Below are 288,358 nucleotides of genomic sequence, written 5' to 3'. Positions count from 1 at the left end.
TCCATCATGGTGTTTCAGGCATATATTATGAGCCTCCTGGGCTGATAAAATATGAAGTCCACAATAACATCTAGAACGCATTCTAGAGGGAAAAAATAACTTGAATCCATTGGGCTTGTAGATCCATATTCACATTTGCTGAATATATAGGGGTTAGAGAAGTTAAGTTAAAAGATACCTCAAAGAAACTATCAGATAAGACATGAAGACAGATCATTCATCAGGAAAACCAGCCCAGGCTTTTTTGAAGTCTTTGAAATGAAAACTAAATGACAACAACAAAAACTATTCTAGATGAAAAAAGCCATAAGGGACATAACAAATAAATGCAACAAATGAGCCTGTATTGAATCCCTGTCTGCCCAAACCAAATATTAGAGATCTTGGGGTCATCTGAATATCCTGATAAGTTGAATACCCTGTTAACACGCAGAAATAGTTACTGCCAATGGAAACTACGAAGTTGCAAAATAACATGGTAGTCTGAGCTCATTTTATGTATATATTTGTATGTACATATATATGTCTAAATCTAGATTAAATATAGAGAGAATTCATTTAGGACATGAACAAGGTTTTATTTTTAAAAATATTTTAAAAGATTTTATTTATTTATTTGACACAGAGAGGGAGATTACAAGGAGGCAGAGCCGCAGGCAGAGGGAGAGGGGAAGCAGGCTCCTCGATGAGCAGAGAGCCTGATGCGGGGCTTGATCCCAGGACCCTGAGTCCATGACCTGAGCTGAAGGCAGAGGCTTAACACTCTAAGCCACCCAGGTGCCCCATGAATAAGGTTTTAGAAGTGAAAATATCTGTGAGGTCATAATACAGAGTTTACTTTTTGACTATTGCTTATTTTTTCTATCTTTCTACAATAAGTATGCACAAATATTACAACAAAAGGCTCCTTTTAATGTTTTAAAAAAATGATTGGCTCTGAAGCACTAAAAACACCACTTTTAAAAATAATATTGTCTCTCTCAGTCAGCCACCTAAGAAATATATGATTATCATTAGCATGGGATTCTCCAAATTCTATTTCACATAATGTTTTTATAAGTTCATGAAATCTAAAGAGCAAGCAGATTCAAAATATTCTGCACATTTTATGGAATCTGCATAATGACAACAATTTTAAAAGAGCTGCTCAAGCTTTTTTGATTCTATGCTTCATATTGATCATTCTTCTCCCAGGTTTCCTCTTAGACCTTAATATTTTTTGGTGAGGAAATAATTTTTTAACACCTTGGAGGTACTTTTGTTCTGCCCAAGGCTTCCTGATTTTGTGAGCAGTTTTATCTTCCTCTAGGACTTGAGTCATGTTTTTGCCCTCATAAATATTTAAATAGGCATTACCAATATTATTCACATATATTTAATAACAACTCTTCATAAAAGTGGAGCTGCTGCCACCTATAAAACCTAATTGACACCTTTTGATCGATATTGTTTCGAGAGGAGCTGTAAAGAACAAAGTAGCTGCCTGACAGCTGCAGTAAAGCGAACAGAACTCCCTCGCCGGGAAGGCCCGTGATTGCCTCTGGAGCAATGGGCTCCAGGTGGTTTCATTTATCTCTCTGATACCTTTCAAATACCTCTCCAGCAAAACGCCTTGAGCAAAACACACAGATTTCCAGGTGTGGTCTTTGTAGAAGAATACTGCAGAGGTATGTAGAACTTTTTCTGGAAATAGTTCCAAAAATTCGTATTTGTAGGAAAGTAGCTTCATCCTTTCCCTTCTAAAAATTTATTTCCGACAACTTCAGCTAATCTTGTGTGGTCCTGACCATTCACTCTGTCAAACATTGAGGATCAAAAAGAAATTCTCTTTAATCATGCCTTCTGCTCTAAACTACGAATAGACACATTACAGGACTAGATTTTAAGCTTCAAACCTAATGGAAATAAAACTTACAAAACAGAATTATCAGGATTGGTTTCATTTGTTCAATGTAACCTCTGTTCAAAGAGAACCCTTCCTGAGAGAACACTTACAGTGCATCATGGGTGTTTCCCCATGTCCCCCAGAAATGTGCTCCAGCGGTAGCCAAGAATAAAAATAAGGGGTGCATGGGTGGCTCAGCCAGTTGAGCATCTGACTCTTGGTTTCACCCTAAGTCATGATCTCAGGGTCATGAGAATAGAGCCCCACGTAGGGCTCTGAGCTCAGGGTGGAGTCTGCTTGATATTCTCTCCGACTCCCTCCATCATTGGCCCTGCTCACACATACCCTCTATCTCTCACTCTCTCTAAAATAAATAAAATCTTTTAAAAAATGGAAAATGAACTGAAAATAAAAAGCGGGAAGGGACGGAGGAAGGAAGGAAGGAAACAAAGAGCTTTGTCTCCATTTAAAGAGAAGGATTCGCAATGAGGTCACATGGTAATAGTCCACTTCACTTTCTCCCAATGGATGTGCTCTCTTCAGTGTGTGTTTTGCAGCTGGAGCTGCAATAATCTGGAGAAACCTGGAAGAAGATATTAAAGAACCCAAAGAAGAAAAGGAGAAGGTGGATGGAGAAGGATTGTTTCTGTTTTGAATTATAGAAACACTAGCAGAGAACCATTTCCCGCACCTGTATCTGTACCAGTGCCATTTATTCCAATATGGAAATAATTTGAACTGATGTACATGGCTGGGGTGGGGGGGGGAGGAAAACAAACTATGACCAGGCTATTAAAATAATCTATCCTAGTTTACTCACTTAAAAACGTGAAAAACAAAATCATGTAACTAGAGCATCCCTGCCATCCTCTCCCTTTATCTCCTACTTCATTTGCCATCTGTGCTTTGTGTTTTGCCTCCCTTTTTCCTTCTTAATTCATTATCTTATCTTCTCTTTTCCGGTTCCCTGACCCTAGGAACGGGTGGTCTGTTTCATGTTCCTAGACACAATATTCCTGCTCAGATCTGATGGGCGACATAAGGTTTGTGTATTCAAATACCATTTTATGCACTGTTCCACACTTCTTATCCTCAGGATCATTAGTCACAGTATGTGTTCCATGCTGTGCCCAGAATGTCTCAGCTGATAATGACATACTCAAAGAGCATTTTGAGTCTCTATTTTACTAACAGAGTATCAGTATCCACACAATTTGTCCCTTGTGATTCTACTCTTTCCAAAGCTTAAGTCTTAACATACAGAAAATATTTATCTCTTTAGAATTCCCAATATATGTTTTGGTCTATGACAGCTTTTCAGAGTTAACTAAGAGAAAAAGTCAATTTTTTTAAGCTTGAGGTTAGCAATAAAAAAATTTAGATAGGCCAGAATTTTCAAATATATTTCAAAACGATTCAGTTTTAATCATACATGTCATCCGTAGAACAACGTGGTATAAAAAGTTGAAGGGAAGAAGAAATGATCGTAATTGAGTCTTGGGATTGAATTAAAATTCTTATGTTACAAATCATTAATATTTGTAACAATAATCAGAAAAATTTTAAGACAGCCTCAGAGGGAAAAAATCCCAACATTTCTTAGCTTGATATTTACAAAATGTTTATAAAATAGCCATAGATCATTTTTTATAATATTTTTTAAGACGATTTATTTTATTTGATAGAGATCACAAATAGGGAGGCAGGCAGAGAGAGGGGGAAGCAAGCTCCCCGCTGAGCAGAGACCCTGATGCAAGGGCTTGATCCCAGGACCCCGGGATCATGACCTGAGCTGAAGGCAGAGGCTTAACCCACTGAGCCACCCAGGCACCCTAAAATAGCCATAGATCTTTAAAGCTTCACACAAATCCCAATAGAATGAATGTTGATATGTAATCTGATGGAGAGAATATGAAAATTATACAATGGTGGAAGTAAATTAAGATTCATGGATTCTACCCTAATTTTAAATTCCAGCTTACCAGAAATGCTTTTATAATTTCTGTCGTCTGCTTGGCCTCTGGGCACATATTTTACTTGGGCAATAGGTATTGTGGTAATTAAGTCTCCAAATAGCCCTCTAATGAACTGTGTCTCCTGATATACACATCCTTGTATAGTATCCTTCAACAATGAATCTGATCTGACCCTATATAACCAATGATTCATGAATTCAAGGCTAGCATTTAAACCCCTAAACTCTTATACTAGACTCTTGAAATTCTCACTTATCACAATAGCCATGTAAAAAATAACAAACTAAGACTACCATGCTATGAGAATACTCAGCCTAGCCAGGTAAAAAGACCATATGGAAAAATAACCATCCCAGCCCAGCTGCCAGACATGTGAGTAAAGAAATCATCTTGGATATTCCAACTCCAGCAGATCACAAAATGGTAAGGGGAAAAAAAAGAAAAAAAAAGCTGCAAACTTACGGCTCTATTTACACTGTCCTAGCCATCTCCAGCCATTAACCTACTCTAGATAAGGCTTCCCAGAGGAGCCATCCCTGCTGTGACCTGCTCGAATTCCTAACCCACAGAATTTTTATCAAAATTTAATGGTTGCCATCATATGCTATTAAATGTTGGAATAATTCATTATGCAGCAATAAATAACTGGAACAGAATTTGGTTCCTAGAGGTGGGGTAGTTGCATGAAAAAAAGATATAAAATGTGTGACATTTGTTTTTATACCAGGCCATGGCCAGGAGCTAGGAGGACACTGAAGAAATGGTTATTAAAAACTGAAAGGGACTCAAGGAGATTATTGATGAGGGCCTAAGGGACAGTGAAGGAAAGACACCTACTATATGCTAAAACAACTGTTGTAGAAATTAATGGGTGGAAATATGGAAAACAGAAACGGATCTTAATTCTCTTGTGGATAATTAAGAAAATTTCAACACTGAATATTTAAAGTTCTACCTTGTTTCTTCTAGACATTCATAATATGAAAGAGAAAGATGCATTAAAGAAAAAGCAATCCCATTTTAACATAATTTAGATATGGATATAGATAAGAAATCCTTCTTATCCACAACAAAATATTCTCCAACTAAGAGATCAGCAAAGATAAAATCCCAAATGAGACAAGAAGGTCCTTTATTAAGGTCAAAGGTGCTGCCTCATAGAAAATTTAGGCTGTTCGAAAGACCTTAAGGTCTTAAACACGTATCTTACTGAATTTCTGTTGTTGTTGTTAAATAATAGGGGTTTTAATGATTTCAAGGGATTTGCTCCACAACAGCCTCATGCAAGACCCAAAATACTAATCTTTCTGAAGAAAATGTTTGGTTGTGACTTTTGTTTCATGTAGTAAACTCTGATAATATTAATAGGAAGCTCAAAGATTTAATGGAATGATATTGAAAGAGAAATTGCCTATTTGACTAAAACTCATAAAACCAGCACAAAGAGAGACCCCAGGAATTCCAGCCATGCCAGCTCCGGTACCACAGGAATGAGTGCAAAATGTCTTCAGAGATCACTAGTCTCAACCTCCACGTAATTGCTACCTAATGGTACATACGAGAGGTCCAAAGTGGGAATCACCCAGCTGAGCCAATCATCCCCAGAGACCAAATTTCGATACAAACTTCGATTATCTGCCTAACTCATATCTCTTGAAGACATTAAATATGATTTTCCAGGTTGACCGATATTGTGCAGTAACATTTAAGATTATCTTTGTTTTCCTTGTTTTCGATTCTCTACACAGTAACTTTTCATACATTTAAGTAATTTACATAGTTCCAAAAATCATAGCTATTTATGTCAAATGAGCTAATCCAAGACTATCAGCCATACAATCTCTAAAGTTAGAGAATATCAAAATTTCTCATTTTGCCAAATACATTTCAGCTCTCTTTTCTCTATATACATCTACTTCAACTTCATCCTAAGTTGAAAAATCTTTAGAATTTGAGTTGAGAATTTTAGCCTTTATATTTTCTTGATCTAGTTATAAAATTCACCTTAAAAACTAGAGAAAAAAATAAAGGCAAACTGATAGCCCATACATTAGAAAACTAAAAAAAAAGTCTGTGTAGCACTTTTGTGTTAACAGAAGTACAAGTCATGTTAGCTGGTTACATTTGAAATTGTAAGTGCAAAATATATAGAATGTTTTATAAACTTTTATACAGCAAATTTATTTCTAAAATGAAACCAATCTTAGAGCACAATATATTCAACAGATTAAAAATATCTCTGGTGTACATTACAAATTTTATTTTCCTAGTCTTCTAGTCTTAAAGGTTCTTTCCAGACTGTTTCTAAAGTGCTTTCTTTCTTTCTTTTTTTTTTTTTCAATCATTCTTATTTTGCAGATACTCATAAACAATTTGATAGATTGTAAATACCTAAAATACATCTGATAGTTCAGTTTGGAGGCCAAAATTGCTGGTTTTATAACTAGAAGAACTTTATTACTAGCCTTAGCTAGTTCTCTTTAAATATTTATTGAGCATTTGGGGTTATGAACTTCGTAATAAAAGCCTTTGAACTGTTACTTGAAGTGGAAAAAGATAGTAAATTATATAAAATGCAAAAAAGGTTTATCTTTATACTTACCTATATTAAAACTAGTCACTTCTAATATCACTTTCCTATGATCTGAGATTTAATTAGGAAGAGTGGCAACATATTGATTATAGGTATATTTGTAATAAAATGCTCTATACAATGCATATATATTTTGAGTCTAAGTGAATGTTTTCTATTTTTTTTTTGTTTTCTGTCCATTCTAATAAAAAAAAGTTCCTTTAGAAATTCCTAAGTTGTCACAAAATCTTAGAGTTGGAAGAGACTTTGAGGTGCTATTATGTTAACTTGTGCCCAAAAGACATGAAGGGAAATAGTTTCATGTATGGTAAGTATATATAAATTATCCTTATATAAATTATCCCCAAAAAGATCAGAGATGCTTGATTAAGATTATTTACCCTTCCTATTTTACAACCAGGAAGTCTGAAAGATTTGATAAAAATTCTATTGCATTGTATTCTTGTAGTGCCTAAAATTAAGAAGGTGGATTAAAAGTTACTTTAAAGATATAAAAATGTCAATGCTAAAATTCTAATCTGGGAGATCAAGCTCCCATATGAATAGATTGAGAAAAAAATTGATGACTTATACATCTTCCATTCTCTTTTACTCACTCTATTTTACCAGTATTGATATCTTTATTATTCATTTCTCATTTTTCACTTTATCCCTTCCTTCTACTACCTAACTCAATCTATTTCCATGCTGTATCTCCCATGCATATCAGACATATGACTGTATCATACACATGGCAAAACAACTCATCAACTCCAAGTCGATAGTCAATGAAGTTCTTTATCAATAAAGTCTTTAAAAATGTCTAGATTATGGTTGTGTTTTCTACCCTTTCATTTATTTTATGACACAACTTAGAAAACAAAGGAAAGAGGAATGTTCGAATATCACTTTGTTTTCTTAAGGAACTGTTTTTAATGACCCTACCATTGTAATGCCTTGAGGACAATTATCTGTCATTATGCTATGGTAATTACATTTATATCAGATAGAGAAAAGTAAATGTGTCCCACATATGGATGATTTCACAAAATTAGATACCAAAAAGTGAAAATGATTCTGGATATTATTAAGTGTACACATAAGCTTACCCTTAAGAAAACTCCCATCTGAAATAAATTTTAATCATAGAAAATTAAATTTTAGTGATTGGGATTAGTATTCTAATAAGGTTATATCCACAAGAAAAGATATTATATTAAGAACAACATGTACATATTTGAGAGACTGAGTAAAATGATCCATGTGCACATGTACTACATTTTCAACCAACCAGACTGCTGCTAATTGATTATGGCTCCTTTTCGAAGATTCAGGAACATTAATTGTCTAGCTATATTAGTGAAATTCTCAAAATCATCAACAAGGAACTAAAGGCTTAGAATGGCCAAATATTTGTCATTTCCAACTCTAATCACATCAGTAGAAATAGCGAATGTGCTATTAATTTTCATTTAACAGGTTATATAAAAATTAAGACAAAAATGATTCATCAGATCATGTTTGGTTTATCATTTCTAACAATCGGCTCTCAAGCTAGCCAGATAGTTTCACTTCTTTACCAGGATTATGTTCTTGATATTCACATAGGCAGTTATGTTGTTTACTCAATCTCTCTATATTCTCTTGTGATACTTTATCATGAAATTGAATGTTCAGCCTCTCAATCATTCCCATGGCTCTTGTACACATTCTTCATAATTTGTTGACACCAGTGAGTACACACATCAGCATTTTACACATGGCCTTATTGGGCTTTCATCTAGATTGTCACACACCTTCCATGATCTCATCCACTAAAGAGTAAACATGACATCAAGCAGGATGAATTGATTTTTCTCTCATAAGATATAAATATAAATATAAATAACTATTTCCTATCATTTTATTTTCAAAATCAGATTTTGATCATTGCCACTCTTTTTAGCATATAGGATTCAAACTATGTGTGTTTTAGACGCTAATTATATATTTTTTTTCTTTTACTCAATGATATTTGCCAATTTGCTTCTCCTGATAATATAAAACAAAAAAAAAAAAGTAGAAAAGTAGAAATTTAATATTAAAAATCATTCTGAAAGACTTATAAAAAAGATCAAATATACTATGAAAAAAGCTCTTATCTATTTTTTTAAAGATTTTATTTATTTATTTGACAGACAGAGATCACAAGTAGGCAGAGAGGCAGGCAGAGAGAGAGAGGGAGAAGCAGACTTCCTGCTCAGCAGAGAGCCCGATTCATTCAGGGCTTGATCCCAGCACCGTGAGGTCATGACCTGAGCCAAAGGCAGAGACTTAACCTACTGAACCACCCAGGGGCCCCTAACTTTTTTCTAATATCCTAATACTCACTAAATTTTGAGCACTCAAACTTTTCTGTTATCTTTTTATAAAACAGAGACACAGTGATTCTCAGTAACAGTATGTGAAATTTATTTAAAACCCAAACTATCTTAATTCTTATACTAGAGTATTACTTTATTAAGTGGAAAACTATCAGATTTTTAGTTTTAATGAATACAGTTAATTTCCGGTATATATCACAAAAAATTACAACAAAGCTCTGCTGCAAATTCAAATTCATGCAAATGGCTGGCTCATTCTGCTGCATCTCATGGATATTTCTTGTGTCTTCCCCCACTTACCACCCACCACCATCTATCAAATTCTATTGATTCTCCAAGATCAGCTCAAATGTCACCTTCTCTGTAAAGTTTTCTGCAATCCCAATTAAAATAAATTACTCCTGACTCTATGGTTTGATAGTACTTAGTTATATTTATCTAGATTATAACATTCTCCTCTATTAGAAAAGAAATTTTGTCAATACCAAGACTCTATATAATTGCTTTATGGTCCCATAACAGCTAGGACAAATATTTAGTCATCCAAGTCTCTGTATATTGCTAGAACAACAGATTAGAGAGTAGTACAGGTTTAAGTATCCGGCTTAAGAAAAAGAAGTAGAAGTCCATTCAGAGGGCCAGTGGGTTTGAAGGCCAAATACCCTTAAATTTCTCATATACCAATAGCTACTCTAGAGTAAGAATTGGACATATGAATATCCTATAATTTCTGAGTTTTTTTTAATTTGTCCCTAATAACCATATCCATTTAAGCCATGAGATTTAACCACCTTTTTCCTTATAGTAAGACTTATAGCTAAATAAGTTGCTGGTACTCGGAAAATGTCATTTTATAGCCAAAATGGAGAAAAGATAAACTGTTGACTTCCTGCCTCCAAAGTATTGCCCACAGGTACATCTTAATCCTCCAAAAAATATGTGTAGTTGTCCTTTCAGGCAGAAATAATATTCTCACACAACAAAATTATCTTTTAAATTTAAAACATGGTGGGTCTCACACAAAATCTTAAAAAAAAAATAGGAGTCACAGTGATGATTCAAGTGCTTCAGATAAATGAAAGCTTTATATTGAATCAGTTTTAGTCTCTCCTTTCATTAGACAAAATAGCCAAAAAAGTATTTTGACCTGTGATGTTTTTGACAAAGAGATTGTGAAACTGACTATAGTTATAGTAATTTCTAATATTTATTTTTCATAGTACCCTTGGGGAAAACTCCACCATTGGAGATATTTATTACCTCAAAGAATTGTCCTTAGCCAATTTGATCAAATCACTGTGTAGTCTTTAAGTGGCAGTAATAAAATTATATTTAAGAGGATACTCCCAGGGTGCCTGGGTGGCACAGTTGGTTGGGTGACTGTCTTTGGCTCAGTTCATGATCCCAGAGTCCCAGGATCAAGTCCCACACCAGGCTCCCGGCTCCATGGGGAGTCTGCTTCTCCCTCTGACCTTCTTCCTTCTCATGCTCTCTCTCTCACTCTCTTTCTCAAATAAATAAATAAAATATTTTTTTTTAAAAAAAGGACATTCCCAACTTAACTTTAGTTATCTCTTCTCTTGCCTAAAAATTGAATACATATATCTTCCTTAGTTTCTATGGGATGTGTTTTTTAAATCATCTATAACAAATTTTATGAACTCAAAACATCCATCCAAGAAGATGGGTAAATATGTAAATCACTCTTTGACTTACAATATCTTCCTAAGAGATTACGACACAACTGTCAGGAAAAGAGAAAGTAGCATTAGTAAATTTTTGGCTTGTTGAACTGTGGTCAGATAAAATTAATGCTCAAATTACTTTACTATAATTGCTTCATTTTAAGATGATTATCAACCTTAGTGAAGAAGATACAAATAATGTATTTTCTTGACTATAATGCACACTGATTTGATATAAAATGACTATTTAAAGTGTTCACAATATGTATAAATACTATTTTTCAATAATGGCCCATTGGTATGAATTAATAAGTTCAAGGGCAGTACTCGTGTCTAAATCTTGGAGGTCAGTAATATAATTATAGGTACTGCTTTGTATGTAAAATGTGTTTACTCCATTTTAATTTGGAGGAGTCACCCAATTTTCTAAGGGTTATTTCTGAATTGATATGGTGTTAAGGTTAAGAATTGATATGCTGTTAGGTTAAGACTAAGTTCTACTCTATCTGAATTTCGAGTCTACCTATAATACTGTACTTTAGCTCTTAAATGCCTGAGCATGTGATTTTTTTTTCATACATGGGAAATTATCAGAATATCAAAGGATTTGTTACAGATATTTTTCTTCTTACTTTTCATCTTCTCTCCTAAATATCAACAATATGGACATACTGGATCCAAGAAGAACAGGCATTACATTTCTCAAAAGCATGCAAATGATAGATAGGGAGCAATAAGTGTGTTTAGAAATGTTTGGAGAGGGCCGTCAGGGATGGACTGGAAGTGATTTAATGATTTATAAGATTAAAGTGATCTGAAGAGTTTAATAATATGAATTAGGGAGTGGAATTCAATAATAATATGCCTGATCTTGCTCAGATGTTCTGTCTTGAAGTTCTTAACATTAAACAATCTTTAGCTTCTCCATTTAAAATCACAAATGTTGGGTTACCAAAATGATTTTTCCAAATTCCCCAGGCTCTCCACTACCCACTCTATCAGAATACAGGGTTTTGAGTATCTTAATGGTGTAACTGGCACAGAATCTTTTCTGCATTAGCACTGGATATTCAAACACTTTCAATGCTACAGCAAACCTAGAGAGACAATTAAAGTAAATATTTTTCAAAGAGGCTTGAAATAAAATAACTGTGTTATTCTTTGTATAAACTGATCTATTTATGGCTTCCTAATGAACAGTAGGAATGTAGATTGAATAGAGCAAAGCAAGCTACCGTCAGGAACAAAATTGTGCTTGCATGAGTGTCATATTTTTAGCAAAACTTTAGATAAAAATGATATATTTCTCCTTACTGAAAGACGTTAGTACCCCACCCCCATGCATAAGTGTGTGTGCACACGCACGCATGCACACACACACACTCACACACACGCCACTAATAAAAAGCAAACATTTTCTGTCACTGTAAAACAGTTCAATGGGGACTGTTCATTTTAACCACCCACCCCTGGTGTCTTGAGTTGTCACTCACATAGACATTCCTTTTATTGTCTTGGCTAGAAACCACATTTTTGACTTCTGCAAAAGTTCTGGTTATCTTCAACTTGTCAACTGCTTTATACTGTGAAGAATGCTTAGCACCTGGACGCCTGACGAGGCTGGCTGCAGTGTCAGGCAAACTGTGATGACTGTAACAGAGTCAGGCTTCGAAAACTGCTTTACTGTGGCAAATCAGATTCAAGAAGAGGTTTCCTGTATATTCCATGAAAGTGATGGGGCAACAGAGCAACATACTCTCCTTATTCAGAAAAACCTAGTCTTTTTAAAATTGGCAGTTAAAGATCAGTCTTCTCACTTTTTAAAAGTGCTTATACTTAAAAATTGACAAACACTTCTGGTCTTGAATTTCTATAGAACAGTGATGCTTCGGGAGTTAAAAAAAAAAAAAACAAAAAAACGAATTATTTTATTATTCCATGTTTCCCTTTCCTTATTTTTTTCTTATCTTCATTTCTATGGGAAATAGAAATTCAAAACAATATATTTGTTTCTGTTTTTGTTTTGTTTTATTTTGCACTTATGGCATAAATGATCATCTTTTTTAGATACTCACAAAATGATGTATCTAAATTTTTACACTAACTGTTTTAGACATGCTATTTATTCAAGTTCTCAAACATCCATCTCTCCTATGACTAAAATTCAGAATCCATAATTGGCAAACTATGATTGATGAATTCAATTAAATAGAAGTCAAATACTCAATAATTCAAGTATATGTGAATCAATGACATACCGAAGTGAATGCCTATGATAAGCTAAGGGAACAAAGTCACTTGCAATACATCATAAAGAGGTCATTTCTTTCCTATATCAAGAATCTTAATACATACATACATATGAAAGATCCTCGATCCTCACCCAAGAAGCAGACACCAAGCCTCCACTGGATGCAAGTTGCAAGAGGTTTATTGATTACACAGGCGCCTGCAGACGCATCAGCCTTTGTGGACTGAGCGCGCCGGACTAAGTTGGGGAGCAGATTATATAGGGCAAGGTTGGGGTGGCGGGAAGCGAGCCTACAGAAGCAGATGCTTGGTTACAGGGATCTGATTTGTTAACTTAAATCAAGCATTGTCAGGCGCTGGGTTTAAGGCAAGGACACAACGGTTTGTTCTGGTGGGCCTTGGCTCAGCACTCTGGAAAGTCCCAGGTACACTCTATTCCTCTTTTGTCTTTTCTCTTGACAGACTGGGTGATCACAGACAATAGACATCCTGGTATGTGTTGCCATCCGGCTATGGGAACAATCAAGCCTTCAGCAAGGGGATAGGGGGTGCTTTGGGGACATCAGGTTACTTAAACAAGCCTTTAGCAAGGGGAGAGGGGTCTTTCACATACATATATTCCCAAAGAAAAATAAAGATGACTATAAACTTCTAGTTACTATCACACTGGTTAGCACATAGGAAGATCATAAAATGTTTTATGAAGAAATGTGTGAATAAACAACTATTTAGGCAAGTCTGCAAAGATTTCCATTAAAAGCTTCACTTATTCTGGAATTGACCAGTAGAGTGATTGCATAAAGATTATACATATATGCCTATGAAATATATTTTTTATTGTTAAAATATATATATTACATATTATAGATCTATATATTTTATATAAAAATACATATGTATGTATACATACTATCTTTTCCCTTTATATTATCATGTAAATAAGAAGAGGGTACTTTCAAATGCTACAAATAAAGCTTTATTTTTGTGGAACTCTCCATGTTTAATCTCATCACATAGCTATAAATTTCAGTCCAATCTAAAGTAAGCAAATAAAAAAATATGTTATTTACTAAGTGGAAAGTCTAAGTAAACCCTTGTTACTAAGGGAGATAAAAGAATTCAATATCCAATAGCCTTTTTATATCTATAGATATTATAAAGAAATTTTGACATTGCAATAAATACACAAGAATATTAAATATTCTAGTTTTCAAATTAACTTGGGTTTGCTAACAAGATGGACCGACTCAAATACTTACATGTGACTTTAGAATAAAAAGTTAATAGACTTCATTTATAATCCTTTTTAAAAGCAATTTAATTTATTAATTATTATAGAGACTTAAAAACAATGTATTCAATAGAATGAATTAATTGTCCTTTTGATGTTTTCTTACAAACTAATTTGTATCTCAATAGCTTTTTTCTTCTAGAATTTCTATAGCTCTTTTTGTTACACTAAATAAATTCAAATTATATTGTTTTTATATCTACTTATGTCAAAAATAGCCTCATAATACATATAAAAGTCAAAGAGTTTTGCATAATAGTCCACAAGAGAAAGGGTGTTTTTATTTTAGCCCGGAGATAATTGATTTGAATAAAGTCCAGTCTTTTTCAAACTGTATTGAACTAAATTGATTCTCTATACCTTAAATTAAATCTTATTCCTCCTTTCTCACTGAGGAAGACATTTACATAAACTGTTTTATAATGTTGATTAAATTCAAAGCTTGCTAAATACTGTGGGAATTAAAGTCCATGAAATCTTGTTTAAACTCTGGTTTTTTTGTAGAGCTTTTTAGATCTAAATATCCTATTTTCAGCTTCCGGGGTGGGCAGCCTGGGCCAAGGGAGGAGGGTCTGAGAGTTGGCACCTCCAGGACGGAGGGTGGATGGAATTATTTTTACTATAAACAAATATTAAATTTTGTACCCACACACACAACTCATAGGAGTGGATGATAGATATTTAGAAAAAAGAAAAAGAAAAGAAAAGGCACTTACTTGGATAACTTTAAGCTTCCTTTCTCAAATGCTTTCAGCAGGCAAAATGGGTGTGAATTTCCACTTTAGTAAAAGAGTGCTAAGTGTAAAGTACCTTTTGCTCCAAAGAAGGACATTAGATTTGGTCTGATTTCAGTAAGTAGAGCATGCATATCAGTAGTGAACAAAATGAGAGTACTTTCTATAAATATTTATTACTACTGGGAAGCTAGTTATATATTATTTAATCACTCTTCCCTGAAATATATTTAAATCTCAGGTAAATAAGCTACAATAAAGGTCATTGAAATTTTGTGCTAAAAACCTATATTATAATGAAAGCCTTGGAGATCTTTGACTTGTGAGGAAATATATCAACAAAAGACAAAATGTTTGTAGTATTATAATCTCTTATTTTTAATATATTTTTATTTTCTGAAGTCACATGCTTTGAAATATTTTAAAATAGCTCTTTGAAATATATTGAGGATAAATCTGCTATCTGTAATATTTCATCAGATCCATACAGATTTTTTTCTCACCGGAATATGTCTAGAGATGCACAACCCCAGTTAAACAGTTCTCCTGGTCCTGGGATTGAAAACACACCATTTGCAAGATTTCCCTTACAAGTGATTGGAAAGGTATTTTGTTCTCAATTTGCAAGTGTTTGTGTCTACCCAACTATTGATATCTTTTTAATCCAGCGGTTATCAATAGAGCCTTGACCAAACTGCCACTGCGTACAGACCAATGAAACAATCAATGACAACTATGATAACTCTTGAAACAAACTATCTTCTCGAGCTGTGTGGTCTCACATTTATCAGTTGGATTTGCTAACAATGTTTATAGTCTATAATTACAAATCTTCCACTGGTTTGAGTTTTGAAATAGAAAATAGAAACAAAAACACCCTCTCTCCTTTTAAAGAAGTTATTTTTGTTTTAGTCCTGATTTGCATATTATTCATAGACTCTCCCGATATGTATGAGTATGTAGAGAGAGAAATTGTTAAGAATTTAATATATCACTTAAGTTTATTTTATTTTTTTATTATTTTTTTATTATTATTATTTTTAAGATTTTATTTATTTATTTGACAGAGAGAGATCACAAGTAGACAGAGAGGCAGGCAGAGAGAGAGGGAGGGAAGCAGGCTCCCTGCTGAGCAGAGAGCCCGATGCGGGCCTGGATCCCAGGACCCTGAGATCATGACCTGAGCCGAAGGCAGCGGCTTAACCCACTGAGCCACCCAGGCGCCCCATATATCACTTAAGTTTATATACTAAATTTGCCTATAAATTTAGAAATAAGCACATTGAATTATGGGATTTACTTCTCAATTTATTTAGAAAATCAAAGCAAGTGGAATGACCTGAAATATTTTATTTCTATATGGCAATAATACATAACACTGACAATTTACATACTTAAATTTAAAAATCAGGTAAATTATCTTATTTTAGTTTACAGTTATTTCATTATGCTACAAAATGGTGAAGACAATGGTATAAGGTAGGAATATAGCTGCTATTCTATAACACTAGATAGAAGTGAGAATATTCCCTCAGTGATGTGTTTGGGATGGAGGAAGAAAACCAGTATTAATTCAAGAGAGGTAATAGAAAGTCACAAATCATCTTCCCACAGCATAACACTGACCTATTTTGAAGATAAATTGCCAAATATTCCATTAGATATTTTTTACACATGAAAATCTGCTCATACCGGAAGGTTTGTGTTGGTTCAAGCTGCCATAACAAAATAACATAGCTTGAGTGGCTTAAACAACAAAAAATTATTTCTCACAATTTTGGAGGCTGAGAAGTCCAAGATGAAGGTATCTGGCAATTCGCATAGAGTTATTCTCAGTGGACTCAAAATATGGTAGTTCTAGTTCTACTATTATAAGAAAGATTCTTATAAAATTTTGTCTTTGCATATGATGAATCTCCAGTTTTCCAACCTAGGATGGCTTTGGGGGTGGGGCTTTATTTATTTATTTATTTTATGGTATACCTTCTTTAAGTTACTGATTTCAGTAATGTTAGGATAGCGCTCTGCCTACTGTTTCCTGGAATTTGTTAGAAATGAATTTCAGTTTAAGAACCAGGATCTTGTTTTCTTGGTCTTCAGTTTGATGGTTAAATCTACTGCTTTCTCTACATAGCATACATGAAAATGCTAGCATAGAGCTATGCTAAACTTAGGTATGGTAGCATGAATTTAAAATATCAGAACACTAAAAAGCACATGAAAAAACACATATCACTAATCATTAGGGAAATGCAAATCAAAACCACAATGATATATCACTTCATGCCATCAGTGTGACTATTCTCAAAAATCAAAAAGTGACAAGTGTTCGTAAGGACGTGGAGAAATTAGAAGCCTTGTGAATTACTGGTGGGAATGAAACATAGTACAACCACTATAGAAAACACTATGCTGGTTCCTCAAAAAGTTCAAATTACCACATAATCCAGCACTTTCACTTCTGGGTATATACCCAGAAAAATTGAAAGCAGGACTTGAATAATATTTGTATACCAGGGTTCATAACAGTGTTATTCATAAAATACCCAAATAGTGGAAATAACCCAAATTTCCACTGACAGATGAAAGGGTAAACAAAATTGGCTATGCATACAATGGAATATGATTCAACATTAAACAGGAATGAAATTCTGATAAATGTAACAACATAGATGAACCTTGAAGACATTATGCTAAGCAAAATAGCCAGACCCAATAGGACAAGTACAGTATGAATCTACTTATAGGAAGTACCTAAAGTAGTCAAATTCATAGAGACAGAAGGTAGAAGGGTGCTTTTCAGGGGCTCCGGGGCCGAAGGAACTCTTGTTTAATGGGTACAGAGTTTCAATTTAGGATGTTGAAAATTTCCAGAAATAGACAGTGGTATTGGTTGCACAATAATGTGAATGTATTTAATTTCACTGAACTGTACATCTAAAAGTGGTTTAAACAGTAGATTTTATGTATATTTTTAACACAATTAGAAATTTTGTTTTGTAGTATCAGTATGCCTGCAATAGCAAGTCTACAGGATCCGGCTTGTGGACCAGCATATACGAAATGGAGATGCCTGATGGAAGGACCTCTTCCTAAGGTAAGAGAGTAGAAGACATCTTACAAGGTTTGGAGGAGAGACAGAAATATTAACTCCCGAATAGTGCGCACTAAAATGATTCCTGAGTTAAACTCCCATAGACTTGTCTCTAGATTTGGCAGGGGAGGAGTACACTTAAAGTGTAACTATATATTTCATAAAATCCCAAGGAGTTATTCTTGGGAGCATTTAGCAACCCCTTCCTAACAGGAAATGGTTAAAATAGCTGAGAGGGATCTGAAGGAACCTGTAATTCTCACAGTTCTGCAATTGGAGTTGAGCTTTTTTCCATTATTATTGTGACACTATTGAATCCTTCGCTTAGTGTGGTCTGAGGAAACGCTGGTTCCACAAGCTATTCTCATTCCAGCTGGTATAATAGTTGTCATCAGTAGGACAGTACCTTCAAATTTCAAATGCGGGGGTAAACAAGAACGGAAAGGCACCTTCCTGAGACTGCTGATAACTCAAAATTACCTGTTCCACTGGCTTAGGACACCAGTAATTTCCACCAGGAACCCAGAAGTCGGTTCCTCTCTCCATCCATAAATTTGGCAGAAAGTTATAATTGCAGTGTTTGAACAGCCACAACATGAAGTGTTCCTCTCGGAATTACAAGCGCTTTTAAGCCAGTTGCTCGAGGCAAACACACTCCTTGCATCAACAAGTCAGTGAAAGTTGATTGAAAGAGGAGAGAAGCCTAGAGATTCTCTGTGATTGCTAACCACCAACACCTGTATTAAAGGGCCAGCCACCAAGAATTATGGAAGTAAAGAAGCAGTGACACATCTCACGTTCCTTGCTGATTGCTTGACAACATAATTGTATCTTCCTTGCTGATATTTTAATCATAGTGCTGGAAAACACCCATTTCAGCCAAAAAGAATCATGAAATCTGTGTCCATATGTGTCCATGTCTTTTACCTCAGAAAATAAAGACATATGTGGACTATATAGAATAATATGTAGTGAATATATACACATACGCACACATATATATGTATATGAATAATATATTTAGAGAAATGTGCAGAAGCCAATGTGAATGCACAGTAGCTTATATATCTTTTGCTCCCATCTAATTTTATTTTATTTTTAGAGATTTTATTTAGTTATTTACAGACAGAGATCACAAGTAGGCAGAGAGGCAGGCAGAGAGAGAGAGTAGGAAGCAGGCTCCCCGCTGAGCAGAGAGCCCGATGCAGGCCTCGATCCGAGGACCCTGAGACCATGACCTGAGCTGAACAGGCAGAGGCTTAACCCACTGAGCCACCCAGGCGCCTCCTCCCATCTTATTTTAAAACCATTTACCATCCTACTATTCTCACTAGTATCATTATAAAAACGATGAAAAAAAATTTAATCTGCCAAAGCCATATGACATTCAGTGTAATAGAAATCATCGACTCTTTAGATAGGCTGAGGCAATAAGCAGATTATCTTTAGCTACAAATCTTACTATGAAGATACACAATGTGATGAGTGTTAAATTGCTCATGATGAGATTTCTGAGGCATCCAAAAATATACTCCTAAGCAACTTCTTGATATCTCTCGAATCACAGAAAAATAGAACACAAAAAGTTATTGTAAATTAAAAATACTAAAAATTGTTAATAATGTCCTCATTGAACAAACATTTTTCTGGTCATACTCAACAAACACTTTTCAGCCATACTCAGAATCTGCTGACATTCTTCAGACGCTTGAAAACTAGGCATATATCATGGAATCAGGTCCTGATAATGAATCTATTATAGTAGATTTTTCTAATGGAATTCTTCCTCTGAGGGAGAGGGGGATAAAGAATGAGGAGGAAATGGAAAGAGCCATTTGTGTATCAGTAACTAATACTGCATTTTCAAATTAAATTTCTACCATTTATTATTCAAATAGCATAAAACTCCTGTATTAGAATCAATGGCATTTCATGACATGTTTATTATTTTCTGATATCTAAACTTTATAACTTTATGACCTACAAAGACCACTGCCTGAAGAATAACTTACTAGGAATTAAACAAGAGAACAGATTTATAGAAACAATGGACAATGCTGCTTCTATTTACATTTTCCTTGTCCCTATTCAAAATGATTCCCTAATGGTTTGGTTTTCTTTTTTCTTTTTGGACTTCTTATAAGGTTGCCAAACGTTAGCGTCTACATTTTTCCCAACTACAACACAGTCCCAAGCTTAGTTTATAGCTAGCTCTTAGTTCATATTTTCTTTAAGTAAAACTCAATTCAACTTTGTGGTGTATGTAATTTAAATACTGTGTGTCTCTATTACATAATAATATGGACTCACCAATTATATGATGAACATTATATTTCTGCTAGTAACAGTTTAATCCAGTAGGTTGCCATAGTAAAAAATAATAATAATAATGACTCTTAGCTTTCTTACTTTCATGCACTGTTTGATAGATATTCAGATTCTTTCTAGTTAAGGATGAATTTTATTAACTCTGTTGTTTTCAATTCAACCCAAATAATTGAGCCTGTTACTTATTTTTAACATAAAATAAAATTGTTGAGGCAGAGTCTTTAAGAAAAAAAAAAACCTAGAAAATTTTTTTGAAAAAATATTTACATGAGAGCATAGCCAGCTTGTGCTAGTAAGCTTTCTTTTACATAAGAGCTTGAAGTACATAGGACAAATTAAAGGCCTTTTTAAAATACTATAAATTGTTTTTTAACAATTTTGTAACTCCTCTAATATCTCCTGGATTTGGAAATTTAATCCAAATTAAATTTACATATGTGCACAAGTACATTTTTTTTTTAAAGATTTATTTATTTGACAGAGAGAAATCACAAGTAGACAGAGAGGCAGCCAGAGAGAGAGAGAGAGGGAAGCAAGCTCCCTGCCGAGCAGAGAGCTCGATGCGGGACCCGATCCCAGGACCCTGAGATCATGACCCGAGCCGAAGGCAGTGGCTTAATCCACTGAGCCACCCAGGCGCCCCCACAAGTACATTTTTTAACCTATTTCATTATACACACCCATGGTTAATTTTTACCCTACTCTTGTTAAACAATGTAACATACTTTGAACTTGAGATGTTATGCCTCACCCAAATCCAGACCAACTAGCCACAGGTGTCCACCATGTGAGCTGCTGAAAATAGGGTCACAAGGATTGCGGTGCATAGAAAATATGTTCATCTCAATGTGAAGCTAGGCGCTGTTTATATACTCTAGGTATTTTTACTGGTAGCCTTTGAAATAGTTAGACAGGTGGCTAGGTATGATTTTGGTCTGTCGAGCACATGTTTATCTATGCCTAACAGATCGTAAAAACCTAAAGGTTAATAAAGGAATAAGAGGTGCGACTGTGAGTAGAGCTTAGTTTGAGTCCATAGTATAATTTAACTATGAGGTTGACACAGTATATAGAGAAGTACATTAAAGATAGCATTTCCATAGCATTTCCTTCCTTCCAAAGAGATACTTAAATGTTTCCATCACATTGGACTTCGAGAGGTGTGACCTTGCGCTAGATTATTTTCAGGTGGAAAGGGGTTTTAGTGACATGAGAGGCCTCAGAGTGGAATTTTAAAGCCAGTTGTTAAAAATAAATAAATCTAGTAACACAGAGAATAGGTTAAATGCATTGTATCATCATTCCACAAAATATAGGGTTTCAAATGAAATTCAGTGTCAGAGATATTTGATTTTGCTCTTGAAGATTATAGTTTCCTTTTTAAATAGAAGTACTTCTAGGAAATGACATCCCGTATTAGAATGCTATAGTTACTGTACTAACATTAGTGACATGTGAAATGCATAATCCTGAGTCTGAAATGCTCTAGATTCATACCGATAAATCACTAGAAACAATTTATAGAATTCAGTTTATTGAGTTTATGGCAAAAGAATGCACTTATTCTAGTGTACAACACTTAGTTGACAAGTCTTTATCTCTGAACTTCTTTTTTTTTTAAATTTTTTATTTTTTATAAACATATATTTTTATCCCCAGGGGTACAGGTCTGTGAATCGCCAGGTTTACACACTTCACAGCACTCACCAAAGCACATACCCTCCCCAATGTCCATAACCCCACCCCCCTTCTCCCAACCCCCTACCCCCCAGCAACCCTCAGTTTGTTTTGTGAGATTAAGAGTCACTTATGGTTTGTCTCCCTCCCAATCCCATCTTGTTTCATTGATTCTTCTCCTACCCACTTAAGCCCCCATATTGCATCACCACTTCCTCATATCAGGGAGATCATATGATAGTTGTCTTTCTCTGCTTGACTTATTTCGCTAAGCAGGATACACTCTAGTTCTCTGAACTTCTATTAAGGTAGGATAAATGCTGTTATTGAGGCAAATATGATCTGAATATGCAAAAAGAGAGTCAATTCAGGAAATCTTTTTTTTTTTTAACTAAAATAATTAATAATTATCCTAGAGTAAGGGGCTCAATTCTGAAATTATAGGTTAAAGATCAGGAAATTAAAATGATAAAACTATACATGAGATCTTCTTTTCAAAACTGCATGGAATAATTGAAATGAATTTACTAATATCTACCACAAAAATATGAAGCCCTGAGAGAGTCATAAATCCAGGACATGTGTGAAGACAGTATGCATTTGGATATTTTAGGAAATGTTCACAACCTTCGAAGAGCACTTTATTTGTTGCTCTTCTTTTAGACACTCAACAAAACATAAAGCAGGCTTCTAGAAATGTAATACTCAGTTGGAATCTGGTTTGATCTCATAGATTTGGTTGGTTTGCTTCTCTTACAAAGACAAAATGTGAAAATTATGTGTAGGATTTGTAGGGCATCTCTGTGTGCAAAGCATCATTCTGGACAATCTGCAAAATGATATCAAGACTTTTAAAAAGGTGAACTTAAACTCACACTGAACCTCAATAGTGAAGAAAATGCTTTCCACGTGGCTTTCAGCGTGGCACCGTCCAATCCTCTACTTCCCAGGTTTTTGCAGTGCCAGACAGGGACGACACCAAGGGTGGAGTGATTCTAAGTCCACAGCTCTGGGTAACTAAATGGCTTCAGGAGAAAATATTCCCACTTCGCAGTTGCAGTGAACACAATTCTGCATCCACATAGTTCAATCTTTGAGGCCTTAGGTACTGAACGATGTTTTCATTTGAAAGTCAATGTCAGCCTAATTCTAAAATATGGATTCACTAATAGGCAGCGTTTACCAAGAAACACTTGGGAAAATTATAACCCTAATTGGTACAGCAGTGTTTACCTGGATATTTAAATAATTTCTTAGTCTCATACTGAACGCAAAGGCTTAGCACTCTAGCTCTCTTTCACACAGGGTCAAACCTGTAGAAAGCTTAAAAACAAAACCTCATCAAACTTCAGTTTCCCAAAATCTGAGAGATGGGATTAACGTTAAGGATTGAATGATGCGATGCCTGTGAGAAAGCCTGGTAAACATATGTGCTTAACAAATGTAAGCTATTATTAAATATTACTTATTTTTGTCGTTTTCTTTTAAATTTAGAGCTCTACCTTCAGTTCACAATATTCATAATATCAATCATACTTCTCCATAATTCAAAATTAGAGTAAACCACATATTTAAATGGTTCAAATTTGAAGACTATAAAAAAAAAATAATAATAGATACCGGAAACTCTTCATTCTCTCTCTATTCCCAGCCAGTTTATTCCCTGTCAAGAGATAATTGATGATCAATTCCTCTGAAGTCTTCCAGAAATATTTTGCATATATGCAATCAAATCATAAAAGTATTTTTCCCTTTCATACATGTTGCCACATAGTATGCTTGACACATTTCTGTGCTTGTTTATTATTAGACTTTTGTTATTGGTTAAATTCTCTCTCACTTTATTCAATGTCCTTGGGTTGACCACTGGTTTACATGAGAGTCGGGGCTTATTTGCTGTTTCTGACTCAAATTAAATACCTATCTTGCCCCCTCTTTGGACATCCAACAATGGCAGTCTTTAATTCGTAAGGCTTTAATGGATTTTCAGAAAAGTAAAACTACACAAACCTTTCTGTCTGAAAACTAGGACTTCATCAAATATTTGGGAAGTATGTTAATAGAGCACTGGAATGTATTGGCTGTGAATCCTTGTTCTTCTAAACATCTGCCACCACAGCCGGGTCACCTTCCTCCCTCGATGTCCCCACCCTAATCTTACAATAAGGCAGTTAGGCCAAAATGCTCCTATGTTCCCCAGCACTCATATGATGTATCTACTTTATGTCAGCAAAGGCCTTTTTGCTATCATGCCACAATGCAAATGTCAACATGAAGAAATGATGAGAATTTGCATAAGTCTAGGATATTTTAAAAACCAACATTTTCTGAAGAGGGAGACTTCCATTTTGGGGTGAAAGGTTGATGTCCCCAATTTTTACTATGAGAATTCTTAAAAAAGATTTTAATCCATTACTTTTAAACCATTACTGTATTAATTTTTTAAGAGCAAAATCAAAGGAGATTTTGGTTTCTCTTTTTTGAATTGCTTAAAATTACTATAAAATATCATATGGACATATAATTCAAACATGGGAAGGGACAATACAAAAATTTAAAGGGAATAAAATGAAAATTAAATTCAAGTAAAAATGGATTCCCTTACCCAGCCTCACAGTGATACCTGCAGTAGTGAAAGCTGTTAGTGTCTCTCCCAGGTCCCCCTGACTGGCCAGATACCCAACTCTCATCTGCTGTGTGTTGTCTGCTGAAGTATCACAACAGCTACCTACTCCATGTCAAAGTACTCTTGTGAGGATTCTTCCAATTGTTAAGTACATCTATTCCAACTAAGAATTGGAAAACTGGATTTGGAAAAAAAAAAAAAAATAGGGCAGATTTATGGACCCAAATGACCGACTCTGAGATGGACTTGAGCTAAACCTCCTTTGATCACCTAACTTCCATCAACCCATACACCACCTATGGGCCAGAGTAGTGTTTGGTGTCTTTAAGAATTGGAGCCGATACTCCGTAATCCATGAAAAGTTTGTTTATTCCCCTTCCCAAATTCACAGTCACTCTGAAAAATGGCCACAAGTTGTTTGAAGAAGAAAGAAGATTTATAGTGTGTTTTTGGCAGAGTTGCAGAGTCCTTCCTCAAAGGATCCTGGCTGCCTCTACACTCTGGGAGTTCTAAGTCTGTGAACTGAATCAGGTATAGGAATTGGTTGAGGGATTATAACTCTCTTTTGGTAATTCAAGTCAGACTTCTATTAACATTAACCAGATTTAGAACTCTTTTAAATACATAAATCAAGTAAGATTTTTGTAGGCTGCCATCAATTTTAGATCTAGGGAGACCATGATCAATTAGCCAATGGCAAGAATCTCTGTAGGTCAAATGATTCTAATTACTGCATTGACTGTGATACCCATTACAGTAACCACACTGACCTTCGCTCTGATGATTAAATGTCACTAGTTGGTTTCTGCCATCACCATCCACACTGAATTCAGAGAGTCCTGTTCAAGGCATTCTGATTGTACTTCTAGCCTATGGAGAACAGCCTCTATAGACATCTTCCCTTGCAGACTCCAGGACTCCCCTCAACCAGGCATTTCCAAAAGGCTCTATAATGACAGTATCCTCTACACTCTCCCAAGGACTTACGAAGGGAATGATTGAGCAGAACTTAAATGACAAATCTACCCTAGGATCCCCATTTTCAAGAGTTTTTGCTTACATGCCCTCATAATATACCAAGGAAGATCTTCAATTTCAATTTAACTTGGTGTAGATCAACCAAGCAAACTGTTAAAGCCATTCCCATTGTTCCAATCAACACACTGAATTCAGAATCTCTGCCTAATGCACTGATATCAATACATTTAGGTTGATCCAACATTATATTCCTTCCACCCTGATCTATACATGTCCCTTTAGTTTTTGACCATATATGTTGTCAAAAGCTTACGGTTTTTAAAAATGTTTTTGACACCTCCTATTGAGTGGTAGCTTGTACCTTCTGTAACTTACTGAGACTGAAACTCATATGTTTCGAAACTCATATGCAGTCAGTAATACAACTGCCTAAATCTCTGCCTTGAAGAGCAGTGGTCTACCAGACGCCAAGCCTAGATGCTCAGCTTTGTCAGCCACTAGACATTATCCAGCATCAGAAAGTGTCTCAAGGAGAAAGGTGATTACAGGCACACAGTGTCAATTTCCCATTCCCTTTAGGACTTTCATCTTTCACGTATTTTCAGACCTTCCCCAAGATGCTGCTTAGACTTCAGCACATTCTTCACAAACTCAGCCTTCTGTTGAGGCCCTTCAAAATCTGTTTTTCTTACTTCCTCTCTGTGTAGCAGCTAAAAGCCTTGCTGGGTTTCTCTTCCCCTTTGTAGAGGCCCTTTGCCTGGGTCAAAACAGTGCATCCTCAGAATCACCAAACACCAAAGGAAGTGAGCTGCCTTTTGTTAGCTCATGTCTGAATGATGATCCCATCTCTGGAATTTTAGCCAGATGGGACTTCTTCCCCTCCACAGCATTCTGATGCCTTACAAATATAAGCTTTGTGATTTAACCACCTTCTTAAAAATTTTGTGGTGGGGCGCCTGGGTGGCTCAGTGGTTAAGCCGCTGCCTTCGGCTCAGGTCATGATCTCAGGGTCCTGGGATCGAGTCCCGCATCGGGCTCTTTGCTCAGCAGGGAGCCTGCTTCCTCCTCTCTCTCTCTCTCTCTGCCTGCCTCTCTGCCTACTTGTGATTTCTCTGTCAAATAAATAAATAAAATCTTTAAAAAAAAAAATTTTTTGTGGTAATGGAAACTCTGGTCTTACCCACTCCTATTGCATCTTGCTCAGAAGCAGAATTCCCCATTTGGCTATACTCTTATGGTTAGATACAGCTCCTTGATTAGTAATGTTTTAGAGTAGGAAGTCAGAGAGCTGGTTATGTGCTAATTTGAAAAGCCAGAATAAAAGCATCTCTAGGATCTCTATTTTGGGACATTCTAGTTCTCTTAACCAAATTAATTTAATCTTTCTAGAAAAAAAAAGTATCTGATTTTAAAACTCCTTGTTCAGTCTCTTTGTCATTCTTCAGAGAAAATATGCTTCTTTTGTGCTATATACCAGGTGTGACTTCCTCTGCATTAACCGTCAAGTAACTTGCCTGTCTTTCAGGAAAGTGTCGAGACATCTATCTTGTCCACTAATACTCAGTTGCCATTCTCTTCATTGTTAGAGGTTTGTTTGAATGAGTGTCACTGAAACCAGATGATGCATACAATCAGTCTTCCACTGTACTTAGATGTCTTTTTTACAAATTTTTTTTAAGATTTATTTATCTATTTATTTATTTATTTGACAGACAGAGATCACAAGTAGGCAGAGAGGCAGGCAGAGAAAGAGGAAGGGAAGCAGGCTCCAGAGAGCCTGATGCGGGGCTGGATCCCAGGACCCTGGGATCACGACCTGAGCCGAAAGCAGAGGCTTTAACCCACTGAGCCACCCAGGCACCCCCTTAGATGTCTTTTCAAAGATATCATGTTAGAATGAACTGTTCTGCTATTAAGCTTTAAAGTAAATACTTAATGTACCTTGATACAGAAAAATATCTTGTAGAAATAAGTGAAGACCACCTAATAAGACCACCAAAGGGGAACAAACAGGGGCTATTTATTCAGAGCTTGCTATACCAAGAGAGTCAGCCACCACCTCTTGGGTTTGGCAAAGGCTCAAAGGCAGTCACGAGAGTGGGAAGCTTTACTGTGGAGGGGAGGGGAGAGAGAGAAGGCTTCATATAAACTTTAATTGAAGTTTGTTGCCATGAGCAAGCTAGGGCGAGGTTAGCTAGAAGTAGAGGATCCTGTGTGGTTGGTTTGAAGAGCACATTTGACATTCACTAGTTGGTCCTAAGCTGGGAGCATGGGCAAAAATTAGGGATACTGGCTGGCACTCATTGAGTGAGTCTATCCACCAACTCCTTCCTGTTCCGGGCCGATTGCTGCAAAGACCATGGTTTGCCTTTCCTGCTGGTTGTTCAGATTATGGGTCAAAATTGTATTGTCATAAATGATGTGGCCCCTGTACATTTGTATATCTATTTTCTGGATATAAAAATAGTTATGGGTTTGTTTAGTAACAATTTGGTCAAGATATTACTTTCCTCCACATCTTATACCAAGAAGCAAGTGAGTTGTATGCACAGAAGATTGCATAAATTTCTACCTCCCATCGTTCCATTATGCAGTCTTATTAGAAAGTTGCTTTCTACACAATGGCCACAATTGCCAAATTATGGAAAGAGCCAAGATATACTTCAGCAGACAAATGGATAAAGAAGATGTGGTCCATATATACAAAGGACTATTACACAGCAATCAGAAAGGATGAATACCCAACTTTTGTATCAACATGGACAGGACCGGAGGAGATTATGCTGAGTGAAATACGTCAAGCAGAGAAAGTCAAGTATCATATGTTTTCACTTAACTTGTGGAGCATAAGGAATAACACAGAGGGCATTGGGAGATGGAGAGGAGAAATGAGTTGGGGGAAATCGGAGGCGGAGACAAACCATGAGAGACTGTGGACTCTGAGAAACAAACTGAGGGTTTTGGAGGGGAGGAGACTAGAGGGTTAGGTGAGCCTGGTGGTGGGTATTAAGGAGGGCATGTATGGCATGGAGCCCTGGGTTTGGTGCATAAACAATGAATCTTGGAACACAGAAAAAAAATTAAATTAAATTAAGATGTTAAAAAAAAAAGAAAGTTGCTTTCTAAACTAAAATGAATGAAGCTAATAACAATTCAAATATTGACAGTTAAAGCTAAGTTCCCAATAAGTCACCTCATTAAGTTAAAAATCCTCAGCATTTTGTATTGGTAAATTGATACATGGCTTTATTTTGGCAATGTCTGACTGATAGAAAATCTCCCCAATCCCTCAAGCACATATAGGAGAAGGTCAAATCATTGACTTCATATTTCATATAGTTCCTTTCACTTTTTTGTTTTTTAATTTTATTTATTTATTTGACAGAGAGAGAGAGAGCACAAGCAGAGGGAGAGGCAGAGGGAGAGGGAGAAGCGGGCTCCCTGCAGAGCAGGGGAAGCCTGATATGGGACTCGATCCCAGGACTCCAGGATCATGACCTGAGCCAAAAGCAGTGGCTTAACCAACTGAACCCCCCAGGCACCCTACTCTTCCTTTTTTTCCCACCTTGCCAAAACTTGTGCAATGCCCCCTCATTTGATGTATATTATATCAATAATGTATTTATCATCAAGGCACAGATGCATTCAAGTTTATTACACTGTCACTGAATACTTAAAAATACTGATTTATCTAGCATAATAACTCAGTTAATGTCAAATTTAGCATCGTGTCAAAATATATAATAAAAAATTACCAATTTATGATAATCTCTTAAGTATGTTGAGAGTATTAAATATGAATTAGTTTAAAAGTTTAATCGTATCTAGCAAGAAGAATCTTATATGCTCTTTCAATAGTAAAACATAGAGAAAGAAAGAAAAAAGTACTTTTAAAAGAATAGATTTCCAATGGCTTATTGATTCTATTTTTAGAGTTGTTTTCTGTTGTGTCTTTTTATAAGTATGTAATGAATGCTGATGACATTTTGCATTCATTTCTTATTAACTGAACAGCTGCTTTTAGATAGAGGAGTTATTACCAAATAAATAAAGTTAAGATACTGACAGAGAAGGTATATAACAATTATCTTCTAGTCGCCACATACGTTTTGGACATACCACATCACCGAATACTGGGCACAGTTTCTACTGGATGGGCAGTGACACACCTGGACCTAACCTGTCTCCTCCCCTGGGTTGCAGTTGGCTGAACCCACATTCACACCTGACACTAGACTGATCCGATTCTCTCCCATGAGAATTATGGCTTAGAGGCTAGATAGTGATTGTCTGATATAGAATAAAGAAAAATTGTATCGTCATTCGACAGATGTAGAAAAAAACACGTCAAAAAGCTTTCAGTAAACCAGGAATATAAGTGAACTTCCCCATTCTGCTTAAAAACATCAACAAAAAACTTAGAATAAACATACTCAATTGTAAAACACTGAAAACAATAAGATAAGAACATGGCTAGGATAAATACTGTCTTTACTTATATTCTTCTTGTCTACTGTCCTAGGAAGGAAATATGGGAAGAGAGTGGGAGAGGGCGGAGAAGAAAAATGAATTGAAAGGAAAAAGTACAATTTATATTAAGGGTATGAAAGGGGCTTGTGTTACATTTGAGTGTTCTATTTCTTAAACTGCTTGCTTAAGATAATACATAATCCAAGAGGAACCACGTTACCGAGTAATTACTTGGGGTAGAGATAAGGGAATAACCTTAGGTCATTTAGGACAATTATTTTTGTAGTCAGGTGATAATTGAATCTCACTAAAACTACCACATGTGAAACTATAGCTCCAAGCAGAAAGTGAGGGTGTCTTTCTCCTATATTGTCCCCAGAGTTGGAAAAGGCCACCCTCCTTTCTATTCAGTGAGTTCCCAAAAGATTTAATTCCAAATTTCTACATTTACAACTCCCTTCTACTCCATGATTTCAGAAGGGCCGTTGTGAGAAGCCTTGGAGTGGGAAGCACCAGCGGAGTATTGTTGCTTTCATCAGTATATTGTTAAAAAATATACCATATAAAATCATACAAAATCATATAAAAATATGATTTACCAGTATTAACTCCAGACTTTTCAGACCCCACAATTTCCATTCTCACGTCTGAAAATAGATTGCAGCTCTGATAACAGTTCACGCTGTTTTCCAAATTAGGCCAGCAGAGCCTTTAACAGCCAGTGTTTTATTTTTTTTTATTTTTATTTTTTTTAAATATAATTTTTTATTTTTTATAAACATATATTTTTATCCCCAGGGGTACAGGTCTGTGAATCACCAGGTTTACATACTTCACAGCACTCACCAAAGCACATACCCTCCCCAATGTCCATAATCCCACCCCCTTCTCCCAAACCCCCTCCCCCCAGCAACCCTCAGTTTGTTTTGTGAGATTAAGAGTCACTTATGGTTTGTCTCCCTCCCAATCCCATCTTGTTTCATTTATTCTTCTCGTACCCACTTAAGCCCCCATGTTGCATCACCACTTCCTCATATCAGGGAGATCATATGATAGTTGTCTTTCTCTGCTTGACTTATTTCGCTAAGCATGATACGCTCTAGTTCCATCCATGTTGTCGCAAATGGCAAGGTTTCATTTCTTTTGATGGCTGCATAGTATTCCATTGTGTATATATACCACATCCTCTTGATCCATTCATCTGTTGAGGGACATCTAGGTTCTTCCCATAGTTTGGCTATTGTGGACATTGCTGCTATAAACATTTGGGTGCACGTGCCCCTTTGGATCACTACGTTTGTATCTTTAGGGTAAATACCCAATAGTGCAATTGCTGGGTCATAGGGCAGTTCTATTTTCAACATTTTGAGGAACCTCCATGCTGTTTTCCAGAGTGGCTGCACCAGCTTGCATTCCCACCAACAGTGTAGGAGGGTTCCCCTTTCTCCGCATCCTCGCCAGCATCTGTCATTTCCTGACTTGTTGATTTTAGCCATTCTGACTGGTGTGAGGTGATATCGCATTGTGGTTTTGATTTGTATTTCCCTGATGCTGAGTGATATGGAGCACTTTTTCATGTGTCTGTTGGCCATCTGGATGTCTTCTTTGCAGAAATGTCTGTTCATGTCCTCTGCCCATTTCTTGATTGGATTATTTGTTCTTTGGGTGTTGAGTTTGCTAAGTTCTTTATAGATTCTGGACACTAGTCCTTTATCTGATATGTCGTTTGCAAATATCCTCGATCCTAAATCAGGACTCAACCAGTATCAAAAGATTGGGATCATTCCCTGCATATTTTCAGACCACAATGCTCTAAAGCTAGAACTCAACCACAAAAGGAAGTTTGAAAAGAACCAAAATACATGGAGACTAAACAGCATCCTTCTAAAGAATGAATGGGTCAACCGGGAAATTAAAGAATTGAAAAAAATCATGGAAACAAATGATAATGAAAATACAACGGTTCAAAATCTGTGGGACACAACAAAGGCAGTCCTGAGAGGAAAACAGCCAGTGTTTTAGAGAGCATGGCCACCAACTCGACTGGTTACAGGTACTCAGATAAAGCAGATGTGATTTAAGGGACACAGGAAATCTCCCCAAACACAATATTCACTTATAAATAAACGTGGATTGCCCACTGGTCCTACCAAGGTGTATAAACACTTCATCATCCTACATAATTACAAGGAAAATAAATCTAGAGTAATTCAAGTTTAGACAGAGATGGAGAGTAAGAAACAGAGACCGAGGGAGAACTAGAGAGATTGCTGAAGGGTGAATGACAGGGAGGGGGAAATAAGCTTGAGAGATGGAGAGAGAAAAAGAGAAAGGCAGAGAGAATGAGAAACAGATGGAGAGAGGGAGAGAGAACAAGAAAGTACAGAAGAGCACTAGGAAAAAACTTGCTCTGTCGCAAAAAGAGAACGGTAACTTTATGAGTGTCTTGTGAAACCCACACAGAAGATAAAAGCCAGGCCTCAGAAGAACTGAGAAGTAATTAAGGGTGTATTCTACTTCCTAGATTCACAAAAAAACCTCTCATTTTTATCTTCTTCAATATACTTGCTTCATTTTCCTTTGCTTTTTACAGACTGACTTCTCTTTATTCATTCACTCACAGAAGAACACCAAGAAATGCTGCCTTTAACACATGATTCCCCTTGGTTTTTTTTTTTTTTTTCCATGCCAATTAATTCCCTCTCTGAGTCTCAAGTTTATTTTTTAAATATTTATTTATTTATTTGAGGGGGGTGGGAGGGGCAGAGGGAGAGGGAGAGAGAGTCTGAAGCAGACTGTGTTGCGGGCAGAGCCCCGTGTGGGCCTGGATCCCACAGCCCTGAGATCATGACTTGAGCTGAAACCGAGAGTCTGATGTTTAAATGACTGCATCACCCAGGTGCCCCTGATTCTCACGTTTTAATTCCCCAAAGAGCTAATTTGATTTGCCACACCTTAGGTGTCCATCCCTGACCCAAACCAGCAAGGCAATAGGGGGAGGAAGGAGCTTGTCAAATGCAAGGTCACAAATGAAACTGGTTTTGTTAGAAGTGGGAGTAAGACAACCACCTCATAACTCACCCACCACTACCTTTAGTTCAAATGATTAAGGGACACAATGAAAATGTACATGTTGCTTGGAAAACCACCCCCTCACACACAGTGACTCAAACGAGTGTGCAATTTTTTAGTCAACCTCCAGTGCATTCAAATCATCCCTGACATATGAATGATGATCTAGGGCTGAGTTTTGTGCTAGGATCCATGGCCGGTCTGGGGGGTTGCCAGGAGGCAGGGTTCCCATGGTGGGTTGAAGGAGGTGAGGAGGAAGGAGAACTGGTTGACTGGAGAAAGTGGCAGATATGGAGGATGCTGAAATGTAAAATTTATACCGAAGCACTTAGGCAGAGTTTCCTTACAGATATGATTGTCAGTTCAAGTTAAGTGTTTATCTACTACAAGCCCCTGCCCTAGTACAGAGGGGGAAAAAAAGACAAAGAGATAGTAAGCAGTCAGGTCATGAATCTGCCTCTTAGCCTCCACCTTCTAACAAAATTCCTTTGGGAATGACCTTACCCCGACGCCTCTGTTTCCACCACCTTCCTCCACATTACAAAGCATCTGGGATTCCAGCTCTGTTTATGATTCTGACATGAAATTGAGTTCCTGCATTAATATGATTAACATGCAGCACAGTAGAAATTACTGCGACCACATTCTAAAGTCACGCCAAACATGCACCCTATAGACATGATAACCTTCAATAAAGATCACAAATGAGCATTTTTATTTTCAAGGGAGAACATTTACTTCAGGATCACCACCCTGAGAGCTACACTCATGTTGCTGGGGCATGATTAAATTTGACTCATGAAAATGGAACTCCTTTCAGTCGTTCCTGAACTTCCATTCGACCTGGTAGGAAAGCAACTATTATACACAGAAATACCAAGAAGGGTACACATTAAACCCACACAAAGAGGGATTCGGGCCAGGTTTCTGGAAGGATATTCTAGCTTAGCTCATGTCACTGTTGCACAAACATAAATTAAAGAAGGGAAAGTGCCAGTATCCTGACCGAGTAACAGCATGAATCTAGGCTTGGGCCTAACGTCTAAATTATCCATTAATAATATTTTCAGTCTTGTTCAAACGGGGCATGATCCTTAGAGCAATTCGGAAGGGTTTGATGTGTGGTGAGCATTGCTAGCCCACATAAGTCAAGTAGTATCAATCTCTCATGGTAGCAAGAAACAGAGGTAATTTGCCAAATGCTACCCTACTGACCTGAAAGGACTGATTTACCTCATATGGAGGTTTCATTTAAGTGGGGATTTTATTTACTAGACTGACATATTGTATGCTGATTAAGAGGGTCTCAGAATATTTTGCTTCTCCATGGTTCCCTTTTGAAGTAAGGTTTGTATGTAGTTGCACATTACAAGGTACTGAGATAATATTCTTTAACTAGAAATCAAAAGTATGGGAAAGCCGACTCAGAAGGATATCTTTTATCAAATTGTTAAAATGCAGACTGTTTATCACTGCTGATTCACAGAGGAGATGCCTTTCTTCTCAGAAGTATTAAGCAGATGTTGTTTTTTTTTATTCAGAGTTTCTCCGTACTGTATATCCTACAGAGACATTATATTTAAATGTGATATATTGAGGGTTTCTTAGTCTGTTGTTTAGGATCATGTTACTAAAAATGAGACTGCTTCTCTCACAAAAGAAAAAGAGAAAAGCCCTTTGATAGGAGTTACAGTGACGCATTCACATTCTGAGATAATGCAGAAAAAAGGTTATCACCTTGGAGTGCACTGTGTCACTGTAATTTCTGTTTAAAGAAATCATTTTGGGGATTATGCTGAGACCATTCAAAAAATTCTACCATCATAAAAAACAAATTGCTTGTCAAGCCCACAAAGTCGAAAACCCAGCTGACTTGGGGAGTAAGAAGGAGAAATAATTGTTGAAATACAATTCCAAATGCTTGAGAACTGCCTCTCATGTTTTGTCCTGTGGGTCTCTGAAGGACTCAACTGACAATAATGCTGTTGCTAGCCCCGGTGATACTCCCACGGCGTCGTTTAGTGTTCTCTCATCATTAAATAACAGACATTTTGTGGAACTGATAAATATAGTCTTCAACATTAACTAAATAATCCTCCCAATAGCCTGGTAAAACAGATGGAGAAAATAAAACAGAGAAGTTGTTAAGGGGCTTAACTCAGTCCATAGAGAAAACCTTGTGACTTAGTTAGTATTAGACCTCCCTAGTTTCAGTTTATGACACCTCTTCTTCCATTTTTTACTAATAAATAGCAACCAAGTCTCCAAACCACAACCACCCCCACCCCCTCAGGCTTGTCTTTAATTCTTTCCATTTAATCAAGAACAGGACACAGTACGGCTGCAAAGGGAAATTGTAGCTGTGGTCATGTTTACATTTTTTAAATGTACATATTCATAAGCACTAAGATAGATGGCTTTTAATAAGACATTTTTAATGGATAAATATCTTCATTTTAACTTTTTTTCAAAAGACCAAATTGGTTTGAAGCACCTTTTATCTATCAGGCTCTAAATTATTTCCACTTCTTGCTCTTTGATACAATCAACTCTTCTATAATTCAGTAGAATTAGCTTACATATTTTGTTTTTTCTTGGTGACAAACACTTTGTTAGCTGCTAGAGGAATATAAATGAATATGAACTGGGTGTCATATTGAAGGAAACCAGGATGGAGAAGGAACATGATGACTGAAAAAATAGTAACGGTCATAGTAATGACAATTCCTGAGAGTTTATTATTTTCCAGACCCTGTCCTAAGCATGCCTCATTTCATTTGATCCTTTAATATAGGAGCTATTTCTAGTCTCATTTTTTATCAACCATGGAACTGAAGCTTACCAGGTTAATGCCTTTACACACTGAATCCATATAAATAACTAATAATACCCCGTTCTCCCATCAAACAATCTTTTATCACTTAAATTTTTCATATAATTTTTCCACACAGAGCTTTTCTGATAGTTTTGGTTACCAAAATAATTAATACTTTTCTTTCTGGTTTATATTTTTATTATTTTTCTTGGCTTGAATTTCATCTCCAAGTCTAATCAATTCTGGTTCAGTGACAAACAGCATTTCAGAACCTGCAAATTTGAGAACTATTTTGACAAATATTTTTAGGTCATGCTACCATGTCAGTTTTTGTGGGTTAGTGGTTTTTCTCTCAAATACCAGCTGATCTTTGGAAACTTTCCTGAGTTTTAGATGGATGTGAATACTACTTTTCTATTGCCCTTTAAAAACATGCCTCCATTGCTGTATTTATTTTTATACCTTAGTTATATGATATCCTTCATTTTCAAATGGTGAATATCTTAAGACAGAAACTAAATCTTGCTAAATTTGGATTCTTCAGGGTCCAAGTTCCAAGTTCCATGTCTGGTATATAATAAGTTTCAAGGTTTGCTTTATTGAGCTGAATTTTACTTTCTTAAGAAAAGACCTTTATCTATGAGATCTTTAACTTTCCTTTGCATCACCTAGTCAGTATTTCTGTCTCTGTATCTCTCCTGTATTTATTTCTTCTTATTTCAGAGGAGTAAAGGTCTCCCCTCATTTTCCAAGGTGACCCTAGCAGTTTTGCACCAAGGTCGCTATTGATCTGTTTTTCTCCTTGACCAGTAGTTACCAATGTCTATGCTCCCTTCAGCAGCTTTCACAGCTATTTCTTCCTTTCCAGTTGATTATAAGTTTTATTTAGACTTGTCAAAATTCCTCCCAGAGGTTACAATAAGGGAAAGGGTTGGGGGGGGCAGGGAAGAGAGTAACTTCATAGTAGAGAAACACTTACTGATCCAGAGGGTCAAGGTCAACACCAACAGGGGTAAATCACGTTGACAGCATGTACATTTGACACAATATGAGAAAATGGCTCTTCATCTCTGCAATATTCCTCTAAGAATGCATATCCCCAGTCTAACTACAAGAAAAACACCAGACCAATTCCAATAGGGGGCATTGGAGAAAATGCCTGATAAGTACTATCAAAGGTGTCAAGGGCACTGTTTTCCAGTGTTGGTAGGGCTCTGCTCTCTGCAGAGGTTCTAAGAGAGTTTCTGTCCCTTGACTCTCCCAGCTTCTGGTGCTTGTTGCCCTCCCTGTGCTTGTGAATGCATCATTTCCATTTCTGGGATCACAGTTCTTCTTCCCCTGTCTGTATATCTCTCCTTTATTTGTCTATTATAAGAACACTTATGACTGGATTGAGAGCTCACCCCCGTAATCCAGGACAATCACATCTGAAGACCCTTAACTTAATTACATATTTTTTATAAAGATTTTATTTCTTTATTTGATAGAGATTACAAGTAGTCAGAGAGGCAGACAGAGAGAGAGGAGGAAGCAGGCTCCACGCTGAGCAGGGAGCCCGATGTGGGGCTCGATCCCAGGACCCTGAGATCATGACCTGAGCCTGAGCCGAAGGCAGGGGCTTTAATCCACTGAGCCACCCAGGCACCCCCTTGATTACATATTAATTACATACAAAAAGCCCTATTTCCAAATAAAGTCACATTCACAGGCATTGGGGATTGGGACATGAAAATATATTTCAAGGACCACTATTCAGTCCTCTATAGTCATCAAAAACAAAGAATGAGAAGTGGTGACAGCCAAAAGGAGTCTAAGAGGGCACAACAACTAAATGTAATAATGTAGGATCCTAGACTAGATAAAGGACATTACATGACAACTAAGGAAATATGAATAAAGAAAATGAGTTTAGTTTATGATAATACATCAGTATTCGTCTATTCATTGTAAAAAATGAACCATACTAATTCAAAATGTTAACAGTAGAAATTGGGTGGGAATGTATGGGATCTAAAACTATTCTAAAAACAAAGTCTACTCTAGAAACAATTCTACATTTAATCCTTAGGTCCTAACAGTTCCATTAAATAGAAATATAATGCAAGCCACTTGTGTAATTTTAATTTTTCTAGAAGTCAAATTTCAAAAATATAAGGAAATAAGTGAGATAAATATTAATAACACCTTTCATTTTATGCAGCCCAATATATCCAAAGCATTATCAATTTAGTAAATCCTTGATATAAAAATTAATGCTGTATACTGGCAATCCTTTTTTGGCAATATGTTTCTATGTAGTACTAGATAAGACAGAGGTGCCTGACAGCTCTCCAATCCAATAACAGTACTGTAGACAACACAAACAGGTAAAGCGAAATGTCAGTCTACGAAAACAACAGAATAACTATTGAATGTTGCTTCAGCTTTTAGATTTAAAGGAATGAGTTTACATAAAATTTAAAACTCAGTTTCTCTGGCATACCACCACATTTCAAGTGCTAAATAACCACCTGTTGCTAGTAGCCACCACCTGAATACAGCCACTCCACATTCTCCTTCTTGCTTCTTTCCGTTACCTACTACATAAGAAACTATCTTCCCCCAAATCAGTGCCTTCCCATAACAATCATTTATTATATCTCATAATTCTTTGAGTTGACCTAGAAGTCATTTTCTGGTCTTGCTTTATGTCTCTCATGCTGATGGTGTTAGAGAGCCATGGGGGCTGGAACATCAGTCGTGGTCCTATCACAGTTCTGGCTCCCCAGCTGGGAGAGCTGAAAGGCTGGGCTGAGCAGGGATACAGGCATGGCCAGGCCTCCCTTCTCCCAGGTTGTCTCAAGTCCTCTCCCTCCACTGGTGCGCCCTCCATGTGGTCTCTCCATATGGTCCCTCTAGCACAGTAGCCACATTTAGTGCATGGTAGTTCAGTGCCCCCAGAGACTCAAAGGTAGAAACTTCCAGGCCTTCATAAGGCTTAGATCTGAGACTTGGGCAGTGTTACCTCTCCCACATGCTGTGGTTTCAAGTGAGTCACAGAGCCAGCACAGATTCAGAGTGGAAGGGAAATTCGCAAGGGCATAAATACCAGGAGGCAAGGCGATTAAGGTGCTAGAGTGGGGGTTAAGTTTTCAAAAAGCATTTCCTTTACAAAGATCATCACTGTTAATTCTCATAATTGCGTACCATTATTTCAACATAACAGAGATACAAGAGGTTAAGAAATATGCCCAGCAGGTTGCCTCATTAAATGGGGAACCTGGGATTCAAACCCAGGCAGTTGTTCTGACTCTGGAACCTCTGCCCTTCCTAATTGTTTAAACACGAAATTTGTTAACTTAAATGACTTCTAAGAACAAAAAGAAAGTGGGAGAGAGGGAGAAGAAATGGGCCTAATAAGCAATGTTTCAAACTCCTGATGTTACGTTTGTTATGTTTAATGACGTTCTCACTAACAGGGATTTTACAATCAGCATTAATTACACTTGCTGGGAAAAGATCTCTCTCTCTTTCTCACTATCTCACTCTTGTTTCCTTTCTCCCTTTCTTTCTACAAATAAATTGTGGTTGTGTGAAAATTTCTGCCAGCTTTACACAAGCTTTGCACTTAGAAGCCTCAGTAAAACGCATTTTTGTCTAATCACCGGTCATTCAGGGCTCTTTCTGCTGACCTTAAATGCTTTCTTCTTCTTTATAATCAATGAAGACTCATCAGTGACATTAGTAGTTTTGTGTAATATAATATTTTTGCATTCCATACTTTGCGGGAAAGAAATCAAGTCTGACAAAGTAATGACCTCAAGATAATTGTCATTAACAAAAAGGTTACAGTGTTCTCACCAGAATAAGAGAGCGGGTAATCACTCTACGTCTTACTTTGCTCTGAACTCTTTAAACATAACAAATAATCATGCTTTATTAAGCACCTGCTCAGTGAAGTTGGGAAATCAGAGGATGGCGACATTAAACCCTGACCTTTGACTTCTTCTGTCAGATGCCAGAATGATTATTTCTACTGGATCTTGGTTTGACATTAGGGAGCAATCTACTAATCTTCATTCTCCAAAACTTGTTCTCTCTCTGGTCTCTTGCTAATGCTCACCTTGTTCTGTGTCTTAGATTTATTATGATTTATTCACCATGTGGGGTAACAATATCTCTTTTTATCTCCACAGAAACAGCATCTATATAATGTTGAGTCCTAGTTCTCAAGGGAACTCAGGGAAAGTTTGAAAACTTAGGAATAGGCATTGACCTCTACCCTTTGTCTTCTTTCCTAATACAGAATTTGGACAAGTGGATGAGTAAAGAGACATGTGAGAAGAAAAGACACTGGGTCCAATAAGCTGGGACTTCTCCCTTCAGGAATAAATATTGGAATAACACCACACTCAGAAAAAAAGAGTGATGGATTTGATAGCTTTTCTAAACAATTGGCCTAACATATTTGCTTTCAAATATAGTCACTGGGCCTTTCGTATTTTGAAAGTGCAGTTGAAGTTGACATTGTCTTTAAATTATAGATATGATGAAGCCCAGAGCTATGAATATGTCAACCCAATTATATACAGAATGAAGTGTGGGAAAAAGTACTTTAGGGGACCAGACAGGAGAGAGAAAACTTGAGGAAAATACGTACTCCCATAGAAATTGTAAGAGAAAAATGAGAATTACATTTACTGGACATCCATTATGTGTCGAGCGCTGTGCGGGGTAGATCACAATGAACAGGAAAACTGAACAATAGGAAGCCCACAAAATGGAGCAGAACAGAGTAATAAGGAGATTAGTAAGGACAGAACGTCAGTGAAATAATGAATTTATAATGAGGATTTGCTAAAATCACACGGAGATAACATCCATTTCAAAAAATTCCATAGCATATCAGAGCTTGCATCATCTATAAAAATATAAGTGGGGACAGACAGCCTTTCTCCTACTTCCAGGCAATTTATTGAGCTTAATCAATCCATAAGCTCCCCAATGTTCTTTTCAAGTTACTCATTCCATTTTGGCTGAAGTTATCCACCCAAGTGTTTCCCTTGTCTGCTGCTGTGAACAGGTTCGCCATCATGAAATGTGCTGCTGTTGAGCCACTTATCTCAATTTTGAATCCCTTTAAGGATTCAAGATGAAGGCTGCTAAGTACAGAGTTCAGGTTCATACCAATGCAATTGCTTAAGGGGAGAGAGGAGAAGATAGAAGATAGAGGGTAAGAATATTCAGGAGGTTTTAATGTGCAGTGCAGGGCCTATACCCAGGCCTAGAATGAGAAATTATCTAGAAAACAGAGTTTCTGAAGGAAAAGAAGAGAAAGGGTAATGGTGATAGCCAAAGAAGTAGCTCTGATGTCACTATTGGCTTTTTGTTTTATATTGTTCCATACTGATTTTGTTTGTTATATTTTCTTCTCTCACCTCCTCCAAAGATTTAAACCTGGAACTCCAATAGGAAATATTTTAATTCTGCTCAGAAATTATAATAGAAGTTGTAGAAAATAATCCAGAGTAAAAATTGAGAGTCTGATGGTTGGATTTGCAAGCAAGCAAAAGAAAAAAAAAAAAAAGAAGACCTGAAAATCTTGGGTCTCAAGAAAGGACCTACAAAGTAAGATAAAAGATAAGAGGAGCTATTAAAAATGTAAAATGTTGGTTGATTTTTGCAATGGGCCCAGCAGAAAAATTGACTATTTTCAACTTGACCACACTGACTAAGCAGTAAGAAACTTACTAGAGATAATCCATATACAAATAGAACTGACCTGAACTGTACTTATGAAACACATATCACCCGTGCGCTTATTTTTTTAGTATTTATCTTGCTCAACACACATACTCATAACACATATTCATTCCCCAACATGCACTCACACTGTGCATTTCATGCTGAAGTTAAATGTCCTCATTAAATGGGGAACCTGGGATTCAAACCCAGGCAGTTGCTCTGACTCCTGAACCTCTGCCTTTCCTAATTGTTTAAATATGAAATGTGTTAACTTAAATGACTTCTAAGAAGAAAAGTGAGAGAGAACTAAAGAAAGTGAGAGAGAACTAATTAAAAGAAAAGGAAAGTGAGAGAGAACTAATTAAGTATTATTATTACATCTCAAGCTAATGATGAAGACATCTGGAACTTTGTGATCCTATGGATGAAAGCACTAGGGGTTTCTGAAGACGAGCTGCGTGTTAGTAGGATAGAGACTAAAACTGAGAGGACGTTGCAAAAGATATTGTAATGTAGAGGCATGTAGGATACATGTGGGGCCCTTGGTGTTTTTGCTGAGCTGTTCTCCAGAAGGAAGCACACCGTGGGAAAATGATAAGTAGCAGTTCCCTGAATGAGTGAGGGGTTGCAGGCCAATGCTTCCATGCCTTTTCCATGGCACGCAGGCCTAGGAAATGTATGGCAAGCACAGATAAACAGATGCGGTTTCTTGAACTGGAGGATATTGACTGCTGGGGTTCCAGCCTACCCGAGAGCTTACATGATGCTGAAAGTATGCAGCTGGGTTTCTGAGCACCTGTGTGTGCTGTGGCTTATTGCATGGGAACCACCAATGAAGTCTATGAAAACTTCACTTTCAATACACTTTTCTTGAGGCCTTGTATTAGTCTATTCTGACTTTTGTGTCTTCTGGATAGATGGCACTTATCTGGAGTAGAATTGTGTCCTCTCCCCTAGGTGAATGTAGCTCCCACTTGGTAATATCTACATCTTGGCACTAGGTACATGGACTAGATTTTCCTCCTGCTCACCCACCCACTGGGCCCTCTTACAAAATATAGTCAATGCTTAAACAACACAGTGGTTAGGGACACTGACCCCTCACACAGTTTAAAATTCGTGTATAACTTTCACTTCTCCAAAACTTAACTACTAACAACCTACTATTAAATGGAAGCCTTACTGATAACAAAGTCAATTAATACATATTTTGTAGTCTATGTATTATTTACTGTATTCTTCCAATAAAGTAAGCTAAAGAACATGTTATTAGGAAAATCATAAGGAAGCGAAAATACATTTAGAGTATTCCACTGTAAAAATCTGCATATAATTCAAACCCACACAATTCAAACCCATGTTGTTCAAGAGGCAACTATATATCCACTCTGTATTTTACTGTCTTTTTATTTAAAAAAATTATTTACCTTCCAATCTAATGGTCACAGACTACTGTATACACCATGCAGATTTACTCCTGTGAAGCTATCCTTTGGCATAAATGTGTGTTGTGCGTATCTGCACTCTACCTGGAGAAGCCACACAATTCATGGGATAGTCCCCAAGTATCCCATTGTTGGATCAATGATCCCATGCACTTAAACTTCCCCTGTGGTTTCCATTTTGCCTAAGGGATATTACTGGGCTTTTGAGATATCACTTTTTTGGGAAAAAAAAAATCCCAAGTGTTTATTCTTTTTGTCTAAGGGATATTACTGGGCTTTTGGGATATCACTTTTTGGGGAAAAAAAAAATCCCAAGTGTTTATTCCGTGCTATCCTTTAAACTCATCCCAGTTGTCTAGATAAAACAAAGATTTAAATTTCTGGGGGTTTTCAGTAATAGACTTCTTTAGTTTTCTGTAGTGATGTAGCTTTTCCTTACGTGTATGTCCTGTTGGTATTTCCATGGGAATAGCAGGAAGGGAAAAAGCAGTTGGTTATTTCATTCTCTTACGTGGAGAAATGTATGCGATTTCTAGAGACTGAAAGAGAAATGGTCTATTTTCCATAATGTGTATTTTAAATTTTTTACATGCATATGGTTGTAATTTCTGCAAAATTTTATCAACCCAAGACTTATCAGACTTAACCCTTTCCAAATGAGAGGGAATCAGTGTAGTAAATAGCTTTAAAGATGCTCTTTAGTAGAGAAAGCCTCAGGCTCCCTTCTGCCACACAGCCCAACATTTCAAACACTGACATAGCTAAGAGATGACCATTTAGCCAACTTACAAACCTGCTGACCTGTTCCCAAGAAAGGATTTCATGAGTAGACATTAATCTAATGTTTTACTTTAAATTGTCTTCCTCCTCTCACCCAGAAAATCCTCATCACTGACCCTTAACCCCAATAACTGTGGAGTAAAGGAATGAAAGCATTGTGATGTTGTGCTCAGAAAATTACATTATACAAGTGAAATAAGAGTCCGTATTTTCTGCATCCATCAATGTCTGGTAAAAGCAAAATATCTTAATATCCTTATTTCTGCCATTGCTCACTAGTGTAGATGAGATTGATAAAGACTGATTTCTTTTTAACTGGTATGTTATTTTAAATGCATTCTGAGCTATAATCTCTTTTAAAAAATGAGAAAGACTTTGAAAAGTATCTAGGTTCTAAATGCATATAAAATTGACATGAAAAATGTGATCCAAGTTCAATTAACCTTGTTAAACACATTGACCCCCAAAAGTAAATTGCAGCCTTAATTTATTTAGATCTTCCATTTACAAATATGCACTGTGAATTTTCAAGATATTTAAAAAAAAAAGAAAGAACAGTATTTCCAAAACATACGTGATCAGTCAACCCCTTTCCAACAACATATCTGTTAAAATTTCTAGAGGAGTATTTCAAAAACCACTATTTGGGAAGCACAGCTATAACACCTTTATCAGTGTCATGAAAGAAATCTGGCAGAGATAATCAAAGTGATGTGTCCATAATCTCTTAGCGTCAATTCCTAGAACAGTACTCCAAACTCTAGTTTCCAGGCTTATCTTCCCGCTACATTGCATGCTTCAAATATGTGTACATATTGTCACGAGATGATCATCATTAAACACACTTTCCTATATAAAATTGTATTGTCTCTTTATCATTTTAGAATATATTAAGGAGTTGTTTCATTGTCTAATGAATCTAAAGTCAAGTGTATAATCTTAAACTATTGAAGCTGTTGTGCTTTATTTTTTGTTTATATTTAACTATCTTGCCAAATACATATGTATACTATTAATATAAATTGAATGACACCAGACTGATAGGAATCAATATAAGTTGGATGATTTTGTTTAATCTTAGCTTATAGCCCGCAAAATATAGTCAAGTAGCTCACGTTGGCCTATCACATTTCCCTTCATTGACATGACTGCAAATTCAATCTGAACCTAATGTTTATGTATCTACTGCATACTCTGAATAAAGAATTGATTGAAGCCCCTTTTATAAATACAGTTTTGTTATTAATCAAGTTAAACATTTCAGTAATACACAAAATTACTATTTTCTTGGAAGAGGGTATCAGTGGTAAAGCCTATGATAAGAGCACTTAGCTCAGGAAATAAGAGATGGAGTTGTAACTTTAAGAACTGAGACGGGGGGGAAAATAATAGTATTTTTATATGAAGGACTTTGGGAACCTTCTGGAGGTCTTGAAAACTATTTGGTAAATTGAAAAGTAAGAATACTTTTACCAAGCCGAAGATAACTTAGAAAGTAAAATCTGATTATTGCCATGACTAGGAACTGTTGTTTTTAAACCAAGATAAAATGTGGTTTAATTTATCCATCTTGTATAATAATTACATTGTTATCATACTTTCATAGGGAATGCAGTTATGACTGTTTATGATAAAAAATTTTTCATTCCAGTATCACAGACACTTACTAAAGAAAAAAATATATCAAATTCTAATGGAAGTTTAGCTATAAATGAAAGGAACCTATTTATTTTTCTTTCTTGTGGTTCAGAGGTGTGGGTTTCTGTGTCCTTGAAAAACCTGGCAGCATGCAGCATATAAGGGAACAGAAGGTTTTTTCCTTCCATCTGTCTCCAAGTTAGAAAGATCTTTCTTTCTTCAAGTTCTTTTAACTGTCCCATCTAAGCATAACTTAAAAATAGCCCTAGCCCTTACAGATTCCCTTTCTCTGGAATCACACTTTGTTTTTTCAGCCCTATAAAGAATAGAACAACAAGATACTACTATACGCCTATTAAATGGCTAAAATCTGGAACACGGAAAACACCAAATACTGGTGAAAATGTGGGGCAACAGGAACTCTCACTCACTCATTACTTGTAATGCAAAATGGTACAGCTACATTGGAAGACAGGTTGGTGGTTTCTTGCAAAACTAAACATATTTTTACCAATTGATCCAGCAATCTTACTCCTTGGTAGTTACCCAAAAGAGCTGGGCAAACTCATACCCACACAAAATCAGCACACAAATGTTTATAGCAGCTTTGTACATAACTGCCAACATGTGAGCACAACCAAGATGTCCTTCAGTAGGTGAACAAATAAACAAACAGCGGTACATCCAGATAATGGAATAGTATTCAGCACTGAAAAGAAAGTAGCTATTAAGTCATGACATACATAGAGAAAACTCAATTGCATGGTATTAAGTGAAAAAAGTCAATCTGGGAATACTATATACTGTATGATTCCAACTACATGACATTCTGGAAAAGGCAAAACTATGGAGACAGTTAAAAGATCAGTGGTTGCCAGGGGGTAGTGGGTGGTGTGGGTAAGAGAAGAGTAGAAATACCACATGAGATTTTGCTTACAAACAAACAAAATACTCTGTTTAATATATTGATATATGTCAATATACATTTGTCCAAACCCAAACCCATGTACATGACCAAGAATGAACCCTAAGGTAAACTATGGATTACGAGTATGATATAGGTTCATCCTTGGTGACAAACGCATCATTCTGATGAGTGATGTTGATAATGGAGGAGGCTGTGCCTATGTAAGTGCAGGGAATACATGGAAGATCTCTATACTTTCCTCTCCATTTTATTATCAACCTATAAGTACTCTAAAAAAAATAAGGTCTTTAATTAAAAAAAAACAGAAATACCTAACGTTGTGAATTTCCATTCGGACTCCATATATATTTATAATTTTTGTTTATATATAAATACATGCAATTTCTATATATTTGTATATAAATTTGTATATAAATATATACAATTCGAAGTATGAATTACTTTGAGACATGACACAGGAATGTTTGAGAAAGGCAATATCAAATTCATCTTTATGTCCTCACAAACTGAAAAGTGCCTGCCAAGTAATTGGAGTTTGACAATTACAGTTTTAATGAACAATAGATGAACCTAAATTAACACTGTCTTAATTTGCAAGTATGGTATGCTTCAAAATAATAGTAGTAGTTTGTACACAGGGTGACCAAGCATCCTGGTTTGCTTAGCATTAAGGTTTTTCCACAAGCTAGGACTTTTTCTATGCTAAAACCAGGACAGTCCTAAACATAGAATGGTTTGTCAACATATTTGTACACAAGAAATTTAAGATAGCGAAGGAAAACTAGAAACCCTCACTGGATCTGAAGGAAGCTAAGCTTTGCTTCTGTAGCCTCCCATGTAACGCTTCTGTTCTTAGTTACTTCTTTTCCAGCTCCCCTTCACTAGGGCTCTTCACTCAAGCTACTTCCTACCTCTCCACTTCTTCCCTTTCACTGAAATTATGCCTCTTCCTTGGACATAGAAGTTCAGATGGCAGTGCCCTAGCCAGCTCTCCAATAATCTTTTTCTTCTTTCTGTTCGCTGAAATTCACCTAGCTTATTCTATTTCTTCAGAAATTATACTTGTACCATAATAAATAATGCTGCCATATATTTTAATCCCTGCATACATACATTTGCACGTTATTCATTCAACAAATATTTATGAGGTACTTTGTGTCAAGAATTATTCAAGACCCGATAGACACAGTATGAAAAGAGAGAACAGCCCTCAAAACATTACATACAGACATGCAAACAAATAAATATACAGGTGATTTTCATAATTGGCTGCAGTAATTTTTCATAAAGTCGTTGGTCACTGCAATCATGAAATTACAAATACTAAGCCGTTGCTCCCAGAGGAAACATGCAGGGTTAGGTTCCTGTCAGTGCCCAGTACATTTGCATCAACCAATCAATACATAGCTTTGTTTTATGTGTGTTTCTGTTTAAAGATACCTCATTTAAATATGACACTGATTTACTGAACTCAAGACCAATGGAACTGGAACTCATGCTTGTACAAAGATTATTTACATGTCTGCAAATGACTGTTAAGAGTACTGGTTACAAATTAATTTTAGTGACAAGGCACATTCTCAAAACAATCTCAAATGATAATAATCAGTTATAATTCAATAAATGGAGATGTTCTGAGAATAGAAAATAAAACATATAAGGCTGATGGTTGGATTCAGGGCAGGATTCACCAAGAAACAACTCTTTGATATGAGACCCTATAGATATGTGTTTTCCAGGCTGATACATAAAATGGGCAGTCTCAATGGAGAGCATAGCATATGTGTGTGCACAAAAGAGAACCTGCATGTAATGTCTGAGCATAAAGAACAGGATAAAGGACTAATAGAAAATGAGCTAGAATGGCAGGAAGGGACCAACTTGGTAGGATTTACTGTAAGATAAAATGTTTGGAGTTTGTGAATCATAAGGTCGTACTGGAAAATTATGAGGAAAAGTGGTGGAATTATCGGATTTCCCCGTTAGAGAAACTTCACTGGCATCTCATGAAGGATAGATTGGAGAAGCGTGGCACAAGTCAGGGAAACAGAAAGTGAAACAATTTGGCAATTATTCAGGAGACAAGTGGAGGTACCAATATTAAGGCAAAACTGAGATAATGAGAAGATAAACCTAGAAAATATTTAGGTTCTCTTTTGAGTTAATAAACAATAGTTAACCAAAATAAATGAATGATAGTTGATGTCAAATTTGGGACCAAAATGAGGAGAGAGAAAATTTTGGATGTTGCCATCCACCCAACTAAGGTCACGTCTTCAGATTTGCTTCTTTGCTTTGAGATGAACGGTAAATCCTGAAAGTGATAGCTAACAGAAATTTTGCCCAAAGAGTTTAGGAGAAGAATCTTAGTGCAAGATGCCTATTTGAGAATCTTTAGAGTAGAAATGGCAAGTTGAGCTGAATACTTACATTGCATTATATTATGATATCGGTGTTATCCTCAATTTACAGGTGGGCTACAGAAAGGATACATAACCTTCCTCAAGTCAAATAGTTTTCAAAATGTAGAACATGGATTTGAACCAAAAGGTTATGGATTCAGATAATTCAGAGTCTTCCCTGGAGTATGTTATAATTTAAGAACTAGATAAGATAAGAAGCTGAAAAAAGACTTTAAGGAGAATGGCATAGTAGAAGGAAGAACCAAAAGAGACTCATGTAATAGAGGCAAAGATGAAATTAATTTGATGTCAATCATCAGTGCCAGAGGTGGGAGAGAGATCCAATAAGAGAAGAATAAAAAATAGTGTCACCTTTGAGTCACTGGTTATCTTAGCAGAACTCCAATTCTTACTGATTTGGGAAATACGGGAAAAGAGAAGAACTAGATGTAGAAAGTATACTAATTTTACATTTAAACATAAATGTAAAAGAAAAGAGATTGGAAGAGCTATAACCAGAGAATATATTTGAGGAAGAAGTGATGTTGAAAATAGAAAAGAAAAAAAAAAAAAAAGAATTGATGTAGTGAGTTCTTGGTGAGGACAGAAATGGATGAGATCCAAGAGTACAAGTGGAGAGGTTACCTTCAACCTCTAAGGTACAGTTAAAGAGATAAGAATAGGTGCAGGTATAAGATAAGAGGGAGGTTGAAAAAAATTGGAACTGGTAGAGATTTTTCTTTGAGAAATAAAAGATAAATATATTTTCATTTTATTTTTTTTCAAAGAAGATAAATGGCATTATAAAAATCATGAAACTCACATTTCTAAAAGTAGAAATGTTAAACATCATGGCAGATGAATGGAAGGAATGGTTCTTTGGTCAGAGGGGAGTTGGTAATACACTTATGCTGTCAAGATGACTGTCAACCACACCTGGAAAGTAGTAGAATCTTGACTAGAACTTAAGTCATTTTGAAAAAAAAGATCAGTACTAGGAAGATTTCCTAGGGATGTTTCACTTTGGTTATCTTAAAACATAGAGTCCTAATCTTACCGTGATGAAGGAGGGAGGAATGGGGTCTCCAATCATCCACATGGCTTTAGCCCCATTCTTCATCCTTTCTTGCCTTCAACATAATCCCCCCAACCTCTGTCACCAGGATGTAAGAAATACCATCATTTGCTTTACATATTGGCTTTCATCCCTACTTTCACTAGGATCCCTCTAGCTGAGGATTATTTCTTCCCTTGGAGCAAAATTCTTTGCAGACCATAACTCGACCATAGTTCATATAGTTTTCTCTATCTGTCTAGAATCCCTGATTCAGATGTTTATATGTTACTTCCAAATCAATCTGAGAAACTGAGTGCCACCTTTTGAGCCTTTTTCTTTGCTTTCTTACAGGACTTTCACTCAGCTTCTTATCCAGGTTTTATTTCCTGTTAATTTTCTAGCTGTAATCTCTACTACGATTTAACTTACCAATTCAACCTTACTTTTTCTCTTATCCCAGTCTCCTTGCTCTGTTCATCAGCCTTTATTTCGCTTCTCTTGATTCTCAATGGATCACAATCTCATAACATCTGTTCAGTGTAGACACACTGTGTGTGTATGTAAATGGGTATAATGCACAACAAACATGTACTTGATACCCACTCCACAGGGCATGTGTTCACACCTACCCAGGAAGAGTGTGTATTAAGGCAAATGAGTATATGGTTGAACATCTTTGACAAACTAAACTGTGGAGACACAGCCAGGAAGCATATTATAAAAGTTTTCTTAGGCTAAAAGAAACTATACAAATCATATAGGAGATGCTTCCAGGCAGGGCAAGAGATAAATCTCTGTCAGATTCCTACCATACTGAGATCCTCACTAAAAAAACACACTTTCCCATGTTTTTTCTTCTTTTTCCCTAGCTGGATTAATTTCTTACCTCACATATCTTCAAAGCAGAAATAAAATGATGAGTGAACACTGCCTATACACACACACATGCACACACACACACACACATATACAGACACACACATTTGAAAAATTTAGATCCTGCTTCTAAAGAGATTATTGTTCTAATGGAATATGTCTGATCCTATTGGTTTAGGGATCTCTGCACTTCAACAATGACATGGAAACTTCCACAGAGGGTTCTGAGGGGAAAGAAAAGATACAGTTTAACAAACCTGTATTGCTTTACTCTTTCTTATAATTTTGGAGGATTATACAGTATATATTAATCCATAATGTGTTCATATAACATATGTTTCTTAAATTAAAAAAAATGAATACGATACAATTTAAAATAAAGAATAAAATATTGGTGGAGTACTGCCAGGCTCCCACTCACCAGAAACTTATAAATTGGAATATTACTAATCACTACTCCTTTTACCTTTTACTAATTTTTTTTCTATTTTTTTGCTGCTAATCACTCGAAGTCGTTTTTTTTTTTTTTTAAAGATTTTATTTATTTATTTGACAGAGAGAGAAAGAGATCACAAGTAGGCAGAGAGAGAGGGGGAAGCAGGCACCCTGTTGAGCAGAGAGCCTGATGCAGGGCTCGATCCCAGGACCCTGAGACCATGACCTGAGCCGAAGGCAGAGGCTTAACCCACTGAACCACCTAGGCACTCAATCACTCAAAGTCTTAAGATGTTCTCTGTAGTTCATTGTTTTTATAAATACCCAGAAGAGTAATTGCCTGCAACTTCCTTTTGGAACCTAGTCTTCCTTATGTCATGACTCCTGCACCTTGGTCAGCACAGAACACGTAAATGCTGTTCTGGAGTGAACACAGCCTATTCCTTTTGATAGTGTTACCTTACATATGTCCTGATGATGACCTTGGCTCCCTGGAGAGAAGGGAATCTGTGCCAAGGGAAAAATGGAATTGAGTCCACTAAGCCTCCAGCAGAGGCTATCTAATATGCCTTCTAAAATGGAGTCCTAAGTCACTTCAGTTCTACAGGTACTATCACTCTTTACCTCTATGCTGAAGAGCAGGTAACTTCTGACCAGGAGATCCTCTCAGTCTTAACAAAGAGCCCTAATTGGAGATTAATCTGATACTCTGGGAACCACAATTGTTTTAGCAGAAAGGCTAATGCTAAAACACAAAAACAACTAAATATCAATGAAAGGGAGGGTTTCAATTTTATAAGTGTGAATGAACAACTAGAATGCTACTAACTGAATTTATGAGCATAATAATTTAACTTGGTGCATCAACTACCACCCAGTTCATTCCACACCATCTTCTAACTCCATGATTGTGTTTTCTAAGTCTACAGGAATATATGAATTCAGGAAATCAGAGGAATAAGACATCATCTCAGGAGAAAGAGAACAAATCTTTATAATAATTCTTATGTGGCCACATGGAAAGTTACTATGACTATTCTATTTTTGTCATCCAAATTCATCCTAAGTATAATTTCTTGACTGTGATAACTTAATAAGGTATAGCTATTCCTAAAACAAAGTTTAAGGGTTGGGCTTGAGAATCAGTGCTACTTTTATCAATATGCAGCTACAAGACAATATAGAATGAGTCAGAGCCTACCAAATGGGGTTCAAATACAGTCTCTGCCCACATGGTGCCTCAGTTTCCTCATCTGTAAAATCTGGATGAAAACAGTACTGTTTTCACAGGAAACTATGGGAATTAAATGTGTTAATATTTCTCAAGCATTTAGAACTGACACAAATTGTGTCTCTACTAGTATGTGTAAAATAAAATAGCATTGGAAAGCTCATTTAATCTCTGGAATTCTGTGTTTTTTCATTAGGAAATAAAAATTCAAGTAGTATTAATTTATTAGGTTGTTAAAAGAATTTAATACAGATTGCATTACATAAACATTAATTCCATAATGATTAGCTATTAATAGAAATAAAACTAAGTCTCCATATAGCAGTAATGAGAAGACTTATTACAGACATTCTCAATTTACAAATGGGCCAAGAGTCAGTATTATTATTGTTAAAAACTTAGAATTTAGACTCAAACAGCCTGGATGCAAATCTCGGTTCTGCCCCTTACTAGCTTTATAATATCTGTAATGACATTAGGTCACACATTTATTCTCTGCCCTATATTAGCTTCTTCTTCTGAAAAATGTGGACAATAATTCCTATGTCTAAGTGTTGCTGTGGGCATTAACTGAGATCATGTCTTCAAAAGAGCTGACACATCAGATGCATGCAATAATGCGTAGGTATTAGTAACTTCCATTTGTGTTGTGTCCCAACGTTTGAAACTCAAATCACATTTTCCCCAGGAAGCTGTATTTCAGATTGTGACCAATATCTTGGGAAAGTCCATGTAAGAATATTTCACTAAAAAATTAACTAAAATAGGGGCGCCTGGATGGCTCAGTGGGTTGAGACTCTGCCTTCGGCTCAGGTAATGATCCCAGAGTCCTGGGATCAGACCCCCCATTGGGCTCCCTGCTTCCCCCTCTCTCGCTGCCTGCCTCTCTGCCTACTTGTGATCTCTGTCTGTCAAATAAATAAATAAAATCTTTTAAAAAATTAACTAAAATAAAAACAATATTAAAGTGGAAACATAGCAATCTAAAAGGAGCCATTAGGAAATGTGGACTATGGCGACCTTCCTAGGTAGGTACCTTCCACTTTTTTTTTTTTTAAGATTTTATTTACCCATTGGACAGACAGTAGTAGCAGACACAAGTAGGCAGAGAGGCATGCAGAGAGAGAGGAAGGGAAGCAGGCTCCCCGCTGAGCAGAGAGCCCGATGCGGGGCTCAATCACAGGACCCTGGGATCATGACCTGAGCCGAAGGCAGAGGCTTTAACCCACTGAGCCACCCAGGTGCCCCGTACCTCCCACTTTTTATAGGAACATCCACCAGGAGATGTTTCTCCATGGAGAGGCAGATGTTCCCATGGACCAACAGTTCAGTAGCTGCTGTGTTCTGCTGGTCTGCTCAATGCGGCACTCTTTCTCTCCCTTGGTGATCTCAGTTACAGATGTTTGAGCTGATTATAGTTCATAGTTCAAAACATTAGTAGTGCAATTGCTGGGTCCTAAGGCATTCTATTTTCAACATTTTGAGGAACCTCCATGCTGTTTTCCAGAGTAGTTGCACCAGCTTGCATTCCCACCAACAGTGTAGTTGGGTTGCCCTTTCTCTGCATCCTCGCCAGCATCTGTCATTTCCTGACTTGTTAATTTTAGCCATTCTGAAGTGATATCGCGTTGTGGTTTTGATTTGTATTTCCCTGATGCCGAGTGATATGGAGCACTTTTTCATGTGTCTGTTGTCCATCTGGATGTCTTCTTTGCAGAAATGTCTGTTCATGTCCTCTGCCCATTTCTTGATTGGATTATTTGTTCTTTGGGTGTCGAGTTTGCTAAGTTCTTTATAGATTTTGGACACTAGTCCTTTATCTGATATGTCATTTGCAAATATCTTCTCCCATTCTGTCAGTTGTCTTTTGATTTTGTTAACTGTTTCCTTTGCTGTGCAAAAGCTTTTGATCTTGATGAACTCCCAATAGTTCATTTTTGCCCTTGCTTCGCTTGCCTTTCGTGATGTTCCTAGGAAGATGTTGCTGTGGCTGAGGTCGAAGAGGTTGCTGCCTGTGTTCTCCTCAAGAAACAAACGTAGTGCTCTGAAGGGGCACGTGCACCCTAATGTTTATAGCAGCAATGTCCACAATAGCCAAACTATGGAAAGAACCTAGATGTCCATCAACAGATGAATGGATAAAGAAGATGTGGTATATATATAGAATGGAATACTATGCAGCCATCAAAAGAAATGAAATCTTGGGATTTGTGACAACATGGATGGAACTAGAGCATATCATGCTTAGCAAAATAAGTCAAATGGAGAAAGACAACTATCATATGATCTCCCTGATATGAGGCAGTGGTGATGCAACATGAGGGCTTAAGGGGGTAGGAGAAGAATAAATGAAACAAGATGGGATTGGGAGGGAGACAAACCATAAGTGACTCTTAATCTCACAAAACAAACAGGGTTGCTGGGGGGAGGGGGGTGGGGAGAAGGGGGGTGGGGTTATGGACATTGGGGAGGGTATGCGCTTTGGTGAGTGCTGCGAAGTGTGTAAACCTGGCGATTCACAGACCTGTACCCCAGGGATAAAAGGTAAAAAACTAAAAAAAAAAAAAAAAAAAAAAAAAAAAAAAAATTGCATAGCAAAAAAAAAAAACAAACCATTATTATCATTTGTTCATGCAAGTGCACTCTCTTTGTTTATTTTGTCCCTAAATCTAAGCTAGTCCATTACGTTTGCAGAGCTGAAACAAAGGTGTGAATGGATGCCTCAGGCATCAGGCTGGTGACTCACTCTATCTGCCTCCCAAACTTCAAGGGGCCTCCAGCATGTGCATGTGAAAAATTCAGGTCACATCTGTATTCCATCCTCCACTACCACCCTCCTTCTTGGGCCCTAGACATCAAACAGACAAAGACTCTTTCCTTCACCAAACTTCACGTAGGCTCCCCTAAGCCCTCTTCTAGACTTTGATCTGGGGCTTCAGTGTCCATCCTGTAGGACCTGCTGTATTGCTCAGTTTCATAAGAATCTTGTCAAGTCAGTTTATCCAGAATCCCCTACCGTCAATATCTGATCACCCTTGATATCCCATTACTTCCTCATCCTTCACCATTCCTAAATGTAATGTGATTACCTTGGCCTGCCTTCCTCAAGAACCCTGTTAAGTTGGTTTAACCAGAATCCCCTCTTTTTTTTTTTTTTTTAAGATTTTATTTATTTATTTGACAGAGGGAGATCACAAGTAGGCAGAGAGCCAGGCAGAAAAAGAGAGGAGGAAACAGGCTCCCTGAGAGCCTGATGCGGAACTCGATCCCAGAACCCCGGGATCATGACCTGAGCCGAAGGCAGGGGCTTAACCCACTGAGCTACCCAGGCACCCACCTGAATCCCCTCTTACCCCTGACATTTCCTCTTAATAATTTTCTCCTCACTGACCCTCACTCACCAGCTTGCCCATGTTAAATTTGGGATTGGGCCCAGTTTTGTGGCTTTCTAAAAAATTTAAACAATGGTGTTTTTAACTTAAGATGTGGAATCCTACTAATTCACTCTCACTGACTCCTTGCAATTTATCTATATCCCCCCCCCCCACCAGTAAGAGAAGAACAGAGCACACTTTTATTTCCCTTTGGTCCCCATCACCCCTCACACCATTATAACAATACTAAGAGGGGTGAACTGACACCTTACCCAATTGCCCATGTTGGCAAGAGATACCACAAACCACTTTTCTGTGTTAGTAGCTCTCTTGGTAAGGTACAGTGGAAAACAAAGGAGATTTGTCTAAATCCGTGTGGTATGGAGTTCCTTTTTAGATCCTCAGATGCACATCTATATCATGTAAATCTCAGACAACTCTCTACTTTTACCAAAATAATTACTTTTATATTTTTGTTCCTTAGATCATTTGTATACTTGATATGTAAAATACTGTTGTATAAATACATTGACAAAGAGCTTTAATTTATATTGCATCCAAAAGGGAGGAATGCAGTTTGTTTTTGTTTTTATATAATCACAAAGAAAGCAAATTGCTATAGCTAGGAATGTTTGTTTTTCAGACATAGGAACTTGAAGAACTGATTTCTGCAAATTACATATATCATCCTGTGTTCAAATTAAAATCAAAACTCTCATATGTCGGTATTTCACTTTTAAGATATATAATGCATCTGAAGTAACACATCATAATAGTTCCAAGTGACAGAAATTTACTTTGCTGTTTAAGAGATAAAATGTGTAAATGTAAGCAGTGTACCTAATCCAATAACATTTTTAGGGATGAGAATTGATAAACTGTTAAAACTTTGGTTTGCTTTTATTGAGCACTTGGCTTTAAAGATCTAGTAGAATGTTTTCCCAAGATTTCATTTAACACTTATGTGCTCTTACATGTGAATCAAACAGGAAAATGCTATGGCAAAAATAAAATACTATTTACCAAAGGATATCTGTCAGAGAAATCTATATTCTTGACTACGCTATGAATTTAAATCATTTAAGTTTTCTTTAAAGACTTCTTTTAAGTCAAAGCTGCTTTTAAGCACAAAGTCCTGTGCTTAAACAAACCATCCATTTTAAATTATATGGACCTTTTTCTATCAGTTTAAATCTTGTAGTTTGTGGCATGGAGTCCACCTGAATCAGAGGAAAAACCCAACAATACCAGTTTGTAATTGTTGTTTAAAACAGACGAACATTCAAAATGAAAATAGACCTTCATCAATTTACCAATTTAATTTAAAAAGAAGCACATGGAGCAGGAATTTTTAAAAATGTTTCCATTTGGTGGAATTCTTTTCTTACTAGTTCCTTAAATAAAGAATCACAATAATTTTGAGGGAAACTCTTTTGTTGTTTCACAACACTTGTTTAACTCTTTTTGTTGTGGCTAAACACTGCTAGATACTAAGAATAGAGATTTAGTTGTCAAGCAATTTAGCTTCTGGCGAAAAAAAAAAAGGGCAAATTCATAATTTTGTATGCTTTTTGGTACCTAAGAAATATCTCATTAAAGTACAGAAAAATTAGTGATAACTTACATCAGGATACACACTAATTTAAGCTCCAAGTTGACCACCCACTTCTGCTTATGTTCACTGCATGCCTTATCACACCTGCTTCTGTCACCCGTGTCAATGACCACAGAATAATTCTAGCTTTCATTTCTCCTGAGCACCAAGTCCGTATATCAGACTGCTTACCAGACACTGTTCAAATCATTCCCAACTCAGTATTTAACGTTGAAACTATGACCTCCCACTCTCCCCTTTTCAGTAATCCTCCCTATCAGTGATGGATACGTTCCAAGACCACCAGTGGACACCTGAACATGCAGATATTACTGAATCCCACATACACCATGATTTTCTTTTCTATTACATATATACCTATGACAAAATGTAATTTACAAATTAGGTACAGTAAGAGATCCATAGCAATAATTAATAATAAAATAGAGTAATTATAAAAATACACTGTCATGAAAGTTAAGCGAATGTGTTCTCTCTCAAAATACCCGATTGGACCGTACTCACCCTTCTTGCAATGATGTGAGATGGTAGAATGCCTTTGGGAGGAGATGAAGTGAGGCCAATGATGGATGCAGACACTGTGACGTAGCATTTGGCTATGAGTTACCTGCCAGTTGGTGAGTGGAAGGATCATCTGCTTCCAGGTCATGGTTGATCAGGGAAAATGAAGCTGACCATAATGGGGGGGACAGCTGTATTTACCTTTTATTTTTTAACTGTCATATATCCAGTTGCAAAACATGGAAATTGAGAAGTCATTTTTCATTTTATATTTATTTCTCATATGCAGTTTATTTTTTTACCATCAGATGAGGTTTTTTTTAAAATTAACATACAATGCCCTATTTATTTCAGGGGTACAGTTCTGTGAATCATCAGTCTTACATGATTCACTGCATCTAATATGCAAATTTGATGAAAATCTTTTTCTGTCAATTTTTTGCTTAAAAATACCGAAATGTCCCCCTCTGTCTATAAGATTAAGTCTCTATCTAATCTGAATCATACAGTTCCTAATAATCAGACTCTTGGCTTCTTGTCCAGCTTTCTATAATTTTCCCATAGGAGTAAGTTATGTTAGTTCTCATTCAAAACTGCCTGTGGCCACTGAAACTCGAGATCGCTTCCAAATGTCAACAACGCAAATTACAACAGGTGATTCTATGTTTTTGTTTATTTGTTTTTCAATAGCAAAAATGACCTGTATGGAAGAGCTCAATTATAATACAATTCAGTAATTGAAGATAATTGCTCATACTAGTTTCATTATATTAAAAGCTTAGAGGGATGTGGCCCGTTAAATAATCCTTTTCCTGATTCTAAACGATAACTTCCCATCTCATGAATTGGTTTCATTTGCTTCTTTGCTAGGTTTATGTACTTAAATTAAGACTCTCTGAATATGCCCCCTCCGCATATTCCTGCAATACATATTGAAACACACTAGCTCCTCCCTGACAGGACCCAAGAAAATTGAGAATTTGTAAAAGGCGAGAAATGTCGGGCTGCCTTTTGGCCCTTCTCTATACATAAACAAGACATAATAGTAAATTAAAAGGGCAAATTATATTGATATAAAATCTTTCCTACACAAAGTAATGATTTGTGGGACCATTTAAAGACATTTTGCAAATTGTAAGTATTTCTCTTCCTTCTTCAGTTACCTAAAGAGTATAAGTCAGTTTTTAATTTTGATATGTAAGCCAGAAAGAAGAAACTCTATATTTTAAACATCAACCTTGAACAGTGTTCAATCCAAGAAAGGCCAACTCAGCTGTTTGGAGTCTTTTTGGCATATTAAGCACGAAAGTTCAATATCCCAGATGCCTTAGGCATTTCCATAACAATAAGGTGTTACTTTGAAAACTCAACGTTATCCCAGGGTCCCTGAGGCCAACCAAACTCTTAGCTGTCATGTTTAAAAAAAAAAAAAAAATTAGAGTGTCCGGGAAAGTCCATAATGTAAGAGTAAATGGAACTGGAGGGCTGCGTCTATTAAGACGGTTGAGTACCTAGTACTTCTATACACTATTCTCTCTTTTCCTCATCCTTTTGAATTTACAATAGAGTAATTTGTTCTGAGACTTAGAGCCTTAATTTGTGTTCTACTGTGAAATACCTGAAGCACACAGAACTGTAAGAGAACGATATATTGAAATGGCAATTGAATGCCCAACTTTGTCAACTATTAACATTTAAATATACTAGTTCCTACAAATATATGCATTATAATATAAATACAACATTGGGTTTAGATATTTTTTTAAGAAAATAAAACCGAATTAAAACAATGGTATCTCCCTATATTCTCTTGTTTCTTGAGGAAAATTTATTTGAATTTGGTGCTTAACTTTTCCAGAGTGTTTTTTTATATATTTACTACTTACATATGAATGTATGTATCCATAAGCAGTATCATTTGCTTCTTTAAACTTGATATGCCCAGTATTATTCTGTTTGCATTCCTACACTCCTTGATTGTACTCATTTGACATTGTTTCTGAAATTTTCTATGTTGATTCTGCAGATCTTTTTTTTTCTCATGTAAGCTTCTGTATCCATTTAGCAACTATACTTCCAATTCATCCATTCTCCTTTTGTAGAACACACAGATTGTTCTCTTTTTTCTATTATAATTAATCCTACAATAACTATTTTTGAAAATGTCTATTTTTGAAGGTTCTCAGGGGTATGCCTTAATTGTGAAAAGCTGATTCTTGGAATATATACATTTTAAACTTCATTGGGTGTGCCAAATTAGTCTCCAAGATGTATGTTTGTACCAATATACACACAAAGGAAATGTATATGATCTTCTTAAAGAAACAGTAAAGTAATTTGCGGCTTCATCTTCCTGATGCAAGACTTCCATGGGCTAGAAAAACTGTTCACGTAGGTAACAAGTTGTGTGGTTATATATGCTTTTAATTCTCAACTTAAATATTAAACTCTTGTTTCTTTCATCTTGAGAATTACTCATGGACTTTTCTACATTCAAACAAATACAATTGGTATTTTCTCCATTATTAATATTGTGTTGTGTTTTATTTACACTAACGACTTGGACATGATCCTAGTAAGATTCTACTAAAAGTGCCCCTTATAAAAGTATTTTTTTCTTGTAAAGATTATATGTTATTTTAAACTCTCAGGTTTAGAGATTGCCAGAGCAGAAACAAAATCTGACATATTTTTGTACAGTATCCCTACAAGCTATTTCATAACCAGGTTTGGGGGGTATATATTACCTATTACAAATACAAAATTTCCTTCATAAAATGTACCAAATTGGCAAGAAATATAATTTTCTCTAAAAGAAATTTCTTTCTAAAGCAAAAACAAAAACAAAAACCTCACTAACTCCTTTAATAAATTATACTCATATAGCTACACATATAGAGGAGTACTTTCAAATCTCATAAGATGATCATTGGAAATCTTAAAAGTAGTTACTTGTGGGGGTGCCTGGGTGGCTCAGTCGTTAAGCAGCTGCCTTTGGCTCAGGTCATGATCCCAGGGTCATGGAATTGAGCCCCGCATTGGGCTCCCTGTTCCTGGCTCCTGCTTCTCCTTTTCCTTCTCCTCCTCCCACTTCCCCCTTCCCCTGCTTGTATTCCCTCTCTCACTGTGTCTTTCTCTATCAAATAAGTACATAAAATCTTAAAAAAAAAAAATAAAAAGTTGTTACTTGTGGTGGTAATGTTTATGTCAGTCTGCCAAAGTCTAAATTTAGATTGCAGTAAAGTGTAGCTATATAACTACATTGATTGGGGAGAGACATATATACCTTTCTTTCATAAGAGAAATTACTGCATACTTATGGTGAAAAACATATTTACTGAAGTTTACCAGGAGATTTTTTCTTAGGTAATGGATTTAGGGCAATTCCATGTCAAAAATCCGGTTACCATATTTAAGGTTTCAAAACAAAACTTGCACACACACGTTGCAACATTCTGTTTATAACCATAGAACATTAATGTTTGTGTTTTATTATAATACAACCAAAATATACATTTGACAATTTTCAATTATTTTAGATTACAAGACTACATTTCTTTTAAAATAGCAAAACTGTAATTTGAAATTGATTGGTAGCCACTTACAATATTAGAATTAAATTACATGATTAACTGATAGATTATTGCCCTTCCCCCCAAAAAAATCTATCTCAAACTTACCATAAATACTTTACACTACAAAATATTTAAATGAGAGGTATAAGTTATGTGCATGTTCCTGTCTTTGCACTGTCACTATGTAGAATGCTGGAATTTTAGATCTTATTTTTTAACCTCACATGTAAGCCAAGTTATTTAAAGATTTTGGTTATTTCCTGTGAGAAAAGTATATCTTTCTATAAAAACACTTGAAATATCTTTTTTTCTAAACTGTCTATTCTCAATAAGGCTAATCAATTTTCCAACATGTTGTCTAAGACAAATGTAACATTCTAAAGAAAAGCTGTTTCAGTTTTAATTTTTCTTTGTATTTATGATATATATGAAATATAGCTTATACTTAAGTTTAAAATAATCAGTGTTTAATTAATGCTATTGTGCAACTTCATGTTTTGTGGCCATCTGGATAATAGAAACTTGTCTTTGGAAGCTTAATTTTGATAATGTTGAAAAACAGGCACTGGCCCCTGAAAACTTGTTTTTTAATCGAGTATACAATTCAGCAGGAACAAAACTTAATAGCATAAAGGAACTGAAATATAGACCAAAGGCAGAATTCAATAGTAAGACCATTTTGTAGGCAGCATATTGTAAATGAGCATCAGTTAGCCAACAGATTGAAGAGATCTGGTGTAGACTGCAGTTCTTCTACTGTTGTAGCTTTTGCAAATTTCTGAATTTCTTTGTGACTATTTTTCCATCTCTTAAGTAATTTGGTTGGTTTTCAGAAATGTTTATTCAGTAATATGAATGTAGTGTGTTGAGCTCTTTGGAGGAAAAAAAGGATCTACATAAATTAATTACTTATACTCTTCGTTTCTAAGCAAACTCTTAAAATTCCCAATAAATTGAATGTAAATGTATGCAGAAAGGCAGGATTCCATTTAGCAGCATAAATAGCTGGAATGAAATGCAGGAGAGAATATGCAAGTTAAAGACGTATGTATTCAAAACAGGGGAGAAAAATATGAAACCAAGACTAAGCAGACATTTTAAGACTTCTCCATAGATAGCCCATTTCTTAAACATATCTAAAACTACTAACTATAATTTCATTTTTCATTATTTCAAGGAAAATTTGGTAAAACCTTCAGTGGTGAGGAAGTATATATTGTATCTCATCTCTAGACTTAATATATTCATACTGTCCATCGAAGTGTTCTAGTCAGTTAAAGGTTAAAAAATTAAGTGTAGCTTAGATGTCCTCTGTCTTTATAAATACACATAAACCTTTGCCCATATGGTTTTTTTATTCTATGACATTTTGTTTACCCAATATTTACAATATTTCAAATATATTTTAAGCAATTATCATAAATTACTGTTTTAGATCCAAAGCAGCCAAAATATTAGCTGTAAAGTAAAAGAGGTTACCCAAATTTTATCTAAATAATTAAGATCAGAAAAAAGTAATTAAAAATGGCTTGAGCATTCATATTTTGATGAAAACCAAATTTATTACATAGGTCAATCCTAACATTTGAGCTTCATGTAATTTTCCCAAAGTCACCTATACTTTGATCATGACTGTCTGATATACAAATCTTAGGAAATCTTAAAAAATGAAACATGTTCCCATTTATTTGCTTTGAGCTTGCCACAAGTTCCTGGGACTTTTAAACCCAGCAGATCAGGAATCACAAACACTTTCCTTGTGATACGCAATGTGCAGCCTGATTCTCCCCCAACAAACCCCACAGCTATTCTTCCGCATTACTTTTTAAAGAGTGATTGTTTCTGGTTCACTTTGAAAAACAAAACAAAACTTTAAGGTTTCCATCTAGTGAAACATCCACAAATATTCACGGGTATCATTTCAAAAGGGGTCCCTGACTTCGTACAGCCGTGTGATTACTCTGAGATAGGTAAGCAAGGCAAAGGAAGTGAATGTAAGACTGAATGTTCCGAACATAACGGCAGCCACAGACATGATACTGAAATTCTCAGAAGGCACCCTCTAACCACACAGGTTCTCACAGGCTCTTCTTTCAAGACACGCAGAATGCATGCGAGACGAGCAATGTCTGCTATTCAGTTTTCTGAAAGGCTGCCTTCCATGTGAGGAAGTGACTAATTTTTCATTTCACACTAAAAAGGGCGTGAAGAGGCAAAACAGAAGAAGGCAAAGGGTTCGTGGTCCAAGAAGAAAAGGTGAGTTCTGCTCCAACAGGCAGGAAACATACCATACGTCCGCAGAGAGGGAGAGTCAAATTGGAAACATTTGAAAGTGCGAACAAAATGTGAAGAATGTTTATGTTAATGCTGTGAGTTTGGTTTCCTTACATGCATTAGGCTTATTTATTATTAAATTACTAAAACAAGGCTATTTGAATTACAGCATACAATCTCGGAAATGCAAAAAGATTGTGTGAAGAAAAGATGTCAAAGAGTTAATTTAACCCTTTCCGTTGTCAACATGTTTGCATTTGTTCTATTACTCAACAAATACATATCCCCGCTCCCCATCACCGTTGTCTACCTATTTCTATCTCTCTCTATATGTATATATGGTTCTTTTCCTAGTCACTCAAATAAAATCCAATAATCCAATATTCAGGAGGGAATAAAGGCAGTAAATGGAAATAATTTACAGAGTATAATGAGATTTTAGAAAATGAGAGAGGAAGTACTACTGAAATCCCATTGGTTGTAAATAAATTTGTGTTCATTCTTCTCATGATCTAGAAAATTTACTTTTCCTCAGACTTTCACTAGCAGTTTGTTATAAGCTGGAGTTTTTTTTAACAGATGGATTACAAACTGGCAGCTATTTACACTCTAGTGAATAAAGTTACATAACATTTTGCCCAGTTTATTTGTGATTGTTCTTCCTTTTTATGAAGATATGAATTTCCCCCAAAGCTAGAATTTATCACTGTCCTTTCTGTCTCTTAACAAATCCCATCTGCAGGCCTTCCCATTAGGACACAGGATACATCACGGTGTTTCCCTTATTAAAATGTTTTCCCATCACTTATTAAAATATTTATGAAGGGCTCCATCCCTGGAAGCTCAGTATACATTCCAAAAAGACATAACGGAGCAACAACTCCTTTCTGTGAACTTGTTAACTCTTGACAAGTCACAAGGAGCCCTGGGAGGAACATTTATATCCTTCAGTAAGTCACACTGCTGTACACCGAATGTAACCTCTGTGGTCTGAAATAACGCACCTCTCCAAATTCCTGGACCCTGCACCAAGAGTAAAAGTTCCTGCTGATAGCGTGAGCTGTACGAATTTGTGTCTTCCCTCCAACTCCGACCACAGGGTAGCCAGTTCTAGAGTGGAATGATGTATCTGTTCCTAAGAACGCATATACAGCACAACGGCATGGTCAAGTCCATGCTTAATGGCCATACAAGGGAAATAGAGCCCCTTATCATAATACCAAATTTGAGGCTCACTCCGCTCAGTGATTTACATCACATAATAAATTCAAAAACTCGGCACAGCAAACATTTACAACTGTAAAGCCCCCATTTTGAGGATAATTCTGATACTTTGCAGGTACGTGTTTAGTTCTTGGAAAACTGGTTCAGAAGAATTATTTGCCCTTACTAGGCCATATTCGCCATATATAGTCTTATTCAGATCATTGTTCTCGTGTGCTTTGCCTTAGCAAAACTCCATGGAAAGCTCTTATGAGTTAGTGTACAGGGTGCACAAAACAGAAGGCGGTATTTTTGCAGGTAAAGAATTCTTTTCTTTAAATTAAAAAGACAACTACGTGTCCACGGCTCTAGGAAGCCCATCCAGGTCTCTGTGATGTCTTCGATTCCGTTTCTTCTTCATTTCCTGCACGTGCTTCCACTTCGGGCCACCCTTGTTTCGCTGTCTTCGCTTCTCCCGGTGCCACATCTGTTCGCAGTACTGGTCGAGGCTGAAGTTCGGGCTGCTGAGGATTTGGATGTAGTCTTTGTACCTCAGCCGGGACTCAGCCAGCAGATCCTTGACCTGCCCCTCCTCGTGCTCTGCCCTCTGGGTATTTTCCATCTGTTCGTTCTCAATGACATTCAAAGTCAGCTTCACTATGGTGTGGATAAAAGTGTGTTCCTGGGCTCTGCAGTAATACATTCCAGAGTCCTTCTTCTGCAGACTTCGAATCAGTAGCCCATATTCTGTTTTGATGATCCTTTCATCAGGTTTCAACTGCAGAATTGGAAAAATGTAGGTAATAAATGGAAAACAGAGAGGGCTAGGAGCAAATGAACAGAGGCAAACCTAGTTTTACTTAGTTGAACCTAAGAGATCTATCCCCATCTCTGTCATCGAGCGCAATATTATCAGCCATAGTTGAAGAGAATTTTAAAAATTCCATTAAAGTAACAGCCCTCAAAGATGCATGTTTGCCTCTCATTATTATCTAACTAAACCTCTGAATATAGTTAGTTTTCTGCCAGTCTACAGATAGGAATGAAAAGCTATAAAAACCAATGAAGTAAAACTGGAAACTATCAACTAACCATCTTTATAGAGATTTTAGATACCAAGTGGTATAGTAAGAACACCAATCGGTATTTAAATTCCAGAGCTAGAGCCAGACATTGACAGCCTTTGTGCAGAAAAAGAGCTTTTAGGGCATGCTACCACCTGTAATGGAGAAATAGAACAATGGGTGCAAAAGGAATTTACTCTGTTTCCTGGATATCACCCAATAAGCGAGCTGAATAGCATATGGAGACTCTTAAGTGGTGACTTGTTAACAGTCTAATGGAAAAGCATGGATATAGCTTTTTGGGTTTTGGAGCTGTAACTGAGAATGACCCTAGTTCGAAGGTTAGCAACATTTAAAGCTGAATTTCCCTTTTTACTATGGACCGCATTTTGATACCGTGTGTACATGTGATACTTGAGATGATGTCATTTGTGGAAATATTTGCCATACCTCGGTATACTATAACACAGTAATGTGATTTTAAGTGTGAGAAAACTCAATGAACAAAAAGAACCCCTCCTGGAATGGGATGCTCTTTGCCCTTCGAAGCCAGAGTCCTGAAAGACAACTCAAACATTTGAGCTTGACTGGCCCATGGGCTGGTGTGAAGAGCAAACCTATCTTCCTTAAACCTAGAGGCCTCTTTAACCACACCAGACCCCTGTTTCATGTGGAATTTTGTTGAGGGTCTCGGTGTTAAGTAGAATAACAACAACAACAACAAAAAAGTCGGGAAGATTTCCCAGTTTACACATCTGCCCTGTACTGTAGGCTTTCAGTTGATGGAAATCGAGGTAGAAAGAAGCTAAATTAAATTTATTCACAGTGGGTGGACTCAACTCCGCATCTTTATGTGAAAAATATGTAGGAAAAAGTCCCTCCTATTCTGGAAATATGAGAAAAGGAAAAGAAACATCTCTGGCTACTGGCCCAGTTAACTAACAAGTATACCAACCACCCTCCATGCCAGAGAAATGCAGCTGGTGGGGTACCACTGGAGGCCAAAGGCAGGTCATGGCCCAGATCCTTGGTTCCTGAGGCTGAATGGTCTCCAGCCTACCCACCTTCCAGGCTGCATCCACACCATCAGGATTTTGTTCATTTGTTTGTTTCCCTTAACTTGCCCCATTTGGTGATTTGGGTGTGTACTATTCATTTTTAGAATGGATTTATTCTAAAGGCCCAAGCATTTTAAAATGCGACCGTAATACATGTTAATGTTGAATTCACTTACATTCTCAGAGATTTGGGGAGCCTCGCGCCTAAATTAAATGTGAACTTGAATTGGGAGGACTCTCAAGGACCAGTCCTCAACAGAGATAGCAAACTCACATTTAACACACTACATGTACCTTTTCCTTCAAATGATTTTATTGTAGGCATTATTCTGTAAATTTTAAATACATCTTAGATCACAAAACGCTGACTCCATCGCGAAGGATCTGGTCCTTATCTGTGCACTCTGCTTCCCATGATTACTCATTTATATTCCCCGACTGGTCCTTCCATTTATCAAGTTGGCGACATAGCATATGGTGCATTGGGGGGTTAAAAGTAAAGCTCTTTCAAGGTGAAAGTGTGAAGCATTATTAGGAACATTATAGACTCCTGCCAGTGTTGCGGGAGAGTGGCAGAGCTGAGAGGTGACGTTCTAAAGCCTTTATTTGTGTAATTCTCCTCATAGAAAATGGCCCGTGGTTATGAGCATGACAGTCAAAGTGGGTGACTTCAGTTCCATGTCATCTCTAGATTCCCTTTTTGTAACTGGGACACTCGCTAATGCTTAAACTGCACTTCATGTGGCTTTGAGAGATTGTCACAGCTCTGACTCACGACTTTTTATTGTTCTCTTTAATCTCCTGACAGGAAGAAATTATGACTTTGATTTCACACACATTATGTAACACTTCATCATTATCCTTGCTATTCTCTTTCTGTATCCTGTTTGTCCGTCTCCCCTTCCCTCCTTTCTAGACCATGTCCGTGGCTACAGGACTCCATGTTTCATAAACACCTGGCATCTCCTTACTCCCGTGTGGTCCTTTCCTTTTCCTTTCTTCCGTGGAACGCTTGGTCTGTCTTTCTTTCTTTCTTTCTTTTTTTTGGACCCATAGATATAAAACTTGCTTTAATAAATTTCTTTCTGGATCTATTGTTTATTAGATTATTTCAGTGTTTGTTATTTTTTTTTTCCCTACCCGAATCTTCAAAAATAGGCGTTGATTGAAATCATGTCTCTAATAAAATACAGTTGGGATTGATATATTTTCCTAGGATTTTTTTTTTTTTTTTTTTTTTTTTTTTGCGATCTAGAGACAGGAATCTGTGCCACCGCAACGAAGTGGCTGGTTCACGTTGGCCTACTTTACATTCCCATTCTCTGTGCCGCTTTCATTCCCTGCTGGAAGAGGATAGATTCCGCAGACTGTATCTCGACAGTGAGATGTCAGCACAGTCCATTTAGAAAATGCAGCTCCTTTACAAAGAGATAATGTAATCTCTGGCCACTGATTTAAACTCATGGAGTTTTCTCCACTCTAAAAGTGATAAGTAAGAACCGCTCAGCTAAATCAAAACCATGCTTGAACTGAGGTCGACTATTCATTTGCCTAATGTGAGCAAGGATAATATATTTGGCATTATTAAATGTAGATCTTCAGTGAAGGGCAATTCATTTAAAATGAAAAGAGTAACGTGGAGAGGGACAAAGGACGTTTAGGTACTAAGCAGCAGGTAAAGGTCAGGGACTCTGCTCTCCGATAATAGCAGCCTAATGGTAATTCCTTTGCAGATAATTCACCTGTCAGTTCTCTCAGAGCTAAAGTATTGCATTGTCTTGGAAGTGACTGGGCCTTCAAGAATAGCTCTTCTCTGCAACAAACATAGAAGGCTTATTTAAAAATAGTACAGAAGCAACTCGTTATTTAAAAGAAAAGAAAATTTGAATTTGTATATATCTAACTCCTAGATTAATTTGGTACCTTTGAGTAAGTGTAAATAGAAAATGTAAATTGCGATGGTAATAACATCACAAGATAACTAGAAAAAATATATATTTGCTGTTTTATTGGGGAAAGAGTTTCTAAGCATAATGAGTGAGAAATCATAGACATATAAATCTACAGATTTGTCTCCATGAAATAGAAAACTCTTCTTTGTGAGGAACAAAAAATTTGGAGACAACGAACATAGTAAATTACTTCTAATATGTATAACATTAGAATGTTAACATCAAGGGGCACCTGGGTGGCTCAGTGGGTTAAGCCTCTGCCTTCGGCTCTGGTCATGATCTCAGGGTCCTGGGATCGAGCCCGGCATGGGGCTCTCTGCTCAGCGGGGAGCCTGCTTCCCCCCTCTCTCTCTGCCTACTTGTGATCTCTCTCTCTCTCTCTGTCAAATAAATAAATAATATATTAAGAGAAAAAGAATGTTAACATTGATAATATATAAAAGGCTGTGAAAATGATTTTTAATGAATACATCAATGTATTCTTAGCCAATGTAAAGTAAGCAAATGATGGGTAAAGCACTTCACCAAATACACCTGAAACCAACAGCTAAGAAACATGACAAGGTAAATTCACAGCCACTAAAATTCAAAGAAATAGGTGTTTACAGGGGCACGTGGGTGGCACAGTTGGTTAAGCATCCAACTCTTGTTCCAACTTAGGTCCTGATCTCAGAGGTGTGAGATCAAGTCCTGTGTCAGGCCCCACACTCACTCTTTCCCTCCGCCCTTCCTCCCACTCCCAAATAAATAAATAAATCTGTAAAATATAGATATTTACATAATATGTTTGGATTATATGACATTTTTCATATCAAACTAGTAATGATGTTCTTAAGTTGTAATACACAGTTTTGCCTCAGAAGTTCAGAAAAGGTACTAATATAGTGACTTTGATGAGAAATTAGCAATGTACAGTTGTTTATCAAAAGCCATAAGAAAATTAAAGCCTTTCACTCAGTTATCTTACCCCAAAAGATTTGTCCTAAGAAAGCATTTAGGAAAGCAGAGGAAGATTTAGATATCAGGAAGCTGACTAGTTTTCTTAAAGAGGAAACATGTTATTTAAATAACATGGAATAATCATTGGTGACTGCGACATCAGGGTAGCGGGTGTAAGGGCCAGGAAAAATATGGTATTATAATAGAATGTTAAGGAAAATGCTCACAGTATAATGGTTAGTGGAAAAAAGCTGGAATAGACATCATCAGAGGGCGCACAATTCTTTATATGTCCCTATATTTTCAAAACCATTTATAATGCTTTTATTTTTTTTTTTTTTAAGATTTTATTTACTTGACAGAGATCACAAGTAGGCAGAGAGGCAGGCAGAGAGAGAGAGGAAGGAAAGCAGGCCCCCCGAAGAGCAGAGAGCCCGATGCTGATCCCAGGACTCTGGGATCATGACCTGAGCCGAAGGCAGAGGCTTTAAGCTACTCAGCCACCCAGGCGCCCCTGTATTGCTTTTATTATAGAAAGAACAACAATAAAACAAGGGCCTACAAAGAGAAAAATACAAATATTTGAAGATGTTTTTAAAATGCTTTTTAAAAGCTACACACACAAAAAGATATTACCACAAATGACATAAGGTATTACTTCTTCTAGTCATTCACACCCCAAGAGTTCAGCAGAAGCTCAGGGACTGCCGTTAACTCGCTACTTACAGCATAAACATCATCAATTTCAGAGTAGCTTTATAAGGAAGTCAGCAGATAAGTGACTCATGACCTCCCCAATAGCACCCAACTGTGAAACAGCTCAGTGAGGAAATGTTCTCCTCCTGGCAGAGAATAAGCTGGTGACAGCCTCTTTGCCACAGGAGAGTCTAGTCCCTCCCCTGGGGTTTTTTTCAGTAGGGGAAAGATTCCGAACTGTGACCTCCTTGGTCAGGAGCAGAAGGTAGCCTGCTGGGAAAAGTGCTTCACATCTAGTCTGGATCTTGCCCCTTTCCTCAGTTCAGGAAGCAGGATCGCATATCCTGGACAATGTGTAACTACCTACTTACCAATGTAGATGAAAATACCAGTTGTAATATTACAGCTAAGATACTTTAAAGTGAAATACACTATTTCTGCTCCATTAAGATTCATGGAGCATGGTATCACCATGACTGTGTGATACACTCTTTGTGTGTGTGTGTGTGTGTGTGTGTGTGTGTGATACACTCTTAAAAGTGTATTGCCTTTTCAGGAAGATAAAAGACGTGAATGCAAACATGAATAGGCAAATATATGTATCTGTAACTAACAGATTACCCCAAGCAGAGCAACATATTTTTTTAAAAGTCAGATTAAATTTGCCATGGAAGAAACATAATTATTAAAGATTTCTATTTTACTGATGAGAGATGATCAAAACTTACTGACTGTAAAATCAAAATACTAGTTTGGGACATTTAAAAGTAAAATATTGCACTGTAACTAAAAATCTTCATGTTAAAAACATTCAGAAAACATTCCCCCAAGATTTCTTTGATAAAAAGTTAATGCTTTATGTTTCAAAGTTACATAATCACTTCCAGGTCAGAAAATTCTTTAATATATATTGGGAAAAATGGGGCTCTTAAAATAAGCATTTAGCATAAATGTGGATATGCTGTAATCTTAGAATTTATGGATGTCAGTAATGATGAAGCATCGAGTTTTATTGGAGAAATCTGACATAACAAACACTGGAGTATTCCCTTGGTTTTAACTATGTAGAGAGTCAACATTTTAGCTTAAAGAATTGTTCTCGAAGATTTCAGATGAAGAGAAAGGTCTTACCACCTTAATGTAACAGTGAAACACATCCTTACATCAATTTCTTATGATAAAATTTGGTCCTTCTACTGCAAGGCTTCTCAACCTCAGCACCACTGAGTTTGGGACAACAGAATTCTTCATTGTGAGGAATTGTGAACTGAAGAATGTTTAGCTTTATCCCTGACTTCTATTCACAGGATGCCAAGAGCAGCCTCCGCACCACCTCCCACCAGCTGTGACTATCTATTCAGTATCTAGACTATCTATTCAATATCTAAAATGTCTCTAGATATTGCCAGACGTGGACAGTGTAGCAGCAAAATCAACTGCCGTCGAAAACCACTATATTATACTAATGCCTGACTGATTACATACATTATTTTATTTTTTTTAATGATTTTATTTATTTATTCAAGAGAAGAGAAAGAGAAAGCGGGCATGATTTGGGGGGGGGGGTGCCATCAGAGAGACAGAGGGAGAAGCAGATCCCCTACTGAGGAGGAAGCCTGATGCCCACCTGGATTCCAGGACCCCAAGGTCATGACCTGAACAGAAGGTAGATGCTTAACTGGCTGAGCCACCCGGGTGTCCCTTAAATGTTTACAGACTTATCAAGGAGGCTGTATTTTAGAGCATTTGGTCTGCCTATTTATGTGACAGAGAAACTAAGTGTTAGAGAAGTCACGACCTGCTCCTTATCCTCAGCAGTCAACTGAACATGTGATCAGTGTTAGTTCATATTTCACGCATCTTCCTGATGGAGAGTTATCTGCAATGGTATACACGTATTTTATACTTGTGAATAATCCTCTGCTTTGAAATTCACATTCTCTTCTGTATTTTCTCATTTTATTTTCATAGTAACTTTTGTATTTATTTTGTTCACATTAGAAAATTCTGGCCTATATGGGCTCAGTGATATTACCAAAGAACACAGAACCAGAATTCAATTGAACATCTAATTCTGAATCCCAAGTTCAGAACTCGCTAACTTGTCCTCAGTTTAATATCGGGACTATTAGAACTCTGTAATGAGTGTCGCTGGTTTCTCTTAGGCACTGAAAGAGAAAAATAAAAACCCTGCCAATTTCCCTTTGTTTCATGGCCCTTTAATAATAATACAGGATTTCTCAAGCTACCTGAAATCGTCTCATTAAGTTCAGTAACATACATAACCTATCTACCTCACAAAATCTCTGTGACTGTTTCAATTCCTATGTATGTCCTAGATAGACTGAAACAGAAAAAGTAAAAAAAGATGAAGGGAACATCCATGTTACTTTCCCCTGTTGATTTAATTTTAATATATAACTGTGAAAAGGTACATGTCCAGTTAGTTATCCAACTTGTCCATATGATAGAACAAAGATCTTTCTATTGTTATACATATTCAACCTGCTTTATTTTATGATAGAAGTTAAACACAATCTGAGTTAGAATTTAGTTCTTATCTTACTGTGGAGGAAAATATTGTGTTCTTATTTTTGATCAGGGAATTGTTCTACAATATAGACAATCAATGAGAAAAAAATTTTTGAACAAAATTATGTAAATTTCTCCTAAAAATTCAATCCTCTTTTAAATATACTTTGTTAATGTATCTGTATTAAGTTGTCCTATTCTTATCTCCTATGCATTGTTAAGTTTCATGTTAGTGAGTATAAATTGTTATCTTCCTTTTTATCAAATAGTGATGAGAGTACTGTATGGCACTATACATTGAACATCTCTCTCAACCAAAACTTGATTTAACTTTTATACTATTTCCCTCAACATGATCATTCTTTGGTGACTTCTAACTTACCTCCTCTCGATGCTCATCTCCTGACCGCTGGACATACCACTTAATAGATGCTTGTTGGGATTTAGGTATACATTCCAGAAAGGTTGAATTAAATTCAATGCCAAAAATCACCTTTTCATCAGCAGTTTCGTGACTAATGCCTGGAAAGCAAACATGGAATAGGAGATTAACCTTGACCTTATTTTAAAAGCAATGGGAAAATAGACTGATTTAGAACAGATGCTATGGGGGAAAGATTCATATACATTATTAAAGAAAAAGGAAATTCACAATATAATATTGTTACCTAAGAGTCAAATATTATCTAATAGATTGACTTTTAAAACTCTATCCCTGCACTGCAATTTTAACCTTTCATGAATATATTAATTTGCAATTGTTTTTTTCAAATAAGAATTCATAAAACCCAACTCTAAACCTCGAATCTATTTCTCTGAGCTGAACTGAATAAAACTTTAGTTTCTTTCAATGCTTCACATGTTTTAATCTGTAATAAAATGCATCCAATTTTGTGGATAGTTTGAGAAGAAGAATTTACTTCATCCTTTAAGAGAAATTCTATTGTGAATTGATCCACAGAGCTGACCATATAACATGAAGACATTTTAACATCAAAAAAGTAATTACAACGGTCTATACTTGATAAAATTCTATAATAATAATATTGACCTAGATGCTTCTAGCTAGATTATTGAGCTAGATGCTGTAATACTCTGAATGTGGACGTTATCTGCATTATCTACCAAAAAAAAAAAAAAAAACACAACAGTTTTCTTTTATTCAAAGAGGGATACTTAAGCCCAACATGCATTTGCCATAAGACAGTTAATGGGATGCTAAAGGAACAGTGTCTCAGACACCTTACTCTCGTAAATCAACTGCACCATCTGAAATACATTCCATCCAGAGTAGCCAAAGGCTGTGTCCCATGTGTGATCTAAGATCTGTAGCTCAAATTTGATCAAATAAAAAATGACGGCTGTTCAGCCTGGCCCAAACATGCACTTTTTCATCATATATTCAGATGTCTCAATTCTGCAGATGGGCCTACTTAGCATTTCAGGCATAAACGAAGAGTAAGGCTTAAGGGACCTCTATGAATCCTAAATGTAAGCAGACAAAATTATCAGCAAATGGCATGAATGCACATTTATCCAATAGTTAGACTTTCCTTTGAAGAAACTTCTTTTGAACTTGTTTGTGTTTTACCAGCAATGATTAAGTCAGGCGTGCTGACACCATTATGAATTAACCTCCTCTAACCTTCAAAATGTGTGGATTCCATTTGAAACTTGTAAGATATCCACGATCCCTGCCAATTCAACAGATTATATCTATGATTTTCACAGTTAATAAATTCCTAATGCACAGAAAGATCGCAGTGTCAATCACGGAAGAGAAAGACACACATTATTTCATAGCAACAGATGCCATTCTCCTGAGAAAAAAAGCTCCTGAGCAAAGCAGGGAGTTTGCAGGCTGATAGTAAGGTGATGAGGCCAGGACTGGAGAGAAACTCAATTAGACTGATTCAAGCAAAGAACCGGTCAAGTCAGTAAAATCTACATTAATGAAATCAAGGAGAGAAGTGAAATAGCTGAATATGTGGAATCCTTTATCCAATAAGTAAAAGCAGTGACCCCTTGACACAAAGTCCTCAAGATATCAGTTTGACAAGCAATGAATTCATTGTTGTTACCAATAATCTTCGTTTCATTTCTGAGTTTTACAGTTCCCATTTTTAACAATCTCATTTGCAATTCCAACAAAAAGAATGAATATCTAAGCATAAACTTAACTAAGGATGTGAAACACCTACACACTAAGAACTATAAAGCATTCATTAAAGAAACGGAATAAGACACAAGTAAATGAAAAGGAATTTCATGCTCATGGATTAAAGGAATTAATATTGTCAAATGTCCATACTACTTAAAGCAATCTAAAAATTCAATTCAATCATGATATCATGATCAAAATTCAAATGACACTTTTCACAGAAGAATAAACCATCCTAAAATTTGGATGGAACCATAAAAGACTCTGAACAGCCAAGACAATCTTCGATAAAGAAGAAGAAAGCTGGAGGTATCACACTCCCTGATTTCAAACCATATTACAAAACTATAGTAATTAACACAGTATGGTATTGGCATAAAAATAGGCACAGATCAATAGAACATTAAATAGAGAGTTTCAGGAATCGACATACATGTAGATAGTCAAATATTTCACAACAACGGAGTCAAGAATATACAATAGGAAAAGGACTGTCTCTTCCACAAATGGTGTTGGGAGAAGTAGACAGCCAAACATCAAACAATGAAACTGGACCACTATTTTACACCACACACAAAAATTAACTCAAAATGGATTTTAGTCATAAATGTAAGACTTGAAACCATAAGACTCCCAGAAGAACATATAGGCAGTAATTTCCTTGACACTGATCAAGCAACACGAACAAAAATAAACAAGTAAGACTACACCAAACTAAAAAGCTTTTGCACAGCAAAGAAAGCCATCAACAAAATAAAATATCAATCTACTAAGTGGGAGGAACTATTTACACATCATATATCTGATAAGGGCTTAACATAAAAATTATATAAATAATTCATACAACTCCACAGCAAAACTCCCCAAATAATCCAATTAAAAATGAGCAGGGGAACTGAATAAACATTTTTCCAAAGAAAACACAACAGATGGCCAATAGGTACATGAAAAGATGTTCAGCATGCCTCATCATCAGGGAAATGCAAATCAAAGCCACAGTGACTTGTCCCCTCCTATCTGTCAGACTGGCTATTGTCTAAAAGATAAGAACTAAGAAGTGTTGGCGAGGATGTGGAGAAAAGGAAACACTTGTGCACTGCTGATGGGAATGTAAATTAGTGCACCCACTATAGAAAACAATTTAGAGGTTCCTCAAAAAAGGATAAATGTAACTAACATATGATCTAGCAATTCCATTTCTAGGTAGTTACCTGAAAAAAAAATAAAATAAAAACACTAACTCGAAAAGATGTATCGCTCCATGTTCACTGCAGCATTATTTACAATAGCCAAGATATGAAAACAGCAGTGGGTACCATCAAGTATGAATGGATAAAGAGGATGTGGTAGACAGCTACACAATGGAATATTTTTCCGTCATAAAGAAGAAGAAAATCTTGCCATTTGTGACAACAGGGATGGGTCTTGAGGACATTATTCTAAGTGAAGTAAGTCAGAGAGAGAAAAATACCACATGATCTCATTTATATACAGAATCTAAAAATAAACAAACAGGGGCGCCTGGGTGGCTCAGTGGGTTAAGCCGCTGCCTTCAGCTCAGGTCATGATCTCAGGGTCCTGGGATCGAGTCCCGCATCGGGCTCTCTGCTCAGCAGGGAGCCTGCTTCCTTCTCTCTCTCTCTCTGCCTGCCTCTCAGTGTACTTGTAATTTCTCTCTGTCAAATAAATAAATAAAATCTTTTAAAAAATAAAAAAATAAAAATAAACAAACAAAAAGACTGAGCTCACAAATACAGAGAACAGATTGGTGGATGTCCGAAGCAGGAGGTGGAAGATGGGCGAAATGGGCGAAGGGGGTCAAAAGGCATAAGTAAATCCCGGAGATGTAATATATAGCATGATGGCTATAGTTAATTGCATGGTATTCCATATTTCAAAGTTGCCAAGAGAGGACCCCTTAAAGGTTCTCATCACAAGGAAACAATTCTTTCTGCAACTATGTGTGGTGAGGGATGCTAACTACACCTATTGTGATTATTTCGCAATGTATACAAATACCCAATCATTCTTGTTATATCCTTGAAACTTATATATTCTATGTCAGTTATAACTTAACCAAAAAATCTCCTTAAGATGGCAAATAGTTTGTAAATACCCTTATACCTTTAACTTTAATTCCCACAGTTGATTCTCTGTCTCTGGCTTCTCTTCTACAGGTGTCAATTCTATTTTTTAAAAAAAATGCTTTGTCTTAGAAATATGAAACAACTCCTTATAAGCTGCAGGGTACACATGAACTCACGAACTTAGCCCAACCTATGTGAGGTCTTTCTGACTTTAATTATTGGTGCTTCGCGTGCTTTAAAATTTGTCTTTCCCCTCATAGTGCAGCTTGAATGCCATCCGGCTAAGCATGCTTTTCTTTACCATGCACTACCCAAACATTCTTGTGTGCCTACGGCACAGTATCCGTTCCAGGGACAGAGACAAAATCGCCAAGTCAATGGAATCGATAAAGAATATCGCATTTGGGCGTGCTGTGCCCTACAAGTAAGAATAAAGCAGATCAGATAGTAGGAGGTAGAATGAGGAGAGAGGATGGTCAGGACAGGATGGTCAGAAGAGTTGTCTCTGAGAAATGAACATTTTAACTATAAAATTCAATGGTGTGAAGATGGACCCATGTGGACACAGTACCTAAAGAATTCTTCAGGTACAGAGGAAACAAGTTCAAGTATAATTGCAGCCAGAACGAGACTGGGGCTTTGGAGAAAGAGAAAGCTGGTGAGTGAGCCATGTAAAAGCGACCGCGAGAGGGGCTCAGAGCACGTGGCAGGAGCTAGAGTAAGCAGAGTCTGGAGGCCATGGTAAAGGCTGTGGATTTTCTTCTAATTGTTCTTAGAAGCGGAGGTTTTTGGAAAGGTCATTCAGGCTACCAAGTGGAACAGAGATTGGCCAGGGGTAAGCATGGAAGCAGGGGAACCAAATAAACAGCTCTGGGAGAGCTGTGGTGGGGGTTTGGGTTAAGTGGACATGTACGCAGGGAATGAGAAGTAGGAGCAGACGCAGCCATAGGGTTATAAGGACTTACTGACAGGTTGGTACCAGGATGTGAAAGGAAGAGAAAAATAAAAAGATGACGTCTGGCCGCTTTTGTCCCTAAGCAGCTGAGTGAGTGGGGGCACTATTTATTAATATGGGAAGGTCTGCAGAACACTAAAGTCTAGGAAAAAACACAAATTCTTTCTCAGATATAATTTGGGATGCTTTTTAGGCATCTAAGAGGGGCTCTTGGCTGGGAATGCAGGTCATGCAAGTCTGCACACAGGAGAGGGTTTAGAACCGGACTCTGGATTTGGGAGCGAATTGCCTCAGACCCTATTGAAATTGATGGCGTTAGGCAGTGAAGAGGCAGAGATTTTCTGTTCAGATGGTGGGATGAAAAAGACAGATGAAGAACCCTCGGAAGGACAGCCCATACAGTAAGGGGAAAACCAGACGGATGTGAGGCCATGAAGGCTAAAGGCGCTGGGACACCTCTCTTTGAAAACAAAAAGCCCCGATTAGTAGTTCTTGTCCATTTTCCTACTGCAAAAACAACTACTACACCTGAAATCAATCCATGGATGGCTTAAAACCAGCTCACAAAATTCCTAAATAATAAGCCCTCAGCTCTCATGGGACCATAAGGACTGTTTCTAGGACGTGCCTGCATGGAAGTCAAACGAAGACTGTGTTCCAAGGAGGAGGGAGTTGGACATGAAGTAAAAAGGAGAACTAAAAATTGGCCATTGGATCCGGCAAGGTGGAAACTGCTGGAGACCCTGCCAAAAATTCGATCGGGGGCAGTGATGACGATGGTGAGCAAAGCTGGGTGTGGTGGGTTGTAGCAGGAACAGGATATGATGAGTCACTTGTCTCCACCCTCTGCAGGAACTGCTTTCTGTCACTTTCTTTACAACAGTTATCACTATCTGACAGGGAATATATTGCACTTGTTTTTACGTTTCCTGCCTGTTCCTTCCCCTAACACAACGTGAACAGAATTTCCAGGGATGCGAGGGTTGTTTCTTTTTTATTCACCGGTGTATCTTCAATACCCGTAATGGTTCCTGACAAATCTTACATGTGCGAATGAAAAACCGTATCAGAGCACACGGCAACGACTGCTAAATGAAGCACTGGACATGACGGGGAGTCACCCACACATTAGAACGGGGAGTCGAACATACGATGTTGGACTGGAGCTTATTTTCCAGAAGAGTGAAATTATGAATGATAAATACTGTTTTGTTTTTCAACTACAAAACTTTCAGGCCACCAGTGAGAGACTACGAAGTTTGGGTGGTTTGTTCGGTGCTGGGGTGGTCACTAACCATGTGAGGCAGCATTCAGCTGTGTGTGCATGCGCGTGTGCACATATGCGCGTGTGTGTGTGCATGCGTACGCACAGGCAAGCGCATACACTTTCTATCTGAAGGTAGAGCTTGACAGTGGAAAGCAAACAAAGCTTTGAAATATATACTCTTAGAGTTTTTTTCTCTGTTATCAGACTCGACAGAAGTCTTTCTATTCTGTACTCTGTCCTGTTTGTACTCAGACTCTCAAGATCTTCCATGAAATTTTCTCTGAACAATACAGCCTCTGGTGATCACTCTCTTTGTTAAACTCCCATTTCACTAATTGTGCTTTATGACATCTCCCCAAAGAATCTTAAGCTCTCAAAGGAGTTTCTTTGTCCCAAAGTGTACCCAGGACAATTACATGCACATGGAAGTCACTTAATAAACATTTTACTGATTGAACGAAACCATGAGTTAATAATGAACTCCAACAATGCATAGGCTAACTTTCTAACAAGTGCCTACACTCTCATCAAACTTTTCTGGGAGGGTCTGCGAGTTTATCCTAAATGTCCATATGTTTTGGACTATATCCTGTTTTGTCTTTATTAGCAGTTTCTAAAATTTACAAGAATGGATAAGGCAGTAAAAAGTACAAAAAAAAAAGGACAGGAATTTTAAAAGACATATGAAACAAATAATGATATAACAAAGGATTATTCACTTAGGCATGTAGACAGGGGGTTGATTTATAAAATCTCCTGTTGCTGTTCTAGAACATACCCATTATATAAAATAAGAGCTTCCTATACAATATATATTTTAAGTCATACAATAAAAAGACACACAAAGACTAGGCTTAAAGTTGTAAATGGTAGGAAAGCATATTAAAGCTATACTCACTGTCTTCTACATCCCAGCACTGGGTGATTGGGTCTCCATACTTCACATCTTGCCGTCTAGCTCGCCTATGGAAAAGGGATTAAATGGTTCAGAATATCAAGCCTGAGAGCCGGTAATATATAAAGTCTGCATCTAACACTAATAACAGTGGCAGAGCAGAACTACTCTTGTATTATGGCTCAATTGAAATACCGGGCAATATCCCCATCATTCTTACAGTACTTCAAATACTACTAACAATAGAGTCCTAAGAGAGGTGAATCCTGTTTTGGAAATAAGTTGACTAGACCTTTATTTTATTTATTTATTTCCTCATGTGTTTGTTTATTTATTTTGTTTGTTTGTTTATTTATTTATTTATTATGCTCAGTAAGCCAATGTATAGTACGTCATTAGTTTTTGATGAAGTGTTCAATGATCCATTAGTTGCAGATAACACCCAGTGCTCTTCTGACTTTAGACAAATTATTCAATAGAACAGGTCAACTATAAATATAATCCAGGTTTCAGATACATCCAGCAGGGTCAACTCTCCCTACCCTCTTTTTTGCCATCAGTCAATGGAAAAGTAGTAAGATATAAGAGCTTTAGCTAGTGGTCAGGGAAGTAAACGAAAATAAACAACTCTTTACCCTATGAAGATTCACTGTTACATAGATTCGATTGAGCAACTAGTTAAGTATTGTCAGAGCAGATGGAAGTACAAGTCTGATACAGCAGGAGTGGCCCAAAGTCACACCTATCTGCTGAGAGCTTGTTCACTTTATTTTTCAGAGAGTAGCGATAGTGATAATAATAAATAGTGCTGTTGTGCATTACTATCCCATATTTTCCTTAAAACAATAGTTATTACATAAGAAAAGAAAAAGCTGCTACATCAGTGTTAAAGAAGTTCTTACGCTCTTACAAGATATTTTCATTGGCTTTGGCTATTTGATGTCGGCACTTTGGAAACTATAAAAGTCACAGTAAACTCGGCAACATCTAGGGTGTCCTTTCAGGGCAGTGCTGATCAGGTGATAACCCCATACAAGATTTATCTATCATGTACATTTTTTTGGCTCATGTGCACGTTATGTTAAGGTAAGGGAAAATATCACAGCGGCATGTCTGAAAGATCAGAGATACAGTCTTGGGAAATATAAGAAGAAAAATTATGATGGCATAAGGTACATAAGGTCAAGAATGTTTTTAAATCTTGGCTTCTTAAGAAACAGGGACAATTCATCAAACTGAAGGTTCATTACCAACTAATGAGCACTCTTGTTTTTTAGCTTCTAGAAAAGAAAACTATTCTCCAAGGACTCCCTATCCTAAGTATATTCTTAGCCAAAAACTATAATGAAATGTTGGGGTTTTTTACTTTTGACTTGTAATAATAGTATCTCTCCATACACATCTAATGTGACATTTTCAGGGAGTATAAAGTATCTCCTAATTTTAAGCAGTACCTGCTGTTGTACTCTACATTGAATCTGTGATTCCTGGAATTTGAAATTCGACTGATTTGTCAAATAAGAAACAAGTGTGTATGCACTAATGGGACTAACCTATGCTCACCTGTTATCATCATATTTTGTTACTACAGACCTAAAGATAAAAAAACAAAAACAAACAAAACCCCACCATATACAATTTGCTGACATTTTACATAGAGGAGAAATACACTTTGAACAATACTAAAGAAAAAAATGTTACTAGAATACACATTTTAAAAATTGTTATCGTTCTACATTTAGCCAGCATCAGTCATATTGATGGCATTCAGGTTCTTTCCAATTATTGTGCTGTTGAAAACAGTGCGGAAACCAGATCAGTGCTTGAATGGCTTTGCGGTGCTTTTGTCCATGTGTGTCTTGTTGGCTCAAAATAGCATGATTTTTAAGAGCACATAAAGCAATGAACAGCAAACATTTTGACATTTAAGTATTTCTGAGTGGCAGAAGCTGACCAAGTTAGAGTTACTGTAGTAGAAATAAAATTGTACCAAGTCACTGAGAGGTGCCTGTGGGCTGTGTGTAATCCACACTTCTACAAACCCATATATTCAAACTTTATTTGCAAAACAGTAAGGCTAAATATATACATATTTAAAAATAAGGGAAGAAGAGAGGAATGTAAGCAAGAGCAAAGTAGTCGAGGAAAACAAACTTGTAACGGTATTTAACATAGAGAAGGGAAAAGAATATAAACAATTGATCTGAACTTCTAAAGTTCCCCATTTCAGAACTTCAGAATATTTTATTTTATTCTTCTTCCACACTGAGTTTTATGTACAAGTGTAAAACAACATGGAATTGTAATATTCCTACCGCACACCATGTTTTCTATCTATTTTCTCATGAAACTGTAAGACAAGGGATGCGTGTGAGATATTCACTGTGTGGAAAAGAAGGCTATCCCTTAACTTGATGTGCCTCTTACCTTTTTGAAGTGGGTGCGTATCGAGAGCATGCATTTCCATCCCAGGCACAGTAGGGGTCTCTGGCCAGACAACAGTCTGCACAGGCTTTCCCATACGTGTCGCATCTGTGCAAGGAGAGCTGAACCAATCCATCGCGGGAGCCAATGTACAATTGTTGCTACAAATCAAGCAAGACAAATGAATTGGAAGCATCTTTCAGACCAGTCTTAAGAACTTTCCTTTCTTGAATACCACACCACAGACCTAAATCTGTCTCCTCGGGCGTCCGTTGTACAGAACATAAGCCCTGGTGTAGAAACATAACCAAGACGAAGGTAAGTCAATCGCTTCTACTCCCGGCAGGATGGTGGTTGGATGACGTTGACACTGAAATGGACAGCATTCTAGGGCTAGGCTAACCTTGGCAGTAATTTAAGAAGGTCAAAAACCAGCTGTTAGACTGAGGAATTAAGACGTCAAATTCTTTCTCAATGGTTGAAAATACGCTTTGGTAGATTATATCAAGCACAGATGCTTGAGGCAACACTGAGGGTCTTCCTCTGCTGTGGCCTCCGACATGACAGATGACTGAAAAGGGATTTGTAAAACCTTCTTGTGGTTTGAACCATCTCACTTGCTAATGAAGTATTTACTGATCCCTGAAGGAAAATGGGTTCTAAGAGGAAGAGAAAATATTTGGTATCACTGTGAAGAAAGTATTAAGGAGGTTGGAAAGATGCTACATCACGAATGAAAGGCTACGGGATCCTAAAAATGTAGCACATGAAGTCACATTTTGAAAATAAGCCCTGAGAAGAATGCACTGCTCTGTAGAGTGTATGTGCAGGAGGAGGCAGGGAGACAGAAGATAGAGTTGAAGGAGCCAGAGTCTGTGCCTTTGGGGAACTCATGGTCAATACTCCTGGACCATGTCAAACATTGAACAAGGGGGAAAGACCTGAGAAATAAATATTGACATAAACACCATATATGTACTCAGCCTGCAGAAACATGTCTTATACTTCTCCAAACCATGACAGTGTTAGCTAGGACTTCCCTGTTGCTAAAAGCAATGGCTCCTTTATTTAAATTCTCTATGGTGTTTGATGCCAAGAATGATACCTTCCTTGAAACTCCCTTCACTTTTTCTTGTTCTCTGTCTTTACTTCTGCTTAAGACTTTGGTTTCCGTTGATGATTCCTTTCTTTGCATCAAATGTTAGGGGGTGCCTTGGTGGCTCAGTCGTTAAGTGTGTGCCTTCAGCTCAGGTCATGATCCCAGGGTTCTGGGATCGAGCCCCGCAAAGGGCTGCCTGCCCAGGGAGAAGCCTGCTTTTCCCTCCCCCAATCTCCCTGCTTCTGTTCCCTCTCTTGCTCTCTCCATCAAAAAAAAAAAAAAAAAAAAAAAAAAAAAAATAATAATAAAATAAAATAAATAAAAAGTTAGGTGTCCCTTCTTTTCTATCCTCATTCCTTTGCCTTTCTTATTGTCTAGAGTCAGTGGCATCTTGAAAAAAACATTGAGGTGGGCTTATTGATTGCCCTCAATCTAGCCCCGCTATCCTGCTTTGGTGAGAGGCATCCGGGACACAAAGGGAGCAGTTGTCCCTGAGTCCCCCTCTCTCGGTCAGCCACTGTATCCTTTCTTTTCTCTTACACAGAGCCCTTCACTTCTCTTCCTCTCCTTTGCCTCTGGCACCGCCACCAATTAGCCTTATCATTTCTTTCCTGGATTACTTCTAAGTGTCCTCATATTCCCCCTGGCTTCAGCCTTGTTTTCAACCCCAGGACTCGGTCCATCCTCCACCATGGCGTACCACACGGACCCTCCTAAGAGGAAAATCTTATCCCAACACATTCCTGCTGAAAATCTTTAAAGTTTTCATTGTCCTTAGATAACATTTTTAAACTTCTTAGGAGGATATAGAAGGATGTCCCTAATCTCCTCTATTTTGTCATCCCAGATTCATTTCGAGCCTCCTTGTCTCCTGCATACACATATGCCCTTTGCTCTAAGTGTCCACCAGCTTATTAGAAGCAGCCAAGGTCTCTCACTCTTCACAACTTTCCAGATGTTCTCCTCCTCCCCTTGACATAGGCTTCCTCATCCTACCCTCTGAATTTATTTGGCTAATGGAAACATCCTTCATAGTTCGGGTACATGTGTCTTCTCCGTGCTGTCTTCCTCTGTGCCTCCTGGCTCCTTCTTAGACACCCTCGTGTTCCCCCAGTATGTGCTTCCACTATTGCTCTGCACTGTCAGTGTGCTCCTCCTTCATCTCCTGGCTCCACTGGGAGCTTTTGGAAGTTAAGGACTATGCCAGTCATTCATTTCTATACCCTCCAAGGATAGACGTAGGCTTTCAAGAACTAAATGTTGCATGGACAAATTAACGGAAAAGACCAAAGAAGGAACCTATTTAGATCCTGTCCCTGATACCCTCTGTATCATAACCAGGCACAGGAGATTAAGACAATGTTAGCAACGCCTTATGGTTCAACACATGGAGCCATAGCTTTCTTAGCCTAATGCAAGTCTGAACCTCTGAAACAATTAAGATTTGGAGTATCCAGAGAACTGCAGAATCTAATATCATTATTGTTATTATTATTACTTCCCACTCACAATGTAGCAACTCTCTGTCTAGAATTTTGCATGCAGCATCCATTCGTCAGGAGGTGGATTTTATTTCCCTAACTTCACTTTCCTTAAGGAACTTGATTCCTTAGGAGACAGGTACTAAGTGGAAGGCTGGAGGTTGACTCTTGGACTCTTCACCACCACCGTCTGTAGTCTAACTTCTAGATTCCCTGATTAAAAATCATTTTTAGTGATTAGGGCTGGTGTTCTACATGAATTTCTTATGGCCTTGACAGAAACACATCCTCAAGAGACAAAGACAGTGAGCTCAGTTTTCAAGAGCCAAGGCAAGTGGAGAATATATCATTCACTTAATGATATTTGGTTCTACTTTAACTAAGGCAAGACTGAAACAATGGCCTCTAATGGGTTAAAAAAGAAACAAATAATCTAGAGCTTTTTACATTATTTACAATTTAACTTCCAACTTTAGTAGATTTTCCTTACAGTGAACTTGAATTTGAGTAACTTGTTGCTTTTGTGGCTATTTTTTACACAAAAATTAGAAAGTACCTGTTTCAGAGACAGCTCCATGTTCAAGATGATTGATGAGTGCTGAAAAAAGAAGTCAAATGTTAATAAAGGTAATTAATAATGTCTTTTATAGTAGCCAATATGTTGTTTTATCATGTACCAAAAATCTCTGAAGTAAACTTAAAGGGTCTGTTACACAGGGCAGAAAAGGATATGAATGTTTGCTATTTCCTTTCAATGTGTTGTAAATTCCACCTTAATAGAAATGATCAAAATAGGTATTTTAAAGTATCTTATTCCAGAAAAATTACCTAAATGTATGAAGAAACACTCCTCATTGAAAATCGCTCCCAGTTACCCATAAGGCTTCTCTTTCTAAATCTGCTTAACTGCTTCCATATAATTCAAAGTAGCGTTGACAAGAACATCTCCATAATTATTTATTACCGCATTCTGCTTTTCCTTAGATGGGTAGTTCAAAAGCTTGTTTAAGTAGCAGAGTTCTGAAGAGTTACAGTGCTCCTTGCTGATGAGCATGGTTCTTTCTGGAGCACTGCAAGCTACTGATGCACATGATTTTGAGATGTGAACTAATGTTAGCTTTATTTGTAGAAATTATTGCTTTGTGCATTCAATAGAAAATTAGAAACATGAACACAAAAGTTACCCAACTAAAGGATGGCAAGCTTCAAAAATTTTTTCATCTGTTTATCATCTACCAATCTTTCTGTTTATTACTCATTCATGTTTCACTGGTCAATATTTTCAAACTGATAAATAGAAGCAAATACCAAAAGTTCAAGAAAATACATAAAAAATGACAGAAAGATGTTAAAATGAGAAAGTTCTATCCAGTAACTTTTTTTTTTTTAATGAAGAAAATATTATTTAATTTTAACGGTGGAATCCGAACAATTCCTCTTGACCACGTAAACCTTATTCTAAAGTGCTCTATGTGTTGTGGGAGTTATATTTTTGGCTTCTGGGTTCACACTTATATTTGACATCAGCTTCTCCCTCAGGAACCACCCACGACTTGGTTTTTGGTAGATGCCACATAGCAGATCTTGTTCTAGTTAACTCCTGGACCACTATTATCATCACAATGTAAACAGGATCCTGTGGAATTCAGCATGTTAATTACTTCACTTTCCTCCCCGTGGAGGGTTCTTCCCCATTTTAAGGCGGTAGGTGTTCACAGGGAAACAGCCCGATTTAATGAACTCTTTCGACACAAAGCTATGAAAGGAACAACATATTTTTTACAGGCTCCTCTCAGAGATAACATTTTATTTCTAATGTTATGCTCAGAAAATAATTTTAAACTAAATGTTACTAAATGTCCAGAAAGAACACCACAGTTCAAATGCACTGTTAAAAGACTATGGTCTCTGGGAAACAAACGGAGAGTTTTAGAAGGGAGGGGGGTAGGGGGATGGGTAAGCCTGGTGATGGGTATTAAGGAGGGCATGTATTGCATGGAGCACTGGGTGTTATATGCAAACAATGAATCATGGAACACTACATCAAAAACTAATGATGTACTGTATGGTGATTAACATAATTAAAAACATGTTTCCTAAAAAAAAAAAAAAGAAAAGAAAAGAAAGAAACACAAAATTTAATTCCCCCTCCCAAAAAGTCAGACATTCCCCAAATCTGGAAAACTATGATTTTAGATCTACTAACTCTTTAGGGGAATGTAGCATACATAAAGAATGAAGACTTACTATCATGCAACTTAAAAAAAAAAATTCCTTACAGAAAAGTAGGGACCTGTGATTTACACACTCTTCCAGTTTTCTGAAATTCAATTGAGGAAGAATTGAAAAGTAAAATTTATGAAGTAGAAAAGCATCTGGATAGTCAAAGAGACCCCCGGCTTTCATCTACTGTGGTGATTTGTCTGACCATATGCTTAGAGAATAAAGTAATGAGGGGCAATCCCAGGAGCTCTGAATTTAGTGGTATTCTACAGGGAAAGGGGAGTCCCCTTCTGAGTTGCTTTTACAACTTTTTTCCATTGCCTAAGGAAAAGGAAAATAAAGAAGCTAAGTGCACAAACTTCTCCAGGGAAAGTGCCAGTGTATTTAAACATACTGTTCTAAACCAAGTGTTGTTAAGTTTCGTCGTCTCTTCAGGAACTCTGGACTCTCTTACCTTGAATACCTGCAACTCCTCCAACACTACTTCTTCCATATTCCACTTCTCCTTTGAAATGCTGACCACTTTGAGGACAGTCCCAATGTCTGAAAAAATACATTACCTATGATCCAGCTGTTTCTACTTCAGTGTTTGGCTGTAAGTATATAGCCAGCTACCCTCAAAATGTTTCCCTCATTTTTCTTCAATGCCTCTCAAGAAGTCAGATTAAATAAAGCATGCAAGAAGAAAGCTTAATGGATGGGATTCTCTCCTTCCAAAACATGAGAGTTTCTAGCTCATAAAACACACACTTATAAAGAATATATTAAAAGATGTGTACTTGAAGTACATTCCTAGCCATATATATAATATATAAATATTGGTTTATGTAAACATAAATATTTATATATATGAGACATATATATAAATACATAAATATAGGTTTAAGTTATAACTAAAGCGGAATGACCTTTTTGTAACTTAATTTGAAAGGTGCAAATACACTAAAATAATTTTTTTTCTCTTTCAGCGTAAGACGTATTTATTCAGTACTTATATACAACTTACCGTGAAAGGTAGGATATATACCTTTTTAAATCATGTTAACAAATGATAGAGAAATCACTGAAGCCATCTACAATGTTGAAAATTGTAGTGCACTCATCAGACCTGTTTTATTTACAGAAACCTTACTAATGGGCTAGAAACTGAAGTTTTGTTTAAAATTATTTTAGTTTAATTTAAAAGAGTAACCCAAATTTGAAAGACCATTGCAGTTTCTAAGGCAGCATCTTATTACAAAAAGACAATCAAAATAAAAAGAACGTTTTAGAAAAAAGAAAAAAAATCTCACTTGGAAATTAACTTACACAAAATAGATGCTTTTAAATTCTGCCACTGGGTTGAAGAATATTCACATGTATGGTAATGATCTTATTTGCACAAAATAGTCTGAATTATTTAGCAATGTTTTTAAATGATTCTAGGATCTTTGAAAAATATTAAATATACATTTTCCAAATGTCATAATTAAAAATCTATCCATCTTAGTTACCTTATAATTTTCTCAGGAAAAGTCAGGTAGTACCACCTAGTGGCTGACTGGCATTTACAACACTAGAAATGTTGACCTAGGGATGCTTTGGACAGGCTTTGCAAATTATGTGGTAAACTCCTTGGAATTTGTGAGAGACTAATTATCTCAAATTTTGTCACTTCACTAGTAATCTCTACAGTCTTGAGAGAATCACTTCCTTTCCTGGGTCTTGGTATTGCCATCTGCAACATAATCAGGCTTGACAACTGGTATTCCAGAAACGCCCTCTAAGTGTGGCACACACACACTCCCAGATAAACCCTACGTTTGTAAAACCAGTATATTTTAAAAAATAAAACTGTTCTGTAGTTCTGAAAACCTAGTTCAATAAAAATGTCCATTTCTTGAAAACCCATTAATTTCTATTTCTTTATGCAAGACCCGATTCATGAAATCATATAACATTTATCCAGGATGAAGTACTTTGGTCTAAATGATGCATGTTACCTTTACTGCCATTAGAATTCACCTGATATTTTATTAAATGATACTTTCCTCTTTCTTTTTCTTTTTGAGACATACTAAATATGCAGTATTTCCCTTTCTGAAGAGAGATTTTAAAATTGTTTTATAATTACTGAGTTGACAGATGAAAATATTAAATAAAATAGGATCTAATTATGAAAGTGATAATCCACAAAATTCAAGAAGAAAAATAATTTTCAACAACTTTCTACTTTTAGAGATCTTTAAAATATGTTGCTTAATTTTTGAAAAGCCATTTTGACTCAGTCAGCAATTCTCAAAATTGGGTGAAGAAATCCTTTGAGGGGGTTTGTCAAAAATCTCCCTAGAGACAGGAAAATGTGAAGTGTGAAAAGAAGCATTGCTTTGCTGTGCTCGTTTAATTTTAGTCCATAGTTGATCAACAAATATGTGTTGAGCACCTACTCAAGTAGGCATATTGTAGTCATAACATACAAATCTATTTTGAAATCTCAAATAACACTAAAGCAGGCAGGGAGATATTTACAACGGTCACTTAAAAGCATGTGTTATGCAATGTTAAGGAATACTGACTAGATATTAGCTACTAATTACCCAGTTCGATTTTGACCCATAATCTTTTGGAAGTTTTCGTTTTCTTTATTTAATACTGAAAAATTCTTTGGGAAGAAATCATAATCTGGTTTTAGCATACCTGTTCCAAGGAACATCACGTCATATTGGCCATCTTCTGCAACAACATGATCCACCACAATCTGGGTCAGTCTGTAGTCCACATTGATCCTCTTGAATGTTGGTCCTCCCGCAACAGGGTATACTGATTTAAACATCACAGGGTGCCGCTTTATGAAACTGATGACGTCATCTGGGAAATCTCGGGTGGATTTAATCAGTGGATCATAGGTTTTGCTTGGACACTGAGAAGAAATGAGGAGAGGAGTAAAGACATTGTTTATGTACCTGAGGAATTTCTACCTACTTCTAATAAGGTTTTTAAGACTCACCATTGATAATATTAAAGGAATGGTCAACGGGATCAATACAGAATCACATGTCCTTATATATAATAGCAGTTTATCTTGAATATATTTAAATCCAGTTTTCTCTCTCAAAGACACCTTAATTATTTTTTTAAAGATTTTATTTATTTGACAGACAGAGATCACAACTAGGCAGAGAGGCAGACAGAGGGGGAAGCAGGCTCCCCACTGAGCAGACAGCCCTATGAGGGACTCGATCCCAGGACCCTGAGATCATGACCTGAGCCAAAGGGAGAGGCTTTAACTCACTAAGCCACCCAGGCGCCCCAGACACTTTAATTATTAAAGTGGAATATTATTCAGCCATAAAAAAGGACAAAGTTTCATCATTTGAGAAAACAAGGATGGATCCGGGGGGCATTACGCTAAGTGAAATAAGGCAGACAGAGAAAGGCAAATACTGTGTGACCTCACTTATATGTGGCATCTTAAAAACAAAAACACCAAAATCATAGATACAAAAAATAGATTGGTGGTTATCAGAGGAAGGGAGTGGAGGATTGGCAAAATAGTTGAAGGGGTCAAAAGGTACGCATTTCCAGTTATAAAATAATCACCTCATGAGAATATAGTGGATATAAGGGTGACTAGAGTTAATAACACTGTATTGCATATTTGAAAGTTGCTAAGAGAATAATCTTAATATTTCTCTTCATAAGAAAAAGAATTTTATAACTCTGTATGGGGTATGTTAACTAGACTTATTGAATGTTTTTTAAGATATACAAATATCAAATCATCTGAAACTAGTATGTCCATTATACTTCAATTCAAAGTTGCATATATTTTAAGTCCTTTATCTATGCATATTTGGGATTTTGCTTTTGAAATACTCTTTTCAGCTATACTAGCACAAGTGAAAATTTACAATTTCAAATCCAAGGCAATTGTCTTTTCTTCCAAAAAGTCTGACCTCAGAAAGCTGAATATAAAACCCCCATGCTACATATTTCTGTTGTCTTTTGAACTGTTCTGTTCTTGAATTAACTTCAAATCTCAAAAGACAACGGTCGTTTGTTGGCAGGTGAAATGGCTAATGGTCATCAAAGAGAACCCAGTAAAACAGATTATCCTTGCTTATTCAGTCTTCCCAAGTTTCTCGAAAACTTTCTAAATAAAATGTTGGTTTTTTTTTTTCTGTATTTTCTGAAGTTTCCACAGTGAATTTGTTAGGAAGATTACTTTTTCCTATGTAGATACATGAAATATGAGTTGAGATAATTATGAAGAAATTGATCTATAAACAGGAGGAATGTATGAGAAACCATTATTTTCAATTTCTTTTCATTCATTTATGATTGCAGTTTTAAATTAAACCCATAATTATTAAAAATTAAATGGAACAAATTACCACATCATAAAAATTACTTGTAAAAGAGCTCTAATAGTTTTACACTTTAATTAGTCAGTTTTTTAAATAACTCGTGTGAAAATTATGCTGTGAACAATTCAACAGCTCTTTCCCTAAAGGATCTGTGGAGAAGCCATTCAGGGAGTTTTTCACTTCTGTCTGAAACTGTGTGTTTTTTGAGTTCACTAATTCAATAGTTAGCATACCCTGCCCCCTGGTGGTAAAATACCAAAGTTCAAACTAGTACAAATTGAATTTGGTGTGCCTTTATCCAAAGAACACACGAATTCAAAGAGGATTCTTTTATAATTTGATTTTTTCACCAAATAGTTATCCTTCCTCATGCCAAATCTATTTTGTTATTTCAAAATATTGTAATTCATAAAGTTAATTCAGAACAATTCTGTCATCACATTTGAATTCTTAACAGACTAATACATTCTTGTGGAATGGAAAACTTCGGCTCTATGTTGCAGATGTAGAGAAGAAAATGAGTGACATTAAGGAAAGTCTATAAGAAAGCACTGATTTCCCCCCCTAATTTCATATTTAGACAAGTTGGAAACATAATCTCCCCTGAAATGAGCCATTTACACCAGGCTCTAATTAGAATCTTGTCAAGGCTTCAAGCTGTCCTTCTCAGATCCTTGAACTCAAGAGGATCATTCTTAGGGAATGAAATATACTGGAGTTAGTCACAATATGTGACCCCCAACCTCCAATTTTAAGGGAATAAAATCATAACGGGTCACTAAATTAGAAGAAATCTCAAAGAAGTTGTACTAAAAACTGTTCATGATTTTCCATTTGTAATTTGAGAGTATTTCTATCTTTTATAGAAATCTTGCATGTCTGGTCTTAAAACAAAACAAAACAAACAAACAAACAAAAAAAACCTAAGCTTTTCCTGATAGCTATTTATTTGTCCCAGTTCTGCACCAAAGAGTACAGCATATTAGCCATTTGGTAATTATTTAGCATATTCTTAACTGGATGCTAATCTAAAGATCTAAGTGTCTTTACTCATTGTTTCTAGCACTTAGCCTCCAGCCAAGTGGAATCTGTCAGCTCGATAATGGAAGGAACCCTATATTAAATAGATTAAGCTACAACTCAAAAGGATGTGGGGCTCAAATGATACAAAGCTCTTGCCCAATTATAGGCTGCACATTTGAGGCTAAGTCAAAGGCAACTTGCAATGGGCTTATGGCTTATACTGCCTGAGGTACAATCTGGATGGTCTATCATTAAAATCAAAGCAAAGCATGATTTTCCTTGCATTACATTTTTGAAATAGCCCTCCAACTTAAGAAAAAAAAATTTTCTCTTGACTTTGCAGCTGTAGTTATGTAAGTAGGCAATTTCCAAAAGAAGTATCATGACATTCAAGCCACGGTTTTTGATACCAAAGTTTCAAATAATTAGGAATTTTGATATGAGTAAGGTATAAAGGAATGAAGACATGGACAATTTAGCAAAGAAGCAAGCATGACAATTTTCCTCTTTGCTCACCTCTGACGAAAAAGATTGAAGGGTAATACAATCTAAGAAAAAAAGAAGAGAAGGAAAACCTGGTTTCCATTGACCATTATAAAATGATATTTGGAAATACATTTTTCCCCCCTCTGGCAACTTTTCCATCTGGCATGCTGCCAGTGTTTGGATAAGATCTTTATCCTGTAGGTTGCTGTGCATGATCTCTGAGGGCTGTGTCTCTACTCTGCTTTCACAAGCGAAAGTGATTTGGTAGAGTTGCTCCCTGAGGTTTAAGATAGTACGGTTTGAACTAAATATTGTTATTTCAGCACATTAAAAACAGTGAAATTTTTCCTTTGATATCATACAGCTGTGTAGCACACAGATCTAAAAATAACTAGAGATGCCAAGCAACCTAAGCAGGTAAGACCGTAAAGAAGGCAAGAAAAATCCCATAAAGGAAAAGAGAAAGTGTGGGCAAGTGATGCCTGGGTGGCACAGTCGGTTAAGCGTCGACTCTTGGTTTCTGCTCAGGTCACAATCTCAGGGTCGAGAGATCGAGGCCTGTGGCGGGCTCTGTGCTCAGGGAGGAGTCTGTTTGAGGTTTGCTCTTTCCCTCTCCCTCTCCCTCTGCTGCTCTCTCTAAATAAATAAAATCCTAAAAAAAAAAAAAAAAAAAAGTAAAAAAAAAAAAAGCAAGGGAAAATGGTACATCGGAAGTAAATGATCATATTAGTTTCCTCCCCAAACCCTAGGAAATGTTTCTATCAAAGCTATACATCTCAGGTATTAAAGATCTCATGAATTTTTGTCTGTATGTACGTCCTCTTCCTTTCTAGCTGGTAGTGATGCAGTCCATCTGACTCTATGGTAGAGGACCATTTATTTGGGCTCCAGCTTTCTTAACATTTGCCTGATTTCCACCACTTCAGTTCCTATAGGAAATAAGTCAGGGAACTTCTCTGTCTCCACCTACTATGTTGAAAAAGGCGTAAGTTAGTTTAAAATTTGAGAGGGAAAGAAAAGAGCTCTGCCAAAATTTGAAAGTGTAAGTCTCTTGCTGGAAACAAGAGCAGCACAAGAGTGTCCCAGAAGAGGGACCTGCCCGGGTGCACCGTGAAGGGAAAGGGTTGAGCCCACCCGCAGCCAGCCCCGGTTGGGCACCCATCTCCCTGGGCCGGCTGCACGTATGGCTGGCGAGGTGTGACCGTCTTATGCTTGGCGGATCTGCCTGTTTGTACAGGGCCTTTAGCCGGGCAGTGGGAAGCGACGGAAAAGAGGAGAAAAATAGGTTTTATCCATTGAGAGCACTTTGCCCCTTGGCAAGGCACCAGACAGCTGTTAAAAGTTTTCTCCCCCTGCTGCTTCAGGCTGTTCTCTACAGGCTGCACTTTCCTTTTAAACAAATCAGAGGATTGACTCACGCGAGGGAACAAAGACGCGGCACACAGGAAGACTAAACTGGGCTTTCATTTTTAGCAAGCTGAGAAAAATAAGCTACATATGGAAAGGAAGTCTGATTTGTATTTATATTAAAAAAAGGTGATTTCATAGGTGCCATCCTATCCCCCCGCTGATTCATCTAAGAGGCATTTTATAACACAGATGAAGAAAGATCCTGTATTTAATGTTAGAGCCGGAAAGGCCAGGGGTACAAACATACAGATACATTTGTCTCTTTTTCTATCTTTTTTTTTTTTTGCGGTTAAAAACCCGCTTTATTCTTATATTTGAAAGTTGACTACTCTGCTATGTTTAAAAGGTAACGACAGCAACAACAAAAAAACCCCTCAAGTTTCCTCTTTATTGTTCAATGTCTAATAAAACAATGTGTCTTCTAGCATTTGAAGAAATGAATTTCCTATCTGCAAATATCCATTCCAAATTTTATTTAGCAAGTGAATTTCAACCTCTGGACCTAAGCTCCCCAGCTTATACGAAGGCTGGATTCTGTCTACTCTAACTGTGTAGTAATTTAAAGAAGACAATTAAGCCAACAATTCTGGATCATTTACTTTCTAAGTTAAATAGTTTTAAGCTGAATTTAATCTTGCAAGAACTTTAACAAAACATGGCTGTAGCTCCTTCTCTATTTTAAAAGTTTCCTTTCTTTTAGAGGAATTTCTATACAACAAAAAGGAAAACAGTATTGAACACAATAAGTGATGTGGGATTTGGACAAATTCATCTTAAAAGAGAATGTTGGTCCCATGGAAAAGCAAGCTGAAAGCCAGCTGAAAAGATGAATTGAGAAATGTTAGAGATCAGTTGTCTCTCACCTTTTCAGAGAAACACAGCCTGTATACAGTTAATGGAAAATGATAGTGATGTTTTGTCATATGCCCTGTTAAGTGTAGTCAGATTTGGGAACTGAGAGTCAGGAGGCCCAGATTGTACACCTGCCTCCGCTTCTCTCTTCGGGAATCAAAAAGCTGAAGGGATAGAATTAAAGATAGCCTTGGTAAGAGGTAGGCCATGCAGCAAACAGATGTTGGGGAGAAAATAAAACTGAACTTAATATAGTTGAGGCCTCTACGAGCTAGTGGTGCCTACAATGAGATCTTCCTAAAGTTCCCCACAGATTTTTAATAAAGTAGGACAGCTTTTCTTAAAACGAAACAACAACAACAAAATGCTAGTCCTCTTGTGCAGGTGCCTTAATCGGAAGCTAGTGCGAGATGCTGCAAGGGAATTCTTCCGTTATTTTTTCAGTCCCATTTAGTAAGACTATCACAGTCTCGCACTGTGATAGTCTTACTAAATATTTAATTTTTTGAGGACCCTCCATACTGTTTTCCACAGGAAGCTCAGGATACTATTCTTTAATCAAGCTTTTCATTTTAATGCCAGTATTCTTAACGTACAGTGCTGTATTAGTTTCAGGGGTACACTGCAGTGATTCAACAATTCTGTAACGTACTCCGTGTTCCCCATGGTAAGTGCACCCTTAATCCCCATCGCCTCACCCATCCCCCCACCCATCCCCCCACCCACCCTCTGGTAACCATCTGTTTATTCCCTACAGTTAAGAGTCTGTTTTTTAATTTGTCTCTTTTTTTCCTTTGTTCATTTGTTTGTTTGTTTCTTAAATTCCACATAGGAGTGAAATGATACAGTATGTCTTCTTCTGATTTATTCTGCTTAGCATGACACTCTGTAGCTCCAATCTTATTGTAAATGGAAAGATCTCATTCTTTATTACGGCTGAATAATGTGCCATTGTTTGTATGTATGTATGTATGTGTGGAGATTAAATTGATAGATAGATAGATGTAGATCGATATCTTCTGGATATAGATCTTCTTTATTCATTCATCTGTTGATAGACACTTGGGCTGCTTCCATAATTTGGCTATTGTAAGTAATGTTACAGTAAACATAGGAATCCCTGTATCCCATTGAATTCTCATTTTTATATTTTGGGGGGCAAATATCCAGTAGTGAGATTCCTGGATCATAGAGATCATAGGGTAGTTCTAGTTTTAATTTTTTGAGGACCCTCCATACTGTTTTCCACAGTGGCTGCACCTGTTTGCATTCTCACCAGCAGTGCACAAGAGTTCCTTTCTTTCCACATCCTTTCCAGCATTTGTTGTTTCTGAGTTTTTGATTTTAGCTACTCTACCATTCTGAAGTGTGAGGTGATAGAGGATACTGTTTTTGAATTATGTATTTTTCTTTTTTCATGCTATGTTTGAATTTGGCCTTAAAACATTTCTTTTCTACAAGAAGAAAATCCTTGCTTGCTTGGGCCAGCTTACACCACAACTCGGACCTAGTTTAGATGAATGAAGACATACAATTCTAAGAATCATCAGCTTATGAAAATAATGTATTACAGGAGTATGTCATTGTTCATGCACGACAGTTTTGGTAGATCAGGAAAGAGAAGATAGGGTGCCTACAGAGTTTTGAAACTTGTGGATTCCACAGTGATCACAGACCTTTACCGTTGAAAACTTGGGCCAAAGTAGAAGTTGGAATGTTTAAGCAATTACTCTAGTTTTAGGTGAAATGCCATTGCATGGACCCGGTCCGCTACATAGATCAAGTTACTAAATATAGAACAAGTTACTAACATTACATATTATTACCCTAAGACACAATTTCTCAGGGATTTGCCTTTTTGAAGCAAAATCACAAATCAATCACAGTCAAGTCAGTGATGCTTTGGCACATTAAAAGTAAAAATGGCCTTCTTAGCCCAGGTGGACGTGCCAGGACCCACAGCCGGTCCGTGGCAGCATATTTGGTAAGACAACATTTCCAGTGGACCCGGAATCAAAAGAATCTTGAAACGTTTCAGTGTCTTTTACAGTGTTAGAAAGTTCAATAATTTGGTGGAAATAAATAAGGACTGTTAGACATATCCACACTCACATTCATAGTTTAGGAGATTTTATCTGATATCAGAGAAGAGAGACAATAAGGGGGTGGGGTGGGCAACGTTTAGCCTTTACCTTTGATTCACGCTGAGAAAAGCCCATCTGAGGAGTTCTACGCAATGGGGCTTCTTGTTTAGATAAGACTTGAGATGTTATAGGAAGGGAGAGAGTTCATTGTTTTACATTTGGCATTCGTAGTTGAAAAATCACTTAACATTAAAGCAATGTTAATGTTGACGTTTTGTAGTGGGTTGGTTAAATGAAATAGCTAGTTGATTGAGGGGAAAAAAGATTGTTCAATATTTCTAAAGATCTAAATTTCTAAAATAGAGTTGAAAAGGGGAGATGTTTATTCAGGGATTATTTGAGATTTAATAATTGTTAGTCAAGGGGCGCCTGGGTGGCTCAGTGGGTTAAAGCCTCTGCCTTTAGCTCAGGTCATGATCCCAGGGTCCTGGGATGGAGCCCTGCATCGGGCTCTCTGCTCAGCAGGGAGCCTGCTTCCTCCTCTCTCTCTGCCTGCCTCTCTGCCTACTTGTGATCTCTGTCTGTCAAATAAATAAAAAATAAATAAATAAATAAATAATTGTTAGTCAAGTTTTTATAGAATACGAGGGCCAATAAATAGGAATAAGCAGGTTAGCCTAGGTGATTTGATATTTCATTTGACTTAAAGGCACCCATAGGATAATCAAATTACGGAATTAAAAGAGTACCTATAACAACCTCTTTTTGCTTCTTACCAAAGAATGGAAACTTAGTTGGGAAAACCATGTGTAAGTTTTGATCTTTCCAAGTAAAGCTAAAACAGTTCAGAGTAAAAGCAGTAAGTATTTAGTGGGCAATGGAATTTTGAAATGAAGTTATTGTTACAAAATTAGAGGTTTAGAAATTGTCAAAAACTGTGGCAAAATAATTTGAAGAATAGTGAAACAGACGTTTCTTAAATATTTGAACCTCAAAAACAAGTCCTTCCCACATTTTGGCTATTATCAATAGTGCTGCAATGAACATGGGAATGTTAATCTCTTTTCAAGACCCTGATTTCAATGCTTTTGGATAAATATCCAGAAATGAGATTGCCGGATCATACGCCGGTTCTATTTTTCACATTTTGAGTAACCTTCACACTGTAGGTGGAAACAGTGTAAATGTCCATTAACTGATGAACGGGTACAAAAATGTAATATATACACACAAAGGATTATGATTCAATCTCATAAAAGAAAGGAGATTCTTCAATATGTGACAATGTAGATGACCTAGGGCACATAAAGCTAAGTAAGTTAGTCCAAAAGATCTAAAAAAAAAAAAAAAAAAAACCTGCATGTTTCCACTTACATACATAGTCAGACTCATAAAAGCAGAGGATACAATACTGGTTGCCTGGGGCGGGGGGTGTGGGGAGGAGTGGAAAGTGCGATGGCACTCGTGAACAGGTTTACAATTTCAGTTACTCAACATGAATCAGTTCCAGAGATCTGTTGCACAGAATTTACCTACAGGCCATGGTGTATTGCGCACTTAAAAACCTGTTAAAAGTGTAGCTCTCACAGGAGGTGTTCTTAAGGCAATAAAACATTTTTAAAGTACTCTCTTCTCACCTTTTTGATAAGGGAATGGCTTACCAACTGAAACTCACTTTCAGGAAAACATTTGTTAACATTTTGCACTTTGACAAGAATTATAAGATTTCTTATCAACAGAAAATAAAACTGCCAAGTAAATCAAATGTCAAAAATGAAACCTTCGGCCTTTAAAAATCCTCCTGATTCTGCGTTTTCGAGCAGCCTGCTACTGTTGGCCTGACCTCAGTTTGGTTTTCATTTCTGACCTGTTCTGCTCGCTGTGGATTCTTCCTTATTTTATTTCACGTGGAACTTACTATCAAGGCCTAAAGTTCAAAAATGATTGAAAAAGCCCATCTGAGCAACATTCAGTTTGTTCAGGGATTCAGTTTGGACACCAGAGGGCAGGAGAATCCCTCGGAGTGAAGGAACGGCTCCTTGTCCTCTGCGAGTTTCCAGGCTGCTTGACATTGTAGAGTAATGCTGTCATGGTAAGGCCAGGAGTTTAGGTTTGACTTTTTGTCACAGGAAGTGCAGAACCCTGTCAAAACTAGAAAACGAAAGCAGCTGTGGTACATGGAGAGTCATAGTGTTTGTGGCCCTCAGTGATACTGTCCGCAGAAGGACCAGGGGAGCACAACTTTAGAAGCAACCTTGATGAAAACATGAGTGGGGAAATGTAAGCGCAAAGGAGGTTTTTAAAAATAATCTATTTAAAAAATTTTAAGTTCAGTGGAAAGTGGCTTTCACTGAAGATGTGGACTTTTCGTACAAAGCAAATGATTTAGCAATGGTTTTATTAAAGTAAGACGTGTGCCCCAGAATTACAAGAAAAGAAATGACAACCATAAGAAGGTGTCAACACTGCATTATTATCTGTGCAGAAAACAGATCAACCCTCGGGGAAACAATCTGTTTCTTTACTCACTTTGATCTCGTGGAAGGTAGAGTGGTGCTGAGGTTAACGGCATTTGATTCGGAGTTTCAGGTAGAGTTAAATTTAATCCCCGTCTTACCACTTCAGAACAAGAAAGACCCCTATGTTTAATTGAAAGTGTAAAGCAAAATAAACAACTTCTGACAGCAACTAGAATAGTCGTTTTTGTGTCGCTAAATTCTATAAAGAGGACATAATCTTCCTGATCAAAGTGAATGCTATTCTGCTGCTGTTTTTCTGGACTCTTTCTCTGTCTCCACTAAAAATACTGGCCCTAGTTTGGGCTATGAAAGGTTTACAGATCTTCCTACACTTACAGTTGGGGTTACGTCCCAATAAACCCATTCTAAGTTGAAAATATTGTAGGTCCTAAGTGCACTTACTACCCCTAACCTGGTCAACGTGATCGCTTAGCCTAGCCAAACTTAACCGTGCATAGAACACTTACATTATTAGTCTACAGTTAGGCTAACTCCTCTAACACAAAGCCTACTTATTATCAAGTGTTGAGTATCTCATGTAATGTATTGAATACTGTACTAAAGTGAAAAATAGAATGATTTTAAGTGCATGGGTTGTCTAGCTTACAATGGTGTGACCATTATAAGTCACAATGGTGACTTACACCATGTGTGTGTGACCGACTGGGAGCTGTGGCTTGGTGCCGTGCCTAGCCTCACCAGATTCTCACACTACATATAACCAGCCCAGGAAAAGATCAAAAGGGAAAATTCTAGGTATGGTTTCTACGGAATATGTTCGTTTCCACACCATCATAAAGTCTAAAAATCAGAAGTCAAACCTTCATCAGTTGGGAACTATCTCTAGTTATGAGGCATAATTATCAAACCTTAGTTACAGATTTGAGTGTACTTACACATGTAAAAAAGTATAGGAATTTCTTGAGAAACACTGATGTTTAGAAAGGTTAAAGAAATGATTCTGTTAAATGACACTTTCTTGGGCCTGATATTTTTCCTTTTCTTAATTTTCAAAGAGAAAAAAAGAAAGGTGAGGCATCTCTGTGGTCATGTGGATCCAGCCTATTTCCTGGATAAAATCTGAATTCTAAGAAAATATGTACAGTGTAAACACTGTATACTTTGAGAACTAAGTAGCAAAAATTGGTGTGTTTACTGTGATGGGACGCTTCTTTTTTCATTGATGGAAAGCTCTCCTTGCTGACTTATGCATTACTCATGGTGGGGAAAAGTCGCTGATTCAGATTTCAAGGAAGTGGCTATGCTCTTAGGAGGAGAGTACTGGGACATGTGATTTTGGGACATGTGATTTGTCCTTCCTTTTTTTTTTTTTTTTTTAAGATTTTATTTATTCATGAGAGAGAGAGGTAGAAGGAGGAACAGAGGGAAAGGGACAAGCAGATTCCATGTTGAGCACAGAGCCTGATGCTCCACTCAATCTCATGACCCTGAGAGAAACCAAGAGTCCGACGCTTAACCGCTGAGCCACCAGAGCTCCCTGACACATGATTCATCTTCAAGCCTCCTATGGCATTTCACAGCTCTTCAGGCAGGAGGAGAGAAGTGGTGACAGGTCCCTTGGATGCACCTCTAACCTACACTATAATTGGAAAAAATATGCAATCTGGATGCATTAGCATATGACCATTTTCATGATTAATTTCAATTTTTTAGTGTATATATATATATATATACACACACTAATATACATATACATATATGTGTGTGTGTGTACACATGTAAATCGTTTTCTCAGGGGTGCCTGTGCGGCTCAGTCAATTAAGGGTCCCACTCTTGATTTTGGCTCAGGTCGTGATCTCAAGGTCATGAGATCGAGCTCAGGCATGGGGCCTGCTTATGATTCTCTCACTCCTTCTCCTACTGTCCCTCCAACCCCCAAAAAACCATTTTCTGTAATAGATAGTTTCAGTCCCAAATTCTCCAACAACATCTAGATGACTGAATTTTTTTTTTTAGTGGCCTGAATGGGCATAGTATTTTCCAAAATAAACTCATGTAGAAGCAGCTCCAAATGTGATGATCTGTGATATTTAACCCCATAATCCTAATATGGTGAAATTTCCCCAACTAGAGTTCCCTCTGAATTTTAACTATCTTCCTCAAAAAGCCCCAAATATATATAAAATATAAATTGAAATTCTACATATACTCATATATAATATACTATATAATATCATTATATATATTATACTATAGAATATACTATAGTACACTATAGTTCAGTATACATATATATAGAATATACATTCAGTAAAAGGTATTCTATTCTATCAAAGGGGGAAATAAACATATTTTAACATAAAAAAATTTTAACATAATGTCATACTACAAAGACTAAGGCCTTGGACTCTGCTGCCAGAGTATCTGGATTTAAAACTCAGGAGCGCTACTCATTAGTTCTGTGACCTTGGGCAAGTTACTGCACCTCTCTGTGTTGGACATGGCTCATCTGTACAATGGCATTAATCACAATAGCACTTGTCTCTTAGAATCATTATGAAGTTAAGATCTGTAAAACCTCTAGAAGAGTACCTGTGCATCCTAACTGTAAAGAAGACGTGATATCGATCTATCTATCTCTATATATCTATAATGGAATACTACTCAGCCTTCAAAAAGAATGGAATCTCGCCATTCACAAGGATGTGGATAGAACTGGAGAGTAGTATGCTAAGTGAAAAAAGTCAGTCAGAGAAAGGCAAATACCATATGATTTCACTCATATGTGGAATTCAAGAAACAAATAGATGAACACAGGGGAAGGGAAGGTAAAATTTGAAAAGGTGAAAACAGAGAGGAAGACAAATTATAAGAGACTCTTGGCTATAGGAAACAAACTGAGGGTTGCTGGAGGGGCAGTGAGTGGGGAGATGGGGTAACTGGGTGATGGGCATTAAGGAGGGCACATGATGTAATGAGCACTAGGTGTTATATGTAACTGACAATCACTAAATTCTACCTCTGAAACTAATAAAACAGTACATGTTAATTAAATTGCATTTAAATAAAAAATTTGTAAGTGAAAATCATATTATTGGCAAAAAAATCCTTTTTCCACAGAACTGTGATCGCCTTATAATCAGTCCAGAAAACATACTTGAAATGTATTCCTATTGAGGAATTACAGAAGGGAAAATAGACATGGTTGTAAAGTGTGTTTCCCAAATGTAATTAGGCTATGTAAGAGGAAGATGAAAAGAGAATTCAGAAAGTCTGGCCACCAACTGCTTCCTGTTTAAGAGCAAACATATGAAAAGACAAAATTCAGTAGAGTTGGATGGATTAAGTCAACAATTTTTTTTAAATTTTATTTATTTATTTGAGAGAAAGAGTGAGAGAGAGAGGGAGAAGCAGATTCCGCGGAGCTGGGAGCCTGATGTGGGACTCCATCCTGGGAATCCAGGATCATGACCTAAGCTGAAGGCAGTTGCTTAACCAACTGAGCCACCTGGGTGCCCCAAGTCAACAATTTTTTACAGAGATTTTGATAATAACTTTAGATCTCATGTTGGAAATACTCATATGAAACATATGTGGGAAAAAAGGGCATTTATCCCTTTTTATTAGGTCAATTAGCTCATCCTAAAATATTTAAATCACTTAAACTGTTTTAATCACATCAGTGAAAACAAAACAAAACAAAAACCTTCCATTTACAATGCAAATACAGATTTTACACTGCAAAGTGATTTTTTTTTTTACAGATGCCACATAATAAAGAAATAAATGAACCGTTGTAATTGATGTAGTCTTTGAAAAGTAAAAATGAAGGCCTGAAGACTCTAGTTACATATAGAGCTGTATGTGGGAAATAAATATTTATTTGGCATTTTCATTTAACCTGGAATATTTGTCATCCTATATATTCAAGATAAATCATCTTGACTCTGTAGACTTACTGCAAACAAGCACTATATTTTCAGCATCGCCTGCTCCTTATGATACAACCCACTATTTCCTGTAGAAGTTAAAGCTCTTACTCAAAAGAAAAAAAAATTGTCAAGTTCCAGGGAAGGATGGAAACGCTAATACATCACTGTGAATAAATAATAGGTATTTTTTAAACCCACAGTACATGTTGCTGTGGTGAATAGCATAGTTTATTATAATAGAATTAGGAAGAGGATATGGGCTCCAGAAAAGAATTTGATTATGAAATTGGATACATACTGTGCCAGGTCGGGGGTAAGGAATTCTTCCATCATACTGCACCCAACGGTGGTCTGCACTTTCCTTATGAGCATAGGGACCATTGAAAACTGCTCTGATGTCAGCCATGCTGTACACACAAACAGCTGAGCCTTTGAAGATGGAGCTGAAAAAAAGCAACATGATCCAATCACTCCCTGCACGTCCGTCACTGTACACTGTACATTTATTGGGCACATATTATAACCAGGTGTGTGGACAAACTTGGGAAGCTCATTCCATCTGAGAGATGCTGCAGACAGAATGTGTGGACGTCTTTAAGGAGCTTACACCCAAGTAATCCTGAAAAAATGTGCTAGCAGTTACATTACGGATACCTATAGTAACAAGCAAAGCAAACACACAGATGGGCCCCCAGTAGAGGGCTGTCTGGTTATGTTCTCAGAGAGAAGGGGCCATTTACATTGACACTTGATGGATACATGAGGATTCACTAGAAAAATGAGAACAGAAGAAAATATGCAGAAAAGAGTATCAAATGTATGTACATGCTTTTGAGATTTATTTGGAGTTCTTGCAGCATTTAAGGCCTTCTAAAGAACTTATAAAATAAAAAAGTTATATTACCTATTTTTTTTATAGAGGAACAATTTAGGTATAAAATTAATTACCTCATTTCTGTTTTCTTCAAGCAAGTGAATGTCCATAAATATCGGCCATTTATAATTTCCTAATTTCTATTAATTTGAAAAAATGTTGAAATTCTTTTGTGCTTCTCCCTGAATTTTTGAATTTCTTCTTGAATTTATGTATGTAACTTATGGATTACTTAAAATTAATCTTAATTACATAGGACGGGAGGAAACATAATCCAGAAGCAGAAAAGCTCCATTGGAATTTCACAAGTTTTAGTAAATTAGTGGTGAAAACTGTTAACACTGCCCTCAGATGTTTATTTTCTTTTTAACTTCTGGAAAATAAAAGACATCTTCTCTGCATCTAAAATTTTCAGTGATTTCTGTTCATTAAAATGAGATCACCCTTTATGATCTAAGAGACCTAAAATCTCAGCACTACACAAGCAAGCCAAGGATTCTCTAGCATGGGAAACTCAATCATTGATATTCTTGGAATGAGGGGCGCCTGGATAGCTCAGTCAGCTAAGCGTCTGCCTTAGGCTCAAGTCATGGTCCCGGAGTCCCGGAGTCCAGGGATCGAGCCCAGCATCCGGCTCCCTGCTCAGCAGGGAGTCTGCTTCTCACCCTGCTCTTGTGCTCTCTCTCACTTTCTCTCTCTCTCTAATAAGTAAATAAAATCTTAAAAATATATATATAATCTTGGAATGACATTAATGGGAAGCATTGGGAGCTGAGGGCAAACAGGCAGCTGGGAGAAAACTCTGCTAAGAAGGGCAGTGATGCCCCCATAAAAATCACATCCTCTGCGTAGGATATTTTAAAGGAATGATACATCATGCTTTATGGTGTTTCTATTGTCACAGATTAATTACATCTTCTCATAGGACAAAGGGTGGGACACTGCATCCCAATATTACCTCGGTCCTTGGGGCGGCATTAAAAATAGAATAATAAAGTATACCAAGAACAAAGGGTTGACTTGTAACTTCACACTCTGGGTGGGCAGAAAACTTGGTAAGAGAAAAAACATAACTATCTTGGGGCTATATTTCCCTGGCACATGTCTATGCCTTGTGTTGGAACACACAGTGACTTCAAAGACAGTTCTGGGAATGGAAAGATGCCAAGAGAACTAACGCTGACATACTTGAGTAACTACAGGCACTTGCTTTTCCTGCCTCTTTTTAGTTCAGATATGAATTTGCAGAAAAATGGAGTCCAAAGAGCAGAATTCTTTGGGTATCTTCTTTATTTTCATTTTAAAATTTCACAAAGCATTTCGTTTTCTGATGTCATCTGAACCAACTCTACTGGCATAAGGTGTAAGGTGAACTGAATGAAGGTAATCCCACAGAAGAGAAATTATACTTTGCCTGCAGACTATTTTAATAATTTATTTGAAAGGAGGCAGTAAGACTATTTCCCTAATACCAATACCAATACTGCCAATTCTTCCAATACTAATGTCAATATAAACAATAGTGATAGCAGAGCTGTAGGAAAAGTAAAAAAGGAGTTCAAAGAAGGTGTTGCAGGGAGTAATGTGTGGCAGGAAGAAGGCTGTCCCATGTTCTAATGTAAGTTACTGAATTAAATGAAATTAATATTAGGTAAAATTATGTAAGGTCCATATATTCTTTGAGAAAGCTTCAGAGATGCTAGGACAACTTTTAAGGAAGTCACAGAGTCTCAGTGACAAGTGCAGGACAGTATTACATGGAAAGAAGACAAAAACACAGGAAAATTAAGAAAACACCTTTGGGTTCTAGTCCCGTTTTTAATACCAGTTGGCCCATCTTCCTGGCGCAAGTCATACAAACTTCCTTTGCCCAAGTTAGTAGAGCAAAGAGTGTCGCATCTCATGACTGAGGCATGTATTTCTATAATACTACTTCTATGTCATGCAGCTTAACCTATTTGTTATGGTGAGTATATGCAGGCACCTTTGCATCCTGTAACTTTAGTCTGGGAATTTAACTCGCAGATGTACTTGCTTACTTGCTCATATAGGGAAAGAGCCGTATGTACAAGTTTGGTCCCTGATGTGTTGTGCGTATGGCCAAGCCCTGACACAATAGAGATGTCTATGTACAGGAAATGAGCTAAATGAATTGTGGCAATGGATACGGAAGTACTCTGCTGGTATAAAAAGAACAAAGAGACATTTTATGTTTTGATATTGAAAGAGTTCTAGGAAACACTATGTGAAAGAATAAAATGGGTATTTTTTTTCCACATAAAAGGAAGGGGCCGGAAAATACAACTGTATTACCTTACATATGCCTTACAATTCTATAGAAGAATTCCAAGTGTTGTTTTTGTTTTGTTTTGTTTTTAAAGATTGTATTTATTTATTTGACAGACGGAGACAGCCAGAGAGGGAACACAAGCAGGGGGAGTGGGAGAGGGAGAAGCAGGCTCCTGATGAGCAGGAAGCCTGATGTGGGGCTGGATCCCAGGACTCCAGGATCATGACCTGAGCAGAAGGCAGACACTTAATGAATGACCCACCCAGGCGTCCCTTGTTTTGCTTTTAACTTACCTGGTTGTGGTAAAGACTCCATAGACCACAGGATTTCTTTCATCTCTTGTGGGGAGTAAGTAAATATCCTCTATTAATGGAAGAAAAAATAACAATTCATTATATTTTTATATTTTAGTATTACGTATTTGCCTTTTCTTTAAGAATACAGTACTTCTGAGACTCTAACAGGTATAAAATTCAGATAACAGTAAAAGTCGTTACATTATGACATAAGAAATTAGGGGTTAAAGACCGGTTTTCTCACTAGCTATGTGGCTAGGTGTCTATTTCAATCACCTATAAATGGGATGATTCGCTGATAATCTCCATGACTATTCCCAGTCAGAAGTATGTGACTTCTGACAGAAGAGTAACTAAAAACATAGGGTGTTTTTACCCTCCGATGTAAAAAAAAAGTCTTGCCCTGTAATTGTGTCAACTTATTAATAACTCAATTATCTATTTGCTAGAAATAAAAAAATCGCTACACAAGTTAATTACCTGCAAAATACTTGCTCAGTATTTTGTAAATAGTTAAGCAGTATTGATACCAAAGTATGTGTAAACAACCTCCATTAAAAGTTTTTTAAGATGTGAGCATGCTTATGTACCACATGAGGAATCAGCCATGAAGAGTGAATATATACTTTAAATACCGTATGGCAAAAATCATTCAGAGATAACATCATTTTTACACAGCCAGGCAAAAACAAGTTCAAAAGATAAGATTTGATGATGTTACCTTTATATATAGCTGAAAAAATTCCTTCTAGAACTAGCTTTGAGAGGGGTAAAGAGGGGAAATTCAAGAGAATGACCCATTGAACACTTCTGAGTATTCTTTTTTTTTAAGTCGGAGGGAGTGAGTGCACCCAGTCTCCCGGGCTCTCCAGCAGAGGGCATCCTCAGAATAAAGAACCCAAGTTCTCTCTGCCTACAGACTGCCGCGCCTTCCAAATTAAAAGGCCACATGGAAAATGAATGGATTCCGGTGAACCTTTGCTGGTAGCTCTTTGTCTCTTGCTGCTGCTTTGTTTCCTCCTAACTATGAGGATGCTTACAAAGAGGGGAATTGCTTCATTACAACGTGCTCTGAAACCTAGAGCACCTCCATGTTCTTTGTGTGTGTGTATTTAGTAATAACACTCCTACAAGCTGTCCTGGGCTCCAAGGGGGGCTAAAATAAAAGAAATGCTGAATTTATTAGGCAGTAGTTCATTTTTAAGAAAAAAAAAAAAAAAAAAAGGAGCATGTGACTCACGAAGCTCATCAAAATGAGTGTCTGCCCCATCATTTCCAGGAATAGAGCAAACCAATCTGGCTTTAAGAAAAGTCGTCCATTTGTTTATCAGGCTGCGTTGTCCTCCTACATCGTTCTGGGTGGGGGAAAAAAAAGAAAATAGTAAAGATACAGATTTAACATCATTGTTTACAAAGACAGGGAGTCTACATGTTTAACGCCTTGAACTTTCAAATAAGGGAAAAGGCAGTTTTGTCCTTTCTTATTCATGCTTTTGTCATGGGTGAATGACTACGGTGTGTACAACACGGCTCTCCTGAATGAGATGCCGGCAGGGCGACCCAGGACATGACTGGGTCCTGGAATCAAATCTCACCTCTACCACTTTGTGCTCCATGGCCTACAAAAGGCTACGTAACTCTCCAAGTTTCTGTTTCCTTACTGAAAAAAATATGGATAGTGTCTTGAAATTGATTATTTTGATGATTAAAGGGAAAAATTTGTATACCATGCTTAGGATAGGGGTAGAAAACTTACGTTCAATAAATCCTAGCAATGACTTGTATATTATATACATGATAAAGATCGTGATGTACAGCCTTTAGAAATATGCTATAGACTTAAAAAAAGTCTTTTTCCAAAATTAGTGCCCTATTAATTAAGCAATAAGGCAACATAAACATACACATAAAACCAATCTTGTTTTAAAGGCTAACTGATGTCTTTTCAGACTTTCTTTCACTGTGAAATATTTCATTAAATTGTTCTTTAGACAATTACCAAGCCCATGCGTTTAAATCAATTCAGTAAAACAAATTCAATAACACCATAAAAAGATCTGTTTCTTATTTTTAATTTAATAGTTTCCCATGAACACTAAATTCATACAATTTGTTATCTGACCAGACTAGATCTGCTATGTTTTCAATAAGTAAGATGAGACTGTTTCATGGCACAAATACTGTAAGTACTTAAATCAAACTTTCAAAAATTACTTCTGGAGTCACTGTTTCCATTAATGTACTTACATCTAAATGTAAATTATATTAAAAAATTTTATCCTTCGTGCAATTTATGTTTTATAAAATTAATAAAAGTTCGCTATGAAATACTAACTCTGAATACTTCGGAACTGTATTCCCTGTGCTTCTTGTATCTCTGAAAATTATATGAAATTAGAGAAAAGTATCTAAATAGCTCCTCCAAAGAGGAGAATTCGAAGTTGAGAAATAGTTGCTATTCTTCAAGAAAGGGAGAGGAAGAAAGGGAAGGGGAGGGAAGACAGAGATCCCTTTGCATATTAACTTGGGTGATATGGAAACCCAAATTCCAGATGATATAATCTTAGTAACAAAGCAAATCTCAGAAGGCTATAGATTTGTAGGAGCACTCAGAACACAGTGAGGTCCTGAGACCATAGGCTGGAGCTCTCTTTATAGCCTTAGCATCTAACACCCTGGGTGCACCAGGGCACCTAGAGTGAGTGAATCCCATTTTATTTTGTTTTGCTTAAAGATTTATTTATGTATTTGAGAGACAGAGAGAGAGTGCACTGAGGAGAGGGACAGAGGAAGAGGGCGGGAAAGAGTCTCAAGCAGACTCCCCTCTGAGCACGGACTCAGGCCCAGGGTTCCATGCCACGACCCTGACATCACGACCTGAGCCTAAATCAAGTTGGACACTCCCACTGAGCCACGCAGGCACCTGTGAATCCCATGTTATATCCTCTCTGCTAAACACCAGAATACTTTTCACCAACAGCTCTGTGGACATAAGTAATAATTTTTATGTTCTTTATTTGTTCTTTAGGTTTATAACAATGTAAAAAGAAAAAAAAAACAAATTTAAAGACATTCAAATTCAATAAAATATTTCCTATAGGAACTAAGATTTGCACTTAAACAAAATACTGTGCCTCACAGTTTGCGCTGTGTCTCGCTGTTTTAAATTTTAAATGATCCAAATCAGTGTGCACTTCGTCTTGGAACACATGTCTCCCCGAGTTCATGTGGACTGGCAGATATAGAAGAGAACCTCCATGGTTAAGTACAGCGATTGTTTGGAAACTGGACCAAAAAAAGACCTTTCTGGCAATAGTATTTTGACACTGACACTGTTCAGAATTTCTGACATGTGGAGATAAAGCAAAGCAAAAGAACATTTAGTTGATTTTCTCATAATTTTTCATTCTTCTCAGAAAATGCACTCCCTATGCCTTTCATCCAACACCTACTGTGCATATGTCACTAATACCCTGCTTATCAGGTGTTTAATAAGTACATGTTCGATGATTAGTGAGTAACTAAAAATACAAGATAAAATTGATAAATGTCCTTTGAAAGTATAGATAAATACCAAAAGAGTTAAGTCTCCTCTGAAATGTCTTTGTAGTGGAAAAAAGGAGAACAGGCATTGCTGTGGAGTTAGACTCAATATTGTTCTTAAAGTGAGAGTTGAGTTCAGACATGCAGAGGTTGGACTCTTCAGGAAATATTCTAGGTGCTAGAAACTAGGGGGAAAGGGCAACAGATGGAACACTTTATAACATGTACAGAGAACCAGGACAAATTTCATTTAGATGAAGACTGGGATAAATGAAAATAGTGGAGGAAAATGTTATAAAAGAAAATTCGAGACAATCCAGGAAGGCTTTCATACTAGATCAGAGCATATTTATGTCATTTAGTAATATGCTATTTAGTATAAAGTATTACTACAAATAAATGAAAGAAAATGAATACATGATCTATTTCATATAAGAACCCTCTAGAAACCAATGTGTCTATACTTGCTGTTGAATTTATGTTTTGTATACGGTGCTTCTATTGTTGTAGTATCATTGCTCAATAATAAAAATAATCAATATTTAAGCTAGCTATTGGATGATTAACGATGGCTGCAGCTGTGAAGACAGATTTATCGAGATATGACCTTTATTTTTACTGCTAACATCCTCAGATCATTTAATAAATATAAATCCAGATGTTCATATGAATAGGCAAAAACACGGATGCTTCCTTCTATTAATGATGAATTCTGTTTTAATGTTTAGTAGGATTCCAGTGAGAAAATATGTTATCTGGACTCACTCAGAAAGAAAGAGATTTCTAAATAAACTTAAAAATAAAAAGTAAGATATCTTCTCATCTTTCTCATGAACCTTGATTTATATCTTTTTACATTCATAAGTGTTCTGTCTTTTGTATTTTTATGTTAGCAAAGCCCTACCCATACTAAGCCAAGCTCTCGTTAAAATCTTTCAATTTTAATGCACTTACAAATTTATAATATTTAAACATTTTCATTGCCTTTATTTGCACATTTCGAGTTAGCAATAAATACTAAAAATAGTGTTGATTCAATATACATGAGGAAATATATCCACTGTCATGAATTTAATGCCAGGGACTATGTTTGGTTTACTGCTTTACCGCTAGCAGAGTCGTTGCTCAAATTATTTTGTTAATTGAATAAACAGATATATCAAATATTTGCTCCACAACATTCCTCTATCAGGGATCTACATCACTACTTCCATAAAAATTAGCAATCACATCCACTTATAAACATTTTATGAGATAAAGGCAACAATAAATGTCCCTTTTCAAAGTGTCCCCCTTTTCCATTTGCAGTGATCATCCATATTCAAGACAAACCATGAAACAGTTCTAACTATTCTACGAGGCTCAAATTTGTTGGACAGGAAAGGGACTTACACTGTAGCCTGTGTGTGTGTGTGTGTGTGTGTGTGTATAAAATATTATATTATAAATATAAATAAAAATAATATATAAAGATATATAAATAATATATATTTTATATATGCTTATATATTAAATTAAATTATATATAAATTATATAAAAATTAAAATATATATTTTTATAAAATATGTATATTATATATATAATATAAAAAGTAAATAAATAAACATATATATATATATATATATATATATATATATATATATATATATATAACCCGACAAATGGAAATTGCAATTCTCTGAACAAAAAGAATCTTTAAATGTTCTTGCCAATCGTCGAGCACCCTTTCCTGGCCCCTCAAGGAATAAAATGATAAAAAAACAAGCAAAATAAAAAAAAAAATCCAGGTCAAAGATGAAAGCCACCTGCTCTCAGCAGGTAAAGAAGTATAATTTCTAGGATAATAGTTCTCAGGGATGGATTATAAGCATTTAATGACTGGATAGTAACTCTTAGAGACATCCAGAAGCATGACCTGGAATGGCAAAGTTCAATTCTCAAGGAGTTGTATTTCTCCTGTAGGAAAGGAAGTGTCAGTTGACTGACTTGACCACCTCTCAGTCCCTGGATTTGTTTGTAAATCCACAAAATCCCCCCTTGAAAACTTTAAGCCCTGAGGAGGGCTGAATGGGAGGTAACCACTTTTGTACTAAATTGTCACCTCCTTGCTTATTTTTGTGAAGTTCTAAAGAACACAACTATCTCACTAACACAATAGATTTATTATTGAGATGTCAGAATCAGCAGCTTTTAGTCACCGTCTCTTCTGTGCCTCCACTCTATCACAGCTTCTTTGTGGTCAGATTGCCAAAAGCCTTGACATTCTCTACACAAAGATGCAGATGAAAGTAACAAAGAAATTAAATGTAAACAAGTGAGACCACATGGGTTCCATGTGGGGGGTGAACACAGAGGGGGACTGTTTTCTTATTCTCTATGGCTTTTTATATGTTTGTGACAGTTCTTAATTTTAAAAACAGAAAAGACAGAAGATGAAACAAAGCACAATTTAGAATCCTTCAGCAGCTTGAAAATAAACTCTCTGGGCCAGGTGCTCTAGTGATGGCTGCATATTACGAAATACTATGATTTCCACTCATAGGCTACTGATGGGTAGATCAGTCAGAAGGCAGGTTAATGGTGATTCCATTTTGCTTCTACTGTCCCAGCAGATTCAAGTGCTTATAAATCTTACATAGACATGTGGAGTAGCTACAAACTGTCACACATGAACTTTTATTGAGTATGTCTTTTGACCTTTAGGTCACTATGCTGGGTTCATCTGCTAAACACAATTTTATCTGTATACATCATCCTCTTTGCGGATCTCTTAGCACTTTATAAATATGATCCTTTTCACCTATGTCTTGGGAAACAGAAGCTCATGGAAAATACAAGAATTGACTTTTAGCTTCTATGCTCTTAACGCCTGAAGACTTTATAAATCAACGAAATCACAAGACATCTGTGAACATGTTGTATTCCATTGAAATATAGATTAGCGTTCAGAAATCTGTAACCATATTTATGAGTTTAAGTTGAAAGACACCAGGCTTTTCCAGTCAAAAAACACTGAAGGATGGCACATCTTCAGCACTTAGAAAAAAGAAAAAGAGAAAGAAAAAAGGTTTGATGCAGGAGTCAGGCTGGTTCATAAATTCTTCTTTGCTTAAAATTAGTTCTTTTGCTTAATGCTCTTCTGCATCCTCGTGCGGGCAAGAGAATGGAATTCCCCCAAACACTTTGAAAACTATCATCTGTGTAGTTTTTATGCACACTTCTCCCCAATTCTAGCTTTTAATGACATTTAGTCCCAGAGATTTTGGTTTGAATTAATACTACCTGTTTCTTTTGAAGTGTAATCTAAATACTACAATATTGTAAATCAATAAACGTATTTTTTTCCATAACTGAAACTGCCCCACTGAGATAAACACATAGATTTCCCATGGACCCTTTTTACGCATTCGGTATAAGATTAGGGCAATTTAATACTTTGGTGTTTGCAATGTAATGCCTCTTGTATTTTTCAATACAGCATTCATATTCTTTATCTGATCTGTCATTTATGATAACAGCCATCCCTTGTGAGTTTTAAACAGTCTCGTGTTGAGATATGCCTCTGAATTGCCTGCAGACCCATTCCACCAGGAAATACTGGGGCTAAGACCCCAGCAACTGACCTTTCAGAGCGACTGTCCAGTGTACTCCCTGGGCTGCCTCGAGCTTCACACACTTATTTCCAGGGGCGGATTTTAGAACCTTTGTAAACTTAATACACATGGTCTGTATGGGGCTGGGTACGTAAATAAAAATGATAAGGATAATCCAGACACAGAATGGCCTATTTAGAAGCTGGAAACTATAATCACGATGTGACAGAAACAAAAAATAAAATCTGGAATAAGAGGTTCCAAGAGCCTCATTAGGAAAGCACGTCATATACACTAAAATATGGTATTATACTGAGAGCAGAGCTTAAATGAGGACATTTTTAATACATTAAATGAACTAATGGAAGACAGTGAATTACAAGGACTGAATCAAATGAGACAACTATGTCGTTGTGCTTTCCTTTTTAGCCCGGATCTTCCTTTGCAATGTGTGGTAACCACGTTTCATCTAGCTGTTTCATTGAGATGGGGGAAAAAAAAGTAATAGGGTTATGACCACTAAGAAATAAAAGCAAAATAAGAAAGTAAGGAGTCTTCTATTTCATCGACAAATAATCTTGAAATCCCTTAATGGTAAAAGAAACAAAGCTATGCAAACTCAAACATCTCAGACAAAGGGGGGAGGAGAAGAACAAAATAAACAAAAAAACTTGTGTGGCAGGTATTAAGCACAGTGATTTTTAAGGGATCTATTCTGAAGAGGCTTTCAAGACAATATATATATATATATATATATTTTTTTTCCCCCCCTAAAAGGGACTCTCGTGTTTAGAGATGACTGTTTTTGATTTGCTATTGGAGAATCAAAATGGAGAACATGTTTTTCTAACTACCGCAAGAACTTGTAAAGATTATTAGAAATGCAGAACTAGGTAATAGTCTCTACTAAAAAGTTCATTTTCTAAGATTTGACAGGTTAAAATTAAGTAAATGTAATCATGATAAGCATTTTTTTTGTTTCTTTTTTTTTTTCAGGTAGGATCAGAGCTCAATAAATTAAAAAAAAAAGCTACAGTCAACAGTGTAAATCCTGGCCTAGGAATTTCTGACAGGAAAACAGATGGAAGTGAAGCAAAAGCACATCTGTAACTTGTGGCTCTAAATCTCTCATTTAGGTTGTAAGTGACACGTTGAAAAGTAAGCAAAAAACCCCCACAACTCGGCAGAGATCAATAAATACGGAAAGTGTCATCGGCCTAAAAACACAAATCTTCAAAGGCAGTAATTGTCCAAAAAGGACCATATATCAAGGTAGACAATGCAAGTGGAATCAAGGCAAAAGGCTATTAATGAGACCCCCAGGCAAGTTATGTGAAAGGACCATCCAAACTGAATTCCTGGCATGGACCAAAGGAAATACTGCAAAACAAAAAAGAGAACTGGCATAACCTACAGCTGGAATCCAGAGTGGGCGAGCCTAAGTAAGCTAATGGACAATGCTTCCAAAAATGAACAGAATCCCAAAATAATGGGAAACAGCCTTGAGGCGAAACGTTGCAAGCAAGCCTCACTGAAGAGACTGGTATTTCCACACTGTAACTTACAGAGTGAGTCTTGAAGGGACACACACACACACACACACACACACACACACACACACGTGGTAATAAACACCACAGAGACATAAATAATAGTATCTGAAAGGACTATTCAGAAGGTTTATTTCAGGCTGTCTCACCTGTTCTTTCAGTTAACATTTATTACCTTGCCATGGAGATCTGTGTAATTTACCATTTATGAGAGCAGACCAGGGTGTAAGGTGCACCATTTGGTGCTTGAAATATTGGCTATATGACAGAATAAAGAATTAGAAAGTCTGGCAAGGCTCTAGAAATCATCTAGGCTAAGCATCTTATTTTAAATATGAGAAAAATGGAGTAAGAAGTTTGGTAGGCAAGTAGGGATACCATTGAAAAATAATTCATCAGTAAATGTGTTCTGCCATATACAAAGATAATAACACTGAGTGTGAAAGTGATTGAAAGGAGGTGCTTACTCTCCTGAGGTTGTCATGAAATGTACTCTAATTCAGCTTCTTTACTACATTTAGCGTCTCTCCCTGTCCACGTCTCTTGTCTAAAATTTGCATTGTTCAAATTCTCCACAAAATTTTCACCAGACCATGTCTCCAAATCCTTTTGACTACATGCAGAAATAAGATCCACCCTCCAAGTACAAATGTTGCTAAAAATGAAGGCAAAATAATAACCATAACTTCAAACATCAAAACTAATTAAATATCATCTCTTCCCATTAACCTTTAGTAACTGACCTATCTCTAACCAACCCCTGTCCCTAATATAAACATACTACCACTCTTGCGCTCTCAAGTGTAGTTGGTTGACCGGGCTCCAAAAGTGTGAGTGTGTATGAGTGATATGTTGTGTGTGTGTCTACGTGATTTTTGACATTTAACTCTCTGTTGTATGACACGGCACATGTCAATCTTCTACATTGTTGATTGCTTGAAAATAGAGACCTAGTTAAATCACTCTTGTTTTCCAGCACCTTCCTCAGTATCTGCCACACCCAAATTCATATGATCTCATTTAAGTCTCTCACTTCCTTGGTAACAACATCATGGAAGAGATGGGTGCCCTCATTTCCTAAGTTAAGAAGCTGAGTTGGGGGGACCTGGGTGCCTCAGTCAATTAAGCCTCTGCCCTCTGCTCGGGTCATGATCCCAGGGTCCTGGCATCTAGCCCACTGTCAGGCTCCCCACTGCTTCTCCCTCTCCCGCTCCCCCTGCTTGTGCACTTGATTTCTCTCTGTGTGTCAAATAAACAGATAAAATCTTAAAAAAAAAGCTGAGCTAGGAAGGCATAGAACAGAGACGTAAGCCTTATCTGCTTCCACATTGAATATTCTCATCATTCGAGCAAACTATATTAGTGATATCCTTACTGCGAAATCGAATATGTGATTTTTAATAATAATCTTATCTGACTTCCTTCTGGTGTGCAGTATTACTGACAATTCCTTTCTTCTTGAAATAGCTTTTGTCCTTTGTCATGGCACTCTCAATGAGTTCCCCACCTACTATCAAAGTATTTCTTCTCGGGATGACTGGGTGGCTCAGTTGGTTGGATGACTGCCTTCGTCTCCAACGAAGGTCATGATCCCGGAGTCCCAGGATCGAATCCCACATCGGGCTCCTAGCTCCATGGGGAGTCTGCTTCTCCCTCTGACCTTCTCCTTGCTCATGCTCTCTCTCACTGTCTCTCTTTCTCAAATAAATAAATAAAATCTTTAAAAAAAAAAAGTATTTCTTCTCAATTGACTTTATAGTATTTTCCTCTGTTTTTGTTTTATTTTGTTTTTCCCCTTAAATATTGTTGTCCCTTGGGATTGTGTCCTTGCTCACTGATCTCATACTACATATTTCCCTGCACTATTTCACACACCTCCATGACTTCAAGAACCACCAGTACATGGGTGATTTCCAAGTTCATAATTCCAGCCTCAGGTTTCCATTTTCAACTGGCTATTTTGGCAGCATATCCCAGAGCCACTTCAAGTTCGACATGTCCAAGTATAAAATTCATGCCCTTACACAGTATTTGGTGTTTTTGCTATCAAATATCAGAAGACATCTCTTTGTGAATTTCCCTCATCTCTGGTTATCTTCTGGAAATCACAATTACTAAGAATATAGGAGTCTGTGTCTATGGGCAGGTATTAATGTTTCTGGGACAGTAATAGGGAAGAATTAAAATGCATCAAGGATCCAGTAGGACAGGAACTTGTTGCAGCCTCTCATATACATTATGATGTCGCTATCTGCAGTATCAGTCAGTATACGAACGGGGAAGATAAGACCTCTTATGACTTGAAATTTTACGTATGTTTTAAAGGGGAAACAATCACTATCCTGTTAATTTCCCACGTACTTGTTATGTTCCCATCACAGCAAAGCTCTTTCAAGATTTTTTTTTAAGGCTTTATTTATTTGAGAGAGAGAAAGTGAGAGAGAAAGAGAGCATGAGCAGGGATGAAGGAGAGGGAGAAGCAGACTCCCCTCTGGAGCCTGACACCAGACTCAATCCCAGGACCCTGAGATCATGACCTGAGCTGCAGGCAGATGCTTAACTGACTGAGCCACCCAGCTGCCCCTTTGATTTCTTAAATGCTCTTTCCCACCTCTGATATTTCACATGTGCTTTTCCTTCTGCCTGGAATATTCTTCCCGATCCCTGTCTCTTTGCCCTGCAATTTCCTGATCATTTTCAATATCTGGTTCAAAAGTTACTTTCTCAGACAGAAGATCTTCTACAGCCAATCTAAATGCCACCCATTTTTCCTAACCATGCCCTGTGACCACCCGCTCACTTTAGCACTTACCACACTTTCCAATGATATATTAATCTGTGTTTTCTTGTTTAAAACATATATCATTTAGTAGTTTGCAAGCTCAGTGAGTACAAATATAACTTCTTTTTTCTTTTTATCTTCTATAAAACTACTGTTTATTTAGCACAGCATTGTGCACACATTGTTAAGTAAATGAATATTTTCATAGTTTATATTTATATTGTAGCCACTAGCCATGTGATACTACTTATCTTTATTACTTAAAGTTTTTATTTTAATTCCAGTGAGTTGATAACACACATGATACTATTTAAATTAATATCAGTTAAAATTAAATAACATTAAAAATTCAGCTCCTCTGTCACACTAATCAAATGTTAATACTAATAGCCACATAGCTCCTATGCTGGAGAGTGGACATATGGAACATTCCTATCATCACGTAAAGTTTGAGTAGACAGACTAGTCTACACTAAGCAATTAATAAAGGAAAAGTAACAAATTAAGGACTTATTAGACATCCATATCTAGATTCTGTGCATTCTATTCTATTCACTTCTATTTCCTTTAGGGTCCTTAGTCACAAATATTTCTCAATCCAGATGGTTCCTCAAATATATCTATCCATCAAGTCACTTCTTTTCTTAAAAAAAAAAAAATTGATAACTTCTCATTGCCTACAGGATAGAGTTTGAACTACTTAATATGGAAACAAGACTTCTTATCTTCCAAATTACCACTCTAATCTCGAATGACATTGCCCCCCATATACACCCCTCCAGTTCCACTTTCAACAAAATTTCACCCTTCTGGAAACCAAATATATGCTGTTACACTGCCTGAAAGGCTTATCCTTTCCTTTCCTTTCCTTGATGTAGCCCTCCTCCTTCTATAGGATTTGATTTTTGAGCTTCGTCAAATATGCAGTATTCTCAGCTCCTACCTGTCACTTAATATTGTGATTATTTCCTCAGTGTGCTGGGAGATTTCAAAGAAAGGGGACAGCAGTGTACTTATCTCCCAGGGTCTAGTGTATTACTGCATTTTGTCCAGATCTTATATTTTGTTATTATTGAGATAATGAAATAATATAATAATGAGTGGGTTACAGAATTGAAAAGACTCACTCTTATTCTATAAACAATCTTTAATAATTTTTGTGTAATTTTTGCCTATTTCAATAAACCTTCTCCCCACCAATAACAATACACTACACAAAGAGTACTATCTTTGACAGGTCAATAAAATGACTTTTACTTGAGTTTAGTAGCTTAAATTGTCACCAGTTTGGAGGCTGAAGGTCATCAGCTACAAATGGAAACAAATAAAAACAACAAAACCAGAATATTTATAAATATATGAGCCTGTAGGAATATCCTGGTGGAATAAAGAGTATAAAGAACTCCCACATTACTAAAAAGTTCTCTAAACTCAGTAAAGTGTACACAGTTCACTTTTACTTCTCTAACATGATCTCTGACTTCTTGGATCTTTGCTTATATCTATCAAACTCAATTTTGTTTCATAGCATAGACATACATTTGTTATTATTTCTTGAAACTGAAAAGCAGTGTTGTAATAATCCCATGGGGGTTAAAAAAAAAAAAAGAAGAACCAACAGAGAGGAATAATATGTTCTGAATAATGTCAGAAGAACATTTTATGTGAAAATAATATTTAACAGCAACTATGAGGCCAAACAGTTGTTTTCTTTTTAATTAAACTTGTTATTATTTATGGGACGCCTGGGTGGCTCAGTCATTAAGCCTCTGTCTCTGGCTCAGTTGTTTAGCCTCTGCCTTCGGCTCAGGTCATGATCCCAGAGTTCTGGGATCGAGCACCGCATCGGGCTCCCTTTTCGGTGGAAGCCTGCTTCTCCTTTCCCCACTCCCACTTCCCCTGCTTGTGTTCCTGCTCTCTCTCTCTGTCAAATAAATAAAAAAATCTTTAAAAAAATTAAAATATAAACTTCCTATTTTGACATATTTATAAAAAGATTTCAAGTCATTTTAAATCTTGTCAGTGAAATCTCCATTTACAAGTGCTCATTTTTGCCACACTTTAACCCTAAATTATTAAGTAGAGTTCAAAACTGTCAGAGCATACTGCAATTAAGAAATTTTAGAGATGTATGCAAAACCAAATGTTGTAAACATTTGACGAACGGATCATATGTGTAGTGGGAAATTCTGAAGATGGTACTAACTAGAAACAGTGATTGAGTGAAGAGAGGTAAGAAGGACCTCCATTATATCTTCTTTTTTTAGAGGAAATTCATCCATCACATGTCCTTATTTGATCTCACAATTTGTTAGCTTTTTATCCAAACACAATGGCTTGACAAAATCTTGCTGTGTGGCCTTCGAGTTTTTTGTGGTGGGAAGATTCCTGCACTACAATTCTCTCAGCCTTTTTAATTATATAGGAGTTTGTTCATAATTAAAACAAAATGCCCCAAGGCTTGTAGTTGATTCTCTATCATAATTTTAAAATAAAACTTTATAAACGGGGCAACTACATTTTTCTTCAATATATTCTTCCACCTCTCACATAGCTTTCAGTACATTTAACAATAGGGTACAAATACTATTTTGTAACAGATGATTTTCTATCACATGTGTTAGACCTACGAAGAAATAAGTATTGAACTCCTTCACAAAACACTTGTTATCGGTGTTCATCAGAGAGTGACTTGTAAATCTTTTTTGACATATTTAATGTAGTTCATTTATGTAAATGATGTCAATCCACAGCCCCGCTTTTCAGGGTCGGAATACTGTTGTTACAAAGCATGCTTCAGTACACTAACATGCTACGACTCCTCCAAGCAATGGCCATTCATCTCTAGGCAAGAGGCTTCAAGAGAAATTACTGTGAATTCTTGGACTCTGAAAGAATGAGGATGCTTTTTAGAGAGGTCTGTCCCCTGGGGGTAAAGGGATCAGGGGGAGGCAGCATCAGTGGCTAGGACACTAGGAAAAGAGTGATGTGTGCTTGGGAGCTGGCCTCATTCAAAGCCATGTTTTCATTAGCACTTTTAAGCTCTGTGATGGTTTGTATTTCTGTCTCTGAAAGTGTTCAAAAGCCTGAGGGTACAGATGGAGACAAAAAAGTGATCGGCTCAAATAGAAGAAAATGAAAAGTTTGTACAAGACCTAAAAAAAGCTTCCTATTCAGAGTACTTATTAACTTAACAGCTCTTTTTTAATAACAGAGTTTATGAAAGGTGTCTGGCGATTTAAGGAAAGTTATTTCAAGGAAGATAAATCCAACTGAAAAAATAATATATTGAAATCAAAAGTGTGAGCCAGGAGCATTACTATTCTATAAAGCTTGTATTCACTCAAATGAGAACTTGCATGGAACAAATGGAAGTGTTTCATAGAATTCTGTTTTCCTGTAACTAACATAATATGGCAATCTTAAAAAATGAATTACAGTGTTCTTCACAAAAAAAAAAAAAGTTCTGCATTTTGCTTTGTTTTTTCTTCTTATCTCATTCATTCTCAAAGCCTAATCTAGATAAATGGTCTAGAAAATATTTACTATAGTATTACTATAACCACATTTTCAACTTACTCGATCCCTATAAAGATACATAATTTTGCATGTGTGATGTGTTTTCATAAAAATACCAGACCTTATTCTGTTCGTGTTTAAGTTACTCCAGTGATTACACTACTTTCAACTTCAAAATCAAATTTAATGTCCAAAAGCATTTTAATTTCCATGGTCCAGGACAATGCAGGGATCTTACCGGGAATAGTGAATACTGGCAAAGGGATAACCTGTCAAAATAAGGAGCAAGCTGCCAAAGAGATCTAAGTCAAACCTGGTTAACAGTTCTTACTGGGGAAAAAAACCAAAAAGCAAAACAACGAAAAAAACCCTAATACTAGAAAAATTTGTATCCTTTTCTTTTCTTTTCACTTTTGGATCGTAAAAACTATTCATGTAAGATAGTGTGAATTTATCTTACCACTTATGAATGATGGACATTGACTTTTACTTTAACATTATATAATTAATTGTTCATACACACACATACATGTTACTTAAGTAAGATAAATATATCTTGCCTTACAAACTCTTCCAACTCGAGAAAGGATGGTCTTATCAGAAGTAGTGCCTTCTTGAGATGATTCACGAAAGAAGAAATATATTTTATCGTCATCTGGATTATAGGTGTCCGGTATAGGGAAAGTTCCGATAAATTTTGCTCCTGTTTGAAAGAAAAGAAGCTATGGATTACAATACGGAGACAACGCATCCAAGATAGCATCATCTTGGGAACAAGGTGTCTTTGAATGGGAAACAACGATCAGCAGAATAAAAAATAAAACACAAAAATATGAACCATAAATGGAATGAGTAAAATGAGACATACCCACAAATATACAGGACATGATACAGAAACATGCATTAGTATGCAGGGATCTCAAACAAGTTCTCTAGGAATTCCAGAGAGCCGGTGAGAACATGACTGGCTGATGTTCACAATTGCTTTAACTCAACAAATTTACCTAGAAAGTCCTTTCAAACCTGGAGAATCTACGATTTTATATTTTCCTTGTATTTGATGGAGTCACTGTTTTTTTGTTTTGTTTGGTTTGGTTGTTTGTTTTTAATCACAATGTATAGAATGAAGAGCTTAGGGAAAACTAGAAACAACACCCCAAATTTTTATACATCATGATGTTACTTGGGAAAATTTTTAGGGAAAAGGGAAATTAAAACAACTAATTAATAGAGCTTGGGTTGACTCCCTTGTAGGTTCTGGAGACACTCTTTGCAGGTTTATATCCTATCTCTCCCACCTACTACAAGGTGGCTTTATGTGAATTTTTGTCTTCTTTATGTCTCAATTTCCTCATGCCTAATATGAGGCTATCAATCATCTACCTAATAGGATAACTGATATGATAACCAAGTGAATTAATGTATGTAAAGCACTTGCTATCTGGTAGTGACTGACACACAATAAGGGTTCAATAAATGTTTCAATAAATGTATTTATTTATATTTAATTTATAATATTAACTGTATAATTATTTTTATAATTATAACATTTAATTTTAAATATAATTTTTAAATTTAAAATTTTAAGTTAAAATTTTAAAATTTTAAATAAGATAGAGTTTTATGATTATAATATTAATTCATATTTAATTTATAATATTAATTATTTATAAGTGTTCAATAAGTTTATTATTAAATGAATCTTCAGGATGATAATCATGATTATGAACACAAACAAGAGACTGATAGAAAATTTAGCACATCCACACACTTGTTCAAATAACAGGTAGCTGATAAAAACAAAGTACACATTCTAAACATACTGGCATGGAAAGATGCCCATAATATAGGTCAAATGAAAAAAAAATATTAGAAACTCAACTAATCCCTTGGCCCTGCACCAATGACAAGACAGTTTGGATTACTAATTCCTTGTTTAAAAACTCTGGGGCATTTTTAAGTCTGGGTTTTATAGAATTGTGAATGAACCAAGTGACAGATCTGTAATGAGGTGATACTAATTTGGAAGTTGTTCTTTTGATTAAGGCAAAATAGAGAGTATGGTTATTCGAGAAGGAAGAACCTCAGTGAAGTAGAAAATGGGAGATGACTGGAGGGAAGCACGGAGCAGTCTTTAGGAAGTAGAGCAGGAAACAAGAGAAGACAAAAAAATTTCAAACCACATCCACCAGCACCATAACAAAAACAAAACAGAAAAGAAGATCAATATTTGCCCTATTGTCATGTACCCCAGGAGTCCCGAAAATCATCTCCTGCTAAAGCAGAGCAGTAGGCCAATAGCCCAGTAAACAACTTTCCCAAGAGCTTTCTTCAATAAACAAAAGTTAATGTTTGATTCCAAGTGATGGGTAGTTCAGTCTTTGACATCCCAGTCAGGCTGGGTCACTGGGGTTTCCTATCCAACCTCTTCTCTGCTTAAACGGGAAACTTTAAGAGGAAAATGAGTGGGAATTATGTGCATGAACTTTCTCTCCTTTGTTCTTTATTATTTCCGAGTTCTTTCCCTGAAGTTTAGAACTCCAGTGGACTCTTACGCTCTTGATAATCTCACTTTTCATACAGTCCTAGGTTACTTAAAAAATAAAAATAAAAATAAAAAAATAAAATTTAGAAAATCATGTAGGGTTTTGGGGGATGCCTGGGTGGCTTGGCCAGTTAAGCATCTGCTTTTGGCTCAGGTCATGATCCTGGAATCCCGGGATTGAGCCCTGAGTCTAGCTCTATGCTCAGCAGGGAGTCTGCTTCTCCTTCTCCCTCTGCCCCTTCCCCCGCATGTATGTGCGCTCACTCTCTCTCTCTCTTTCTCTCTCCCACTCACTGTCTCTGAAATAAATAAATAAAATCCAAGAAGAAAGAAAGAAAGAAAGAAAGAAAGAAAGAAAGAAAGAAAGAAAGAAAGAAAACCATGTAGGGTTTTGGGGTTTCTGGGTGGCTCATTCCACAAAGTGTCCTACTTTTGATTTTGGCTCAGGTCATGATCTCAGAGTCCTATAATCGAGCCCCACTGTGGGCTCTATGCTCAGCAGGGAGTCTGTTTAAGGATTAGCTCCCTCTCCCTCTGCCCTTCCTGAGCAGGAGCAAGACACAAAAGGGATAAAACTGAAAAGATATATGAATTATAGGAATATGATTGGCTTGTTTTATCTTAACAAATATTTGAACTTTAAAAGGGGATTCACACAAATAGAATTTATCATAGCACTCAAATAATTTAAATAAAAGTTCTACATGAAGCATGTAGTCACCCTTGTAACATTTATATCCTATCACTTTAATGATTGAGTTGAATTTATAATTTAAAAAATAACCTTGTAGTACAAATTTACAGTCCTTTCTCTCTAGAGAGGAAATGAGAATTTAGTGATGTGAAACAGAAAATCATTACAGGTAAAAGGAATTCCAGTGTGAGAGACAGAGTTGCTTGTAAAGCTTTCCTCAGATACTCAGATGGGTGAAGTGGTTAGAGGAGACAATTGGTAAGTCTTCACTTGTTTACTGAGTTCAACAAAAAAAATAATTCTATGACATAGTGGAATGTAGATGGTCTGCAGGGTGACCAAATAAATATGACAATTCCTATTCTCCTTTTGCAGAAATGCACAGAAAAACCTACTTTGGGTATTGAAAATATTATCCAAGTTCAGGTATCACCATTTGAAATGGTCAAAGATAGAATATGACACCAGTCTACATTCCAGGAATTTTATCTATGATATCAGTGGGGGAAAATAGAGTAAATACTAGCCAATTTGTATTTCTTTCACCTTTTAGCTAATATACAATACAGATGATCAATAGATCCTAGATGTTCATAGATAAATAATCACTTACATTCAGTGACTATTGATTTTATTGGATTCTCTTTTAAATGTTGGTTCTAAGTCCTATAAGTCAACCATTTTGGAGTACTGTGAGAAAACTGAATGATGGGGATTTTGAAGCCAAATGTTTATTATAGGAAGAAATCTAATTATGAAAAATGAGGTAGTATCAAACAGTACTCTATTGTGTGATTTCAATAATAAGCATACTCATGAGGAAAAAATAAATGCGTTTCAAGAATATAGAATATCTTTCTTGCAGATTCAATTGAGGTCCTGTCTTAGAAGAATATTAATGCTAGTATTTTAGTATAGAAACTCTTTCTTGAGTTGCTGCCAAGTTTGAGTAAAAATAGTTATCGTTTAATCAGTGTATGACATGCACAGTTGTTGCATTAAATAATTTAAAATCATAACAATAGACACCTGGGCTTTATTACAATGGCACATTTTCCCCCTTCGGCATTGAAAAGACATGCTCTAATGGGGATAGAGTTTAAAATCATGCATTTTCACAAATGAGCTATTAGCATGACATGTAGAGGCACTGCCTAGTGAAAATGGCATCAACCCACGGAGCCTGCGATATGCATCACCAATCTCTTTGCACCGGATGAGCACACCCACACCGTGAATTAACAAATAGCGACTTCCTTCCTTTCCTTCACTTCTTGCAATATCTTCTCACTATCCCTTTTAAAAAATGTTACCCTTTCAGAGTGGAAGGAGAATTTGCAGACAACAGAATTCTCCAGGAGAATTTCAATGAAACACAACTTTCAATGAAAACTGCCTCCATATGTTAAAAATAAAAATTTAAAACAGAAGTTCTCATCTACTCCAGCAAAGAAAATAAAAACATACGCATCAGAGGCATCATTGTTTGTTTTCATTTTCCAAATGGTCATCATACTTCTAAGCTTTACCCTAAAATTCTCATGAAAACTCAACTGTATTTGAGTAACCACTCAGACTTGTATCTACATTCCCGTTTCCTGATGGTTCTAAGATTAAGTTGATTAAGAAAAGTGAGAAAGAGAAGTGTGGAACCATCCAAGACTTCATCCAAAACCGCCCATAGTACTGCATCTTCGCAAGTTTTCATCCTCCTGGTGAGGTATTTAGCAGACGGATTGGTCTCCCAAAGAAGAGGTCGGTATTCACACTTCTTAAGGTTACTGAACCTGGATTAGACAAAGTCCTAGAGGAATTCTGACAAGGATCCTTGGACTGGTAAGTGAAGAGGATAGCTGATCTTGCTCTGGCTAATTTTGGACAGAGCAAAGAACAAGATATGGGATACACACAAGCATTAAGGATTTTATGGATTTAAAAAGATTACATAAGAAGTGTGTAAATCTGGAGATTCACAGATCTGTACTCCTGGGGATAAAAATACATTATATGTTTATTAAAATAAATAAATAAATAAATTAATTTAAAAAAAGATTCACATAAGATCATACTTTTTAAAAGGTTAATTATTTAAACACACTCAATTGCAAATTTAATTTAATTCTTACAATTCACTTAATCTAAATGTAATACTGCTTTACAATTACAAGAGTTTAGTGAATCACAAACGTAAAATTAGCATTCTAAACTAAAAGTGGAAGTACAGAGAGGAAAATTTAACAGGAAGAAAACCTTTCAAACTGTCTAACCAGAAATACATAACACAATGATGTTTTACTGTATAGTAGAAACTGATTTGACATTGACCCCGACTCCGTCATTTGAAATATCGAATATCTGTCAGTTCTTTCAACCTCGCAACAATTTTATGAGACCAAGGCATGAGTTTCACATACATCTAAGTGAACAGTAAAGAAAATGTATACTTTTGTTGCATTATTTGATTGTGAGCTACTGCACACAGTTAATAAATAAGTACCCTTTTGACCAGCACTGTCTAATAGAAAATCCTGTGATGATGGAAATGTTTTACATCTGTGCTGTCCAACATGAGAGTCCCTAGCCCACGCGGCCAGTGAGCACTTGAAATATGCCCAGTATGTCTAAGGAACCAAATTTTAAATGCATTTAATTTTAATTAATTTAAATGTACATGTGGCTAGTGTCTACTCTATTAGTGCCACTTCAAAGCAAGTAGTCTACATCAGTAACTGGTACATCAGGTCCAATGTTAAGGCAGAAATAGCCTCTATTCCCGTAACTGCCCCCAGAAGGGCAGTCAAACTTGTGACTCAGGAGATAGGGTACACTACCGCTTTCCGAGGTTTGGTACTGGAATGGAAGGCCAGGCTTGGGGATAATAGACCTGGACATACCTTCTTCATGTTATCTTAGTTTATGGAATATGAGGTTGAATAAGATCATGTCTATGATAACCTTATTCCCAGTAATCTTCCCAGTTTCCCAATCACTGTATTTTGTTTCCCCGTCCTCCCGATTCCAGCGAGATGATCCACTGACCTCTGTCTTGGGACCCCAGGGTAACTCTATCTGGAAAATGGCCACTTCTCAAAATGGAAAACAGAAATGCTTCCTAAGCAAGTCAATCTTTTGCCTTAGCCAATCAAGTACTTCCTCATTATAAGAAACTCATATAGTTTCTATAATTTCTCCCTTGCTATGCCCTAGTTTCCACGAACTGAGAAGCTCCTTGGCTGAATGGGTCTCCTGAAACATCATGCTCTTCTAATTCTGGGCTGCCTGTCCATCAGCAAACAGCTGATCTGATGTTCTCACTAACCCTGACTTCAGAGATTTTGCCACGGTCTTCCACATCACTTACCCAACCACATGTTCTCTCTCTGCTCTAGCACCTGCAACCAAACCCACATCCTCAGTTTGCTATTGCACAACGTAGTATGCAGGCACTGCCTTTGTCTGTAAATAAGGCTCCAGGAGCAGGGGATGTGCAGTCAAAACAACAGAATTTAGGCCGATCATAAAATATATCCTAAAATGTCAAGAAAAAAGTATCAAGAGCAAGAAAGACATTCCTGACTTTCAACCCCACATCTACTAGCTATCTGTGCATGGTATATCTGACTTCTGGTCTATCCCCCATATGTAAAGTGGGAATAGTAATTCTCTCAGGATTATACCGGTAAATAAAATAATACTTTAAAAGTGCCTAAAATAGTGATATTATACAAAATAAGTTTAAAGCAGAAGAGATTAGCGACAGGAAAGTGGATTAACAAAGAATAAAATAGTGGCAAGAACCCAGAGATCAAGTGATGATGAGCTACAGAATGATGGTGGCCATGGAAACAACAAGGTCGATAGATATTTTGGCGGAAGTAAAGGCCCTAGTGATAGATAAGATAAAAAGGGTGGGGGAGAGGAAGGAATAAAAGATAACTTCAAGGTAAATGGGTGGATAATGTTTAGAAAGTTAAGATAGATAGAAGTCAGGAAACTGGTGTTGAATGGCAGGTTCTAAAGGGAAAATAAGATAATTTAAATTAGATTCCAGGGATTTTAGATTTTAGATCCAATTAGTTTTTTACATATCTCTATCTCTATCTGTATCAGCATTTATTTAAAGAAACTCAAGCAAAGGATCACAACTTAAACGACTTGTAAAAAATAACCAAAGCCCCCCTTGTGGCACTATCAGGGTGAAGGCTTAGATCTCTTTATTCACATATGAAACATCAATTTCTTTCTTGTGAACTGGAAGGAAAATATAAGACACGCAAATAAATATTTTTAAGGGCTCTGAGTTGCAGAAAAAAGGTTTGGAAATATAGTTTCAGGAAACTTGAACACAGGAAACAGTTGGGAATCTGAGAGTGGATGAGCTCACAGAATCATGAAATGCAGAGAGAAAGAAAGAAAAGGTGGTCAATAGTTAATAAATGCTTATCAGATGTCAGTGGACCACAGAGCCTTTGGTGTTTTAGTGCCACCTCCTGTCTTTTTTACCATCAAGAATAGTGACTATGATGGTGATGACAGCATCTACTCTGAACTCTTAAAATTGTCTTCCATTAGACTTCCCAGTATCATCTTCCCTATATGATCTAATTTAATCCTTAGAACACCCTGTGAATAAATACTATTACTATGCCAAATTTTTGACAAAACAATGTAGACACACAGAAAGGCTTGACCAAGTTCACAAATAAGTGACATTCAGGATTTAAACCCACATTATTTAATTCCACAGAAACAGAGCTGTGATTCTTGTCTAAACTAGGACACTTTCGAGAGATACAGAACATTAGAGGTAGACTGGAAATATGAGGGCATATGGGTCATATGGTCTCCGGGCCTGTAATCACTAAGCATTTTGCTTTGACTGTCTTGGAACCACAAATGTTAGTTTTCCTAATTCTTAGTCCTTTGCTTGCATTCAGTCCACTAAGACTTTTCTACTTTTTTTCTTCCTTTTTCCTTTCTTCCTTTTTACTGACTTCTTTAATCACCAAGTTCCTTCAGTATCCATTCCTTCTCTTGAATTCCGTCCTCATAGCCTTGGATTTTTCTATCCCCAAACAAATATCTTCTATTTAAAATATTTGTTGCTGTATATTCTCACATCCATCTCCACTGGCAATACCTCTGTTCTTGTCCCGTATTTTCCTATTTCCTTGCTCTGGCTTCTTTCACTATCCCCATTCTCTTCTAGTGTTCTCGTCATGCTAGTGTCAGTTACCTTTATAAAAAACAAAGATCTGCTTCCCTGATTAAGACCATGGTATGGATGAAGGGGTAAGAAGGCACAAACTTCCACTTATAAAATAAGTCCTGGGGATGTAATACACAGCATGGTGACTATAGCTAATATACTGTATTGCATATTTGAAAGTTACTAAAACAGTAGATCTTAGAAGTTCTCATCATACACAGAAAAATACTTGCAACTATGTATGGTGACGGATATCAAATAGACTTTTTGTGATCATTTCGCAACATATACAAATATTGAATTGTTATATTTTACCCTTGAAACTAATATAATGTTATGTGTCAATTATACTTTAAAAAACAACAACAACAACAACAAAAAAACTAGGCCATAGTTAACTTCCCTGTGGTGTCAGGATAATATTTACAGCTTTCCAGTCCCAACTCCCACTCTCTCCTAATGATTCCAGTAGCCGTCATCTGTGAGGTCAGTAACCCTCCCTTGTCATCTTTGTAAACCCAGGAGTAGAACAGCATTCATTATACCAAGGGTCCCCAAAAGTTGTTACTAAATAAACCAACTCAAGTCTTCCTTTGTGATCCTTTTCACACAGCATTAGAAACATGCTAGTCAAATAATAGTTGAATAAAGATTTCCGACATTATTAATTCTGCAATGCCATTGACTTCTAAATGGACCTGTCATTGTTAAGGGATAAACAGAATAATCTCTGAAAAGAGTGGCAATTTAATGACATTTGCCATCCCAAGATTAAGAAATACAATCTATACTTCATTTTAAAGCCATATGTATATCTTGTTACCTAAACAGATATGGGTAAGTTTTTCTATTTGGTAAAAATCCATGGAGTCACTCTCAAACCAAGTATTTCCACAAAAACCTCACAATGCTCAAGAAGATAGTCTTGTCCTGACTGAGTGTAGAGAAATTAATGAGAAATCACGTAGTTGGGAGATATTCTAAATTTGTCTTCCCCATTAATAAGGCTCTTCTTAGGTCAAGGGAGAGCCCATTGTTGTGTAAACAAATGTATCTGGAGGTTCAGACTAAAGAGATGTTTTAAAGTGTTTTTCCCTTCTGTTTATGTTGTCACTGCTTAAATGATACTGAGAGATGGAGAGATAGCCCCTAGGAAATGTCTACCAAGGCCTCCTGCACTAAAACCCAGTATTTATGGTGGGAACGAGAAATGTTGTTTGCTTAAATGGCAAAATGTTATGTGATTCTGCCACGCTATACCGCAATAAAGTCCTATGATAATTAGACAACATTAGACTACCATGATTAAATCTGACCTGCTGTAAGGAGAACATAAGCAAACAGTAATTAATTAATTAGTCAATTAATTCATTAGTGGCTTTCTTAAAACTCAGAATACTCAGAATAAAAAAGTCCTCAGATAAACTAATGTCAATATTAATACGCTTAAAATTTTAGAGGGACATTCAACCCAGTTATAAATTACCTTTAACCAAAGAAGTTAGCATCACAACCTACCCTCTTGTCGATAGTATTTGGCTTAGTCATTAAAAAACAGACTTCAGGAGAAAGATCGCCAACTTGAGCCCCAGGGTCTATAAGTGACCCGTTATAAGAATTTGACCAAATTTCTCAACCTCACTCTGTTTAGTCATCTGTAAAAGGCACATAATAAGAATGCATACCTCATATGTCATTGTGGACATTTAAAGGATCAATTAGAGCATGGAACAGCATCAAGGACAATAGCACACTCTCAGTAAGTGTCAGCTATTATTATTATATACACAACAGGTCCTGGGGATTTGTCTTAGAGGGAAATTAATCAAATGTATTTTATAATGTTAAGCTAAACCACTTATTCCCAAACACATCTGAATGAGTAATAATGAGTTTCTTATCTACCCAAAAGCAAAGGCAAAAAAAAAATGAAAAGAGAAAAGCACTAACCATTGAGCCAGTAGTGCTCTGAAATGTCAGTTCTGATGTAATGATGGTCGTGAGTAGGCCCAAGGGACCGCGTGAATGCCGTGTCTTTGCCAAGGAAATCAGATGCTGTTCCAGAGTAGAGGTACTCATCTGAGAGGGAGAAGAAAATACACAGGACTTCTATGAGTACAGCAGCAGATACTACTGGCAATACACTAATTTCATGGCATGAAACCAAAGGCGTTCCTTGCTTAATATGAAAAGATACTGTTTCATAAATTTTACATTCAAATTTTGAAAAATCTGTAGCGTCAAAGACCGGATAACTCAATGAACTTTGGTATGTTGATGCTAGAGACCTGAAGATAAAAATGGCCAAAGTCTTCAGAATTCATAACTGCATATGCATTAGCTTCTCTTATGAATAAGCTCTTCCTCCTTTCCCCTCTCCCCACAAATAATTCAAAGATACACTATAATTAGGAGTTTGTCTTTGTAGCAGCCCCAAAAAAATACTAAAAAGTAAATGCCATAATGAGGAATGGATTGCGTAATTAGTATTTACTTAACCGACACAACCTCAATGACCACAACTTTTCTCTGCCTAACCTCTGCTGAAAGGGAGCTTTCAGCACTGAAGTCATTCTTGGTAATTATAACATGTTGCATTCCTTGTAGCTAATCACATCTCTAATGGTTCTGATAAACAGGAATTCCTGAAAAGAAAAAGATGTGGCTATTACTGCATACCGAACTTCTTTGTCCTGTTATTTATGTAAAATGCATATCCATGTGTTGCCAGAAAGAGAGAAGTGGGGGTGGGGGTGGGGATGCAGAAGAGGAAGGAGAAGAGAAAGAGCAGGGGAGGAAGAAGGGAGGGAGAAGGATGGGGAGAGAAAGGGAAGAAATGGGGGAAGAAGGGGAATAGAAAAGGATTGAGGGAGAGAAAGAGGGGTGTGGGCCACTGTTCCTTAATGCTAGTGGGCACTTGGAGAGGAGAGAGACAAGAATGCTGTCCCTACGTTGGAATATATTGCCCTTTGAAAGCTAAGCTTCTATTTTAAGAAATCCTTACTTATAGTCAACAACGTTGAGTACACCTAACAGACAAAAAAAAAAAAAAAAAAAAAAAAAAAGACTAATTTCTACAGAACATTTAGATTTATAAATGGCCATGTATAAGAACAGTGAAAGACACCGTTTTATCACTAAAATCCAATTTTCCTCAGAAACATTATCTTTAAAACTCTGACTTTTTTTTTTTTTTTTAAAGATTTTATTTATTTATTTGACACAGAGAGAGATCACAAGTAGGCAGAGAGAGCGGGAAGCAGGCTCCCTGCTGAGCAGAGAGTCAGACGCAGGACTCAATCCCAGGACCCTCAGATCATGACCTGAGCTGAAGGCAGAGGCTTAACCCACTGAGCCACCCAGGCACTCCTAAAATTCTGACTTTCTATAAGTGATTGAGATATTTCCTAAATCTTCTGATTACATCCATCTAAATAACCTGTTATTCAACCTGTTATGTCAACCAATCTAAATAGTGACAGGAGTCAATTTCCAAAGGAAAAAAACAAAACAAAACAAAACAATACACAGAAGAGAGAAATCCAGTTAGGTAAAATAAATATAGATATGGTATTACTTCCTTCTCTTAAAGCAATCTCCTAAAATTAATGGTAAATGATAATATTTCATTTGTGGAGCAAATTTTTAAAAAACCGAAGAAAAAAATAACAACATCAAAAAGGCATTACTTGGTAAGAGTTTGAAACAAACTATTCATTTGAAACATAAAAAACTATAGATATTTGAACATATTGTCCAAAAAAAAAAAAAAAGTGTGTGTTTCAACCTAAAAACTCTATCTGTAGACCAGGCTTTAAAACTGTCTTTGTATTTAAATCACTTAGGGATTTGTAAGAGGGGTCACTGATGCCTGCAATCCATTGTTTTTATTAAGGCTCTGTCAACCCCACTTGACAGATCAGAATCCCAAATCATCTATCTCACTTTCTGAGAATAAAGACTAAACATCAGTCATACGATTTTCAAAACACACAAAAACACGCACGCTTTCACTTCAAAGGAAGATCACTAGTTCTCACTAAGTGAAAATTAAAATGTCATGGTACTTCACTCTTACCGTCTATTCAAACATTTGATAGACAAGTTCAATAAAAAGAGAGTAAAGTCATGAACCAAACCAAGACAAAAGGGGTCCTTATAATGTTTAAAATTCAGAGGTCGTGCTGACATTCCTCAGAACAGACTTCAGACCACACAGCACTGCCTTCTTTAAACAGGACAGTCACCTCACAAGCGAATTTAAAATGTAGACAAAGCAAGAGAAGACTGAATGTGCTAACAAAAATTTCGCATTGAGGAAAAAGGTGTTATCACATTCTATTATCTGTATTTCATATTACCTGTATTCCACCATTTGTTTTATTAGTTTATCTGCTACATCTTATTATTAATCCTTGCACTCAAATCTTCAGCATATTTTGTAACCTGTTATGTTTAAGGAATTGCTAAATTTAACTTCCATAGAAGCCAAATAGGGACATAGCTTCGTATAAGAAAATCTAAGACATCAAAATAAAATTATAGAATAAGAAAGTATGTGTCGTTTGCATTAAAAAGAATTCAACCTGAAGTTCATTTAAAAACTGTGTAGAGCGGGGCCTGGGTGGCTCAGTGGGGTAAGCATCTGCCTTCAGCCCAAGTCATGATCTCAGGGTCCTGGGATGGCCCTGCGCTGGCTCCCCGCGCAGTGGGGAGTCTGCTTCTCTTACTCTCTCTGCCCTTCCCCTCCTTGTGCTCACACACTCTCTCTCTCCCAGATAAATAAATATAGATTTAAAAAAAAATTAAAACTGTGTAGAAATGAAGGATTTGCTTGGTCCTCCGCTGAGGATAAGGATGCTAAATATAGAGATACGGCACTAAAATACTATAATCAAAAAGCCCGTGAAAGAGTAATCCCGGATAATCTTTAACTCAATAAGAAAATGTGGTTCAGTCCACACAAACCTTTTCAGAAAACCACCTAAAAGCGAGACCTGCCTGCCATTGATCTTACCTGTCATTACTGAGGCAAAAGGCTGCTGAGGATCAAAAGGACATTTCAGTCTGCCAGACTCCAAATTCTGTGTGTCTAGTTTGAATATAACTTCCTGTTAGGAGAAATATTAACACAAGTGAGTTTTTTTTTTTTTTTTTTTTTTTTTAAGAGCCGAATCAGCAAGAAGATAGGAGATAAGAACGAAATTCTAACTCATTAATTCAGCAAAAACTGATTGAGCGTTTAGCACAGGCATCATGCTGGGCTCCTTAATCTTCAGCAAATATTATTTCTGGCAAGGCTCAATTCCCAGGTTTTGGTCTGTGTTTGCCCCAAGTAGTACTGATAATACTGAATGAACTTTTCAATCGGAAGCAGTGATCTAACCATCAATTCACTAAGTCTGGACCACTCTCATTACCAAAATCACCAGCAAGCACACATATTTCTTAAGGCTAATAACAAATTTATTAAGCCCCATGAGCTAGCTAATTTCCTCATCTAAGAAACGAATTTATAGGGCGCCTGGTTGGCTCAGTCCGTTGAGCATGTGACTGCTGATCTCAGGTTCATGAGTTCGAGCCCCATGCCGGGTAAAAAAAATTTTTTTTTTAATAAAGATTTTACGGGGCACCTGGGTGGCTCAGCCTCTGCCTTGGGCTCAGGTCATGATCTCAGAGTCCTGGGATCGAGCCCCGCATCAGGCTCTCTGCTCAGTAGGGAGCCTGCTTCCTCCTCTCTCTCTGCCTGCCTCTCTGCCTGCTTGTGATCTCTCTCTGTCAAATAAATAATAAATAAAATATTTTAAAAAAATAAAGATTTTATGTATTTATTTGACAGACGGAGATCACAAGTAGGCAGAGAGGCAGGCAGAGAGAGAGGGGGAAGCAGGCGATGCGGGGCTTGATCCCACGACCCCAAGATCACTACCTGAGTCAAAGGCAGAGGCTTAACTCACTGAGCCCCCCCAGGTGCCCCTAAGGATTACTTAAAAAAAAAAAAAGAAAAGAAAAAGAAGAAGAAGAGGAAGAAATGAAATTACTCTAAGAATTATACTTTCATTACTATTGTGGTTTATTTACTCATACATTTGCAACTTTACCAAAATAGGCCTTGTGACACAAAATAGGCCTTTGTGATTTTAGAGACATAAAATCATTCTAAGGCAGGCAGTTCATTTACAGATCTGTTGATAAATGTGGGCAAAAAAAAAAAAAAAAAACCCAACAACAACAAAAACCCTGTTGTAGTATTTTCACTATTATGAAAACACTGTACACATTAAAACCACATAGTTATTTTGGCTGAAATATCTATTTTTATAATAGTGGCCACAGACAGAATGACATTGGCAGACTTTTAATATTCAGGAAAAAATAACATCTTAAGTTGAACATTCCAAGAAAAATATGAATGTATAATGAATATGGCCCCATGAGTTTGAGTGTTTCATAACAATGACAACACTACCACCCAGCAGAAAGGCTGATGACTCACCCTGCACATGCGCTAGTTAGAGAAATCCAGCATTTCAGAAATGTTCTCTAGATGATGTATCTACCAAGTTATATCAGGACACACGAGTAATAAGAAAGGAACACTCAGTGCTGCTTATCGAGAAAGTAAGCAATGAAGCGCAAGGGATAGAGGGGAAACAGATTGTTTGCCATAGTGTGTTGTCGTTTCAGATTTGTTTCTTCTGAAAAGACCAATAGCAAGGACCACCTTTTAAAAAAGAGGAGTGAGAGTAATTTAAATTGCATGACTGACAATGGCTTTTTCATAATTTTAAGTAAATGCACTTTAATGTTAACAGGAATAGTGCCTGCAGTGAATAGGTACTAACTGTGGGCCGGGGGAATTTATGTACATGGTCTCCGAAATCCTTGCCATAAGCCTAAAACTGTAGCTACTTTAAGAATTCCAGCTTTGCAAGTGGAATACTGAGGATGGAAGGGGTTAACTATTTTGCTCAGCATCATATAGCTAGTAAGAGCTACAGCAGTAGCTTGAACTCTCAGGGCTGTCCCCAAGTTCATGCTGTTAATGAATCTCACCTCAGAGTTTCAAACTCATGGATTTAAAAAAGTGTTGAAATCAATTTATAGACTCACCATGACCATGTCATATGATCATGTCCAAGTGTGTTTAGTTAGAACAGGCCAGCTAATGACAAGCTGCGATAGGAGCCTTGGCACGGAAAAGGTACAGTGAGAACCCATTTAGGGTGCGCTTCCCAACTGGGAATGGGGCTAGAGAGACGTCAGGAAAAAAAACACCTATAGACAGTGGCTCTTATGTGTGTTTAAATATCACTAAGGGCACATTATTTCCCAAGGGTCATGTTTGAACTGTGGACTCTAGAGCCTATAATGGGATATTGTAATGGGAAAAAAGTAAACTGAAACCCAGTGTGCCAGAGAAGGAAAGACGAAGAAAATAGGAGAATGTCACAGTTGATGAAGAGTACGAAATAAACCCTCATCATTGTACAGACTTCTGTTTTTAAGGTGCAACATTTCATTACATTCTAAAGATAAGCCCATAACACTGATATCTTGAAGTCTTAGGACAAGGTTTCCCTTATAATTTCCCAGAGAAAGGAACTATGAGGAAAGCAACTTTCCTTAAACCGGAGTCAAGGACGCCAAGAAGAAAATTTTGTAAAAAATAATGCTTGACTGAGTGGACTTTGGGAGATAAACTGACTGAATTACAAGGCACTCATTTTTGAGATAACTTCAGTTTCATAAGAAAATTCCTCCAGCATAATTAATTACGTAAGATGTACCAACGTGTATTGTTGAAGTAAAGAGATGAGCGTGATAGGAAACATTTAATCATTAGAGCAATGAGGCAAATTATTGTTAATACCACCCCCACTTAAAGATGAGATTTCTGGCAGAAGAGGGGAGATCCCAGAGGAAAAAACATACCTCCAGTGTAATTATTAAACAAATATCAGGCATTGCCAGTATCACAGAATAAATGTATATATTTACACACAAAGAATATATACATACATATATATATATATACAACCCACAAATACCTACACACGTATGTACCCGTACACATATATATACACAATTTACACATATATACGCAAGTATACATACACTGCAAACATTATTTTTACACGAAGTTCCCATACACACTTATAAAATCCTTGCCTTGCTGCCTTTCACGCTCCTATTGCCTCGCATGGCTCAACAGTAAGTAGTAAGCGCCTGGAATGAAGCAAGTGCTCTGCCAAAGCCCATACAAGCATTTTCTCATTTTATTCTCCAAATAATTCTGTGTGATAGTTACTATTATCATCATCCTCATTTTGCTGAATAAACAGAAGCTTTTGGAGTTTATGCAGGGCACGTAAGTCCACAGAGCTGGTAAGTGACTGAAGCCATAATTCAAACTCTGGCTCCCCAGGCTCCCAGATTAGCTGCTGACAACTGCCCTGACTCCTGCCCTGGAATCTGGATCCAACCAGCCGCTTGGCATGACCTCCCTGAACATTTCCCAAACGCAAAACGTACAAAACTCACTCACTGTTTCCCTCGCAAACTTGTTACTATTCTCACCTCAGTAACACGGCTCTCCAACTCACTGCCAAGGACAGAAATCTGGGATTCATTTGAGCTTTTCTCCTCTTTCCTCTCACTGCCCCAGTATTCCCCAGAAGGGGGACTTCCTACACTTCCCTTCTCCATCCCTCATGTATACTGCAGGTCCCTCTTTCCAGCCACTTCAGGAGCAACCTTATCTACTTGAATGTGGGAGATCCCTCAGACTCTTCTTGGAAGAGCAGTGAATTCCTCACTGAAAAACATTAACGATCTTCAAGCAGTGTAGCCCTACAATTACCTGACTCCTGATCAGTGGAAAACTCATCAGGCTCCCATCGCAGCTCACCCATAATTCTCTGAGTCACAGAACATGCATATCTGACTGCCCCAAGCCCTCTTGACAGTCCCAAGCTAGGTAATTAGCTCCATCTAAATTCCCTTTCAGCCCTCGTGACTTTTAGGAGTTAGAGAACACTATGTGCACCCCTCAGCAAGTTGTGAGTTTGGCCTTTAGCCTCAGGTCTCCCAACACATCCACGCTGTGGGGCTATCTAATATAATTACACCCTATGCTACGAGCTACTGTTATATATTACCCTTCATCAAAGCGAGGCGAGCGAACATTATACCAGCAACAAAGAATGATGGATTCAAGTTGCCAAGTCTCCTAATGGTTCAGAGATTTAACTATGAGGGTTGTTTTATTTTCAAACAGTTGAGAATGGGCTGGTTAGACAAGTTGGTTAGAGAGGAAAATTAATCCAGCCACAGCTGTGGGTTTGATCTCTGCATGAATCAGTTAAATCAATGTAAAGAAACCTGTTCCATAAGCCCAGACTTTACTTTCAAACACACAGCCAATTATCCTGCAAATATGTGTGGTTATTCACAAGTGGTATATACATAAACATAAGGATGACAGTACAACCCATCAAACCCATACAAAGAAACAATTTAGAGTATGTACTCTAAAGCCCAGTTGGGCATGCTTGATCTAGAGACAGCTTTGGTTCAATTCCTTGCCAAACCACTTATTAGCTGGGTGATTTTTAGGCATGTTATTTAATTCCACTGAGACTCCATTTTTACTAACTTGTAAGTTGGGAGTTATAAAGGTACTAACTTCAATTAAGAACTTTGTGAAATTTCAAAGAGACAATCCATGTAACGTGCCTGGCACAGTCCAAGATGCAAAGAAGTCACTTTAATGTATTAGCTATTCATTAAATTACTGAAATCTACATGTTTGCCATTTATTACAATGTTCATTGATAGCTGGAATATAGTACTTTTAATTTAGTGCATCTTTATTTGTACTACGGCAATTTGGCATGGCAGAAATAATGAGTTCAGTGTGCTAATGACTATATAATTTTAAGAAAATAATTAAAATTCTCTGGACTTAGCGTGCACCACTGTCACCGTATGTAACAGGTCAAATTTGCTGGACAGGAAAAATGAAATTATTTATAAGATACAATTCCACTGCGAGGTTGTGTGGGATTTGGATTTTTACTAAGAGCAACCAGTATAGACCTAATTACAATGGAAACTCAAGAGAAAATAAAGACATACATGGAGCCCATAGAAAACAAACACTTGAAACATTTTACACTTTTAATTTTGATCATCTCATTAAAAAAACTTCTAATAAAAAACTTTTTATTGGGTAGATAAAGTGTGTAATCAAAATGGCAATCTATAAGGTCCCTGGGAACCTGAGTTCTTATGATTCATAAACTATATGATACAAACTTTATATTCAAATCTGCCTGTTTTATGTCAAAGACATTAAGTGACAAGATATTATAACTAATTGTTTTCATGCTATTTCATTATATTACCTCCTTGTAGACTCCAAGATCAATATAACCACATATTGGATGAAATGCTCCAGTTCCACACACATAAAGATGAGTTTTGTTATAGGGTTGAAGTACACGGATGAAATTTGCACATTCTGTCTATTGGACATAAAAAAAAATTAAAGCATTAGCACGCAATTCACGTTTTTGAAAAATTATCATTCATACCACCTGTTTTCCAACTAGATAAATCATTAAGAAAAACAATAGAAATGAAAATGATTTATAAGACATGCTTAAATATCTGACTTAGTGAAAGAGGCAAAACAAACTAGAAACTGTGGCTTAAATGAGTGACTGAAGCTTTTTTGAAGTTTACAGGTGTTGAACTAATCAGAAAGCTAGAATGCACATCTCCACGGTATTCAGCAGGGCCTAGAGAATGGATGTCAACAGAATGAGATATCCACACCTTCTTTCAGGAATTACCTAAGAACAAAACCTGTCATGTTCTCATGTTCCCACATTTTTATCCCGCATAGATCCTACTGTTGACAACATCAACCGTCTCAGCTACACTGAACAAAACACAAACACACTTGTGTATTCCCATGTATATATTCCATTCTTATTGGATGGAATGCCCTACCACTTTATTTCCATCTATTTTCAATGTTACAGAGCATTTAAGATTTAATTTATGTTTATTTCAAGAGTCTTTTGTTTTTCCCACACATTTTCTAACACCAAGTCAAATTTTTAAAGGGATTTTTATATTTCTGCCCATTTTGCATGTGCTTGGTCCTAAACATATATCTTGTATTATTATTTTTATATTGCATATTATCTATCCCCTAGTTACTTCTAAGTAGTGACTCTTACATTTTCCATAGTAGTCATTCCTGTTATTGTATATTATTTCTTATTTACCTCCCATAAGTAATTCTTTATCTTTACATAATTGTTGGCTTCAAGGTTCCTGGACCCCAAAACCCCTGAGAAAACACTGGGCTGGAATATACTTTTATTCTAGATTGACTCTATCTAGGAGATAGGGAAGTGTTCACCAAGAAAGGTACAAACATACAAAACAACTGGGATTCACAGAAAAAGTCTAGTTCTTCCCTACCTGAATGGCCATGGGTTCCTCACTGGTCAGACGTTGACCTAATGGATCACTCTTGTTGTTAGGGTTGTTAAGAAGGAATATATTGCAAAAAAACCCAAATGACAAAAAAAATAGTGATGTACCTGATAGGGTGGTTTTTAGAATTAAATACAATTTTCAGAAGGCAGACAACAACTTAACTGACAGGATTAAGTTAAATAATATGATATTAATATTTTTACTTACCTTGATTCCGATCTATATAAAATATCAATATCCCTGTGGCTATTCAGATTTTAGAGTGAAAACCTATGCCCGACTATTTGTCGTACAGAGTTCCTAGTCTCTAGGACTTTCGTGGGCCAGGTAGCCTTGCAATTTTATGTCTCAAGAATTCATAGATCCCAATTAATAAAATGTGCACATTCTAACGCAGAAGAATGTTACAATGAATTAATGGTATCTTCTGTTCTCTGCTTTCCTATAAACAAAGCAGTTGCTTAAAACTGCCTGAAGGGACCGTATCATTATCAGTCTCCAAGAGAGCTACACAAGTCAAGAAAGTTTCTTTCACAGATAGGCAGACTTAGCCCTCTTGAGGCTGGGCGGGGGGGGGGTGGGGTGGGGGGGTGGGCACTTCTAAGAATGTGCAAATTACACTATAGACATCTTTATTATCTTGAATATTTTCATATATTTTGTGTATGTTCTCAAACAATCATTATATGCAGTCTCTTAAGAAAGGAACACTTCAAATTCACTAAGACAGTTTTCTGGCAAATAGTCTTGTTTAACAAAATCCTTATTATATCAGTTTTCACCTTTGTGTCAAGGTGTTTGATGGAGAGAATTTATTTTCTGTTTGCACAAAGGCACCACGGGGTTCTAGCTTCATATTCTTTAACATCATGTTAGGCAATCTCCAACGAAAATCGAATTCAGACAGTACATATGTCATACTCATGACTTAGAACAAATTATAGAAACACAGTAATATGAGAAAAGCCAAGGCAAAGGGTTTAAAAATGTCTGTGATCACCAGATCAACTGTAATGACGGCTTCATCACTAGAATGAGAGGCTTTAACATTCTTCAGCTTTTATTTTACTCACTCATGCTCACTGAAGGAACTTTTATTTCTTGGTCGTTCCCCCCCCGCCTCCCCGCCTCACCATGAAGCCCTTTATACAAGGGTGAGATCTATACCAGGAACAGGACACAGGGAGGGGAAGAGTAGAATTACACTGCTGAAGTGAGGAGGGACTGACTCGCTGCCCATTATTTCATCATTTTTTAAAAAGCTGTTTTAACAAATAGTCATAGAATTTAGAGGCTAATTGTGATGAAGGGAGCACATGTGTCCTCTAAAACTCAGGGGTTGAAACCCTAAGCCCCGCAGTGGGATGGTAACAGGAGGTGGGGCCTTTTGGAGATAATTAGCTTTCCAAAAAGACCCCGAGATGAGGATCATCATGATGGGAAGAGACAGAACTCTCTTTCTGCCTTTATCCCCTCCTTCCCTTTCTCTCTCTCTCTCTCTCTCTGTGCCAGGTGAAAATAAAACAGGATGATGGTCATCTGCAAGCCAGGAAGAGAATTTTCATCAAGCACCCAATCTTTTGGCACATTGGTCTTGAACCTCCCAGCCTCCAGTACTGTGAGAAATAAATGTTTGTTGTTTAAGCCACCTAGTTTTTGAGGTTTTTTTTTATAGTAGCCCACGCTAACTATGACAGCAATTTTACAAGATTCTGCAACAAGTATTTGTATAAAGAAATAAAGCCACTTCTTTTCCGGATTATAAATTATGGAGTCGGAAAGAGTAGGGACTATGAGAGACACAGCATTGTTTTTAAAAAGGCTAATAAGGTCCGGGGTGAAATTTTATACACAGAGGAGACATAATGTTACTGATTATAAAGAAAAAGCTCTGAATCACACCTAAAATATTTCACATCCTTTAACTTTTCTAGGAGTACCTTATGAAAACGCAGCCCTAGCCCTGGAAAGTAATTTATTATGTTAGTTTTCTGACTTGGTGAGATATTCGCTAGGATTTATGACATTCCTCCTCCTCCCAGATTGGGCTGACATGGACCAGAATAATTTATGGGTGAACCCTGAATTGTCTGACAGTTTACAGAAAAGTCAGTTCTGCTCCAACTGTTCTGCAGTGAATTTGAGAGAGGGTAACTCTCAAAGCAGCCTGGAGGCAAGGGAAAGGCAATAGTTGCCTGAAGGAGAAAGCTGGGAACAGATCCTGCAAGATGGAGTTTTGCTTAAATAGCAGGAGCAATGATTAACTTGATTTAACTCAACTTAGCGACCTGCATGGCTATTCATGGCAGCGTAATTCCGTGAGGCATGAGAAAAGATAATTTTGAGAAGCAGCTTTTTTAACTTTCCCCGAAAGCTGGCTAATTTGTTAGCTATTCCCCACAACTCCAAGTGTGGTTGCATGTGAGCGAACATTTCAATTTAGGGAGTAATATGCTCAAATTTGGAAAAATATGAATTTCTCCTTCCTTCCTTATTCTTCCCACCTACTTCCCCCCCACCTATTAGTACTCCAATCAGAAGAAAGAGAAAATTTAAAACTAGTATCAACTTTTCGATTCTCTCAAGTAATGCTTCAATATTTTACCTCACATATACATTTACAAAATGAAATTAAATAAATAAGACATATGTAAAACTGAATAAATATTATGTATTAACACTTGGAATTTTAGTTTCACCCTAGATATGGTGGGGGGGGGGGAAGCAACACATAAATGCATCAATTTTAATTCTCTAGATTTATATATAGTCCAATTAAATCTAATTCAGCTTTATATATATTCTGATAACTAATTTATAATTGCCAATTTTAATTTATTTAGGTTATATGTTGAGAGACACTCATGACTTAGGTATCAAGTTTGTTTTTATTTTTAGTATATTTTGCAGAATATAGTGATCATTAAACATTTTTGGTCATTACCACAGACTTTGCACAGTGCTCCAGGATCTAACAGACCTCAGAACAGAATCCAGTCTACAGAGTGTATGAGTGGTTAAACGGCTTAAGCAGCCACTCTTGATTTAGGCTTAGGTCATGATCTGAGGGTCCTGGGATCAAGCCCAGCTTTGCTCTATGCTCAGCGGGGGTCTGCTGGAAGATTTTTTTCTCTCCCTCTTCCTCGGCTCCTCCCCTGATAACACATGCATGCATTCTCTCTTTCTCAAAAAGAGATAAATTCTACACAGGTATGTGCTTAGGTCTTACAGTGTTGAGAATATTTTGATAAGTTGTCAACACTTCAAAATAAATACATGAAAATCCCCATATTACATTTCTCTCTTAAAAATGCGAGATCTAAAATAAAAGTTTCTACAGAGCAAAAACTAGCTGTTGTAGCAAGACAGAGGAAAATATTTTAAAGAAAAAAAGGAAAGTATGCCTATTAAAATATTTAAAAGTGGTTCAAAGGATCAAATTTATCCTATCAAATAGGATAATTGGGAAAAAAATATTTTCAAGTAAGTTGATGACAAAGTAATAATATATTTTATACATATTTATATATCTTAAAATATGTATAATAATGATATAATAATATATATATCTTGAAATCTGTAAATAACCAGTAAGGAAAAAGAAAACACTAAAATTTAAAAATAAAGAAATTATAGGGATATGAAATTCCAAAAAATAAGCCCTAATTTTACAAATACATAAAATATTTAGGATTTATAGTGATGAAAGAACTTCAGGCAAAAATAACAAAAATAATTTTCTTTTTGTTGGCAAAGATTAAATACATTTATTTTATTCATTTACATTTTAGCAGTAAATATTAACCATATGTTATACCCACCATAATTAGTAAGGGTATGGCAAAATATACCCCCTCATGAACATGCACTGCTGGTTCAAGCACAAAAGGCATAAACGTTCTGGAGGGTAATTTTTGCAATGTGTATAAATAATTTTACACCCCCCCAAAAACCCCCAAATTATATCCTTGACCTGTAATTCTACTCAATAATCAAAGATGTTCTCAGTATTTACATATTAGATTTTTCATGTGACGCATCACTTATAATAGCTAAAAACTGGATATATACCAAACTTCTAACAATAGAGGATTGATGAAATAATATATAAAGGAATGCAGTGTGGCTATTAAAAGTTGTGTTATAAAAAGGAATTTAATGACATGGGAAAATGCTCATGGCAGTTTGCAAAGTGAAAAAAAAATGTTTTAGGGGACTATGTATACAATGATTTCATTCTGAAAAATAGTAAATAGATAAGATAGAAGAATAAACATCAAAATGTCACCAGCTATCTCTGGGCAGTGTTCATGGGGGAGGAGATATTTACTGATGACTTCCATGTAATTTGCAAACTTTCGACAAGGAGCACTTTGTTTTGCTTTTAGACGTTCTTTAAAAAAGAAGAAAGAAAGAATGTAATCACAGAAATTGGGCGATGGAGGATCCTTGAAGTCTACGGCATGTCTCCATTGACAAGGTAGTGTGCCTCTAGGGTTAAGATGACAAACACAACCCAGGCTACCCACATCCTGTGCGTTCTTTTGCCTGAACTGAGCTGTTGACTCCACTCTTTATAGTCAGGACTAAGGACATTTCTTTAGCGACTTTCTTTTGAATAATATTCTAAGCAGAAATAAAATACTATGAAATAGCTTCCTGTCACTATTTCCTTTCTTTGGACCAAACTGGAGACTGTGGTCCAGAAAGGGGAATAGTTCTCTTTTGTTTCCTCATCTTCCACTCCCTCCCCACGCCAATTAGTTAACTTTCATTACGGTAAATAATTCACTATTTTTCCAGTTATATAGTACCTTTGTGTAAAGGGACAGTCTTTCCAAACACTTGTTAATCCTAAAAACACTCTTGGGAAGTAGGTAAAAATTACTAGAGAGAAGGGAGGAGAGAGGGTAATGCCAAAGGTAATAAAGAGGTCAATAAAACCACACACTTGTCTCAGTTTTCTGTCGGCTGAAATCTGTGCAATGCTGTAAACTGAGGATCTCTGTTATGGGGACACTGAAGAGAGAAGGGATTTGAGGGGTACAGTTTGAGGGATAAAGTTTTCAGACCTTATACAGAGAGTTCAGACCTTTATGTGTAGATCACAGTGTTGTGTAACAGCACGGATTATGGGGCAAGACTTCTGGATTCAATTCCTGGCCTCGCTATTTACTAGATATATGATACTGGGCAAGACATTTAATTTTTCTGGCCTCAGTCTTCTCATCTATAAAAGGAGGGATAATAATAAAGTCTAGCATATGATATTGTTTTAAGGATTAAACAAGATTATAAAGCATTGGAAGCTGTTCCTAGAACATGGTAAGTGCTATAAAAGTGTTAGTATTTCTAAAATCAAAAAACACTATTATTTTAAAGATTAAAAAGATTAAACAGATTAAACAGAAGGAGACAGAGATATTATCCCTACATGAGTCAACATCAAATTCTACAGATTGCAGTAAAAAGAGAAAAACTCTCCACATCTCTAGTCCTGGGCTGGTAGTAAGTGTGCTTGAAGGTTTAAGGTGATTATAGCTCCCAAATACAAACGAATTGCAGGAATAGGTTCCATATACTGGGTCCTACATGCTCTAGGATACCACCACCAGAGAAGTTTATCACCCTTTGCTTTAACTTAATAATAAGGGCAACTGAGTTACTATATAACTAGAACTAGTGAACATTCTGAAATGAGAACATTGTCACAAAACCTTCACTGATTGTTTGACCTTGAGTCTTTATTCCTCATGGGAACACTGACATTAGTTTATTGGAGGAAATTTAAACCACTTTTTCCTACTTGCCTCCTTTTTAAACAGTCAGTACTGGTATGACACAAAATATCAAAGTATTTGTGTTGTTATGGCGTGTTTGTACTGTTATTAAAATAATTTTGAAAACTCTCATAATCAATGCATCTCTTTTTCCCCTACAGGTACAGAAAAAGGACTGAGGATTTGCAGACCTGAGCACCTGCTCAGTTAAGATATTAAACAGGGTGAAGAGATTAGAGATAAGACAGGAAGAAGACTGTGTTATAGAATAGCTTGATCTTTTTCATTTCAAGTAAAATAAATGCAAAAACTATTTCCTGTTTCCTTTATGCTAATAGCCCCTGATATATTTCTGTTAACATAAATGTGCCTGAAAAGATAACATTTAATACTGAAAGAAAACAAAATAGGGCATAATCATAAGTTTCTTTCTTTTGTTTTGTTTTGATCATTTTGTGTTGCAGTGGTCGTTACTATGTGTTAAAAGCTCCATGACAGTAAAAACTGTATCTTTTCATACACATATTTATGTACATATTTAGGTTCTTAATAAATGTTTGTTGAATAAATAAATACATGAACAAATGGATGAGCAAACCAGCTGCCTCAAATTCTTAGTCTTCTAAACTTCCCCTCAATTATTAGGCATCATGTGTCATGCTGTTTTATTTTTGTCCCATTGATAAAGTGAGAATTTTTGTATCCAATTATGCTTTCCTCTAACACACACTCTTTGTTGTTATTAAATATAAAGGCATGGCTCAGCTTAATACCCCTGGGTTACTGTGTTTACAGCAACATTAGAGCCTGTTGCACAAGAAGCCTCAAGATATCCATGTTTCTGAAAAGTTTAGAACCTCTTTTCATCTTCAGTTATGTTCAGGAAGTCATTTATTTTGCCAAGAAGGAAAAAAAAAAAAAAAAAAAGAGAAAGAGAGAGAGAGAGAGAGCGAGCGCACAATTCTTCCTATCACCACAGGGCAAGAAGTCAGGGCAGAACACAGAGCATCTGGCCTGAATCAGAACACTCCGATGAGGAGAAGAGGCAGAAAGCCACAGCACTCTTCCGTCATTGCTGGAGATAAAACAGACAACACGATGTGGGGGAGAATGCAGGACAACTTGGACAATGTGAAAGCAATTCAGACAGGATGCCTCCGAAGCAATTAAGTAGGTCTCCTGTATCTATAGGTTTCCTTAAGGCAGCTTGAACCAGAAGTTTCTATTAGAACCTCAATATTTATCCTTTATAAGTTATTTCATATAGCTCCGCTTAAGCGAATTTTAGAGTGAATTATTTCTAGTTCTTTTTCAGAATGTTATAATCCTTCTTAGTCTCTCTATAATGTCAGCTCTTGAAATTTTTCTTCTGGATGATACAAGTTTAATTTTAATCCAAATTAACTTAAATATCAATTGAATGTTTGTGATGCTAAAATACTCATGATTTTGTATGCATTTGCAAAATATAGGTATATAAATGAAAAATATACAATCCTATGGGTATATTTTTTGATTTTTTTTAATATTTTAAGTGCATTTCTGAGATTTGTGTGAAGAAAAAAATGATATCCAGAATTAGCACTTTAGAAAGTCTAGTATTTCCAAATTTCTAAGAAGAATGGCATTCCATTTGCCAAGATAGAAATATTTTATATCTTCTTAATCTTTACACAGGATGCTAATGCAGTCTTAAAAATAATATACCAACACAATTAATTCAATAAAAACCAATATAAATATTTATTATCATATCAGTACCAGTTTAACAAAGATATTTTTAAAGTCTCATACTTACATTGGCATCTTTCCCAGCTAATTTACATAATTCCACCCGTTCTTTTGCAGCAGGCCAATAAATCTGTAAAACATTTCAAAGTGTGTCAGAATCTCAGTATCTAAAACACCCTACAATTCTAATCAGGGAAATGAGTGTTAAATTGAAGAGTGGATATCAAGCTAAAAGCATGTTGTTAGATATGATGTAAAAATCTTGAGATTCAGTTATTTTCCAAAGCCACCCTAAAAAATTTTCTAGGAAAAACTAGAGAACCATCCATTTGTATATTTCAATCTTTTAATTTAATATAGGTAGATTATGCTGAGAAGGCCATAAAATCTTAACATGATGCCAGTAGAATTTCAGCATAGTATTTACTTAAGAGATTCTATTTACGCTGTTTTTGGGTACTTACCCAGAGTAGTGGGGCATTATAAATGTGTACAGGGAAGTGCACGAAACAACACTTGTTATAAGCATTATTATCACGCCAAGTCAAAGATCAGTGTGGGTCTGCTGGCAAACGTAACATGTATGGAGCTCAGGCGCATCTGTCACTTAGTTAAACATTTTTGTCTGTATTATGTTATTTAAATTTCACAATGATCTCATTAGATGGCTGGGGTTACTCTCCCCATTTTCACATCAGAAAACTCATTCATACGGCCATTAAGTAACATGTCAAGTAACACGCCACAAACGTAGTCACCGGCAAAGCCAAAATATGACCCAAAGTCTGTCTGACCTAGTGGGTCTCAGTCACTACATAGTAATTATTATTTGGGGAAATGATTAAGGATGAGAGCAGCAAATCCCTTGGTTGGTAGCTTTTGATCATGTTTTAACCATCTTGAATTTATCCCACGCGTTTCTTTCTTTCTTTCTTTCTTTCTTTCTTTCTTTCTTTCTTTCTTTCTTTCTTTCTTTCTTTCTTCCATTCTTTCTTTCTTCCTAACAAACTTTAGCAATTCTGTCAAGAAGGTATTGCAAAATAAGGCTCAAATAGTTACTTTACTCCATTAGCTTAAAGAAAGAAACATTGTGCTAAGCTACAGGCAAGAAGAAACAAGAAGAACTAACTCCCGAGTTGCTTATATGTTCCAAGAGTTCCTGACAAACTGATTATGTTTCTCACCAATGTTAGCAGAAAATGTCTTAACAGCTGAGGAAACAGGAAAATATCCTGAGGGAATGAACCGAAAGAGACTTGTTAAACGTGGAATTCACAAATGACTTAGAAGTCACAAGTATTTATATGGTATTATCTTCATAGTAAAACTTTAGGGTTTTATGGCTCTGAATAAAGAAGAATAGAGAATACCACTCAAACTCTCTTAATAGGCAAATTCAATAAAATTACTAAGATTTTAAAAAGAAGCAAGATTTTCCATCTAGAGCACATTTTAACAGGCTGCAAATTATGTCCAAAGGTATGCCTAGGTATCTCTAGCAAAATACAGGCAGAATGTTTAGAACCAGCAAGTACACTCAAGTGATGGGCTAACCTTGATGTGGCTCGTAAAAAGGACCTGAAGATGATATTTATTCAAAAATGGTTTAAATAATGGTAATTATGTGTTCACACGATTTTGAAAATTAGCAAGCCATAAAATACAACTAGACCACAGCAATAAAAATTAGCAATTTGTTGTCAGGTAAAAAAGTACAGTCCCCCAAATTACAAACAGAATGATCCCCTCAGAATAATGCTAAAAAAAAAAAAAAAAAAAAAAAAAAACCTTAAATAAAATAGACACTTTTAAGGTACGTGGGTAGATGGAATAAGTAAGTAAAAAGAAGAACAAGAGAGTGATGAACACGGGATTCAGAGCAATGTTGCTCCAGACTGGAAAAAAGAAGGCTTACATGGTGGTAAGGAACAGCTTGGCTTTTGTTGGGGATGGTATTTCAGGAATTTAATGCATAATTTAAAACAGTTGTGTAATGCAGATTAGAGAATAAATTAATCAAAATGGGCCATGCACAGGCTGATGGACAATAGTCAATCATCTACCTAGAATCATGAGGTCCTAAATAAATGAATGAATGCAGAGTAAGCATAGAACACTGCGGTGGCTGGGAAAGTTGAAAGTTTCTTCCAGTTGCTTTTTAATTGTTTGTATATTTGCTTATTTTTTATCATTAGTAGCAAAAACACTGAAGCCAGTCTCAAGTTATTTTTTTTCTTGATGATTCATTTTTATTATTATTTTTAATTGTGGTAAAATGGACATAACATAAATTTTACCATCTTAACTATTTTTATAGTTCAGGACCATCAAGTATTTTCACTTCATGCAACCAATCTCCAAAACTGTAACTTGGTATTTGCTGATTCTTGAATATTATAGTGACTTTGTACTATTATAGTGATTCTTGAATATTATAATGATTTCATTGGACTTAAAACAAAGGGTATGCAGAATACATAGCCATGATCTGCCAATGCGTTTAACCATTAGTTCGTTTTACTTGGTCTCTAGATTAAAACTTCTTTGAGTCCTTAAAATATGTCAGATGCTAGTCTTTTCTGTTTTTTATGATAAATTTCAATCACATTTCAGAAATAAAGTTAGAACAAATAATTACAGATATTTGTTCTGATCTAAATATCATATTGGTATAAATTCTATAAAAAAAGAAAAGGAAAATACAGAATTCTTCTCTATTAAGTAAATAAGATTTAAAGAGGAGGAAGATTATCACAGGATTCTTTTTTTTTTTTTTTTTTTTTAACCTTGAATCAGCTTACTGGGTAGTGAGTTAAAGCAAATCATGAGATAAATGTTTCTAATATTGATTTTGAATATATCTGTAGGGGCTTCAGGAAGGAGGGAGTTATTTAAAGAGTGATGAAATGTAGAAGCTATCCTTATGTCTTCTTTGAAATCTGAATGAAAGTTTCAAAGTTAGCACAAAGTGGGTATTGTTCACTAATTATTCCTTCAACACACACATAATTACAAAGGGCCCTCTGTATGCCTGGCAAGGTGTGGCACTGAGTGAGGAAGATAGTTCTGTAAACAGAGAAGGTAACTGCATTTCTCCGGGAGATACAAAGTGAGCAGAGAGCTCAGAGGATGGAGTCACTGGGCTCAGGGGGCACCACAGGACCCCGAGTTGCTGACCAATATACAAAGCCCCACTATTGAGCCATTGTTTTCAATTACTTGCTCTTAATAGTTTCGACTCTAAGTTTTTCTTAAAGACTTAACGCTAAAAACAGGAGTTGCAGATTCCTTTCTTCTCTTTGCAAAGGAATACAAATCTCTAAAAGATGTTTTAATGGTTTTGTTGTACACTTTCGGCTATTAATTTTAAGTCCTATAATTGTAAGTTGAATTGACTATTAAGTCACATAATTATAAATTGAAATGTGTCATCCTACTTAATGAAGCAAAAAAAACTAAAATTACAAGCATCAGAGAATCAGGTTTTTGATTAGTGGGTAAATGTTTTACAAAGATACCTAAGCACTGAGAATTTGTTGAGCGCCAGAAACCAATTTTAAATAAATCTTCTAATTTCTGTTTATAAAGGATATTTTTTCCTAAAATGTAATCTCACTTTTCATCATTTACCTTTAATCCCATAATGTCTAGACCCTGTTAAAAATAGAAATTATCCTTTAATCATTATTATTGTACAGTAATTCAAGATAGTATCACAAAGATAATTTTATTTCTTAAGATAATGTAAGCCTTAAAAATAAAGATTCATTAAGATTAGACACTGGCTTATTTTGACACAATGCTGTCAAGAATTCAGGAATTGCAAATAGAATTACCTTAATGACAACAACCTAGGAGATATCTGATTGTCTTCCAGCCTCAAAACATTTACTTAAAAGGAGGTAAAAAGAATCATTGTAGTTGTGCCAATATTTAAAAGCTATCACTTTAATTATGATTTATAGCAGGATTTTCTTTTACTCACCACCTAGTCATTAGAATAAAGGGTCTTTTAAAAAATATTCCTTTTAATGCTTTGTTGGTAAAGACTTTAAAGAAGCAAAATTTCACTTAATTGAATTTAAAAATATAATCAAGCAAAACAATAAATAAAAACAACAAAAAATCCATATACTTATATGGGGTTGGCAGAAAGATGTTCGAGTAATATTTCGGTTTTTCAGTAATGTTTTGAAATGGCATATATGTGACATACATATCACTATATCTCTATATACATAATAAAAGTCCTTCACCACTTTCATATTCTTCTAGTCAAATTGCGTGTATGCATATGTGCGTGTATATGTGCACTTGTGCACAATATGTTAGCGTTTGCATGTGTGCATATATGTGTGTATGTGTTTGTAGGTGGATGGAGAGGGAGAAGAGAGAGAGAGATGCACACAGAGATACATCCAGAGAGATGTTAACTCTGGTTACTAACTCTGATTGAGCACAGAATAACAGAATTCATGAATACTCCCAAGTTTCAGCTTGGTTTACACAAAAGCCCAATAAGGACCTGAGATCCACAGATTATTTCAGTACTGGGTATTATCATATTCAGTAGCCCTGATTATTTCAGTAAAAATACAGTGTCCACAAAATCCATAAAAATCCCTCTTGATCATTAGGTAACGTGAATAGTTTTGAAGCAGTGGTTTTTTAATATTCTCATGACTTCCGAATTTATTGGCAGTAAAATGACATGTACATTTCCTTGCACTTCAGAGCATGGTACATGCAATGTCATGCTATATTAAAAACTGTATGAGCAGGACAAACAAAACACATACCCCTAAAGTTGATGCAGCTGTACGACTCCCTTAGAAAGTTACCCGAGGATATTTTTCTTTCATTTATCAAAAAGAGACATACCAGAGGCAGAGAAGCTACTTGCGTAACTGCCATAATAATTGTCCTGAAGTATTGCCATGGAACGCTAGTTGTTTTTTTTTTTTTAATTAACATATACTGTATTATTTGTTTCAGGGGTACAGGTCTGTGATTCATCAGTCTTACACAATTCACAGCACTCACCATAGCACATACCCTCCCCAGTGTCCATCTTCCAGCAACCCTCAGTTTGTTTCCTGAGATCAGGAGTCTCTTATGGTTTGTCTTCCTCTCTGGTTTCATTTTGAGGGAACACTAGTTCTTAATTAACATTGTATGATGTGCCAGAGACAGCTTGTAAGGCTATCATTTTGGCAGACAGTAGTCTTTGGAACATTGGTGCTTAGATACAAAGGATCTCAAATAGGTACAAAGCTTACCACTGCTCTCTCCACCCACATGGAGAACAGATGTCAGAAACCAAACATATCTTTTCTGTGGATCCAGATGAACAAGAATTTCTCTCAACATAATTATTCAGGGTGTAACTACTAATTGAACCGCTACTAAATAATTAGGGGTTGCAAATTAATTTTAATTTATGTGCTAATCTTATAGATCAAGTTAGTAACAGAAAACTACTCTGGGAAACAAGTAAATAAATTTATAAAATTTCTGCACTTGGAAGTGACAATTTATTGGTTAATGTTTCAAAACAAGTATGTCTGAAAAGTCAGTCTCCATATTCTATAATTTACTGATTTAACCGCGCTATTATATTTATGTTGTTTCCCTAACATTTCACAACTGAAATAGAATATTTCCAAAGGATTAATTTGTGTAAATTTCATTTAGAAGGATCAAATATTAACGTCTAAAAATATATATGTGGTCCTCACTGTGGCAGCACATTTACTAAATAGAATGATACACAGAAGATTAACATGGTACCTGTGCAAAGATGACACATAAACTCAATCCATATTATTATTTTTTGTTTAAATTTTTGTAAAGATTTTATTAATTTATTTGAAAGATAGCGAGAGAGATTGAGAGAGACAGAGAGAGAGAAAATAAGCTGGGGGAGAGGAAGAGGGAAAAGCAGACTCAGTGTTCACCAGGGAACCTGTTGTGGGGTTTGATCCCAGGACCCCAAGATCATGACCTAAGCCAAAGTCAGATGGCTCTGACTTAACTGACTGAGTCCTCACCTAAGTGCCCTCCAAATTGCTTTTTCTTTTTTTTTTTTAAGATTTTATTTTATTTGACAGAGATCACAAATAGGCAGGGAGGCAGGCATAGAGAGAGGGGGGAAGCAGGCTCTCTGCCAAGCAGAGAGCCCGATGCGGGACTCGATCCTAGAACCCTGGGACCATGACCGAGCTGAAGGCAGAGACTTTAACCCACTGAGCCACCCAGGTGCCCCCAAATTGTTTTTTTTTTAAAGACTAAGAGTAAAAATACATACATGTATATATATAAATTTTTTCTTTCAGAGTTATAGAATATAGAATACAGTATAATAAGAGATCATTTTAATGAAGTGAAAATTGTCCTCAGTGTCACTTTACATATGCTCAGTGGTTATAAAGTTACATTTTATGAGACAGGCCCTACTGACAAAGTTACATTTTAAACAAATTTTTAAAAGAGATTTAATATCAACTTCCTTATGAAAATATAATGGGAGTGGCATGAATTTAAAAATACAACCTATGATCTGATTATCTTATACTGATTTATTTGCTTATCTCTATCCAAAATCCAAAGTGTTTTTTGTTTTTTGTTGTTCTTTGAAGAAATTTTACTTCCGTTTGAATACAAACAGGTTAGAAAAACTCACAGGTAAAGGCTGCAATGTCTCTAACAATTATTGTTTCATTCATAATTTATAAAGCATATTAACAGTATCACCCAGTAAGGTGAAAATGTCAGGCACTTTATTTTTAATTATTTAATCTTAGGCAAGTTACAGAAACATTCAAATAATGATAAGGCCTATAACAACATCTTAAGGAAATTCTAATTATATCTGCTCTTTGTTCCATATTTGGAGAAGCAATATGATTGACTCAAGTTAGCCAGTGTAAGGTCAGTCAAAGGGCCCTTGGCCTAATTCAGAGATGCCAAAATTGAATGGAATACCCAGAAGGGAAAGTTACAACTTATTCATAAAACTTAATTACAGACAAAAATCCAGAGCCCTAAAAATGCAGATGGTTTTTTTTTTGTTTTTTTTTTTTTTTATAGACAGGACCACAGCCCAAGTACCTTTTTTTTTTTTTTTAAAGATTTTATTTATTTATTTGACAGAGAGAGATCACAAGTAGGCAGAGAGGAAAGCAGAGAGAGAGAGAGGAGGAAGCAGGCTCCCCGCCGAGCAGAGAGCCCGATGTGGGACTCGATCCCAGGACCCTGAGATCATGACCTGAGCTGAGGGTAGAGGCTTAACCCACTGAACCACTCAGGTGCCCTGCAGATGGTTTTGAACAGTTGTAAAAAGAGTTGGGAAAATGTTGGCCTAAATGCCATATGGTAAAGGATTTGAAACAACCAAGCGAGTAAGGACTGCTCTGGGCTCCAGGAACAGAGAGAAGTAGGAGATCTGAGCTCAAAGAATGATGTGCTGAAAAATAGGGACAACAGAACCAAAAGTAGAGCTTGCATGATTAAAACTGGCCAGGGTTGGAGAAGGGGCACGGAATTGTTATAGATGGGGAGATTTACTCTTAAGTTTGGGTATGATCTGCCCATGTACCTTCCTTCATGAATGAAGTCTTGAGTGAGACTTGACTCTCCCTTTTCTTTTTTAGGACTCAGCTCAAAGCCGATTTCACATTTAGCCTTCTTCCACCAAATGTCTCTGAATGCTAATACACTGGTGTTTATCATATCCATTGGGCACTTTCCTTTTGCAAGTAAATTGAGCTTGGGACCCTTTCCTGGGCATAAAGATCAATGGAATGCAATGGAACTAGAATAGTAAATTTGAGCCCCCACTTCACTGATCACCATATGATCACACTCCTATGTGGAATTTAAGAAACAAAACAAACAAGCATACAGGAAAAAGGAGAGAGAAGCAAACTAAGAAACCGAGTTTTCACTCCAGAGAACAAACTGGTGGTTACCAGAGGGGAGGCGGGCATGGGGACGGGTGAAATAGGTGACGGGGATTATGGAGCACACACTTGTTTGATGAGCCCAGGCTGGTGTATGGAAGTGCTGAATTAGTATATCACACGCCTGAAACTAATATTACACTCTATGTTAATTACCTGGAATTGAAGTAGAAACTTTGAATGAATGAATGAATGAATGAATAAAGTTGGGTCCCCCCCCCCCCCCGCCCAGGATTATCACCACAGTTTTTAACAACACTTATGTGATATTTTCTTATTTGTTTCCTTTTTTGGTCTCTATCGAACACTCCCTTTAGACACTGGAGGCCCCATGAGAACAGAGACCTAACCAGTTTTATTTTCCACTGGATGCCCAGCATCTGGAAGAGTGCTAGAGACAGAGTAGGAGCTCAAAAAACATATATTGTAAGAAGTGAGAGGAATGTTATTGTATCATGATACCTAAAAGCAGTTTTAGGAAACCCATGAATGGACTAGTAGTTTTGAATTTGTGCTGCAGTCACATGTGAATGCTTGTGGATAGATTTATAATTCTGTATGACATACAGGTCGCAGTCTTCATTACCTTCCTAAGTGTACAACTTAAATAAATGACTCACTGAAGTTTAGTGACTACCGATCTTGAGTGACAAAGAACATTGCTTCTACTTCCTACTCTCTTTAGTACCTGGCACAGTATCACATGCGTAGTAAGCACTCAATAATTATTGAAAAGTGATCTGCAAAGTTTCTCTTAAAATTAGAGACAGGAAAGGAGTTCTTGTGAGAGTTCTGGCAGAAATCTGACCACATCCTGATAGTCCGTGACAGTGACCAGATGGGACCAGCCCATGGGCACCCAGGCTGGGTAGCCAACACGTCCATGAACGAGGTGATTGTTTTACCTCTACAGTTACTAGAAAGCATGTGCTTCACAGGCCCTGGGAACAGATTAATCATCATGAAACTAAGCAGGGTGCCGTATCACAAAAGTTAACTTATTGGGATGTCCACATGGTTTCCAACGTTTATATTTTCTTAATTTCAAATATTAACTAAGAATAAAAAAGGTGGCAATTTTCTTTTTATCAATCCCTTTGATTTTAAATGAGCAGATATTTATTCTGAGACTTTCTCCCTAAATAATAAATTTATAGGGCAAAGCATTAGAGAGGACTGTCCTATTCAGCCATGATGTGAGTTAGAACTGGAGTCAGAAGGTCATTCAGACTTATAAAAGCCTTTCTGCCTTTACTCAGTATAAAACAAGCAAATGCAGGATCTTTATGTATGAAAACCCTCTTGTTTTAGACTTCCTTGAGGAAAGGGAAATAACAAAGCTCTTTTCATGCATGCTATGCGAGAGGGTGTTTAAACATTCCACTAAAAAATTATTGTATTTAAAATTACAAACTCACTTAGCTTGGTTATTTTCTTAATATAAGTGCTTAAAAATAGGGGCACAGTGATGAACTTTAAGTAACTTAATTTTTATAATCACATATTGAGTTGATGTTAAATAAGAAGAAAATAGTACAAAAATTGCATTATGACTGTTAAGTGGAAGAAAAACAACTGTCACATTTATAAACATGGAATTGCCTTACTAACATTTTGTTAAAAAGAAAATAAAAAACAATCTTCTTAATGTAAGCAAGTTCTAGGTTAAGTGTTTAATACTTATGTTTATCCAATGTTTTCTTTTAAATAATTCTGATTATTTTGTGGTTAAACAACCAGCAGAGTCAAGTTCTGAAGCAAATGTGGGGACCTAAATTTTAGCAAGGCAAAACGAAGTTGTGTCAACTTATTCCACAAAAATATGGGTTTATGTTAGGTAGACTGGGTAATGTATATATTGCTTTTGTACAGTGATTTTTCATTTTAAAATCCATAGGAAAACTTCCCTCCCCCTGAAACATATTTAGGAGTTTTTATATTAAAAATCAAACATAAATTAATTTAAACATAAAAATTATAAGTATTCTACTGCTTTTTCCTTGAAAACTATAAGGCTAACTAATAAGTTTTAGGTTTTTGGTAGGGCTCATTAAAAGATCTCACTTAACACAGCAATTCTTTGAACATTTTATTTTATTTGTTAATATATATTTTTTTAAAGGTATTTATTTATTTATTTATTTGAGAGAGAGAGAGAGAGAGAGAGAGCATGAGTGGGGGCGGGGGGGGGCAGAAGGACATGGAGAATCAAGCTCCCAGAGAGCAGGGAGTCCTATGTGGGTGATACCAGAACCCTAGGATTATGACTTGAGCTGAAGGCAGATGGACTGAGCCACCCAGGTAACTCTGAACATTTTATTTTTAAAAATTTTTTAAAAGATTTTATTTATTTATTTATTTATTTATTTATTCATTTGACAGAGATAGATCACAAGTAGGCAGAGAGGCAGGCAGAGAGAGAGAGGGAGAAGCAGGCTCCCTGCTGAGCAGAGAGCCCGATGTGGGACTCGATTCCAGGACCCTGAGATCGTGACCTGAGCCAAAGGCAGAGGCCTTAACCCACTGAGCCACTCAGGTGGCCCCACCCTGAACATTTTAGATATAATATTTAATTTTGGCACAAATGAGTATTAAGAGAAATGATTTTTTAATTAGTTAAAAGGGAGCAAAGATGATTAAGTATTATCTCAAAATGAAAGAAAACCATTTGAAGTTCAATTTCGAAGATCATTGAAAAATGGAATCAGATTCCAACAGAAATCATGCAAAACAATATGTAAAACAGCATATGTTTTGTTTGAGGCTCTACTAGTCAAAAGGCAAATAATACTACGAAGAACATTAACATTTTTCTTTCGGTTGCCTCTATGGTTCTAGTTTGTATACTTCAGGAATGATATATAAGAAGGATGCCCATTAAATCTGGAGGTAAAACAACATCCTTTTGAGGGTTCATTTTTTGGCTTTGGCAGGAAGGCAAAATGTTAAAAGAGAAGTTTTAGCTGAACAAAAATTCAAAAATGAAATGCTAGGTCAAGAAGCAAAAATTTCTTATGTAGGCAGCCAAGAATCCTATAGATAATTTCACCCATGTTTGGCTGTAAATACTCGGAAACTGGAGATTAGAAAGCTTTTTCCTTTCCCTAGAGAAGGATATTTCACCTGAGACGGGTCTATAATTTCTCCTACAACCCCCAGTGTGAGGAGTAGGTGCCAGGAAAGGAATTCTGATAGGACCTCAAGAAGCCCCTGCTATTAGACATGCAGTTGGTTGGAGCATTCTAGATTAATGTCTAAAGGTGAGAGAGAGCCTGACAAGCTGCAGGGAAAACAGAGACCAGACTCAGTGGCTATACTGATATCAGGCTGAACTTCTAGAGTGTGTCCAGGAAAAGACACATGATGGCTTTCCAGGGAACAGATGGAAGCCATGCTCGCTCAAAAATGGGATGGCATGAGGTCACCTTAGGTCTTGTTCAAGAATGTTGAGCGAAAAAACTTCAGAAGTTAATACCTCATTAAAGTGCAATCCATCTTAGGATAAAGAATGGGAATATACCAGTCAGAGAAGAAATGTAGTCACACTTATCCAGAGAACTGTGAGGGAAAGAACTCCAGAAAGAGGAAATTCCCCCCCAAAACTCACCAAGATGCCTTTGAAAGAAAAGTCACCTTTAAACATCTGACAAGGCCAGAAAGTTGAGAAGTGGGGTCCCTTTGATAATGACAGTAGAGTAGACACTTGTCCGAAGCCCTCTCCTCTTCCCTTCTTCTGATTTGACTAGAGGGGTCATAAACTGTGTTTAACAAGCTTCAGGAAGAGAAGGAGTGCTAGGTAGGGACAAAGACAAATCTCTGAACACCTCCCTGCTGGGAGTCTTCCCTCACAAGGCATGTTCAAACAGGAACAGGTAGAAGAATCAGAGGTTTGATGTTACATGAGGTTGAAAGTTTTATTACATCAGACCAGGCCTTTTAATTGCTGGATAACAACTGCATGTACTACCTTAGAGTAACCCCGAAAACCATGGTAGCCTGCTGGAGTTACCAGACAGGTCTGGAGAAGAGTTCCACAGAATAGATGAAAGAATTGCAGGAGGTAAAATAAAGTTGTTTATTATTACACTCATTGAGTTGATATACCAGTCGCTATTGGGTTATAGGTAAAATAAACAATAACTATAGTCTCAGAGTAAGTTTATTTCTCATTGATCTACATATGTCTGCTTCTATAGCCCACTTGAGAAAGAAAAAAGAGGAGAGAGAGAGAGTGAGTGAGAAGCAAAGGAAACCAAGAATAAATCCTTGAATAATATGAATACAAAAGAAATACTTAATTTAATAAATCATCCCCTTTGTGACCTGTTTGCTTACATCTTGATTTAGAGGCTCACTCCACCCATGCATGGTTTGAAATGCTTCTAAAGTGAGTAACGTTTTCAGATAGAAAGATCCCAACAATTCATTAACTCAGAAGTCCAAGTAACTAAGTTCGGTCACTAGGAAGTATCCCCAGGGTCCCTGGGTGATACTGTCTGTTAAATGTCCCACTCTTGGTTTCGGCTCAGGTCTGATCTCAGGGTCATGAGTTTGAGCCCTGCGTCAAGCTCTGTGCTTAACGAGGAGTGTACTTGAGTTTCTCTCTTCTTCTCTCTGTTCCCCCTTACTCACTCTTTCTCTCTCTCTAAAATTAATAAATAAATATATATTTTTAAAAAAGCCTCCCAAGTTTTACTTCTACAATGCATATAGTTGGTTTCCACCCAAAGACAGATAAAACAAAATCAAAGGAATATTATTTAGGGTATAATTCTGTTAAGATATATATTCAATGATGCTTAAGTGGTATTTGTTATTTTATTTAAAAAATATGTTCTCTGCATATTATTTAGTGGATAATGCTAACTACTCATACTACAGAGTAATTATGTAGTCTTTAATTCTTTCAGTTAATTATATTCTTACTCCCAACAACCTCAGCCCACCAATTCTTACAATATTGAAGGAAGAAAACTTACAGAGTATAAGAAAATCTGAAGAGATCTGCAGAAGACCAGAGTTCATAAAGCTTACATACATTAGAGAGTAACAGAGAACTTTCATTGTGGCAGATGAACTCTCACATAAGCAAGAAAAGTAAAGTTCAGCTGATTTTTTGACCTTCACCATGTAGGGTGTTGAAAAATGAATTACCTCAAGGATGTTTTCTCATAATGAATACTTTCCAAGGCTATGTCCTAAAAGAAAAATAAATCCTGCCAGATAAGTTCCTTGCAGAACTATCTAATCTTCATAATTCTCCCCAAATAGGCAACATATACTTTTCCTTTTGACTGGCTGAAGAAACATCTGTTTGCCTCAGGTAGCCTTAGTTAATGAGAAAAGTGTGAGTCCCTAAATAATTTTTTTTGTCCAGAAAACTTGTTTTCTATTCCCTCTCTGTAAATGCAATGATCAATGTAATTGATTCCTGCACATTTCTTCTGCTTGAGGTAATTGATTGATGTAAGCACCTATTTTAAGTTCAAAAATGGGAATTGACATATTTCAGGCCAATGAGATGTGAGGGTTCAAGAAAGGTCTTCTTAATCCTAAGAAAGAGACATAGTAACTGATGATCTTTAATCACTTCACATTTTCTTGTCTGAATGTGACCCCTAAAATTGTCACTGTCATCTTGCTACCAACCTAAGGATAATGCCAACAAAGAATGACAGACAGAAGAGACAGAAATAACTGGGTCCTTGATAATGTCTTTAAGCAGATGATAGTCCATCTCTGTAGCCACCCAAACTCTGGACATTATTCTTATTATATAATGTAATAAATTTCCTTAAATTTTAGCTGTCTTTTCTTCTGTGTTAAGCCTGACGCATTGGTCTTAAGATCAAGAGAGAAAAAGAACAAAATTCCCAATTCAAAAAACAATGAAGAAACATATTCTGTAGCGTCTTTTATGTGTAAGACACTGTACTATACGCTAAAGGAGAATCAGAAATGCTTGGAAAATAGCTCACTCCCATTCAAAAAGGGTATAATTTGGATGGGAGATATACTTATTTATACCAATGAATAAAGATAATTCTATCTGTAGGGCAACTGACATTGATATTAAAATACAAAATGCTGTAGTAAACACAAAGGATTGTCAATTCCTGTACCATAACGGGAGCCTTGGGGAGCAGAAAGCAATAGAAGGGTAAGATTCGGTAACTGCCTTGGAGAATTGAGCAAAAAAGTGAGTGGCAATTTCATGAAGTTTTAGCAAAAGCACAGAACTTGAAAGGAATTTATTTTGAAAGGAACTAACAGAGAATATTGGGTAAAAGAATGAGAGAGAGGAAGGGAGGAAAGCAGAAAATAAATGGCAAGTGAGGGAATAATGAACAGTGGATAAAAACAAGACTGGAAACAGGGAGCGCCTTGGAAGTCAACAGAAATCTGCATTTCATTCAACTTCATCGGAAATCAAGAACTCCAGAAGTGTATAAACAGAGAAGAAATACGGTCAGATTTTTATTTGCTTAAGAGATAACACTGATGGTCATGGTGAATGGATTAGATAGGGAGAAAATGGAGATTCTCTTTTATAAGATAAACTCAGTTGAATAATGGTATTATCACTTACACTACAGGGAAATATTGAAATACTCACCACCTTATCAGTTTGGCCTGTCAGCTGAGGCTTTATTTGGTCTGCATCACAGCTCAGTTGTTTCTCTATCTAATACTACTTCCCCAGTGGCCCTCTCACACGTGTTGATCCCAAGAACACTTCCTGACAAATACCCTATAAACTAATCTCCCCCTCCTGGATGGCTTTTGGGGGAATTTAACCTATAGCACAACAGTAAGAAATGGTTCCAGATGCACATCCTTCCCTTCGAATGGAAGCACATCGGGCTGGTTCTGACTATTTTGTTTTGGTCTAGTGGTGGGAGGAGGAAATGTCCAATCAATGTGCATATCTATCCTGAACCTGTCCCACAGAGGGATGTACAGAATATTTCTTAGCTGAAGAGAGAGGCCTTATGGACCAACAGTGGAAAAGCCTACTTGAAGTGAGAAGTATCCCACCCCATGCGTGCTTACATTTGCCGCTAAGTCTATTAAATCCCTGTGGAAATAGTCATTTCTGTCAAGAAAAGATCAGAATCTTATCCCTCTAATCTAAATAACAACAACAACAAAACAAAAAACCCTAAAACACAAAACAAACCACCTGGTGTACTTAAATTTTACTTTCTAGAGAGGAGAAATATCCTAAAAGGTTGAATTTTTATGCTCTTCCTCTACAGTCATTAGTCATCAAAACTATTGAGCATGTAACTGTACCATTCATTGTAGAAGACTCAAAATCTCTTTTGAATAAAGATAATAAAGGATATTTGCTGAATTCATCTGGTAAAGGATGCTGCTAAAAATCCCGGGGATTCCCCACTAAAGGCCTGTGGCAGTTATGAAGTAATGATGGCCATTTTTCAATAGGCACATCCTTGTTTGTACAAAGACTTTTACATAAACACATATCCTAAAATTTGACACTGCAAATGAATGCTTTCTGCAGACTTTTTTTTTTTTTTAATTTCCCAGAGAAAAATATCCCCAACCAGTCAGTCCTAACTCAATTATATGTTGTAGATTGCTTTAAGTCTAGGGCGTACAAAGGACATCCTTCAGCCTCACAGAATCCCACCATGTGCGGTTTCTTCCACAGAGAAGTTTGGATTTTTGCTGAAGGGCATAGAGCCAATGCAAACCACATAGGTCTAAACACTGCTAAAGCACTCCATCTTGACACTTAAACTTGCTACTGTGGAGTACCTTTTAGCACTGGAGTGATTTATATAAATTTTCAATGTGAATACCTACATAAACATAAATTATTTCTTTTGTATACATAACCTCTTCATGAATTATACATTTTATAAAGATAAAGGAATATCAGCGGGGCAGAAAATCTCTGGTACAGTCCCTAATTTTACAATGTGTTCAAATAACCATTTATTTCAATAGTATCATGAGGGAAATCAATATTTCATAAACATTTATTTTATTAAATATTAGCACATTTCAAGGATGGAATGCAGCCAAAGAGAGATTTGCTTAAAATAGTCACAGAAGGAAGTTATGTTATCAGAACTTATTTTAAGCAATGATCTAATACACTCATTTCAGATAAATGAACTTTTTCTTCTAATCCCTGAAGGCAGAGAATAGCATAAGAACAAATTCCCTTAAAAGTATGAATTGCTTTTTGCTCTTATACTAAAACTGAGACATATTTAGAAAAATGCTTTGTTAGCTATGTAGCAGCTCTTAAAGCAAAACTGTGAAACTAAGATTTTCTTTAGTGGCTTTCATAAAAGAAGTTATCTCTTAAGATATTTATTGATGAATGAGCTATTAGTTGATACCATCAATAGGCTCTCTGATACAAACACTTTTTTAAAAAAATTACTAAGGAAAAAATACACCCTTAAAAATAAATGGAATGGAACCATAATGGCACAATGAAGGTAAGCTTTTCAAATTCTAGCACATAATTCACAGCTTATCAAACTACAGGATTAATTTTTTTTAAGAAGATAAGTAAGTGTATTTGGACGACCGCAAATCAAGAACAACTACTGGTAACATTTTACCCTCAAACCTTCTAGAATCATCTAATACATGCATATACACTTGCATTCAAAGACTATTTCTTTATCAAGTCTGAGCATTCATCAGAGGTATCTCCCTTTCTTTTGGTAGACCTAAAAAATGGGCAGGAGAACTACTTAAAAATAAAATTATTAAAAGGCAAAAAACAGTGTTTCTGATGCAGGCATTAACTAAGCAATATTAATATATATGGAGATAAATATTTTGCCTATCTAGACTAAGTCTCCTAGATATATGGAGATAAATATTTTGCCTATCTAGACTAAGTCTCCTAGTCCTGAATATTAAATAACTGAGCAATAAATATTTAGTTATTAAAAGCATTTCCAAATTAGAGGTTTAAAAGTGGTCATTGAGGTGAAAGCTATTTGAAGCTTCAAAGTTCTATGATGACCTATGAATAGCCCTTTCTGAATGGAAAGAATCCTCTATTAATTCAGTGTTGGAAATTATTGACCTGAAACCTTTAATGGCTCTTAGCATTTTTTTGAGGGTGGTGGGAATACTTCTGAAAAAGGAGAGAAAGAGAAAACAATCTAAGATGTCTCGTAGATGCAGAATGGGTCAAGGATTATGTCTTCTCATCCTTCAATCCCTTCCAGTCTTGGCATCCATCTTGGCTTGCACAGATAATGGTATTTGTTAAAATACCAGCTGGTCATAATTTATAAAGCCTAAAGTGTAACACTGTTTCCTTTGGGTACCATGTTCCTACTGCAAATGCAAAGCACAGCAGCAGCTGCTTTTTGTTTTTTCAATAATTAGCATATATTTTCTTTTAGTGGTAGATTGCTTTTCATGAGCTCATATTTGGGTTATTACTAATCTTCACCCTCTGAGTGTGACTGGGCCATTGGAGAATACTATTCAGTGAAAATACAAGAGTGTAGGGGAAAAAAAAACCAGTGTGGTGTTAAAATGCCACCATAGTCACACTGCCAATTTAAAAGTATGGTTGTTAATTGAAAGTTAATACAAAACTTAATTTTGCAATAATTGCTTTAGATATAAATGTTAATTATTAATAACCCATTTGCCAGATTTTCAATCTAAACCATTGCATTTCTCTTGTATAATCTCTTTCATTCATATTCTCAATGGTTTTATTACTATGCTTATTCCCTCTAAATGGAGAATATGTATATGTACTTAAATCCACAAAAATCTAAAACGTGTAGCCCAAGCAAGGTGTCCTTTTAATATACTCCTTTTGGACATGTAAATGACCTAGTGATTTGACATTGAGTCACTTAAAACAAAAGAAAAGGAAGGCACAGATGAAGATAAATGGATATTCAGTCAACTTTGTAAAAACAAACTGACCTTCTTAAAATTTTTGTTTAAGTCAATCAGACTGAGCAGGAAGATGTGGTCCTTGGCTCCTACAAGCAGCCTGCCCCTCTCCTCATCCAACAGAATGGTTTGGAAATCTAGTCCTTCTGATGAACCCAAAAAGGGTATGCAGCTATTTGAAAGCAGCAAGTCTATGGGAAAGTAAAAGGAGAATAGAAAGAAGGAAAAAATTAATTGGCAAAATATTTATTTGCCTCAATACACACTTTTCACACTCTGTAAATGAATATATACAGCATGAATGCTTCAATTTAGATACAAGCAAACAACATACAGTTTTAAGCACACAGTCATGTAGAAATCAATATGATTTATGACATTTGTATTTTATTGATACAATATGGATCTAACATGAAAAAAATGAAAGACACTAAAATGAGTATCAAAGCAATTAAATGCAAAATATTTCACAACTCTGGTCATCTTCTTAAGTCATAAATTAAAGCATCATTATATAGCACCTGTGCACATGGGTTAAATCAATTAATATAGGCAAAGTTAGCATCAAACTGATTGTGACAAACCTCAGAGCATTTCTTTGCCCTCTACTTTTGATAACATTAAGACTCATGGGTGAGTTTGGAGGATTATACTCTTCCTAGTTCATGTATTCAGAAAGTAAACAAAGTAGCCAAATCCGAGAAAATGGATTCTGAAAGATATATGACCCTAAACCAGTATCGGGATCAAAACTGTAAAGCAGGAAGGGACCTTGAAACTCAATTAATACTAAATCATGATTTTATAAATGAAGGTATTTAATTCCTCCAAGGTGAAGCCACATGCCCTAAAGTCACAATGTCACGTGGTGGTAAAGTTGATAATGTAGCCTAGGTCCCAGTCTTCATTTCTCTTTGACACGTGTCTATATGTCCTAATTCTTTTTTTCAGTCACAGTTGTGATATGGACAGACTTATTTAAATCTAGGTCTGGGTTTATAGAAATCCAAATCTTTTCAACAGATTTTGCCTCAAGTATTTGTCTTAGCTTCTCATTTTCTACAACTGTATAATGTTGAATACAAATAAAGTAATAATATCACTCATTCCTTATTAAAGTCCATTAGATATTGCTGGACTTTAAAACTAAAGCATTATTTTCAAGTAAGTCATTATTAATTGATGAGAAAAATATGAAAAGACGATGTCTCAGAATAGGTATCAAGATACTTCTAAAATGTATCATGGCATTGTTTAACCTCTGTAAAAGGGATGTTTGAGTCTTTGAAATTTAAAGTCTATATATTCCATATATCAACTGCAGGCTTTATTATTATTTCACTTTTTTCTTTTTACTAATTTACTAATTTATAGTGGCTAAATGTTATTTCCCTTATTCAGCAAGACAGATTTTGATCTTAGTTTTGACAAACCATGAGACTCTATGCTGGAGAAGATATAATACTATCTGAATTCTCAGGCAAATATGGTCTTATTAATGTTCATGAATCATGCTTTATGTACACTGGATAGAAGTCTGAACTCTACATTAATTATCTTCTATTAAGCTTGATATAACTTTAACAGGTTTTCAGACCAGAGACACATGGAATAATATTTTCTAGCATCTACAAATACATAAGCTTATTTTTGTAGGACTCATATCCAATAAACATTCCATACTAACCATAAAGCAGAAATGAGGAATGAATAATATAAGCTGTTAATAAATCATGGAGCTGTGAGGAATAAAGGACTTCATATATGATCAGCATCAGAATGGTGCCCAGCACTCAGTAGGTTCTATATAACTATCGATTCAATCGTGATGATGTATTTTTTAAACTTTCTACAAAATCTATGAAGAGAAAGTCATTATATTTCCCAGCTCATATAATTGTTAGGATGATTAAAAGAGATCATTTATATAAGGGTCTTAAAACAATAGCTTGAAGATAGGAAAAGTTCAATAAATATTGACTGTTACTTTGAGTACAATTATTAAATTTCAGCTTGCGCAAAGTAAGTTCTATGAAAGAAGAATATTATCTTGCCTTCCCTTAAACCTGAGTTGTGAAGATGAGAATTCCTCTGTATTTTTTTTTTTAATAAAACTGGACTAACATTAAAAAGCTATTCAGGGGGTGCCTGGGTAGCTCATTCAGATAAGTGTCCAACTCTTGTCTCAGCTCAGGTCTTAATCTCATGGTCATGAGTTCAAGCTCCACATTGGTTGGACTCCACACTTTAAGTAGGCATGAAGCCTTGATAAAAAAAAAAAAAAAAGCTAGTCAGTCCACAAATAATTATAAGAATCTATTGCGAGTTAGGCATTGAGCATGCTGTTAAGGGTGTGGTCATGACTAAGCCCTGCCTTCAAAGGGCTCACAGATCAATCCATAAATAGATACACATACAAAATACAATATAAGTGAAATAAATTCTAATACAAGTATACACAAAAGAAATCTTTCAAGTAATTGTGTATCACCATATAAAAGAAGATGATAACCAATAATAGTGTTGAAAGGCAAATGGAAGCTTTACAGGAAAGATAGAAAGAAAAGTTTATTTAAGGCAGAAGAACACGGGACTGTATAATGGCATCATACATCGTATTCAATGTATTAAAAAATTTTTAAAAGATTTTATTTATTTATTTGGGAGAGAGAGAGCAAGCCGGGGGAAGGTCAGAGAGAGAAGGAGAAGCAGACTCCCCGCTGAGCAGGAAGCCCAGTGGGGGACTCAATCCCAGGATCATGACCTGAGCAAAAAGCAGATGCTTAATGGACTGAGCCCCCTCCAGGGACCTTCAGACACTGCATTTTTAATATGTCTCCTACTCTGCAGTGTCAGCTCCTTCAGCACAAAGACTGTGTCTAACTTATCATGGAATCCAAATCACTAGCTCAGTGTCCTGGAGACAAATTAAGTACTTATTAAATATTTGTGGAATTAAAGTATAATTTTCAATGCTAGAACATATACTGTCCATGTGAGGCTGGACATCAACACAGCCTCTAGATAATCAGAGCCCAAAATGGCACGCTGGGGAGTTTGGTTATCATCTAGGTAACCAGGAGTCACTAAAATATATTACACAGAAAAGTGACAAAGACTTTAACTGAGTGTTGGGGAAAAAATTCTGGCTGCAGTGTTCAGGATGGATGGGAATTGGAAAAGTGGGAGCAAGGAGACTACTCAGGAGTTTCTGGAAGATGCTAAGACCCTGAGTTATGGCAATGCTAATGAGGGGAGCGAGATGTTAAAGAATCTTGCCTCTCATTTGTTGTTTCTATTGGTACCACCAGGGAAATAAAATTGAAGTAGTCACTTGCTTTCCTTTCTTTTACTATAACCAATTCTATTGGGTTTAGTTTCAAATGTGACAAGGACAAACAGCTGTGAAAATAGTGACTAATGTAAATTATTATCATTTCAAAATGATTTAATGTTGCCTTGTAACAATGTTAGCATCAAAACGATTAAAGCATGCTTCACCAATCCTTTGTAGCCAAACTAAATAATTAGACTTAGGCATTACACATGAAAATTTCTCAGGCTGACACATACATTTTGAAAAGACCTTGGGACAGGGATTGGAACAGGTTCCCTCTTCCCCAAGCAGCTTATCTTTCTTGCATTTCTGCCAAACCAAGCAAACTCATTTCTGTTTCCACAGGATCAACAGCTAAAGTCCAGGGGTGGAGGAAAAAGAAAAAAAAACACACACACACAACAACTAGGGGTGTGGATGGGGGGTAGCTAATTCCAGACCCTGCATCTTCACACCTATAACTAATACACCCCCAGGATTTCTGGGATCAGAAATGGATGCAGGCTCTGAGGGCTGAAAATTCATGAATGTTAAACACTAAAAATTTGGCAATATAGTTCAGAGGTTTATTTTCTTCTTCTCCTAAAGTGGCAATTCTCAGACATGTAATTTTTAAGACTGTCTATAGTGTGTAGTGCTTTTTGAACAGAAACTCTGCATGGTGGGGCAAGTGTGTTGCTTTACACACGCCATTCAGAGAGGCCTGTTCTGTACATACTCAGCCCGCCTCACCTCTCCTCAGAGGACAGCAGCCTTTGCCTCTAGGTCCTAAATGCATTCTTTGTTCTGTCTACCTACATCTTCGACCTAATCCACCATAATCACTCCTTCTAACTGTTCTTGTAGCAATTCATTGTCCTATCACCTTATTCTCAGCTTGTAGTGTCTCTCAATGTCCCAGGCCCTCAAATCCTTACTCTTGGTCTAGCAATATACTTTTGGAAAAGCTACAAGCTGATTTTTTTCTGAAATAAATGAAACAAGGATTATTAATTTATTCCACTAGGGTAAATATGGACATCATTTCCACAGTGGATTTTAATCAAATGATGACACAGACAAAGTGTTCATGTTCCAAGATCAATTAACCACGGCAGAGCAACAGGATGGTTCTGAGGATCCAAAACCCCTACCAATAACATGATTTTTCCTATGTCTGTATCTGTGTGTGCACTTTTCTGAAGGGTACATCCAGAGTCTTCATCAACATCTCCTGATACCTGTCCAAAAGTCACAGAAACTGTGTACTTCCCAGATGTAGTTAATACCCATGTTTTGAATAATTTGTCACTTCTAGCACTAAAAAAGTGAGTCACTACCTTTACAAAACTTGACTTTGAAGGCAAACAACTGAGTCACCTAAGACCACCAAGTATACTCGGCCCATATTGCAAAGACTCTGGCAACGAGTTCCAATCTCAAGGATTGGACAGCCGAGCGCAGAGGAAATGCTCTTCCACAACAAAAATGAAAATGTGCTTGTAACAGAGGACAGCAGTAAAGTTGTAGGCTGCTAAATATCTTTAATAGTGAAATGGAAAAAAATTCCTGTCTGCCTTTCTTTTACCAAGCCAAATAATGCTACTCAGTTCTCCCATCATTACCTGTGGGTGGAGACACCAAATGGTCTCTAAGCTCCTTCCAATAATGGAGTTCCATGGCATTAGAACCTTATGCCTAACTTTGCTAAAATTAAGGAGGTATCAAGTTAACTCTCCCTCACCTACCTCTTTCTCAGCATTGCTCTGTTTCTTGGAGCAGATCCCCTCTACCATTGGGAAGAACAGAAATAGAGTATAAAGAAATTCCAACTAGGAGGAAATTTATTCTATCAATATTCCTTGTCAGATTCATGTGTTACCGATGCAGTGAGGTCCAGAATGGTTAAGTGGGCTTCACAGAACCAATTTACTCTTAACAGTGAAAGTCCTCACTCGCAGCCAGATGCCCTCTCTGTGAGGGCAAGGCTACAGATCCCGTAATCACTGCCCCTATTTGAAATAAACATTTGTTCTGAAAAGAATTCTTTGTATCTCCCTTTTAGTGTCCCTTAATACAATTGTTCATTCAGCCTGAAGAACATTTGACCTGATGGTCTACATTCTTCCTCTTCACCCCAGAAAGGAAGGGAGTGGTTAGTCACTTTGAATCTAATAAATTTAGGATTAAGCAAGACAGACTTCCTCAATGTTTGTTAAGTGAACAAGATCCCATACCCTTGAAATCACATTTATTGCCAGAAATCCTGAACAGGGTGGAGTTGACAGTTTCTCTTACAAGAAGACAATGTAGCTAAAAAATGGCTTCCCATAACCTTTAAAGAAGAACACTTAACAGATTATTTTTTTAAGAAGATAATCAAAGTTATTAAAGGCAGAACTTCATGGGGTTAAAAGAAAAACACCTTTGAGGAAAGTCAATTTCTAATCTACTCCAATGTAAGGAATAGAATTCCTCAGCACAGAAAGCTTTCAACTCAAAATGGGCCCAGATCAAAACTTGATTGCTTTTCCCTACGATCTCAAAATATTCAGCACAAAACCTTATCACACCCACTCTACTTGTCTTGGAAGGAAATCACCATTATATCAGTAAGGCTGTTCTGAGGTTTCTTGAAATACGGTCACCTCTCTAGCGTGTTCTTTGAAGAGCTGTCTGAGTAAAGAAGTAAAGAAGTTTTTATTCCTGTCTTCCCCATAAATTCAGCTTTCCTCCCTTGATCTCTGAATCTCCAAGGCTTTCATGTTGTTAGTATCTAAAGATTCCTTCTATGGATTCCTTCTTGACTTTGTTTCCAGAGATATTTTGGCTACCAAACCATTCCCCCCCAAAAAGCCTGTTCTTAGTTTGGGTCAAGAGTTGAGTAAAAGGAGCTAGCTATTCATTCCAAATGAAAATTAGTCCCTAATGTTGTTGTTCACTGAGTTCCTTTGGCTCGCTGTGAACTTGTATTTGCTTCCTCACCATTTGATCCAAGGAAACGCATGGATTCTGTCTTGGAATCAAACTTTGGAAATTTAACTCATCTTAAATTGGCCCCACCTGACTTTCAATTGGTTTTCTGAGGCGGGAGATCATATGAAAAGATTTTGGTTGCCAAGATAGCTCACTTCCACCTATCAAAAACACAAATTATTCTCTATTTATGTACAATCAGTCTCCATAGCTAACTGCTCAACAATATCAAATATATCAAGAAAAAAATATTATTCAGACCCAAAACCCTTACAAAAGACTGAAAAGACTGCTTCAAAATTATAGGTGAGTATTATATTATCTTTATACTTTCCTAAGTGAGAAGTCCAGCCCTGTTTTTCTCCTTCCTTCCCCCCCCTAAAAAAAAAAGAAAAAAAAAATCAGATTTCCATTTGCTCTTCTGCAATGGAATGCTGAAGATCATTCTTCTCATTAGGTATTAAAACATTCTCTATGTCAATAATAAATCAGATGGTACCATGTAGGGAAACATAAATTAGAAACAAATAAAGCCTATTATATCATCAGAGCTTTGTTCTTGCCAGGACAGGATGTGCGGTAGAGTGTGACAATTTTACATTGTCACATTTCCATCGACATCCATGCTTTTAAATCACAGGCTTATTCTTATTTGGCTAGCTTTCAACAGCAGATGCTTTATATAATCCATCACACGTGAGATTCATAATTTATGATTATAAGTCCTTTTAAAATCTCAAAAGCTTTGCTATGATAATTTTTCCCACTGACCTGTAAAAGAAGGCTAACGTTTTAAGTACCTAGTACATTTCCAGAAAAACAAGGTCAAAAGTAGTTGAAGTAGTTGACAGGATAATTTCAGGAAGACTGATTCTAGTTTGACAATTATTTTCTTAACTCCCTTCATGGTCTGGAGATGTTCTTAATTTTCAAATTTTAAGGAATGTTTAAAATCAAGACACCATGTCGCAAACGAATTTGGATTGGTTTTCAATCACGTATGTAAATTTAATTTTTATAAAATCAGAGGGGCATACCTTAAAATACCACCTGGTATGGATTCTAAATAGCAAGACAAATACAACAGGAACAAATAATTCCTTAAACTAAGATCATGACAAATGAATGTACAGAGCAAAGAGCTGTGAGAATAACTTTTGAAAAGGACAATATTTTATAACAACATTACTTTTTAAAATTAATTATATTCATCAAAATTAAGTATCTGCATACCAAAAAGTAACATTAAAAGGCATATGTAAGCCATCTGCCTCCTCTTTTGTCCACCTCCAATCTAGTCCCCATAATAAAACATTTCGTTTACTTTCTCTTCCGTTTTATATTTCTAAACAATATGAATATACTACTGTCTTTGAAAACAGAATTTACAAATATTTTCATTGAATTCCCATTTACAGAAGTTGACAATCTAAATTTCTGATGCCAACTCTTTCCCTCCAATCAAGATCCTAATGTAGTAATAACACATCCATTTTTACGAACACTATATTCAGTGACTCCATTATTTTCAAAACGTAAATATTCTTTCCTACTGAGAAAAGTAATTTTCAGGAAAACATTATACTTTTTTTTCTTGAAAAACACCTGTTTCTTTTATTGATAATTTCCTAGTTATGACATATGCTTAGTTTCGAAATCATGATCGTCTTTTTTTTTTCTTAAGATTTTATTTATTTAATTGACAGAGAGAGAGAGAGACAGCGAGAGAGGGAACACAAGCAGGGGAGTGAGAGAAGAAGAAGCGGGCTTCCCACCGCTGAGCAGGGGGCCCGATGTGGGGCTCAATCCCAGAACCCTGGGATCATGACCTGAGCTGAAGGCAGACGCTTAATGACTGAGCTATCCAGGTGCCCCAAAATCATGATTAAATCTTTCCACACTTTCTGAAAAGTGCCTCCATAAAATTTTCATATGAAATTCTGTCAGATCATTTTTTTTGTTTTTTTCCTGGAGACATCTCAACTGGGCCCTTTCTTCTCCCCACAGATTGGATGGTCTGTTCTCTCCCCTGATGGACAGCTTTTTCAAACTTCCTTCCACCTCTCTCTTATTACTAATCCCACCTCTCCTAGATCCTGTGTCTTCCTCCTTGGTTTATCTTCTTAATTTTGGTGAGCACATCTCCAGAACCTTCTTAAGAAAGGGTGACTGAGACTTAAATTTTTGAAACTTTCCATGGGTGAAAATCCCTCTAATTATTACAAATTGGGCTAAATACAGAATTCTGGGTTGAATAGCATTCACTCTCAGTGATCTGAAGCACAGGAACATGACATTCCAGCTTTCAAAGTCATGACTGAGAAGTCTCATGCCTTTGTATCCCCAACCTTTGAATATGTCTTTATTTTTTCTGGAAGTTATTTGAATCACCTCTTCACTCTTGCTATTATGAAGTTTAAAATAATTGGAGTGACTACATCTTGGATTTTGTTTGTTTGTTGCTGTTTTTCATTTATCATGCTGGGTACTCAGTGTGATATCTGATCTAAAATTTAATTTCCATTAATCCAAAAAAACTTTAGTTTTGTTTTTCACTCCCAACAAACAGAGGTCAATTCCTGGTAGAATTTTTCTCTAGGTTTCTCCAGAAAATGTCCTCTATTCACATGCTCAAGGAAGATATTCTTGGTAGAGGTGTCCAGAGACTTTGCATTAAAATATGCACACAGACTTCCAAAAGAGAGATTAAAAATACAGTCATAGAATAATGTTTTCCTGAATTTCAAGTCATATTCATAGGCATAAGCATTGAAATAATGTTTTCCATTTATAGTTTCCTATAAGTTTTTGTCTCACAAATTGCTAGAACTCTGCTGATGACTTTGAATAAAATACCTAAAACTGCACTGCCTCTATCAAATCACAGTTCAGAATTTCCAATAACCTGTTTGATACTGTAGTTTTCCCCCCAATCAACTGATCTTACTGAGTTTGATGACTTAACAACATGACTTAGTTCCTACGCTCAAAAAATCAGAATCCTTTTTAGTTCTCCTTCCTTGGTCCCTTACTCTTTTTTCCTGTATTTAAATAATTGGTACTTCTTTTTTTTTTTTTAAGATTTTATTTATTTATTTGACAGAGAGAAAGATCACAAATAGGCAGAAAGGTAGGCAGAGAGAGAGGGAAAAACAGGCTCCCTGCTGAGCAGACAGCCTGATGCAGGGCTTGATCCCAGGACCCTGAGATCCTGACTTGAGCTGAAGGCAGAGGCTTAACCCACTGAGCCACCCAGGCACCCCAATAATCAGTACTTCTAAGTCTATTTCACTTCCCTCCCACCAACACCCAGTTAAATTTAGTCTTACAGATTCGATCATGCAAATTTTTTATTCTTCCTCCTCAAATATTTATTCCTATTGTCAGTCAAGCCAAGATCCCCAACTGACTCATAAACAACTTTGTTCTATGCCTTCCTCCTTCACCAGTCTCTACTGCATGATGTTGTCTATTTTGTTTTTGCTCCTAAATCACAATTAAGTTAGGTCATGACCAAAATCCTCCAGTGTCAATATATAATTCATTAAATAAAGTCTGAGTTTTGTCCAATGTTCGAAGTTCCATTTTATACCCAACCTTATTCAAAATTCTTCAACAACATTTATTTTAAAATTATCCTAATCTTACAGCATTAATATATTCGCAATTACTTTGTCCCTTAAAAAAAAAAAAAGTAGAAGCCCTTGTAGATAAGAATAATGTCTAAATCAATGCTGTAATTTATGGCCACTTCTTGCATATAAGAAGTCTAATAAACACTTAACCATCAATTTTTCAAACTAGTGATTCTTATGTGTGTTGGTTTACCTAGCTTCCATCTAAATCAGAATTAATGGGCTTATTAATAATTTAGAGAGGTTAATGTACCATTAGAAGACCTAACTGTGGCTCTAATGCTTTGCAGTCATTAAAGGTTCCTGTTGTTATCTCCAAATGCTTGGGGGTGAGGGGAGGGTAAAGAGAAGGAGGTCTGAAACAGAACACTCTAGAACAGGGCTTCTTAAGATTTAACATGCTTTCAAGTCAGCTAGGATTCTTGTTTCTCATTTAGAAGAGGGCGAGGGGCTAGGATTATTTAATTCTAACAAGCTACCAGATTATGCTGATGCGACGGATCCTTGAACAAAAGCTGGAGCAGAAAAGCTAAAGTGCAAAGTGAACCCACTGCACTGAAGAGAAGAGCTAGACCCCTCCCTCTTCACACTAGAGTTTCTTGCAAACACTTGGAACATGACATGTGTTAGTTTATGCACGAAGGCCAGATTTTTTTTCCCCCTTTACAATTCGACCTTGGTCAAATCTGCACATCCCTAATTTATTCTAAATTAGCCTAACTTAAATTATAACCAACTTAATTGCTATAAGTAATAAATGACCTGCTTGGTTTAAATCAATGATATGCGAACTATTCCCCCTCGGTTTTCTCTTACAAAGTAGGGAAGTACCTGTACTTCATATGCATTAACCCGGAAGGAAGATGCAAAAATGACAAATAATGATTCATTCTTGACTTTTAAGCAAATTTCCTGTTAAATGCAGCAGCAGAAATCCTACCAGAGATGCCTAAACGTAATTGTATTTGTAAAGACCTTCCATTTTTACTTCAGTTAATTCAGTAATATGTTGCTTGGACTCTCTTTGAAACCTGTCATGATATTCATTTTGTGCTCTGTAAAGCTCAAGGAGCTTTTCCTGTTTTATTTAATTTGATCCTGAAGGAGAACCAGAGGATTATCACCATTTTCCAGATGAGAAAAACTAGACTCAGAAAGAGCAAATCATCGTTCTAATGAACAGTACATGCCAGAGAAACAGCTAAAATCAAGGTCTTCTGAAGTGAAGCCCTGTCAACCACTACAGCTATATTTTATATTTGAAGATTTAGCATTTATTTAGAAAAACGAGATTCTTTTTCAAAACAACTCTACTTATATTTTTACGGAATGGACCCACAGACAAGTTCTATTGCTTCTTCCACTTCATCATTCCACTGGGATTACTAAAATATTTATCTTACTTTCTTGACTGTGTCTGGCTCACTGTAGCTTCAGACAAACCTCTTTATGAGTGAGTATCTCTCTTTGGAAGTAAAAAGCACTTAGTTCTAATTTATGCCTCTTTTAATTAATAGGATTAAATCAGCATGTTTAAAGGACTCTTACAAAAATGCAAAATATATATTACAACTTCTTAAGAAGCAGAGAGGCAATTTATCAAATTTTCTGTGACAAGAAAGACATTAATTTTTAAAATGACCTTGAATTTATATTTTTACACATGTACTGAAAGAAGATCATTGTAAAAATTTCTTTAATAAGATTCAAAAAATTAGAGCTAAATTTTAGGTAAGCAAAATCCTAAAACAAGCAGTGGCATATACAAAATTTTATCTCCTTAATAATTCATGGAATAGTAAATCAACCATATATAACATCTGTTTAAAAGGAACTTTTTTAACCATAAAAGAGCTGACTGGGTTTAATCCCGGAAAAAAATTGCCTTTACTTAAGCAATGACCATCCTAAAGTCCCTTCCAGGCTTCCACACCGAAGTGTCTCAGGATGTAGCTCTCTTTTACCCTGCTCGGAGGATATTGCTGACCTTTGTAGACCTCAGCGATATTTACACATCTTCTTAATTCCAAGAATGCTTTTTTGTGTGATACTTCTATGAAAATATTACGTCTTATGTTGTACCTTACACTACTGTGTAACTTCCATCATTTTGTGAACCTCCACAATCAATGTTTAGAACAGTGCTCAAATACAGTATTAAATAGATTTTAATTATTATTAATTAATAGGCTTGGATGCAGGCAAACTGTAGTATAAATACCATTGAACTGAAAAGCAGGAGACAGGGATCAGTTTTTGTTGTTGTTTTTTAATTATCTCTTATGTGACCTTGGGATTGTTATTTCATGTTCCTGGAGTTTTCTATCCAAATCAATAAACATATATACTACTTATAACCTATAACACTGTATCTAACTGAACACATTCCTCCTTAAACAGTTCTCTGTTTGCCCTCTGTTTCCATCTAAATAATAGCTGATATCAACAATGACCCAGATAATAGTTCATTATGCAAAATAAGCCAGTTTCATTAACATTTGTTCTAAAAGTAGCCTGGGGCTCCTAGGTGGCTTAGTCAGTTAAGCATCAGATTCTTGATCTCAGGATTGTGAGTTCAAGGACCACACTGGGCTCTACGCTGGACAGGAAGCCTACTTAAAAAATAAAATAAAATAAAAAACATAAAAGTAGCCTGTTTTAGAGAAAAGAATGGTGTTTCATCAATGTTTTCTTCAGTAAGGTATGGATTATCTCACATTTCTTCTGAATCATGGATTATTTCTCTCCTAGATTATTTCAACTAAAATATAATTATGATGTTATTTAGTTCACAAAAAACCCCAAATCTCTTGATTTTATTTTCCTTCTGGCTACAACTGCCCATGTCTCCATTACAGAAAAAAATCCTTGAAAGAATTATCTATAATTGCCTACAGTCCCTGAGCCAATGCTCTTAAGTATCCATCCTAACTGCCTTGGCTTTCCCACTCAACGACACTGCCTTTATCAAGGTCAACAGCGAACTCTTATTGAATTTAATGTTAATTTTTACTTGTTATCTTTGAAGACACATTAGCTGAATATGACACTGCTGATAATCCCTTTTCCTTTACTTTCTTCATTGACTTCCAGTGTCCTATAACTACTGATTTTTCTCCTACATGGGCACTTCTTTTCAGTTCACTTTGATGCTCATCATTCTTTTCTCTACTTTCCTTGCTTGAGAGATTTCCAGAACTCAATCCTTCAAATTCTTCTATGTCTCTTAGTTATCTTTTAGAGTCTCATAGATTTAAAATTTTCTATAGGCTAACTGCCAAATTCATATCCCCAATCATATGTCCCATGAACTCTAGCAATTATATACTCAAATGCCTTCCTGTCATCTTACTTAGACATCTAGTAATCTTGTCTTCTCAAACGAATATGTCCACTTGATTTCCCTCCAAAATCTACTTCCTTCATAGTCTTCTCTATTTCAATTAATGGTATCTCCATCCTTAAGTTAAAACAAAACAAAAAAGATGGAGTCAGATTTGACTCCTCTATCTTTTACTTTATATTTTATCCATCAAAAAATCCTGTTGGCTCTACCTACATATCATCCTCTTTTCCTACCTCATTGGAACCTCATTGATCTGGCCCAAAGACCATCATTTTTCACCTGCATCATTACAACATGTCTATTTCCCTGAATTCTCCCTTTTGGTGTATTTACAACACAGAAACCAGAATGATCCGATAACAATGAGTCAGATTGTGTCACCTTTGTGCCAAAATTCCCCAGTGTGATTTCCATAACACTCAGACTAAAAGCCAATATTTTAACAATGACAACAGTGGAAGGATCTAATCCTTTTTCCTCCTATTAATGCTCTGATTTTGTCAAACGTTTTCCCCCATCCAACTGTTTTTCAGCCATACTGTCTTCCTTAGGATCCTTAAACATGGCAGACACATTTTCACCTCATAATCTTTGCATTTGATGTTCCTTTTGTGAAAAAATATTGCTTTCCCAAGTATACCCATAATTTTAACAATAATTTCTTTAAGTACTCGTGAAAATATCACTCTCCCAGTGAGATCTTTTCCTTATCACCATACTTGACTACCACACCTCCACCATTCTTTAGCTAACTTTCCTGATTCATTTCTCTCCATAGCATTTTTCATCTTCTATTTTGCTATGCAATGTACTTATGTATGGTCTGACTTTCCATATCAGCGTATAAACCACATGATGACAGGGATTTTGGCCTCTTCTGTTTGCTGCCAGAACAAGGCCAGAAATGTAATGGGCACTCAGAAACTATTGTTATTAACTGTTGACAGTTAAATATCACATACACAGTAAGATTATCCTTGAACTCTTAAAACTACAGAAGCCCAACAGCCGCAATTTAGAGAAAATACATCTGGGAAAGCAAGTGACCCCATTCAAATATGGCACATCTCCTAAACTTAAACCATCAATGACTTGCTTTATAGAAAAATACATGTATTACATGAGAATTCCTACTATAAGATTGATAATGTTTGTTCACTAAATACTTAGGGAGAGGTATTCAGAGCAAGCCAGCTTCTTTTCCCATGAACTTGACAACAAAAATGCCCACTTTAGATTGCATCATGTGGTCTGAACCCCTGAGTGATTTTATGATTCATTTTAACCCACTCTGAGGGCTACCAACCAATCAATGACATTACTCTTATCAAGGCCAACAATGATCTTTTTAACTGTAAGGGCTTATTACCTACTAGAAGACCATAATAGTAAAAATACTGGAAAGTACCTTTAATAAATTTACAATCTTTGTGTGGTACTTAACTGAAGGAAACCAACTCTAGTAGAAAATGGTTTGGGACTAAGTGGAAGCTATTTTAATATATGTGGTAAACAAGAGGGATCTATATATCTTTCAAAGTTGTTTCCAGAAGGAAATCATTGGTCTGCAACCATTCATATGGAGCAGGATAATAACATTTCACAAAAAATAATAACTGACAGCATTTATTAAATGCTTACTATACCAAACACTGTTTGAGGTGCTTTACATGGGTGAACACACCTTAACAATATGCTGATTGGAATTAAATAAATTAATGCATTTAGATTTGCTGTAACACTTACTGTGTTATGAATAAGAAAAGGGCAGAACAGAAAATAAACATCCAGATATCTCACAACTAGTAGTAGGAACAGTTAAAACCTAAGCAGTTTGGCTTTCTTCACTGTTAAATCATGCTGACTCAAGATAATAGAATTAATGTTAGACTACTCAAATCAAATAAGTTACATGGGTCAAAAAACCATGAATCTCTTCCCGAGACACATGCTACATTCTTAGCTAAATAAAGTAATTTATAAAAAAAAAGAAAAGTATACAGATTAATCCACTCATTTCTCAGAAGATTCCAACAAAACAAAGAACCATTCTATTAAATACATTGTTTTAGTTAAACAATAGAAGAAAAACTTCTAAAGGTGATTTTAAGTTTTTCTTGTCTATGAAAATACATATAAGTTTTGGAGGATCAAAAACTTATACTTTGATAGTTATTGAGAACATATTGCCCAAAAAGTTAATGGTGAAAACTTATATATATTTTTGTATCTTGATATCTGCATTCCTGAATAATGTTTCTCTCAAGAACACCAGGTAGCAAAAGCCTGGACCTTGAACTGCAGAGATAAAAACCACAACTTAATTTTGCCATGTAATACACACTTCTTGTTTGGGGACAAGGCCTTCAGGCTCTGAGTCTCAGAGCTTCTTATCTAAAAGATAGGTACAAAAACAATGGTTTTCACGGTATCCTAAAACAGATACAATAAAGTCCAAGAGGATCCTTGGAGCCTGTCACTCTCTTGTTTTATATTTTTCATTGCACTTCCCATTATTTGAGATGATATTCATTTATTTGATTACCTGTTCTTTGTCTCCTCATCTGAAAAAGAAATTCAAAGGGAACTGCGACTTTTCTTGGACCTATTAAACATAGTGATTGCACCATACATATTTGCAGAATGAGTAAATATATGGTAAATACTAAGTGGGTTAGTTTCCCTCCTCATGTCTAATACTTGGGAGTTCAGTGTTGACTAGCTGGTGTTTTGTGGGTTTACTGTGATTCTTTGAGATAGCAAGAGTTTTAGGGTAAAAATTTTCAAATGGAATTGATAGCTGAATTCTCTTTATGCCAGGTTCAAAAAGGATGTGGTAAGAAAAAAGACTATATGAGATACATGCATATACATGTATCATATATATATACACGTGTGTAACATATATCATCAGGCATTCACATATAAATTAGTACTAAAATCTAAAATTAGGAAAGGAACAAGAAAGGCTAAAGAGACTATACAAAAAATAAAAAAGTATAAAAAAACCCTACAATTCATCGTAAGAAATGAGACTTTGTATATTAATTTTCATTTTTCTTCTCCTATTTCAAAGTTTTTGTCCATTTCTCTTTTATCTGTGTTACTTATATCATTTACTTGTTTCCCAGACAAATAACATCACAGATACTAATGATTTCTGGGTATAAATATCCTTAAGTCAAAAAAGTTCCTTCACAGTGATTGTGAAATACAGAATGTTTACACTATGACAGGACTGAAATCCATTATCTCTCAAAAGTTATTTTTACTGCATCTGAAGTATAAACTGTATACATACGTATCACTGTGAGAAGCCCACCTTGTGGGACAAAATATATATAATAAACTTATAACATGAAATCCAGAAATATAGAACATCCTCATCTTCAAGGTTCCTTACTTGTTATTTAAGAAGCAGATTTAGTAAGCATAATGTGCAAGAATTCAAAATATGCAACTCAAAGGAAATCTCTTTACAAAACAATAGAACCAAACAAGCTCCTGTGGATTCAGAAGTTCAAAGCTAAGTCTTTATCAAAGAGCATTCTTTGGATAAAATGGTTATTACATTTTCTCTTGGCCTTTAAGAAATCCCTCAAAATAATCTTTCAGCTGTTCCAAGTAGCTAGCTCTACTGATACTGGCTGCATCTCTGGTCAGCATCTAAGGAAGCACGAACCACGGGAAGCAAAGAAGACAAAGCTAAGTCTGCGACCATAAAAGTTATTTTTGAAGACAAAATTAATTTTTCACTTTAGCTGATTTTTCTAACCTCACATTCTGGCAGTGTTTTAATGCCCAAAGCACAAACTTCAGACTCTCCCAAAGCTATCTAAGCCATGGGTGGTACTGGCTGATCTCAATTCATTAGTCAGGTTCAGAAGAGAAGGAAAATGCCAAGAGAGACTTATGATCATTATCTCAGAAGCAGGAATGTGGTTTACAGGCAATTTCCGTCACCATAACCCCAAACTGGCAGGAATTTTGTATGTCATAACTATTTATTCTGGAATAGCCCACTAAAAATAGTGGGATTTGACCTACTTGCCTCCAAAACTCTCAGATATGGTATAGAAAAGGTAGACAGGGAAGCTGTTCACATGCTTGGAAGTGGGTGGGAAATATGGAGATGGTAAGGCAGAACAGATGATTTCCAAAGAGAAGATGCCATATTCTTTAAAGTGGAAAGAGGAGTGCCCTGTATGGGTTGTGAATGTTTCTCCTAGGAAAGATGAACAGTAGTTATTCATATGGGGAGCTAGTAGGGGCCTGTGTGTGTGTGTGTCGGGAGATGGGCCTGTGTGTGTGTGTGGGGGGGGTGTTGGGAGATATATGTAATTCCTATCCTACATTCAATCTTTGCTACTGCTTACCAGACTTCGACATGTAAATTACCTAAATGTAGAGAAAAACCTAAAAAATATAACACTAGGCGCTGAGAGGAGTAACAGTCGATACAGAGATAAGGAAAACAAGATTTTGAACACATAGGGTTGATTCCAAGTCCAAAATCATATCCATAAAAAAAAAAAAGAACAAAACCAAAAAACCTCTAACTAGATGAACTAGCTAGTAGCACCTGTATGGAATTAATTAATGATGTTTTTCTATCTGTAGAGATCGATTTATTTTCCAATGATCAATTACCACATTTGGGCTAATATTTTACAACAACTCATATGAAACTGTGATTATGATCTAAATGGTCGCAATGACAATCTATTTTTTCCCATACTTTATCAAAAGGCACAACATCTCACAAGTCTGTAGATCTCTTTTGGCCACCCAGTGATCTTAAATAGAGCATCTGTCCTTCTTCAATTCTTAACTCTGTTAATTTTGACAATTGGAAATCATACCATCAGTCAAATAGGAACATGGTGCTGCTGTCAATCAATTTTCCAGTTCACTCTGGTCTGTAAGTGCCTCAGTGAAGAACAGCTAGTGACCATGGCCTAAGAAACTGGATCAGGCACCTGGGCTCCATGCAGCATGAAGCTGACTTCAGGGGCTGGGTCATGACTATGTCTGAGACTCTGGCAAATTTTTCAGTTTCTCAGTACCTCCACATCCTCACATAAGGGACGGGGACGGTAATAATCCCCACCACACCGGGTGCTGGTGAAGATGAAATGACAACACACCGTCCTTATACCAATGCTTTGTTCATAATGAATCACCAGTGACTGTTAACTATTATAGGTTCTTTGCAAGCCTGATTTCTTTTGCATTGTTCACAGATTATCAATGCAATGTTCTTTTTTGATTTTTATTTATTTGTTTGACAGAGAGAGATCACAAGTAGGCAGAGAGGCAGACAGCAAGAGAGGAAGGGAAGCAGGCTCCCCACCGAGCAGAGAGCCCAATGCGGTGCTCAATCCCAGGACCCCGGGACCATGACCTGAGCCGAAGGCAGAGGCTTAACCCACTGAGCCATCCAGGGGCCCCATCAATGCAATGTTCTAATCTTATTCATCGTATCATGGGAACCAGAAAGCATCCCCTTTTTTCCCCTTCAATCTCTTTATTTTCAAACTTTTTGCATCTCTCTTTCTCCCTCTCTCTCTTTTGCCATTGTTTGGAGTTTAATATTTGTTTTCTGTTTCTTTTCTTAAGGTGAATTTTGAATACAGACAAATGAACAAATCTGACTTGTGCATATGATGGGTTGTGAAAAAAGCCACATAATTGAGTAATCACAATCCCTTATCAGGATAGAGAACTCTTTCATAATCCCAGAAAGTTGTCCCTCATATCTCTTCCCTGTTAATCCCCCCTCACCCATACAAAGGCAAAGTTCTGGTTTTTTTTCCTTTTTTTTACCTGTTTTAAAAATCCTAGAAAAATATAAAAACTCAAAAATAATATATTACCTTAACTCTTTAATTCATGAGATATAAATTCCAAATAAATATCAACATATGAAATGTATATTGGGTATAATGTTAATTCCATTTCCATTTCCATTCAACATCAAGTTAGGTTTTATTACTGATATTTCATCTGGTTTCAGAAAGTAAATTGTCTTAAAGACTAGTGAATATTAAAACCACAGGCATAATTTTTTCCTCCCAAGTTCAGAATAAAGGACTATAAGTCCCCTACATTCCTCTCATTACTGGAAGTATGAAAGAACCCAAGAAAAGAAATATCTTCAAGCATAAAATTTGACATGCCCTCCCTTTCTCTGTGAATATTTGTCTCTCTATGTATACACACAACCATATGCATATATAAGATGACTAAATATAACTCATATAAACTTTGCTTTGATATTAATTTAAATATTTAAAAAATTACCTTAGCATATTTCATTTCTTAAATAGTTTTTCATCTCTATATTTCAAGCCTTTCACAGGATCTTTTTAAAATAGTAAATACACATATGTTTGAGATCTTGAAGGTACCTTACTGTGATAAACTTTTTAAAGATATCTTACTGTGTTTAAATATAAATTGTCTCAAACTAGAGATAAACTAATTAGCATGAGCCATATGAAATTAATGTTTTTTATTTTTAGGGATTGACTTGTTTTAATACAAAACTGATTATAACCTACAGACCAAAATCTCCTAATTATGCTAATCAGTAGTTGATTATTGTAAATAATTAGCTGAAAAGTGTACACAAACACCTTTGGCATAATTTTCCTCATAAAAATAAAAAAATAATTGGGCTTTGTGTTTTATAATAATAATTTTATTAACTGATGTCAATATTATAAACATTTCACTGAAGTCAGTATGCATTTCTAAATAAAAGAAATACAGTAACCAAAAAGACAATCTGAAGAACATTTATACACTTACCTTTGTAAGTCAGCTTGAGTCGTGGAATATTTTGCTTAGAAGTTCCAATGACTGGAAGAAACAGCATGGTCATGCTTAGTATCATCAAGGCATGGAAAAGGTGAAAATCGTGGCTTTTGAACTTCGGTCTCTCATTTTTATTAGCAGTCATGATGAAAACAATGACCTCTTTCAAATGGTGTTAATTTAATCTAAAAAATAAGAAAGTGGCTATTAATACAGCAGTTTATAGATTTTCCTAGACTTATTAAGTTATAATTTTCTGAATGTGTATAGTTTTTAAAAATAATTTTTGTTTAGATCTTGCGAATTGTTATAAGGGAAATAAATCAGAAATAAATAATAAAACTTAGGTCTGCCTTTATTCAGATGCAGAGATCAAGACATAACTAAATTTCAACTATTTAGGATGATTAACATTTCTTCCTACATTAAAGTTTGTCTGTTTGTTCTAACATAAATGCAGAAGGATCCAACTCTTTCTAACTTGATGAGGTCTTTACTCAGATAGGAATACTAGTAGAAACCCATTCTTTCCCCAAATCATTCCCAAGGAAAAAAGATGTCTAAGCAAAAACAAATAAAAGCTGTTATTTTCAGGGAGTTCATTTCTTGTTTCTGATATAAAGATGTTTTAAAAGTCTACTTAAGGGGCACCTGGGTGACCCAGTCCATTAAGCATCTGTCTTTGGCACAGGTCACAATCCCAGCGTCCTTGGATTGAGTCCCGTGTCAGGCTCCCTGTTCCATTGAAAGCTGGCTTCTCCCTCTCCCTGTGCTGCTCCCCGCTGATTGTGCTGTCTCTCAAATAAAGAAATAAAATCTTTAAAAAAAATAAAAATAAAAATTCACTTAAAATTGGAAAAAATAGGAATGATTAGGTCGGGTCACCACCACAGATTTTAGGACTGGGATGATGCAATCTTACCCACACCGTATATACTACTCCACACAGGGCAATACTGAATAGAAAAACAAACTAATATAAAAGGGTTGATAAAAGAGAGGAAATTGTTATTAACTAGGCTGCCACAAATAAGCTGCCTTGGTTGTCTTTTTCTGTTTTTGATCACGACCTGAGCCAAAGTCAGACTGCTTCTAACTGACTGAGCCACCCATGCACCCCAGTTGTCTTTGTTAAGACATGGAATAAACTAAAACACATATTTCAAACTAAGACTGATAATTATACTTACAAATAATAGTCATCAAATATTTATATGTACCAGATACTTTTTGTTTTAAAGTGCTTTCCATAAATGAAATGACTTAATGCTGTTAAATTAACTAAACAAAGGAGGCCATTAGAACTCAGGTGGCTTTGATGAGGTTTGGCCTCCTTAAGCAAATGGAAATCTAAGTCAATAAATGCATCAAAATCATAAAATCAAAGCTTTAGGGATAACCAATTGCAAACAACCAATAGACCTTAGGCTAAAGCTGATTCTTTCTTTGCTTCCGCACTTTCCGCACACAAATCTTGTCCCTGACTCCTGAAGGAAAAGCTTTGCTAACCACTTCCAGTTTGGCCCTACATGAATCAATTTTTGCATAAAAAAACTTAAAGTTTTAAAATGTCTCAGTCTATCTTTTAATAATGCTACTACAGCCATGAAGGATGGATATTTACCTCATTTTACAGATGAGGAAACTGAGGTACAGAGTTAAATGGTTCTCCTAAGGTCACATGGCATATAAGAAGTAGATATAAATATGTGGTCAGGACTTGAGTTAGAGTTGGCCTCTTAAACCCCTAAGTCTTTGGGTGCTTTTCAGTATGGTAGAACAGGTGATCTTCAACTTTTGCAGTCTTCAACTTCTCTTCTTTCTCCACAAAGTTACCACTGCCTTTTTTTTTTTTTTAAACATATAATGTATTATTTGCTTCAGGGGTACAGGTCTGTGAATCATCAGTCTTACACATTTCACAGCACTCACCATAGTACATACCATCCCCAGTGTCCATAACCCAGCCACCTATCTTTCCCTCCCACCCCCCAGCAACCCTCAGTTTGTTTCCCGAGATTAAGAGTCTCTTAGGGTTTATCTCTCTCTCCAGTCCCACCTTATTTCATTTTTTTCCCTCCCTACCCCCATGACCCCCTGCCCTGCCTCTTAAATTCTTCATATCAGAGAGGTCATATGATAATTGTCTTTCTCTGATTGACTTCTTTTGCTCAGCATAATATCCTCTAGTTCCATCCACGTCATTGCAAATGGTAAGACTCTGGGGGTTTTTGATGGCTGTATAGTATTCCATTGTATATACCCCACAGAAAGAATCTTGCTATTCTTACTTCCCAGAAAGATTTCAGATATAGTACCTGCTTTAATTTCTGTCCAAATAATTTCTGTGTTTTCTTGGTAATAGCTGTAGCTATAATAAAAACATCTTTAAAAAATTACCTTAAGTAATTTTCTTATTATTTATTATTAAAGTATTCTATGTTTATGTGGTTTAGTTTTAAGCAAAGTGTAACATGAGTGAACTTTCTTATGAAAGATCAACTCTTTAGTAAATGCCTATGCATATCAGGGATCTAGTTACTTTGAATCTCAGAAGTCAGGATCAATCTGGGAAAATGAATTAAAATAAAATTTAGGGATGTACCGATTTATTTTTATACATGACAAGCATTTTAAGGACAGACAACAAATTTTATGTTTCATGAAATGTTAAATATGAATGCTAAATAAATTATATTTTATACATATTTTTAAATATATATTTATATTATAATAATTTAATTATCTTCAAAGATACCAACAGGAAGTACCTAACTATTCTGTCTTGTGTGTAATCTGTGCATATTTAATTCTTTGATTTAGAAAATTACTGCATATGTGAATCATCAAGTTAATTTAGACACTAATTTAACTGTGGCACCTGGGTGGCTCACTCAGTTAAGCATCCTACTTGATTTTAGCTCTGGTTGTGATCTCAGGGTTCTGGGATCCAACCCCAAATTGGGCTCCATACTCAGCAGGGAGTCTGCTTGAAGATCCTCTTCCTCTGCCTTTCCCTTTGCCCCTCCCAACCCTCTCCCCAACAACCTCCACTCATACATATTCTCCCTCTCTAAAATAAATTATAAATATTTTTAAAAAGTAGTATTATACTAAATATGCCACATATGAGATATTATATTCACATTTACTTGACATTCCTTGAGCAATATTAATTAAATATAATTTGAGAGAAAACAGAAATGTCCTTCTAACCAAAAAGATCTATGCCATCATTAGCAGTCCATGAAAATTTTAATTTTTAAAATTTCACTAACGTATAAAATAAAACACCAACAAAGTCCTTCTTTACATATTTAAAATAAGTTCTTAAAAAATAAATAATTGCAAAAATAAATAAATAAATAAATAAATATTTGCATTATTTTAAAGGTAGTAGAAGAAAATGTCTTGTTACTGCCACAAAACAGTCATTTTAGCTGCTCCACAGGAAAATTTATCAAGATTAGTTTTAAATTATGTACATTTTAAGTTACTCAATCTCTTCAGAAATGAATCTTGCAATCTTTCGATTTGTCATTTATACCAGTAAAAAATAGATACATTCTATTTTTGACTTACAGGTCCTCCTTAAAAACTTACTACTTTTATGCAAATAAGAACATACCTACAAGAATATATATGTAACAGTCATTAAGATCACAGCTGGTCCCCAACCATTTATTAAGATGAGGAAAAAAAAATAAGACTCTTCTCTGAAAGTAGTTGATTACATATAAATAAGTAAAGCACCATGAAATGATTTCTAAAATCAAGATAATTATGGGATGCTATGGAAGATAGCTCAAAGGAGTATCATATAGATTTAAGCAAGACAAGGATAGTTGCACAGAGGCCAGTGAAAGGAGAATGGAAAGCAAAAAGAGATAGTTTCAGAGGACAGTGATAACTCATTAACGGTTCTTGAAAAGCCAGAGCATTATAGACTTGGTTAGACTGCTATGATGAGAAGGGATAGAATAGCATAATCCAGAAAGGTGGAAGAGAGAGGACACCAAAGATGAACTTGACCTAACTGCTAAATGTGTCTGATGCCTGTTTTGATACCTAATATATTATGACTCAAATAATGCCATTACTCCACACTGCCTCTGATATTAGATCATATGTGCAGATTCTACGCATGTTCACCAGCGACTCTAATCCCATATGGCTGTTCCTTTCATTTTTCCCTTTATCTACACGTTAGCCAGAATATGGGTACTAATTGCGGAAGATCCATAGCTTTGGCATACACACATGTATTCCTTCACTTACCCTTCCTCCTACTTCCTATACCCTCCCCCAACCAAAGAAAAAAGGAAAGGTGAATGGAATATAGAATTTAAGTATATTAAGCTTCTCATTAGGTTTAGTTTTTCTGAGATTCTGGACATGTGAAATACTACCTTTTTCTTCATGACGTGCAACAAGGCATGTAATGCGAATGTATGTTTAGGTACACAGGCAAAAGAGAGGGAACTTTCCATGTGTGCATTTTATTAGCAATAATGACCTCAGTACAGGACCTTTCTTGGGAATTAATGACCAGTTGGGGTTAATGGCCCTTGGCTCTGTATTGAGATATCTACTCCTCCAACTGATCATTAATCGCTAAGACGTGCCCTGTGCCTCCAACACTATAACTTAAGAAGATTGATGTTTTGGTTTTCAATGAACAGTAGTCATACTGTTCCTTGTAACCCAACTCATTAATACTGTTAAATAAGTTAAAAATCAAAGTGCCGTTTTCCTGGCTACATGACATTCCGGTAAGTGCATGCACGTGTTCTTACATATGCTAAGGGTGAAAGACAAAATAAAACAAAAATCCTGAAACTGCCGGAACTTGTTTTTTTTAAACTTTAAATATTTTTCTACTATAAAACAGTCATTCTCCATAATCTGCTGTTCCTGATTCATTGTTTTTCTTCCCAACAATCCTCTGAATTCAATAGTTAATCTTTTAATTGAGGTAATTTATGGGTTAAATGGAGAGCCAACAACCTCTCCACTAATCTATTGATGTTTTGCCATCTTCCTTCCAGTGGATGTGGATGTGTGTGTGTGTGTGTGTGTGTGTTATGTATGCACACGTGTGTGTCCTGCATCTGGGAGGAATTACAGAGAGAAGTAGGTGTGATTTAACCTAAAGTGGGTGGATTTAGTGAATTGCATAGGTTATACTGCATGCTACTGTCTGTAACAAGCTCGACCTGGAGCCAATTAACTGAATGTAATCTATTCCAGATGTTCACTGGAACAAACAGCACTCTTGGGGATCTTCAGATGTGGAGCCAATGGAGAGTGTTCTGATTATGAGAGATTTTTACACACTGTTCCACTAAATCAGAGATCCAAATGCATAATCTAACATTCAAGAAGGCCTTGTGCCATTTCCCAAAGGAATACAAAGAGTCCAGGGCTTACTGGATGGATAGTAAGTCATCAAAAATATTATTTGAGGAGCAAGGGATATAAAATTTTATATGTGAATTTCATTGAGTTGCCTTATTTACTTATATCCGTCTATTCCAAGTGTCATTAAGATAATGTATAATTATGGTGAAAAATATATTCTATGCATAGGACAAAAATTTAAATAGGTAAGTCTTGAGACTAAAAATCTGAACACATAGGTTCAGGATTTTTTCTCAGGGGTGTGTGTGTGTGTGTGTGTGTGCGCGTGCGCGCGTGCACATGTGTATGTTGGGGAAAGAGGCAAAGAATCCTTGATTTTTTAATTTATAAAGGGTTATTGGTTCCTCATACCTTCGTGGTACACATAAGGTCACTTGAAACTTTTTTACTCATTCAAGAGACATGAGGAATCATGACTACACACAAATTAGTAGTATTAAGTGTATAGGCTTACTTTGGCTTAATTGTAGCTCATACTTTTGAATCACTATTTGATTAGATGGTTTTTCTGTAGGATACACAAAACTGATAAAATATTAGTAACACGACTTCATGGTAAGGATGGGGACAAGAAACCAGACAGAAATTATAGAAGAGACTTGAGAGTCAAAGAGACAATATAGGCAAACAAAGAGAAGCTTTTTGTTTGCGGAGGGCTATCTTATATTCCATGGATCAAGTACAATGATAACAAAGAAGAATGCAAGTGGTATGTATGAAGATCCACTAGGATAGGCGCTTGGAATGCTAAAACTTTCATGTACATGTATTTTATCTCATCCTTTCTAAATTTCTTTTTGCATGTTTTCTAATATATCTAATATCTTACTACTTAGCACAGTCAGGGGTATGAAATCACTGTGCAAGTGTATAGTACTCTCACCACTGACTAGAATTTATGGGGCAGAAAGTTTTCATTGAAAAATTTTAACTATTAATGGGATTCATTGTTTTAAGAAGTCAGGAATTCCTCAACGATTAGTATATTCCCATGGAGTCTGAGAGACCATCTGATGTTTTTAGACATCATGAAGAACATTTAATTAAATGTTAATTACTTCCTTAATCCTTATGGATATTTCACCATATACCAAACTAAACATGAATAGCATCAGTAATCAGCTATAAAGTTGAGCTGAATTCTTTGTAAGTAAAGATACACTACAGTAGTTACATTTTTATTTGCTGGGGTTTAATCACAATGTCTACATTTCTAAAATACACTGAAAATATTTCGTATAAATACCTGCTCAACAAAGCCCTTTTGTTACATGTTACTTGGGTTTACATGTCTTATAAGCTTGTACTTACAGCCACATCAAATTATATAGGATCTCAGCCCTAATGAATCCAGTTCAACAGAAGATAATAGTAAAACTTCAGTGCATACAAGTGTAACCTGTTAAGATTACTACTGTGGATGGCACTTTTTTCCTGAACATAACAGTAATAACAAAACAATGCTTGTAAAGGGGTCCTAAAGAAATAAAGTGTCCCTAAGGCCCAAATTGCTCAAATAATACAAAAAAAAAAAAAAAGGAAAAGCAAAAAACCACTACTGTAAGTGACTTTATGCTAGTCATCTTCCTTATCCTAAATTTCCTATCATTTTGCTACTCAAGGAAATACAGTTATCATCTCATAGGGTCAGAAAAAACACCAAGAGCATAATCTTACTTGGTCTCTCCTTTAATCTGATTACTCCACAATTCAAAGATTTAAGATTTTCCTTTTCAAAATCTCACACTAGAGAATGTTTTGTTCGATGCAACTTCTCACGACCAAGATCATGAGAAGATCTTAAAACGAACAGAGATCATTTTATATATCACTTTTTAGAATTCTGATATGCATTCTGAGAATTATAGAATATTTATAGGTATTCTATGGAAATAATTATAGAAATTATAGAATACTTGGCAAATTTCAATGTCTGCCCTTTATATTCAAAATATAAATGTATAAAATGGGGCACCTGGTTGGCTCAGTCAGTTAAGTGTCTGCTTTCAGCTCAGGTCTTGATCCCAGGGTCCTGGTATGTAGCCTTGCATCAGACTCCCTGCTCAACATGGAGTTTGTTTCTCCCTCTCCCTCTGCCACTCCCCCCGTCCATGGTCTCTCTCTCTCACTCTCTCTCAAATAAATAAAAAAATATTTAAAAATATTAATGTATAATTACTTTAATTGATTATTTTTTAAAATTTAACAACCTCTACCTCAAATATTCTGATACTTGACTCTCACGGTTTAAAAAAAGTTTTTCTTTTTAATAAATAGAATGTTAAATTAAGCAGGGCAGGTATTAATGCAATTAAGATGGCAAAATAGTTGTATTCTCTAGAAATAATAAAATAAGAATTAGCCATGTGTTTATTATCCAGAGGATCTTCTAATTTATTTTTGTGCTTTTATGTTTAAGGGATGTCATTATTATCAAAACTGAGTGATATTTTGGCGAAGATCCAAAAAGTTTAACTTCCTTTTCTGAAGTATACATCTAGATATTAATGTAGACATTGAGCTATATGTCCAATAAAGACTTTCCCAGACTTTACAATATTTATCTAATACTCCTGCTAATGTGATCAGCAAATAGATTTAAATCTTAAACTCATTCTTTAATGATAAAATGTACAAAATATTCTATATACAAACTAATCTCGTATTCGGATGGTCTCTGTGTCATCTAAAATAACCACGCACTAGGAAACTTTTCTTTCAAAGTAATACAGGTGTTCTATTATATTAAAAGATATTATCATGGCGTTTGTTTCTGTAAGGCTTATACTACTGTTGAAGCAATGCAAAGACACACAAAGAAAAGAGGATGGCACCAGCATAAGAATGATGGACAAGTGTGTAGAGTTAAGAATTTTTTGTTTCCTGACATGCATGGTGGTCCTGAGCTTTACAATTTTCACATGTATGCTGCATTTTTCAAATAAAATATTTATTGAACTAATTAATTATGTTAAAAAAGGAAATGTACAGAAATTTTTTACTACTTAATGCATACTTTCTAATAAGACTGTGAAACAGGAAATTCACCATATCCTCAAAAACAGTATACCGGGAATTATTAGTTACCAACCTATAAAAATTATATAAATGTTATACAAATCATTTATGTATACAAAATAGTATTTAAGTAATTTCCCACAGTGAGTCCAAATTAAAACATGGGTTTGCATTATAGTTAACTTAGAATCTCAAGCTTGTAACTATTGGAAACTAATAAATATTTACAAATGAATTAAGTCATGTTTTAAGACATAGAATATAGAATAAATATAAGGATTGTTTGTAAAGCTCCTCAACTTTTAAATAAACAGACCAAGAAATCCAATCAAACCTACCAGTAATTCCAATATTTAACAGCAAATTTTTTAAGCAAAAAAGGCTTATGGCAAGAAAAATTTGACCTTGAACTTCATATTCACATAAATTCTCCAGGAATGCATGTACTTTCAAGATCAAAACACTTAAAGTAAGGTAAATGACTCCTTTACGGCCTTTTTCTTTTTTTTTTTTTTTTTAAGGAAAAAAGATGTACTAAACACATTAACACTACTTGTTTCATCACTATTTAATGAAACACCTAGGGAAATAAACTTTTCTAGCACTATGAGGCATTCATTCCATCTGCATAGGGAGGAGACTTTAAATAATTCACTTCATAAACAGCACTACCTGGGAATAAAAATAGGCAGTGTGAGAAAAGAAACATAATGTCACACACAGACTTCAGTAAACCAGTCTTCAAAGTAGATTTTAATTTCATGGTATTTGAAATTTTATGACTCAGCTGGGTTAAATGGGTGATGCACATTAAGGAGGGCACTTGTGATGGGCACTGGGTGTTGTACGTAAGCGATAGGTCACTAAATTCTGCTCCTGAAACTAATATTACTCTGTATGTTAACTAACTAGAATTTAAACAAAAACCTGAAACAAACAAAAGTAAATAAAATAATTTTAACGTGATCAATGTTATTTTACTTGTTTTTAGCACACTGAATTCAACACAACTGATGACTATGCAAACAACAAGGCAGCCTTTCAACAAATAAAACATTTTCCAGCACTTTTGGCAGTAATAGTTTTTTTAAGGATTATTGTTTATATTTTCAGTGATGGTGACAGATGTTAATGGATTTAATCTTTATTTAAAATGTTTCATATGCAATTGTTATAATCCACATATTTTTATTTTCACTCAACAGTTTTGAACTTGGCAGATGAGGAAACTGTGGCAAAGAGACAGTACTTCAGTGGCCAAGGCTTCTCAGCCAGGATCAGATGCAGGGTCAATTGACTACACACACAGAGCCCCTCCAGGAATGCAAGCGAGGTGGGGCAGGTAGTGGGGGGAGGAGAGCCTATCCTGGGGTCCAACATTGTCTAGAGAATGTTTCTAAAGATGAAGAAGGGCTTTCAACCCAGTGACTGTGACTGCTGGGATGCTCCCAGTCTCTCTTTGGCAATGTCCAATAGGACATTTGCTATAGGGCAATGCTCTGGATCTTGTCCAATACGGCGCTACAAGCACACATGGCAAGTGAACACTTGAAAGGCAGGACATCTAGAAACTGGATTTTAAATTCTATTAAGTTTTAATGAGCTTAGATCTTTTTTTTTCTTTTTCATCTCTTTCTGGTGTGTAGGTCAGGGGCTAGTCTATCTAATCTAGAGTAGTAAAATTAGTATTTACTGGGTAATAACAGTAACAGTTCTGGGATAGTAAATGTAAGTACAGAACAAGAAAGGGCGAAACATTTTATTTTCTCTCTTTCTTTTTTTCCTGGTAAGAAAATCTAGGCATTAACTGAAAGAATTTATAAAGCATAATTATCTGTTTTATAGTTCTGAATGGAAAACTAACAGAGATTAACCCTAAAAATTTCCCTTTTCTTTCCCCTTAAACTTATTTGAGTAAGATGAAGACAAAGAACTCTTTCATCTTTCTATTTCAGTAGCATTGGGAACTATTTTTTACAAGCTAAACACAACTAATTTTTGTTTATAAAGGAGCTATTTCTTTTACATTTATTTGCATTTTTTAAAAAGATTTTATTTATTTATTTGACAGAATGAGAGAGAGAGAGAGAGCATGAGAGGAGAGAGGGTCAGGGGCAAAAGCAGACACACTGCTGAGCAGGGATCCTGATGTTGGACTCGATCCTGGGACTCCAGGATCATGACCTGAGCTGAAGGCAGGCGCTTAACCAACTGAGCCACCCAGGCACCCAATTTATTTGCATTTCTAATTGTGTCTTTCTTAGATGTCTATTGCAAAATAAATTTGCACATGCTCACTGTAGGGGGGATGCTAGCCCAGAAAAGGGCTAGGCACCTGGAAGATGGTTATCCATAATAAAAGTCTGTGAAATCTGTCACAGATTCTTTACCAGCTCCTATCGGAAATCAAGATGCCCCCAAACCCTGACAGAGTCAATATTCTCATATTTAGTTTAGTTCTACTACTAAAACACTAACAATAATTTAAAAAATAGAGTTACAACTTTTATAAATAAACTGACATTATAATTTCCATTTTTCTACACTTAGAGGGTTGCATTGTTAAATTTCTTTTATTTACATTTCTAAATGGCCCCAGTTATAACTGTAACTCTGGAGGGACACGTCAGAAGTAGAGAAAAGGTAATTAAGCACGCAGGCACAAAGCTCAGCTCTGCCATTTGCCTTCTGTTTCTCAATAAAGTTACTTAACCTCACTGTGTCTCACTTACCACACCTGAAATAGCAAATAATATGAGTATTTAACTCGTATGTTGTAAATATTAAAAAAACATGCTGTAAAGCACTCTATTATGCCCAATACATAGTAAGTGCTCAATGAGTATTAGATCTTTAGAAATCATTATATTCCATCTGTCTTCATTTTCCATTAAAATTCTTTTTAAGTACAAATGCAAATTATGGTTATAAAGACATTTAATAATGACCTAAATATATATCTACAAATTTTAAGGCCCGTAAAATAAAGATACTTAGGAAAATAATATATAACCTCCAAGAATATGAAGACAAATGAAGAAAGTATTTGAAGAGATCACCAAAAAGGACAAATGAACACCACAGCAAACGAACAAATTCCATTTTTATGGTGTAAGAGGAGGCTGTCAGTGATTGTTTGAATTTTGTTATAAAGGATAAGACATTGTACCTCAAATGTTTCCAGTGCTCTTCATTTAAATTAGATCACATAATTTATCAGGAAAGGGAAAGAAATAAATACCCAATAAAATAATAATTTCATATAAACCTTAAAATCAAAGTAGAATAAGGATTGGTGAGTACATATAAAAAGATGAAAATAATTAGGGTTCTTTTGGTGTGTTTTTTTTTTTTTTTTTTTCTCAGAAAGGATACTAGTATCAAAGGGGGAAAAGGGAATTTAAATAACTTTGTGGGCTATGCAGAATTGAAGGGTATAGTATACTCAATGGTATATTCAAAGTATAGCAATAACATACGTCTATAATTCAATTTAAGATCTTTTTAGTGGATCTTAAAACACTTAATACAAAAAATTAAGTATTTTGGGGTTTTTATGCAGCTATCCAACCTGTTTCACTCAGTGTATTATTTTCCATTCCTAACACTAGCCTTTCCTTTTAAAATGGGTATAAAGATCTTTCATGAACTTAGCTCTTTGTTTTCCACATTCGTTAAAACAATTTACTCTGCCTAATTACGATGCCACTTTAGAAGTTTACATGCTTTATATTGGATAAATTATGATATCCTTTGACACATGTATAGGATTATTTTAAATAGTTAATTTAAATAATTTCCCTGCATCAAAAAATAACTAGATCTAAATGCAGCTATATTTTATCCAAGATCAATTCTTACAAGTATTTTTACTTACATTAAAATTGTTAATTTATTATAAAATGAATTTTAAAATTCATACCAACTCATAAAACACACTTGATCCTATCAACACCCTATGATTATATAACATAATATAGCAAAATTTTCTCTGATATGTAACAGGAGTTTAAAAATAATTTTTAGTTTATAATAACCCAGAAAACAACAAAGCAGTATCTCCTGACTGAAAGCACAGCAAAATTAGTTATTATGTTCATATTCAATTAGGTTTAAGTAAATTAAAAAAATAACTTTGATTACATTTTTAAATCATTCCAACACTTTTCAAAATTGCTATATTTACAGCATACCAAAGATTTGAGGTTGTCTCTCTCACAGATTCAGAGTTCACCTCTTAGAGCATCTTAATATATCTGCTAGCCCTAAGATGGAACATAAAAGCACATATTAAAAAAACCTTTCCATATTCAATAATTGTTTCTGTATATATTTGTGTAAGTATTCAATGTTTCTATAACATGAGCTTTACTGCCCTTAGAATGCATATTTCAATTCACGTTAATTAGAAACTAGTAAAGCTAAAAATAAATGACAATATATTGTGTAATACCAAATAACATTATTGTAAAATGATTAAATATTGTTTTATAATACAAGTTTTAAACTTTCTTTATATATATCTTCCTATGAAGATATTATATATGTAATATTTTAAAAATATGTTTTAATATACTATTTAATATATTCTATATAATTATTGTGTATATAATAATAAGTATTTATGTATTCTATATATTTTTATGTATACTGTGTGTGTGTGTGTGTGTATGTATATAATACACATATATATATATGCAGGGTGGGGCAGAGGAAGCATGGAGCCTGACACAAGGCTTGATTTCATGATCCTGAGTTCATGACCTGAGCCAAAACCAAGAGTCAACCTTTAACTCACTGAGCCACCCAGGTGACCAGAAGATATTGACTCTATAATTCCTTCAGAAACAATGTTGAATATACTAGATGTGCAGCAGTGAAACACAGTGTGAACCTTGTTGAAGAGCCATGGGTAGTAAAGCAAATTAATTCCTTATACCTCTACTCTCTTAATACTTACAAGGGAGTAGTTTCTGGGCTCACACACTTTTGTATTTAAAAAGCAACATACAAATGCCCAGTGCATGAGCAGTCTGCCTGTGTAAAGAATGGACTGGGTACAGGGTGCCTGGGTGGTTCAGTTGGTTAAGCAGCCTGCACTTGATATCAAGTCAGATCATGATCTCAAGGTCCTGGGATTGAGCCCTGCCTTGGGCTCCACGCTCAGGAAGGAGTCTGCTGGAGGATTCTCTCTGCCCTCCCTTTGCCCTGCCCCTTCTTTTACATGCTCCCTCTCACTCTCTCTAAAATAAATAAGTAAATCTTAAAAAAAAAAAAAAAAATGAGGCTGCTGCCTTACGAAGTGAAACTGATCAATTTCTATTTCTTTATCAGACAGCCCTGTATTTCTAAACACCCTCTGATGTTTCTCATGTAAACTTATTTTGCCTTTTGTTTTGTTTTGCATAACATGTTTTGTATGTTCCTTTGAAGTTGAAGCCTGTTCTGAATATTTGGCCATCCAGTTACCCCTTCTACCCTCACAGCCATCCTTACCAAGTTCCCTATTAACCAACATCAGTTTCTTTTTCCTTCCTCCTTTTTGAGATATAATTGACATATAACATTGTACACATTAATATCAGTTTCTGAGCTGTGTTTAATTCCATCTTTGCACCCTCTGCTATATGTGAAGAACTGGATTTAAATGGCTATCCCAACTCTTTTAGGATAAGCAAGGAATTCCTGTGTTTAGCACATAGCTACAGGTGGACATTTCCCCATTTTTATTTTTTACTAGAGAAAATGTTTTATCCACATGACCTCGAAAGTTTCACTAAAAAATGAAATCAGCCCTGTAGTTTGGCTTTTTAAATGCAGAATTCACTTTAGGTAATCTCTCAAAATCCTCAATAATTCAGTTCATTTATTTTTGCCACATGTTATAGCAACTGAGATAAAATTCTTGAGTCTCAGGGAGGTGACACAGCCTAAGAAATCAAGGCTTGGCTGTGCAATGATTCAGGTTGCAAATCCATTTTCACTACTTATCAGCTTTACACCCTAAGAGAATTCACTTAATTTCTCTAAGTCCAGTTCCCTCACCTATATAATGGATTCTCAGTTCTTATCAAATATGACTGTTGCAAGAATAAAATGAGATAATGCAAGGAAAGCACTTAGTACTTTGTCTGGCACATAACTAGCTCTCAAAAAAAAAAAAAAAAAAGCTTTAGTATAAAGCTTTTTCATTTTTGCATGGACTGTGATAGCAACTATTTTCCCGAAGATAGAAAGTGAATATAAAACTTAAAAGGAAGCCTGAAAACTCCCATGTACTCCTATTATGATTGCAGATGTGTTTGTATAACTTGACATTAAAGTTCCCAACCTCATTCCACAATGTAAATTTTTTCAATGTATAATCAGATAAAAATCCCTATTAAAATAATAATAATACATTATTTTTTTTAAGCTAAGAATTTGTTGGGCCATATGCACTGCCAAAATGAAATCCTAACCAAAAGAACACACTTAATTGCTTTATTCGTTATGGAAATTGTTAGAAAATAAAAATAAAGGCAAAATAAAACAAATATTTTTGTTTGAGAACATTCAACTTGGCATTACCAAATATGTTTGCAAAAAAAGTTTATGGAGGAAGTCTCAGAAGTGAGATTAATATTTATAAACAGTTTTGACAGTCAGCCAATCTAAAGTTACTCCTGAAAGCTTATTTGGATATTGTTAAGAGCCAAAAGAGTTTATATACATAAAGAACTTTAGCTTTAATTATAACTGCTGTACTTTTCCAGAGTATTCAAAACACTGAAATGTTATAGTATAGTACAGTTTAAAGACCTTTCCAAATAATATTTAGGCCATTCCATACATCTCACAAGATTTGTATTTGTTCTTTCCAGAACAAGTGTAATTTCCATCTACAGACACTTCCACTTTTTCAGCCACATGAAGGCAAGGACATCAATCACATTCACCACTCTATCACCAAAGCCTAGCACAGTGCCTCGCAGAAAGTAGGGGAGGAGCATATATTTGTTCAACAAATGAAAGAAGCCATCATTCTCTTTTTTCCTTTATCAGCCCACTTCTGTGGCATACGGTAATAAGTAGCTACAATCTCTGTATATCATTCCTATGTGTGATATCATGATGACTCAAAAAATCTGGCAAGCTTCAAGAGTCCTAGAATCACATGGAAACTTTGTCAGACCAAATTAGAATGACCCATAGCTGCTACAAAGATCCATATCAAAAATGAAAAAAAAAAAAAAGAGAGAGAGAGAGAGAGAAGAAAAGAAAAAAATTAGAAGGAATGACTGAATCAGAAACATTCTTGGTATTTTGGTATTTCTGGATATCTTTTTTTTCAAGAGGGTTCAGAATCACATTTTTCTATGACCTCACTTGAGAATGTTACGGAAAACCCCTGTATGGAGAAAGGCCATGAAATGTGAAGAATTTGAAATTTGGAGTTAAGTAAGGTTAGGTACGAATTCCAGTTTTACCACTTTCTGGACAAGATTTTCTTAGAAATTTAGGAAACACTGTCATCATGTTATGTTTTTCATTTTGAAGTAATATATATTAAAATCCTTATCCACAAGTAGGCGTAAAGTAAACCTTAGCCATTCTGAGGATAATTCTTTATTACAGATTAAGATAGCTCCACTCTCCCAATGGAGTGTGATCTGTCAGTGAACTCTGTTGGTACTTACGATTTGGAAGCAAGCAAATGCTCCTTAATGATTTGGAAAATTCTGAGGTTCACCCCTTTCCCCCATCCCCGTGGTCTCAGTGGAGAAACTTTCATAAGGAAAGGTTATTTTAATGTGATTCTTTCTTTACTATCACCTTTATACTCCTTATTTCTATCTTTGGTCAGTTACTGACCTTTATCTAAAAGACAAAGCAGAAAACTGAACATCGGTAGAAATTAAGCACATATTAAGAATTTTCCATTAAGGGGCACCTGGGTGGATCAGCCAGTTAAGCATCTGCCTTAGGCTCAGGTCTTGATCCCAGGGCTTTCGGCTCAGCAGGGGGTCTGCTTCTCCCTCTCCTTCTGCCCATCTCACCACTCATATTCTCTGTTGCTCTCTCTTTCTCTTAAATAAATAAATAAAATCTTAAAAAAAAAAAAAGAATTATCTGTCAAGCATCCATCCTGTCTTTACAATTTCCACATTCCTAGAACATTCATAGCACAAACCTTTTCCCAAGTTAATGTACATCCAGATTAAAAGAGGATGGGAGAACAGTGTCTAAGTGGTAAAATATGCAATCCACTTGAGAAAAAAGTAGAGAAGTAAAGATTATTGCTGTCCTAGGCAAGAAAGAATGTGAAGTTCAATTATAATATCACATGCATGTGTCTTTTGGAATGTCAAAGAACAGCAAAGAATTCTTGATCATAAAACAAGAAGAAAAGATATCTTCCTATACTTGGCACTTCAAAAAATTCATTTTTTCAGACATCTCTTTAATAAAACTTACATTGCATTACTCCAATAAAATTAAGAGTTCTCTTTGCAAAAGGCATCTTGTGTACTATTTTAGTTATTTGCTCAAAAATGGCTGACTGCCACAGACTGTGATAAGCATCAGTATTAAGTAGTCTTACAACTTTGATTTTTTAAATATTGCACTTGAGTCCTTTAAAACAAACATATATAACATCTATCTGGTGCAGAAATTCAGACACTTCAGGAAAAACTGTCACAATCTATCAATGGCATTACAAAACTAAGTGTAGAGTATTTAAATTATACCTTAGTCTATGACTGTTTTTCTTTGTAAAAAGGGTAAAATCATTACCATCAGAAGGCAAATTATGCCTTATTATTGCGAAAAATAAATTTACATCAACTAGAAGAAGACATTGTCAGTATTTTGCTCTTCACAGATTTTTGTCACACAAACTCAACTATTAAAATGTGACTTTTTAAAATATATGTCAGCTTCTCTGGTTATAATTTTGTAAAGGACACAGAGAACACAGGCAATGAGTCACATTATAGCAGAAAGAGCACTGAGTTAAGGGTCTAAAGACGTGACTGAAGTCCTGGGTTTATCTCATGCAGGACATCTTGTCTTTAGGAATTTAATCAACAACTCAGAGACTCCTTTTATATAAAGTTAATATCTTGACATGTCACTGACCTAACGTGGATATTAGGTAGTTCTCCTAGGTAGTGCATATAAATATTTCATATAAATATTTCAAAAATGGCTAACAGACAATATATATAGCCCTAACAGCCCCTTTACACAGATTTGCTTTTTCAACTTCATTTCAGAAAGTTTATTTTTAGGTCTATTCTAATTTTTTCTTTATCAAATAGACAAGAATACACACTTACACACACACACACACACACACACATACCCCAAGAGGGAAAGGTAAAGAATTCTCTGTTACATCTGTTTTTTAATTACCAAACAAGGTTGTCGTCTGTGTCAGTGATGCCATCTCATAATGTACATGCCATTTAACCTCCAGGATTAATTTGTTCCACTCCATTTTCAAGGCCACTAAAGGAGCCTGAGTTGCTCTGACTGTAAGCCTAAATTACTACAATTGGTATTCTGGACTCTGTCTGTACTTCAATCCAGGCAGTGCCTGCCGTTTCCAGATTTGTTTTCTTAAAGTGCTTGCTTTCAAAATGCCATTTCTAATTTAAAATATAAACACCCTAGTTTGGCATGCCAGTTCCTTCTTTACATAAATCTCTGTTCTTCCGTGTACACTCCCTGTTTTGAGCAAGATGGTCAACGAATCCTTGCCATCCAAGTCATGTTCATTTCCTTCTCCCTGTGCATGATGCCTTGCCCTCCCAGATCCAATCTCATCCAAAAAGCATTTCTGGATAAATTCCAGGTCAAAACATTCACTCCCTATCAGGATCACGATAGTACATTTTTTTCTACCACATTAACTTACAGTCAAAGTATCTTGTATGTGGTTTGAATTGTACACACCTCTTATCTGTTCAAAAATGCTGAAAGATGCTTAAACACAGAAAACTTCTTAACCTACCTTCAATAGCCCTTAGAACCTGATGAGACTCCAAGTAGAAGCCTAATTCTATCTAATCTGATTCTAAAACAAACTCTCATGTAAATTCATTTTCCTAAAATCCTCCAATGGTTTACAACTCAGCCTAAAATAGCCACATTTCAGAAAACACATCCAAAGCCATGGTTATGATTTACATGTATAGCTACATAACAACTTGTATGATTCTTAGTCAGGTGTGGTTTCATTTAAAATCTGTCATGAAATCATACTAAAAGATACCAATTAGCTTGTAACTTTACAAATGGTGTTTTCCTTGAAAAAATCTGTTGTTTGTTTAATGATCTCTTATTTTATGGCACGAACGGGCATATGCGTATGGCAGGACTAACTGTCCCCAGTATAAAGACTCCTATTTCCTGTTAGGGATACAAATGTAACCAGCCCTGAATTTGAGGAAGGCACATGGTAGAAATTACATTTCTCATCCTTTCTCAGAGCTAGTGAGACAGGGTTAATAAAGTCTCACTAATTCAAAGTGATGTGTATAATGCCCTTGACATTTCTTTAAAATAAAGTGCTTGCCTCCTTTCCCTTTCACACCCTATCCCAACAAGCTAGAACGTGGACCAGGTGCTTGTAAGCCAGCTGTGGTCACGTTGCACCCGAGGGCAACACTTGGAGGAAGTCAGGGCAAGAAGATAGAAAGAATCTGAAGGCAAACAGAGCAACTTACTCACCCTATTATTTGTCCTTCTGCACAACAAACAAAGATGTTACAGTCTCCTTTGAGTACTGCATTTGGGGGTCTTTTTGTAGCAGGAAAAAAATGCATGTTCATTTTATTAATAGTTTTTAAAAGCTGGTTTATGGGGTGACTGGGTGACTCAGTTGGTTAAGTGTTTGCCTTTGGCTTAGGTCATGATTTCAGGGTCCTGGGATCATACCCCACGTCAGACTCCCTGCTCAGCGGGGAGCCTGCTTCTCCCTTTCCCTTTGCCCCTCCCCCAACTCCTACACATGAGCACATGCTCTCTCTCTCTCTCAAATAAAATCGCTTAATAAATAAATGAGATAAAAGCTGGTTAAGGATAGGTTTAAAACCTATAGATACAAAATCTCTGATAGGATCTGTATCCTCTATTACTTATAACACATTTTATAATGCAATTATTTTAAATCAACTTAAATGTAGAATATTTGCCCTAAAATTATGAGCAAGTAAAGTTTTAAAATTTCTGTCACATTATCAGAAGATAAGAATTCATAGATGAGATTTGTCTTTGTAAAATTCCATCTCTCTCAGCCAAAGATAGTTCAGCAGTACTTAAACAAGTCTTCTATGTTTGTGTGTTTCTTTTAGCATATCGAAGCTCTTCCTTTTTTCTCTATTCATTTTTGCTATGGATCTCACAGACATGTTCTCCAACATCAAATACAAAAATAATGTTACTGCTGAAATGCTAGTTAGTAAGCTGTTAATAAGTGTGGATCAAAAGTCTGAAATGATAACTGACATGGAATTGATTAGAAGTTAATAAAGAAAGAATGATGGGGGGCACCTGGGTGGCTCAGTCAGTTCAGCATCTGCTTTCAGCTCAGGACATGATCTTGGGGTCCTGGGATAGAGCCCCACATCCACGTCCAGCTCCCTACTTAGCAGGGATTCTGCTTCTGTCATTCTCTCTCTGCCCCTACCCCTCTTGCTTGTGCTCTCTGTCTGTCAAATAAATAAATAAAATCTTAAAAAAAAAAAAAAAAAAGAAAGAATGGGAAAAAAGAAAGCATGCCCTCATTTTATGGCTAACAGACAGTGTATGTGCCACCTATAAACATGATAAATGCAGCCCAACCCTACTCAGTGAGAAGAAAAGTACACTGTGGAATTCTTTGGTAAGCTAACCTTGGAAAATACTACTCATATTCATAAAAATATAGGACGCACTATAACTAAACATCTCCTGTGCCTAACTTTCACAGTGGTTATAATATCTTTCATTTTGTGTTTATTTATACACATAACATTATGTTAGAATACCTATGTAATATATAAAGAATATTTAGTAAATATGTAAATTGATTTACAAGTATTCAACATTGAAATACATGGGAAAATAATATCAGATTAAATATAAACACATTCTGAATACCTCTACTTCAAAACGTATTTAGTGTAATCAGCATAGTCCTCACACAAAAGGCAAACCCAAGAAACTTCATTTTCAGCCTCTTAGAATTTTTCATTTTTTTAAAAGCAACCATAACTAACAAACATCTTTTTGTAATGATAGAATGGTCTTTAACTGAAAACATCCTGGTATAAGTAAACATTTAACTATCCAGTCTGAAGAAAGCAGTATTGTCATTGATTCCTGACACTAGTTTGAGGCAATAGTTTTTTGACACCAGTTTTTCTCCTTAGACAATTAATCTGACCTTGCTATGGTCTGAATGTTTGTGTCCCCCCCAAAGTTCCTATGTTGAAATCCTAAATGCCCACAGGAAGGTACTTAAGTCATGATGATGAAACCCTCATGAATGGCCTTAGTGTCTTTAAAAAAGAGGCTTTAGAGAAATCCCTAGCCCCTTCTACCAAGTGAGGACACTGGAGATGATGCCAACTATAAATTGGGAAGAAGTTCCTCAGGAAAAGGCAACCATTTTGAAACTTTGATATTGATTTCCAGCCACCAGAACTGTGAGCAAGTAGTTTTATAGAGCAGCCCAAACAGATGAAGACAGATCTAAGTGTTACTGCCCTTTTCTTTACTGTCCTTTACTTTAAAATAAGGCAGCTGGAACCAATGGAATGCTAGGGTCTCTTTTAAACCTAAAATGCCAGGATGGCAGATCTGGTCATGTTAGTGTGTCTCCCGTTCCCCCAAATTAAAAAGCCATATGGGGGGAATTCGGCAAGATGGCGGAGGAGTAGCAGACTGAAATGACATCAGGTCCCAGGAGTTCAGCTAGTTATCAAACCATTCCAAATACCTACAAAGTCAACAGGAGGCAGAAGAGAAGAAGAGCAGCAATTCTAGGAACAGAAAATCAACCATTTTCTGGAAGTTAGGACATGCGGAGAAGTGGATCCAAAATGACAGGAAGATATAGCGTGTGGGGGGGGGGGGGCTCCCAGCAAGCAATAGAGCAGCAGAGTACAAAATCAGAACATTTAGAAGTCTGCTCCACTGAGGGACATCGCTCCAGAAGCTAAGCAGAGGTGGAGCCCTCACGAGGACAGTATGATCTCAGGGCCTGTGGGGTCACAGATGGATAGGGGGTGTCTGAGTGTGCCTGAGCTCCCAGGAATCGGAGCTAGGAAGCCAAATACAGAGACATCGCTGAGGAGTGAGCTCTCAGATCAGGGTTACCTTAAACCACGATCCAAGGCACAGTTGGACCACTGCTCTTCGAGCAGGGACCCCACAAGAGGCAGATCCAGAGAGACCCCCACCCCTTCCTCCTCCAGGACGATGGAACAGGAACACAAGGCAGAAATCTGCTGGGTTTGTAGAATCCAAATGGGGCCATATGCCAGCCATAGAAATGCCCAGTCACAGGCCAGGTGAGCTCAGAGTGCAGCCAGAGACCCGGAGACGAGAGGGACCCACTGCTTTTCTGTGAGGGTGGACTGAGGAGTGATGGGGCCCTGAGTTCTCGGGTCCTCTGGGCCAGAGATTGGGAGGCCACAATTTTCACTGCCGTCCTCCAGATCTCTATGGAAAGTGTTCAGAGAACAAAAGTACTGAAAGTGAACCCAAGCAGATTACTTAGCCTGGCTCCTGGCAAGGGCAATGCAATTCCACCTTGGGCAAAGACATTTGAGACTCACTGCAACAGCCCCTCCAACCCCCTCTGCTGACGATCAGCAAGAATATCCAACCAAGACCAAGTTCACTGATTGATAACTGTGGAGCTCCAGAGTTAGGGGAAAGCAACGCAGAGAATTCATGGCTTTTCCCCCATGATTCTTTAGTCTTGCAAAGTTAAATTTAATTTTTTTTTCTTTTCCTTATTCTATTTTTTTAACTTTTCCTCTTTTAAAAATTTTAACTAGTTTATCTTAACAGTACCTTTTTAAAACAAATCCTTTTAAATCTTCATTGTTATAGCAATACTTCATCCGTTCATTTTATGTAACCTTCTTTTGTGTGTACATATAAGTTTTTTTTTCCTTTAAAACTTTGGGATATAATTATTTCTAATAGATCAAAATATACCCTAAATCTAGCACAGGGACTTGTTCTAGTCTCCAGCCTGAGCAGATTCTCTCCCCCCTTTTTTTTTTTCCCTCTTTTTTCAATCAAACTTATCAATTCCTTTTTTGGATTTTTTTTTTTAAGTTTCATCTTTAAAGTTATATTCCATTCCTTCATCGTGTTTACCCCTATTTTTGTATATATATAAGTTTTTCTTTCTTTAAGATTTTGGGAGGTAGTTTCCTCTAAGAAACCAGAATACCCCCAAAATCAAGTGGGTAGCTCTATCCACCAGTCACACACACACACACACATATAAATTTCTATTTTTAAAATTTTTATTTCTTTTTTCCCCCTTTCATCTCCCCCCCCAGTTTTGGGTCTCTTCTGACTTGGTTAGTGTACATTTTTCTGAGATTCTTGCCACCCTTTTAGCATTTTATTCTCTTGTTCATATATTCTTATCTGGATAAAATGACACGGCAGAAAAACTCACCACAAAAAAAAGAACAAGAGGCAGTACCAATGACTAGGGACTTAATCAATATGGACATTGGTAATACGTCAGAACTAGAGTTCAGAATGATGATTCTCAAGGTGCTAGCCGGGCTCAAAAAAGGCATGGAAGATATTGGAGAAACCCTGTCTGGAGAAATAGAGTCCTTTTCTGGAGAAATAAAAGAACTAAAATCTAATTAAGTTGAAACCAAAACACCTATTAATGAGGTGCAATAAAAAATGGAGGCTCTTACTGCTAGGATAAATGAGGCAGAAAAGAGAATTAGTGATAGAGAAGACCAAATGATGGAGAATAAAGAAGCTGAGCAAAAGAGAGACAAACAACTACTGGACCACGAGGGGAGAACTGGATAGATAAGTGATACCACAAGATGAAGCAATATTAGAATAATTGGGATTCCAGAAGAAGAAAGAGGGGGGAGAAGGAATATTGGGGCAAATTATAGTAGAGAATTTCCCTAATATGGCAAAGGGAACAAGCATCAAAATCCAGGAGGCACAGAGAATCCCCCTCAAAATCAATAAGAAGCGGTCCGTACCTTGTCATCTAAAAGTAAAACTTACAAGTCTTAGTGACAAGGAGAAAATCCTGAAAGCAATCCTTATATCAGACAAATTAGATTTTAAGCCAAAGACTATAATAAGAGATGAGGAAGGTAAAGGGTCTGTCCAACAAGAAGATCTAAGAATTTTAAATATCTATGCCCCTAACATAGGAGCAGCCAACTACACAAACCAATTAATAACAAAATCAAAGAAACACATCAACAATAATACAATAATAGTAGGGACCTTAACACCCACTCACTGAAATGGACAGATCTTCCAAGCAAAAGATCAACAAGGAAATAAAGAGCTCAAATGACACTGGAACAGGTAGACATCACAGATATATTCAGGACATTCCAACCCAAAGCAACTGAATACACATTCTTCTCTAGTCCTCGTGGAACATTCTCCAGAATAGATCACATCATGTTTCACAAATGAGGCCTCAACCAGTACCAAAAGATTGGGATCACTCCCCACATATTTTCAGATCACAATGCTCTGAAGCTAGAACTCAATCACAAGAGGAAAGTTGAAAAGAACTCAAATACATGGAGGATAACGAGCATCCTACTAAAGGATGAATGGGTCAACCATAAAATTAAAGAAGAATTGAAATAATTCATGAAAACAAATGAAAATGAAAACACAACTATTCAAAATCTGTGGGACACAGCAAAGGCAGTCCTGAGAGGAAAATATATAGCAATACAAGAGTTTCTCAAGAAACAAAGGTCTCAAGTACACAACCTAACCCTACACCTAAAGGAGCTGGAGAAAGAATAGCAAGGAAATCCTAAACCCAGCAGGAGAAGGGAAATCTAAAGATCAGAGCAGCAATCAATGAAATAGAAACCAAAAGAACAGTAGAACAGATCAATGAAACTGGGAGCTGGTTCTTTGAAAGAATTAACAAGACTGATAAACTTCTGGCCAGACTTATCAAAAAGAAAAGAGAAAGGACCCAAATTAATAAGATCATGAATGAAAAAGGAGAGATCACAACCAACACCATAGAAATACAAACAATTATAAGAACGTATTATGAGCAACTATAAGCCAGCAAATTTGACAATCTGGAAGAAATGAATGCATTCCTAGAGATGTATACGCTACCAAAAATGTGCCAGGAGGAAATAGAAAACCTGAACAGACCCATAACCAGTAAGGAGATTGAAGCAGTCATCAAAAATCTCCCAAAAAACAAGAGCCTGGGGCCAGACAGCTTCCCACGGGAATTCTACTGAACATTTAAAGAAGAATTAATTCCTATTCTCCTAAAACTATTCCACAAAATAGAAATGGAAGGAAAACTTCAAAACTCATCTTATGAGGCCAGCATTACCTTGATCCCCAAACCAGACATAGAACGCATCAAAAAGGAGAGTTACAGACCAGTATCCTGATGAACACAGATGTAAAAATTCTCACCAAAATACTAGCCAATAGGATCCAACAGTACATTAAAAGGATTATTCACCATGACCAATCTGTGGGATGTATTCCTGGGTTGCAAGGTTGGTTCAACATCCACATATCAATCAGTGTGATACAATACAAAAAAGAACAAGAACGATATGATACTCTCAGTAGGTGCTGAAAAAACATTTACAACGTACAGCATCCTTTCTTGATGAAAACTCTTTAAAGTGCAGGGATAGAGGGTACATACCTCAATATCATCAAAGCCATCTATGAAAAACCCATAGTAAATATCATTCTCAATGGAGAAAAACTGAGAGCTTTTCCACTAAGGTCAGGAACATGGCAGGGATGTCCATTATCATCACTGCTATTCAACATAGTACTAGAAGTCCTAGCCTCAACAATCAGACAACAAAAAGAAATTAAATGCATCCAAATCGGCAAAGAAGAAGTCAAGCTATCACTCTTTGCAGATGATATGATACTTTATGTGGAAAACCCAAAAGACTCCACTCCAAATCTGCTAGAACTTGTACAGGAATTCAGTAAAGTGTCAGGATATAAAATCAATGCACAGAAATCAGTTGCATTTCTATACACCAAGAGCAAGAAAGAAGAAAGAGAAATTAAGGAGTCGATCCCATTTACAATTGCACAAAAAAGCCTAAGATACCTAGGAATAAACCTAACCAAAGAGGCAAGGAATCTGTACTCAGAAAACTGTAAAGTACTCATGAAAGAAATTGAGGAAGACATAAAGAAATGGAAAAACATTTCATGCTCATGGATTGGAAGACCAAATATTGTGAAAATGTCTATGCTACCTAAAGCAATGCACTCATTTAATGAAATCCCTATCAAAATACCATCAATTTTTTTCAAAGAAATGGAACAAATAATTCTACAATTTATATGGAACCAGAAAAGACCCTGCACAGCCAGAGGAATGCAGAAAAAGAAAGTGAAAGCTGGTGACATCACAATTCCGGACTTCAAGCTCTATTACAAAGTTGTAATCATCAAGACAGTATGGTACTGGCACAAAAACAGACACATAGATCAATGGAACAGAATAGAGAGCCCAGAAATAGACCCTCAACTCTATGGTAAACTAATCTCTGACAAAGCAGGAAAAAATGTCCAGTGGAAAAAAGACAAAAGACAGTCTCTTCAACAAATTGTGTTGAGAAAATTGGACAGCCGCATGCAAAAGAATGAAATTGGACCATTTCCTTACACCGCACATAAAAATAGACTCAAAATGGATGAAAGACCTCAGTGGGAGACAGGAGTCCATTCAAATCCTTGAGAACACCAGCAGCAACCTTTTTGACCTCAGCTGCAGCAACTTCTTCCTAGAAACATCACCAAAGGCAAGGGAAGCAAGGACAAAAATGAACTCTTGGGACTTCAAGATCAAAAGATTTTGCACAGCAAAGGAAACAGTCAACAAAACCAAAAGACAACTGACAGAATGGAAGAAGATATTTGCAAACATATCAGATAAAGGGCTAGTATCCAAAATCTATAAAGAACTTAACAAACTAAACACCCAAAGTACAAAGAATCCAATCAAGAAATGGGCAGAAGACATGAACAGACATTTCTGCAAAGAAGACATCCAGATGGCCAACAGACACATGAAAAAGTGCTCAACATCACTGGGCATCAGGAAAATACTAATCAAAACCACATTGAGATACCACTTCTCACCAGTCAGAATGGCTAAAATTAATGAGTCAGGAAATGACAGATTTGGAGAGGATGTGGAGAAAGGGGAACCCTCTTACACTGTTGGTGGGAATGCAAGCTGGTGCAGCCACTTTGGAAAACAGCATGGAGGTTCCTCAGAAAGATGAAAATAGAGCCACCCTATGACCCAGCAATCACACTACTGGGTATTTACCCTAAAGATACAAATATAGTGATCCAAAGGGGTACGTGCACTCCAAGGTTTATAGCAGCAATGTCCACAACAGCCAAACTACGGAAGGAACCTAGATGTCCATCAACAGATGAATGGAAAAAGAGGAAGTGGTATATATATATACAATGGAATCCTATGCAGTCATCAAAAAAATGAAATCTTGTCATTTGCAATGACATGGATAGAACTAGAAGGTATTACACTAAGTGAAATAAGTCAATCAGAGAAAGACAATTATCATATGATCTCCCTGATATGAGGAATTTGACAGGCAGAGTGGGGTATTTGGGGAGTAGGGAAGGAGAAAATGAAACAAGATGGGATTGGGAGGGAGACAAACCATAAGACTCTTAATCTCAGAAAAAAAACAGGGTTGCTGGGGATTGGGGGTAGGGAGAGGGTGGCTGGGTTATGGACTTTGGGGAGGGTATGTGATATGGTGAGTGCTGTGAAATGTGTAAGCCTGATGATTCACAGACCTGTACCCCTGGGGCAAATAATACATTATATGCTAATGAAAATAATTAAGAAAAAAAATCCATATAGGCAGTCTGAAAAAAAAGTTTATTGGTAACAAGAGTGCTTCCCTTTATATAGAGAGTCTGCCCCATATTCATGACATTTACTTAATGTTGAATATGATTTTGTCAAAATGTTTGATATAAATTTCAGGTTTACTCAAGAAAAAGAAAGTATATCATCGACACAACCAATCAAGGACTCCAAGACAGAAACAAAGTCCAATGATAAGTTTCAATAAGCATGTATAAAATAAAATAAAATTGCTTTTCAAATAAACCACTTATCTGTAAATGCTTAAAAAATGAAAACATTTTACTTTGCCAATGTTTTAAACTTAAAGCCACAACAATAGGACACTGATGTAACAAGATACCTATTCTATTTGTATTTTGATGGTATTTTTGTTTTTCCCCCACAAAAAATAGCCTATAGGATGCAGAGTTAAAATATAGTAATATATTTTTATAATTATTATTGTCAACATAATCTCCAATCATATTTGAAATGGTGGAATATTTGTAGCAAGGAAAACAAAGGGGTATCCATAAATAGCTTTGGTTGGGCTTTGGTTGAAAGGAACATGTCAGTATGTAGAAGAACGCTAAGAAACTTATAATAGGGGCGCCTGGGTGGCTCAGTGGGTTAAAGCCTCCGCCTTTGGCTCAGGTCATGATCCCAGGGTCCTGGGATCAAGCCCCACATTGGGCTCTCTGCTCAGTGGGGAGCCTGCTTCCTCCTCTCTCTGTCTGCTTCTCTGCCTACTTGTGATCTCTGTCTGTCAAATAAATAAATAAAATCTTTAAAAAAAAAAGAAAGAAACTTGTAATAAATTTATTTGTGGCAATGACAATATATTTGCTCATTTGATATTATTATACGTTTTAATCTAAACTTGTAAGTGAAATGTATAATAGAATTTAGTAATATAGCAGGGTTAATTATTAGAAGTACTGGAAAATCGTACACTCAAACATGGTATGTTTCTCCATTAGAAGACATTAAGAAATTCTGGAAAGAAAAACAAAATTGTTAATCTAAATCACTGAAATTTTATTTTTTAAAAACTTAGCAATGATATCTAACATTAGATTTTTTACTTTTGTCAATCTGAAAAACCATTACTGATTAGAACTAGATTTTAAAATGGATATTTGTTCACAGTATTTGTCACTTACACCATTGTCCTAAGTACCTTATCCTGCTATTATCATAAATAACAATGTGGTGGTAACATTTTTGTCACACTTAACACATTAATGTTTTGCATTATAACTTATTTGGCTACACATAAGTAAGAGGAAATCCACAAGGGTTTAGACAATGCAAAATGTATTTGGATTGGGATTTCACTTTAATAAAGAACTTACCCTTATCCACTACTATTTAATTGACTTTCATAAAAAACATATTAAATTCCTTAATAAATTACTCAACAAAATATACAACAGTTTACTATAGTATAACTCATCCTTGGGGAAAATCTGTTGAACTATAATGTGAATAAAGATAATCCCAAAATTGTTTTTAATAAAGAGTTGTCATAAGCTTTAGATACACAGCTAACTAAAGTATGTGCTCTATGAGCTGTAAGTTTGAAACACATATTAGATAATATGATTTGCTGGAAGGAAGCTAAGAGGAGAATTAAGGAGTATTTTCGATAGTGGTAATGCTGATAGCTTTAAATTCTTTCAACTACAATTCATAAAGCATTTACAACCTGATAGAGATTCTTCTAGGTGTTGGGGATAAAACACACACAAAAAATAGTCAAGTTCTTACCCCCAATGGGGCTCTCTTTCTATTAAGCATGGGTACAGGGAGGCATATAGTAGTCAAAAGACATAATACACAGATCCTGACAAGTGCTAGAGGAAAAAAAAAATTGTGAAAAAGAAAAGTATAGAGAATGACACTGGTTAGGGTTTGCGATTATAAGGAAAATGCTTACAGAAGGTCTCAGTGAAAAATTAAATGGGATCCAAGAACAAAGAAGGTTAAAATTCAGTGAATGAAATACCCAAGGTCTTAGCTGTGGAAATGGTAAAAAGTGATGGTTAGATTTTGCATGTGCTGTAAAGATGGAAGCAATACCATTCATCAAAAGACTGGGATATGGGATGGGAGATAGAAATGCTCAGAGGAGGTTTCCTAGAAGATCAAAATTTGGGTTCTGGAGATGTTAAATTTGAGTACTGGACGTGAGCCTGGCTAAAGGCAGCTGGATTGAAGTCAGCAGGTGAGGATAGCAGTCAAGGACAGAAGTATACCTTTAGAGTCAGCGGTATATGCATGGCAGGAATGAGAGGCGAGACTGCCAAGGGCAGGAATACAGAGAGAGGAAAGAACAGGTCTGTGCACTGATTCTGGACATGCTCCTTTGTGTGAAGGGCAGGGAGATGAGGCAGAATCGGCAATCAAGCCTGGGAAAAAGCGGATAATGATAGAGTAGGAAAACCAAAGGTGGGGGGCACTCTGGATCTGTGTGAGATCTTTAAAGGAGGGTGAGATGATTAAGAGAGCCTGTGTGTTGAATGTTACTAATGTGTCAAAATGTCAAATCTGGGAATTGACCATTGATATAAATGGTATTACGAGTTGTGCAGTAAATAAAAAATCAACTGCCATTCAAACAGATAGCTATTTTTATATGCTTTTAACAATGGAAATATCATTTAACATCAGCAAATGCCTTAAATTTAAGGCTTAAAGATGGAATTGCCACCTTTCTCACAAAGTCTAAAGAAAATCCTTTTAATTCACTGTGAGAGCATTTCTAAGAAAGTAAATTAATATTATTTACCATAACTTAATCCAATCTAAGACACTATTATAATATATATCATTATGTTAGGTCTCATCAAGACAAACCACCACACAACAAGAGCAACAAAAACAGTAGTAATCACCACATTTTTCTCCTTGGGTGAAAATCAAAACTCTGCAAAGTTAAACTATCAACACAGCAGAAGTAAGAATGATCAAAACAGCTAAAATTAAATAAATCTATTGTATGCTGCAACTACTGAACAGTTAACAAATTACTATAGGCTACTATTAATAAGAGTCTTATAAATTTTAAATATATAATTTGGAAACTATACTAACATATTCGTAAAATTAAGTTTATAAGGCTTGATTTATAAGAGATGACAGAATGTTACTACACCTGAAACCAAATTTACCATGTATGTTAACTAACTAGAATTTAAATAAAAACTTGAGGGGTATCAGTGTGGCTCAGTCGATTAAGTGGCTGATTCTTGATTTTATCTCAGGTCACAATGTTAGGCTCTTGAGATGGAGCCCACATTAGGTTCCACCCTCAGCAGGGAGTCTGCTTAAGGATTCTTTCTTTCTCTCCCTCTGTCACTTCCCCCACTCATGATCTCTCTCTCACTCTCTCAAATAAATAAATAAATCTAAAAAAACACTTGAAGGTAAAAAAAAATGATAGAATTTTACAAATACAATACTTACAAACATATGGAGAAAAATTCTATTTTATCTGTTTGAAAATAATAATTGAACCACTACTGTGATTGGCAATTAATGTATTCAGTCAAGAAAATATTTATTGAGCAACTTCTAAGCATCAAGCACATTTTCAGGCAGTGCAGATTCTAAATAAACACAGAGAAAAGAATCTCTATTCAAGCAGCTTATGTTTTAGAAGAAAGAACAGAAAAAAAAAAAAAAAACCAAGAAGGAAAGGACAAATCTATCAGAATGTGGTAAGAGCTCAGGAGAAAAACAGAAGCAATAAAAAGGTGAGATGGGGAAGTTGCCATCTAAATAGGATAACTTATTTAAGTGATATTATGTAGGTTTATTGTGAACATTTCAAACATTTCCACTCTTTTAAACAGAGGAACAACATTAAAAGCAAAGACTCAATTCTCCTTTGGAGTATTCCTGGGCATGTAAGATTAGAACAAAGTATTGTGAGATTAAGAGTCACTTATGGTTTGTCTTCCTCCCAATCCCATCTTGTTTCATTTATTCTTCTCGTACCCTGGGGATAAAAATATATGTTTATAAAAAATAAAAAATTATATTAAAAAAAAAAGAACAAAGTATTATTTCCTTCACTTTAATTGGAAAGAGAAAAATGCCTTTTTTTTTTTTTTAAGTGAAAAGAAACTGCCTCTGAACTCTTTTTTACCTGGCATTGTTCCTGTCTGAATTTACCAGGTAGGACGGTTAAAATGTCCAGATGTATTTCCATAACATGGTTACAAACCATAATATCTCTGTTGACATGACAATTGGAAAGACAAATGCAAAACAAGCTTTTGCCGAACAGGACAAAGAGCTGGTTCCTTCTGAAATCCAAATTAGAGTGAAAATATAATCAGCCTATTCATACTCAATCAATCTTGAATGAGTAATACGTGACTCCTGGGACTTGTAATTCTTACAAGAGTTATATGCTGTCTGAATATGGGAGCTAATTAAATTAAATGGCATTGTATAATAGCATATATTATGTAAAGGGATAAAGTAAATTCATTGCATCAGTGGAAATGAACTGAAGTATTTTACTGTTCTAATGTGTGCAAGATCACTTACGTTAAAAAAAGCAAAACGGGGCGCCTGGGTAGCTCAGTGGGTTAAAGCCTCTGCCTTTGGCTCAGGTCATTATCCCAGGGTCCTGGGATCGAGCCCCACATCGGGCTCTCTGCTCATTGGGGAGCCTGCTTCCCCCCTCTCTCTGCCTGCCTCTCTGCTTACTAGTGATCTCTCTCTGTGTCAAATAAATAAATAATTTTTTTTTTAAAAAGGCAAAACAAAACCTTGAGACATTCATCATGATGTCACTTCAAGCATCAGCACATAATTTCGCTCCACTCTCCTGTTACAGCTAAATTCTTATTTCTTATTTCCTGATTTGTCATATATCATTTATTGTTTATAAACAATAGTGTAAAACTTGCAAGACACAAACACATTATTAACAGTTCCTGATTAGCACAGTGTCCTTATTAAGGGCCAAATCTATAGAATCCAAGTTTCAAGAAGTTCTCCTTGGGTAAGAGCCTAGTGTTAAATGAATGAATGAATGAATGTGTAACCTGACTTAGGGCTTGGAGGGGGAAGTTTTTCAAACACTTTTATTTAGAGCAATGTTTTGGTTTTATTACATAAAAATGATAAATGTAAGAATACATTTAGAATTCCCAAAAGAAGAAAAAAATCTTTTAATCTATTACATGTTGTAGAGAGAGAGAGACTTGATAGTTTTTAGCAAAGCCTGAGTATTGTTCTTTATATCGACTAACTTACTCTCAAAAAAAATCAATTTTCAATATTAAAACAATTTCTGGGACTCTACACAACAAAACAAAGACATATGCCCCAGCACTGACTAAAGTCAAAGGTTTCTTTACATTCTCTCCCAAAAATACCTTACTGTAAAACTCAAGGTAAATTTTACTGCTGCTTCTTTTATTAATAGAGATTATAGTTATTACAAAAGTAGTATCTTTGCATTATACGCAGTTAAAAAGCACAGATAATCAGAAAGAAGAACATAAAAACATCATACCTCTATTCACACTCCACTCAGAAACTATCATTGTTAAAGTATTATCTTTCCATATTATTCTATGCATGTACACAAATATACTTTGTCACAATGAGATTATATTAAATATTCTATTTTGTAACCTGCATAGAAGTTAATTATCTTCATTTTCCCTGTCAGTAACTACTCATTCCATTTAATATCCATTCTATATTAAAATTTTCAGGATTGTCCCCAAACTGTTCTTTATATCTGGTTTGTCCAACTTAAGAGCCAGTTCCATGTGACCCACTGTAGTTGTTATGTTTCTGTCTTTTCAACCTAGCACACAAAACATCCCCCTTTTCTGTCTTCATGACATTAACTTATTAATGAGACATAGGTTAGAGTTAGCTTTCTAAAAATGCTTTAACCTCTTCATAAATTTCCATGTTATCAAGAGGTAATAAGTTATTTGAAAACCATGTGTTAACTAACGGCACAGTATGTCTATTTCTCAAAGCTTTCGTTGGAATCTGGAGAAAATTAATCACTGTGCTATCGGGGATACTGTGCTAATTTTTAAAAGATTGAGAGTTCTCTTGATCTTTCCCCACTGGGAGAAGGACATGAAGCATACCTCCCTGACAGAGTGGTACTGCCCTTAATGAATGAGCATGAAGGTTTCTAAAGACAGACTCTTAACTATTACTTAAATTCACCTTCTTTGGGGTCTGTACAAAGCAATTTCTCCCATGTACTCCTTCAGCCGTCAGAGGGAAATCTAAGTAACAGCGTATTCCTGTTGGGCTAAGTAGTACTAGTTTACCTAAATTAATGTTTATTTAGTATTAATAATGTTGTCTATAGAAAGAAGCAGGGCTCTGTTTTCTCAAGGTTTTTGCCAAGTCTCATAAATCTGGGAAAGAGCGGTCAGTGTAACTCCTCCTAATAACCAAAGTGGCCACACACAGAATAAACAAGGGCCTAGTTTATAAAGTCGTCACTGAGAGACCCTATCGGAGTAAATTTGGATTTCTCAGTATTAATTTATGATGTGTGTGATGCACTTTGCACTCAAAGAAAGAGAATGGGAAAAGAGTTAAAAAATGCACTTAAACAGAGGTTTAATATATTAACGCACTATTTAAATTTAAAAGGCACCCTATCCTCCAAAAAAAAAGAAAAGAAGGATAAAGAATGTGTTTCTGTGAATTACATGGAGGTTGGCAATGCATTTGAGTTGGTCTGATTATGTAAGAATTTCTAAACAATGATATACAACATCACTAAAAACAGATAATTTGCTGGGTATTTCTCCCCCAGTTTTTAAATTATTTGACTGCTTGCTTAAAATTTGAGATGACATTTCTTTACCAATATAACTGATCTTTGAACCAAAAATGCCTAGTAAAATGTTGAGAAAGTGCTTCATTTTATCTACAATTTCAGTATTACTTAGAGTTAATTCTATATGAATTTTATTGTTTTAAAAGTCAAAATTTATTTATCGGGACATGAAATTACAACCTGATTTAAAACTGCATAATAAAAACTTTCTGAAGATGTAGTAACTTATTTATAAAAGACAGAGACCACATAGGAAAACAAGGACGCTATCTCATGGTGGTCCTATTTTTATGTAATCATTCTCCATTGGAATACAACATTTTCCCCAATTTGTATTCATCATGGATCTCAGAGAGCAGGATGTAGACAAATTTTAGAAAGAATAAAGGCTTCTGGTATTTGTTTGGTTTCAGAGATCCCAGGAAGAGGTTCTTCATAAAAAAAGGAAAGAGGGATGGCATTTCTTAGTGTCTGAAAATCCTGTCAATGTTTTCTTTAATTTTATGACTCCTTTTGTTTTCTCACTAGAAAGATTCCCAGACAAGCAATATGATGTGAATGTAATAACCTTTTCTCTTCTGGCTGAGTGATGGTTTCTCAAAATAAATATAACCCATCTTATATATCTTTCTTCCTCAGTATTTCTGTCTTGAACCATACCCACAAATTGAAAAGACTTTCTCTGCAAATAAAAGATGCAAAGACATCGCACCCTCAATCAGGAAAAGTAAAGTCAAGGGCAAGTCTACTTCAAGAAGATTTGCTAAATTTTTAAAAAGCTACCTTGCTGGAAACTGAGGATTACTAAAAATACAGGTCGTAGAAAAGAACTTCCATAAAATGAACAGGACATTATCACAAGTCAACCTCCTCACAGAACAAGATAAGAGAATGTATTTAATAACCACCACAACAAAGAATCCATTGGCAAGAAGGCCCTATGTTGGAGAAAACTTACAATGTATTTGCAAAGAAGTTATTTCTGATGACTTGAACACAAAACTTTGAGAGATTCAAAATGTATATACATAAAGAAAGAGCACTTGATATAAAAGGATAATTCAATCTACCTTATATTTATATAGTATTTTGTAGTTTTGTTGTAGACACAGAAAACATCACATTTTGCATGTTACACTCTTTTAAATCCTTTACTTAATTCTCCATTTAAGATAGCATGTCATAGTCCTGATACAAAAAGCAAGTAGTGGGGAACCTGGGTGGCTTAGTGGGTTAAGCCTCTGCCTTCAGCTCCGGTCATGATCCCAAGGTCCTGGGATCGAGCCCCACATGAGGCTCTCTGCTCAGCGGGGAGCCTGCTTCCTCCTCTCTCTCTCTACCTGCCTCTCTGCCTGCTTGTGATCTCTATCTGTCAAATAAATAAATAAAATCTTAAAAAAAATCAAGTAGTGATATTTTTCAAAGTAAAAAATCCAGCATAGTGGCAGATACCACAGATAAAAGAAATGAAGGAAAGGGCTGCAAGAACCAGTCTTCTCACATAGTTACAAATTTATGTAGGTGGAGAAATGAGCAGCAAAATCTCCAGGAGCTTTTGAAAACATAGCATCAGACTTTTAAAGCAAGTTACAAAAGAACATTGATCATCTGTGTGGGTGCTCCGAGGAGCAGCACATTTCACAAGAACAATTCAAGAGAAGAGCCTCAGGAGTAGAAAGACCAAAAGAAGATATTTTGGCATTCCAGTTAGGATACATCAGTGAATCAGAAAAACATCCATCTGTCCAGGGAAGTGGTTCATCATGCTGCAGACCACAATGTTAGTAAGACTTGTCCATGGCCACAGGGTTTCTGTCCATCTTTTTTTTTTTTTAAGATTTTATTTATTTATTTGACAGAAAGAGATCACAAGTAGACAGAAAGGCAGGCAGAGAGAGAGAGAGGGAAGCAGGCTCCCCGCTGAGCAGAAAGCCCGATGCGGGGCTCGATCCCAGGACCCTGAGATCATGACCCGAACCGAAGGCAGCGGCCCAACCCACTGAGCCACCCAGGTGCCACTCTGTCCCTCTTTTTTTTTTTTTAAGATTTTATTTATTTATTTGACAGAGAGAGTTCACAGTAGACAGATAGGCAGGCAGAGAGAGAGAGGGGGAAGCAGGCTCCCTGCTGAGCAGAGATCCCGATGCGGGACTCGATCCCAGGATCCTGAGATCATGACCTGAGCTGAAGGCAGCGGCTTAACCCACTGAGCCACCCAGGCGCCCCACTGTCCCTCTTTTTAATCAACCTTACTTGTATCTGTAAATATGTCTCTTACTACAGACCTGTTTCTAGCTACTTAGCTAGAAAGCAATTCAATGCCAATCACACATGCAAAATGTAATGCCACAATCAATTTAGAGTAAAAAACTGGACACACATTCACATATAGGTACACATACCTATACAGAGAGAAACATGTACTTGTGTTTCTGACATTTAGGTGATATAATTGGATGAAATGAAAGAAATAAAATTATTTTTCTTCCGGCATCTTATTTTTGCATGTTATTTCTTTCTCCTAATGTTTTATATACCTAGATACTGCCCATCACAGTATTGGCTAATTTATTGCTTTCTGCCTGTGTGGTTGGATCTGAAATAATCAGAGTCAGTCCTGGATGTATAACATAGGTGACATGTCCTTCCAATTACCTTCAAAAAACTTTCATCCATATGACCAACTCCCTGCTATGTCTCCCCCTAGATTTTTAGAACTCTTTGAGCTGAGAGAATTTAGAAGGTTCCAGACAAACCAGCCTGCTGAACACTAGTTCTGGTTTTCATTTCCTCAAGCACCTATCATTTGTGGAAAATCATTTCAACCAGTGAATAATAATTAAAGAAATTATCCTTATTACTAAAGTCTGCTACTGATTTGTTATCACAGCAAAAGATTATGATGATCTATTCTTTAAAGGGATGGAAACTTTATCAACAGTTTTTAGTAGGAAATTAGAATTGAAAATGTACAGGTGGGAGAAAAATTAACTCAAACTTTGTCTCAAAATCGTAAGAATTTCAGTGACAAAAATTAGTATCAACATTAGCCTTAGCCCTACCCTAGATAAGTAAGAGCTCTATGCTATTGCATTTTTTTTAACAATTAAAAATTGATTTATATTCTTCATGATTCATTTAATTATAACTTGCTTTAGCTTTCTGTCCTGAGCCTTCAGTTGGGGACACTAATAGCTCTCATAGTTGATTGTGAAGAAAACAAGTATGTAGTTTAAAAATTCTCATATGTGATTTCTTCTAATAATCCAGATAAGATCCACTGAGTTCCTTAGCTGAGGGTAAATACACATTTCTATAAGATATTTGTTTTTAAAAGGAAACAATGTTTATATAGTTAACTGGGTTACTGAAATGCAAAAATGAGATAAAATGGAAAATTAGTTCAAATCCTCTGACTCAGAGCACACCAGGGTTTTTGTGCAGCTAAGATATACATGTGAGAACACAGAAACTCTCTGCTCAGTAAAATATATTTCATATGGATTGTTTAAAAAAAAGTAGCACTTCTAAGTGAAAAGTACCATTAGAAATGAAAAACATTTAGTTCAACTCTTAAAATGCCACATCAAAATGTTAAATGTCCCAACAGACACTGATAATATTGTTCTCTTAAAAATACAAAAGTAACATTTGCCTCAAGCCATGATGATGATACCATGCATCATAACTGTGTATTCTAAGATGAAATTTCCAAAACCACAGAAGGTTATACTGTGAAACCTGAGAAATATTCACAATAAACAGGCTGAGAAAGTGAGAAACTACTGAGATGAAAGAATAAGATATGAGGTTTTACAGTTGGCTTACAGTGTTTTTCATTTACCTCTACTGTGGCAAGGGATTTTTGACTTTTCAATGTTAAGATTCAGGGGCTATGATTCATATTAGCAACAAATAGTTTAAATTCATGATTCCCAAAGCATGTGCCAAGGCACCCTGGAGCACTACAGTGAACCCCATCCCCCCCGCCCAAGGATGCTGGAGGGTATTTGGAAATTTCAGAGTAAACACATTTGACATCTGTCAGACACTATGCAAACTACCATGCAAGGTATTTCACAGGAGTGCAACATTCCTTTCAAGGATGTCAGAGCTGTGTGAAGCTGGGTGTCCAGCAGGTGATGTGATGAAAAGCTAGTCCCTCCTAAAAAATCCATGTGGAAAAGGTAATGAAATTGGCAGGATTCTGTTCCTAAGGTTTGAGAAGTTGCCCAGCATACATCTGCATACACACACACACACACACACCCATTAATAAGTAATTGTGGTTATTCACCATTGAAACAAAAGTATTAATTTTATTTTTTCCTTCAATTTAGCTTAACAGGACAAAATAACTTACTAAGTTGTTTGGCCTTAACCAATAAGTTATTTGGCTGCAACTATTTAATGAGCAGAATTCTTGGCTTTTGGCTGTTGGCCTAATGCTGCCTTAAAAATATTACCAAGCTGCTAAGTTACCATGAACTGAAAAACTCTGGAAACTTCTAAGTGCTTTTCTAGAAAATTAAACAAAACAAAACAAAAAAACAACCAAAAACGTATTGCTATAAGTAGGGTCACCTACCAAATCATGCCTGAGGAAGAATTTGTGCAGGCTATCAACTAATCAATTCACCACTTAGATCTTCAAGCTTCATTGTGCTATCTCCTTTACTCTCTCCACACTTTCCAGCTTTTGCTATACATAAAACCAGAAGATTATAGTCATTGAAAGTTTTCTATATTGCTGTTTTCTGAGTTTATGTCTGAGTTCAGTTGGTAGGTAGGAGCGTGATATAACAATGTCGTCATTGTAGCACCACAATTAAGCCCTGCTGGAAAGAGTCCAAAGCTGACTTTTTCACACCAACTTTCCTCCATGGTAATGATGTTATTTTGTGTTTCCTGTGAATTCCTTTCATTACAAAGGGGGGTAAACAAAGTAACATTTCAAAATAATGTTCCTTAGGTTTTAAAATTAATATAACCCAGTCATCACATAAAAGTTTAATATTTGAAAGCTTCTTGAAATGCTAAGTGATATAAATGTTTAAATAGCAGTGTTACCTGCAACAAAGAAATACACTTGCGCGCACACACACACGCAGCCCTTTGGAATTAGAGAGGTGATCTAATATTACTAGTATATGTGCTGCCGAAGCGAGCACGGTGATCTAATATTACTGAGACTAAAGGATAAGTAAAGCTACATAAAAAGGAAACTGCCACAGAAACCCTGTGTAAAAATAGAGTAGAGGAAATAAATTGTTATCTGTGAAATTTGTTGATTTTTCTCATTCCCTCTTTTCATCAAGCATAGTCTATCTTTATTTCTTACTTTGGAAATCTCCAATAAAAACAGGTGAGCTTCCCCATGTTTATGCATATGTAAAAAAAATCCTGGAAATCTTTTCCAATCCCAAGTTCAAACAAAGCAAACACACAAGCAAACAAAAAGAGTATGACATGCTTAACGAACAGCAATAGATTATTTTCAAAATCAGTTCCAAAAAGTGTATAGTTCTTCATCAGGAGTTAATAGACAAGAATATATCTCAATATTAGTTAAAATTGAGCTTCGTAATGGATTTGTGTGTATATGTAATGATCATACAGGCATGCACTTTTCAATTTAATTATTATGGCCTGTCTGGATACTATTCTTCTACATACTCAAAGCATCTTGTATAATGCTTTTTGCATTAATATTCTATATTCAGTTTATTATTGAAGGTTCTAGGATATCTTAAGTTTTTATATTAGCCTTTTCCTAAAAGATGTTAAGTATTTTTATTTCATATTATAAATTCACAAATTTTAGATCCTCCCTAAAAAAAGAAAAGAACTTACTTTGATCAAAATAATGAATAAGCCAAAAAAACTAATCTGAAAAGAAAACCTCTTACAAATATGGTATATGCCCTGAGTGCTTTTCTTTACTTCTAATTATATCAAATGTTTATTATCACATGTATACTATGGCCTGATAACAATATATAGGAAAATATCATCACTGTACAATTTTCTGCTTCCCTCTGACTTATTAACCATTTATTATTATCATCATCATTTGATTCCTTCTGTTGTTTTGTTTTTATGTTTTATTTTACACCTATATTTACTTGTAGGAAAGAATTTGTTTATCAGAAGAGAGTGCTTTTTTTTTTTTTTTTTAAGATTGATTGATTTATTTATTTGACAGACAGAGATCACAAGTAGGCAGAGAGGCAGGCAGAGAGAGGAGGAAGCAGGCTCCCCGCTGAGCAGAGACCTCCATGCGGGGCTCAATCCCAGGACCCTGAGATCATGACCTGAGCTGAAGGCAGAGACTTTAACCCACTGAGCCACCCAGGCACCCCATGAAGAGAGTACTTTTTGATCGTAGGTTTTGATCATTTCAACTGATTGTTGGACAAAAATGTTACTGAAATGTGTAAATAAGTAACAGCTGAATTGAACTCCTACTGATTTTTTGGCTAAGGCAAAGCAGTATATGAAAAGCTCTATATTAAAAGATCAATGTTATACATAAGCAAGTAAAAGGGTATCAATATATGGAACTAAATTTGATCTCAGATTTAAAAAAATAATTGATTTGGTAGCCAAAAGACATACCTGTACTTGTTCAAAAAAGAATAGTTTTTAATATGAGGACACGATAAACCTATGTCAGGTTTGTGGAGAAGTTGGCAAGGATGAAAATGACCTCCAGCAGAGTAAATGTTTAAAAGGCTAATTGTAGTAAAACAAACAAACAAACAAGCTAGGAGCTATTGAAAATAATGGAATTGTTGGAAAATAGTAAAAACTATAGAACATTATAGCATATGATAGTTAGAAATGACTTAATAACAGAAGAGCATTGCCTACATTATATAGCAGTGACATGCCTTCAAATATTATTGATAATCTCATTATGGAAGTAATTTCTATTTTTATAGAAGTGTGTTTTAGAAAACAAATGCAACTACAGATCCCCATGAGAAACTGACCAATTACTTGTAGCTCATACAGCAAATTTTATTATTCTATGAGACTAATAAGGTAGTCGAAGCCCTGGCACAGTAGTTAGTCTTCTGCTCTGGTTCCCATGCCAATCAAAGTCAGGTAACCTCAGAAACTGGGACCGCAACTACAACTGTTCATACTGAGCAAATATCAGAAAATTGCAATTGTTCATACCGAGCCAGGATCAGAAAGCTATGGCTGCTAATTCAGAGAGAGCTCAGTAACTCTTTATAGGTCATTTCTAACCTAGTGACAACATTAGAAAGTATGTGACAAATAAGACCCAAGGCATCCTAATGAGTTTATACTATTTGTTTCAGTGAAAAAACAGAAGTAAAAGAGTTAGACAGCAGAGATCCAAAATCATTTGTAATCCAAGATCTTTTTAAACTGATCAATTCTCTAAAGAATATTGCAAGTGGTACGGACATAGATTATCCAAAGACAGCTAGCCTTGGTCAACTCTCACGTAAGACGGTCTCCTCTCGTTCCACCACCTCAGTCCAAAGAGACCCTTCCTTGCTTCTGCTTGGTCCTGACTGCCTGGCCTCTTGTGCCTGCTGAACCAAGAAACATTCAGACGTTATCGACATCAGAGAATTCCTAATTTCCAGACTCTGCCTATGCTCCATTTTCTTAGGGTTCTCTGGGATATACATTAAATTACAGCTCAGATAGAAATAACCCGTGGTGGTGGTTGATAACATTTACTTTTTAATGAGACACCTTGAATATTCTATTTTTAAAAAGGTGAAACAAGACTTGAAAGAAGAGAGGGGACTGGGCAGGGAGGTACACTCTTGTTCCATCAAACCTTACACAAATACCACCATGTGGGGGGTCTGCCACTTCATCTGGGCCAAGACTGACCAGACTTTTACTTTTTAGCACTGTAGAAATGAGCAGGTATGAAATGCACTTGCCCAGTTTATTCGTGCTTTTTATTGCAAATGAAGTAATGATCAGCGTGGCAATGATTTGAAATACAGTAGTGCAGACTGTTTCCTTGTTTATAGGGAACTAGAAAGGGAACATAAAGCGCACTTTGTAAATGTACCAGAGAGAACCATAAAACTGAATAAGCCCATTGACGAGAATACAACACAAGGTGATAACTTTAGGTTAGCCCTAAATAATAGACAACCATAAAAAATAATTAGGTTTAAACACATAATCTAGAGAAAAGACTTTTTCTAAAAAAATGCATACATCTAAAGGGAATTTAACTAAAGTTTAGGTTTACTTAAAAATATACTTCTCATTTTAAAATATGGCATAGCTTGTCTTTCTACTTATAAGGAATTAATTATGTCATGTTATTATTGGCATCTCCCTTCGTGTTTTATCACACTGATTGCTTTAAAATGATGTAATAGCCTTTCTTATTCTGCAAATGTTTTTCCAAAGTTTTATTTTAAAAATTGTCAAATGTACATCAAAGTGTACAACATACATCCATATCCTGACATGTGGATGCTAGAAGTGACATTTTTCTGTACTTGCTTTTATCCATGTTTATCCAGCCTGTCAATTCACCTCATTTTTTAAAAACATTTTTCAAAGTCAGGTGAAGATATTGGTACATTTCACCCCTAAACACATTATCATTATATAAATACTTCCATTTTCTCTTATAATTTAAAAAAATGTTGCTAAGAGATAATGATAATGAACAAAATCTATTTCTTACTGTATCACTAGGAGGCTAGTTAACTTATTCATTAGAGCTTAGTGCTTTTGTGGCTATGGTCTTAGTTTTGACCTCCCTAATGGGTCAATTAGTTATTTTCTTTTCCATGGGTACATATTAAATCTCTAATAATACTTGCCCAACCTGAAACCTAATGTATTTTCAACAAGGGAATAACATGCAAGAATACAGGAATCTTTAGTTACACTCAAATTGGTGAGCAGCCCCTATTGATGACATTAATTAAAGACATTTTGTGAATGATGCATTTGTGCACTGAATGACTATAAAACATTTATTATTTGAAAAAATATAATAAAATAATTATAGCTTTTTCCTTGGAAGTATATCATATATATACATATATGAATATTTTATTTTAGGTACTTTTTTTCTGAAAGAAAGAGAGAACATGAGCTGGGGGTGGGCAGGGTCAGAGGGAGAAAGAGAAGCAGACTCCCCACTGAGCAGGGATTCCCAACTTGGGGCTGGATCCCAGAACCCTGAGATTGCTTTTATCCATATTCATGGATGTCCATATCCATATCCTCCACTGAGATGGTGACCTAAGTCAAAGGCAGCTGCTTAACCAATGAGTCATCTGGGGGGCCCTAATAATCATTCATTTATAATGCAGATTTGATCTTCAATAGAATGCACATTATTAGGGGCTAATATTACTAGGCTGATCTTTGAACTTATCATAGAACAAGTAAACAGTTTTTGATTTTTCATTGAAAAACAGAGGTACCGGAGGAGGAGGAGTCAAGATGGCGGAGAAGTAGCAAGCTGAGACTGCTTCAGCTAGCCGGAGATCAGCTAAATAGCTTATCTAAAGATTGCAAACACCTGAAAATCCATCGGCAGATCGAAGAGAAGAAGAACAGCAATTCTGGAAACAGAAAAACAACCACTTTCTGAAAGTTTACCTAATATATATATATTTTTTCTTTTTTACATTTTTCTCAGGTGTTTTCTTTTTTTAAAAAATTTTTTTCTTTTCTTTTTTTTTTTTTCTTTTCTTTGTTCTTTTTTTTCCCTTTCTTCCTTTTTGAACCTCTTTTTATCCCCTTTCTCCCCACTCACGATTTTGGATCTTTTCTAATTTGGTTAAAGCATATTTTCCTGGGGTTGTTGCCACCCTTTTAGTATTTTACTTGCCCCTTCATTTACTCTTATCTGGCCAAAATGACAAGGCGTAAAAATTCAACACAAAAAAAAGAACAAGAGGCAGTACCGAAGGCTAGGGACCAAATCAATACAGACATCGGTAATATGTCAGATCTAGAGTTCAGAATGACAATTCTCAAGGTTCTAGCCGGGCTCGAAAAAGGCATGGAAGATATTAGAGAAACACTCTTGAGAGATATAAAAGCCCTTTCTGGAGAAATAAAAGAACTAAAATCTAACCAAGTTGAAATCAAAAAAGCTATTAATGAGGTGCAATCAAAAATGAAGGCTCTAACTGCTAGGATAAATGAGGCAGAAGAAAGAATTAGTGATATAGAAGACCAAATGACAGAGAATAAAGAAGCTGAACAAAAGAGGGACAAACAGCTACTGGACCACGAGGGGAGAATTCGAGAGATAAGTGACACCATAAGACGAAACAACATTAGAATAATTGGGATTCCAGAAGAAGAAGAAAGAGAGAGGGGAGCAGAAGGTATACTGGAGAGAATTATTGGGGAGAATTTCCCCAATATGGCAAAGGGAACGAGCATCAAAATTCAGGAGGTTCAGAGAACGCCCCTCAAAATCAATAAGAATAGGCCCACACCCCGTCACCTAATAGTAAGTCTCAGTGACAAAGAGAAAATCCTGAAAGCAGCCCGGGAAAAGAAGTCTGTAACATACAATGGTAAAAATATTAGATTGGCAGCTGACTTATCCACAGAGACCTGGCAGGCCAGAAAGAGCTGGCATGATATTTTCAGAGCACTAAACGAGAAAAACATGCAGCCAAGAATACTATATCCAGCTAGGCTATCATTGAAAATAGAAGGAGAGATTAAAAGCTTCCAGGACAAACAACAACTGAAAGAATTTGCAAATACCAAACCAGCTCTACAGGAAATATTGAAAGGGGTCCTCTAAGCAAAGAGAGAGCCTACAAGTGGTAGATCAGAAAGGAACAGAGACCATATACAGTAACAGTCACCTTACAGGCAATACAATGGCACTAAATTCATATCTCTCAATAGTTACCCTGAATGTGAATGGGCTAAATACCCCTGTCAAAAGACACAGGGTATCAGAATGGATAAAAAAACAAAACCCATCTATATGTTGCCTCCAAGAAACTCATTTTAAGCCCGAAGACACCTCCAGATTTAAAGTGAGGGGGTGGAAAAGAATTTACCATGCTAATGGACATCAGAAGAAAGCAGGAGTGGCAATCCTTATATCAGATCAATTCGATTTTAAGCCAAAGACTATAATAAGAGATGAGGAAGGACACTATATCATACTCAAAGGGTCTGTCCAACAAGAAGATCTAACAATTTTAAATATCTATGCCCCCAACGTGGGAGCAGCCAACTATATAAACCAATTAATAACAAAATCAAAGAAACACATCAACAATAATACAATAATAGTAGGGGACTTTAACACTCCCCTCACTGAAATGGACAGGTCATCCAAGCAAAAGATCAGCAAGGAAATAAAGGCCTTAAACGACACACTGGACCAGATGGACATCACAGATATATTCAGAACATTTCATCCGAAAGCAACAGAATACACATTCTTCTCTAGTGCACATGGAACATTATCCAGAATAGATCACATCCTCGGTCCTAAATCAGGACTCAACCGGTATCAAAAGATTGGGATCATTCCCTGCATATTTTCAGACCACAATGCTCTAAAGCTAGAACTCAACCACAAAAGGAAGTTTGGAAAGAACCCAAATACATGGAGACTAAACAGTATCCTTCTAAAGAATGAATGGGTCAACCGGGAAATTAAAGAAGAATTGAAAAAAATCATGGAAACAAATGACAATGAAAATACAACGGTTCAAAATCTGTGGGACACAACAAAGGCAGTCCTGAGAGGAAAATATATAGCGGTACAAGCCTTTCTCAAGAAACAAGAAAGGTCTCAGGTACACAACCTAACCCTACACCTAAAGGAGCTGGAGAAAGAACAAGAAAGAAACCCTAAGCCCAGCAGGAGAAGAGAAATCATAAAGATCAGAGCAGAAATCAATGAAATAGAAACCAAAAAAACAATAGAACAAATCAACGAAACTAGGAGCTGGTTCTTTGAAAGAATTAATAAAATTGATAAACCCCTGGCCCGACTTATCAAAAAGAAAAGAGAAAGGACCCAAATAAATAAAATCATGAATGAAAGAGGAGAGATCACAACTAACACCAAAGAAATACAAACTATTATAAGAACATACTATGAGCAACTCTACAGCAATAAATTTGACAATCTGGAAGAAATGAATGCATTCCTAGAAACATATAAACTACCACAACTGAACCAGGAAGAAATAGAAAGCCTGAACAGACCCATAACCAGTAAGGAGATTGAAACAGTCATTAAAAATCTCCAAACAAACAAAAGCCCAGGGCCAGACGGCTTCCCGGGGGAATTCTACCAAACATTTAAAGAAAAACTAATTCCTATTCTCCGGAAACTGTTCCAAAAAATAGAAATGGAAGGAAAACTTCCAAACTCATTTTATGAGACCAGCATCACCTTGATCCCAAAACCAGACAAGGATCCCACCAAAAAAGAGAGCTATAGACCGATATCCTTGATGAACACAGATGCGAAAATACTCAACAAAATACTAGCCAATAGGATTCAACAGTACATTAAAAGGATTATTCACCACGACCAAGTGGGATTTATTCCAGGGCTGCAAGGTTGGTTCAACATCCGCAAATCAGTCAATGTGATACAACACATCAATAAAAGAAAGAACAAGAACCATATGATACTCTCAATAGATGCTGAAAAAGCATTTGACAAAGTACAGCATCCCTTCCTGATCAAAACTCTTCAAAGTGTAGGGATAGAGGGCACATACCTCAATATCATCAAAGCCATCTATGAAAAACCCACCGCAAATATCATTCTCAATGGAGAAAAACTGAAAGCTTTTCCACTAAGGTCAGGAACACTGCAGGGATGTCCATTATCACCACTGCTATTCAACATAGTACTAGAGGTCCTAGTCTCAGCAATCAGACAACAAAAGGAAATTAAAGGCATCCAAATCGGCAAAGAAGAAGTCAAATTATCACTCTTCGCAGATGATATGATACTCTATGTGGAAAACCCAAAAGACTCCACTCCAAAACTGCTAGAACTTATACAGGAATTCAGTAAAGTGTCAGGATATAAAATCAATGCACAGAAATCAGTTGCATTTCTCTACACCAACAGCAAGACAGAAGAAAGAGATATTAAGGAGTCAATCCCATTTACAATTGCATCCAAAACCATAAGATACCTAGGAATAAACCTAACCAAAGAGACACAGAATCTATACTCAGAAAACTATAAAGTACTCATGAAAGAAATTGAGGAAGACACAAAGAAATGGAAAAATGTTCCATGCTCCTGGATTGGAAGAATAAATATTGTGAAAATGTCTATGCTACCTAAAGCAATCTACACATTTAATGCAATTCCTATCAAAGTACCATCCATCTTTTTCAAAGAAATGGAACAAATAATGCTAAAATTTATATGGAACCAGAAAAGACCTCGAATAGCCAAAGGGATATTGAAAAAGAAAGCCCACGTTGGTGACATCACAATTCCGGACTTCAAGCTCTATTACAAAGCTGTCATCATCAAGACAGCATGGTACTGGCACAAAAACAGACACATAGATCAATGGAACAGAACAGAGAGTTCAGAAATAGACCCTCAAATCTATGGTCAACTCATCTTCGACAAAGCAGGAAAGAATGTCCAATGGAAAAAAGACAGCCTCTTCAATAAATGGTGCTGGGAAAATTGGACAGCCACATGCAGAAAAATGAAATTGGACCATTTCCTTACACCACACACAAAAATAGACTCAAAATGGATGAAGGACCTCAATGTGCGAAAGGAATCCATCAAAATCCTTGAGGAGAACACAGGCAGCAACCTCTTCAACCTCTGCCACAGCAACATCTTCCTAGGAACAACGCAAAAGGCAAGGGAAGCAAGGGAAAAAATGAACTATTGGGATTTCATCAAGATCAAAAGCTTTTGCACAGCAAAGGAAACAGTTAACAAAATCAAAAGACAACTCACAGAATGGGAGAAGATATTTGCAAACAACATATCAGATAAAGGACTAGTGTCCAGAATCTATAAAGAACTTAGCAAACTCAACACCCAAAGAACAAATAATCCAATCAAGAAATGGGCAGAGGACATGAACAGACATTTCTGCAAAGAAGACATCCAGATGGCCAACAGACACATGAAAAAGTGCTCCATATCACTCGGCATCAGGGAAATACAAATCAAAACCACAATGAGATATCACCTCACACCAGTCAGAATGGCTAAAATCAACAAGTCAGGAAATGACAGATGGTGGCGAGGATGCGTAGAAAGGGGAACCCTCCTACACTGTTGGTGGGAATGCAAGCTGGTGCAGCCACTCTGGAAAACAGCATGGAGGTTCCTCAGAATGTTGAAAATAGAACTGCCCTATGACCCAGCAATTGCACTATTGGGTTTTTACCCTAAAGATACAAACGTAGTGATCCAAAGGGGCACATGCACCCGAATGTTTATAGCAGCAATGTCCACAATAGCCAAACTATGGAAAGAACCTAGATGTCCATCAACAGATGAATGGATCAAGAAGATGTGGTATATATACACAATGGAATACTATGCAGCCATCAAAAGAAATGAAATCTTGCCATTTGCGACAACATGGATGGAACTAGAGCGAATCATGCTTAGCGAAATAAGTCAAGCAGAGAAAGACAACTATCATATGATCTCCCTGATATGAGGAAGTGGCGATCCAACATGGAGGCTTAAGTGGGTAGGAGAAGAATAAAAGAAACAAGATGGGATTGGGAGGGAGACAAACCGTAAGTGACTCTTAATCTCACAAAACAAACTGAGGGTTACTGGGGGGAGGGGGTTTGGGAGAAGAGGGTGGGATTATGGACATTGGGGAGGGTATGTGCTTTGGTGAGTGCTGTGAAGTGTGTAAACCTGGTGATTCACAGACCTGTACCCCTGGGGATAAAAATATATGTTTATAAAAAATAAAAAATTATTAAAAAAAAATAAATAAATAAAAATAATAAAAAAAAAAGAAAAACAGAGGTACCTTAATGAACAATTTAATGTTGAGTTGTTGAAAATAATGAATAGCATAATTCATCACACTTATATAATTCCCTTTATTTTACCTAATGTGCTTTTAAGTCCACCTTTATTTTGGTTTATTCAGTTATTTTGGTCTCTCTTCTTAAGATCAGTTGTTTTCATCATCTATTGCTGACAATGTGTATATATATATATATACATGTTTGGAAATGCTACATGTAGACAAAATAAGGTGTTAATATTCTTATAATTCATATTATGCCATAGAATAGGTAATTCTTAAAATAAAAAAGCAGTCTTCAACTTTCGTGTATTTCACAGAATGCTAGAACTTGATTCAACAAATGAAGGAATAAGTACATTTTCAAGACTGTAAAGTCCCAAAATTATCTCTTGAGAAAAACAAATCTCTTTATGACTTAGGCATTCTAATTCCATATGGAAAAACTGTAGGTGCTTACCGATTTAGAAACAAACTCCATCCCTTATGTGTTATGTACATGTCCCCCCAAAGTTACCGCATATATGTCATCCATATTTATTTAGTATAAAGAATACATATAAAAATAAGCAAAAGTTCAGAAATTGACACCTCTTTATAAAAAAGACTAATGTGTCTACCAAGAAAATCACCAGTATAAGAGAAGTAAAAAAAAAAAAAAATAGTTATGCCATGTGACTATCTTACAAACTGCAAACTGTTCATGGAAATTCCCAAAGGAAACCTATCATATAAAGCCATGGCTCTAACAGGTTTTGTTTGGAATAATGATGCCATTAACACTTAGTACCACAGTTCCCAAATGGAAGTGAGTTTGCATAAAGATAAACATAGTAAGTAACTGTGCAGAGAGGCTGACATGCTTTAGGAATAAATGCCACTTTAACATATAGAAAATCTCACTATCCTTGACACAAGCCTATCTTTTTATTTAGTTAAAAAAATCCGAGTTTTGATTCTGTTTCTTTACTTATAAGAATAAACATTGATTCTTATTTGCTTAGAAGTATAAAGAAAGTCAATACTAAAAATATGACAGTGAATAATGTTAATATCAAATAAGGTAACCATTTTGATGTTAATATTAAATTACTGATGTGGTTTAAATAAAAATAACTTGAATGACAGATTAATACTTTCAAAATACTAATAGAAAGATTTTTAGTTTATTTCTCCAACTGAGATTAAGAGCGCTTTCACCTCCTTTTGTTACAACTGAGGGGACTGTGACAATTAATTTCCACACTGCCGCCTACAACAGTCCATACCAGCAGATCACAGAAGGGGGGTTTCAGGAGTCTAGATTAGCCATGAAAACACTCCAAGTGGTAAAACTCAATACAAACAATTTCGACCAGCCAATCATTTCAAAGTTAGCTCCCAAATCCATGGTACCACACTCAAAAGTTCCTCCATGTTCCAATCCTTACTGTCTTTATTCTCTAATTCCTGGACTATTCCAACATTTCCTCAGCTCGCTTTCCATCCTCTCTCTCCACTTCTCCACTCATATACAAACCATATTCATACTCCAAAGCTGTTTTGATAAAATCCACTGAGCAGGCAATGAGAAGACTTGCACTGTTTTACACCCAGCTTTTCAAATTTTCGCCATCATTCTCAATTATCCAAAATTTTATTTGGGATTTATCTCTCTTTGTTCCTATAAGCTGTGAATAAAGTGTTATCTTATTCTTAGTCATCATATTTTTGAATCCTGCTCTTGTTATGTACAAGGACACAAGTGACAAAAGGTAAGTGATTTGATGTATTAAGCAGTAATCACTGTAGGAGCAGGGTCTAGAATAAAGATGTGGCAACCCCTCCCTCACACTAGGCTGCAGATTGTGAGATTTCAGTAACTATCATGTGACTGTAAGGAAGAAGGAGAAAAGGCAGGGAAGAATGGAGTGAAAGAAGAACGGAAGACTAACTGGTATTTAAGAAATACAAGCCATAATTTACACTGTAACTATTCCAGAGATATCACACCTATCACATCGTTCCCCAAAATATATAATTTATGGATTAAAAAAAACTGAACCTAATGTTATTTTATTAAGCTGGGTAGAGTGGTATTATTTTAAAGATTTTATTTATTTATTTGGCAGAGAGAGACAGCGAGAGAGGGAACATAAGCGGGGTAAATGGGAGACAAAGAAGCAGGCTTCCCACTGATCAGGGAGCTTAATGCCGGGCTCCATCCCAGGACCCTGGGATCATGCCAAGCAGAGGGCAGACACTTAACTGCTGAGCCACCCAGACACCCTGCAAAGAGTATTAAAAATAATTTATAGTTCTATTCCCTGAGCAAATTTAAATTAAATTTAATTTAATCTAATAAAATTAAATTTTTAAGCCTAACAGAATAATGCCAAACCAACTTATCCATTGGATGTCAAAAAAACAAACAAAGCAAGAAAAACAAACAAACAAAAAAAAGGTAAGACATTCAATAAACATAAGGGAACAAGTGTATTCTTTCCCAGGGATGTGTGAAAGAAGTTGATGTGGTTAAGAGATGGATGCATGTGCAGTTGGAGTGGCCGAGATTCCAATTAGCACTGAGTGTGACACCGTGGAACTGAGAAGATGTTGGGTTAGATCAAGAAAAAAAGAAAGAGAGGGAAAGAAACAGATTAGATCATGAGTTCAGCAGGATGAGTAAACTAAAAACAGCACAACACAGAGCTAAGGAGTTATGGGAGAGCTAAAGGGCAAGAAAATGAGAGAGAGAAATGGAGATTTCAGTCTGGAAAAAGGATTAGGCAGAAGGGAGCTGCAGGAGAATGGGGGAGATGGAGCATGCTGACTTTGCCTGTAGAGACAGGCATCGTCTCTCTAATGAGTACCTCAGGGAATAAGGAGGCATCATAGCAGCACTGGAGGCAATGGGACCCTCCTAGACAGAGCTGGTGGGGCTGCACCTGGAGCTCAAACGCAGGCACCTCATTATCCACAAGGTGCAGAGAAGCTGGAAGGAGTTCAGAGACATGATGGAAGAATGATTAAGATACAGAGAAAAACGATTTATGATGCAAGATTAAAGCACGAAGCAAGCATGAAGTTTGGCTGAGCAACAAGTTGATGGGCAGAGTAGCTATCTACAAACAGACAAAAGAGATAAATCATCTAGAGGAAAAACATTATTGCTTAATCCGGTACCAGGAGGAGCGGTTTATAGAGGACAATTGCAAAAAGGAAGAAAAGAAGGCAGCCCTAAGATTAGGAAGGGAAGTATAAACCTGCAAGTGATAAATCTGTTTGCCTGATAATGGAACAAGGCGCTGTCCTGGGAAATAGCTGATATCAGCCTGTATGTACAAAAAACAAGCAACTTGACCACACCGATGTTGCCATGATTCTAGAAAACACAATCAACAGAATAAAGAAATGTTAGAAGCACATTAGCAATTCAAGCTCAATTCTCAAAAGACTCAAAAATTTAGCTTTACCCTCCATCTTTTGTTCATACAATGGTCTTATTAATTCATGACTTGGAATGTACGGTCGTTTGGAAGTTTCCAGAAAAGAGTAAAATAAGTTAACTCCTTTCAATATTGCTTCCAGCGATTCTATGTGTTGGTTTGCAATACCGTCTTTTTAAAGATTAAAACGTAAATGAATCACTTATATAATTAGACATGTGGGTAGATATAAAACCTTGAAATCACCACCCTTGTGGGAGTGAGACGGCTCCTCACAGAAGGAAGCAAAGGACTCCCAGGTGGACTTCATTTATAATAACACACGCTGCCACATGTCCGTGGAGGCCATCTGCATCTTCCCTATGAATCATACTGGAATACCCAGCCTATCACAAGAAGAAACTGTGAACTACCCACACAGGTATTATTTTTGGATTACGATCATCCGGTCAGCAAAACAAGTATGGTACCCACCCACCACCTCACATACACCAATATTCAAAGCGCCACGTAGAAATGTTCTTTTATTAAATAAGACCAAAGGTACAGATTTGAATACTTTAGGAAAACTCCTGATGCTCAACAGAATTGAATCAAGTAAAATTTTCATACTGATCTGGTCATATTTTCCATTTGTTTTCGTTAGAATTTTTTTGTGCTTGACAAACTTTCATCTCTGTGCTTTAAGAACCAAATTAATCATCTGTACCTGTTGGGTAGTAATTTCCAATTTGTAACACATGTGTGAGTGTCTTATCTCATTTGAACTTCACCTTTGAAGTGAGGTACTATTAAACCTCCATTTTATAATAGACAAAGCTGAGAATCAGAGGAGCTACTGAGGAGCCAAAGTCAGGTTTACAAGAAAAACCACCAACAGCCAAGACTAGAGTCTTCTGACTGCATGCCCTGTGATACTTCCACTTCACTCTATTCCTGACGTGATTTGTGTCATCAATCACACCACCAATTAACATTTAGAGTTCTTACAACAGCGAGTACTGCATAAAGCCACATCATCATGAGTTTCTGGGGAGTCATTAGAGCAATTTCCTTAAAAGTATAAAAGATGAATGAAAGAAGCAAATGAAGTAGATCAGGTCAAAAATAAGAACAAAACTTAGTCACTATATTTTACAGGAAGTGTAGCCATTTGTTTTTACAGAAGGACATATCATAGCTGATTAAAATACAACTCTTGCCACAATGGAAAAAGACAGTAAAAGACTTGGGTAGATGTAAGCATTTAGAACAAGAAGATACTCTGACATGAGCTAGGGTGGAAAGAAAACGATGTGGCAGAGGTGTACTAGGAGGGTGAGGTGAAACTTGAGGAAGAAGAATGTGGAAAAATAGTGGAAGCTCTGTCAAGTTTCCAGGAACTAAAAAACAAGCATATGCACAAAAAGAAACTTGGCAACTTCTTCCCAAATGCACCAAGGAGCAATCTGCAGAACAGAAGTTTCCAGTAGCCGAGAGGAAATACACTTAGCAGAGGGAAACATCATCTTGGAACTGACTGAAAGGAAAATAACATCTAAAATGTTCAGATTCCTTGGAAGATAGAAGTAAAGGAACTGAGTCAACTATGGAATGTCACAGTGCAGAGGTTAAGAGGCTGAGGACATCCCAAGCAGTGAGTTAAAGACCTGAAAAGGACAGGGTTGTGGTAGGAAAGGTGAGAGACAGGAGAGGGAAAAGTAGTATATTCTAAATGGTAATTTACATTTTGAAGAGAAGGGGAAATTCCTAAAAGAAACGTGCAAAAATTAAAATATAGAGAGAACAAAGAAGAAACCAAAAAGCAGCCTTTGAAAGTGCCTCTCCATGAAAGATCTGGGTCTACAACCCATCTCTGTAGTAGGAGAGAAGTTGGGCAAGTTATTTAATTTCTTTATGCCTCACTTCCCTCATCTGTGGAAAGTAGAAAATAGTATCACTCACCATACAGTACAGTAATAACTCAGGGAATTCTTGCAAAGAACACAGTCCTTATGAGACAGTGAATAGTAACATAAAGTTAAAATTTTAAAAATTCATATTTATAATAATTGAAAAATAAGTGAAATTAAAAAAAAAAACCTAGCAACAAAAGCAACAACAACAACAAAAACCCACAAAGGCTATAAAAATGGTAAGTCTAAGTGAAAATAAGAATGAAAGAATCAAGTGTCCACCAGAAAGGATATAAAGAGAGTGAGAATGATTAAGGCTGCTCTTTTTTAAAGTAATGAAAAAAATGAAAGATGTTACTTAAAATTTTATCTGATCCAAGGCAATTTACTATGAAAAATGTAAATTGATGGAAAATGGGCAAAGCAGCCCCTTTTTTCTGAAAGAATCAATTCAGAAATCCAGCTTCAATCATCCAGAGACTCCCTTCTTCTCAGTCCCAGAATTGCCTTCAACTAGCCAAGTGTTTCAATTCTGATTCAAGTAAATAATCAAGCATTTCATGTTGGAATGCCCTTTCAAAAATACTAAAGAAAGTAATTCCTGCCTATCTTCCAAATATAAATTGAATTAAATCATAGATGCCTGTTCTAACAAAGAAGTCTTAAGTCTTTCACTATGTTATAAATATTTATTTTTAAAATGGAACAATCAATAATAACAATGACCAACTTTTTAAAATGTTTATTATGTGCTAAACCCTACACATTCCAGCTTCTACAGTATACATTATTTTTAACCCAAAGTAGGTTGTGATAAAATTGATACTCAGAGCAATTAAACTAGTACTTTATTCAGGTCATAGAGCCCTCAGTAGTACAGTATGGATTTCAATAAAGGTCTAAGTAAAAGTATGCTTTTTTAATAATGTTTCCATATTGAAGTCTTTCTTGAATAATTACTTGAACTGAACCACTACATCACATAATGCCAATCATCCTAACTTAAAGTAATTATTTAAACCAGTATTTTTAAAATCATCTTTAATTTTGGTAAACCAAATGCAACATGAAATGTACCATCTTAGCCATTTTTTTTCCCCCCAAAGATTCCATCTACTCACTTGAGAGGCAGAGATCACAAGTAGGTAGAGAGGCAGGCAGAGAGAGGGGGGAAGCAGACTTCCCCCGGAGCAGAGAGCGCGATGCGGGGCTCAATCCCAGGATCCTGAGACCATGACTGAGCCGAAGGCAGAGGCTTAACCCACTGAGCTACTCAGGTGCCCTGCCATTTTTAAGTATATAATTCAGTATCAGCATGCATATTCACTTTTGTTGTGCAAGAACTCTCCAGAATTTGTTCATCCTCTACAACTAAAACTATTGAACAAGTCACCATTGCCTCATGCCCCTAGTCCTGGAAACCATGTTCTATTTTGTATTTCTATGAGCTTGACTACTTCAGATACCTCATATAATTGGAATCATACAGAATTTATCTTTTTGTAATGAGATTATTTCACTTTAACATAATATCCTTGGGATGCCTGGGTGGAGTTGGTTGGGCTGCTGCCTTGGGCTCAGGTCATGATCCCTGCATCCTGGGATCGAGTTCTGCATCAGGCTCTTTGCTCAGCAGGGAGCTTACTTCTCTATCCGCCTCTGCCTGCGACTCTGCCTGCTTGTGCATTCTCTCTCTCTCTGACAAATAAATAAAATCTTTAAAAGCAAAACAAAACAAAACAAACATAATATCCTTAAGGTTTATCCATGTTATAGCATGTAACAGGATTTCCTTTTTTTTTTTTTTTTTTACAGGCTGAATAGTTTTTCGTTGTATATATATGATGCTGCATTTGGTTTGGCATTTACCCATTGATGAACAATTGGGTTATTTCCACCTCTTGACTAATATGAAGAATGCTGCAATGAACATGATGTAAAAATATCTCTTTGAAATCCTTTTATAAAGTCTTTTGGACATGTACCCATTAGTGGGATTGCTGGATCATGTTGTAATTATATTTTCAATTTTTTAAAGAACTCCATACTGTTATCCTAACCTGCTGGATCATTTTACATTTCCATCAACTGTGCACAAGGTTCCAATTTCTCCACATTCTCACCAACACCTGCTATCTTTTTGTTGTTTGGATGGAAGCCATCTCAATGGATATGAAGTGCTATCTCATTGTGGTTTTGATTTGAATTTCTCTAATGATCAGTGATGCTGAGCATCTTTTCATATGCTTGTTAACCATTTCTCTATCTTCTCTGGAGAAATGTCTATTCAAGATTTTTGCCCTTTTTTTCAATCAGGTTATATTTTCTTCTGTTGTTATTGAGTTATAGAAGTCCTTTATATATTCTGAATATTAACCCTTTTCAGATATGTGATTTGTAATTATTTTCTCCAATTCCATAGGCTGCCTTTTTACTTGGTCATCTCATTTGACAGACAGAACTGTTTAAGTTTTTTGTTTTTTTTTTCTTTAAGATTTTATTTATTTATTTGACAGACAGAGATCACAAGTAGGCAGAGAGGCAGGCAGAGAGAGAGAGAGGAGGAAGCAGGCTCTCTGCGGAGCACACAGCCTGATGCGGGGCTCGATCCCAGGACCCTGGGATCATGACCTGAGCCGAAGACAGAGGCTTTAACCCACTGAGCCACCCAGGCGCCCCTGTTTAAGTTTAATATAACCAAAACTAGCATATTTTTACCACAACCTGTATGTATGTAGGTATGTATGTATGTATCCAAAATTATGTGAATCTAAGCAAATCCATGTCATGAAATCAAGAAGATAGAGAGACTTTTTGAACCATCTAGCTCTTAAAAGATAATGTCAAGGGGAAAAAAAAAAGAAATGCCCTTACTCATTTTCGTTTCTCATAGTCTGAGCATCTAACCAAGCTGCATTTGATTTTCATGTTTAAAGATTCATGGATTTTTTCATACAACACAGCCTCTAAATATAAGCCAGTTACTTCATCTGTTCTGAAACGAAGGAATAGCGACTTGATCCAATGCCGAAAGAAATTTTCAGTGTTGCATGTTTTTAAGAGACTGAAAGTCAGCCCCTGATGTGCCACATAAACTCTGTATAATACATTTTATATTTCAGTTTTGCAAATTTTCAAAAGAATATTGACCGTATATAATATATACTGACTTTAGAATGTAGAACCTATATTAGATACAACTCTGCTGTATTTTGTTTATAGCTGGCCAATATAATGTAGCCCTTTACTCAGAGAAATAACAATGTAATTTAAAATTGTATACAAACAGTTGTATTTTAAGCAGAATGTAAGTGCTATAAAAGATATATAAAATAGTAAAAAAGTCATGTCCTGATTGAGATGGGGAGGAAATGGAGTGGAAATTTTGAAAATTTTGTAGTAGAGATGTTATTTAAGCTGGAATTTTAGAAGGAGTGAAATTTCAAGAGACATGATATGACATAAGAAGAGAGGTGATATCATAGTTTTATGTGGCTAACATCAGTGTGAACTAAGAGATTACAGCCAAAGACATTTAGACTGGATTCTGCTGCCACTTAGGGCAAGGATTGGATGACAACAGCAGTAACAGAGCACAGCTGATAATGAGGGAATCACATTACCAGGAGAAAATCACGCCTTACCCAGAATGGTGTCATTCCTTGTGGCTTTTTTCAGTAACCTGACGCACATGTATGTCAATATCTAAAAACCCACAACATTTTAAGTCTGCTTCAGGTCATTTTCTTTTAACAAAAGAAGAGCCTCAGCTATTCCTGATCTCTCTCACATAAAATAGGGACAAATGTGTGGTGTAGGAATTGCAAACTATGAAGATAATATGTGGTAGAAAAAAACAGAGAGAGATATATAGAGATATGAGAAGACATGTCAAGGAAAAATACAAACTGGTTCACAAGTTTAAAAAAAAAAAAAAAACTTATGTTCTCCATAACATAAAATTATATAAATACATACCCGAGCATATTACATGTGGCAGTAGTTTTTAATCAATAGAAGAACGTGCCAAGGAAATGGTTAACAACATAAGCAAATTTAATAACTTTGAGAATCTAACTTGGTTAGAATGAAGTTGTTTTTGCTTTTATTTATAACAGCATTTCATTTACATAAATACATATACATACACACACACACACACCATATTTAATGTTTTAGTTTTGTTTAAATCTTATATTTTTCTATAAGACCTTGTTCTTGTAAAACGTCATGTTCCAAACAAAGATAAGGATTTGGAATGCAAAATCCTAAATTAGTTAGGGCTTATTATTAAATGAGAACAGGAATATGAGTTAGGAGACTATTAAAATTATTCAGGCAAAAGATCATGAAGGTCTGAATCATGTGTTGGCAGTGAGAATGGAAAGGAGGGAAATTTTAAGAAAACTTGATGAACTAAGTGGAAACAGAGCAGAGGAAAGTGATAATAACAGCAGCTAACATCTCTGCAGGAATAACTAAGGAGCAGACACTATCCTAAACTGTGAACTCATTGATTTATTTAATCCCCACAGTAACCTATTACATATTCTTAATATCCTTCTTTCCCACAGTAACCTATTACATATTCTTTATTACCCCATTATAGATGTGGAAATTAGAACAGATAAAATAAGGCATCCGAAGCTATAAGACAATAAAGTGACAAAGTTAGGATGGAAATCCATGTCGATGAAGCCCAAAACACATGTTCTGCATTGCATTAGAGATGACTGTTGTATGAAATTTGGTTATTCATTGGATGATGGTAACAGAAATAAAGAAAAGTGATTAAGAAGTTCAGTAAAGAAGGGACGCCTGGGTGGCTCAGTTGGTTAAGCGGCTGCCTTCGGCTCAGGTCATGATCCCAGAGTCCTGGGATCGAGTCCCACATCGGGCTCCTTGCTCAGCAGGGAGCCTGCTTCTCCCTCTGCCTCTGCCTGCCATTCTTTCTGCCTGTGCTTGCTCTCTCTCCCTCTCTCTCTCTGACAAATAAATAAAATCTCTCGCTAAAACCCCTATTTTATTCTACACATTTGTGTTAAATATGCAGAAGGTCAACAAGGTATGTAGAGAAGAAAACAAGAGAAGGAGGTTATGTACATAGGGATAGAACAGATTAGGACCAAAGCAACTGATCATACCATTGTCTGAATAATGGTGTACAGGTACTGTGAACATTGAGTATAAATTAACAAAATTTCAAAAGTTGGATGAAAAAAATGTCCTGAAACATGGCACAAATCAATTGGCCCTAGAGAAATATCTACCAAGAGTGGCTGGTGAATCAGAAGTATTTCATTAGTTACAGATAAAAAGAAACCACTGTGGAGATAATGGACACAAACCAGATTATACATCACAGCGCAGGAAACGACATCAACTACATCAAAGCTTTAGCATATGAAATGTTACAATAGACTGATTTTGTTTTGTTTTGTTTTGTTTTGTTTTGTTTAAAATGCCTGACCTTGAGATCTACGTTGGATGCATGGACAAATGAAACTAAGATCTGGAAAGACCAAGTACAGTCAAGGGTAGAGGAAGCACAAAAAATTTCAGTAGAAGTAAAGAAAGTACAAGTAAAGAAAAGAAATGAAAGAGCTAGAATAATGAGTTTAATTATAAGTTTTTACCTCTAGGTGATAGATAACTTTTTTTAAGGTTTTATTTATTTATTTGAGAGAGAGAGAGAGAGAGAGCATGAGTGGGTGAGGGGCAGAGGGAAAGGGAGAAGCAGGCTCCCCACTCGGTGGGATCAGCTCGATCCCACAACTCCTGGGATTATAACCCAAGCCAAAGGCACATACCTAACCAACTGAGTCACCCAGGCATGCCAATAGTAAAATTTTCTATGAAGCTGATAATATGGTTGGAGACCCATTTGATTGTATTTTAGTAGGAATATTATTATTTCCCCCTAAAATTCCCTAGATTTGTTTTTATACCACCACAGAAATATCCTCAGGAAGAGTTATAAGCATTCAAGCTCTACCTGTATAGAGATACAATCAAAAGACCAATACATGTAAGAAGAGAGAATATATTTTCACATCTATTTGCCAGTTTAAAAAAAACAACAACCATATAAAACTCGGGGAATTATTCCAGGAAGGTTGGAATTTCCCTCTACAGGAAAATATCTACAACTGAAAGATGTAATGCAATAAATAAATACATGATTGAGAAAAATAAGACTGCACATCTGCTTCCTGGTAGAATTATGATGAATACATTGGGAAATGTTGCTTTGGGTTTCTATTATTAAAGGTGACCACATCAAGAAAGCATGATATTGTGTAAAAATGTTATCTTTCTTTGTTCACATCCAGATGATAAATGGACAGTGGCAACATTTTAGCTAAGTCTCTACCTCCTATAAACAAAAAGCTATAAACAAACCCATAGCTGTACTGCATAACATTAATGTGAATATTTTTCATGAGGACATTAATTTTGGATTAAAGTCTACACTACAGATGAATGGTTTGACAGCATTTTGTGTCAGAGCTGCTTATTTAACAAATGTGGGAAAGGATGTATGTCTGCTCACATAATCTATCCATTACTTAACATTTTGGGAGGGAGGATGAATACAGTTAGACATCAGTCCTATAAGAGTTTCATCCTTTCTACAAGCAACTCAGAACAAATCATATGAGGAATAATCAACAGCAACTACTACTTAACAACTTCTAATGATGTTTAAGTATGATCTTTTTAAATTTTTATTTTAAAATAGTGGAGATACTACTAAAAGCCTTTCTTTACATAGGAGTTATAGAATGTGCATGAGCATGAGTTGTCTTCAAATAAATCTATTGTTTCTTTAGGTTTCTTGAAGGATGAAGTTATCCTAAATGTCTAATTGTCAACAATTCAGGTATAACACATTATATTTATTTTCTAAAATATTGTCAACATCTTTAAGAAGTAGGATGCTTTCCTTGATAGGAGTCAGCTTTGTGACTACACAGCTAAATGCTTCCAGACACACTACAACTAATCTTACTAATATGGAATATTAATTTCTCAAGCTGGTGGCTATTCCTCCCCAAACACTCAGTGCTGATCTTAAAATAAAGAAGTTGTTCTTTCATGTTTAAGGAAGGAAAAGAGAGAAGTGAGAAGGGGAAGGAAGAACAGAAGGTCAAGAGGGAGAGGAGAGAAGAATTCACATTATTTCATCCTCAATCTTCCCTATAAAATTAAGAAATTGGACTAATTTCTCTCTCTCTCTTTTTTAAGATTTTATTTATTTGAGAGAGAGAGAATGAGAGAGAGAGAACATGAGAAGGGGAAGGGTCAGAGGGAGAAGCAGACTCCCTGCCTAACAGGTACACCGATGCGGGACTCGATCCCAGGATTCCAGGATCATGACCGGAGCCAAAGGCAGTCGCTTAACCAACTGAGCCACCCAGGCGTCCCTCTCTCTCTCTTTTTTTTAAATTCTGAAATATCATGAGTCTATGAGACAAATAAGGCAAGAATATTTTATTGTTTATTAATGTTATTTTTAATAGAGAGATTTCCAATTAAACATTCTGAGATTAACCATTTACCAGGGTTACACTGATTATTTCCAAGGCTGGGATCAAAACAAACAAAAACCTTCAGGTACTAGTTTGGTTAAATAAGTTTTAACAAAATACACAATGTTGGAGAAATAGCAAAATTCTGTACTAGATATGCATAAATTCAATATATTTGGAGTATAATACAGAATTTTAGGAATATTATTTTCTGAACACTAATAGATTCTTACTCTCACGTGGTATTTTTGTTAATATTATTCTGAATGAAGGAAATTAAAGTCAAAATGAAATGACAGTAAGGAGGCAAATAGTATATTTGGCACATTTTCCTAGCTTATTAACTTAATAGTACATAAGGCTATAAAAACCTCATTCTAGCACCTAACATTTTTTATAATTAAATAACTGATGCTATCTTATGAGACTTATTTTAGATTCTTTGATCAAGAGAAGGACAATCAAAGACTTCCTGATACTTTCTAACCCTGATAAAGAAGGTGAGATTTGAATTAACTTTTGAAAAATGGGAAGGGTATTAAGAAATTTAAAAAAGGAATAGAAAGTGACAACAAAATAAGGATTTACTATTTACTATTTTACTATTTTACTTCATAAACTACTTAGGTAAAGTTGACCTAGGTTCTACTACCAGTTTCATGATATCTGCTTTAAAGTGGTTCTGTACACAAGCTCTGTATCCTCTATATCCACAGATTATATCAGTGAGGCATATGGGTGGCCCAGTCTGTTAAGCGCCTGCCTCTCAATTTGGGTCAGGCCATGATCTCATGGTCATGAGATTGAGCCCCATGTTGGCCTGCACACCGGGCATAGATCCTGCTTGAGTTTTTCTCTTTCTTGCGCCCTCTGCCCCTCTGCTCCTGCTCCCGTTCTCCCTCTCTCTCTCTAAAAAAAAAAATAAATACAAATAAAATAATATTTAAAGATTATTTCAGTAACCTAAAATATTCAACTTCCTTTAGCAGGAAAAAATCATTACGTATTCTATATCCTGTTGGAATCACTACTAGCTTGGCGGGTTCCTATGAATGGCACCTAAAAATAATCATCTGAAAAAGAAACCCTCTTGCCTCACCAAAATACATGGAAAAGTAACATAAATTATCACCTTTACTTAAAATTCCATCATTTGTAAATCGGTAAATCTACTGATTTGTAAATATTCATTCACTAAAGTAATTAAAAGCAATAAGAATGAGAGTAAAGTTATAAAAATAAGACAGAGTTGACTCTTGATGCTATTTTTTTTTAAAGATTTTGTTTATTTATTTGACAGAGAGAGAGACAGCGAGAGAGGGAACACAAGCAGAGGGAGTGGGAGAGGGTGAATCAGGCTTCCCACTGAGCAGGGAGCCTGATGTGGGGCTCGATCCCAGGACCATAAGACCACGACACGAACCGAAGGCAGATGCTGAGCAACTGAGTCACCCAGGTGCCTCTCTTGATGCTATTTTTTAAAAATTGTTCCTTCTCTTGATTTGCTCTAACAAAATTATCCTTAAGAAATCACAGAATAGAAAATGCCACATTCTAAAGCTATATATACCAAGAGAGTGATATATATAAAGTGACTGGTTTTGTGATTATTTAGAAAATATTTAGAAATTATTTCAAATAAATCCTATTTATCCAATCTCAAAAACATTTTATTTCTTATGAAATAGAATATGGTTTTATAAGTTATTATTGTTACAAGATGTATAATTAATATAAGATACATAATTTATAAATCATTATTACTATATTGGTGAAGATTCCTAGCAAAAGTGACAATTAAGGGAATAGACTAATCTGAAAAAGTACCAAGACAGGCATTAGAAAAGTATTTTCCCATAAAACATATTCAGTTTCACTTCCACTTGTGCAGAAGCTGAAGTGACCTTTAGGTTCAATTTCTGGAAACTATCATTGATTAACACACTTGCTGCTCCTATCAGTTATATCCCAGAGAACTGCCAAGCAGATGAGGCAGCATGAGACAAAGATGCTCTTTGCTTACAGTGAGATGCGGGAGTTACTTATTTATCTCTGGGCTCTTCCTAAACTTCCTCCTTGAGAGATAAGGGCTCAGCTTCTCTCAGTGAGCTTCATCCCTAAGTGCTGTGTTGCAGGTTTCTCCAAGGTCCTCTGGAGTCCAAAATTTAGGGAGTAGGGATCCAGGGCTCTCTTAGTAGTTAGATAGCTCAAGTAGGGCAAGTTTAGCACTGGTATGTGGTCTGGGAAGGGTCTGGTCCCTGGACAGGAGACTGAAATTCAGGAAAATGTTGCTGGGCAGACTTCCAGCCCCTCTAGTGGTGGACAGTGAATTAGATCACTTGTTCCCCTTCATTCTTTACAAAGGGGCCTGAAATAAGATATTCTGAAACTGGAGCAGAGGAAGAACATTTATTGAAACATTTCAAAAGCAATACCTCATTAGGAGAGACAGAGGGATAAGCTAGTGGAGGTAAGCTATGAGCAAGGGGTTCAAATGGGCAGCAGGCCCACATTGGAGATCTACACATTGGGTAAAAGAAAGGAGGAAAGGGGAGGAAAGCTACTGAATAAGTCTGTATTGCTTCCTTGGGGAAGGAGCACAGCAAGGATCTATGAAATGTTACATATCCAGCAGTAGACAGCTAAATGAGAAAGGGGGATCTAAGAAATAAGTCTGGAAATTTAGATGGGTGCCTACAGATTTTTTAACTTGCTGTTTAGCCTCTAGAACTAGCTGTTTCTTCTATGACAAAACTGGCACTGATGGGTTCCTTTGCCCTGGATTCTTCACATCCTTGTATCATGGTCTGTTACATTTGCCACCAAATTGCAGTTGACCCTTGAACAATGCAGGGGTTGGGGTGCTGATTTCCAGAGTTGAAAATCTCCATAAGACTTTTGACTCTCCAAAAACTTACCTGCTAATAGCCTCCTGTTGGCCGGAGGCCTTACCAATACCATAAAAAACAGTCCATTAGCACACATTTTGTATATGTATTACGTACTGTATTCTTACAGTAAGCTAGAAGAAAGAAAATGTTAAGAAAATCATAAGGGAGAGAGAATACACTTGGAATACTATACTATACTTACCGATACCAGTTACATCATCTTTTTATAAAATGAATCATCTGTCAGCGCCTGTATCAGTATTCTCTCATATGGTACAAGACACTGTAGATGTTACAGTATTACTAACATTAGACATCAAAAAGGAAAAGTTGATGTGAAAAAAATTCATATTTATTTACTGGTGTAACAATTGAAGCACAGATAATGAAGAAGCAGCTGTATAACTGCTGACTGTACAATCAATATAGTTATTTGATAGTAGCCTAGCCTATACACAAATGAATGAATTGTTATAAAATTTTTATGGCATTCAATATTGCAGTCATTTGTAATGCCGTAGTGGAAACATTGCTACATTTTCTAAACCACTCATCTGTGATGATTGGTGAATACACAGTTTTTCAATTTACCAAGGAGAGAGGTATACTGTATATAGCAAATTTACAAACCAGCAAGACAACAAACACCTTGTTAACTTTATATTAAATATTACTCACCTTACACACTAGATGTTCTACAGGATGAATATGATGACGGTGATGACACAGAAACAGCTCATACAGTTAGATTTTCAATAAGATACACATGTACACAACGGGTAGGTTTGTTAACTGTATGGCGTGATGATTATTTTCTGTTCATTAAGTGGAGGTGGATCATTACACAGTTTTCATCCTCGTGATCCTTATGTTGTGTAGGCTGAAAAGGAGGAAGGGGAGGGATGGGTGTCTTAGGGTTGGCGGAGGTGAAAGAGGGAGGGGGGGTGAAGGGGAGGCAAGAAAGGCAGCAAACTTGGTGTAACTCTATGGAAGTACATCATCATTTCCATCTGATTTTTTTTTTACCTCTTCGTTTCTGTAAAAAATTTCTGTTTCTATACAGTATCAATCCTTCTCCTGCTATTTGCTTTAGTTTCAGTGCCCTTATCATAGAAGAGTCCATGATGTAAAAGAAGCCCAAAGGAGTCTTGAATAATTGAACCTCTTCTGCCAGATTGTCTCATGTCAGCTTGTTCTCTGTACTACTACTTCTATGTCTTTTTCCTCATCGGTCTGGCACAGGTACAAAAATACTCATCTTCATCAAGTTGTCTTCTGTTATTCTCCTGGTGTGGTGTCTGTTAGCTCCTCAGTTTCTCCAAGATCCAAACATATATCTTGAAGCCCTTCACCACCACCCCGTTTTTCCCCATATCTACAATCTCTTTCATGATTTCCATGATTAGCTTTGTCATAAATCCTGTGAAGTCATACACACATCTGGACACAGTTTTCTCCAGCAGGGATTTATTGTTTCAGGCTTGATGCCTTTCATAATTTTTTTTTCTATAAGGATGACATCTTCAATGGTACAATCCCCCCAGACTTCCATGATGTTCTCTATTGGGGTTCTCTTCCAAAATGCTGACAATCTTTTCATTAGGGTACCATGTGTAATGAGCCTGAAAATTTCAAAGACCCCCTAACCTAGAGACTACATTAGAGACATTATGTTTAGCAAAAAGTAAACCCCTTTGATGCCTTTGGTATTAAGTTCATGGGGTGCTGGGTGGCTAGGGGAATTGTCCAGTATTAAAAAAAGTTTAACAGGTAGTCCGCTACTGACAATGTACATCCTGACTTCAGGGACAAAGCATGGATAGAACCAGTCCAGAGAAAGGGTTCTCCTTGTCCTAGCCTTGTTGTTATACAACCAAAGACTCGCAACTGTTATTTATCATTTCCCTTTGAAGGCTCAAAGGTTAGCAGCTTTATAGATAAGGACAGTCTTGATCATAACTCCAACTGCTTTTGCACAAACCAGTAGAGTTAGTTTATCCTTTTTTGCCTTAAATCGTGGTGCTCACTTTTCTTCCTTACTAACAAATGTTCTTTGTGGCACTTTTTCCGGAATAAGCACTTTCATCTGCATTAAAAACCTGTTCAGGCAGATATCTGTTCTCCTCAATTTTTGTAATGGTGTCTGAAAACTCATCTGCTGCCTCTGGGTTCGGGGAAGATGCTTCTCCTCTTATCTTGACATTTTATAGGTTGAACCTCTTTCTAAAATTATGAAATCATTTTCTGTGGCATTAACATTTTCCAGCTCTAGAGCCTTCACCTTTTTTTTTTTTTTTTTTGCTTTGTCTTATAATGACTCCACTTTTTCTCAAATCGTCTTAGAGTTTACAGGTATGCCTTTCTTATTAGCAACACTGCATCCACACAAAAAGTACTTTTTTTTTTTCTGCCACATTTTCAGTAAGAGTTAAAAAACACTGTTCTGAAAAAAGTGGAAGGTTTTTCTGCACTTGCTGGTACAGCTGCAATGATGGCCTCATTAACTTCCCTTTATTTTTCCTACAATAGTCCCACACTGGATTCATTGATCGTGAAATGGTGGCAACCGCCACGGCAGACCTCAATCTATAGTACATAACCAGCACTTCAACTTTTTCTTGTACCGTCATGACTTTTCTCTGCTTTCTGGAGGGTACTTCTAGCATCACTAACCTTCATATGCTTCCCATAGTTTTATTTGAGGTTTACCGTATTGCACTAACCACAGTGAAAGATATGCGAGAACCACAAGAGGTTACTTTTTACTATGGAAAGAAATTTACTGAAGAGACAAACTGTTGCATGCAGATGATTAGTGTCACACCGTGTTTTTAGTGGATACTCCCAACCCTTGAGCTCACTGCAATAGCAACAGGATGTGGCTACAAACCTGTGTCAGCAGTACAGTACACATTGCAGTTCATTTTATGCCGTTATGACTTAATATTTTGTCTTTATGTTTGTTTACATTTCTCTAAAGTGGGAGCATCACCATGACAAATTGATACATTTTAACTTTTTATAATAGTAGATTTGTGTATATTGTATGGCAAATGATAAACCAGTATCTACATATATTTTAGGCATTCGTGATGTAACTTCCTAATCTTTCGATTATACAATGCTATGTGAGCTTTTTCAAATTGTTGTAAATCTCTGAAAAACGTTCCTATATACTTGTTGAAAAGAAATGGGGATAGAAGCGAACCTGTGCTGTTCAAATCCACCTTGTTCAGGGGTCAACTGTATGTCTCTTTAAATGCCCTTTTGTGCAAGATAAGAAGATGGTGATAGTCAATCCTAAAATAACCTTCTATTACCCAGGAATAAAACAGTGAGGTCACCAAAGGACTTTCATTGAATGAAATGAAGATCATTCAGCAGATAAAGAACAAGAAGGCATTAAGAACAGTTTGTAGATGGTGTGAGAATCTGACTTGATATACAATTTGCATAACCTGAATAAGGATAAAGAGGAGATTGTACTCACAGAATTGCAATGTGCCTTATAGCATTTGATTTTTCCCATATTAACTCATTTCCTATATGAACCATTTAACCCTGCCCATGCCCCTATGAGGTTAGTACTTTCACAAACCCCCAGCTGAAAGATGGGAAACAGGTATAGAAAGGTCAAATCCCTTGTCTGAGTCGCACCGCTCAGATGGGACAGAACTCAGACCTGAACCCAGGTTGTCTCCATCCACAGGGCTGAGTCTTAATGATTGCACCATCTTCCCTCCCACACTTTAAAGCCCCAGTTTGAAGTTACACTAATCAAAGACTCTGAAACTTTCAGCTACCAGAGAAACCTCCTTTATAAGTGGAGTATTGAGCAATGAAAGCCAGCCCACAAGCGCTGAAGTGGTACGGTGCAATAAGTGAGACACAAGAGAGAACTTGGGGCTCGAGATGACACTTGGGCATAAGCGGAAGCAGAAGTTAAGGAAGAAGATGACATAATTTTTAAAAAGACTCTAGACCAACAGTATGAATAGGACTTTTTGTTTATTGTATTTAAGATCCTAAAGAGATGTGATGTGATCCATAAAGATAATGACTTCTTTTATAATTGTCCACTTCAGGGGAGCTATGTTTTTATCTGTCTTTCATCAGCGCCTCTCACAGTGCCCAGTGCAGGCACTTGACAAATACTTTGCAAAAGATGGAAAGGGAAGGAGAGGTAGGATGGCTCAAAAGTAATAGGGATATGCGTGAAATAGCCTTTGTGATGAAGGAAGATACATGTGAAATGAACTTTATGATGAATTACATATCTAAAGCAGTGACGAGAAAAAAAAAAAAAAACAAAACCAGAGGCAACAGGTTCCAAATGGAATCATTTCATGTATTAGAGATGATATACTTATTACATACAAGCCTTGGTGATAGGCTATGGGAACACAAAAGGTGTCATGCTATTTAGGGAATGCATGTGAAGGTGGCAAAGACAATGGGCACCAATGAGGGGCTAGGAGAGGTGGTGACAGTAAAAGGCAAAATTTTTCCAAGTGGAAGGAGAAATCAGTGTAGCCAAAGCCCCATGAGGAAGGAGTAGAGACAAGGTAGGCCCATGGGGTTGATGCTGGTCTGTCTTGCTTATTGGTTTGGGGAATTTAGACGACTTTTTGGTTTTGCTTGTCCCAATACATTATGTACTTAAAGCACAAACATTTTCAACGTTGTGTGTACACGATAAAGAAGAAAAAGAAAATTCTACATCTTCATTTCTGATTATCAGAAATAACCAAGGGTCACAAACTATATAGAAAGAATGACAGTTGGCTGTCATGGAGATGATGGTTGTGTGACTGGTAAATACTAGGGAAAAGTATATCTGAATGCAACTGTTATTTTAAATAAATTTCAAGGGAAAGTACTCACTGTACTCTAATAACGTTTGAAATAGGAGTCCAAAGTCCCATTTCTTGGACTATGAAAAGGCCTATATGACAGTGACACAACAAAAGGGCTCTAAACAGTCAACATCCAGAGACAGGGGGTAGGGTGGAGTGAGGAATCCATAATATCTTAGCCCAAGCTCTCTGAAGGGTTTATTGAGTGCACATGTGTACGCAAAGCATTTCTCTTCTATGCAAGTCACTCCTGCCAAAAACTTGCCCTTTTTAAAACCTGAACAATGAACACTCCCTGCCAAGCCTCATCACACTGCAGTCTAAGACAACAATCCCCATGGCTCTGTGAAATGAAATGTTATTCTCTCATCTGTATACCCAGCACAAATGCTTTTGAACAGCTACTCTACAGGTGATAGAAGTCTTAACTTCAAAAGCTGATTTGTATTAACTTCCCATTTTAATATCATAAATAATAACATGTGACTTCATCATGCAAATACTTCTGCAGAGACTTGTCTGGCTTTAACTTTCTACCATCCAGCTCGAAGAGCCACGTGTAACACCCTAATTCAATTATCATAAGGGAAATAGATGAAACTCCAAGACAGGTGCTAGTGGGGCCAAAAGAGTGAATTCTGAATCAGATTATACGTCAATGATGAAATTAGTAAGTATACAGTTGCACTATCTAAAGATTTTGTCATCTGACACAGAGTCAAATCCCAAAATTGATAAGGTTGGAGATGATTATTTTCATTTACAAAGATTTTTTAAAATGTGCTCTAGTTATAATGATGTATTCACAAGTCATCGATTACTTGAAAATACATTGATAGGAAGGAGGTAAAAAAGGAGATGACAGGATAGTCACTGGTATGCCTTTTAAAAGATTTTGGTCTGAACATGAGATTTCTCCATTTCTCTTTCAGATGGGTTAAATTACCATAGGCAGGATCTCTCTTTTTTAAATAATGTATTCAATTATTTTGTGCAACAAAAATGAAAACCCTGAATCTAAGAGTCTAGTGAGGACCCAGAGCATATTAGTCATATTGATCAGGGTCTTTTTCAGACACTTTCATTATTTCAGGAAATTCACTGGGTCATAGCAAAAAAGAGGGCCTTTAGTCACATATTCTGGGATTGGTTTCCATGACTTTTCCTGAACAAATTCTTCAAATGTGTTTTTTATGCTATGACTCATGCAAACTAAAAACAGAAAAAAAAAAAAAAAAAGCATAGCTAAACTTTTCAACAATTGCCACAGTAGAACACAGATTCAGCAGAAACTATAGTTAACTATAAAGCACAAAGTCAGGTAACTTAAATAATTGTAAGTATGAGGTGACACTCAAAAATGGGACACCAGTATAAAAGCTTAGATAAGAAAGGTAACATGACAAAACTTTCAGTCCAATTGCAAGAACAGCCTATTTCAAGAGAGTGAAACTCAGATTTTTTCAAAAATACAAGCAATTTGGAACACAGGGAAGAGAAGGAATAATGTGTGATTTATAAAGAAGGAAAAATGAGAAACACACACACACAGACGTAAAGGGAAATTGCAGCCTGTGTATCCTCCCTCCTCTACACGGGCTGGAACATAGATGAGTCTCAGCTTCTGGGAGATTTTGGGGGGACACAGAGACCTCCCAAGTATATTTATAATTTTCAAAGTAGTCATATGTGTATTATTGGATAGGGAATAATATTTAACATACTCAATGCAGTAGATGTCCTTGAGATTCAAAGAGGGGCAAAAAGAATAAATAGTTGTTGAGCCATGCTGGCAAGAATTTTGGAAGCATAATCATCATCCAGAACTGAAGACATCTGGCACTGGTGATGGATCTTGTCAATATCAACCAAATAGCAAGGGCGAAGCCGGAAAAAGTTTGTCTTCCATTTCAATATGTAAGATTGATTTATAGGACATGGCTAATACACAACTATCTTTGTAGAAAACCTATAATAATGGTAATCTGGATGTTTTTTAGTAACCCAATTACCACATTTCCTTTCAAAAATGTAGTTATAGGAAGAACAGCTAATTCAAAATATGTGTTTACCATAATAAGATCTATAATATTTAGCATTTTAAAAAAGGCAAATTAGTAGCACCTTGAACTAGGGGACTAAACTAAGCATTTAACTAAATGACATTAGCTTTGCTGACCAGAGAATGGTTCACCTCTTACATGGTTTCTCACCATGCTTAATCTATGTGCTTTCAAATATAAGTTTTAAAAATAGGCTTTATTTTAGTAGATTTGCAAAAACATTGAGAAGATATTACAGAGTCCCCCTAAACCTACAACCTATAGTAGTTTCCTTTATTATTTTTATATATTATGGACATTTGTTACAATCAATAAACCAATACTGATATATTATTATTAACTAAAGTCCATAGTTTATTCTAATTCCCTTAATGTTTACCTAATGTTCTTTTTCTTTTCGTGGATCCCATCCACAACACCACATTACATTTAGTCCCTGTCTCTTTGGCTTCCTTCCTCCTGCCTGTGACAAATTCTCACACTTTGGTTGGTTCTGATGATCATAACAGGTTTGAGGAGTACTGGTTAAACTGTAGTTGGCACCCCTACTGGAATCTGCCTGATGTTTTTCTCATGGTTCTTTGCGGGTTTTGGGGAGAGAAAATGCAAAAATATCCTTTTTATCTCATCCTATCAAGAATACTATCAGGGCGCCTGGATGGTTCAGTTGGTTAAACCTCTGCATTTGGCTCAGGTCATGATCTCAGGGTCCTGGTATTGAGCACCACATTGGGCTCTCTGCTCAGCGGGGAGTCTGCTTCCCCCTCTCTTTCTCTACCTACCTCTCTGCCTACTTGTGATCTCTTTCTGTCAAATAAATAAATCTTAAAAAAAAAAGTTCATACTATCAACATGCTTTATGAATGATGTTGACCTTGATCACTGGGTTGAGCTTGTGTTTGTCAGGCTTGCTCACCCACTACAAAATACCATTTTCCCCCTTTCTATACTGTACTATTTGCAGGAAGAGACCGTTCTCAGTTTACACTTCAGAAGTAGGGAGTTATGCTTCCCTTCCTTGAGAACAAAGTATTTCCATAAATTATTTGGAATTCTGCATGGAAGATTTGTCTCTTCTCCATTCACTAATGTATTTGATCATTTATTTATATTAGCATCATCTCATGGATATTTATTTTATATTTTGGGTTATACTCCATACAACTTAATTTTTTTTTTTTTGCTCAAATTCTTCCAACATTGGCCACCGGGAGTTCTCTCAATGGGCTTCTCTATCTCTCTGACATATCCCATCATTCTGTGTATGTGGTAGTGGTAGTAGTGGTGGTGGCGGCAGTGTGTGTATGTGTATGTTGAGCACTTCTTTAATTTTTTGGCATTACAAGATTTTCTAGGTTCATGGTATATATTTCCTGCCTCAGTCCTGGAATCAGCCATGTCTCTAAGAATCTCTGGTTCCTTTTACTGGAGAATGGCATTAGAAAACAAGACCTAGGCACTAACCATCACATATAAAGTTTATTTTTCCAAAAAATTTTCATATTTAATAAATAAATTTCATATTTAAGCTAAAAATTAACATATGTTTGTAGGTTTATGAGTAAAATATTAATAATACTTTTTATGATTTTCTATATTTTCCAGTTTTTTAATGGAAAATATAATGATATTTTCCATGATATTAATGGAAAAATAATGATCAGGAAGGATATCTGTGATGAACATCATTACTATAAAAATAAATGATCTACAAAAAAAAATGTGCCCATTTCAACAAGAAAACTCAGATTAATATTAATTTCTACAAACCCAGTATTCAGCATTACAAGTAAACAAAGAATTCTGAGAGTTTTAAATATCTATTTTTGAAACGAAGTGTTATATTTCAAAATTGGAAGTGTTTTTCCAAATAAGAATAGTATTCATTTCAGAAAACACTTTTTTCTTTCACTATCAGTTCAGATATGAAAAGCAAACATTTATCCAGAAGCAACAACAATAACAAATACCAAAACGCAAGAGCACCCGAGTTTCATGTGATACGGACTGGTCTTTCTGATAAGGAAAAGAAACAAAAAGTGGGAGTAAGAGTCTCACTGAATTTATACATTCTGTCAAAGAAAACTAGACTATTTAAATACAATTTGAGATTATGACATCATCAGGCATGGGTTCAGCTGTCAACATAATATGTAAAAAAAAAAAAAAAAGGCTTCTGTGGAGCTATTTAAGCCTTTCAAGAGGGTACTTTGAACTTTATTTTTAAGCAGTTCATACATGCTGATAATAAATGTATGGATTATACTACTTCTCTGTCTCTTCACTACAGCAACTCCAGACAATACCACTACTGAGCAATTCCGTTAATCTAATTTCTGCTAATGTAGTATATTGGCAACTACTGATGTTTAAAACTCAGTAATTAGGTGTCAGTTACATAGGCTCATTTCTGAACCAAATATGACATCGATATCCTTAAAATCTGTTTAAGATATGCAAAAGATTAACTGAAAAATGAGACCTAGTAAAATGCATAATTAATATAGAAAGAATAAATCAATGTTTATCTGATGGTAGTTTAATAATGTGACTTTCATATACCTATGCCATTTTATTTATTTTCCATGAAAGCAAGAGTACTATATATCTTTTTAAGACTCTCAGTAATTTAGACATTTTTGCTTATTTTATTGACTTTATTCTTAGTAGTAATTGTACCATTTAATGATGCTTAATTCTATTTAACTAGAAAAATATAGCAAATGGTTCCATTTTTCCTGTGATTTGCTAGTACAACCCAATAATAGAAAACACTATTAGCCACCAGTTTTAAAAATATAAAATGTTGACGTTATTATGTTGTGACCCATAGAAGAAAAAAAGAACATAAATTATTTCTAATTTCTGAAGAAGACACCATAACTTCAAAAAGATGATAGATGCAGATTCTTCTAGAAACCCTTGGTCATTTAATTCTTGGTTTATTTTATACACTTCTATGGAAGGTTAATACCTATATTTTATTGAGCTTTGCAAAAGAATGCACAAACTGTCTAAATTCACCAGTGAAAAATTAGTCAATTTGTTAATGATAACCTGTTCTAAGACTATGAGAAATTATTAAATATTAACATGGAAATAAGAATATTAATGAAGATAGGTTAAAAGTCATTAAAATCACTTAAAATCTAAGTATGAATAGTGCTTCCTTACATATTCCAGTTTCTTCAAGTACTTAAATATTTATGTTTTTAATAAATTATATTTTAAACTGCCTAATTATTTAAGTATATCTCATTACTATGAAATTTCAGAATCATTTCAAAGACCTTAAAGTTGCTTATCAATGTATTTCCTGTGTATAGCAAATTTTGCTTTACTTATATACTTTTTTCTAATTATACTTAGGTACTTAAAGTTGAAGTGAACTAATATGGCCACAGATGCCATAGATACTCATGGGTTAACTGGTCTTTCTAAAAAACACAAGAAATTTTAAAATGAAAGAATTACTTTTTTGTAGCATGCAACAATTTACTAAGTTCTTTTTTTTTTTTTTTGAAGATTTTATTTAATTATTTGGCAAAGACAGAGAGCTCTTGAGAGCAGGAACACAACCAAAAGAAGTGGGAGAGGGAAAAGCAGGTTTTGCTTGAGCAGGGAGCCCAATGTGGGGCTCGATCCCAGAACCCTGGGATCATTACCTGAGCCAAAGGCAGACGCTTAAGGACTGAGCCACCTAGGCACCCCATTAAGTTCTTATATACCTATTTCACATGATCATTATACAATCTCTGTATATTATGCATTACGATAAAACACTCAGCATCTCACCACTTTTTTCTATGAAAGGGTAAAACTCAGCTGTGAGAGAAAACTCTCCTTCCTAAAATCTCAGAAAAAAGTAAGGTGTAATACCAAAGATCTTTAATCTGATCTTATATAGGCAATAAAGTGATTCAAAATCACTGTATTAAATATTTAGTTCACGAATTAGATTTCAGTATGTGTTATGCACCTGGAATATGTTTAGCATTGTACCAACTGGAAGGTATAAAAAGGTAAAGACCAATTCCTTCCTTCCCTGTTCTTATGATCTAGTCAGGAATCATAAGCAACAAAAGTAGAGAAGAAAATAAATTACTGGAAAATCAGAATATTGGCTTGAAATGTATGATGCGATATAAAAAGAAAGAGATTTTGGCCAAGGTTTCCTGGATTAGTGGAGTATTTTTAAAACCAAATTTGGAGGTAGAAAGAAATGTGATTAACAAATTTCGCCCATGGTCAATCATTATTATTGCTATTACTACTTATTTCACAAATGTGGATATTTCTTTTTTCTTTTAAGGAATGTTGTTACTCACTGTTGAAAAGCTTACTATTTAATTGGGTGATCTGTATAGTTCCAGGTATTTATGGAAAGAATAATAATTTTTCAAAATAGAGCTACGGTTACTCTTGTTCATTAAATAAAACCATTTGTTAATTGACAAGAATGCTTTCCAAAGAACTTATGTCAGCACACCTTTATATTTCCCAGACAGAACAGTACAGTTCAGAGTCACATCTGTTTTTCTCAAAATAATGAAGCCATAACAAACAATCTGAAGACATACTAATATTCATTAAACCGGCACCAATTGGAATGTTTTCCTCTTGAGATTGAAAAGTTGACATTCCAAATACTTAATAAAAATGGGGATGACCTAATTTACTAACTCTGTACAAGCAGTATACAAACACTAGTTGACAGAGATACTTGCCAATTCCAGAAGACCTCGTCAAAATCATCTTCCGTTCTGTGATAAACCTTCCTTTGGCTAACAAATGCCCATGTAGAATGAGAATACAGTATGAAGACTAAAAAGGAGGTACCCCTGAAACTTCCTGCTTCAGTTTAACCCCAGCCCCAAACAATGTATTTCCTACTTTTGGAAAAGAAACGGTGTGACAGTAATTCAGCTTCGTGACTCAAGTTCAAACGTATAGTTGATCTGTTAGCCTGTCACTGGAAATAGTGCATGTGCTTCCTCTGCCTTTGTAATTGTTTATATTCCTGACCTTCCCTGACACCAAAAATAATTGCCATTCCCATGTTTCCCAGCCCTCGACACACGCACAGAGATTAAAAATTCCACTTATCCTGGTGCAAAAATATAGAAAGCAAATTCATTGACTAAGACATACCTATACAGGCAATTCTTCAGGAAGGCAAAATAAAATCCAGATAATTATTTCTCTATCTTTTACCCTTAGTTTCTGCTGTTATTGATTATGGTTTCCTGACAACTGCAAAACCTTTTGCACTGCCAAATAGTTTTCCTTGACCTCCCCCTCCCAGGCAGTCATCGGGAAGGTTAAAAGGAGTCACATTATTACTTCTTCTAAATGGATGGACAACAGACTTTCACAAAGGTAAACCAGTGTTGTCAAAGCATGAAGTAAGTCTTTAGGTCGTGACAACAATAAATACAAGAAGGAAAACACCATTAACTTTAGGAAATTTTCTCAATATAGCCATGAGGCTACTATTTGACAAAATATGTTTATTTTGCTTTCATTTTTCCTTTACAAACATGATTAAAGCCACTAATAATCCCTATAAGGTACAATAAGACCTGTAAATATAGATTATTAATATCATGTGTCTATGATTCTTGGCCTACAGACTTGATGTGGTTTGTACCAATCCTCAATCATGGATTCCATTTAAATTCTTGGATGTGCTTCCCTGGTAAATTATGATATGCAGATGCACTATCAAACTAATCTTAGAGAGGTCCTCTCTTTAGGTGGGGTCATGGAAAGCTTCCCTGAGTCCCTGAAGGGTGAGCCATGTAAAGGTAAAACTGTCCCACTCTCAGCTCTGCCCCTTACTAGTTTATATTTGGACATATCAATTAACATCTTTACATCTTGTTATTCTCATTTCTAAAGTGAGAATAACTGCTTTGTCTACTCCTCTAATTGTCAATTCCATTTTTAAGGATGATCATTTATCGTTAGGATCGCAAAAAATCAAAATGGGACACCACTCATTTCTAACTCTCTGTGTGTCTGCTTTTTTCCACCTTAAAAATAAGGATAAAAATGATATTTTGTGTAGTACTGTTGGGAACCTTAATCGTGATAACGTAATAAAGCACCTAGGATTCAGTACAGTGTTGGAAAAATATCCCTTCCCTTCTCCACTAATTTTCCATTTCATAAATGGGCAAATTCCATTTGAAATGTTGGCAGACCAAATCAGCACCGTTTTATTGTGTCTCAGCTACCTCTTGACCCTATTCTTATCTCTTCCCACATCACCTTCCTGTATTTCCTGGCCTTTCTCTTTCAGGGGCCAAGGTCTTTGCCCATCTCCCTGACCCGGACCATCACTTTGTAGCTTGTCAGTGATGCCTCCTCCGGCCAGTTTTAGCGCTGGGAGGAGTCTCCACGATTCCAAGGATGCCTGGGACTGCTCACTTCCAACCCCAACCCTCCCTGCTCATCTCCTCGATGTCTGGCCTCGGAACTGCGGGAGAAGCGAAGGCATCACTGGAGTGATGACATGAGGCTCTCTCCCTTCCCCGCCCTCCACATTTTTCCTTCCACGTGCGGAACCCATAAGGCTCGGACCGCTCTCGCCCAGGCGGTTGCTATGGTTACACAACAGCAGCACCAGACCCAGGAGGGGGGCTCATCCCTTCTCTACTTTCCCCCATAACCTTTTCCTCTCCTCCCCGTTCGGGCCTCCCCCAAAACACAGTCAGGAAGAGAAGCCTATGCGGCTAACTTGAGACTTTAAGCACCCCCATTCCTTCTCTAGTGCAAACAGCACTGACAAGCTAAGGCAGGGTGGGAGGGGCTTTGGTGGAGAAGAGTCCTCGCTCCACTCCCGACCGAAGGGCGAAAAGTTCGCCCGCCGCCTTAACTCCCATCTCCGTAACCAGGAATTTGGGACCTCATTGGCCGCAGCCGCCGGGCGCGCGGCTCGCGTCCAGTCCCTCGGATTCCAGCTCGCCAGCGACAGCGCAGCGTCTCCTCCTCCTGTCAAGTCCCCTCCGCGCTGGGACGGAAGCAGAGCAACTCAGCCCACGAGGTTGAACACAAGTCACCGGGGAAGAAGAACGTGCCAGTGCCGAAAACAGCCCTTGCACTTCCAGGGCAGCCCGTTAAGGCTTCGACTCCGGGCGGGCCGGGAAGGGGTCGGGAGGGGACACCCGAGGCCGGGGGTCGGGGACGGGGTAGATCCACTGCGTTCAATTCCCAGCAGGAGTCAAATCCGGGCCTTTCCAGCTCGAGCCAAGTCGAGGTTACCCAGGGATGCCCCGTTCCAGCAGGAGTGCGTTTTGCAATAACCGCATTGGCCAGACAGCCAGCTTCGTGGCTGGTGTCTGACTCCAACCTTACCCTCAGGGTCTAGAAGGATGCACGCTTCCATCAGACCCGGAGTCGCGATTCCCTCGCGAGGAAAAAGGCGTCGCCCATCCCTCCCCCAAAGCACCACAACAAAAACAACCGCTACGGCCTCCTCGTCCCCTCCCCCAGCCCATGGGAAAGGGAGAGCGCGAGGGCGCAAATACCCTTGGTCAAGTCCTCTCCAGACGGTCCCCACCATCGCGTCTCCCAGTGAACCTGCAGCCGGCGGAAGCCACGGAGCGCATTCGAACGCGCTCTCCTGCCGCCTTGGCCGCGGAGGGAGCCAGGAAGAGAGTGAAGTTCCCGGGAGCGTCTCAGGAGGAAAACTTTGCTCTGTGCTGGCCGCGGGCGGCTTCGGCTGAGGAGGCGCGGGCGGCGGCAGCGGGGCGGTGGGATCGGCCCCCGCCGCCACGCTGTCCCCGGCGCGGCGAGCACAGGCCGTCCGCTCCTAGGCGCACTGATTCCCAGTCTGTCTCCCCGCGCGCCCACCCTCCGTGCGGTCCGCTTCGGAGCGGTTTTCCCCGTCCCAGGACGGTTCCTCATCTCCTAGGGCTGCGCATCCTCGCTTCGGACCCACAGCCACCCCCCAAATCCAGTCACCCCTGCTTAACTCCGCGGTCCCCAGCGCGCCCTCCCACTGGGGTAGCAGGTGACCAGAAGCCAGCCTTACCTGCTACGAACTCTTCTCCCCCTGTCTCTGGGCCAGAAGTCCTTTCAGGAAGAGAGGAAGGGGATGCGGGCTATGGGCGAGCGCGGCGGCGACCCGGGGCACCGGCGCAAGCTCCTCTGAGAGGCAGCCCTGGCTGAGCCGCGGAGCCGCCGGCGGCCCTGACGGAGCGCGGAGGCTGCGGCCGCAGAGGCCAGACGGGGAGGCAGGGGGCGCTGCTGGCCCCGGAGCGCCGAGACGGGACAGGCGGGGAGCCAGGCACCAGCTGGAGCTTTGGGGAGGCGAGTGTGGCGAGGAAAGGCACGCTCCGAGCGGGAGGGCGGCTTTTAAGTTTGTGGTGTGACCGCAGCAGCTGTCCTGGGAGAGACTCAGTCTTTCTAAAAAGGGGATGCTCAAAACGCCGGGGATTACCTCTCCCCTTCCGATCTCCTCCCCCAGCCCTCTGGCCCCCCTTTCCTGTGCGCGCGCCAGTCCTCCCCAGCGTGTCGAAGTCCATCCCTGCCGGCGCGCAGGCTGTCAGCAGCGTGGATTAAATGGAGCTCCGGCCACGCTCAGGCATGCTTTTCAGGGCCGGCCACCGTGTGCACTGTCTGTGCGGCAGCCTCTGACGTTTGAGCCCGTGCCAGGCTGCCTTTGGGACCTATGTATTCTATACCACCAAATTCGTAAGGACCTCCCGCGGAAGAAACCGCACAATGTCCAAAACACCCTAAGCCTCAAAAAGAGTATCCGTGTTCCAGTATGTAAAACCCCGGAGCCACTGGCCTTCAAAAAGCGGGCATTAGTATGAACCGTGGAGAACAAACCTCCGTTAAGGGGCTAGCACGAGGACTGACCAGGTAGAGGGGGGGAGGGGAAATTGAGGCAGAAAACGCCCCCAAGATATAAATCTCCTTTCCCCTTTACCTTATACCAGGCCAACAGGGTTATGTCATCTATTTCTGTCCGGAGTTTTCCTTTATAGATTTGTACAGGCCGTGGTCGTGCCAAAGGAAGCTGAAGTTATGGGGACCAGGGATGAACCCACATTTTGTGGAGCCTGGAACTTAATTTAAAGGTGGGATTCTCTTTAAGAAAAACAATGCGGAAATAGCTTAATTTCTACAGATCTTACAAAAACGACCATGTGAATTTAGTGTCAGACTACCCTCAGGGTCCTGGAAAGGGCAAGTGATGAGTCCTGAAGCTTGGGTCTCCTTAGCTGCATGGTAAACCTTTCTGCGATTGAACTCTAGAGATCTGGAGTCACACACCTTGCACTTATTAGTCCCAAACATAAAGCTGAGTTGAGAGTAGGGGAAAAAAGCAGCCACAGGGTTCTGCATTTGTCAGCTTGATTTAAGAGCACAGCTTGTAAGGTCCCAGAGCTCCTTTGGCAAATGACAAGTGGTGTTTTAGTTTGGGGGTAGTGAGCAGTCAGTGGCAACAATGAGAGAACTGGAAAGTGGGAGGAGACTCTTCATTTAGTGTCTCCTCTGCAGCAGAGAGCTAAGGGCCACAGAAGCTAAACGCGTCATTACAACTTACAGATGGTCAGTGGCAGAGCCGGGCTCAGGAGGGATTCAAGTTTCCTAACACTGACCAAGGTTCTTTCCTGTGTCTCATGCTGCCCCATTTCTGCAACCTTGGTTTTGACTTTCCACCAACCAACCCCATAATTTTCCTCTTTAGATACAGGAAAATTTAAGTCCTTACAGACTATTCTGACCTATAGCAACTTTTTTTTTTTTTTTAATGCTTTGTATTTAACGTTATACTCCCCCTCCCCGTTTTGTAATTAACCATACCCTTGGTGTGTTTATTGCATTTTCCTATATATTTTATATCATTTTATCTGTTTATGCCATTGCTCCTCAATCCAAATTGCAACCTCCTTATAAGAACAAAATACCTCTTTTTCTCCCACAGCACAGCTTGGGGCTTTGCATGTAAGAGGCTAATGATAAGTAGTTTTTGACTTTTAAAAACTATTTATTAATTGTCTAATAATTTTGTCAGTTTATTGGCCAGAATATTGTGTTTAACTAGAATTGCGGTTAATTAGATGTTCCCCTTTTCTCTCCTGTCGAAATCCTATCTTAACATACTCAAGCCAAACAGCATCTCCCTTTGCTACTATTTCTACCTTTCCCACAAAGCCTCTACAGAATTAATCATTCCTTCCTGTTTTTCCAAAGCACTTTGATTTCACTACTGTTATAAGCCCCTTTCATGTTATGTCATAATTAGTTGGGCCTGTGTGCTCATCTGCTGTTGGTTGTTTTTTGTCTTTTTTTCCCCAAGCCCCGAAAACAATCCCTATGAATTTGCATTGAACTGATTTAGTTTGAAATACCCTGACTTCAGATTTAGACTGCATTTACTAGGGCGTCCTGAATGTACCCTGGGAAGACAACATCTGGAAACTGGGTTCTGTGCTTTCCTTCCTTTTAATTGCTCTGAGCACACAGCAGGCAGAATCAACTGCACAGCACAAAGTTGTGATGAATGGCCTCAGCTGTGTCCATGGCTTTGTAATCCTTATGGTACTTCTCTAAGTGTCGCGCATATGGTAGGTGTTTAACAATATTTAGGTGTTCAGTTAAGTCAGTTAATAAGTTAGGTACTGTAAACAGTGGACAGGATGATGATGATAAGCCACTGCATTTATTTTTGAACTTCCACTAAGATACAGGATCCCATCAGTATGGTTTTACAACACTTTCTAAGAGTTTGAGATTCACTGTCATCAAAAGCAGCTGGTAATCTGTCCTGTAGGGCTAATACCCTATCTAAATCCTTGCAGTAACACCTAGCAGGGAAAATCTTCTTTACGTTAAGTTTTGTTAAAATGTAAGGTGTATTAGACAGTTTAAGATATCTCCAAGGGTGGCTAGTCAAGATTCAACAAGTGATTCTTAATGACACTGAAAGCAGTGTGTATATCATCAGTTAGAACTACCCAGTTGTTGCTCTCTACCTGTTTTATTCTGAGGAAAAGAAGAAAAAACAGAAATAAAGGAAAGGAAAAAAAGAACAAAGCACTGTCCAATTTCCAGGTGCTTGGAAAAATTTTTGAATACATGATTTTGTCTTGAGGGTCAGCCTCTTACTCTGATATACTACACTTCTCCCATCTCCATTAGGGCTTACTCAGACGGAATCTGAGTAAGTCATTCTTACTGTATGGCAATAGATATGTGTTAGAGTATGTGAAATACACTATTTCTCATAGGATTACATTTTAATACTTAATGAAGCCAAAGAATAAATTTCTAAGTATATGATTTCAAGAATCATCAATCTACATTGGGAACCATAAGGGAAGGCAGCAGGGATGGCTGAGAGTAGAATAGGTATATTCTAGGCTTCTCCAACTCCACATATAGCTACCTTTGCCAAGAAGACAGGAGAAAGATAATTACTGGGTCCAGAATTTAAATGTAGCAGGTTCTCAGAGGATTTGGCTGCACTTTCAGCAGAAAGTAATAGTTTTTCCAACAAAAATCTATAGTCTTAGTTCTCTCTATACTGTCTTGTATTCACGAAGAAAGGAAGGAAGGAAAGAAGGAAGAAAGAGAGAGAATTTGGTGAATTTAAAGAAAAAAAGGAGATCGATAAAAGAAACTGCAAAGTTCTATGTACAGAGACAAGGAAAATGGAGATAAAACTCAAGCATTACATGTTCACAGCTATAAAACTAGTCATACCTTGATCATACATAAAACCTCTCTACCTTATAATAAATACTACTTTATGAACGTTTTCCCACGTACTAAGTTTTCAGTACTGACAGATAAATGTTGTTATACTCATTAGAGAAAACTGGAGTATATATTAGTTTGTATCTAATGAGAACAAGTGATGGCATGAGTTGAAAGCAGCTCACCCATCTCCTAATCTTCTATCAGGTGTTTTCCCCTTATAAACTTCAGATTTTTTTTTTTCCATTTGTTTCATTTGATCATGGCAGTCCACTCATCCCTGGATCATTAAGCAGTTACATTTTAAGATCATTAGGTCATACTTAGTGATGGAAAAGAGCACACCTTTCATCTTTATTTCAATATTAATTACACATACATAGAACTCTCAGAAGTAAATGTATCTGTTTCTCATCTTTAAGTAAAGACGGAAGATGGTTTACGGTGAGTTAATCAGAATGTAAAACTGTCAGAACTTTGCTTAATGTCTCTGAGTTTTAAATTCTTTTAACATCATAAATAATCATAAACATTCAGAGTTAGGAGAGGCCTCAGAGACCTTCCAGCCCTCATGTTATACGTGAGGGACCCGAGGCCAGGGAGACGAACAGCTCACCCAGCTCCTTCTAACTCCTGCTCTAAGCCCTCTACAATACAGCACCCTGCTACAGTGCCTTTACTTGAAGACGAAGAAAAAGAAAAAGAAAAAAAAAATCAGCTATTTTTCAAAACCTATCCAAGCCAGAATCTTAAGGTTATATTTACTTAGCTGGTTTGGGGTGTGGTGAATAATTAAATTCAGCAGGAATGCACTTCAAAATAAAAATAAAAACACAACCCAACCCCTTTGGCCCAAGTCCCAAGACCTCAGAAAAGAAAACCTCCTTGACTGTGAACATTTGCTGGAGGTCGGAAAGCCTTTCTGAGCCCGATCTAGGAGTCCACATAGCTAGTGCAGGATGGAAGAGTTTATAGTCAAATAAATGATTCTTTGTGTTGTGTGTATGTGTGTGTTTTCTTTCTTTTATTTTTTTTTAACAGTGTTCTTAGATCAACAAACAATCCTCAAGGAAGGATTTTAAGGAAAAATAAACACCTTTCTTATATATCATATAGGAAAAAAATCATCTTTGAGTTTGCTTTTCTTAATACCTCAGGCCACCACCGCTCCACCCTGAGAACATACTTTAGAAATAGTGTATTCTTCTAAGAAAATGGAGGAGGGGAGGGATTCCTGCGATACCTAATCAAGGCAAGCCTTATTTGTGTAAGGGTGATGAAACCAAGAAAAATATGCCCTCTTGTGGCTTATTTGTTCTAGTTCACAACTAATCAACAGTACTCTATTATTTCCTGAAACTCAAACATACCTATATTCCAAGTGGAATTAAACTATTCCTTTGTGCAGTAACTGGAGAGAACAGGTCCATGCCGACAGCATGAAGGCATTCCAAGACGTCTGCTTTGTTCAAGGTCGTATGCAGCTACCGAGCCACAATGAAATCAGTATCCCTAAAAATGGGGGAACATTTTCCAAAATAACCCACAGATTCCTACAGATCTTATAAAAATACCTTTTAAATAAATACATTGATAGAATTTCTTTCCTAAATAGTGAGGTTTCTTTTGGACAGACTTAAACTATCAGTTTCCACAAATAGGAGAAAATTCATAATTTCCTGCCCTACTGTATTTGTGCCTCTAATATTTCTTTAACTGTAGGAGGATGCTTATTTTTCCACTGAAAAAAAGTAAAATATGAAGGTTAAGAGAATGCCGATTTTCATTGTGTGTGTACTTTTTTCTCTTCTTTCCTTATTTTATTCAGAAATGAGGCCATAACAGATGTGTGGCAGCCAGTGATTTACAGACACAATTAATTTAGTTTTATGACAAAAAATGCCTGCCATGTTTTCCTGAAACCACAAAGTGGAGGTTTAATGGAAAGTGACCTCTGGTGAGCAAGAGAAAGATTTTCACATAACTGTGATTTAAATAATTTAGATTGTGGATTCTGAGAAACAAACTGAGGGTTTTGGACCAGAGGGAGGTGAGGGGATGGGTGAGCCTGGTGATGGATATTAAGGAAGGCACTATTGCATGGAGCACTGGGTGTGGTGCATAAGCAAATCAAAAAACAAACAAATTAACAAATAATTTAGTGCCTAAATGGTGTCAAAGGTTTGAAACAAGCCAGATTGTTAACTCTTTAGTCTAATCCTATAATAATAATAATTATTATTATTATAATTATGATTAACATTATCATTATCATTTTGCAGACAGAAAAACTTTAAGTGACTTAAATAAAACATTTTTCATTGGCCTGGATCTATTTGCATATGAACGGGCCAAGGGAGCCGTCTCCTTACCTCACCATTTTGCTGCAGAAGTAAACCTTATTGAATCTTACTCATCAGAAAAATGCAACTTTCTAAACTGCCCAATTTAATACATGAAACTATTATTTTTCTAAGTTACAAGCTAACATGGGCTTCTGTTCTTTCAAGTTTATGATCATTCTGACCCTTGTGGCCCAGATATATTTTCATTTATATTACCATTTGAAAAAACAATCATAAAACAGTTCAAGATTTTAAATTTTATTGACTTTAAATTTAATAAAGAAAAATAAATCACTATAATATAATACTACTAACAAACTGCCTTCTCTTTCTACCCTGTACCTTGGTAAAATTATCTTTCCTTATGTATAAAAAGTTTTACTTCTCAAACTTTATTCATGTATTTGCCAATAATGTCTATGATTAAAAACCTATGATTACACATATACTTAAAAAATTATCTCTAATTTTATTGTACTTAAAACTTCTAATTTTAAGAATAGAACCAGTTTTAAAAGAAAAAAAATGGTCATTTAAGAAATGTGTTAAGAAATTAACATTTCACTAATTAGAATAAAAGGCAAGCCGTCCATAATAATGAAAGTCAGTATCGTAAGTATATTATTGATAGCATGTCCAATGTTAAAAATGATGACCTGCCAATATTAACTATTAAAACATTGTAAATTTCTGGTGTTAAAACAGTGAGGTACTGTTTAGTGAACACATAACCAAGTAAAACAATTAAAAGTCCAGAAAACAGATGTAGATATATTATAATTCACGCATGTAATGGGAATTTTGTTTTCTGGCTCCAAACTTCAGTGGACAATAAATGCCTTCCTCTCTAAAAATTACTTTTGTTGGGGCACCTGGGTGGCTCAGTCATTAAGCCTCTGCCTTCCGCTCAAGTCATGATCCTAGGGTTCTGGGGTCAAGCTCTGTGTAGGCCTCCCTGCTCTGCGGGAAGCCTGCTTCTCCCTCTCCCACTCTAAATGCTTGTGTTCCCTCTCTTGCTGTCTCTCTGTGTCAAATAAATAAAATCTTTAAAAACTTGTTTTTGCTATGTAGCATTTCAAATAGAAAGAATAGCACCGTAGACCGTCTCACAATAAAACAGAAATTACACTCTAGAATATGTCACCCAGCTTAGGAATTAGAATATTACAAGTATCTTCAAAATTATCTGTGCTCCTCCCTGATTGCCTTTGCCTACCACACAGAAGTAAGCAATATTCTAAATTTAATGTTTATTTTCTCTTCCTTTCACCCCACATATGTACATGGCTCTAAGTAATGTATTCTGTGATGTGCTGTTGTTATTAGCTTTATATAAATAGTATCAGCTTCATAAAAATGGCAACTTTCTGTGCTTTTCTTTGCTCAGCTCTAAGATTCATCTTCTCTATTGCGTATGCTGTTGTTTTTGCTCTTTTATTTCTTTTAATTATATGATTGTTTGAACATGTCATGTGTTATCCATTCTTATGTTAAGGGTCAGTTGAGTCATTTCCAATATTTTATTACAAAAAGCTTCACGAACATGCTTGTATATGTTACTTTACTTTTCTGTTACCCAACTTGAAGCCTGTGTCAAGCTCTGTATGAGCCAGTTATGAATGCAGAGATCAGTCCCAGTATGTCAAGCCAAAAGCATTTAATATAGGGAATTGAGCGAAAAGATGTTGGAAAGAGCCACGAGAGAGAGGAGGAGGGAGTCTGAAGAGTAAAGGGAGAGGAAGAATGTACTCGAAGATTGGACACTACTAATGCCCCAGTGTAGAAAGCTGGAAGTCTAACACACTGTTGGGCATGATGATCCAGTATATACTAGATCTGCTAAGATGTACTGCTTGACTAGGACGAGGTGGTTGAAAGCTCTTATCTCCAGAACGCTGGACTTGGAACACCTCAACCCTGTTACCTCTCCACCTGCCACTACCAGAAACCACGACTACCTGCTTCATTCCAAGAGCCAAAAGCACAAAGCATTTCTGTTCCTTTTGCCTACTGATCTTCTGCAAATTTCTTCTCTTGACAGAATCTAACCAAGAGCCAGATAGCAATGTAGTACAAAATGAAATTTTCAAATTCCCAGGCCCAGACAGTATTCAAAAGGGCAGACATGGCATTGAGAGAGAACAGTCTAAGTACAAACCTTGATTCTTCCAGAAAGCAGAAAACTTAACTTAGTGGTTTTCAGGTAAGCTCAGGCACGGATTTCTCAGTCTTTTAACATTTTAATAACATTTCATTCCAGGGTTCTGCTCTTCTTTCTTTTTTTCTTTAAGATTTTATTCTTTTATTTGATAGAGAGGGAGAGAGAGAAAAAGGGAACACAAACAGGGGAAGTGGGAGAGGGAGAAGCAGGCTTCCACTGAGCAAGGAGCCCAATGCGGAACTTGATCCCAGGACCCTGGGATCATGACCTGAGCTGAAGGCAGAGGCTTAACCCAGGGAACAACCCTGGGGTCCCACATGTCTGCAATTCTTTACTTTCTCTCAATCCTGGTGTTAAAACTCTAAGGGGTCCTAAATAAATCCAGTAGCTGAGAAGTGGCCTTGTTTGCTACCACGACGGTAACAAGTGCCGCAGCCTGGGGTGGCTTAAGCAACAGAAAGCTACTTGCTTGTAGTTCTGGAGGTTTAACATCTGAGATCCATGATTAGCAGAATTGGTTTCTTCTAAGGCCTCTTTCCTTGCCTCCTTGGCTTGTGGATTGAATACAAGGTCCCCTCCTGGAATTCATCCTCTATTCTTCTATGTCCATTGAATACCCATCATCCAATCATAAGTTCCTCTCAAGTTGTTCTTTGTTCAAAACACTAAGCTTCTTTGAGATCATCGTCCCCTTTCAGATACTTACATGCCATGTTCTCCCTTGATAAAATAGAGGTTTGGGAGTGATGGCTACCTTCTTGAGTCCTCCTGTGGCTAAACACATTAGTCTCTCATTCTCCTTACTGACTCTACACCACTGTATGATGCACACAACTGTGAGGCTGCTAGAGCCAGAGGTTCAGAAGTAAGGTCCTAATTCTCTTTTCTATCATTTTACCAAATACTCAGAATATTCTATCATCCCTGGACTTTGTCAAACACTGGCAAGCTGGAAGAAACCAATATTCCCATCTAATTGTTTTGCTTCTTCACCTCAGTGACAGCTTCCCACAACTGTCAAAATTTTATACAGTCCTTGAGTAGGGATAATCTGTTGTGGGTTTTTTTTTTTTTTTTTAATCAATCTCTTTACCTCTTGGTGATAGCATTTACTTTATTACTCAGGATTTACAAAGTTGAAAACAAACAGCCTTTTTTTTGTGCAAATTGCCAAGACTTGTTTTTTGAGATCATGCTAAGAGTTTCCAGAAATCTATTTTGAAATCTTAAAGCTGAGAGTGAACTTTTTTTTCCCTTGAATTCTTTTTTGTCTTCCTTTCAATTAATGACCCCATAACAACATAGAATATTAGTGACTCAATAAATGGGGGATCCTGAGGTAACCAGGAACTGCTGAAATAAAAATATTTGTAGATTGAAGGTGTTATCTCCAAAATATATTCTATATATAACCAAAGATGGTCTTTTAAATCAATGAAACAAACAAAAACAATAAATAATTATTAGACTGTAATAATTAAATACTGAGATAATTTAGGACTTGTTTGCAACATTCTTTCAAGTGGAAGCCATTCATTAGTGTTTTGAGTGTAAAAATGAATGGATACTCCAAAAATTGAAGATTTAGAATTAAAATAAAAATGAATCCAGAATCCAACTTCACACCTATGCAAAATAATTACAGGTTAGTTTCAGATCTCAAAGTGAAAGGTAAAATAATGCGTTTCTTAGAAGACAACACAGCAGAACATCTTCATAGTTGGAAGTAGATAAAGATAGCTTAAACAGTATGCAAAACTGCTAACCATAAAGGAACACCTTATAAGTTAGACAATGTTAGATTAAGAGTTTCTAGCCATCAAAGACAGCATTAATAAAGTGAAGGGCCAGAGAAAATACATGCAATCTATATATTTCACAAAATCCCATATCTAGAATATGTTAAGGAATTATTTGAATGAATACGAAAAAGATAAACAATCCAAGTAGTCTAAAAATCTGGGCAGACTTTTCATAAAAGAGACTATTCAAAGAGCCAATAACTTTTGTAGTAATCACGGAAATGCAGATTAAAACCACTGTGATTCCTACATACCCACCAGAATGACTAAAATGAAAAAAGACAAAAATCTCAGTAGTTGCTAAAGATTTAAGGATCAGAACTCTTTCACGCCTTGGACAGAATTATCAATTGTACAACCTCTTGGAAAAACACTTCAACATTATCTACTAAACCCTAAATATATGCATATCCTATGACAAGCAATTCTATGCACAGATTGTTCCTGAGAAAAATGTGTAGATCTGTTCACCAAAATAAATGTACGATAAAGTTCATGGCAAAATTATTTGAAATTTTCTTACACTGGAAGCCATGCAACTATCCTCAACAATACAATGGATAATATATTGTGGACAATTCACATAATGCAAAGTTATATAACAATAAAAATAAACAACTGGGGACGCCTGGGTGGCTCAGTTGGTTAAGCAGCTGCCTTGGGTTCAGGTCATGATCCCAGCGTCCTGGGATCGAGTCCCACATCGGGCTCCTTGCTCGGCAGGGAGTCTGCTTCTCCCTCTTCCTCTGCCTGCCATTCTGTCTGCCTGTGTTCGCTCTCTCTCCCTCTCTCTCTGAAGAATAAATAAAAAAAATCTTAAAAAAAATAATAAACAACTGAACCAGCAATTAAATTAATTTTAGAAAAAAAATAGGAAAAGAAGACAGACACACATAGCAGGATTGATTCATAGTTAATCTTTTTTTTTTTTTTTTCCTGGAGGTAAACAAGTTGACTCTAAGATTCATAGAGAAAATAATCATGCAAGATTGGAAGATTTGAGTCATCTAAACCAATAACAAAGAACATCATTGCATTTGTTCATGTTTATTTCTGTGTCTTTCCATCATGTTTTAAAGCTTTTTCATATAGGTTTTATACATTTCTTAGAAACATTACTCCTAAATATTTTACTTCATTGCTAATATTGTAAACGAGGACTTTTAAAATTATGTCTTCTAACTGGATATTGTTTTTATGTGAAAAAATTGCTTTCTAAATACTAATTTTATATTTAGCTAATTTTCTAAATTCTTTTATTGTTTATTTTTATCATGAATTCTTTTTTTCATGAATAATGTCATATAATTATCACACACACTCACACATATATATATATACATATATAAAATTCAGTGAATAAAAATATATAGGGTAACATCTTTTCTGTTTGAAAGAACAGATTTTCCTAAACCAATGAAAACAGGTAATTCTCTATAAGGAGTTTGGTTGTGGTGATTTTTAAGTTTTTTTAGTTCTAAAATACACTCTTTTTTTGGTTCAGTCAAAGGTGGCTTTATTCATAGATGACTCCTTTTATTTCAAGGGTGGAGAGAATGAGTAAGTCTTCTGATTTGGTAATTCTGCTCTGCTTCCATAGGATGTTTAATTTATACTCCTCATTCCCTCCTGTTCTGCCAGCATCAATCCCTCAAGAAATGCCTCCCTCTCTCCCAGAAGTTGTGCCTTTCCATAACTACTAGTTTTTTTTTTTTTAAAGATTTTATTTATTTATTTGACAGACAGAGAGATCACAAATAGGCAGAGAGGCAGGCAGAGAGAGGAGGAAGCAGGCTTCCCACTGAGCAGAGAGCCTGACGTGGGGCTCGATCCCAGGACCCTAAGATTATGACCTGAGCTGAAGGCAGAGGCTTAACCCACTGAGCCACCCAGGTGCCCCCATAACTACTGGTTTTGATCCTGAACTTTTAAATCCTGTCCATAATCCCCAGCCTTCATGCAGTGATCTGTCCTCAGTGTCCAAGCATGGAACTCTTTCTCTCGTGGGTCACTCATGTTTCCTGCCATTGCTTACCCCACCACCCTCTCCTTGTTTCTGTTCAGTCTGCTCCTCACTCTCAGATCTAGTATGGGTTCCAGATCAAGACTTACTCATTTGGGGATGTTTATTCCTTCCTTATATGTAAATTAAAGATTGCAGTATTTTCCATCTCTTATTTAAGATCTAGGAATGAGTTTAGGGTGGTTTCATGTATGTTCCTTCTTGCTCTATATGGATTTTTAGGGGCTGGGGAGAAAAATTCTGATGACGTGGTTGCCATTATTCTACAGAAACCCAGAAGGTTTTCCTTTTCTCCATAAAACACAATTACATTATGGTTTTATACTGATAGCAATTATGTAGTAGAGATAGAAAGATACGTGATTTTGTAGAATTAGGAGAGAACTTCTGGACGGGGTACCTGGGTGGCTTATTTGGTTAAACATCTGCCTTTGTCTCAGGCCATGATCCCAGGGTCCTGGGATCCCCATGTTGGGCTCCCTGCTGAGTAGGGATCCTGCTTCTCTCTCTTCCCTCTGCCTGCTGCACCCCCTGCTTGTGTTCTCTCTGTCAAATAAGTAAGTAAAATCTTAAAAAAAAAAAAAAAAAAAAGGAAGAGAACCTCTGGAATGATATCCTTGCCTAGGCAAGAAAGAATAATTTTTAATACCCAAGTAGAAAATTTACTGTTAAAAAGAACAAGGAGAATTTGTGATAAAATGCAAGAGGGCAGAGTTATGTGCATTAAGAAGCAGAGTCAATGGGTAGGAGACTTGGTGTGAGTTTCTGAAGTTCTCTTCTTATTGCCTATTTTTTCTTGGTTATGTAGGATTAAGACCAGCAGCTGAAGTGAGGACTGGAGTGGGTGTAAGAGGGAGAGAAGTATGCAACAGTGATCCAGAAAAGCGTGGGTGTGCTAGAAGCAAAATCAGCAGAGTTGTATGTTTTTATTCTAGTTCATTTTAGAAATATGAATATATTCATATAACATATGTTTTCATGAGATGATTAAATGTAGTGTTAGATTTAACCAGAATTGTAGTTTTGCTATACTTGTTGAAAATTGAAAGGGATATTTCAAAAAAGACTAAATGTAAAGCTCTGCTGGAGTTCAGAGAAAAAAGAGACATAAGTTAACTTAAGACCTAACTTAAGTTTGTGTAGAAGAGACTATAAAGTGAGATGAGTGTATAGATCGTAGTAAGATGGATTTGGGGCAGGATGAGCAGAATGTAAGCATCTGGGACCTGTGAGGGTATATGTGGGAGAGGTTGCAAGGTAAAGCTCTTTCACGAGAAAACCATGTGAGCAGAATCTTGATGTGGAAATGTGAACAGTGTGTAAAGGGGAAAATGAACATTTCCAGGGTTCCTGGAATGAGGATGGATAAAACTGTAGGGTGGAAAGCAAACTTGAAAAAGTAGATGTGTAAGATATATAGCAGATTTTGGATGTCTGTCTAAGAAAGCTAGGACTGTTCAAATTGAACAGGAGAGAGATATTAAAGCAAAAACAAAAACAAAACAGTAAAACAAAGTTTGAACACAGTAGTGATTCAGTGCTCCTCACTTTAAGAAGTGGCTGCCAATAGCATGTGTCAGAGGTGGGAGAAATTAGAAGCAAGAAGTCCTTCTAAGAGATTTTTACAATATTCTAAAGTAATGAGGATCTGAACTCAAGGAATGACCGGACAATCACAGAACAGGGCTCAAGTTGGAGAAATAGTTGAAAATTATCTGTTTTATATAATCTGGATTAAACAGAAAGTAGCTTTAAAAATAAATATTCCTTTATGAATAACTAATTCATAATGAAGAAGACTTTTTACAACCTTTGAGCTCTTGAAAGATAAATTCATATTTTGGAATTGGCTGAAGAGGCTCAGTAGACTAGAATAGACTGTTACTTAATTGACCTTTTCCGCTTTAGTCATCTGAGGGCAGTGACTTTTCCAACTTGCTAAAGGCATCTGAAATTGAGCATTATCCCAGAGCACTTGAATGAATAGACTTTTGAAATGGCAGCCATTGATCTCATATGGTAAAAACAGATTGTCAGCCACTTTAAAATGGTCTCCTGAAGTCATTTAATTGATTTGGTTAGACTTCGACATTAATTTTTCCTAGAAACAGTTCCCAGACCTAGGCCAGTGCAATACAATCTTAAGTTTTAGAGAATAGCTCAATTTCTACAGAGTAGGCATATTTTGTTCCTTCAATGTGGCCTGATGAGAGAACTTATAGCCATGAAGGAGATGGGTGTTTGTTCCCTCCCTAGATAGACTTGACACGATTGGGGAGAAGAGGCTTCTTGCACAGTGAAGAAAGGTAGGTTTCCTGAAGACTGGCTTTTTGGAAGTAAGGAGATCACTGGAAACAGGGTTGCATTCCCAGTCTCACTTGGTATCTTCTTCCTGTGACTTCAAACCCTGAGATAAACTTGAAGCTATTTTGAAATTTTCTGATGAATCGTAACATCAGTAAACAGAGGGAAACGAAAACAAACAAACAAAACATGTTCCTGTTATCTTTTCATTCTTCCCATCTCTTTCACCCTTACTTTGCCCTCCCACCTTGGTCTTCAATTATCTTAGCTAAATAAATAGTTTAAACTTTCCTTTTAAGTTGTTTTCAGTCTCTGGATAAAAGAGCAATCAAACTCTGGGACCATTTGTCCCTCCCTTCATGTCTGTCCCTAAAACATGACCTGGTGCTTGTGTAGCTTCAAGACAGCGGCCAAGTGCCAAAGCCCTGGGTTGTAGCATCCGTCTCTGGCTTTTTCTGTCCTACAGAGCAGCTCACTTACCCATGTAGGTGAGGCTTGCCTTGGTTTCTTCACTGAAGTCCATAATAGGAACAGTAAGTGATGTTTTGATTTCATCAGGCCCAGTAGCATTTCCTGACAGGGCCAGACTCCCCTCAGGCCTCGGTGGCTCTATAAAACACTCTGAGAGCTGCCTCCTCTGTCCCCTCGCCACAACTCAGCCACAGCAATCGATGTGGAATTTCTCCCTATGACATCTTGACTTCCCTCTCCGTCTCTCCAAGCTCTTATACAGATTCTGAGGAAAATGACATCTCAGGGCCTCCCTCAGACAGACCACCAGGCTGAGGTGAATGTGCCCAGGTTGGTGGATGACCGGAAGTATAGCCTCCCCCTTCCGTGATTTACCCAATAAACATTCCCCTCTCCAAGCCTACGTTGGAATGTACTTGAGTGTTTCATGACTGCTTTCATTCTGTCTTCTCCCCTCCAATCCCCATGGCCTGGAAATCACTAATGTTCTCCTTCCTCTTTTCTTTACCCCAAATATGTATAACTTATTTTATGTAACACTCTTTGGTTCAGCAAGCCAAGCTTGGTTCTGAACATGTTAAAGGGTGAGGGAAAAAAAAAAAAATAGACAACTCTATTTCTGGAAAATCCAGCACCCCAAAACTATTGTTCACCACAAAGTCTTATTATTGAACATCAGATGCAGAGTGCTGTTCTTTTTCTATGCATAATTTCTGAAACAAATTATAGGGCTCCAGGAAACAGACACTGTGGGCAGACCAGGAGAAGGCCAAGGACTCAGAGAGGTAAAAGAGAAACACATGAAGAGCTCTGAAAGTTTTTCTTTTGTCACATATACATTAGCATAGATGCTGATGAGGTGTCTTTCAGATCTAAAGATTAAATTCAAATATGCAAATGCTTAAAGTGATATCACTAATCAGGGAGAAGATGAACACAAGATCATGCCTTCCTCAGAATGTGGCCAAGCCCTGACACTGGCCTGGAATGGGAGATGGAAAGACTCCATACAATATGTGGTCATCAAAGTTTAGCTTCAGACTCCATGTTTGATCCAAACATGTTATTTTACTAAATACCTACTTCCACATGATTTTTGTTGTATCTGAACTTTTGCATGATCAATGACTCTATGATTAACAGATTGTCACCGTATCAAATAAACTCTGTTTCTGCTTCACCTCCTTACCCACAGATTTCTTATCTCACAAAAGTAACAATATTTATAGTGTAGAAATTTCATAATTGTTATAAAATTGTCATAGATAATAGAACAGATACGGTGAAGTTAGGGTTAATTGAGAAATCATGACCTGGGACACCTGGGAGGCTCAGTCCATCAAGCATCCGCCTTCAGCTCAGGTCATGTTCCCAGGGTCCTGGGATCAAGTCCTACGTTGGGCTCCTTTCTCAGTGCGAAACCTGCTTCTCCTTCTCCTGCTGCCTGCCGCTCCCCCCAACCCCTGCTTGTGCTCTCTCTGTCTCAATCTCTGTCAAATAAATAAAATATTAAAAAGAAAAAAAGACTTGTGTGATGCAACATGGGGGCTTAAGTGGGTAGGAGAAGAATAAATGAAACAAGATGGGATTGGGAGGGAGACAAACCATAAGTGACTCTTAATCTCACAAAACAAACTGAGGGTTGCTGGGGGGAGGGGTTTTGGGAGAAGGGGGGTGGGGTTATGGACATTGGGGAGGGTATGTGCTTTGGTGAGTGCTGTGAAGTGTGTAAACCTGGTGATTCACAGACCTGTACCCCTGGGGATAAAAATATATGTTTATAAAAAATAAAAAATTAAAAAAAAAAAAAGAAAGAAATTATGACCTTAATTTTTTTTTTCAGTCTTTAGTTATGTGTTTAGAAATTGGTTAAGGGCTCCTGGGTGGCTCAGTTGGTTAAGTGACTTCCTTCAGCTCAGGTCATGGTCCTGGAGTCCTGGACTCGAGTCCCGCATCGGGATCCCTGCTTAGCATAGAAGCACAGAAGCAACTCCTAAAAAAATAAAAACAAGAAAAAAATGGAAACACTATTTTAAAATTATTTTCCAAAAAACTTTAATGGTTGATTTTTTTAAGTTTGACATTAGAATGTGTCAGTGTATTAGCACTGTTCCTAGTTTCTTTGTGCAGTCACCCAATTACAAGTTTCCAGTATCATATGGATGCTCCAATAAGATCTGACCTTCTGCTTCTCCCTCTGTCCCTCTCCCTTCTCATGCTCTCTCTCATTCTCTCTCTAGAAGAAAAAAAAAAAGAGTGAAAAAAATTAAAAAAATAAAATAAAAAAGAAATTAGTTACATTGACCTGTGACAGAAGTACTAGTCATGAGCAGAAAGGCATTGGGATGTTTTCATCATTTTCCTTCAGCAAAATTCCATAAAAGAAGAGAGGTTTTACAACCTCTTTGGCATTTATTTGTGCAAGATGTTCCACAAGATAGAATAGCAACTCTCAACATAGAAAAGAATGCTCAACAAATGTTTAAATGCAGCACTTTTCAGATAATACATACTAAATAACCTCCAATGTTGCTTGCAGAGAAACTAGTCTGCTGAAACCAGGTGTAGTAGAAATCAAAATGATACTCCTTCAGAGTGCAAATATTTCTGATGATACCTGCCATTATGATTCTGCCCATCATTCTACCCCAGGAAAGATGCTGAACAAAGTTTACATTCAGTGAAAATGGAGATCCAGGTGGAAGTTGAGAAATATTATTTATTTTTATCTCTCATGCTGATTGCTTTGATGTGTTGCCAGATATCTAGATTCAAGGATTAAGGATTTTTTTTTTTTAAGTGATTTTGTGGAAGTAGCAGGTACATGCAAATATGGATAAAAATATAAGTTAAGCAGTCATGTTAACTTTGTGAAAATATTCAGTAATTATTTTTAATCTTTGAAAAATTTTTAAGCTATGCATTGACTCAATGAAATGTCTTTATCACCAGACTTCAGATTAAAGAGCTAACATGAAAACAGGTCTTCATCTTGGTCATATACTACAAAAAGAAAAATAGTTTAATAAATTAGTCACAGTACTACCATTTATAGTGCCCTCTGACAGAGTTGGATGAAAATATCTTGTTTCTTTTACTGACCTGGGGAGAAAGTAAACACCTACCTTTCAAAATTTTAATTTATTTAAAGAATATGCTCAATGTATCCTGTTTTACTCTGATTCAGTTTTCAAAATTGTACACACTAATTTATAAAAGAAAGTTCAGTAACTATTATTACAACGATCATAAACATCTGATTTACATAGTTACATTTATCAAGTAACACCATCGATTGTAAAACATTGCTTACTTTTAAAATTTAACATACAGATGTGTCAAAGCAAGTTGAGACACTCCTTGCCTTATTTAATCATTGTATAATGATCATGATACAAGCAGTAAGTATCCTATTTGAGCACCCATACGATACTGCAAACTTGTAATTGGGTGATTGAACAAAGATCCTAGGGGCAGTGCCAATACACTGACACATTCTAATGTCAAACTTAAAAAAAACCTAACCATTAAAGTTTTTTGGAAAATAATTTTTAAATAGTGTTTCCATTTTTTTCCTGTTTTTTTTTTTTTTTTTTTTTTTTTTTTTTAGGAATTGCTTCTATGCTGATGAGACTTCAATTTGGCCGAATTTTGATTTTGTTACTTGTTCATTTGGCCTTTCCCCAAATAATAGTTCAGCATATCCTTATCACAAAATCAACATGCTGGAAATCTGAGCCTGGAGAAGCCACAGTGAGGACTGAGAACATGACAAGTTGCCCTTCTGCCTCACCCACTCCTTCGGGTCTCGCCCACACTGCCCCTGGGAAATGTGAGAAGAAAGGCAGGCTAAGTAATAAGTAAATGAAGGCACTCCTTTTCTGGCACACATTTATAGATAGCTTTAAACAGTAAAGAAAATCCACATGTCATTACCAATCATTGAGGTATGTTAATTGGAAGAGGGAGATTTTGTTTCAGACTGGGAGTGATGGGTACCTCTGAGGAAGGACATGTCGCAAGTGTGTGAACATCTCAACCGAACGTAGTCAAGGACAGTTGGCCTTTTGACACCCCCGTTGTTTTAGTTAACTCCAGGTCCACACAACTTTTCATTTAGTAGATAGTAACATCACAAATACAGTAATCAAAATTAGTGTATAGAGTAGTCCAAGTGTGAAATTTCTCTAACAGAACAAACTCAAAAGTGGATCTGCTGATACGATTGATGGCAAAACAATCTGTGAGAGGGCCATTTATTTGTGTAGTGCTTAAAAGTGTAGGTTTTTAGATATAACACACACATGCACACACACAGAAATATACCTGGTACCGTAGTGCAAAGCTTTGTGCAAATTACAGTAAACCACAGCTTACATGCACAGCTTACTGGTCCCCTGGGTAGGGCTCATTAGGCAATTGTGAATCAGGAGGAGGCCTCAGAAAGAATAAGGGAGAGGGAGGGGGGAGAGACAACATTTCACAGTGCCTCGCTGCTGAGTAGATGCTCTTGTTTCTCACCAACCAATTACCTAAAATCTTTTAAGGGCAAAAATAATTATTATTATTTATTGATCATTTCCTTTTCCTCCATCTTACCTCCCTCATCCCCATCTTTTTATAATATTTTCTAATGAGTCATTTACTTTTCCTCCCAATAAATTTTTATATCAACTACCAACAAGGACAAATTCTAAAGCTCAGGTGGTTCAGTTCAATACAGTAAGATTTTTCAGTAATAAATGATCAACTAACAATTGAGCTCTTAAGCTCTAAAATTTTATATTTCGTGTCTACATATTTAATTCTCAAGGTCAGCTAAAATATGTTTTCTTTAAAATAAAACCCTAAACTACTCTCTGCTGCTATTCTCACTCTTTATCTTGGTTATTATTAAATCTGACAAACTATGGACTATGATTCAAAAATTTGCAAGAATATCGGAACTGGAATGATAACCCCTGTGAAACTTAAGGTTTGGAGTTTATTGATCCAAATACCTTATTTTCAGTTGAGTATAATGAGAGTCAGAATGATTTGTCCAAATTTATACTATTAGCTAATCGAGAGATCCTGAACTAGGATCCTATTATACACACAGTCTCTCTTAGCAGATGCTAATTAAGTAATATCACAGACCTTCTTTTTGGTAAGAAAACATACATTTCTACACCTGAAAAGATAATCTGTTGATTAATCTTGCCTTTGTTTCTCCTGTC

General features: G+C 36.5%; 1 protein-coding gene and 1 long non-coding RNA gene across 5 annotated transcripts; one reads left to right on the top strand and one right to left on the bottom strand.

Annotated features, from left to right (window-relative positions):
• Window positions 1–2,860: 2,860 nt before the first annotated feature.
• LOC309845768 lies at window positions 2,861–41,427 on the top strand. Of its 2 annotated transcripts, none has more exons than XR_014301501.1 (3): window positions 2,861–2,928; window positions 17,760–17,853; window positions 41,245–41,427. It is a non-coding gene; the product is annotated as an uncharacterized lncRNA (long non-coding RNA). The 2 variants fall into 2 exon arrangements; XR_014301502.1 differs by lacking the exon at window positions 41,245–41,427 and adding an exon at window positions 40,102–40,181.
• Window positions 41,428–61,275: 19,848 nt separating this feature from the next.
• On the bottom strand, window positions 61,276–268,877 carry SEMA3D (semaphorin 3D). Of its 3 annotated transcripts, XM_082692540.1 has the most exons (19): window positions 268,354–268,877; window positions 254,075–254,276; window positions 188,210–188,400; window positions 168,154–168,314; window positions 150,312–150,374; window positions 141,626–141,745; window positions 136,234–136,327; window positions 133,167–133,295; window positions 123,329–123,471; window positions 109,021–109,135; window positions 107,778–107,847; window positions 104,619–104,763; window positions 90,384–90,606; window positions 88,162–88,250; window positions 86,041–86,082; window positions 82,908–83,065; window positions 80,484–80,548; window positions 73,498–73,637; window positions 61,276–65,652 (listed from the first exon to the last, which is right to left on the bottom strand). In XM_082692540.1, exons 3-19 carry the CDS (start codon window positions 188,358–188,360, stop codon window positions 65,227–65,229), a joined length of 2,334 nt encoding a protein of 777 aa, XP_082548666.1. In that variant the 5' UTR covers window positions 188,361–188,400; window positions 254,075–254,276; window positions 268,354–268,877; the 3' UTR covers window positions 61,276–65,226. The 3 variants fall into 3 exon arrangements, with proteins under 3 accessions (XP_082548666.1, XP_082548667.1, XP_082548665.1); XM_082692541.1 differs by lacking the exon at window positions 254,075–254,276; XM_082692539.1 differs by lacking the exons at window positions 254,075–254,276; window positions 268,354–268,877 and adding an exon at window positions 267,848–268,021.
• Between the last annotated feature and the right edge of the window lie 19,481 nt (window positions 268,878–288,358).

This window comes from Mustela nivalis (genome assembly GCF_964662115.1).
Source record: "Mustela nivalis genome assembly, chromosome: 12".
NCBI lineage: Eukaryota > Metazoa > Chordata > Mammalia > Carnivora > Mustelidae > Mustela > Mustela nivalis.
Note: the sequence above shows the minus strand (reverse complement) of the source record. Positions and strands in the feature narration are given on the sequence as shown.

What these genes read in the sequence shown, in the direction of transcription:
- SEMA3D (XM_082692540.1), bottom strand. Translation starts at nt 188,360, where the DNA reads ATGACTGCTAATAAAAATGAGAGACCGAAGTTCAAAAGCCACGATTTT. An exon ending in CGTGATGTTCCTTGGAACAG is followed by an intron (nt 88,251 to 90,383) that starts GTATGCTAAAAC and finishes GTATTTTTTCAG; the next exon opens with ACATTGGGACTGTCCTCAAA. An exon ending in AGGAGTTGCAGGTATTCAAG is followed by an intron (nt 86,083 to 88,161) that starts GTAAGAGAGTCC and finishes TTCTTTTTTCAG; the next exon opens with CACTCATCAATCATCTTGAA.